Here is a 288,358-nt window from a genome sequence, read left to right on the forward strand (position 1 = left end):
TGCTGTGCGATGTGGGACCCACATCAGATAGAATTGAAGGAGGACATTGAAAAAGTTCAAATAAGGAGAGATCGTTGCGTATCATCGCGGAATAGGGGAAAAAGTGCCACGGATACACGAATTGGCGAGGCAGTCGTTAAAACAAAGGCGCTTCTCGCTGCGACAAGTCCTTCTCTAGAAAATTCAATCATTAACTTTTCCCCAGAGTGTGAAAATACACACACCAAAAAAAGTTTTGCATCACCTCGGTTCCGGGAGTTCCGGAATCTGTACAGAAAATAGGAATAGAGATCAACGTAAAATAGTTCCGCCGTTTTTATTGCTCCTAAAAACCAAACATTGCATGCTACCACCACACAGCGAGACCTTCAGAGGTGGTGGTCCAGATTACTGTAAACACCGGTACCTCTAATACCCAGTTGCACGTCCTCTTGCATTGATGCATGCCTGTGCATACTATGCACAAGTTCATCAAGGCACTTTTGGTCCAGATTGTCCCACTCATCAACGGTGATTCGGCGTAGATCCCTCAGAATGGTTGGTGGGTCACGTCGTCCATAAACAGCCCTTTTCAATTTATCCCAGGCATGTTCGATAGTGTTCATGTCTGGAGAATATGCTGGCCACTCTAGTTGAGCGATGCCGTCATCCTGAATGGAGTCATTCACAAGATGTGCACGATGAGGGCGCGAATTGTCGTCCATGAAGACGAATGCCTCACCAATATGATGCCGATATGGTTGCACTATCGGTCGGAGGATGGCATTAACGTATCGTACAGCCGTTACTGCGCCTTCCATACCACCAGCGGCGTACGTCGGCCCTATGTAACGTCATCCCAAAACAGCAGAGAATCTCCACCCTGCTGCACTCGCTGGACAGTGTGTCTAAGGTGCTCAGCCTGACCGGTTTGCCTCCAAACACGTTTCCGACGATTCTCTGGTTGAAGACATATGCGACACTCATCGGTGAAGAGAACGTGTTGCCAATCCAGAGCGGCCCATTCGGCATGTTGTTGGGCCCACCTGTACCGCGCTGCATGATGTCGTGGTCGCAAAGATGGACCTCACCATGGAAGTCGGGAGTAAAGTTGTCCATCATGCAGCCTATTGCGCACAGTTTGAGTCGTAACACGACGTCCTGTGGCTGCAAGAAAAGCGTTATTGAACATGGTGGCGTTGCTGTCAGGGTTCCTCCGAGCCATAACCCGTAGGTAGCAGTCATCTACCGCAGTAGTAGTCCTTGGGCGGCGTGAGCGAGGCATATCATCGACAGTTCCTGTCTCTCTGTATCTCCTCCATGTCTGAACAACATCGCTTTGGTTCACTCCAAGACGCCTGGACACTTCCCTTGTTGAGAGTCCTTCCTGACACAAAGTAACAATGCGGACGCGGTCGAACCGCGGTATTGACCGTATAGGTATGATTGAACTACAGACAACATGAGCCGTGTACCTCTTTCCTGGTGGAATGACTGGAACTGATCGTCTGTCGGAACCCCTCTGTCTAATAGGCGCTGATCATGCATGGTTGTTTACATGTTTGGGCGGGTTCAGTGATTTCTCTGAACAGTCAAATTGACTGTGCCTGTGATACAATATCCACAGTCAACGTCTATCTTCAGGAGTTCTGGGAACCGTGGTGATGCAAAACTTTTTTTGATGTGTGTATTTTCGTGGCGCTCTCCTAGATAGACATACTGATCATCATAATAAGAGACATCCGTGTCGTATGGAGAGACTTAAGTGTTTGTTTTTCCCGCACGCTGTTCAAGAGTGGAATGTAGGAAACCTACATTTAATTGTGAATTGCAGGGAAATCATGTAGATGTAGATGAAGATAAAGAAGAATGCTGAAAGGATTTCTGTGATAAACCAGCGGTATTTATTTTCCTCGTTTCTTAGAGTTATGCCACTGGCTATCCTATTACTGGTATATTCATTAGGCTGTAGACTGATCGTCGACGTTCTTGGGCCGGTAATAAGCATAATTATGAGAAATAGAGTATACAATAACCATCCATCAACAACTTCAGCCAGGAACTCCCGTTATAACAGCATCGTACGAATACTGGAAAGATATTCGTATCCTCAGTACAGCGGCTTTCGAGGTCTCTAGACCGTATGTTTATTTTGACGGCCTTGTAAGGTTACGGTCGCTTGGCCACTGCCATGCCTACGGCACTCGTACCTCGCTAATGGCTGAGTTTGTTTCTTGAGGACGTTAAGGCAACACCTCATAAATAATTATCACTCGCTGTGCAAACAGCTTCCTTTCACCCAGCGGTCCCTGAGTGCTATTATCACCGCGCCGTTAAAGTACTTCGGGTATGCCCTGCTATATTCTGGCGTTGCAGTGCTGACGGGCCGTAACGTCCTGTCACAGCTAATGTCTGTTTCTATTTATCATTGATCAATGACAGAGATCTTCACTCAGCTACTGATTTGCTTTGGGTGGTCTCACAGTGTAATTAACTTACAGGTCTCCTGGAAGGTCGCACTGCAGATATCACGTAGTTGCTTTCAACACCTGTTCGAATTGCTCACCTACGTACAGTGCAACACGATAGTTACAGGCATTTTTTATTAATCTAGTAATTCGTGTTGGGTTTTAATTAGCTGAGCCAAATGAAAACCTTAAATATTTATTTATTATGCAGAAATGGTACAAAGCTGTATCACTTTTCAACATAATCTCCCCCACGCTCAATGCAATTCCTCCAGCGCTTACAAAGTGCATAACTTCCTTTAGAAAAGAATTCTTTCGGTAGACCGCGCAACCACTCATGCACCGCGTGGCGTACCTCTTCATCAGAACGGAACTTCTTTCCCCCCACTGCGTCTTCGAGTGGTCTAAACATATGGAAATCACTTGGGGGCAAGGTCTGGTGAGTATGGTGGATGAGGAAGACACTCAAAATGCAGGTCTGTGACTTTTGCAACTGTTGTACGGGGAGAGTGGAGCCTTGCATTGTCGTGTTGCAAAAGGACACCTGCTGACGGCAATCCACGTCGCTCTGATTTGATTGCAGGCCGCAGATGATTTTTTAGGAGATCTGTGTACTATGCACTGGTGACAGTGGTCCCTCTAGGCATGTAATGCTCCAAAATGACGCCTTTTTCGTTCCAAAAGAGAGTCAGCATAACCTTCCCTGCTGATGGTTCTGTTCGAAACTTCATTGGGTTTTGGTGATGAGAAATGGCGCCATTCCTTGCTCGCTCTCTACGTTTCCGGTTGGTGGAAGTGAACCCATGTTTCGTCCCCAGTAACGATTCTTGCAAGGAAGCCATCACCTTCTCGTTCAAATCGCCGAAGAAGTTCTTCACAAGCATCAACACGTCGTTCTCTCATTTCAGAAGTCAGCTGCCGTGGCACCCATCCTGCAGACACTTTGTGAAACTGGAGCACATCATATGCAATGTATGTGCTGACCCATGACTAATCTGTAAACATGCTGCAATGTCATTCAGTGTCACTCGGCGGTTTTCCTTCACTATGGCTTCAAGTTCTGAAATGTTCTGTGGAGTCACAACTCGTTGTGCCTGACCTAGACGAGGAGCATCTTCCACTGAAGTCACACCATTTGAGATCTTCCTACTCCATTCGTAGAACATGCATCACCGTACTGAACCTTCGTTCGTCGATGAATTTCAATAGGTTTCACACCTTCACTACACAAAAACCGAATAACAGAACGCAGTTATTCCCTGGTGCAAGTCATCTTTATGCTGATACTGCGACGGAATGTGTGCTCCTGTACTATGCTGCCACCTACAGGCCATTCTGTATGCTGTTTGTAGCACGCTTACCAACTTATAGGATAACGGCGCGAAATTTCGATTTGTTATTACATATTTAAGGTTTTCATTTGACTCACCCTCGTATAATATTCTTTGCATCGTAGTGCGGAATAACAAAGACACTGCAGTGTCGCATTGATCCGCCGACATCTATCAATCGACTTTCTAGTAAAACGTTTCCTATGTATGAAATTACACATAATGGATAGAAAAGTATAGTTTGTAGACACACGGTTCGTATGGAAGTTTTGGTATGGCCATACGTCGTGCCGGTACAGTAGCTCAGCGTGTTCGGTCAGAGAACTGGCTGGTCTCTGTAATTAAAAAAAAAAAAAAACTGAGTGAAGGGATCAACAACGAGCTTCAACGGACGTCTTGTGATGTCCGCTACGACCAAATACAACGCACAATAACAAACAGAATGCAAAAACAAAACCAAGGAAATAAAACGGAAAGGACCACTTGAGATAAGCGGGAAATTCGAGTTCGAGTCCCGGTGCGGCACAAATTTTCATTGTCGTCATTCCATTATACAGCTGATAGTCGTCCATGTTTGCAACAGCGAATAAACTTCAAATATTTGTATACTTTTTACTTTGCGTAGATGATCAAGTTTTTGGTTTTTGATTAAGTAGTTAGCTGCGGGAGATCAATTGTTAATATTGATCCCATAAACACGAGTAATCTGAACCTGAATGAGTTTGACAAAACTATGGAGAAGTGGGTAACGTCCGTAATAGTGTTTAAGTATACTCATCTTCTGTTTTAACCTAACATGTTCTACAGAGTGTCAACATATTGTCTTGGCCTGCTCGAGCACCCGATCTGTCTCCAATCGAGCACGTATGGGACAGCATTGGATGACAACTCAAGCATCATCCACAAATAGCATTAAACGTCCCTGCATTGATCGACAAAGTGCAACACGCAAGGAACTCCATCCCACAAACTGACATCCGGCACCTGTACAACACAATGCATGCACGTTTCCGTGCTTACATTCAACATTCTGGCTGTTACTCCAATTATTAATGTACCAGCATTTCACGTTTGATATGGCTTATCTCTCGCTTACGTTAACCTATGATCTTGTACTGTTAATCACTAGAATGGGTTACTCAGGCAACTGTATTCTCGAAATTTCATTACTCTACATTAATTATTTTTTGGTGGTGATATTTTTTTTCGTCGGTGTATTTTACTAATAGGCTGTGTAATGTACACTCCTGGAAATTGAAATAAGAACACCGTGAATTCATTGTCCCAGGAAGGGGAAACTTTATTGACACATTCCTGGGGTCAGATACATCACATGATCACACTGACAGAACCACAGGCACATAGACACAGGCAACAGAGCATGCACAATGTCGGCACTAGTACAGTGTATATCCACCTTTCGCAGCAATGCAGGCTGCTATTCTCCCATGGAGACGATCGTAGAGATGCTGGATGTAATCCTGTGGAACGGCTTGCCATGCCATTTCCACCTGGCGCCTCAGTTGGACCAGCGTTCGTGCTGGACGTGCAGACCGCGTGAGACGACGCTTCATCCAGTCCCAAACATGCTCAATGGGGGACAGATCCGGAGATCTTGCTGGCCAGGGTAGTTGACTTACACCTTCTAGAGCACGTTGGGTGGCACGGGATACATGCGGACGTGCATTGTCCTGTTGGAACAGCACGTTCCCTTGCCGGTCTAGGAATGGTAGAACGATGGGTTCGATGACGGTTTGGATGTACCGTGCACTATTCAGTGTCCCCTCGACGATCACCAGTGGTGTACGGCCAGTGTAGGAGATCGCTCCCCACACCATGATGCCGGGTGTTGGCCCTGTGTGCCTCGGTCGTATGCAGTCCTGATTGTGGCGCTCACCTGCACGGCGCCAAACACGCATACGACCATCACTGGCACCAAGGCAGAAGCGACTCTCATCGCTGAAGACGACACGTCTCCATTCGTCCCTCCATTCACGCCTGTCGCGACACCACTGGAGGCGGGCTGCACGATGTTGGGGTGTGAGCGGAAGACGGCCTAACGGTGTGCGGGACCGTAGCCCAGCTTCATGGAGACGGTTGCGAATGGTCCTCGCCGATACCCCAGGAGCAACAGTGTCCCTAATTTGCTGGGAAGTGGCGGTGCGGTCCCCTACGGCACTGCGTAGGATCCTACGGTCTTGGCGTGCATCCGTGCGTCGCTGCGGTCCGGTCCCAGGTCGACGGGCACGTGCACCTTCCGCCGACCACTGGCGACAACATCGATGTACTGTGGAGACCTCACGCCCCACGTGTTGAGCAATTCGGTGGTACGTCCACCCGGCCTCCCGCATGCCCACTATACGCCCTCGCTCAAAGTCCGTCAACTGCACATACGGTTCACGTCCACGCTGTCGCGGCATGCTACCAGTGTTAAAGACTGCGATGGAGCTCCGTATGCCACGGCAAACTGGCTGACACTGACCGCGGCGGTGCACATATGCTGCGCAGCTAGCGCCATTCGACGGCCAACACCGCGGTTCCTGGTGTGTCCGCTGTGCCGTGCGTGTGATCATTGCTTGTACAGCCCTCTCGCAGTGTCCGGAGCAAGTATGGTGGGTCTGACACACCGGTGTCAATGCGTTCTTTTTTCCATTTCCAGGAGTGTAGATGAATGGCATGTCCCCGTTGGCAATTTATTTGAATACAATATACAATCATCTTGGGGTTGAACCTCTTTTTTCCGTGTTTGCTTTAACAATAGGTATGTTTTTGGATAGGGTCCGCCTTCGGCAAAACACAATTTTGTTTTTCAACCCAAAAATGTTTCACTGCAGTTGCAACATCTTCAATGGGGTTTTATTTCTCATCTGTTAAAGATAGAGAATGTTCTTTACTGTTTGCACACATGTAACTATTAGTTTTTAAATCGTAATTACAGATATTTAAAAAAAACATAAATTATGATTTAGTACCATTTTACCAAATGGTGTGGTTCATCTGAGGTGTTGTGTTTCCACAGTAGCTGTTTTGTTCCACAGTTTGTCATCTGCAACCACTTACACCTTAAAGTAGAAAAATTGAAATTGTTATTTCTATGCCTGAAATTATTTAATTCTATATGTGTTTGTGTGTGTGTGTGTGTGTGTGTGTCCATTATGTAAATAGACACACACACACACACACACACACACACACACACTCACACACACACAAACAAACACACGCACACGTGTGGGGCTGGACACTTGTGGCGATTGCATTGCGTTTTGGTATCCATGGCATTTTGCAAGCTATAAACACACATACGCAGTACTTACCTACTCGTGTGTGATACGAAGATACAGAGTGCTTATAAATGAATATCGGTGTTTTAACGCTTTATAATATTTATTACATTAAACTTACAGTTATAAATGATATGTCAAATGAAAGATCAACTCAAACAGTTTTGCCAAGAAACTTATAAATGCTCAATGTGAGCACCATTTGTCACACGGCGCACATCAAGTCTACAGCCGAGTTCTTCCCAAACGCAAGGGGCCCAATGACAGGCTTTGCATGGCCTCCACGTTCATCCGGCCTAACGCCATGCGATTTTTTCCTTTGGGGCTTCATCAAGGATCGTGTGTGCGTGCCTCCGCTACCAGCAGACCTCCCTGAATTAAGAAACTTGGTTGAAGCGGCTTTTGCTACATTCCCTGAAGACACACTTATCAACGTTTGGGTAGAACTCGGTTATAGACTTGATGTGTGCCGTGTGCAGTCCTACTCGTGAGCATGCAATATACAACTGGCCATGTGAAGAACATGGATTATGTAGATTCAGTTCACACACCTGAAGTGATTGACCTTGTGCCTTGTTGACGGTTATCGAGAATGCAAGCCGAATGAGGAATGCAGGCATTTGAAATCAGATGGCATGTCGGTGGAAATGATGGGAATGCGTGGAATGAGCATATCTTCTCCTTTCGACTTTCCATCAAGCGCAGTTGCCTCGATAACATTCAGCATCAGTTTCTTCACGGCGAGTCTCGTTCCACTACACAATCGAGGTGGATTAATGACCCACAAGAGAGTAATTAGCACGCTGACCCTGAGAGACAATTTGTGCGGTGCACACCTGAAAGCTCCAACAAATTTAAAAACTCGATTGGAGAATTAACAAATTCGACGCCGTCAATCGATTTGCAGGTAACAGAATCACCTGCAGTTTTTTTCTCAAAGGCCATCGTTCATTACAATTACGCCGGTGTTTTTTGCTGCCAAGAAAGTACATTCGCAAAACCATTTATAATTTTTGCACTTCATGACAATTTGCGGAAAAACTTTCTGAATGAGTTGTTCGATGGATGGCACAGTAACGCAAAACTTCAATGGAAATTAAATACATTTTGTGATAGCATCGACTGGTACTTTTCCTTCACCAGTGTTCAACAGCTGTTTTGAAAATGTGGCTGCCGACTCATAGCGGTGCAAATGTACGCGCATATCGGCCTTAAATGTAACTTTTTCGCTCATGTCTCCAAAGATGCGATGGTTTGAGGCAAGCACTGAGCTCATCAGCTGGTGTTGATGTAGGTATCACCGGAAGAATTTTTCTAAAGTCACCAGATAATAGGTATGAAAGCGCCACCGAACGGTTGTGCATTTGATCGTAAATCTTTAAGAGTCCCATAAAGCGATTCAAGAGTTTTTTTTATGAGCCGTGGTGCGTTCGTCCTAGACAACGAACGAGCTTGTAACCTTTCATAACTTTAGCCATGCCATATTCTTCTGCAATGATCCTTTTGAAACGTTGCATATTGGAGATTCCGAGAAATGCATATCCAATGGCAACGCCACCATCTAAAATGTAGCTGCAATACCTGATGAAGCAAGAGAAAAACCAGTTCCATTTTGAGATCGAAAGTGAGGCAGTAGTAAACTGATGAGGAACGTTTCTCCAGTGCCGTCAGGAGGATCAAGGAAGAACAGACCACCTCTGCCGCTCGACAAGGTACTTTTAATTGTATCGTAGGAAAATTTTTCTTCCGCAAGCAAAAGTTGATCGTTTGCTTCAACAAATACAAGCAAATCATTTGTATTTTACTGCTGTTCTCTCACTAAACGTTCTGGCGCAGTGCAAGATAAATCAGTTCTTTGTTGTTGATGGTTATGCACATGTCCTCGTTTCCGATCAGAGCTTGACTGAAAATATTGTCTGAAAAATCGATGGAATTATCGTTCCTAACGGTAAGAACACTGTGCAAAATATCTTCACTCAATTCCTCTATGAATTTTTCCTGCAAATCTGTCTTGTTACATGGCGAACATGGGTCTGTGATAGTGAATAAAGTTCGAATTTGTCGCGGATGACAGCTAGCACATGCGTCCATCCATTTTGCTTCCCAGTGTCGTTCGTTTTCAAGAAAATGAAGATTCTGGCAGGCTTTTCTGTGCGTCTGGAATTCTACACCAATCAATCGTTCTCAAAGTTGCAAATGAACTAGGTCCTTTGACATTAACCAAAAGCTTTTTCAAATAATAACATTCGGCATTATTTGGATGTAATGTATAAAGCGGACCTACGCGTAAGACGAATACGCATTTTGGTAGCCTTCAACACGTGTGCCTTGCTTACGTCGTTGGGATTTCTTGAATGTAGCTTTCCATGTACAGTACTATGGAACTTCTGCGTACAATAACGTCTAAGCAGAGGCTCAAAAAATGCTGTAAATGTTGTGCGTGCTGCTTCAGCAACAACATTTTGTGTAATGTTTGCCGTGAAATAGACTCTTTGTCCATTTTCAAGATGAACACTAAGATGAACAATATTGGGATGTCAACTGTGAATTGGGAAACTCAAAATACGCCAAACAGCCTTGTTGCTGCGGATACATCGACCTGTTTTTCTCAATCGTTGCACGGATGAGGTCCATCGATACGACTGCTATATCGTTGCCTTTGTAGACTTACTTGCATGTGTGTTTGATCGGTTTGATGGAAAGGCAATATTCGAAGTTGATATGAGCTTTAAACGTTTTCGATAATGGAGGAGAATATGGCACAATTTATGTTGTCTGTTTTAACATCAACATTTTTCGTTTGATTATTGTTGTCTGACCTCCATCTTCTGGTTTTCGGCTTTTGCATAATGGCCATCCGTCATCCCTAGTGCATGTTTCATGAGCTAATACTCTATGATTTTTTGTGCATTTGTTACCTATCGCCGGCCGGGGTGGCCGAGCGGTTCTAGGCGCTACAGTCTGGAACCGCGCGACCGCTACGGTCGCAGATTCGAATCCGGCCTAAGGCATGGATGTGTGTGATGTCCTTAGGTTGATTAGGTTTAAGTACTTCTAAGTTCTAAGGGACTGATGACCCCAGAAGTTAGGTCCCATAGTGCTCAGAGCCATTTGAACCATTTTTGTTACCTACCATGCAAGGAAATTGTGGGTTTATTGCTCCGCATGGTGCATACATCATGTTTTTCGTCACAGTATCGAATAGCATTGGATCTGTCCAAATGACGTTAACACTTTGAACTATGTGTATTTTCGTTTTGTGCCATATGATAATATGAGAACGTAGAAGTCCTCTGTTCTGCCGTTCAGTGTCACACATCCAGCGGAGAGTTTCACCATAATTGTGATGCTTTGCAATTACGTCCATCAATATAGTGGGTTTTTGCTTGAATATTCGTGTCGATCGGATGGACGTTGACCAGGCAATAGAAGCTCTTTTATCTCGTCTCACGCTGGATTGCATGTGAATGTGATGAAAAAATCCGGGCGGCCATACGAACGCACATATGTCATGGCATCTTCTGCATGTATGAGAAATATCGCACAATTGCAATTACAAATGAAGGAATGGATCAACAGTGGAATTAAAATTCAAGGTGAAAGGAAATCACTGGTGAGCTTCGCTGATAACATTGCCACCCTCAGTGAAACTGATGAAGAATTACAGGACCTGTTGAATGAAATTAACAGTCTAATGAATACAGAACAAGGATTGAGAGCAAATCGAGAAAAAACGAGAGTAATGAGAAGTAGCAGAAATGGGAACATCAAAATTGGTGCCGAGGCAGTAAAATAATAACCCATGACAGATGAAGCAAGGACAAAAGAAGCAGACTAACACTGGCAAAAACGACATTCCTGGCAAAGCGTAATATCGAACACATGCCTTAATTTGAGGAAGAAACGTACGTTTGGAGCTCAGGTTTATGTGGTAGTGGGAATACCCGAAAGAAGAGAATCGAAGCGTTTGAGATGTGGTGCTACAGAGGAGTTTAGGTGGACTGATGAGGAACGAGGAGTTTCTCCGGAGAATCGGCGAGGGAAAGAATGCATGGAAAACAATCAGAAGGAGAACATTCGTTAAGACCTCGCGGAATAACTTCCATGGCACTAGAGAGAGCTGTAGAGGGTAAAAACAGTAGAAGAAGACAGATATTGGAAATCGATGAACAAATAATTGAGGACGTTGGTCGCAAGTGCTTCAAACCAGTCAGAAGACTGACAACCCACAAAAAAAAATAAAAAAAATAAAGGACTGAGAACCTTAGAGCCTTTAAAACTGATAGTTCGCTTCTGCAGATTACCTCACAGATGAAACCTACAACCCAAACAATGTAGAAACCGATCCGAAGCCTCTCAGAGAATGCAACACCGCTAGCAAAAGCTTACAATAGAGGAGAACTATCACATCCAAAAAAAGTAACGCAAGGAAAGAGAGTTTTGAGTGAATACAAAGCACAGCGCAACGAAACACAGTTTGCAATTCCTAATGAACTGCAGAAAGACATTTCCTCAAAGCAAACAAGTATATCACATTTTTGTTTGTGCAGAACACCTGTTTCTCGATTCCTTTCTCTCTCTCTCTCTCTCTCTCTCTCTTTCTCTCTCTCTCTCTCTCACACACACACACATACACACGCACACACACACTGAAACGTCCCCTTTGTACAATTATACATGACTGTGCTTAACCTGACACACAATATTTTGTTAGCGCAACGCAATCTGACTTTCAAAATTCCCTACAAAAGAATGGCCCTGACTAACATTAAACTATACCTTTCACAAATCACTTACCTCACAAAAATCTTCGCTGCTCAAGCTACTGCAATACAGCAAGCGCCACTACTGCCAGCTAAATAAAAGATTCAAACTATGGAAGGCACTAACTACTGATAGGGATAGTTAGCAAATGAAAGATATTAGTAGAGAACAAACAATGTATTTACCTTGATATCATCATATATAAATATAGCAGTTCATGACAAATTACAAATCTCCGCCATCTCTCTCCCCACATCCACCACTGCTGGTGGCTCACCTCCAACTGCGCAACGGTACGCGCTGTTCACATTCAGCTGCCGCTGCCCAACACTACAATGGCAGACAACAATGCAAACCAGCCACAGACTGCACACAGCACAGCCAGTGATTTTCAGAGGGCTACGTGGCGTTACCAATATAAGAACCTAAACAGCCTACTTACATAGCCCCCATGCTCCCCACAAAAAATTTTACAAATTGGTTTGGGCAGTGGCCAATACAGATTTGAAAAAATTTTTCATAATTACAATAACAAAGAAATCAAATGCACACACTTATTGATACAATGTTGGTCAAAAGCTAAAATTTTCTCACAGTCTATAAAGACAGTCCTGATCATTCATCATAATAGTAATTACAGTTTCTCATTAGTAAAAGAAATTGCACATAGAAGTAGTGGATTTCCATACAGTCTTGATGAAGTAGTGTTGTCCTTCCAACGGAAAGACAGTGGTGACTCTTGACATGCTGACAGGTAATGGGCCACAACAGAGTAAACCCACAGCAGAGTCAGTCGACGTTTTGAAGAATATTGGTAGTTAGGTCATCACAGAGCAGACCCACTGTAGTCCTGGTAGAGATTGTGGTATTGGTGGGCCACCAGAGGTGCAGACCCACTGTAGTCCTTGTAGAAATAATGGTATTGGTGGGTCATCAAATATGCAGACCCACTGTAGTCCTTGTAGAGATGGCTAGCAGCCATCCGTTGCGACTGTGCAGGTGCACAATCACCATCGAAGAGTATTATGGACAATATAGCAAGTCCATAACCACCACTTGTGCACTCACAAAGTTTTTGGAATTGTCCTTAGATCCAGCAATGCTGTTATCCAGTCCCTTGCTGAATTATTAACAAACGTGCAAACACTATCAGTCCCTACTTCTCACATATTGTCCATGTACTATGACCAACAGAAACGTGTGCAGTGAAATGTTACTTAATTTGAAGAACTGGTAACAATTACAATTTGGTAACATAAAAATACAATAACAAAGGTACAAAATACATCATTAAAGAACATAATAATACAGATAACATTTGTAGTACAGGCTTTACAAAAGAATAGCAATAAACATATACATCAGTGTTACAGGAATTATGACATGAGTACAAAAATAAAAGATCAGAATCACTTTCGAAACATCAACTTCACACATGAGCATTAAAACAAAACAGAATAAATAATGTGTAAGCATATTTATAAGGTAAATAACATATTATTAATGCCAATTATATTCGAGGATAACAGTATTCCTCATCATAGTGAATGTAGCTTAATATTAAAAGAAGAAAAAATTCTATGAAACTACACAGAGATAGGAAGAAAACAAATACACAAGGGTACACAAACATATAGTGGGATAACACAAAAGGGAAAGGACAGGGTTTGTTTTACTGCAGTATTTTGCATGGAGATCTCCCTTTGTTCATCATTATTCCCAAAAGTACTATCTATACCTGCTTTCTGTACTTTTTTCGTTTAACTTCTCAATGCATTTCTTCCAATTCATCGCAACTCATTCTCTTATATAGTCTACCCCCTCTTAAGCTAACTTAAATCTACTGAGCTCAGATGCTAAACTAAGGGACGAGGCAATGCAGCAGCACAAAACAAGTAACACAAACAGCAATGACAAAATATTCAAATGGCAAAGCAAGCTACAGTAATTACAACTAATATGAGGCAATGCTCAGCAAACAAAAAAATAAATCTGGCTTAGCAGAGTAACACAAATTAAAGTTCAGTAGCACTATGCCTGGCAAACAGCAGCTTATATCTAAACATGACATAGCTCAAGCAGAAAAAATAGTACACTAAAGATAACAATGCAGATAATCACATCTTAATGTCTATGTAATGAAAGTGGTGCACCACAAATTATTCTACAAAAGAAATTACCAAGTACTTGAAAAGAAAGTTATAGATGCAGTTACTGTTATTAGTCCCTTCTTATTGTTCTTTCCTTTCCAAGTGCTCCTTTTTTGAAGAATGTGGATCACAAAATTATTATTTAATAGATCTGTTGACAGAAAGTGTTCACATTAGCAAATGCATTTAATTTTATTTTATGAAACCAATGCTGCAACACAGCTGGAAAACAGATGTCAAATGAAATAAGCAATTACGCAAACCAAAGCATAAAAACATCATTCAATAGCTATGTGGCATTTCGTAAGTCAGTAGCTCTCAACTATCGTAGAAAGACGCTTGTCGTAATCAGGTGTGCAGATGTAAAAATATTTCTCGTCATTTCATTAGGCATTTCAGTAAATATCATAAATTACGAGCTCCACAGTATGCTTTCAACAAGGAAATGTCAATAGCGAGGATGATGGCCTCCCCCTTTTTTTCCTACCTGTGCCGCTGAAAGGCTAATGGCTTTTTTTTTCGGGCGGCTGTCGCCCAGGTGGGTGCCCGCGACGCATTACGTGCAGGTGGTCACTTAACTTTCATACGGAAATATTTACGACACCAGTTTCCGCTACAGTGACAGTCTCATATGAAAATTTCACAGGTCGAAAATTTACGTCACAAGTGTGTAGAAACAAAATCCTATGAATATAACAGTGTCCAAAAAAATTTTCGCCGGCATTGTGATACATTCACGCATTTACACACACATTTCACAACTCTTAAAGTACGATTCTCGGTTTCCAACATCCTTCTTCACAAGTCAAGAGTCCTTAACTTCTTTCATTATTCATATACATATAAACACGTAATCACATTCCTCATATATGGTAGCATCATCTTATTGACATAAACATACCTCAACAGCATAATACACATCGTCGTCGTAAAAATAACATCATAACACCTCAGTCAAATCTCAAAAAGGTCGTAGCTTTCTGCAATAATTTCAAACCATAAAAAATATTCTCTGCTCATTTCAATAGTGTCATCTGCCTCAAACGTACTTTAAAAATCATGATCTCATACCAAATACATCATTCAAAGCTCTCATAGTATCACAATGGTTCCGAAAAATGTGAGCATTTCTCAAAGTACAGACAAAATACAATTTCGTAAGTGTGAAGTTATCCAACTGCGTAATTACGTAAACATCTGTCACTGATGTAGTAAAAACGTTTGTCTGTCTCAGTTAAATGATCAGATAGCTGTGTAATTTGTGTGTTAGAGAAATATGGTACCGATGTGTAAAGTTGTATAAGCAAATACCATATTAGCTAGGGTTCCTTGTGGTTGCCACACACATGGTACACAAAGTAAGCGTGTACCCCCCTGAGGATTAATGTAATTATACCCTCAGGTGTTACAGATTACAGCAATGAAATGAAATGTATCACTGAAAACCTTTGTATCATTGTACTTCAAATATCTTTAAAAATAAATGTTTTAAGTACAAAATTAATCACTCAAATGCGTGTCCTGTAGCGCTAAATGTGCTTCTTGCTGTAAGATAATTCTGTGGAAGTGTCGTACTTATCGTCCTCCGAAAGCTAAGTTCTGCAGAAGTCAATGTACTTACCTCATGATAAACAAAAGTGAAATGCTTTATGTATAGATATCTTAGTTATTACGCTTATTGCCATGATGAAGAAAGTACTGTGCTGTAACGTATTGTTGTGTTACGGAAAAGGCAATCTCATTGTAGCTATACCACAAAAGTTACTACTAAAACATGTTTTACTTTGCAGAATAAAACAGAAAAACTGTGCAGAAATAAAACAGAAACACTACAAAGGCAACATTGTAAATTGTCACTCATTAGAAGCGTCATGATAAAACCGTGTAGTTGTCACTTAAACTAACCACTGTGTCGTCTGGTATCTCACAGAAAGTACATTAATTCAGAATGTATATTCAAGTAAACCAAAATGTTGCATTAAAATCTCATTAGCAGTACCAGATATAATGTTATTTTTCTTGGAGCCAGCCGGCGCACGTGTATGCCTGCGGTGCGAGTCATTGTCTGTCTCTTTGTTGCCGCGCGTCGTTACTGGGATTAGGAGGCCTAACTTCCACAAATTCGCCTTGCCGAGAGGGCCCAGCTCTGTTTAAAGCTCGCCAGTTCTGACGCAATTCAGGTCTGTCGTTACGATCACATCGTCTGTCGTCATGTCGGTAGTTCCTGTAGTTTCTTTCTTGTCGGTTAAGTGGTGGAGAATTTCTCCCTGAATTGTAACTGCGCGCTGAACTGTTGCGTCTGAAGTTATTCTGTCTCCCTTGATAATAATTATTTTGGTTCCCATATTGTCTGTTTCTCTGATTGTCTCTGTGATAGTCACTACCGCGGAGAGGTGATCTTTCCCTGTAATTGTTACTACACTGCCAACGGTTGTCGTACGGGTGGTGTCTATTTTGGTCACGATTTGCGTTGTAAGAATAGACCAGTCGTGTCTGGTTATTGTTTCTGTCGTCACGGAATTGTGACGGATGTGACCTGTAATTGTTGTGTCCTTGTTTTCGCGTTCCGCGATTATCAGTGTCGATTTCTAGTTCTTGTAACAGTCCCTGAAAAGCTTCAATGTCGTCTTTGCAACGTCCTGCTAAAATAATATGCCGTAAATGTTCAGGTAATTTGATTAAGCAAATGCGGATGAGTTCTGAGGGGCTGTATGGGTTTGAAAGATACTGATTCTTATGCAACATGTCTTCAAAATATTTGACAAGAATGGAAAATTCAGATTGTTCAAAGTGTTTCATCATCATGATGCTATGTTTTACTCAGTCTTGTGTGGCTTGAGACCAATATGCTGAGAGGAAGGCATGGTAAAATTCTCCTTCACTGTGGCAATCGTGAATGACCGATCGCATTCTTACAGCTGGTTCATTCTCTAAGTAGCCACACATAAATTCTAATCTGTGTTCTAACGACCAGTTGGGAGGAAAACAATGAGAGAATTGATGGAGCCATGCTTGTGGATGAATGTCGTTGCCAGAATTCTTAAATGTTTTGAATTTACGTGTAGTAATGAACAGCTTATAGTCAAAATCATCATGTCGGCGAGTCGCATATCGGTCATTGTTAGGTTGTGTCGGCCGTTCCATCTCAAAATTCGGTGCACATTGCCAATTTCTTTCATAACTTCCGAAATGCCCTGTGTTATTATTTTGCGGCTTTTCCGTGTTTCTAAGTCCCTCTTCCCGTGTTGGAGCGCCAGTGTCCTCTGAAATACGTAATTCTTGTATTACCTGTGTCAGCTGATCTTGTACTTCCCGGATTTCTCTTTGGTGTTGTGTATTAATTTGATTCTGATTTTGTTTGAATTTTCTTATTTGTTGATACTCTTCTGTGTCAGTGAAGGCTACGGGTCTTGTGTCATTCAGATCATCATCTACCTTTGTAGATAAGTTAGTGACCTGATCCGAAAGTTCGGATACTTTCTCCGATAGTGTCCTTATTTCTTCAGTGTGTTTTTCTGAACCAAGTTTCAGAGTATCTACTGTGTCCTTAAAGTTTTCCTGAGTTTTTGCAAGTTGCGTAACCAAATCGGTAGATGCAACTGAGTCAAATTTAGCTTGCAAGGTCTCATGATTTTCATGAACAATAATTTGCAGTTCTTTTATGGCTGCTTCGTGATTCTGTAATGCATTTTCATGCCGCGAAAAAATAGGTTGAAAATGCTCATAAATTTGTGTTTTTACGTCATTACAGACTTTTTGACATTTCGATTCAATGTTATGTAACTCAGTAGTTAAATCTTCACGTGTTTGTTCAAGTGTTTGTTCCAATGAGTCTAACTTTTTAAGATTTTGTTCCACTGTGTCTAACTTTTGAAGCTTTTGCTGTGTTTGTCTCTGATTTTGTTCCATTGTGTCTAACAGTTGCTGTGTTTGTCTCTGATGTTGTTCCATTGTGTCTAACTTTTCAAGCTTTTGTCCCATTTGTTGCATTAATTGTAATAACAATGCACTGGTGTCTGAAACATGTTCCTCAGTGCTTTTCGGCAGTGAAGTTGCACCGGCAACATTCACATTTTGAGAAGTGGAAAATGTGTCTTGACTCATTTGAGAAAACGGTGGGAACCCAAAACCTGAGTCTGCAGTATTTGCAATATTGTGTTCTGTCATTCCCGATTCCTGAGGCGAGCTGTTGCCGACCAATCGATCGATAACGCTTCCTTGTCCACTACCTGTTTCACTGTCTACACCATTGTTTGCCGCCCGCTCCATTTCCCTATGCGCAATTACCAAATTACTACTTTGAACATTAGTTAATTCATTACTCTGCGGCGCTAACACACTGCTTTCGTCTTCACTGTCATTTCTCAGTTTACTTTGGAGCCTAGTGTTACATTTTTCACACGCCATTATTATCACAGTATTTCACACGATAACACAGAAAAGCGCAATTTGAAGAGCAAAATAAAATAACATAGCAATGGAAATAATGTCTACTTAATTGCCAGCGCAGCTGCGAAATACTTGGTGCAAATCTACATGCATGCCACAACTGCTTTACTGTACAACAATGAAAAACTACAACTACAAAGGAAATTCTCTCTTTAATTACGCGCTAGCAATAAACAATAGCTACACTAATTACACAAACTACAAGAAAAAAATCAGAAGATTCCAGTGAGGTATCCTAGGCTAAGGGTCGACATATGAAACGTCCCCTTTGTACAATTATACATGACTGTGCTTAACCTGACACACAATATTTTGTTAGCGCAACGCAATCTGACTTTCAAAATTCCCTACAAAAGAATGGCCCTGACTAACATTAAACTATACCTTTCACAAATCACTTACCTCACAAAAATCTTCGCTGCTCAAGCTACTGCAATACAGCGAGCGCCACTACTGCCAGCTAAATAAAAGATTCAAACTATGGAAGGCACTAACTACTGATAGGGATAGTTAGCAAATGAAAGATATTAGTAGAGAACAAACAATGTATTTACCTTGATATCATCATATATAAATATAGCAGTTCATGACACATTACAAATCTCCGCCATCTCTCTCCCCACATCCACCACTGCTGGCGGCTCACCTCCAACTGCGCAACGGTACGCGCTGTTCACATCCAGCTGCCGCTGCCCAACACTAAAATGGCAGATAACAATGCAAACCAGCCACAGACTGCACACAGCACAGCCAGTGATTTTCAGAGCGCTACGTGGCGTTACCAATGTAAGAACCAAAACAGCCTACTTACAACACACGTGCGAGCGCACTCACGCACGCAAACACACAAACACAAAAATCATAAATTTCTGCCCTAGCAGACGCACCACAAAAACTTGCACCAAAAAAGCAAAATCAGCGTCGCAGTGGACAAACACAAAACAAGCAACAAGTGGGCGGTTACAAAAAGATAGTGTGTGCTGCTAATCCGGAAGCTCCACCTACGGGGAGTCCGGCCGGCAGATGCAAGCCTTTTCATCTGACGCCACGACTTCCGTGTCGATGAAGACGAAATGATGATAAAAACAACACAAAATACCGTCCCCGAGCGGAGAAAATCTCCGAGCCGGCCGGAAATGCAACCCGGGCAGCTCGCAAGGACTCTGCCGCGCTGACCAGTTAGCTAGGGAGGTGGACAGGCGGCTGCCATAACGTAGCATCTCTCAGTGAAAAATTGACAGAAGTTTACTCATAAATCTCGTTGTATGTATGAAAATGTGTGTTACCACGAGAGAGTGTAGAGTGAAATGCGTAAAAAATATGTGTAGGTAATTACAAATTGCAACACACACGAATGATGCAACACAGGGTGGAGAACGTAAGTACAAGACATACAATACTGTTATGCTCAGAAAAACGTTTTCGAAATTAATTACTCTCTAAGCAGTTTATCCTGACTGCTCAGCAGATGATATGCCCTAAGACCACAAAAAAGCCAAGTGTAAGCAGGTCCTTCATATCGACTTTCACATTAATGTTATTTCAGGCGAGCAATCAAAATAAAATAAAAAGTATTTTTATGGTTTTTAGGCTTAACATAGAAAAACCACTACGGACTTTGTATAAAATGTTTAAATCCACAGAAGATGACACATAGGCGTCGAAACACATCATCTGGGTCAACATGAAAAGCAAATTCTTTGTGTTTTGCAGAATTCTGATTTTAAAGCCAGATTTTAAGAACCAGAAAACTGTCATTTTTGCCAGAGGACGAGTGATCTTGACAGTAAGAATAGACAAACTAAAGTAAAATATGTTTTAACTCGAAGATAGGGTTTATTAAAATATAATATTTTGCGGTGTTTTTCTGTGAGGTAGTCTGAAATCAGGTACTCAAATGTACACTACTGGCCATTAAAATTGCTACACCAAGAAGAAATGCAGATGATAAACGTGTATTCATTGGACAAATATACCAGAACTGACATGTGATTACATTTTCACGCAATCTGGGTGCACAGATCCTGAGAAATCAGTACACAGAACAACCACCTCTGGCCGTAATAACGGCCTTGATACTCCTGGGAATTGAGTCAAACAGAGCTTGGATGGCGTGCACAGGTACAGCTGCCCATGCAGCTTCAACACGATACCACAGGTCACCAAGAGTAGTGACTGGCGTACTGTGACGAGCCAATTGCTCAGCCACTATTGACCAGACGTTTCCAATTGGTGAGAGATCTGGTGAATGTGCTGGCCAGGGCAGCAGTCGAACATTTTCTGTATCCAGAAAGGCCCGTACAGGACCTGCAACATGCGGTCGTGCACTATCCTGCTGAAATGTAGGGTTTCGCAGGGATCGAATGAGGAGTAGAGCCATGGGTCGTAACACATCTGAAATGTAACGTCCACTGTTCACAATGCCGTCTGTGTGAACAAGAGGTGACCGAGACGTGTAACCAATGGCACTCCATATCATCACGCCGGCTGATATACCAGTATGTGCGTTCACCACGATGTCGCCAAACACGGATGCGACCATCATGATGCTGTAAAGAGAACCTCGATTCATCCGAAAAAATGACGTTTTACCATTCGTGCACCCAGGTTCGTCGTTGAGTACACCATCGCAGGCGCTCCTGTCTGTGACGCAGCGTCAAGGGTAACCGCAGCCATGGTCTCCGAGCTGATAGTCCATGCTGCTGCAAACGTCGTCGAACTGTTCGTGCAGATGGTTGTTGTATTGCAAACGTCCCCATCTGTTGACTCAGGGATCGAGACGTGGCTGCACGATCCGTTACAGCCATGCGGATCAGATGCCTGTCATCTCGACTGCTAGTGATACGAGGCCGTTGGGATCCAGCACGGCATTCCGTATTACCCTCCTGAAGCCACAGATTCCATATTCTGCTAACAGTCATTGGATCTCGACCAACGCGAACAGCAATGTCGCGATACGATAAACCGCAATCGTGATAGGCTACAATCCGACCTTTATCAAAGTCGGAAACGAGATGGTACGCATTTCTCCTCCTTACACGAGGCATCACAACAACGTTTCACCCGGCAACGCCGGACAACCGCTGTTTGTGTATGAGAAATCGGTTGGAAACTTTTCTTATGTCAGCACGTTGTAGGTGTCGCCACCAGCATCAACCTTGTGTGAAAGCTCTGAAAAGCCAATCTTTTGCATATCAGAGCATCTTCTTCCTGTCGGTTAAATTTCACGTCATCTTCGTGGTGTAGCAACTTTAATGGCCAGTAGTGTACTTCGTGGTGTTTTTCTATGGAGTAGTCTTAAATCACGTCTTTAAATGTATAATACAGTGAGCCAAAGTCGGATTGTATTAAAAGTTTTATATATCTGCACTCTTTCAAGTTAATCTGGTAAAGCCCGATATGTTTATAAACTGACGAGCCAAAACATCATGGCCGGTGCCCACCGCAGCCTGGTGGAGAGGCGTCCACGTAACATGGCAAGGAAAGTGTATAAGCAGAGCAGAGACGTAACGGGTAGTCATTTTAGCGTCAATGTGTACTGCAAACGGGCAAATACACAGACATAAGCGACTTTGGCAAAGAGTACATTGCTGTGGTCCAACACCTAGCCTAGGAAATGCAACCCGAGTCGTCGACGTTGGTTGGCTGTTCACACACACAGCTGTTACGAGCATCAGTGGAAAGTGGTCGAAGGAGAGTAATACCACAAGTAAATGCCGAGACATTGGAGATCCACGCTACATCCTACGGCGTGGAGGTTTGCCTGCTCTGTAAGGTAGGATAGATGTCGATCTCTGGCAGATCTGATGACAGAGCTGGTACAGGTACAAGTGTTTCGAATAGCATTGTGCAGCACTCCGTAGCAGAAGAGCCCTCCATGTTCCCGTATAGACCCAACGAAATCGTCAGTTACGACGACAGTGGACACGGGATCACCGAGATTGGTCAGTGGATCATTGGAAAGGTGTCTGCTGGTCGAATGAATCAAGTTTCTTGTTACGTTAGGTCGATAGTTGTGTCCAGGTATGCCGTCATCCAGGACAACGGCTCCTGAAAACGTGCACCGCACCACACCCGCAGGGCGGATCAAGCAGTATTACAGTAGGACGGACACTTCTGGTACAGGAAAAAGTGTTTCGGAGCAATGTGTTCACGGCACATTGTTTGACATACGGCTCCACGGCTTCTTTCGAATGGAATCGAAGACACCACGACAGCTGTGAATTACGTGAGCAGTACTGCGGATCACACGCATGTTTAATGGATCCCTCGGTGGCGATGCCATCTTCCAGGAGGAAGATAGTGATCTCACGCTGACGTCTTGGCCGCTAAGTCCGCCTGATATAAAGGTGATTGAAGACAGATGTGCATTTTTAACTTCTCGCGGCGTAATGAATAATCCATTAAATTTCGGGCATGCAGCCGCGCAAATAAAATTTCTTCTACTGATATTTCGGCCGCGTATCGTCCGGCCACCTTCAGAGCGAGTTCCAAGACTGGATCTCGCTCTGAAGATGGCCGGACGATACGCGGCCGAAATATCAGTAGAAGAAATTTTATTTGCGCGGCTGCATGCCCGAAATTTAATGGATTATTGATTGAAGACATTTTGGCAGCTATTAATCACCAACTCCGCAATCACAAACCACGTGCCCGTAACTTGCGCGAATTAGTGGCCTGTGCGGAGACGTCTGGCGCCACATACATCCGAATACCAACCAAGTACACTACTGGCCATTAAAATTGCTACACCACGAAGATGACGTGCTACTAACGCGAAATTTAACCGACAGGAAGAAGATGCTGTGGTATGAAAGTGATTAGCTTTTCAGAGCATTCACACAAGGTTGACGCGCGTGGCGACACCTACAATGTGCTGAGATGAAAGTTTCCAACCGATTTCTCACACACAAACAGCAGTTGACCAGCGTTGCCTGGTGAAACGTTGTTGTGATGCCTCGTGTAAGGAGGAGAAAAGCGTACCATCTCGTTTCCGACTTTGATAAAGGTCGGATTGTAGCCTATTGTGATTGCGGTTTATCATATCGCGACACTGCTGCTCGCATTGGTCGAGATCCAATGACTGTTAGCAGAATATGGAATGGGTGGGTTCAGACGGGTACTACGGAACGCCGTGCTGGATCCCAACGGCCTCGTATCACTAGCAGTCGAGATTACAGGCATCTTATCCGCATGGCTGTAACGGATCGTGCAGCCACGTCTCGATCCCTGAGGCATCAGATGGGGACGTTTGCAATACAACAACCATCTGCACGAACAGTTCGACGACGTTTCCAGCAGCATGGACTATCAACTCGGAGACCATGGCTGCGGTTACCTTTGACGCTGCATCACAGACAAGAGCGCCTGCGATGGTGTACACAGCGACGAACCTGGGTGCGCAAATGGCAAAACGTCATTTTTTCTGTATGGGGTGCCATTGGTTACACGTCTCTGTCACCTCTTGTTCGCACTGACGGCGCTTTGAACAGTGGACGTTACATTTCAGATGTGTTACGACCCCCAAGGCTCTACCCTTCATTCGATCCCTGCGGAACCCTACATTTCAGCAGGATAATACACGGCCGTATGTTGCAGGTCCTGTACGGGCCTTTCTGGATACAAAAAATGTTCGACTGCTGCCCTGGCCAGCACATTCTCCAGACCTCTCACCAATTGAAAAGGTCTGGTCAATAGTGGCCGAGCAACTGGCTCGTCACAATACACCAGTCACTAGTCTTGATGACCTGTGGTATCGTGTTGAAGCTGCATGGGCAGCTGTACCTGTACACGCCATCCAAGCTCTATTTGACTCAATGTCCAGGCGTATCAAGGCCGTTATTACGGCCAGAGGTGGTTGTTCTGCGTAGTGATTTCTCAGGATCTATGCACCCAAATTGCGTGAAAATGTAATCCCATGTGATTTCTAGTATTATTTTAAAATTCCCGAGAATTTACGAATCCTTACGAATTCTGAAGCAGACTGATGTTAAGGATATTTTTCCGTATATTTCAGGTCCGTTCTTTTACCCTCCTTACATACGGGAGTCGTGTGTGCTTTCTTCTCAATAGCTGAGAGAGAGAGAGTCACGATAGAGGCAAACTAAGTAAGGGGCCAATGCCGAAGAGTATTCTCTATAAAACCGAATTTGGATCCATCTGGACCTGGCGATTTACTTGCTTTCAGTTCTTTCAGTTGCTTCTCAAAGCCAGAATGTCTATTCCTACATCCTCCACACGGGAGTCTGCGCGAAGTAAATTGTAATTTGTGAACTTTACAAAACATTATGATCTTGAAATGTGACAAACACGCTTGGTGCGCAGTGGTGACATACAGTAAATGCATTCTTCCAGAAATGCACTAACTACAGCTACATAGTATATCAATGTATTCAATACATTTCTGCAGCATATTAACACCTGCTTCACCTTGCAGAGTGAATGACACTGTTATATGTACACTGGTGTTCGAAATTAAAACAACAAACGGAAATTTTGCGTTTATTTTGGATCAAAACGGTGTAAACAGGTGATAGTAAAGTAGAAACAATGTACAAAGGGCGTCCAAAAAGTTTTGCATAGTCGTTTCTATTTTTTTATTCTTTGCAGGGGGAGAATGAAATTTTTTGTGAACATACTTGGAACATTTAGCTATACATTGAGCCTACTCAATGTAGCCTCCATCAGCCGTGATGCATCTGGCCCAACGTTCTTTCCTTGATGTAAACGCACATTGGTAAAAATCTGAGGACTGACTTTTACGCCATTGCTTGACACAAAAAGCAGGTCTTTCTATCAAAAATTTTACCGCGTATGTGTGCTTCAGACGACCAAAGAGGTAAAAATCAGACGAAGCCAAGTCCGGACTCTAGGGAGGATGGGGAACAATTTTCCAACCCATTTTCCTGATTTTCTCCTGCTTCATAAGGGCTGTATGGGGTTTGGCATTGTCATGGTGTAGTCTGATGAGCTGACCCTGAAGCTGTGGTCTGTGGCTCTTGATGGCACGTCGCAGCTTGTCCAATGACAAACAGTAACGGTCCCGGTTAATTGTGGAGCCAGGTTCCAAAACGTTAATGAAAATGACACCACACTGATCCCAGAATAAGGAGCCCATCACCTTTTGGCCTGCTGTTCGTGAAAGTCTTGGAGGGAGACCGGGTGACGCCACACCATGGAGGCCGGCCGCGGTGGCCAAGCGGTTCTAGGCGCTTCAGTTCGGAACCGCGCGACTGCTACGGTCGCAGGTTCGAATCCTGCCTCGGGCATGGATGTGTGTGATGTCCTTAAGTTAGTTAGGTTTAAGTAGTTCTAAGTTCTAGGGGACTGATGACCTCAGATGTTAAGTCCCATAGTGCTCAGAGCCATTTGAACCATTTGAACCACACCATGGATTGGGTTTTGCTCTCAGGTTCGCACATAAACAACCACTTTTCATCCTCGGTAATGACGCCGTCAAAACACTGTTTCCACTCTTCAGTAAAGATCTTCGTGAGACCCTCGCACACGTTCTTCCTCATCGTTTTCATTTCTATTGTTGATAATCTAGGCACCCAACGTGCACAGATTTTTCTGTACCATGGTGACTGTACCAGCGATACCACACTACCCAGTGGGAAACGAGTCATTTCAGCTAGCTATCGTGTCGTCACACATCTGTCATTTTGGATGATTTGATCAATGGTCTCCTTATTCACACACTCACTGTCGTCGATGGTCTACCGCATCGTGGATTGTTCAGTAGAGAGAAATCACCTTCTTTAAACCTTTGCAACTACCGCTGGATACTGCTGCGATCCACTGTGTCCTTCCCATAAACAGGGAGCAACTTCCTGTGAATCGATGTGGTAGAGTCATCGCCGATCTTGAAGAGGAACTCCATCAACGACCGTTGTCGCAGCCTGACATCTACTTCACGGTCCGTTATGCCTCACCTTTAAATAAAAGAAAATACTTTTATATACCAACTTATAGCTAGATGTTCCAAGTATGTTCACAAAAAATTTCATTCTTCTCCTGCAACATTATATATATATATATATATATATATATATATATATATATATATATATATATATATATATATATATATATATATAGAGAGAGAGAGAGAGAGAGAGAGAGAGAGACAACTGTGCAAAACTTTTTGAACGCCCTTTGTAAAGAACACAGAACGTAAACAACTGCATCATGCATAACGATGAACGAAAATGTTCTTTGCTTTTTCCAACTTAACGGATTTGTGCACACATTCCGACTGCTGTTTATGTGCTCAGCATCGTGTGTTAGTACCTTTGGCAGCAATACAGAACTGACAACGACGGAAAAATGCTGTGAATGATGTGATTAGTTTCATGTTGAGTCAATAACGCCCACTCTTCCTGTAGAGCTGCTCGCAAGTCTTGGAGAGTGGTTGGTGGATGCTGACATGATGAAAACTGATTCCCTAACGCATCCCAGGCATGCTCTACAGGAGTAAAATCGGGAGAGCGAGCATGCCACTCCGTGGGTGCAATATCTTCCGTTTCCAAGAAAACATCAACCACGCATGCTCTATGAGGTCGAGCATTATCATCCATCAGCACGAAGTTATCTCCATGATACTTGACAGCAGTTAAATCTTGCGGATTCACCCGTACAGTTTTATGGAGAGATGTTCAAGTGGTCAACATAATACCTGCCAACACCATTAGGGATCCTCCTCAATATAGGTCTCTTTCCACAATGTTTGAATCCCGAAATCGTGTTCCACATTCCATCCCGATGCGAATGCCTCGAGAATCACTCTCCAGCCCAAATCTGGATTCATCTGCGAAAAGAACATTGTCCCATTGTTTGACCGTCCAGGTAGCATGTTAACGACTCCTCTCTAGACGTTTCCTTCTCAGATGCCAGTACTAAGGCGGTACCATCGTGCCCTTACGGCCAAATAACGGGCCTCTCTTTTGATATCAGGATGTGTTTCTACCTGATCAACATTACCCCGTTTGATCGTTGACGTGGTTGTCCATTGACCGGAATGCCATCTACTGTGCGGAACACGATTGTACGATCATCTGTTGACATTTTGTAGGATTATACCGTGAATTAGACACAACACGGTGAAATAGCGGTTTATTGCCCTAATTATAAACTACGGTTTAGATGGTAACTCTACGCACTGCGCAATAAACACAAAATTTAAGGGAATGAGTAATTGTCAACTGAAGTGATGTGAACACATTAACATACATTGGTGTCCAAAACTTACGGACGAAAGTAATTTTCGCATGACTTGTCACTGCCAAATAGCACAGCACTATGAAACTGGTACAGTGTGGTACAGAAAGTAACTGAAAGGATGTTCAAATAACTTACGGGTTTGCTGCCGGGTAACGTCGTCGAACACCACCGATATTTCGACAGAAGCACACCCTGCCATTCTCAAGAGTTTTACTCCTGTAGAGCATGCCTGGGATGCGCTAGGGAGTCAGTGTCTTGAGAATGGCAGGGTGTGCTCCTGTCGAAATATCGGCGGTGTTCGACGACGTCATCCGGCAGCAAACCAGTAAGTTATTTGAACATTCAATTCGCCGGGAAAAGTTAAGGTAACTGAAAGGTGTATGCTATGAGACGAACAGAAATGACTTAGTCAAAAACGATAATTATACTAATGTCAGCGCGATTCATGGTGGTCCCCTGGACATTATAAAAGGTGGAACATGGTCTCAATAGGGTGTGTGATCACAACGGACGGCATTGCATGTCATGCAACACGCTCCCGTGCTGACCACATGCGTGATAAAGAGTTCTTGTGGTAGTGTGTGCCGTTCCTCCATCAGCACGGTTGATAACTGTGGGATGGTCAGTGATGCATGAGGAAGAGCTACAATCGTCTCCCCAAAGCACGCCACACGTGCTCGATGGGATTTTGTAAATCGTGGAAACATGCAGCTCATTCGTCGAATATCTTCTCGTTCCAAGAGCTCCTGTCAATTTCCATCCAGAAAAATGAAGTCATGGCCGAATGCAGCACTGAAAAGATGAACATTGGATGATGTGAAAATTCCTGGCAGATTAAAACTGTGTGCCGGACCGAGACTCGAACTTCAGACCTTTGCCTTTCGCGGGCAAGAGCTCTACCAATTGAGCTACCCAAGCATGACTCACGCCCCCTCCTCACACCTTTACTTCCGCCAGTACCTCGTCTCCTACCTTCCAAACTTTACAGAAGCTCTCCTGCGAACCTTGCAGGACTAGCACTCCTGAAAGAAAGGATATAGCGGAGACATGGCTTAGTCACAGCCTGGGGGATGTTTCCAGAATGAGATTTTCACTCTGCAGCGGAGTTTAATATAAGACACATGGAGCTGCAAACACCGAGAAATACCTCAAAAGAGGACGACAAATGCTGAACATTTCTTTTCATCAGATGTCTTACCTCGCTGCATGTGTAGTAGTTGTCTAGCCTAGGGTACTTATTTTTCATTCTTGTATTATCCCATGTGATACGGTAGTTCTCGTGGTAGTAGTAATACAAGATCAGGGGAGCAATGTGTAGAACTGTCCCCTACCAGTGAGGATAGGATCAACAAGCCCAACAGCTGCACCCACAGTGAGATATGTCATCTGATGACATCACATGTTCAACATTTGTGGCCCACCTGTGGACTACCTCCCAACCTTTGCTGCCACATGTGTATTATATTAAATTATTTGTCTCAGTGTCACCTATGTCACATTGTTCTTTTTTTAATGTTAATGTTAAGCAGTGTATGTGTTTATGTCTGGGATCTCTTCATAAACCGCCGAATCGATTTCAACAAAATTTGTCACAGAAACACCAGGCATCACGAGTGTCAGCAATTTGGAGTTTATAACATCCCAACTCCAATATGAGCAGAGATATGGGCGAAAACAGGTTTTTCCCAGCCCTTGGTGTAGGTTCCCATGCACAACAAGTGTGTTGTGTAGAAACGGTATTGGCTTGCCAAGTCAGTGTACTTTGCGGTGCGGCCTACATGTCAGGGGCAAAAACGGTTTTCCAGACCATGACATGTAGGCTGCTCTGCATAACAGGGGTGTTTTGTTGGAGTAGTATTGGCCTCCTTTATCGACCTGTTTTGCATGGCAGCCTATACATGAAGGGCAAATAAATGGTTTTCAACCCTCTTGAAGGTAGCCTGCCCCACATGACAGACATATTGTGGGAGTAGTAGTGGCTTGCTGTGTTGAATTGTGCATCAGGGGCTACACAAGCCAATGGACATGGCTGTGGACTGATTTAGATGGATAGAGGAGGGGATGAAAAAGAAGAGTAAGGGGAGGAGGAAATGGACAGAGAGAGGGGAGGAGGGGGACATGTCTGAGGCAGGTGGATTGTGTAAAGTGATGGTGGACAGATGGAGGAAGAGGGGAGCTGGAGATGGAAAGAGAGAGGGGAAGTAGAATAAGGTCAGAGGGAGGGGGAGGAAGATATGGTCAGAGACAGGGGTGGAGGATATGGACAGAGAAGGAGGGAAGATGAAGAGTCAGAGAGATTGGGGAGCAGGCAGTTGAGGTGGACAGACAGAGGGAGGAAAAGGTGGACACAGAGAGGGGGATGGGGAGATGTGTTCAATATTGTGTTGAATGCATACTTTGTCACAGCTTTCGGGGAAAGGTTAGCGAACTCAATAAAGCACATTATGAATTGATGTGCTTCTAGAACAGACAGAAAACATTTTAATTAATAACAGTTCCAGAATTATACATGAAGCCTGAATAAACATTTGGCTAACATATCAGTTAATACCTGTAAACACACCACAATAGGCTCGGATTTGGTGGAAAATGGTCTTGGCGGCTTCGTCTGATACTTGTGGGCCGGCCCTTTGTGGCCAAGCGGTTCTAGGCGCTTCAGCCCGGAATCGTGCTGCTGCTGCAGTCGCAGGTTTGAATCCTGACTCGGGCATGTCCTTAGGTTAGTTATGTTTCAGTAGTGCTATGCCTAGGGGACTGATGACTTCAGATATTAAGTCCCATAGTATTTAAAGCCATTTGTGCCATTTTCTTTATATTTGTGGCTAAAGAATTCATGGGCAAAGTGGGAGTAGTGAGCTGTAGTTATCGGCACTTGAAGGATTTATTTGATGTGCACCACAGTGTGTAGACTCTGTGAACAGTGATTCAGAGCCATCCACTGTGCCATAGTTTCCTTTAAACTACGTGTGTGTATGTTTTTAGATTTGAGTTAACCTTGATTTTATTTAAAGACTTTACTGGCTTCAACTCAGGCAACTTATGTCGCTAAAATTGTTTATACCACAGTAATTCCAGGTTTGTTGATTCGTTCCTATATCTTGGCTTTGAATCCTGTTTGTAATTTATATATTTGGCAATCAGGATTTATGTAAGTTCAGTTTTATTATTTGCTGTTTTAGTTCAACCCCTGTGGACAGTGTTGTTTCAGTTTTATTTATGTTCTTTTATAGAACTGGTCTTAGGCAGCAGAACTTAAAACCGAGCTACATACATTGCTGCATTCTTTCTCGGCTGAGACTTGCATTCTACCTGATTTCATGTTTCGCTATTTGTTCCTGATCTAAGGCTCTTTAATGAGACAACTGTTTCCTGTTTATGAGTGTTCAAACAATCTTCCTCTGTCTTATGTAAACATTAAATTATATATGTAGAGCTACTTGGGCATGTGATTTGATAGAATGAAGAATCATACACCTGCTCAAAGTCAAAGTCAGTTTATGCAAATGCTTATGGCATCTGGGTGACACATGACTAACAATGCTTCACCTTGGGTGGCCAACCTTCAGTTATCAGTGGTAACGACTGAGAGCGAACTCATTCAGAACATCAGAACATCGTTAGGTCGGCGGGGTGGATAGGGCACATGACCCCTGGTGGGATGAGAAGTAGGTGGTTACTTAGCTACACAGACAAAAAGATTATACCACACTTCCAAGTTCATATCAAGACACTGCATGGTTCAGTAGTATTGAATTATGACTCCTCAGAGTGAGCAGGAAAGTCGTAGCATGAAATTAGTCCAGTGTAAAGCTGTCCTCACACAAGACAAGGCAGCTGACATTGATGTGTACGTGGACGACAAATTCAACTGAACCTAGCGACCAGGTCACACGCACACGTGATTTAGAACTGCAGCCATTAGCTCTCCAGCGGCAGATATTGGCTGTAACTGGCTCACAAGCCATGCAGGTTGTATAGGAACAAAGAAACACATAAATTTCCTACATTAGCCCTATTAAAACACGATTTTCCTCCATCGTCAACATGCTAGTCAAGTACTTATGTCTGTAGTATATGTAAACAAGAACTTCAGTATGAACGTGTTTTAAGACAGAAAGGAAAATTCCATGGCCAGTCAGTAAGGACATCTGCTTATGAAAGTTTCAAAAGCGGACAAACTCGCTTCTGTGTGAGAGAGAAATGGAGATAGATAGATAGAGAGAGAGGTAAATAAAAAAGAAAAAAAAAAAGAAATTGGATGCAACAAGATGTAAACAGCTTGGTAACTGATCTCATCTAATCATTACGCTACTCAAAATTTGAGATTAAATGACATTGTGAAAATTTTAACCGGTGATATATTATAAAGTGATATTTAATTACGATAAATCCCATCAAGAATAAGGAGTCTTTGATGAATTGATGAATTTTCAATGTGCTGTTGCCTTGAAACGGCACTCTTTCATAATACAGAAATTATAATATAAAAATAAGTAAATACGACACTTCTTTAACCAGCAACATGACGTTTCCTGTCACTTTATTATAAAAGATTGTACCAATAAAGACACGTTTTCCAAAAAACCTCAATGTGCTGGTGCTTTGAAGCAGCATGCATTCATAGAACTTAATTTATAATACAAAACTCAGAAAACATGCGATTTAGTTGAAAATGACAAAATCCAGTATGAAGTCTCCAAATTTCTCTTTGAGACCCTGGCGTTAGGAACTTGCTTATTAATAATAGTGATGTTGTAACTGTTGATTGGTAATATTTACTGACAAAATGCAACCTAACGCTAGATTGCGTACTTACGGCTATCCTGTGTAGCCGTTTTTTAGTACGATTTTAAAAGAGAGAGAGAGAGATTATTAATTGATCACCGAGGCGTCGGTTCTCGATTGTGTTCAGGAAACGTACGGATTGATTACGCGAATAATTGACGCGGATTGCTTTCACGCAATCAGAATCTTCGATGAAAATATCTAAGGGACCTATTTGAATATAAAAGTGGAAATGAAAGCAAATTAGTGGAGTTTCGTAAGAGAAAGATTAACAGGTCGGAAGTGAACACATTAGTGGTCCCCCAAATACAATCGAGACATCGCGATCAATTGCGAACCTGTAACAAAGCTGATATACAATTTGAACAACATTTTTGGTTAGTGAAAGAAAAGAATAAGAAGAAAATTACTGCATCGTAAAATATTTTGAATAAATTGGCTTTAAACTTCTACACATTGACAAACACACAATAAATGCATGACTTACATCTGATATTTCTTTTGTAATGGCGCAGTCCAATAATCGCTGCTTTGTCAGTCCGTTCCTTCTTAAAATTAGATGTCCTGGCGTGTGCGTAAGTACATTGTATCCACACGCGAGTTACAGAAACGTTTGTTCGTCGTTTCACATAGTTTTTACACAAAATAAAAATACAACATGTAGCAATGCTATGTAGTACGTCTTAAAATGTCGGCGATCAAAAGTACAAGGGATAATGAAGTCTCTAGAATATTTCTTAACAAAAGATAGCTGTTTCGCAGCTTCTTGTTATCAAGCGCTGCGGCAATGATTTTATATATCTGCGTCCAGCGGGTCAAAGTGTTTATTTAGAGTATTTGTACGCTGGACGCGCGTTTTGGTATATGCGCACATTAAACAAAAGTATTTCATCTCTTTACTCTCGCGCTGTGATGCTTAGCATCTTTACGAACTACAGCTCGTTGGCTGCTCTTTTCTTTAATGACAAATATCTCACATGCAAATTAACTGAAATCCAATAATATTACAAGCCTCGTATTGGTTCCTCCTTTTGTAGCACGTAGACGAAATATTGCAGCCCTTATTTTGTGTTCTATGCTAGGCAATGGCTCCTCAGTGTGAAATGACAGGCAGTGAGGTCACAAAACTCGTACAGCTCCACGTCGACGTCAGCTAACTTGTCCAGTGTGAGGTCGGCCAAACCGCTCCTCTACCCCCAGGAGCAGCGAGCTCCAGGGATAAACGACGTGCTGTGTCATAACTGGAGCGGGTGGCGCTGTTGGGGCGCCACGCCCCCCCCCCCGCCCCCCCCCCCCCCCCCAGCAGACGGGGTCGTCGCTCGCGACCTTGCGGGCCGAGGTACTGGGCCACGGCTGCGTACGGCCTTCAGCCCTCCCCCCCCCCCCCTCCCCCCCCCCCTAGGTCGCTACTGGACCACGAGACAGCTCGCTATATGTGTGGCCCGCCGGTCGGCGCGGCGCGAGTAGCAATGGAAAGCCCGCGCAGTGCGACCGCCGGCGCGGCGTTGTCGTTGGTCATGATGGCGGCGACTGCTGGCGCCTACGTCTTCTCGTACGACGCTGACATCTTCAGGACGACGGTGAGCCACGCCACACTCCGTACTCCATTACTTGATGGGGAAATACATCCATTGTAGGGAAAGCGCCTACTTAAGCACCTTAGTGGAAATAACATACTGTCAAACCCACAGTTTGGGTTCCTTAAGGGTTCTGTTATTGAGAAAGCTATTTACACTTACAGGGAAAATGTCATTAATTAACTGGACAACAAATTAGAGGCAAGTGGCATATTCTGTGACTTGTCAAAGGCGTTTGGCTGTGTGAATCACAGCATTGATCATTACGTAACACTTCAGCAGTAGGCAATCATACATCATCTGACTGGGAAGAAATTACATGAGGTGTTCCCCAAGGTTCCATACTAGGTCTACCACTGTTTCTTGTGTATATTAATGACCGGTCATCTGTCACATTACCAGATGCCAAGTTTGTCTTATTTGCAGATGATACAAACATTGCAATAAATAGTAAATCAAATACAAATTTAGAAAGGGCAGCTAATCAAAATTTTACTGAGATTAATAAGTGGTTCATAGCCGATTCACTGTCATTAAACTTTGAAAAGACCCACTATATACAGTTCAGAACTTCCAACGGCTTTCCTTATGGTGTGTGTATAAAATATGATGACATGGAAATAGGAGAAGTTGAGAGTGTAAAATTCTTGGGATTACAACTTGATAATAAATTCAGTTGGGAGCAACATACTAACGAACTGCTAAAGCGCCTAAACAAGTCTGTGTTTGCAATGCGAATGAGGTCAGGTATAGGAGATATAAATATAAAAAAACTGGAATATTTTGCTTATTTTCACTCCATTATGTCATATGGTATCATATTTTGGGGTAACTGCACAAACAGAGAAAAATTTTTTAGAGTACAGAAGCGTGCGTATAACGAGAGAAATGCGTAGTGTAAATCCAAGAACATCATGTCGAAACCTATTCAAAGAATTGGGGATATTATCAACAGCTTCTCAGAATATTTATTCCTTAATGAAGTTTGTTGTAAATAATACATCTCTTTTTTCAACTAACTGCTTAGTACACAGTATCAATACTAGGAATAAGAACACTATACATAAAGATTTAAAATCACTTACTCTTGCCCAGAAAGGAATCCAGTATTCAGCAACGCATATTTTCAATAAGTTACCAGCAACCGTTAAGAGTTTAGTTTCAGACAAGGCACAATTTAAACATAATTTAAAAGAATTTTTGGTGGCCAACTCCTTCTACTTCATCCGTGAGTTTCTCAACATTTTAATGAAAATTTATTATACTTCAATTTTTGACAATACTTGGTTGTAACAGCCAAGTAACTACCTGCTGTGTGAATGATGGATGTATGGAAAGTAGATGTAAGCCTTAAGTCTGTAAATAGTGGAAGTTTAATTTTAAATCTTGTACATAATCTGACTGTTCTTAACTGAGGATCACTGAAATGACTAATTTACTTTAATTTTTGACAATACTTGGTTGTAATAGCCAAGAAACTATCAAATGTCTGAATGATGTTTTTAAGGAAAGCAGATGTAAGTATTAAACCTGTAAATATTAGAAGTTTACATTTATTTCATGTACATATTGCCTGACGATCACTAAAATTAATGAAACTCAAGTTTTTCTAATTACATTTTTGTAATGTATTTATCTGACATGATCCACACCCAGGAGGATTCCCTCTTTTATGGGTCTATGCAATGAATAATTAATCTAATCTAATCGAAAGACGACCATTCAGATTTGGCACAACTTTGAAATATGGAAAGATCTTAAATGCACAATTCTTTAGAAATTCAGACGTTTAAAAATTCCATCACCGGACGGAAGGTCCGCAGCTCGTGGTCTAGTGGCTAGCGTTACTGCCTCGGGATCACAGGGTCCTGGGTTCGATTCCCGGCAGGGTTGGGGATTTTCTCTGCCCAGGAACTGGGTGTTTGTGTTGTCCTCATCATTTCATCATCATTCGTGACAGTGGCTAGATTGGGTTGTGAAAAAATTGGACTACATAAAAATTGGGACATTGTACGGGCGCTGATGACGGCGCAGTTCTGCGCCCCACAAACCAAACATCATCATCATCACCAGACAGAAGCTGTGGAATAAAGTGTATAGTGAAGTTAACGATATGTACAAAATAACGGAAGTAGCCACCTTAGTAAGCCATACCCAGAATTTTCAGTTAATATCGCACTTGCATTTGTATCAAACATTAGTAAAAAGCTCACGAAACTGAGCACATAGGCTGAATATAATACGGATTTCATCTCATATACATATATTTGATGCTTTCGTTGTCTATTATTTCACTTCAAATTGTTACCACTTATTTAGGCTTACTTAAAAAGTTCTTTTGCATGTAATCCAGTGTATGTTTGACAATTGTAGTATGACTACTGTTGGTCATACTCTTGCAGCATTTATGTTAATAAAGGTTGTAAAGTGATAAAAGCTGGCCTGTTATTACAATCTAATACTGTACCATGAAGGAAGGATACTATACCATGAGAAATGACCACCATAATAAAATAAGGGAAATCAGAGCTCGCATGGAAAGATATACGTGTTCGTTTTTTCCGAGCGCTGTACGAGATTGGAATAACAGAGAATTATTGTGAAGGTGGTTCGGTGAACCCTCTGCCAGGCACTAAAATGTTGTTTTCAGAGTATTCTTGTAGATGTAGAAGTTCTTTTAAAAAACAAAAATCCTTTCAATTGTAGTAACGGTTTCCTCTTATTCCAAGTTGTTGCCACTAATCTAGGATCACCTAAATGATTATGTTGCACGTCTTTTATTACGTGTTCTACTTTTGTAATATGAGTACATTCGGTCATATTTGAATAAAATTTTATTTTATGATGACTGTAGCCTTTACCTTTCACAGCTTACATTTTGTTTCTGTACATTGAACTAACCAGTTTTGATAATTGACTAACGACTACTTCTGTGACGTTGTTCACGATGCCACCTAACGACGCATATTTCATGCTATGTGAATTTCACCTTCTGTCAATTTTGAGTTTCTCTTCCATAAAAGTAGCATAATTGTTTCTTTGTCAAGTTGTTAACGGTGTTGTATAGTTCATCGCAATGTATAGTTCTTTGTAAAGTTATTCTTCATTTCTGTGGCCAATGACAGTGCCACCTACCAGCCTTTGTCTACTTCTTAGGTACCTCAATAGCTGCAGTCAGTTTGGCACCGCTTCTGTTCGAATAGATAACGCCACTTTCAAATACGCCTTTATGAGATGAGGTCTGTATTATATTCAGCCCATGTTCTCACTTTGATGAGGTTTTTTTAAATGTACGTTCAATGTTATACTTAAAATTCTCTGTATGGATTACTAAGTTACATAATTATGTTATTATGTGCATACTGGATTCGTTAATCTCCTTGTACGCTTTATTCCATACCTTCAGTCTGATAACGAAATTTTGAAACGCGTAACGCTTAGGAAAGAACTGTGCGAAAAGACCTTCCCATATTTCAAAGCTGTGGAACACCACGTACTCTTGTCTCCGCCTAGTGATTATTGGAGAGTAGAGAAGTAACAATCCGAGGTGATTTCGGTAAAAGTTATTCCTGTTTTCCATCCAAAGGCTCAAAATAGTCTCGGTGCAGGGAAGATCTTCAGTGAACTTTTCATCATCAAAATTCTGGCAGTACGTCATCATATTGACAGTAATACTGACAGCGTATGAGGAGAAACATAATTACAGTACTCGATATCGACAATGACATAGACGTCCGCAAGGCTGGCAAGAAGGAGCAGTTGCCCCTTCTGGAGTCTAGACATTATATTAAACCTCGGAATGTTTCCCGTTGTGATTTACTTATAGTCGTACTGTACGCTAATGTAACGGAAATCGGAACTTAAAATGGTAAACTACACTCCTGGAAATGGAAAAAAGAACACATTGACACCGGTGTGTCAGACCCACCATACTTGCTCCGGACACTGCGAGAGGGCTGTACAAGCAATGATCACACGCACGGCACAGCGGACACACCAGGAACCGCGGTGTTGGCCGTCGAATGGCGCTAGCTGCGTAGCATTTGTGCACCGCCGCCGTCAGTGTCAGCCAGTTTGCCGTGGCATACGGAGCTCCATCGCAGTCTTTAACACTGGTAGCATGCCGCGACAGCGTGGACGTGAACCGTATGTGCAGTTGACGGACTTTGAGCGAGGGCGTATAGTGGGCATGCGGGAGGCCGGGTGGACGTACCGCCGAATTGCTCAACACGTGGGGCGTGAGGTCTCCACAGTACATCGATGTTGTCGCCAGTGGTCGGCGGAAGGTGCACGTGCCCGTCGACCTGGGACCGGACCGCAGCGACGCACGGATGCACGCCAAGACCGTAGGATCCTACGCAGTGCCATAGGGGACCGCACCGCCACTTCCCAGCAAATTAGGGACACTGTTGCTCCTGGGGTATCGGCGAGGACCATTCGCAACCGTCTCCATGAAGCTGGGCTACGGTCCCGCACACCGTTAGGCCATCTTCCGCTCACGCCCCAACATCGTGCAGCCCGCCTCCAGTGGTGTCGCGACAGGCGTGAATGGAGGGACGAATGGAGACGTGTCGTCTTCAGCGATGAGAGTCGTTTCTGCCTTGGTGCCAATGATGGTCGTATGCGTGTTTGGCGCCGTGCAGGTGAGCGCCACAATCAGGACTGCATACGACCGAGGCACACAGGGCCAACACCCGGCATCATGGTGTGGGGAGCGATCTCCTACACTGGCCGTACACCACTGGTGATCGTCGAGGGGACACTGAATAGTGCACGGTACATCCAAACCGTCATCGAACCCATCGTTCTACCATTCCTAGACCGGCAAGGGAACGTGCTGTTCCAACAGGACAATGCACGTCCGCATGTATCCCGTGCCACCCAACGTGCTCTAGAAGGTGTAAGTCAACTACCCTGGCCAGCAAGATCTCCGGATCTGTCCCCCATTGAGCATGTTTGGGACTGGATGAAGCGTCGTCTCACGCGGTCTGCACGTCCAGCACGAACGCTGGTCCAACTGATGCGCCAGGTGGAAATGGCATGGCAAGCCGTTCCACAGGATTACATCCAGCATCTCTACGATCGTCTCCATGGAAGAATAGCAGCCTGCATTGCTGCGAAAGGTGGATATACACTGTACTAGTGCCGACATTGTGCATGCTCTGTTGCCTGTGTCTATGTGCCTGTGGTTCTGTCAGTGTGATCATGTGATGTATCTGACCCCAGGAATGTGTCAATAAAGTTTCCCCTTCCTGGGACAATGAATTCACGGTGTTCTTATTTCAATTTCCAGGAGTGTAGTTGAAACGAATGGAGTTTTTGGTATGGATAGTGACTTGCCTTTTTTCCGGTTAATATATTAGCTTTAATTATGTTGCCTAGGAGCTTTCTGCGAAGATATAATGAGGAAATTGAGCGTGTATAGGAATTATGTTCTAAAGTCTACGTTTCTTTGGTACATCATTATACCGACAGATTTAAATATTTTTCTTCACTTTGATCATATTTCGTATTCACTGATTTACTTGTTGACGCATGTCAGTTTTTGTTGATGAAACTGTTCACCCACACAACAGTACTGTTGTATAATTTTAGCACTGACTGTTTGTTATAAGACTAAATAACAGATTGAGCATTGTCTCGAAAGCAAATACCATGGTCTTTTTGAAGTTTATTTCCGTTTCTCCACTTTGAGAACAGTAGTTTGGTATTTTGTTGCACTCACGATTTTCTTCCTACTGTTAATTCGTTTTTTCCTACTTCAGTGTTTTAATTTTCAGTGTCAACGTAACACTATTGCTGTATTATTAGTAATAAAAATACTACTTCTGAACAACTTGTTGAATAACATGGAATCAATTATAAAATTGATACAATTTCACATTGTTAAATTGAAACTGTGACTTTCACATTCATATTAATGATTTTGAAATATATATGTAGCTTGCATCAGTGACATATGCTACCCAAAAAGACACTGAATGGATATCTATTAATCGATTAAGATACAATACTTTCTATGTAGTTCTTGTCAAATTTAGCTCTCGGGCCAATACACGTTCTAAAAGTAATTGTGTCAGTTACATAAATATTCTAGTTTCATTACGAGTTTTTCGTCATGGCATGTTATGACTCATACACGAGGGAGGTTATATTGTTAAATAAATAGAAAGAACACGTGAGTCCATGTGGAAGTCAAACTACAACGCTGTAAAATACCGGGATTTGGTGACAATCTGCCTCACTGATAGACCACCATTAAATTTCATTATGTTATTTGTCATTTTCGCGACAATAGTGAGATATCTCAAAACATTGGCCACATTGTTTTTTTAAAGTCTCAGACATTTAACTCAAAGTAGTTGTATAAAGATTTAGCTAACTCTGGATACACGATTCCTGAACAAGCTATCAAAATTTTCTTATAGCTATGAGTAATCATAAAGAAACGACGTAATGAAGGTTTCTTATGAAAGTGTCTACAAAAAATGGGAATGAGTTGATTTTTGGAAGTAAGTTAAGAAAAGTATGAAAGAAGAGCCTTCTGTAGGTAGAATTCTTTAAGCCAAAAATTCTTAGAACTGTTGAGAGCTACAGTTTTCTCTTTATTAATTCTGCATGTGATGTGATTGAACAGTTTTGTGAAAAAAATTCTAGATGTTCCTGAATGACCGATCTGGTGGCTTTCCACTGAGGTGACAAAAGTCATGGGATACTCCTAATATCGTGTCGGACCTCCTTTTACCCGACGTAGTGCAACAACTCTACGTGGCATGGACTCAAGTCGCTGAAACTGCCGGCCGCTGTGGCCGAGCGGTTCTAGGCGCTTCAGTCCGGAACCGCGCTGCTGCTACTGTCGCAGTTTCGAATCCTGCCTCAGACATGGATGTGTGTGATGTCCTTAGGTTGGTTATGTTTAAGTAGCTCTAAGTCTAGAGGACTGATGACCTCAGATGTTAAGTCCCATAGTGCTTAGAACCATTTCGATCGTTGAAAGTCCCCTGCAGTAATATTGAGTCATGCTGCCTCTGTGGTCGCGCATACTTGCGAAATTGTTGCCGGTGCAGGATTTTGTGCGCGAGTTGTTCTCTAGATCGTGTCCCATAAATGTTCAGTGGGGTTCATGTCGGGCCATCTGGATAACCAAATAATTCACTCGAATTGTCCACAATGTTCTTCAAACCAATCGAGAACGTTTTTGCCGGGTGATATGGCGCATTTTCATCCATAAAAATTTCATCGTTATTCGGGTATACAATGTCCATGAGCGGCTACAAATGGTCTCCAAGCAGCTAAATATAGCCAATTTGGGTCCTTGGCTTCTTGGGATCTGTACCTCAATCGAACCTTATCAGCAGCTCTTACCAACTGAAATCGGCATTTATCTGACCACACCAAAGTTTTCCAGTCGTCTAGAATCCAACCGATATGGTCACTGGCCCAGGAGAGGCGCTACATGCAATGTCATGCTGTTAGCAAAGGCACACATGTCAGTCCTCTGGTGCCATAGTCCATTAATGCCAAATTTAGTCCCAAGGTCCTAACGGATACGTTCATCGTACGTCCCTCATCGACTTATGCGGTTCTTTCACGCAGTGTTGCTTGTCTGTTAGCACTGACAACTCCGCTCAAACTCCGCCGCTCGCGGTCGTTAAGCGAAGCCCGTCGGCCACTGAGTTGTCCTTGGTGAGAGGTTATGCCTGAAATTTGGTATTCTCAGCACACTCTTGGCACTGTGGATCTCGGAATATTGAATTCCCTAACGATTTCCGAAATGGAATGTCCCATGCGTCTAGCTCCAACTACAATTTCGCGTTGGAAGTCTGTTAATTTCCGTCACTTGAATCACCTGAGAACAAATGACAGGTTCGGCATTTCACTGTCCTTTTATACCTTGTTTGCGGGGTACTACCGCCATGTGCATATCGCTGTCCCGTGACTTTCGTCAACTCAGTGTAGTGATATGTAATATCCTTGTGTAGGTTTTTTACAATGTCAGCAGTGTGTCTAGATACAAGCAAACTGGCTGCTATGGATATTTATTCCGATGCTGAAAATTAAATGTATTTACTAAATTTCAGCGCAATGTTCCTGTCTCTTTGGCCTACATGTGGCGAACTGTGACGTTCGCCTACGTGTGGCGAACTGTGAAGTTCTAGTGACATGGATGAGTCTTGGCATAGTCTAAGAGGAAGCAGGTTCTTGCAAAATCTAGCTATTTGTAACTCTGTGCGGCTGATCCCGGCGGAGATTCGAGTCCTCCCTCGGGCATGGGCATGCGTGTTTGACCTTCGGATAATTTAGGTTACGTAGTGTGTAAGCTTAGGGACTGATGACGTTAGCAGTTAAGTCCCATAAGATTTCACACACATTTGAACATTTTTATAACCTACGGATAGTGTTCTAGTTTATTGTTCACCAGGAACCATTTCTTTTATTTAACTACCTAACGTTCCTCGTGTGTGAGCCTTTCACCAGGTACTAACGAAAATCTTCAGCTGAAACTTAAAAACTCAGAAAATCGAGCTTTCACTCCTAAACATATATGACAGTAAAAAAGATTCGTAATACACGTAGTTGACGAACATTTATTCATAGAATACATATTTAATTGTTCTATATATCCCCTTGTATACAGCATGTAACATTCTGGAAGCAATACATTTTAAGTCTTCCCACAGCCACTGCGTCACATAACCTGAAACCAGTATGAATGTACTCCTGATCTAGTAAGCAGGTTAACTTGTGAACATTATACGTTTAATATACAGTTTTCAGAGCTAAATTAAAGGCGCGAATGATCTTTCTGCGTTTTGATGTTACATAAGTTGACAAAAGAAACAACTATTGCTAGAAGAATGTACGATGCTTTGTGACGCTTTGCTATTGCATAAAGTGGACAGGCATGAGGTTTCAACAACTAATATGTGCGATAAAACAGTCGAATGTCCGTTCTCAACTGTTCGAGTAACGCACGCGCTTTTGAGACTAGAGGCTCGTTTACAGAAGAGCGGGACATACTTAATAGCCCCGTTGCGAAAGGCTTCGGAAGGCAACGATCTGCTGTTGTCCGACATATGACGTCTGAAGAAGTGTGCGATTTAAATAACAGATCGTGGAAAATGTTTCACAGGAGAAACCCGGGCTGCACTAAAACCGACTTCTCGTTCCGTTGCATTTCAAGAGCATCGCAGGCGAATTGTAAAGGTCCTTTCCGTAGGACGCCACCAACTTATTTCTACATCATTATCAAAAACATTTATTTGATAAAAAAAAATCTATTGAAACGGCGCTGACACGAGCACTACACCGGCTTCTATCATGAATTTCACGGGCACATAATTACAGTTATGATGAGCTACTCCAAGTGAAAAATGGCGCACAATGTGGGAGAAATTGCAAAACATGTTATCGAAAACGAATGCAAAATATGTACACATAAGTAGGACACGAAGTGCGTGATGTATTTGCTGACGACGTGTTGTGGGCTGTCCACAGCCACTTGATTAACCTCATATACAACACTCAGTAAAGAACTGGAATCAGCAGAACGTATAGGAATGAAGTGGAACTAATAAATAGCTAACACTATAGATAAAATGTAACTCTCCTCTTATCGCAAAAACGTAACCTAACACTCCAGCCACCTCTCCCCAATTCCCATACACCCGTAAAATCCACTTACTCAGTTTCATTTATTGCTTGCTGTGGTCTTCAGCCCGAAAACCGCAGTGATGCCCATGCTAGCCTATCCTGTGCAAGCCTCTTCATCTCGTATAACCAGAACAACCTACGTAAAATTGAATCTGATTACTGTATGCAGCCGGACGGTGTGGCCGTGTTGTTCTGGGCGCTTCAGTCTGGAACCGCGTGACCGCTACGGTCGCAGGTTCGAATCCTGCCTCGGGCATGGATGTGTGTGATGTCCTTAGGTTAGTTACGTTTACGTAGTTCTAGGGGACTGATGACCACAGATGTTAAGTCCCATAGTGCTCAGAGCCATTTGAACCATTTTTACTGTATGCAGGACAGATTCCCGACACAGTTTTAATCCGGCCCTCCCTCCATCCATCCGCAAACACTTCCTTCCATTACCGGACTAACGAATCCTAGATGCCTTGGGGTTCTTCTATCAATCTGCCCCTTCCTTTAGTCAAACTGAGTTTCCATGTATCACCAATCGATTCAATACGTCCTTACTAGTTATTCGACGCAGATAATTTCCAACATTATTCTGTAGCAAAAAGCAAAACAGAATCGAAGCCCTTAAGATGTGGTGCTACAGAAGAATCCTGAAAATTAAGTGGACTGTTAAGGTAAGGAATGACGAGTTCTCCGCAGAATCGGAGAAGAAAGGAACTTGCGGAAAACAATGACGAGAAGAAGGGATAAGATGACAGGACATGAATTCACGCATCAGGGAATAACCTCTATGATAATAAATGGAACTGTAGAGGTTAAAAGCTCATAGGGGAAGACATAGATTGAAATACATCCAACAAATAACTGAGGACGCAAGGACCAAGCGCTACTCTGAAATGAAGAGGTTGGCGCAGTCAAGGAATTCGTGGCGGGCCGCATCAAACCAGTCAGACGGCTTATGACTCAAACATTTTCTTCTGCGGCCATCGTCAGGTATTTTGTTACCCAGAAAGCGAAACTCATCCATTAATTTTAGTTTCTCATTTTCTAATATAATTCTATCAGCACCTGATTTAATGCGATTGCATTTCATTATCCTTTCCCTTTGTTGGTACTCATTTTATAGCCTCAAGACACTATCTATTCTATTCAACTACTCTTACACGTCCTTCCATGTCTCTGGCAGAATTTCAGTATTATTGGCAAACAGAAAAACTTTTATTTCTTCTCCTTGAACTCTAATTCCGTTTCCAAATGTTCCCTGGTTTGCCTTCTCAAGTTACAGATTAAATCATGGATAGATTTCAGCCCATGTCCGAGGCAGGATTGGAACCTACGACAGTAGCAGTCGTGCCGTTCCGGACTGAAGCGCCTAGAACCACTCGGCCACAACGGCCGGCCATACATTTCTCTATAATTCAAGCTGATTTTTCCCGAGATCGGCTTCCACCAATTTTTCCATTCTTCTGTGAATAATTCATTTCAGTATTTTGCAACCATAACTTATTAAACTGAATGTTCGGTAGTATTGCCACCTGTCCGCACCTGCCTTCCTTGGAATAAGAACTTCCATTCTGCTTGAAGCCTGAGAGGATTTCTCCAGTCTGACATGGCATGCATACCAAGTGAAATAGCTTTGTTATGATGTTATGACTGGCTCTTCCAAAGATTGGAATAATTAATCTACTTTGAGGGACTTGTTTCACAACTCTATCAAATGCCCCTCGTAGTATCATATCTTGCATCTGTCTTTAATAATTTCTTCATCTCTTTCTGTAACATTTTTTTGAAATCTTTCCCCTCTATGCATTCCTTGCAACATTCATACTTCTTATATTTGCTTCGTGCAGGCTTGTCATATGTGCTCTCAATATTGATAGAGATGCTTCTCTTTTCCCAAAGGTCTCTTTAATTTTCCTATGCGCCGCATCTATCTTTCCCCATTCAAGCGTCTGTCATCGTCTCTCACCGCCGAACTACAGGTGTCTATTGTCAGACCATTCGCATACGTATGTCTGCCTACAGCAGCACGCAAGAAACCTGTACCTTCAGTAACACAATATACTGCCCAAACCACAGCCTTGCATTTACCTTCTACATCTAAATTTACGCCTGTATCTGCAATAGTACGGTGCGTGGCTGATCGTACCTTGTACCACTAATAATCATTTGCTTCCCTGTTCCACACGCAAACAGAGCGAGGGAAAAGCGACTGACAATACGCCACCGTACGAACTCTAGTTTCTCTTTTATTCGTGACCCTTACGCGAAATTTATGTTGGTGGCAATATAATCGTTCTGCAGTCAGCTTCAAATGTCGGTTCACTAAATTTTCTCAATAGTGTTCCGCGAAATGATAGTCTTCCTTCCATGGGTTCACACTTGAGTTCACTGAACATCGCGTACCACTTCAGGCTTCTGCTATAACTGTATTAAATTTCGAAATATCCTGCTGTTTAAACGTTCTACGAGTATAGGTGTGTGTGTCACTCCTCATGAAACACTCGTGATATTTGTAACCTGAACCATATTTTTACACTGAGACGTAGTTTGTGACTTGTAAGTATAATATGATTTGTGCCACCTGAGAATTCCGTACATGTAGTTCTGTGTTAGTTTTGAGGTTCTTTGTTACTGTTATCATAAACAACTATAGCTTCTTCCCTGCACGAATTCCGTACATGTTTTCTAATGCCATATTAAGTTTGATAACCATAGCCCATAGTCGTTTGTGTGGCGGTGATCTCGCTCAGCGAAAACAGATTAACAGTATGAAAAATACAGTAGAATATCTGTAGTTTTTTTTCATTTTTAAATATTTTCTAGAACAAAACACAATTCCACTGTGTGGGACTGTAAAGAAAACGGAAGACCTTGTAAGTAAAACATTTATTGATTATTACAACACCTGTTTCAATTACATCTGCGAATTGTCCTGACATATATATAACATCTGGTGTGATTATATTTGGTGACTGTTCTCGTTATAGTTCACACTACACACTACACACTATGGCTCCGGCCAGGGTGGCCGAGCGGTTCTAGACGCTACAGTCTGGAACCGCCCGACCGCTACGGTCGCAGGTTCGAATCCTGCCTCGGGCATGGGTGTGTGTGATGTCCTTAGGTTAGTTAGGTTTAAGTAGTTCTAAGTTCTAGGGGACCGATGACCTCAGAAGTTAAGTCCCATCGTGCTCAGAGCCATACAGTATGGCGTAATATTTTCGTATGATACTGTGAGTATTTATTGTAATTTTTTGACAGTTCATACAATAGATGTTTTATATTTAAATAGTTGCTCTGTAATTGCCGTATATTGCAGCCACATTGCTCCAATATTGCAGTCAAATATTGCAGTAAAATAGGCACATCTAAACATACCTTCAGAATCGTTATAAACTCGAGAAAAGCTTTCAGAATTAATTTCTCCAACAAACCTGGAGTTAGCCGCTATCTCTGGTGTTTGAACACCGTTATACCAATGCTAACCAAAAAAGTTTCATCACCAGTTTGACAGCGTTTCATTCCCTTGTACGTGTGTCCTTCGGATGGCGACACATTTAACTTGTTCACGTGGTCGTCGTTCGGAGACGGGCACATTTAACTTGATCTCTTCCAAATGCAGCACTTGATTCCACCGTCCTCTCCTACCCGTCAAGGTCTTACGTGAATTCGAATTTTTTGTTGCCTTCGGCCTTGCCCGTGAAGGTCTCCGAGAGCCTCGACCCAGGCGTGCGGCCGTGAGGCTGAGTTATTCGGCACTCCCTACAAGTATACTGACGGAAAAAAAATCGCCGCACCAAAATGTAATTAATGCAGAGCAATGAAATTTCGTGCATACATTTGTTTAGGTAACATATTTAAGCGATTAACATTGCGAAGTCACAGGTTAATGTTAGCGCGTTATAAGCCATTCCAAATATGTAATGCTGGTACGTTAATAACCGGTGTAACGGCCAGAATATTGAATGCAACCATGCAACCGTGCATGTGCCGGATGTGCACAGGTGCCGGATGGAGTGCCTTGCCTATTGCTCTTGGTTGGTTAATACAAAGACGGTTAATGCAGTTTGTGGATAACGCTGGTGTTGTCGGCCGACGACGTCCCATAAGCGCTCGATCGGACACAAATCTGGTGATCGAGCAGGCCAAGGCAACACGTCGATTCTCAATAGAGTGTTTTGGGTTAGAAGAGCGGTATGTGGGTGAGCGTTGTCCTATTGGAAAGCACCACCTATAATGCTGTTCATGAATGGAAGGTCGAATCTCTAGATTCACGCACAAATTCACAGTCAGGGTGCTTGGGATAACCACGAGAGTGCTCCTGCTGTCATACGAAATCATACCCCAGACCATAACTCCAGGTGTAGATCCAGCGTGTCTAGCACGCAGACCGATCTATTGCAGACCCTCAGCTAGCCTCCTTCTAGCCAGTACATGGGCATCACTGGTACAGAGGCAGAACCAGCCTTCATCAGAAAATACAACAGGCCTCAACCATGCCCTCCAGCAACCTGTCAGTTGACACCACTAAAGTCGAAATTGGCGTTGGTTTGCGGTCAGTGGAATGAACGCTACAGGACGTCTGGCTTGGAGCTGTCCTTGATGTAACCGATTTGTAACAGTTCATTGTGTCACTGTGGTGCCAACTGCTGATCTTATAGCTTCTGCTAATGCAGTACGATGCGCCAGAGCCGTCGGCCGAACACGTTGGTCGTCCCTCTCGATAATCCCATGTGAAAGTCCTGAACACGGTCTTCCTGCACCCGTACATTCTCGTGACCACCGCTGCCAGCAGTCATGTACAGTGTCTCAATTTCTGCCAAGTCTTTCTGCAGTATCGCAGAAGGAACATCCAGCTTCTCGTAGCTCTGTCACACGACGTCGTTCAAACTCAGTTAGGTGTTGGTAATGGCACCTTTGTCGCCTAAGGGCATTCATGACTAACATCAACTCTCCTAGCCCAATTTCAAAGTCAAATAACACTCACGACCGTTACTGCGCGTGTTTAAACCAAACCTGATTTGCATTCTCATAGAGGCGCTACTAGCGTTACTCTTGTGCAGCTGACGCGAAATTGGAACCGACATAATCTTTCATGCCGGCCGGGATGGCCGAGCGGTTCTAGGCGCTACAGCCTGGAACCGCGTGACCGCTACTGTCGCAGGTTCGAATCCTGCCTCGAGCATGGATGTGTGTGATGTCCTTAGGTTCGTTAGATTTAAGTAGTTCTAAGTTCTAGGGGACTGATGACCTCAGAAGTTAAGTCCCGTAGTGCTCAGAGCCATTTGAACCATAATCTTTCAGAAGTAGAAACAAGCCTACCAACTTTCGTTTATGTAGCACAACTGCTTTTTGGTTTTGCGACTTTTTCCGCCAGTATATTTGTATTTGGTTCTTCGTCACGTGCCTTACAACAACTTTGTCAACCTACTAGAACGTCAGTTGTGATTGTAATAGACCACCTTTCTTTGTAAAACACTTGAGGGTAAGGTGAAACTGATATAGGGATACTAATGGAGTACCATGAGCACCCCCTTTAGGCCTGATAACAGCAACGATACATCGAGGTATGGACTCCATGACGTAATGAAACCATATCACAAGTACTCTCGTGTCCCTGGAGTATTCATCAGATAACTGTCGTACAGTTCATGAGCGGTTGGACAGTGTAAGGTGTTGCTGAAGGTACGAGTTGTTTTCGTGGTGCTGTAGGCCAATATACGGATGCAAATTTCCGGACAGTAGCCACCTGCACCGTTCACTGGTGCCAGACACATCAAGGACACAGTTTGATCCCATATAAAATCCCCTCACACCGCATATGACACTATTAACGATGATCCGGCCGTGGGATGCAGACGTTAAACGCTTCGGCCCCGTTGGTGCTATTCGAGACGAGTTGTCTGTGTGCCGGTGTCGACTTTTCATCCTCTCCATTGTGTCCCAAAGCTACCTTCCCCAATGCTTCTTGCTTCTAATGCCGGTGTTAATCTATTCAAGGGTATCTCTGTGCCCTTCAGCATTGGACCAATGGAGGTGAGGAGTGATTCTTGACCCATGTTGAGGAGGCGGTTCTAGCTGGATGTTCAAGTCTGGTTGACACAGGTCGGCGTCCGTCGATCATGACAACTCCGATCTGTAACTGTTAAAACAAACTCCTCGCTTTGTTTGGTTTGTTTCATATACTAACTGCCTTTCAGAGATATTCGCGTATCGATGAAGCAGCAGACCGAAATATATAAGCGGCCCTCGCTTACAATTGAAGCAATGGTGTTCGAAGGATGTCTGCATTCTTTAGTGCTACACACAGGGACTGTACCACTCGGTACCGCAACAACTCCCTTTATTTGAAACGATAAACCAAATATCCTTCGCCTGTTCGCGACGGGCTTATAAACTTACGCGTAACTTGATAACAGTAGCCGGCCGAAGTGGCCGAGCTGTTCTAGGCGCTACAGTCTGGAGCCGCGCGGCCGCTGCGGTCGCAGGTTCGAATCCTGCCTCGGGCATGGATGTGTGTGATGTCATTAGGTTAGTTAGGTTTAAGTAGTTCTAAGTTCTAGGGGACTGATGACCTCAGAAGTAAAGTCACATAGTGCTCAGAACCATTTGAACCATTTGATAACAGTAGTTTTTATTCCCGGTTTGCAAATGAATGTTCAAATGTAGATAATATATCTCGAATTATAAGTTTCTCCATTCAAGCCGATGCCACATTATAGTCTTGCGAGGATGTTGATTTGTGATTATAGTGTCGTTCATTAGTCGCTACGTTGCTAATTCAACAACCCCTACGTCGTAAATCCAGAGCTAATGTATTCTCTAAATAACGTACAGAAACCGTCGCAATACAATGTTCAATTACTCTTCCCTGTTAATAATGTCACTCAATCACCTTTAGCTTCGGCGATCTACCAAGAAAATAATTATTCACAGTTAAATAATAAAGTTCAATTAAATGATGTAGACGACACGAAGTATTAAAGTTATAACTGAGTTTATTGAACTTTTGAATTATCTAACCACTGCAGTTATAAGAGTCGAGGGGCATGAAAGGGAAGCAGTGGTTGGGAAGGGAGTGAGACAGGGTTGTAGCCTCTCCCCGATGCTATTCAATCTGTATATTGAGCAAGCAGTAAAGGAAACAAAAGAAAAGTTCGGAGTAGGTATTAAAATCCATGGAGAAGTAATAAAAACTTTGAGGTTCACCGATGACATTGTAATTCTGTCAGAGACGGCAAAGGACTTGGAAGAGCAGTTGAACGGAATGGATAGTGTCTTGAAAGGAGGATATAAGATGAACATCAACAAACGCAAAACGAGGGTAATGGAATGTAGTCGAATTAAGTCGGGTGATGCTGAGGGAATTAGATTAGGAAATGAGACACTTAAAGTAGTAGATGAGTTTTGCTATTTCGGGAGCAAAATAAGTGATGATGGTCGAAGTAGAGAGGATATAAAATGTAGATTGACAATGGCAAGGAAAGCGTTTCTGAAGAAGAGAAATTTGTTAACATCGAGTATAGATTTATGTGTCAGGAAGTCGTTTTTGAAAGTATTTGTATGGAGTGTAGCCATGTATGGAAGTGAAACATGGACGACAAATAGTTTAGACAAGAAGAGAATAGAAGCTTTCGAAATGTGGTGCTACAGAAGAATGCTGAAGATTAGATGGGTAGATCACATAACTAATGAGGAGGTATTGAATATAATTGGGGAGAAGAGGAATTTGTGGCACAACTTGACTAGAAGAAGGGATCAGTTGGTAGGACATGTTCTGAGGCATCAAGGTATCACCAATTTAGTACTGGAGGGCAGCGTGGAGGGTAAAAATCGTAGAGGGAGACCAAGAGATCAATACAGTAAGCAGGTTGAGAAGGATGTAGGCTGCAGTAGGTACTGGTAGATGAAGAAGCTTGCACAGGATAGAGTATCATGGAGGGCTGAATCAAACCAGTCTCAGGACTGAAGACCACAACAACAACCACTGCACTGGAAAGCACACCGATCTGTCATTCAAGGAACTGAAGCTACGATTTACATCAGCAATTCTGACATTGGCTACAGCTTCCGACAACACGGCGCACCTGTGATTTCTTCATGATGGCTTGTAAATGTTTCCTACTCAAGTCTATGTGCAGAGTTTATGTCGGCGTCTGGTACATGGTTGTGTCCTTCAATGTTCGTGACGATCACAGATCACGACGACTAAGTCCCAGAATTGATTAAGTATCACACGAGTTACTTTTCCCTTGCGTATAATATCTGTTCCGTTGTCTGGCTAAACGGTAAATGTTCTATCACCTTTCTTCAGAACTTTGACTAATACGTCAAGACGATACTTGAAAAACTTTAAAATTCCAGATCGGTCTGAAACAATCTAATATCGGTCAATAAGCGTGTTTCTATCGCGACGTCTACAAGAGAGCGAATTAACATCTGCATTGAAGTTTTTCATTGTAGTCGCAGCGAAATTACAGCTCGATGCCGCTACAAGTCTTTTCTTGGATAAATGTTATCTCTGATCACTTTGTCTCGTGTGGGTTTTAAGCTTCGTAAAGCATATATTTTGAATTCCTTATTTAGAATTTCATGCTTCGTAGATTAATTCATCATCTGATAGTCTTTCATTTAGTTTTTTTCCGTGGAATAGATGTTGTTAGTTCCCTAGGATTTCTGTTGGTCAAACTTTTAATAGTGTCAATATTTTGTTTCCAGTAGCTACCTGGGTGAGGATAACTAATTTTTATATCTTTTTCTGTCAAAAGGGATGTAATTAGGGGCTCTATATTTGGGATGTTATACTGCTTATCGGAAACTGCTGGTGTTTCGACAGATTTCATTTCATCTACATCTACATCTATACTCCGCGAGCCACCTTACGGTGTGTGGCGGAGGGTACTTATTGTACCACTATCTGATCCCCCCTTCCCTGTTCCATTCACGAATTGTGCGTGGGAAGAACGACTGCTTGTAAGTCTCCGTATTTGCTCTAATTTCTCGGATCTTTTCGTTGTGATCATTACGCGAGATATATGTGGGCGGTAGTAATATGTTGCCCATCTCTTCCCGGAATGTGCTCTCTCGTAATTTCGATAATAAACCTCTCCGTATTGCGTAACGCCTTTCTTGAAGTGTCCGCCACTGGAGCTTGTTCAGCATCTCCGTAACGCTCTCGCGCTGACTAAATGTCCCCATGACGAATCGCGCTGCTTTTCGCTGGATCATGTCTATCTCTTCTATTAATCCAACCTGGTAAGGGTCCCATACTGATGAGCAATACTCAAGAATCGGACGAACAAGCGTTTTGTAAGCTACTTCTTTCGTCGATGAGTCACATTTTCTTAGAATTCTTCCTAAGAATCTCAACCTGGCGCCTGCTTTTCCCACTATTTGTTTTATGTGATCATTCCACTTCAGATCGCTCCGGATAGTAACTCCTAAGTATTTTACGGTCGTTACCGCTTCCAATGATTTACCACCTATGGCATAATCGTACTGGAATGGATTTCTGCCCCTATGTATGCGCATTATATTACATTTATCTACGTTTAGGGAAAGCTGCCAGCTGTCGCACCATGCATTAATCCTCTGCAGGTCCTCCTGGAGTACGTACGAGTCTTCTGATGTTGCTACTTTCTTGTAGACAACCGTGTCATCTGCAAATAGCCTCACGGAGCTACCGATGTTGTCAACTAAGTCATTTATGTATATTGTAAACAATAAAGGTCCTATCACGCTTCCCTGCGGTACTCCGGAAATTACCTCTACATCTGCAGATTTTGAACCGTTAAGAATGACATGTTGTGTTCTTTCTTCTAGGAAATCCTGAATCCAATCACAAACCTGGTCCGATATTCCGTAAGCTCGTATTTTTTTCACTAAACGTAAGTGCGGAACCGTATCAAATGCCTTCCTGAAGTCCAGGAATACGGCATCAATCTGCTCGCCAGTGTCTACGGCACTGTGAATTTCTTGGGCAAATAGGGCGAGCTGAGTTTCACATGATCTCTGTTTGCGGAATCCATGTTGGTTATGATGAAGGAGATTTGTATTATCTAAGAACGTCATAATACGAGAACACAAAACATGTTCCATTATTCTACAACAGATTGACGTAAGCGAAATAGGCCTATAATTATTCGCATCTGATTTATGACCCTTCTTGAAAATGGGAACGACCTGCGCTTTCTTCCAGTCGCTAGGTACTTTACGTTCTTCCAGCGATCTACGATAAATTGCTGATAGAAAGGGGGCAAGTTCTTTAGCATAATCACTGTAGAATCTTAAGGGTATCTCGTCTGGTCCGGATGCTTTTCCGCTACTAAGTGATAGCAGTTGTTTTTCAATTCCGATATCGTTTATTTCAATATTTTCCATTTTGGCGTCCGTGCGACGGCTGAAGTCAGGGACCGTGTTACGATTTTCCGCAGTGAAACAGTTTCGGAACACTGAATTCAGTATTTCTGCCTTTCTTCGGTCGTCCTCTGTTTCGGTGCCATCGTGGTCAACGAGTGACTGAATAGGGGATTTAGATCCGCTTACCGATTTTACATATGACCAAAACTTTTTAGGGTTCTTGTTTAGATTGTTTGCCAATGTTTTATGTTCGAATTCGTTGAATGCTTCTCTCATTGCTCTCTTTACGCTCTTTTTCGCTTCGTTCAGCTTTTCCTTATCAGCTATGATTCGACTACTCTTAAACCTATGATGAAGCTTTCTTTGTTTCCGTAGTACCTTTCATACATGATTGTTATACCACGGTGGATCTTTCCCCTCGCTTTGGACCTTAGTCGGTACGAACTTATCTAAGGCGTACTGGACGATGTTTCTGAATTTTTTCCATTTTTGTTCCACATCCTCTTCCTCAGAAATGAACGTTTGATGGTGGTCACTCAGATATTCTGCGATTTGTGCCCTATCACTCTTGTTAAGCAAATATATTTTCCTTCCTTTCTTGGCATTTCTTATTACACTTGTAGTCATTGATGCAACCACTGACTTATGATCACTGATACCCTCTTCTACATTCACGGAGTCGAAAAGTTCCGGTCTATTTGTTGCTATGAGGTCTAAAACGTTAGCTTCACGAGTTGGTTCTCTAACTATCTGCTCGAAGTAATTCTCGGACAAGGCAGTCAGGATAATGTCACAAGAGTCTCTGTCCCTGGCTCCAGTTCTGATTGTGTGACTGTCCCATTCTATACCTGGTAGATTGAAGTCTCCCCCTATTACAATAGTATGATCACGAAACTTCTTCACGACGTTCTGCAGGTTCTCTCTGAGGCGCTCAACTACTACAGTTGCTGATGCAGGTGGTCTATAGAAGCATCCGACTATCATATCTGACCCACCTTTGATACTTAACTTAACCCAGATTATTTCACATTCGCAATCGCTAATAACTTCACTGGATATTATTGAATTCTTTACTGCTATAAATACTCCTCCACCATTGGCGTTTATCCTATCCTTGCGGTATATATTCCATTCTGTGTCTAGGATTTCGTTACTGTTCACTTCCGGTTTTAACCAACTTTCCGTTCCTAATACTATATGCGCACTATTTCCTTCAATAAGAGATACTAATTCAGGAACCTTGCCCTGGATACTCCTGCAGTTTACCAATATTACGTTAACTTTTCCTGTTTTTGGTCTCTGAGGACGGTGCAATGTGTGGATCATCACGTGCTTCATGCGATTCGTCAAGTAGTAGTAAAACGTAAATATCCTTCCTGTTTAAAAACATGTTCCGTACTCTCTATTTTTTGTGAATTATATCCAGAAGCAGCTTGGGTACAGGGTCTGATGCCAGTCATAAACGACCTCTATCAAATGTTGACAAAACAGATTTTGAGCTAGGAAAACGTTTTTGTTTAGCAGTATTTACGTTACACATACCGGGTGGTTGTATTTAAAGTGAGGTCCACTGTGAGCTATAATAATTGTATAGCGGCGAAACTTGGTTGATGTGCTAATGTGTTATCGAGGAACCGATTACCGCTGGAAAAACATTAGTTACAATTTTGGCCGCGAGGTCCAAATCTGGCTCTATGCAGCATCTCTTCGACGTCTCCAGCTCTCATATTGAACAAATTGTGTAAACGCCGGTTAATAATACAATCAACATTATGCTTTTCTCACTTGTTTGACCATTTCTGCCCATCCCTAATCCATTTCATATGGAAACATTTCCATTCGTGTTTCCTGCATTCACAGCGTCAGATTTGCACCTGGTGGCCAAAATTGGAACCAATTTTTTTCCTGCTTAGATCGGTTCCGCATTGTCGCATTTGAATGTCTACCATGTTGCACTGCCATACGATAATTACAGCTCTTACTGGACCTCTATGAGTAGCTCCACTATTTGAGCTCTGGGACCCGAGACCTGGGATCGACTACAACTATTAAACTCATCATAATGCATTGATGAAATCCATATGTCGAATTTGCGAGTATCGGCGCTATACTGAATGTGTGCTCCGACTTCTTTTTCGATCGCAAGCATCGTTAGTGCCACAGCTTGTACGAGAGTTACTTCACAGCATAAGCGTGAAAAGTGAGCACAGAAAACGTTACCACAGTCGCCGGAAAGTGTGTCTCAGTTATGATGTTCTGTACAAAAGTCCTATAATGCAATAATGTGAAGCGTACAGAGGTTGATCAATACGTCGCAATCATTTACTGCCGCATAAGTGATGTTTAAAAAGTCAATAAAAATTAGCCATGTGTCGGCTATAGCATGTCGTTGAAAACCGAACTTTCACGAAAAAACATATAAATATAAGCAGAGAGGCAGACAGACATTGGATGAGGATACCGAGATTTTGTGCAAATTGTGGAGAGATCTTTCGAGACTTTGGTCATGTTTATCAGAAAAGAGGAGAGTTGTGTTTGACCTCGTAACGTCAGTGAGAATTGTATCTCAGCTGCTTGTTAATTTCAAATACCTCCAGTAAGTCCATCATTTTCCTTGTGTTTGTTAAGTGTTGTACTTGAGACTGATCGCACGTAGACGGAGATGCAAACAAAACTAATGTTCCATACCCCCTTCTGGTAATACAAGTGCCAAACGAGCATCTCTATCGTGATAGCTGCATTCATCCCGATCATGTGCGTCAGTCATTCTATTACTTTTTTCAGGTCCGAATAATAATCTTTAATACCAGATATTAACACCGGGACCCTAGAACGTCTCCATGTCCTTTTCTTTCACAAATGTTCCAACTTGATTCTTTTATTCATTAAACGGGGACCAGGAAACAGGTACCTACTTAACGTCCACGAAGGATGTAAAAGGTTTTACCATGTTTCAAAATAACTAAGTCGCACAACATCTTCCTAATTACATCCCAAATCGGGAAATAAATGAATGCGGATTGTTTACGGGATACGATCTGTATTCATTTATTCTTGTGACGTTCGTGTTTGGTACAAGGATGCATACCATTGGATTTTATATGTGTGTACGTCGCCTGTTTTGTCGTCGTCAGAAGATGAATTAAGTAAAAGCATATAAACTATCCGTGATATTTATCATGGCGTCACTCTTTGTGCCGTACTCATTAGTGGGATTTTTAATCTTTCCGTCCTGTTGCATGCATTAAGTAGCTCGTGTTTAAAATTAAGCAGTGAAAGAAGAATATATAAAATCGTTGGTAATGCAATGACTATTTAAGAGTAAAAGCTACGTGCTTCTAGTGAGATGAACAAAAAAGGTATACTGTTGTAAATTATTATGCGCATTTCGATATCAAGTGGCCAATTCAAATTTTTCTGTGTAAGAAAGTTTCAAACGTTTTCCAGTCGGGAGTGAGCCCAGCTGTGAAACTGAGTGTAAACAGGCAGTGACACTAATGCGCAAGGCGTTGAAGTTGCTTTAAGTCGAAAACCACGCGCGAGGATATGAGCCAAGCGACATTACCACTACGTTGAGATACATTATATTTGGCAAACAGTTAAAGATGTCGGGATGGTATACTATGGGACAGAACTTTCCTGTATGGTAACCACTCCCAGTTACACACATAAAAAAAAGTTGCATTACCCCGGTACCCAGAACCCCTGAAGACAGACGTTGACTGTGGATATTGTATCACAGACACAGTCTCTTTGACTGATCAGATATGTCACTAAACCCGCCCAAAGATTATTTGTGAGTGCAGGCTATCTCGGCGAATTTCGTATATGAAGTCTTCACGGGTTGTCAGCCAAGAGACGTCGTCGTCTCGTAAACAAACATGCGTGGGCAGAGCCTATTAGATTGACAGGGTCCGACAGCCGATCACTTCTAGTCATTCCACCAGGAAGGGGGAACACGGCTCGTGTTGTCTGCACTGCAGTTCAACCACGCCTAGCCGATAAATACCGCGCTTCGATCGCGTCCGCATTGTTACTTTGTGCCAGGAAGGGCTCTCAACAAGAGAAGTGTCCAGGCGTCTCGGAGTGAACCAAAGCGATGTTGTTTGGACATGGAGGAGGTACAGAGAGACAGGAACTGCCGATGACATGCCTCGCTCAGGCCGTCTAAGGGCTACTACTGCAGCGGATAACCGCTACCTACGGATTATGACTCGGAGGAACCCTGACAGCAACCATGTTGAATAATGCTTTTCATGCTATGACTCAAACTGTGCGCAGTAGGCTCCATAATGCGCAACTTCACAACCGACGTCCATGGGAGGTCCATCTTTGCAACGACGACACCATGCAGCGCGGTACAGATGGGCCCAACAACATGCCAAATGAACCGCTCAGGATTGGCATCACGTTCTCTTCAACGATGAATGTTGCGTATGGCTTCAACCAGACAATCGTCGCAAATGTGTTTGGAGGTAACCCGGTCATGCTGAACGCCTTAGATACACCGTCCAGCAAGTGCAGCAAGGTGGAGGTTCAAAAAATCGTTCAAATGGCTCTGAGCACTATGCGACTTGACTTCTGAGGTCATCGGTCGCCTAGAACTTAGAACTAATTAAACCTAACTAACCTATGGACATCACACACATCCATGTCCGAGACAGGATTCGAACCTGCGACCATATCAGTCGCTCGGCTCCAGACTGTAGCGCCTAGAACCGCACGGCCACTCCGGCCGGCGGTGGAGGTTCCCTGATGTTTTTGGGGTGGCATTATGTGGGGCCGACGTACGCCGCTGGTGGTCACAGAAGGCGCCGTAACGGCTGAACGATACGTGAATGCCATCCTCCGACCGATAGTGCAACCATATCGGCAGCATATTGGCGAGCCATTCGCCCCATCGTTCACATCTTGTGCATGACTTCTTTCAGGATAACGACATCGCTCAACTGACTGGCCAGCATGTTCTCCAGACATGAGCCCTGTCGAACATGTCTGGGATAGATTAAAAAGTGCTGTCTATGGACTACATGACACCACATATAGAATCGCCGTTGAGGAAGGAATCTGGACCAACAGTGCCTTGATGAACTTGTGGATAGTATCCCACGACGAATACAGGAAAGTATCAATGAAAGAGGACGTGCTACTGGGCATTAGAGGTACCGGTGTGTACAGCAATCTGGACTACCACCTCAGAAGGTCTCGCTGTATGGTGGCAGAACATGCAATGTGTGGTTTTCATGAGCAATAATAAGAGCGGTAACGATGTTTATGTTGATCTCTATTTTTATTTTCTGTACAGGTTCCAGAAATCTCGGAACCGAGGTGATGAAAAACTTTTTTATGTATATGTTAAGGTGCCACCTATAAAAATATTTTCACTTGTACCGGCTACATTTTGAATAGTTGGCTCACCCAGTTTAGACCAAGGATTCCAGGATGTTCCCCTTTGTTGTAAGGCATACAGCCGCACCTGGAAGTCCCTTCCAAATATTAACGGTTGGAACTTGCTTCTCTTTATGCCACCAACTCGCTTGAAACTAATGAAAATTAGAATTGAACGTCCTCTTGATAATGAGGCTGTTACAGACAGGGACAAATTCAGATTGTTTTGTTACGGATGGAAAGGAAGGATGGAAAGGATGGGAAGGAAATTCGCCCTGACCTTTCAAAGGAACCATCCCGGCATTTGCCTGGAGCGATTTAAGGAAATCACAGAAAACCTAGATCTGGTTGGTAGGAACATTTTAAAATTTTTATTAAAAAGCTATTAAAATTTTCTAAAAAAGCTATGGTATCGCATTAGCTGTTAACACTTCCTGTATTACAGGGTTTTGCGGTGATTTAATCCCATCCACAGATGTAAACGTCTATAGAAAATAAAATCAGGATTATGAAGTATAATGATGGTATAAATGTAAGGTAAACCAGAAAGATAGGGGAAGGAAAACATAACTAACTTAACATTGCGGTCGTTAAAGATACGCGGTCTTCCAACGTTCTGATGGCGTTAAAATTGTCAGAACCGCTTAAATTGAATAGTTACCAAATGAAACACTCGATATTCCAATGGGTAGTAAGTGCAGGCAGTGTACATGAGCATCGGGGCAGTGGGTATGGAGCAAAAAGGAATTCATATAACATCCCGGAAGAAACCTATACGGCATAAACCTGCGTTTGGACAGGAAAATATGAAGATTCGTCAGTGATGAAAACTCAACTGATGACTGCAAAAATCACATGAAGGAGACGTGATGCACCTGAAGTAGGAAGGCCAGGCCACCAAACAGCCCAGCTGACGTAGTGTTATTGAAACTGGCCGACAGAAGCGTCCAAGAGGAAGTATGGAAATTGGTTCAAGTGGCTCTGAGCACTATGGGACTTAACGTCTGAGGTTATCAGTCCCCTAGAACTTAGAAATACTTAAACCTAACTAACCTAAGGATATCACACACATCAATGCCGAGGCAGGATTCGAACCTGCAGTCGCGCGGTTCCGGACTGAAGCGCCTAGGACCGCTTGGTCACCGCGGCCGGCCAGGAAGTATGGAAATATACCGCTACATGGTGTAAAGATGGAGACGGAAGAAACTCGATTACCTACCAACCGAAGGCTAGGATTCACTACAAAATAAAGAGGACATAAACGGTGAGTAACAAAACAAATAAAGAATTTTATCCATAGTGGATGCTGTCGAACTCCGTGACTGTTCCTTTATGTGGTTGTAGAAAAATATTCGCTACCAGTCACAATAAAAGGTTTTTTATTTGTCACACAACCGGTTTCGGGCTTGCGCCCATCTTCAGGTGTTTATACATTCATGTACATGTTTGTACTGTTGGAGATCACTGTACAAATACAAAAAAATTATTTGCTGGTGGCTACACAGATGCAAGTGGGACAATTGTAAGTGGTAAGGCAGGATTTGACGAATATATATCTGTACTTACATAAAGATGAAGCACCATTATTACAGTTATGCTGTGGTGATAGTTTTGCCACTTAGTTACACACTTATGGTCATTTTCACGTCCATATATCAGTTTTACCAAGTATAGCTCCATATTACACTATTATGATGTGCACTCGTGAAATACACTATGTTTACATACAAACCTGTGGGCTGTGGTCAAAGAACTTAGATGCAGCAGATGTAAAGATGTTGCTCACACAGAAACTTGTAGGTTCTGGTCAAAGAACTTAGCCACAGGAAGTGCAAAGGTGTTGTATATATAGAAATTTAAAAAGCTGTTGTAGACTGCGACGTTTCTTGACACACATTATGAAATTTTTTTGATTCACATTTTTGACGGAAAACTTAGATCTAGGAAGTACAATGTTGTTATATATATGAAATTACTCAAAGCTATTACAAATTTAAAAAATGACAGCTAGAACTGTTTTGAGCCACACTGTTGTCAGAGAACTTAGATCTAGGAGGTACAATAATGTTACACATATGAAATTTTTGAAAGCTACTACACATTATAGAATGCCAGTTACAGTTTGTGTTTACAATATGACTATTACAAATTATGATAATGACCCTTGGACTGTTGTATGACTGCTACATCGAATTCCCATAGAATTTTACTTTGTTATTATATCAGAGGATAATTATTTTCTGTTTTTGAATAATTCATGAAATATGTGAAGATAGGGTTTGTTTCCAAGTTCCACTTGTTCGTTCAGTACAAGGTCTGGTGGGTTAGAGCTGTGGATATAAATTTCTAGCTCTTCAAGCGGATTCATTTTCTTTCCTTTCTGCTAGTCATATTTCTAGAGCTAGAAAAAGCTTTTGTATAATGTCTACTGGGCTTCAAATTTTGAAGGTAATAGAGATAAAATACAGGGAGCAAAATGTTATTTACAACATGTACAGAAATCAGAATGCAGTTGTAAAGAGTCGATGGAAACGAAACGGAAGGCATAGTTGAGAATGGAATGCGACAGAACTGCAGCCTATTTCATTTGTTAATCACTCTGTAGTCAGCCCCCTTAGCTGAGTAGACAGTGAGTCTGATTGCCATGCAGCGGACCCGGGTCGAATCCCGACCGGGTCAGAGATTTTCTACGCTTTGGGACTGAGTGATGTGTTGTGGTTTCATTATCATCGGCACGGAAATCGCCCAATGTAGCGTCAACTGGAAGGACTTCGTCAAGTGGGGACTCCCGGCTATCAGTGCCAACCGATCATTTGATTTTGTCACTCTTTACACTGATCAAGCTTTGATGGAAAGCAAGGAAAAATACGAAACAAGAATTAAAGTTCAGGTAGAAGAAATAAAAACTTAGCGATTGACAGATGAATTGTAATTCTGTCAGAGACCACAAGCCAAATGGAACAGCAGCTGTGTCTTGAAAGAAGGTTATGAGATGAGATGAATATAAACAAAAGTAGAACAAGGGTAATGGAATGTAGTCGAGTTAAATCGGTATTACCGAGGGAATTAGATTAGGAAATTAGACATTAAAAATAGTACACGAGTTTTGCTGTTTGGGCAGCAGAATAACTGATGATGGTCGAATTAGGGAAGATGTAAAATGCAGACTGGCAATAGCAATAAATGCATATCTGAAAAAGAGAAATTTGTTAACTTCTAATATACATCGAAGGTTCAGGAAGTCTTTTCTGAAGGTAAGTTATTTGTCTGGAGAGTAGTCTTGTGCAAAAGTGAAACGTGGATGATAAGAGATCAGACAAGAAGCGAGTACAAGATTTTGTAATGTGGCGTTGTATGAGAAAGACGGGAAGAGCAAATAATATAATAGATAAGGAGGTATTTAATCGAACTGCGGAGGAAAAATGAAATGAATGGCTCAACTCAAGTAACAGATGGGATCAGCTGATAGGGCACACCATGAGACATAAAGGAATCGTCAGTTTGGTAAACGAAGGAGTGGGGTATAGAGGGGGTATAAAGAGTTGAAACAGCAAGCAGTTCGAAATGGATGTGAGTGGTTACGCAGAGATGAAGAGGTCTGCTCAGGAAAGTCTAGCATGGAGAGCTGTATAAAACGACTCTTCCAACTGAAGAAGAAGAAGACGACGACGACAACAACAACAATAGCAACGTGTCCATAAACCGTTTAATACGCATGTGGATCATCTCACAGAAGACAAACAACTGTGTGGATATTTTCAGCATGGTGGGGTAACAGCATACACTTCAGTTAAAATCTTCTGGGTTATTAGGCCGCATCACATTTCCTTCTGAAGCAATCGACGTTTCGATCCCTCTGCTGGGATCTTATTTAGTGTCCTAGCAACAGTGGACACCGAAACACCCTGAAGAAGAACCCAGCAGAGGGCTCGAAACGTCGATTATTTTAGAAGGAAATATGACGCGACCTGACAACCCAGAAGATTTTAACTTTAGTGACAACGGCCACGAAAGCCTGCGGACTTCTATAGCATACACTTCCATGGCAGTCTTGTCACGAATGCATGAGGTTTCCAGTGAGCAAAGCACAAGCAGCGAGAGAGCGCAACACTGTGGCCACACCGACTGCCTGATCTCTCTCCTTGCGATTTTTACCTATGGGGCAACTTAAAGGGTCAGGTGTACTGAAAAAATCCTCACACACTGTAAGAGCGAAAAAAGAGGACACTGGAAATGGTGTTGCTTCTATCCCTCAGGCAGAGCTGCTACACGTGTTTTCAGTTTGCGCAACAGTGTTAATGGTAGCTGTTTAAGCATCTGTTGCAATGTTCCTTAAGAGCGTCAGTCTTAATGTAAATATTTTCCGGGCAGATTTATTTTGCACATATTGTGGATGTGACGGTCTGAATCATTTTCTCTGCGTTACACGGATTTTCGAACCATTGTACCGACTTTAAAGTAGCCACAAAGCAAGTCACGCATGACGACGATTACCTCTGACGAGGCGCTAATAACCTCACCGTTGAGCATTCGTGCATCCTGAAAACAACACCAAAACTACACAGTTATGTCGTGGAAACTGCTTAAATTCGAATAATATTTTAGTCTCACTACCTTTTCCTGTAACCTTTATTCCTTAATATGGTGGACACTTGTATATAAAATGCCCTCAAGTAATACTTTCGAAGAGAATGTATTATTACGGGTCTGCCAATTAGAAAGAGAAAGTGATTGAAAATGGTAGAAATAATGAAAAATAATGAATTACTTATTCAAATTCGATGATTTTGGGCTCACTTTTACACTGGCTTACTATACTGTGAAATACAGCTAAAGGGTCACTTTTGCGAAACCCCTTATTTCTATGACATTGCGAGGTAGAAGTCTGAATTTTGGCTCAAAGATGCCTATAAACTTCCTCTGTAATTGTGCAAAAGCGTAGTGCCCTGCGACGTCACCCTTGCTCTCTGCACTGCTTCAGACAGTAATGTGTCCACAGATACGAAACAATGGCCAGAACTCAGAAGATAATGCGAGGTATAAACCAGATATTGAAATTGTATTAGTATCAGATCTCGCCACAATTCTGCCCAACGCCACGGTGGACGTGTCACGCGATGTGAAGGTCCTTGTACCAATTCTTACCCTCATTAGACTCTTTCTTTTGAAGCCCCCGCGATGCAAGTCAGGACCGCGATGCCTAGCGTTGAAATCACATGTTTACTTATAGGTGCCCGAGGAACACATTTCAGACCCACTGACACTCAGAATCAACACGGAAAGGCCTTAGAGCACGGCGTAAAGGTCTTCAGTAAAACTACCCCTTTCCTTCTGGCGTTGATTCCCACACAGTTCACGCAACAGACGACATTCTTGACACTCTTCCTCGCTGACACATTCCCCCACCCTCCTCGGATGATTCAACCATTCTCTACAAACATCACGGCCTGCATACCCATTGAAAGTGATCTGACCGCTTTGGAGTGTGATGCGGCTACAATTTTTGCTCTAGTGTACAGGGTGGAACCGCTAGGAACCGCTCAAGACTACAGGACAAAATTTGAACGTGATCTGAATGCTTATGCTTTTTCAACTCTCCAGTTTCGCGTCCTGATGCGGCGTGATAATGAGATGGTGCGACAATGACAGATATGTGAATTAAATGGCAAACTGCCCCTCTGAGAGTACCCTGTTTGTTAACACCCTCTGAGCTACCTGCCCACCTTTGTTGAGCACTTTAAAAATGTACCTACTCAGAGACAACCCATTATGTGTCATGAGCACCTACAGCAAGCATGTAGAATCACATGGGTGTGAAAGGGTTGCCTGCCTCCAGGCGCATTGTACTCTGTCACAGTTGTCTTTGCACAGGCACATTTTTAAAGAGTTCAACAAAGGTGGGCAGATGGCGCCAAGGGTGTTGCCGAACTGGGCGGTCTTACAGGGACCATTTGCCATTTTATTCACATGTGTGTCAATGCCCTTGATCACTGGAGGCTGAAAAAGCATAAGCATCTGTTGCAGCTTCAGACTGAGTTCAGATTTTGTGGAATGGTTTTGACCGGTCTCTGGTGGTTCTATTCTGTACACCAAAGCGAAAATTGCGGTTGCACTGCACTCCAAATGTGTATGAACAAGTTCATTGAAGTTACTGGCTCACGATTTCCTTAGAGAATGGTTGTAAAGTCAGGGTTGTCAGAAGCGTTCAAACAAAATGTCCAGACACTCTGTGACCAAAATGGTACTGAAACAGAGGATGACAGACTAAAGGACGAAATACTAAATGTCTTTTTCCAAAGCTGTTTCACAGAGGAAGACTGCACTGTAGTTGCTTCTCTAGATTGTCGCACAGATCACAAAATGGTAGATATCGAAGTAGACGACAGAAGAATAGAGAAACAATTAAAATCGTTCAAAAGAGGAAAGGCCGCTAGACCTGATGGTATACCAGTTTGATTTTCCACAGAGTACGCGAAGGAACTTGCCCCCCCTTCTTGCAGCGGTGTACTGTAGGTCTCTAGAAGAGCGTAAAGTTCCAAAGGATTGGAAAAGGGCACAGGTCATCCCCGTTTTCAAGAAGGGACGTCGAACAGATGTGAAGAACAATAGACCTATATCTCTAATGTCGATCAGTTGTAGAATTTTGGAACACGTATTATGCTCGAGCATAATGACTTTTCTGGAGACTAGAAATCTTCTCTGTAGGAATCAGCACGGGATACGAAAAAGACGATCGTGTGGAGCCCAGATCGCGCTATTTGTCCACGAGACTCAGAGGGCCCCAGACACCGGTTCCCAAGTAGAATCCATGTTTCTTGACTTCCGCAAGGCGTTCGATACAGTTCCCCACAGTCGTTTAATGAACAAACTATCAGACCAATTGTGTGATTGGATTGAAGAGTTCCTAGATAACAGAACGCAGCATGTCATTCTCAATGGAGAGAAGTCTTCCGAAGTAAGAGTGATTTCAGGTATGCCGCAGGGGAGTGTCGTAGGACCGTTGCTATTCACAATATACGTAAATGACCTTGTGGATGACATCGGAAGTTCACTGAGGCTTTTTGCAGATGATGCTGTGGTGTATCGAGAGGTTGTAACAATGGAAAATTGTACTGAAATGCAGGAAGATCTGCGACGAATTAACGCATGGTGCAGTGAATGGCAATTGAACCTCAATGTAGACAAGTGTAATGTGCTGCGAATACATAGAAAGAAAGATGCTTCATCATTTAGCTACAATATAGCAGGTCAGCAACTGGAAGCAGTTAATTCCATAAATTATCTGGGAGTAGGCATTACGAGTGATTTAAAATGGAATGATGATATAAAGTTGATCGTCAGTAAAGCAGATGCCACACTGAGTTTCATTGGAAGAATCCTAAGGAAATGCAATCCGAAAACAAAGTAAGTAGGTTACAGTACACTTGTTCGCCCACTGCTTGAATATTGCTCCTCAGTGTGGGATCCGTACCAGATAGGGTTGATAGAAGAGACAGAGAAGATCCAACGGAGAGCAGCACGCTTCGTTACAGTATGATTTAGTAATCGGGAAAGCGTTACGGAGATGATAGATAAACTCCAGTGGAAGACTCTGCAGGAGAGACGCTCAGTAGCTCGATACGGGCTTTAGTGGAAGATTCGAGAACATACCTTCACCGAGGAGTCAAGCAGTACATTGCTCCGTCCTACGTATATCTCGCGAAGAGACCATGAGGATAAAATCAGAGAGATTAGATACCACACAGAGGCATACCGACAATCTTTCTTTCCATGAACAATACGAGAATGGAATAGAAGGGAGAACCGGTAGAGGTACTCAAAGTACCCTCCGCCACACACCGTCAAGTGGCTTGCGGAGTATGGATGTAGATGCAGAAAAGCTACCAACAACATTGTTCTGTCGTTTTCAAGCCTACAATGCGTGGGACCGAACGTCTCAAGAGAAGTGGTTATTTCGTTGATGCATTTTGTGTCACCCCATAAGGCTTTTTCATGCAGGTCCTGAGCAGCGGTAGGTTTGAGATGCTTTTCTCGGCCACCCATACGACGACCGAGTGAATTCAACGTTGGGCGATATGGTTCTGATCTCCATCACAGAGGTATGAAAAGAAGATATGAAATGATGGTAACAAGGGGTGAGCCGACCTTCCCATCGAGTGACACTTCCACGGTGGCGTTGGGTAGAATTGTAGCGAAATTTGGTGTCAACTTGTCATCATTAATCCACCTTACAACTCACATGAACTGAGCTCTGGCCTTTTTGTCGTATGTGTCGACACCCTGCTGTCTGAAGCGCCGCCGTGCCCGAGGCTGATGTCGCTGGGCGCCACGCTTTGGCATTACTACAGCGGACGGCTGCAGTCACCTTTCAGCTAAATTTCGAACTTACGCGTCGTAACGGGAGATAATTACAGTTTCGAAAAAGTGACTCCTTAACTGTGTTTCGCAACTTCGGCGCAGCAGGTAGTATTAAAAGACTCTGCAGTATGATCAAGCGCTGCACAAAACCTGGAAAATATATGTGGCAGTCCCTTATTTCCCCGTAGCAAATAACAAATAAGAAAAGTAATGACAGCTGACCTGTGGCATTCAAAATTGGTTTGTTTCTTCAGAGTCTTACATCACTTTGATTACAGATATCGAATTCAAATTGCTAAGATTCCCAAGAGACGCTTGTACAAAATGCACTGCACTTTTGAACGCGGCCTGACTGTACTGACAATGCAATATCATTCAAAATCTGCAAAGCGATTGCAGGCAAGTATTACGTCTCACGAAAGTCTCGGATCGTTTGAGACAGTGAACACTGCTGAGAAAAATTCTCTTCTGAACATCTGAATGCTCATTTAATAGATATTCGTACCGTATGTAATTGAGGTCTGAGGATTTGGGTAGCAGTAAAAACATTGTCTATGGCAAAAATTACAAACATTTTGTAAGAGGAGCATCTGTCGCTGATTGGTGAGACATAGTTTGACGCATGTCTTGTGGGCAAAGAGTACTGAACATTGTACATCCACCGTTTACAATATTGTCATGAATCTAATGTTATCCAGCTGTTTTGTAAGACTACTTTTATAGCTGTTATACTAATTATGTTCATACGATGTATCTAATCACGCGTTCAGTATTAAACAACGTTCAAGTGTCGTTTTGCAACCTGTCAATTACGTAACGCAATAACCTCATTCACTCTACTTAAGAACCTGCGATTATGTATACCTCTATCTCTATTGCCCTACGTCCTTTTATGGACAACTTGTATTATATTTTGAGCTACGTCAATGTTTATTTTTCAGCTTGAACTTTGCTGGAACATTGTTCCTGTCTGTAGTGTTATTATGCCCATTGTTATTTTAAATCTGTTTTCTACCTGCCCCCTTCCTCGATTCCTCCCCCACCACCACAGGTTGTTAGTTTATTTAGCTTACGAGAGTACACCCCACGGCTTCTAATTTTTCTCAAGAATTCGTCTAATACGGTTGTTTTTTTTTATTTTTTAGTTAGCACTTTATAACTGCTATAGTACGTGACGTACCAACGTTGTATCTAAAGATGTGATTCATTGGATGTCAATTACACAATTGCTCTGGATATGAGCCTACCATCATGCACCTGTAACACCTACATATAGTACACTACTGGCCATTAAAATTGCTACACCACGAAGATGACGTGCTACAGACGCGAAATTTAACCGACAGGAAGAAGATGCTGTGATATGCAAATGATTAGCTTTTCAGAGCATTCACACAAGCTTGGCGCCGGTGGCGACACCTACAACGTTCTGACATGAGGAAAGTTTCCAACCGATTTCTCATACACAAACAGCAGTTGACCGACGTTGTCTGGTGAAACGTTGTTGTGATGCCTCGTGTAAGGGGGAGAAATGCGTACCATCGCGTTTCCGACTTTGATATAGGTCTGATTGTAGCCTATCGCGACTGCGGTTTATAGTATCACGACATTGCTCCTCGCGTTGGTCGAGATCCAATGACTGTTAGCAGAATATGGAATCAGTGAGTTCAGGAGGGTAATACGGAGCGCCGTGCTGGATCCTAACGGCCTCGTATCACTAGCAGTCGAGATGACAGGCATCTTATCCGCATGGCTGTAACGGATCGTGCAGCCACGTCTCGATCCCTGAGTCAACAGATGAGGACATTTGCAAGACAACGATCATCTGCACGAACATTTCGACGACGTTTGCAGCAGCATGGACTATCAACTCGAAGACCACGGCTGCGGTTGCCCTTGACGCTGCATCACAGACAGGAGCGCCTGCGATGGCGTACTCAACGACGTATCTGGGTGCACGAATGGCAAAACGTAATTTTTTCGGATGAATCCAGGTTTTGTTTACAGCATCATGATTGTCGCATCCGTGTTTGGCGACATCGCGGTGAACGCACATTTGAAGCGTGTATTCGTCATCGCCATACTGGCGTATCACCCGGTGTGATGGTATGGGGTGCTAGTGGTTACGTCTCAGTCATTTCTTGTTCGCATTGACGGTATTTTGAACAGTGGACGTTACATTTCAGATGTGTTACGACCCGTGGCTCTACCCACCATTCGATCCCTGCGAAACCCTACATTTCAGCAGGATAATGCACGACCGCATGTTGCAGGTCCTGTACGGGCCTTTCTGGATACAGAAAATGTTCGACTGCTGCCCTGGCCAGCACATTATCCAGATCTATCACCAACTGAAAACGCCTAGTCAATGGTGGCCGAGCAACTGGCTTGTCGCCCGCGGTGGTCTAGCGGTTAAGGCGCTCAGTCCGGAACCGCGCGACTGCTACGGTCGCAGGTTCGAATCCTGCCTCGGGCATGGATGTGTGTGATGTCCTTAGGTTAGTTAGGTTTAAGTAGTTCTAAGTTCTAGGGGACTGATGACCATAGATGTTAAGTCCCATAGTGCTCAGAGCCATTTTGAACCAACTGGCTTGTCACAATACGCCAGTCACTACTCTTGATGAACTGTGGTATCGTGTTGAAGCTGCATGGGGAGCTGTCCCTGTACACGCCATCCAAGCTCTGTTTGACTCAATGCCCAGGCGTATCAAGGCCGTTATTACGACTAGATGTGGTTGTTCTGGGTACTGATTTCTCAGGATCTTTCTTTTCTTTTTTTCTTTTGCTGACGCCATCGTCCCGCAGCGATCGCAGGGTCGGCGTGATTAGAACGGATTTTGCAAGGTTAATGTTAAGCGGTGGCCGGATGCTCTTTCTGCCGCTACCCCGTACCCCCAGGGATGGACTCAGTGTACCCCAGCTGTCTGCATCTAGCGTAAATCGTGAAATAGTGCGAACGTGTTTCAAATGTCTGCGACGCATGTAACTGAGGCGGAATGTGGGGACCAGCAGGACGTGGAAAACCGCCTAAAAACCACATCCAGGCTGGCCGGCACACCGACCCTCGTCGTTAATCTGCTGGGTGGATTCGATCCGGGGCCGGCGCGGCAACCCGAGTCCAGGAAGCAGCTCATTAGCGCTCTCGGCTACCCTGGCGGGTACTGATTTCTCAGGATCTATGCACCCAAATTGCATGAAAATATGATCACATGTCAGTTCTGGTGTAATATATTTGTCCAATGGATACCCGTTTATCATCTGCAGTTCTTCTTGGTGGAGCAATTTTAATGGCCAGTAGTGTATGTATTGCAAATAGTGATGTGCGAATCCACGCGGCGCCTATCATAACGGCAATACACATGCGTCTGCATAAAGTTTAACGGATGACCCGAGACCTGTGATTCGATTGTTTCTGAACGACGTTCTTACCTAACAGTTTCCAGCAGCCTTATAAACGTCACCAAGTGTAGAATGTGTCTAGCGATGGTTGCTTCGGAATGCAATAGTACTGTTTCTGTTTCTATCCTCTTTTCTTTGTTTTGTAATATCGGCCGGCAGACGTTTTACATGCGAGCTGCGAGCGTTGACGTCCAGTTACAGGATAAGTTACGCGCCAACGTCCGGCATTGACCCGAAGAAGCGGGCCAAGCTGGTACCCGCAGCTACATTCTGAAACACGGAGCTCCGCATGTGGGCGGGCGCAGCAGCGGCCTGCTCTAGCGAACCTGGCCTATCTCGTCCAGTTAATATCGCGGGAAGGCTAGCCACTTAGTTACGGTAGCTTGCGGTAATTGCTTTGTTTCGAAATCTGTATTTAGGCAGCCTTGTATATGGCAGTACGTGACAACCGTGAACTATACACTCCGAGCCAACAAAGGGCGTAAATATTCGTATGATGAGCGCAAGAACTGTTAATGCTTACAGCTGCGAAAATATGAGTTAGATTTTTTCAACAAAATTATAGACAGGAGTACACATACGAAGTTCCTGTCTCAAAACGCTCGTATATTTTTCTGTACGAGCTCTGATTTCACTTATTTTATAATGATGATCGTTTCTCCCTATGTAGGTCGGAGTCAAAAAAATATTTTCGCATGCGGAAAGGAAAGTTGGTGATTGAAATTTCGTGGGAGGATCCCGGAGCAACGCCTTTGTTTCAGTGGTGTCTACCTCAAATCCTGTATCATGTACGTGACACTCTCTCCCCTGTCTCTCATTTTTTTAAAAAATACGTAAATCTCTTCTGTGAACTTTCTAAATGTACTCCGTTAATCCTATGTGGCAAGGTCCCACACCGGGCAGCATTTCTCCAAAAAAAGGACGGACAAGCGTAGTGTGGGCAGTCTCTTTAGTAGATCTGTTGCATCTTCTAAGTATTTTGCCAATAAATCGCAGTTTTGGTTGGCCTTCCCAACATTTTCTATGTGTTCTTTCCAGTTTAAGTTGTTCGTAATTGTAATTCCTAGGTATTTAGTGGAATTTACGGCCTTTAGATTTGATTGATTTATCGTGTAACTGTAGTTTAGCGGATTTCATTTAGCACTCATTTGAATGACCTCAAACTTTTCATTATTTTGGGTCAATTGCCAAGTTTTGTACCACACAGATGTCTTTTCTAAATTGTTTTGCAGTTTTTTGCAAACCTGTAAGTTTTGAAACTAGTCGCCAAATTTAACTACTGCTACTGCTGACTGATTTACTAATAATCGCTTTATGAAATTTAATAAAGGTGCTCGTTGGCTGTCAACAATATTTTGAGACAGAAACAAAATTTCGGTTTCCTCCCTTCGTATATTGGGGATTATTTACCAGTTTAATTATCTTTCAGACAGTTTCCAATGTAAACAGCCTGTTATGTTTAACAGAATGTATTATAGCGTGAGCGTGACCATGTTCATTCTAATCAAATATTTCTAAAATCTGAGTTACTGATTTATACCTTTGGTGCTTGGGGTAGAAACCTTGTTAATGGTTGACAGGTTGGTCTCATCGATGATAGTGGAAAAAATCATATAGCACTTTCTTACACGACGTCTCAAGACAGGGATTCGTGCTGGTGAAGAACATCTATAAGATAAAGTTCTGGAACATGCTCTTATAATTCGGAAGGGAGTAGTTAACAACATAAAAATTAAACAAGTCGGCAAATTTTGGGATTTGATTCTCACGACTGAAACCAAGCATAAACCTTAACAACACCAAGCCTATTGTCTGTAGTTCATTCTTCGACTTTAACCCCAATTATGTTTTAGGATTATACAACCTTATTTTACTAAATGTAGTGGAATACTGAATAACATGTAAACATTAGATGTATTTTGAACGATGTGGCAGTACCGGATGTTACATGAATGTGACCGTAAAACAGTCCATAGCTTTTTAATCTTATGTTAGAGTCATCAGTCTCCTGATTCAATGACGTCCGCCACTAATTCATCTCAGAGTAGCACTTCACCCTACGTCCTCAATTATTTGCTGGATGTGTCCCAGTCTTCTTTTTCCCCTGTAGGTTGCATGCTCCATAGCTCCCTCTAGTACCATGGAAGTTACGCTCATGTCTTATCACATTCTCATCAATCTATCCCCTCTTCTTGTCAGTGTTTTCCATATACATCCTTTCTTTCCTATTCTGTACAGAACTTTCTCATTCCTTATAAGTCCACCTAATTTTCAACATTCTTCTCTACGCTTCTAACAAAGCCTATCGCTGAACGACCTATCGCAGGCAGCAAGACAACAGCTACCGCTCTTACCACCCGATCTAACTATCGCAGAGGTTTTTTTCCCTTGGCTCTCGCCTTGGTATTTTTTTTCCTCTGCCCTTCAAACCGCTACCCTTCGTTCGATTTCGACCCAATCTATCTCCAGATGAGCGCGTATTAATGGTTAACCTTAACCAGAAGTACGCAAACATCGCAGTACCCACATCCTGCGACACCTCACTTAGTGAATACTACCCCTTATGCAGAGATGGCAGTAGACCTATTGTGTTGGCCATCATGCCTGTGTGGGCGTAGAGGGGCTCCACGTTTGTTAAAAAAAAATCTTCTGTAACACCACTTTTCAAAGGCTTCGATTCTCTTCTGTTCTGGGCTCCCATTGTCCTTTAGCCACTACCATATAGTGATGTGCTCCAAATAAACATTCCCAGAAAATTATTCCTCAGATTAAGGCCGACGTCCTTAGGCCAGGAACGCTTTCTTTGCCAGTGCTAATCTGCTTTTTAGGTCCTTCCTTCGCCCGTAATGGGTTATTTTATTTCCTAGGTAGTAGAACTCTTTCGTCTACTTCGCGTTTCCCACTTTAGATAATCTGATTTCTGCTACTCCTTTTTACTTTTGTCTTTCTTCGATTTACTCTCAATCTATACCGCGCTCTTGAACCTACCATTTCTTACCGTCATTCTTTCTTCGATGTGCAGACTGAACATTACGGGAGGAAAACAAAATTGTTAAGGCTTCCTTGGCCACTTGTTGACAAACTGCCTGTTAGCTTCTGTCTCGTGTTCTTCGGCCGACGTTCGACTGGTGATTTTTCTGACGTTTCGCGAGCACGAGTGGCTGGCAAGTTTCACCCTCCATTTCTTCTTACAGATCCTGATTTATGACAATGCCAGCCATTCGTGCTGGCGGAACGTCAGTAAAATCATTGGGGGAGAAACATTGCATCCCCATCTTACACCTTTTTGAATAAGAGTTTTCTACTCTTGGTCTTGCATTCTCATCGTTCCTTCTTGGTTCTTATACAGTGTCCAGCGAGATTAATGTGAATATCCGTCAGAAGCCTGAATAACTACCTTTAGCTACGCGGACTATTGCGAGACGTGCTGGAAGAGAGTCATTGAGGTTCTGAAAGTGTAAGTAGCCTGTTTAGGTTTTTATATTGGTAACGCCACGTAGCGCTCTGTATGAAAATCACTGGCTGTGGTGTGTGCAGTCTGTGGCTGGTTGGCATTGTTGAAATATTCTCTATTGTAGTGGGCAGTTGGATATGAACAGCGCATAGCGTTGCGCTGTTGGAGGTGAGCTGCCAGCAGTGGCGGAGTTTTGAGAGCGGATAATCTGGACGTGTGTCCATTAGAGAGAGTAAATAATTTGTAAAACTGGATGTAATGAATTGATATATATATATATATATATATATATATATATATATATATATATATATAATGACTTTTGAACACTATTAAGGTAAATACATAGTTTGTTCTTTATCAAATTCTTTCATTTGCTAACTATGCCTTCAGTAGTTAGAATCATTTATTTACCTGGCGGTACTGACGCTCGCTGTATTGCAATAGTTCGAGTAACGAAGATTTTTGTTTGAATTTCTTAATTTGTTCATACTCTTCTGTGTCTGTGAAAGCTACAGGTGTTGTGTCATTCAGATCATCATCCACCTTTGTAGATAAGTTAGTGAACTGATCCGCAAGTTCGGCTACTTTCTCCGATAGTGAACTTATTTCTTCAGTGTGGTTTTGTGAACCAAGTTTCAGAGTGTCCATTTGTGTCGAAATCGTATCTACTGTGTCCTTTAAGTTTTCCTGAGTTTTTGCAAGCTGCATAACCGAATCGGTAGATGCAACTGAGTCAATTTTAGCTTGCAAGGTGTCGTGATTTTCATGAACAATAGTTTGCATTTCCTTTATGGCTGCTTCGTGATTCTGTAATACATTTTCATGACGCAAAAAAATAGGTTGGAAATGCTCACAAATTTGTGTTTTTACGTCATTACTGACTTTTTGACATTTCGATTCGATTTTAAGAAACTCAGCAGTTAAACCTTCACGTGTTTGTTCAAGCGTGGTGTCTAACTTTTGAAGCTGTTGCTGTGTTTTCTCTGGTGTTGTTCCATTGTGTCTAACTTTCAAAGATTTTGTCCAATTTGTTTCTGATTTTGTTCAAGCGTTGTGTCTAACTTTTGTAGCCTTTGTCCCATTTGTTGCATTAACTGTAATAACAATGCACTGGTGTCTGAAACAGTTCCTCAGTGCTGTTCGGCAGTGCATTTGAACCGGCAATATTCGCGTTTTGAAAAGCAAAAAATCTATCTTGACTTATTTGAGAAAACGGTGAGGACGCAAAACTTGAATCTACAGTATTTGCAAGATTGTGTCCTGTCATTTCGGATTCCTGAGGCGAGCTGTTGCCGACCGATCGATCGATAATGCTTCCTTGTTCATTAATTCTTTCACTGTCTACACCAGTATTTGCAGCTCGCTCCATTTCCCTATGCACAGTTACCAAATTACTACTTTGAACATTAGTTAATTCATTACTCGGTGGCGCTAACACACTGCTTTCGTCTTCACTGTCATTTCTCAGTTTACTTTGCAGCCTAGTATTACGTTTTTCACACTCCATTATTGTCGCAATATTTCACACGATAACACAGAAAAGCACAATTTGAAGAGCAAAATAAAAAAAAACACATTAACATAGCACTGAAAATAATATCTCGTTAATTGCTAGTGCAGCTGCGAAATACTTGGTGCAAATCTACATGCATGCCACAACTGTTTTACTGTACAACAATGAAAAACTACAACTACAAAGGAAATTCTCTCTGTAATTACGCGCTAGCAATAAACAATAGCTACACTAATTACACAACTACAAGAAAAAATCAGAGGATTCCAGTGAGGTATCCTCGGCTAAGGGTCGACATATGAAACGTCCCCTTAGAAAAATTATTGAATTACTGTGCTGATAAACCTCTACGTTATTTGATTTTCAAACAGCTGAGCAAAACTGAACGTACTCAGACATCACTCTCTTTACTTATTCTGATCAACACTAAGCTGACACACAATATTTTTAGCGCAACGCAATCCGACTTTCTCGAGACGTACTGGAAGAGAGTCACTGAGGTTCCGAAAGGTACCGACAGGGATGTGGAGCCATGCCGACTTCAGTACCGTGACCATCTGTGCTAGGTTTCTCTGTTATAAAGGAGCCTCGATTTTATTTCAGTCTTGCTCACGTTATCAGGCACAACGTCAAAACCACACTATGTGATAAAAAGTATCCAGAAATCAGGCTGAAAATGACCTAAACTGCCCGCAGCTCGTGGTCGTGCGGTAGCGTTCTCGCTTTCCGCGCCCGGGTTCGATTCCTGGCGGGGTCAGGGATTTTCTCTGCCTCGTGATGGCTGGGTGTTGTGTGATGTCCTTAGGTTAGTTAGGTTTACGTAGTTCTAAGTTCTAGGGGACTGATGACCATAGATGTTAAGTCCCATAGTGCTCAGAGCCATTTTTTTGACTTAAACTTCGTGGCGCCACCCATCGGTAATGCTGGAATTCAGTATGGTGTTGGCCCACCCTTAGCCTTGATGACAGCTTCCACTCTCGCAGGCATACGTTCAATCAGATGCTGGAATGTTTTTTGGAAATGGGTGTCCATTCTTCACGTAGTGCTGTACTGAGGAGAGGTATCGATGTCGTCGGCCTGGCACGAAATCGGCGTTACAAAACATTCCAAAGGTGTTCTACAGGTTTCATATGAGGACACTGTGCAGGCCAGTCCGTTACAGAGATGTTATTGTAGTGCAACCACTCCGCCACAGGCCGTGCATTGTGAACAGGTGCTCGATCGTGTTGAAAGATACAATCAAGTGTCCTCGAATAGCTCTTCAACAGCGGGAAGCAAGAAGATGCTTAAAACATCAATGTAGGCCTATGCTGTGATAGTACCACACGAAACAACAAGGGGTGCAAGCCTCCTCCATGAAAAACACGACCACACAATAACACTGTAGCCTCTGAATTTTACTATTGGCACTACACACGTTGGCAGATGACGTTCACCGGGCATTCGCCATACCCACACCCTGCCGTCGGATCACGACATTGTGTACCGTGATTCGTCACTCCATACTATATTTTTCCACTGTTCAATCGTCCAATGTTTACGCTCCTTACATCAAGCGAGGCGTCCTTTGGCATTTACGGGCGTGATGTGTTGTTTATGAGTAGCCGCTCGATCATGGAATCCAAGTTTTCTTACCTCCCGCCTAACTGTCGTAGTACTTGCAGTGGATCCTGATGCAGTTTGGAATTCCTGTGTGATGGTGTGGGTAGATGTCTGCCTATTACGCATTACGGTCCTCTTCAACTGTCGGCGGTCTCTGTCAGTCAACAGACGAGGTCGGCCTCTACGCTTTCGTGCTGTACGAGTCCCTTAACGTTTCCACTTCACTATCACATCGGAAACAGTGAACCTAAGGATGTTTAGGAGTGTGGAAATCTCTCGTACAGATGTTTGACACAAGTGACACCCAATCACCTGACCACGTTCGAAGTCCGCGAGTTTCGTGGAGTGCCCCATTCTCCTTTCTCACGATGTCTAATGAATACTGAGGTCGCTGATGTGGAGTACCTGGCAGTAGGTGGCAGCACGAAGCACCTAATATGGCCGCGCTGGATTAGCCGACCGGTCTAGGGCGCTGCAGTCATGAACTGCGCGGTTGGTACCGGCCGAGGTTCGAGTCCTCCCTCGGGCATGGGTGTGTGTGTGTGTTTGTCTTTAGGGTAATTTAGGTTAAGTAGCGTGTAAGCTTAGGGACTGATGTCCTTAACCGTTAAGTCCCATAAGATTTCACACACATTTGAACATTTTGCACCTAATATGGAAAACGTATGTTTTTGGGAGTGTCCGGATACATTTGATCACCTTTGCTGATCTTCACCTAAGATACCCTCAACTTTATTTTACATTCCTCTGTGTACTGTTCTTGCCAGCATCTTGGATGGATGAAAATAAAAGAAATGCACCGCATCATACTGGTCGACTACTGACAAGAACCAAAATTGTGCAGACCATGGCTAAATGAATATTTCGCCAGATTGCTCTTTGAGTGCGACAGCTATGTGTTGATACCGATTTTTCAGGAGACACATGGGCCTAGAATTCGAGTATTTATACGGTTTGCCATAGAACCATAAATCCACAACAATAAAATGAGAGCTTTGAGGTGGATATTCAGAAAGCGAGTTCACTGTACCGGCCACATTGCTCGAACTTGTACCACACGGCTCTGACAGAGAGACTCGGCCCGCGCCTGCCCTTGTCGTTTTCTCCGAGGTTTGCAGAAAGCAGCCCGCCGGAATGTTCAGCAAAGCGGCCGGCCTTGACCGCGGCGCCAGTACTACACCTACTACTACGGCTCGCTCGCCTCGTGTCTCTTACAGCCGGACGGCGACCTCCACCAGCTGCCAATTTACCTGGGGGCTCCTCTTGCGTAGGCTCCAGCGGATGCTGCAAGCGGGCGGCCAGTGGCAACGAGAGCCACGGAACAGCTGCAAAGCTGTGCTTCGCTGTAAAATACACCACTCGCCATTAAAATTGCTACACCAAGAAGAAATTCAGATGATAAACGGGAATTCATTGGACAAATATATTATACTAGAACTGACATGTGATCACATTTTCACGCAATTTGGGTGCGTAGATCCTTAGAAATCAGTACCTAGAACAACCACCTCTGGCCGTAATAACGGCCTTGATACGCCTGGGCATTGAGTCAAACAGAGCTTGGATGGCGTGTACAGGTATAGCTGCCCATCCAGCTTCAACACGATACCACAGTTCAACAACAGTAGTGACTGGCGTATTGTGACGAATCAGTTGCTCGGTCACCATTTACCAGACGTTTTCAGTTGCTGAGAGATTTGGAGAATGTGCTGGCTGGGGCAGCAGTCGAACATTTTCTTTATCCAGAAAGGCCAGTACAGGACCTGTAACATGCGGTCGTGCATTATCCTGCTGAAATGTAGAGTTTCTCAGGGGTCGAATGAAGGGTAGAGGGACGGGTCGCACTGTTGAAAGTGCCGTCAGTGCAAACAAGAGGTGACCGAGACGTGTAACCAATGGCACCCCATATCATCACACCGGGTGATACGCCAGTATGGCGATGAGGAATGCACGCTTCCAATGAACGTTGACCGCCATGTCGTCAAACACGAATGCGACCTTCATGATGCTGTAAACAGAACCTGGATTCATCCGAAAAAATGACGTTTTGCCATTCGCGCACCCAGCTTCGTCGTTGACTACACCATCGCTGGCGCTCCTGTCTGTGATGCAGCGTCAAGGGAAACCGCAGCCACGGTCTCCGAGCTGATAGTCCATGCTGCTGAAAACGTCGTCGAACTGTTCGTACAGATGGTTGTTGTCTTGCAAACGTCCCTATTCGTTGACTCATGGATGTGGCTGCACGATCCGTTAGAGCCATGCGGATAAGATGCCTGTCATCTCCACTGCTAGTGATACGAGGCTGTTGGGATCCAGCACGGCCTTCCGTATTACCCTCCTGAACCCACCGATTGCATATTCTGCTAGCAGTCATTGTATCTCGACCAACGCGAGCAGCAGTGTCGCGATACGATAAACCGCAATCGCGATGGGCTACAATCCGACCTTTATCAAAGTCGGAAACGTGATAGTACGCATTTCTCCTCGTTACACGAGGCATCACAACAACGTTTCACCAGGCAACGCCGGTCCACTGCTGTTTGTGTATGAGAAATCGGTTGGAAACTTTCCTCATGTCAGCACGTTGTATGTGTCGCCACCGGCGCCAACCTTGTGTGAATGCTCTGAAAAGCTAATCATTTGCATATCACAGCATCTTCTTCCTGTCGGTTAAATTTCGCGTCTGTAGCACGTCACCTTCGTGGTGTAGCAATTTTAATGGCCAGTAGTGTACTGAACAGCTCCTCGTGTGCGTCCATTTGGTGACAGAGCTCGGAACGGATGAAAGGAGAAAATGGCTCTGAGCACTATGGGACTCAACTTCTGAGGTCATCAGTCCTCTACAACTTAGAACTAGTTAAACCTAACTAACCTAAGGACCTCACACACATCCATGCCTGAAGCAGGATTCGAGCTTGTGACCGTAGCTGTCGCGCGGTTACAGACTGTAGCGCCTAGAACTGCTCGGTCACTCCGGCCGGCGGATGAAAGAAGATTTAGGTTATTAGCACAAGCTCGAATTGGGGAAGGAAATCGACTGTGCCCTTCAAAAGGAACCATCCAAGCATTCGTCTTAAACGATCTTTGGATGTCAGGGAAAACATAAATCGAGATGGCCTGGCGGGGATTTGAGCCCTACCCCTCCCAAATGTGAATTCAGTGTGTCACCCACCGAGAAACGTCGCTCGGAACATAATTCACAAAATATTTAATGTTGCGTAGCCAGTTATTCGCAGTATAGATTACGCACAAACTGCGTGACCGCTACGGTCGCAGGTTCGAATCCTGCCTCGGGCATGGATGTGTGTGATGTCCTTAGGTTAGTTAGGTTTAAAGTAGTTCTAAGTTCTAGGGGACTGATGACCTTAGAAGTTAAGTCCCATAGTGCTCAGAGCCATTTGAACCATTTTTTTGATTACGCACACATAAAAACAGCATACGTAAGTGCTACGTACAGCAGTTAATTCCTAAATTCCTTTTCTGCGGTGGCAACGGCATTGTCTCTGTGGATAAACCGGTACCCGTCAGTTCACCGAAGTTAAGCGCTCTCGGGCGTGGCCGGCCCTTGCATGGGTGACCATCCGGACCGCCATGCTCTGTTGCCATTTTTCGGGGTGCACTCAGCCTCGTAATGCCAATTGAGCAGCTAATCGACCGAATAGTAGCGGCTCCGGTCAAAGAAAACCATCATACCAATCGGGAGAGTGGTGTGATGACCACACGCCCCTCCTATCCGCATCTCCAGCCGAGGATGATACGGCGGTCGGACGGTCCCGATGGCCCACTTGTGGCCTGAAGACGGAGTGCTTTTTTTTTTCTCTGGGGCAGATTTTCTTGCAGCCTCTAATGGCACCACTACACGCTATGAGCGGTTTCATATCAAAGTTTGACAGTTCGAGTGAAGGAAAGTAACGGAAAGTGTTTAATTTGTAACTACATTTGACGAAAAAGTACCTTACTTGGATTGATGTTATGCTTTTAACAGCAGCCTTCTTGAGTGGCTGAAACCTACCTTTTTAATAGAAGGTCTCATTGACGAACTGCATTACTGTAATAAAACAAAACTCAGAATAGGAAGGTATTAAATGGAGAGTCCTACAAGGTTTGGTATTGGTTCTACTCTTGATTCTGCCTACATTAATTATCTGCCAGTGACTTGAAAGAACTGCTCAAAATTTGCGCTGATGAGCGTACTAATCATTGACACAGGCTACATGATAGGGGAACAGCTCTATCAAACATTTTAGATTTTCATCTCACAGAGACTATTATTACGCAGTTCCAGACAGACCTTCATGACCGTATAATAAATTAAATATTTTGTGTTATGTTCGTTGGGAACCAGCGAGATGACAAGATAAAATCGAGGAACACGTGAACTAAACAAGAAACTCAGTTTCACATGCTTCGTAGTTGGGACTATGTCTCACTAGGTTGAGATGAAGAATCGGCTCTTGCCTTATTCTGTATATTTTCACTCTGTTTACCGCTGCATTATAATTTGGAGCAATGCAACTACGATAAAATATTCCTTAATGAAAAGCAAGTCATTAACCCAACAAACGTTAAAGAACGATGGGACCCACGCTGAGTACTAGTTATGTTTTCTGTTTTGACTCATGGAGGTAAATGTTTTCAGCCAGTAGTAAACGAGCTGTGTGAATGAGATGTCTATGACTCTGAGAACGAATGGCAACAACTGTACACACAGTACGTTTTGTTAAAGTCGTATTCGGATAAATTTAAAACAGGTGTTCAGGCAGTTTGACTGAACCTCTTCACATGATTGATTGTTTTGCAGCAGCTGCACACTTAGCAATCATATGCAATCGTTCACCCGTACCCAAAAACTGGAAAGTTGCACAGGTCATACCAATACCGAAGAAAGGAAATTGGAGTAATACGCTGAACTACAGACTCGTATCACTAATATCGATTAACAGTAGGATTTAGGAACATATACTGCGGTCGAACATTATGAATCACCTCGAAGGAAAATATTTATTGATAAGTAGCCAACATGGATTCAGCTCGTTATTTTCACCACGTAATCGTGCTATAGACAGGCAACGTTAAATTGATCCCATATTTTTAGATTTCCAGAAAGCTTTTGACACTGCTCCTCACAAGCGACTTCTAATCAAATTGCATGCCTGTGGAGTATTGACTCAGTTGTGTGACTAGATTCATGATTTCCTATCAGGAAGGTCGCTGTTCGTGGTAACTGACGGAAAGTCATCAAGTAAAACAGAAGTAATATCTGACGTTCCCCAAGGAAGCATTATATGCACTTTGCTGTTCCTGATCTACATAATGATTTAGGGGACTGTATCCAGATGATGCTGCTATTCATGGTCTTGTAGAGTCATCAGATGATGCAACACGAATTGTAAAATTAGACAAGACATCTGCATGGTGCAAAAAAATGGCAATTTACTCTAAATAATGAAAAGTGTGAAGTCATCCCCATGAGTACTATAAGGAATCCGCTAAAATTCTGTTACACGACAAATCACACAAATCTAAAGGCTGTAAACTCAACTAAATACTTAGGGATTACAATTACGAATAACTTAAATTGGTGCGATCTCATCGATAATGTAGTGGGGATAGAAGACCAAAGACTGAGACTTATTGGCAGAACACTTAGAAAATTTGCCAGGGGAACCAAAGAGACTGCTTACACTACGCTTGTCCGACCTCTACTGGTATATTGCTGTGCGGTGTGTGATCCGCATTAGGTAGGATTAACGGAGGACATCGAAAAAGGTCGAAGAGGGGCAGCTCGTTTTGTTTATCGTGAAACAGGGGAGAGAGTGTCAGAGAGTTCTGTAAGCGTTGTTTGTTGACGAGTAGCACGAGTCACTTCTCCTGCCGCCATCCCCCACACTTGCTCCATTGGAGACAATCACGGAGACCGTGCTGGCGAGGGATGTTACTGCACGTCTTGTAGAGCATGTTGAGTTGGACGAGCGTTAACCTGTTGGAAAAACACATCACCCACCTGTTGCAAGAACGGGAAAAGAACGGGTCTAACAACATTCTGCGTGTCCCGAAAGCTGGTTTGCGTCTCCTCTAGAAACAGCTGAAAGAGAGTTTTGGCTTATCGCATCCCCGATCGTAAGGACTGGGGTGCGGCCAGTGTGTCTTGGACGAAGGCACTCTACGAGACAGTGCTCACTAGATCAACGTTGTACGTGCAAACGACCATCACTTACGTACGGGAAGAATCTGCTTTCATCGCTGAAAACCACGGCGCGCATTTCATCTACATCTAAATCTAAATGGGTACTCTGCAAATCACACTTAACTGCCTGGCAGAGGCCTCATCGAACCAAATTCGCAATAATACTCTGTTACTCCACTCTCGAACAGCGCGCGGAGGAAACGAACACATACACTCCTGGAAATTGAAATAAGAACACCGTGAATTCATTGTCCCAGGAAGGGGAAACTTTATTGACACATTCCTGGGGTCAGATACATCACATGATCACACTGACAGAACCACAAGCACATAGACACAGGCAACAGAGCATGCACAATATCGGCACTAGTACAGTGTATATCCACCTTTCGCAGCAATGCAGGCTGCTATTCTCCCATGGAGACGATCGTAGAGATGCTGGATGTAGTCCTGTGGAACGGCTTGCCATGCCATTTCCACCTGGCGCCTCAGTTGGACCAGCGTTCGTGCTGGACGTGCAGACCGCGTGAGACGACGCTTCATCCAGTCCCAAACATGCTCAATGGGGGACAGATCCGGAGATCTTGCTGGCCAGGGTAGTTGACTTACACCTTCTAGAGCACGTTGGGTGGCACGGGATACATGCGGACGTGCATTGTCCTGTTGGAACAGCAAGTTCCCTTGCCGGTCTAGGAATGGTAGAACGATGGGTTCGATGACGGTTTGGATGTACCGTGCACTATTCAGTGTCCCCTCGACGATCACCAGTGGTGTACGGCCAGTGTAGGAGATCGCTCCCCACACCATGATGCCGGGTGTTAGCCCTGTGTGCCTCGGTCGTATGCAGTCCTGATTGTGGCGCTCACCTGCACGGCGCCAAACACGCATACGACCATCATTGGCACCAAGGCAGAAGCGACTCTCATCGCTGAAGACGACACGTCTCCATTCGTCCCTCCATTCACGCCTGTCGCGACACCACTGGAGGCGGGCTGCACGATGTTGGGGCGTGAGCGGAAGACGGCCTAACGGTGTGCGGGACCGTAGCCCAGCTTCATGGAGACGGTTGCGAATGGTCCTCGCCGATACCCCAGGAGCAACAGTGTCCCTAATTTGCTGGGAAGTGGCGGTGCGGTCCCCTACGGCACTGCGTAGGATCCTACGGTCTTGGCGTGCATCCGTGCGTCGCTGCGGTGCGGTCCCAGGTCGACGGGCACGTGCACCTTCCGCCGACCACTGGCGACAACATCGATGTACTGTGGAGACCTCACGCCCCACGTGTTGAGCAATTCGGCGGTACGTCCACCCGGCCTCCCGCATGCCCACTATACGCCCTCGCTCAAAGTCCGTCAACTGCACATACGGTTCACGTCCACGCTGTCGCGGCATGCTACCAGTGTTAAAGACTGCGATGGAGCTCCGAATGCCACGGCAAACTGGCTGACACTGACGGCGGCGGTGCACAAATGCTGCGCAGCTAGCGCCATTCGACGGCCAACACCGCGGTTCCTGGTGTGTCCGCTGTGCCGTGCGTGTGATCATTGCTTGTACAGCCCTCTCGCAGTGTCCGGAGCAAGTATGGTGGGTCTGACACACCGGTGTCAATGTGTTCTTTTTTCCATTTCCAGGAGTGTATATCCTTCCGTGCGTACTCTGATTACCCTTATTTTATTATGATGACCATTTCTCCCTATGTAGGTCGGCGTGAACAAAATATTTTGCACCGGAGGAGAAAGCTGCTGATTGTGATTTCGTGAGAAGATTTCGCCGCAACGATAAACGCTTCTGTTTTAATGGTGTCAATCCCAAATACTGTATCACGTCCGTGACTATTTCGCGATAATAGAAAACGTGCTGCTGTTCGTCGAACTTTCTCTCCGTTAATCTTATCTGGTAAGGATCCTAGACCGCGCAGCAGTCCTCCAAAACAGGACGGACAAGCGTAGTGTAGGTAGTCTGGTACATCTGTTGCATCTTCTAAGTATTCCGTCAATAAAACGCAGTCTCTTTGTTTGCCTTCCCTAAAGCATTCTCTATGTGTTCTTTCCTATTTAAATTGTTCTTCATTGTAATTTATAGATGTTAAGTTGAATTTACGGCTTCTAAATTAGCCTAATTTATTGTGTAACCGAAGTTTAACGGATTCTTTTTAGCTCTCATGTGGATGACCTTACACTTTTCATTATTTAGGACCAACTGCCAAATTTCGCACCATTCTGATATCTTTTCGAAATCGTTTTGCAATTTCTTTTGATCTTCTGATGAGTTTACTACACGATAAATGACAGGATCATCTGCAATCAAACTAAAATGGCTGCTTAGATTGTCTCCTAAATTGTTTATGTAGATAAGGGACAGCAGAGGGATTATAACACTACCTTGGGGAACGCCAGAAATCACTTCTGTTTTACTCGATGACTTTCCGCCAGTTACTACGAACTGTGACCTCTCTGACAGGAAATCACGAATCCACTCACAGAACTAAGACGATATTCCGTAAGCACGCTATTACACTACAAGCCGCTTGTGTCGTAGCCGGCCATGTGACCGAGCGGTTCTAGGCGCTTCAGTCCGGAACCACGCGGCTGCGCAGGTCGCAGGTTCGAATCCTGCCTCGGGCATGGATGTGTGTGATGTCCTTAGGTTAGTTAGATTTAAGTAGTTCTACGTCTAGAGGGCTGATGACCTCAGATGTTAAGTCCCATAGTGCTTAGAGACATTTAAACCATTTTCGCTTGTGTCGTACAGTGTCAAAAGCCTTTTGGAAATCTAGAAATACGGAATCAATATGAACTCCCTTGACAATAGCACACAATACTTCATGTGTGTAAGGAGCTAGTTGAATTTCAAAGGAACGATTTTTCTAAATCCATGTTGACTTTGTGTCAATAGCCTGTTCTCTTCGATGTAATTCGTAATGTTCGAACACAATATATATTCCAAAATCCTTCTGCATATCGACGTTAATGATATGGGCCTGTAACTTAGTGGATTATTCCTAGTACCTTTTTTGTACATTGGTGTGATCGGTGCAACTTTGTAGTCTTTGGGTACGGATCTTTCGTCGAGCGAGCGGTTGTATATGTAAAGAAATTTCGAAAGGCTGTGTTTAGCAACTCTGCTTTCGCATCACTGTCGTCGATAGTATTTCTATTGTTATCGCTTAGAGATGGCACTGAGTGTGTCTTGCCGCTAGGATAGTTTACAGACGACCAGAATCTCTTTCGATTTTGTGCCAGGTTTCGAGATAAAGCTTCTTTGTGGAAACTATTATAACCATCTCGCTTTGATGTCCACGCAAAATTTCCACCTCCTGCAAAAAAAAAAAAAAAAAAAAAAAAAAAAAAAAGGAAGATGGACCAGCTCCGTTGTTTGTTAATTTATTTGGTATAAATCTCTTAATTGCTGTCAATACTGTTTCTTTGGATTCAAGCCACATCTGGTCTACACTTACAATGTTAACTTGGAATGAGTGGAGATTGTCTCTCAAGAAGGCGTCAAGTGTTTTTTTTTTTTTTTTTTTGCTTTTTTTAATACGTATATTTTTCGTTTAGTTTTGTAGGATTTGGGTGCTTGAATAATCAGTGGCTCTGAGCACTATGGGACTTAACATCTATGGTCATCAGTCCCCTAGAACTTAGAACTACTTAAACCTAACTAACCTAAGGACAGCACACAACACCCAGCCATCACGAGGCAGAGAAAATCCCTGACCCCGCCGGAATAATCAGTCTCGCTGCGGCAACACTGTGTTCGCTAATCCATGTATCCGTTTTGATGCTTGTTACTAGCTCAGGATTAATTTTTGCTAAGAGGTCAAGTGTTTTTTCACAAACATGTACTATCCGCGTGAGCTCATGAACTAACCACTCGAAATAATTTTCAGAGAATGCGTTTAGCATAATGTCGGATGATGTTTTATGCGCATTTCCGGGTTTAAACATGTATTTTCGCCAACACATCGAAGGTAAATTAAAGTCACCACCAACTATAAAACATGCATAAAAAAATTCCGAGAGTTCTGGAACATGTACAGAAAATTGGAATAGAGATCAATATAAACATCATTTCCGCCCCTTTTACTGCCCATGAGAACCACACATTGCGTGTTGCACCACCATACATCTAATACCCAGTAGCATGTCCTCTTGAAGTGATGCTTGCCTGTATTTGTCGTGGCATACTATCCACAAGTTCATCAAGGCACTGTCGGTCCACATTGTCCCACTCCTCAACGGCGATTTGGGGTAGACCCCTCAGAGTGGTTGGTGGCTCACGACGTACATAAACAGCCCATTTAAATCTATCCCAGACATGTTAGATAGGATTCATGTCTAGAGAACGTGCTGTCCACTCTAGTCGAGCGATGTCATTATCCTGAAGGAAGTAATTTAAAAGATGTCTACGATGGGGTCGCGAATTGTCGTCCATGAAGACGAATGCCTCATCAAAATGCTGCCGATATGGTTGCATCATCGGTCGGAGGATGGCATTCACGTATCGTACAGCCGTTACTGCGCCTTCCATGACCACCAGCGGCGTACGTCGGCCCCACATAACGCCACCCCAAAACAGCAGGGAACCTCCACCTTGCCGCACTCGCTGGATAGTGTGTCTAAGGCGTTCAGCCTGAGCCGGTTGCCTCCAAACACGTCTCTGACGATTCTCTGGTTAAAGGCATATGCGACACTCATCGGTGAAGAGAACGTTATGCCAGTCCTTAGTGGTTCATTTGGCATGTTGTTGGGCCCATTCTACCACGCTGCATGGTGTCGTGATTGCAAAGATGGACCTCGCCATGGGCGTCGGGAGTGAAGTTGCTCATCATGCAGCCTATTGTACAAGTTTGAGTCATAACACGACATCCTGTGGCTGCACGAAAAGCATTATTCAACATAGTGGTGTTGCTGCCAGGGTTCCTCCGACCCATAATCCGTAGGTAGCGGTCATCCATTGCAGTAGCAGCTCTTGGACAGGTTGAGGGAGGCATGTCATTGACAGTTCCTGTCTCTCTGTATCTCCTCCATGTCCGAACAACACCGATTTGGTTCACTCCAAGACGCCTGAACACTTCCATTACTGAGAGTGCTTCCTGGCACAAAGTAACGATGTGGACGCGATCGAACGTGGTATTGACCGTGTAGGCATGGATGAACTACAGACAACACGAGCCGTGTGCCTCATTCCTAGTGGAATGACTGGAAGTGATCGGCTGCTCATACATGGTTGTTTACATCTTTGGGTGGGTTTAGTGACACCTCTGAACAGTCAAAGGGACTGTGTCTGTGATACAATATCCACAGTCAATGTCTATTTTCGGATTTTGGGTACCGGGTTGATAGAAAACTTTTTTTGGTGTGTCTAGTATGAGCCGGGTACGTGTTTGAAATTAAACTCAAGTTTTATTTAAACCTTTCAGAAATTATATCATCTGTCGGTAAAACGATCAAATTATTATTTTATTCCGATTGCCAAGAATTACCTCTGCTTTCACTAACACACAGGAATTATATTCTTCAATTTTGCTACAAGATAAGCTACTTCTAACAGCAACAAACACGTCACCGCCAACATTGTTTAGCCTATCTTTTCGGAACACAGTTAGGTTCTTCGAAGAAGCTTCGACTGAACGTATCTCCGGCTGTAGCCAGCTTTCAGTGCCTATAACGATTTGAGTATTAGTGATTTCTATTAGCACTTGGGGCTCTGGTACTCTCCCAAAGAGCTACGAAAAATTTGCAATTGTTATATCTATGGTTTCTGTGTCTACGTTCTTCCTATGTTCGACCTGCACCGTTTGAGACTGAAGGCCTTTTTGTATTTCCCCGAGACCCTCTAACCTAAAAACCCGCCCATTTCACGCCACACAGCCCCCAATTCCCGTGTAGCCGCCTCCTGCATGTAGTGAACTCCCCACCTTATGGCGCTGGTCGAGGAATTTGCAGCCTACACGGTCTCAGAACCGTCTGAGCCTCTGATTATGACCGTCCACTCGGCTCTGTACCAAACGGCCACAATCGGTCCTGTCGACTGTGCTTCAAATGGTGAGCTCTGCTTTCATCTCGCAAGCAAGACTGGCAGCTTTTACCACTTCTGTTGGCCGCTTGAAAACAGAGATAATCTCTTTCGATCTAAAGCGACAAACATTATTGGAACCGACGTGAGCCACCACTTGTAGTTGGCAGCACGCTGTTCTCTATATGGCAGCCGGCCGGTGTGGCCTAGCGGTTCTAGGCGCTTCAGTCTGGAACCGCGTGACCGCTACGGTCGCAGGTTCGAATCCTGCCTCGGACATGGATGTGTGTGCTGTCCTTAGGTTAGTTAGGTTTAAGTAGTTCTAAGTTCTAGGGGACTGATGACCACAGATGTTAAGTCCCATAGAGCCATTTGAACCATTTGAATCTACATGGCATCTGGAAGGACCCTTTCCACGTCTGGAATGACTCCACCCAGCATGCACACAAACATTGGCCTTCTTCCCCTTCTTGGCAGCTATGCCCCTAAGGGGCCCCATAACATGTCTAATAATGGAGCTTCCAACTTACCCCACCCTCTGTGATTGCCTGGATTTTGCTGGCTGAGAGGTTCTCTCTGAGACAGGACAAGCGACTGCATCTGGTTGAGAGACAGTGTCAGCCACAGACAGCACCTGGAACCTGTTTGTCAGACTAACGAGTGTCCTTGCGTGTGGCCCCCTGGGAAGTCTTTCGCCGACTGGCACGCCACAAGGCGACCTTCCACTGGACCACAGGTGCGTGGTTAACCTCAGTGCGAGCAGTAACTGGACTGGTCACTGGTGCAGGCCAATCGGCTGACTGAGACATGCTGGACGTCCATTGGATCTGCATGGCCGGCCCCCAACAGTGACGCTCATCCACTGCAGCTTAAAGCTGTGTAACCGAAGCTATCACAGCCTGGAGCTGAGAGCGAAGTGTGATCAATTCGGCTCGCATCCCCACACAGCCAGCACAGTCCTCATCCGTACTAAAGTTGGTGGAAAACAGCACTACACAGACAAACAAGGACGATCGACACGCACTACGGAACTATGCTGTAGACACGGAGGAAAACGCGAGAATTGTGTTCCATAAATTAGATTAATACGCAGAAGTTCAAAATCTGAACTACCAAACCACACAGGTGCAGCTAAATAATTTGCTGCTGAGTAGGAACTTGTAATGTGTCGCAAAATCTGTTTACTTTCCGAAGCAAACGAATATGCATGAAGTGTGTCTATCAGATATTAAATTAACAGGCAGAAACTCAGGAAACTAAATTACTAAAGCACACAGATGAAACTATACAATTCGCTCCTGGTGAGGAACTCGTGAAATGCCACAAAATCGGTTCCTTCCCTGCAGCTTCTTGTTTCTCGGCCGGCTGCTGCTGACGGCAGCAGTCGATCCATGGTAGAGATGGGGGATGCGCTCTTGAACTAATTCATAGAGTTGAATCTTTCAAAGGAGTGAACAATCAGTGATTCAGAAAAAAAGAACGGTAGCTCCAAACGTTTCCCACGGCAGAGAGAGAGAGAGAGAGAGAGAGAGAGAGAGAGAGATGGAGCATATCAGCAGCGCCTCTGCTGGTCAGAGCACAGTGCACGCCACACAACACAGCCAGCGTCGGCCTCTGCCCTGCTTCTACCTTGGCTGCCTGCATTGTGCAGTGCCCCATTGGATTTTGTGTTTCACATATGCCGTGCCGTCCATGTGCGTCGTCTGCCGCGCGCAGTGTCTGGCGCAGCTTAACTTCGCATCGCACTCTGTCGGCGATCGTTTCAGTCGCACGTCCTGCCCTCTGGGCAGTTGATGAGAGCAACAGGACAGAGAGCCACCTAGCTGATAACATAGGAACTACTTGCAACAACCTGCTCGCAAGGGAACGGACGATTTGTTTCGGAGCGGGTGAGTTCACCGCTCCCCCCACCCTCGGAACTCGCCAGCTCAACGCTCACCCCACAGTCTCGACTCTAGCCAGAGCGTTGAGCAAAGCGACTCAGGTGTCACTCTGGTCTCTGCGGTCTCAGCTCACGCAGTAATACAGCTCGCGGCTCGACCCGCTCGACTCAGCGCCTCTGCATCGGAGTTCGTCCCTACTGGATATTGTTCTTTGTAGTAATACCGCTATGTATATTACATTATTATGTTATGTATACATCAATTGTTTTTGTTTTATTTTTATTTGTTTAAACTGATTAGATTAGGTTCCTGATGACTCCTCTTACTATAGGATTTTTATTATGGACACTCGAATTTACGCTTTAATTACGAGCGAACCGATAAACGTATCGCAAAATGTGATACACCAATATTTTCCTTGTTTTATTCTGCGTAAGGCTAAATGCAGCACTTTCGTTTTACAGTCAAATTTATATTTTTTTTTCTTATTCTGGTACGGATTTTGCGATTTTACGTGTCTTCGGAAGGAAACGTTCACTTTAAAAATATATGGCTTGCGATGAATTTGTATGAGGTTAATGAAATTTTAATACATTATAGCCAAATATATTGTTAATGTAAATCTCAAGTTACAACATTTTCCGATCACCCAAAAAACCACGATAGTGCAAAATAAATCAATAATCAAAAACTTTGTCATATCGTGGAAATTTCAATAAACAATACAAAATTCTTACTCATTATCTGTGTTACTTAAAAATGGGATCAAATAAGATCAAAATACAGGTGTAGTACTGGAATAAACCAAGTTTAAAGGACAATGTGCCTTCCATTTATTTTCTATTGTAAATGAGTGGTGAGTCATGAAAAAGAGCTAATTCATTTCAGGGAGTGAACAGTTCTGATCCAATCTCTGAAAAGAACAGTTTTGCCCATCTCTAATCCATGGACGTCGATGCTGTGGCGTTAGTGGAAGACGGGCTAGAGGATCGGGTGCCCGTGGTGTCACTGCGAAGCACCTGCTCGCAACAGTTCGTGTTCACACGTCTGGGCTGGGTTTCTCTGCTCCATGTGTGTCCTGAATCTCGTCTACGGTTGTGAGAATATTCACGTCACCACTGATACCAGCATCGTTGCAAAACTGCACCACACTAAGCTTCCTAGCTCTGAGCATTAGCTATTAAAGGGTAGACACACGTGACGCTCTGATATCTATGCCACTGTCGACGGACGACTTTGGAACGTCCACAGCTGACATATGCCGTCATCGGATTAAAATCAACGTCGCCTTTCCAAGGGTACTAAATTTTATTTCCGGCTGTTTATAAATGAAAGAGAATCGTGACTAGTAGCAGAAAAGTAATTTATAAATAATGTTGTGACTGTAGGAAATTTTAATTTTTATTCTTGCTTTTGTGACCGTAGTAAGAGGTCCATATGCAAACAGCCAGCCGACATTAAGAAATAGTGCACCAGGACGTAGGGACTAGATAAACGGCGGAGGCTGCCAAGTGGGGCATGTTGATCAAATAACTTAGTGTTTGACATCCTGCCAGAGGAAGCAGCATGAATCAAACTTGCGCAATGGAAGACGCAAACACCAGGGCGATAATACAACAAGAGAGAGTGTCGCTCACGTGCGGAAAAGACTCGTGTGGAACCAAATTAAGTTGTGTGCAGCTACAAAAGAAAGTGTCGTGTGGAACTGAAGGTATTCTTGCGCAAGCCGACCAGTTAGAAACGAGAGTGTCTTGTGGAACCATAAGCATTCTTGTGCAATCCGATCACTTAGAAATGAAAGGGTCGTGTGAAACAAATTAACTCGTGTGCACCCAACTACATGAGAAATGAAATAAAAGGCCAGGCAGCGGAATAGCTAGAAGCAGAGATTCAGATGCAGACTCAGAGCGAGTGCCAGTAGTTTGGAGATTCCGCAGCGAGACGCCAGCGGGGCCGAGTAGGCCCATAGCAGCCGATACAGATGATAAGGACTTCAACTACGAGAAAACGGTGATAGACTCTGGTGGACACTCAGGAACTGCAGGTCAAGTAGGATTTTTAGAGTTTCATTGGAATAGTGTTGAACAGAGGCTGTCAGTCTTTGTCTCAATTACTTAGAGAGATTTCAGTGCTAACCAAGAACAAGTGATTGCTTTGTACTTGTTCCTTACTGGGTGATCAAAAAGTCAGTATAAATTTGAAAACTGAATAAATCAAAATGGTTCAAATGGCTCTGAGCACTATGGGACTCAACTTCTGAGGTCATTAGTCCCCTAGAACTTAGAACTACTTAAATCTAACTAACCTAAGGACATCACACACATCCATGCCCGAGGCAGGATTCGAACCTGCGACCGTAGCGGTCTCGTGGTTCCAGACTGCAGCGCCTAGAACTGCACGGCCACTTCGGCCGGCACTGAATAAATCACGGAATAATGTAGATAGAGAGGTACGAATTGACACACATGCTTGGAATGACATGGGGCTTTATTAGAACAAAAAAAAAAAAAAAATACAAAAGTTCAACAAATGTCCGACTGATGGCGCTTCATCTGATCAGAATAGCAATAATTAGCATAACAAAGTAAGACAAAGCAAAGATGATGTTCTTTACAGGAAATGCTCAATATGCCCACCATCATTCCTCAACAAATGCTGTAGTCGAGGAATAATGTTGTGAAAAGCACTGTAAAGCATGTCCGGAGTTATGGTGAAGCATTGGCGTCGGATGTTGTCTTTCAGCATCCCTAGAGATGTCGGTCGATCACGATGCACTTGCGACTTCAGGTAACCCCAAAGCCAATAATCGCACAGACTGAGGTCTGGGGACCTGGGAGGCCAAGCACGACGAAAGTGGCGGCTGAGCACACGATCATCAACCAAACGACGCACTTAAGAGATATTTCACGGTTTAGCTGTACTTTTTTTCGGTTCTAATAAAACCCCACGTCATTCCAAGCATGTGTGTCAATTTTTACCTCTCTATCTACATTATTCCGTGATTTATTAAGTTTTCAAATTTATACTGACTTTTTGATCACCCAGTACATGTACCGGCAATTAGCTTTGGAGTAGCAAGTCCGAATAAACTGACTGAATCTAACTAAGGGGTTTATGGTCCAACACCTCACGTAAGTATGTGTGAGACTAAACTTGATAGAAGCTAACCAATCTTTTCTGCCTATTGCAATTCTGTAACCTATTTTCTGGAAACTTATTTTCTTCAAACCAAGGAGATTCTCTCCCTCTCAGCTCCGATATAAAGGTTGACAGCAATTTATAACTATCCCATTGTCGTTAACGTCCCGATTGCGCTACGCAGGTTCTAACATTCTGCGTGGAGTCTGTTCTAAGTCGTGTCTCCCTACCACTTTCGCGCAACGACGCTCTGAGCGTGTTTTTTAGAGAGTTGACTAGTTTGAACCTGGGGCCTGTTGCTGGTAAGGAGACGCCAGACCACACATGACGTGTAGAGTTCAGAAGAGTTCAGTGAGACTAGCGACAATATAATCAAATACTTAATGATTTCAGCGTCAGTTCCACTGCACTCCCTGTAAAATAATCTTAATACTAATTAAATTTAGTGGAAGGGGTTCAAGACGTTCCTATTTTTAGTTAGCTGGTAAAATAACGTCGAAAAGCAGTTAAGTTTACCATTGGAAATTTTATTCTACTCACAAAACATTGCTTATAAATTGCGCTATTGATGAAAGGAAATATTTTAATACAGGATGATAAAAACCAACTATGTTCAACAAAAATGTGAACGAATATTCCCTGAATGTGTTTCCAAGTTGTACAATGGATCGAAGGATGACCTATGCCATATCGCATCTATAATCTAGGTTTAAGTTAAGTTTCATAAAAGAGAAAACTATCAAAATGGTCTACAGTGACCCTCAATTATCTTTAATTGCTTATTTAACTTGTCGTAAATTACAGTGACTGATGTGGCTTTTCAATAATTATATAACAGAAAAATCATCGCGTTTCAGATTTTCACTTCAAGTAGCAAATGCGAATACCATGAGATTTAATTGACTATCGACACTAGTATTGCGTAAGAAGGGGATGTAACAGATGACACTTCTGCAGTTCTGAGTGAAGCTTTATGCGCTGTTATGCAGCATCGCGTGCGTTCATTACCTTGTCGGTGGTTATTCAGCGTCAGGGGGCGGCGGGCGGCACAGCTCCACACACCTCGTCGTCTCGGAAGCAACCCTTTGTAACTTCTCCTTACTACAATTTACTGAAGTTGGTTTTAGAAAAGCTATCTGGCTGTGTTTTTAACTGACCAATCAGGGTCTCAATGTTAACCTTAAGCTCCGCCTACAAAAATTCTGTCTAGCCAATGAGAAACGTTATACTTTTCTTGGTGGGGCAATGTTTTTGTTTGCTACGTAACAGAGACGCGAAAAAGTCTCACGCTAAAACTTGCAGCTGGTGTGGCCCTTTTAGTGTTATCGTAAGATCTATACTGTTCTTCTGGAGGGCTCTATCTGTTAATATGGCTGGGGGGTGGTCTTGGCGGTCGGCTGGCGACGTGGGTGTCCATCCTTTATCGCAGGGCCTTCTAGCCTACATGACTCTGCTCACGGCTTCTGTTCTCGTTTCTCCCGTCGGAACTGCGTCTGTTCCACGGTGGGAAGGTATGACATGCATTTAGGCGTTCTTGTGTTAGTCTGTGGTATTCCATTTGCTCACTCGTTGATCCTATTACTTTGGTTAATTTAATGTCAGGATTTATTCGGAGCTATGTGACATACTGCCGGATTTGCTATCATGTCAGGGTTTTCATGGAAGGTGTTGGACTTGCCTGACACCTTACAAGGTCGCACTTATTTCATTGTGGTATAGTGAGGCTGTGCCGGGACGCGACAATAAACCTATTGTTTTCACAGTCAAAGGCTTTCACAAAACATGTCTAGTGGAGTAAAACAGATCTGGTGATGTAATTACATGCATTGTAAAGACGTGACTTTGCTACCGTGATACGGTGCAATAAAGGAATAAACCATATGTATAAACACAGATGTAGTGTGGCAGAGGAGTGAGGCGCGGCGGTGTGTTGGCAGTGCGAGCTGGCGGCCACGGCGGGGTACCACTGCGAGGAGCACGCGGTGCGCACAAGGGACGGCTACCTGCTGGCCCTGCATCGCCTGCCGCCCAGGGCGTCCGCCGGCGCGCGCCGCGGGCCCGTGCTGCTAGTGCACGGCATTCTGGGCGCCTCCGACAACTGGATCCTCGCAGGACGCGGCGAAGCGCTCGGTCAGTCACTGCCGCCACACCGCGACTGACAGTCTCTGCATCTCACGTCACACACACACACACACACACACAAAACACACAACGCCATCCTTCATGGGGGAATAGCTTCCGTGATACTCCAGGGAGCCGTAGAGTGCAATTTGTATCCGACATACGACATACAGGGAGTAACTAAATTCCCTTTACAGACGTTGAGGACTTGTACGCCGGAGCTCAGTGCAGTGGGACTACTGCTCGTTAGTTGTATGCGGAGCGTTTTCCACACCGCCAGACACCTTCGCACTCCAGAATGAGATTTTCACTCTGCAGCGGAGTGTGTGCTGATATGAAACTTCCTGGCAGATTAAAACTGTGTGCCCGACCGAGACTCGAACTCGGAACCTTTGCCTTTCGCGGAAAAGTGCTCTACCATCCGAGCTACCGAAGCACGACTCACGCCTGGTACTCACAGCTTTACTTCTGCCAGTATCTCGTCTCCTACCTTCCAAACTTTACAGAATCTCTCCTGCGAAACTTGCAGAACTAGCACTCCTGAAAGAAAGGATATTGCGGAGACATGGCTTAGCCACAGCCTGGGGGATGTTTCCAGAATGAGATTTTCACTCTGCAGCGGAGTGTGCGCTGATATGAAACTTCCTGGCAGATTAAAACTGTGTGCCCTTTCTTTCAGGAGTGCTAGTTCTGCAAGTTTCTTAGGAGAGCTTCTGTAAAGTTTGGAAGGTAGGAGACGAGATACTGGCAGAAGTAAAGCTGTGAGTACCAGGCGTGAGTCGTGCTTCGGTAGCTCGGGTGGTAGAGCACTTGTCCGCGAAAGGCAAAGGTTCCGAGTTCGAGTCTCGGTCGGGCACACAGTTTTATTCTGGACGATTTTGGCAACAGTAGACAGGTCGTGGTGCCCCGATTGTTTGACCTGCACATATCCTCAGCTAGACTATTACCTTTGGATTCACATGAAATCCTGGGTTTACGAGAGGCCTGTGGCTTCCGCGAAAGATCTACAGTCACGGGTTATTGCTGCGGCGGATGCTGGAGAACCAAAGACTGGTGATTATAAAAGGACGTACAATATCTTGGATAATTTTGGTGGTCATAATATCAAGCCCTGAGTGGACCCAGACAAGAATGGGCATCGGAGAGCAACCTTTGTTGTGGTATTTGCATGTAGCGGGAAGATGTACATTTCCTGACATGAGTTCCAATGTTAAACTAAATTGTCTTGGCCCCCACTACAAATCCTCAAAGTCTGCGTAGGGAATATAGTTACACCCAGTATGTCCTATGTCGCATACATAATAATTTCTTCTTCCAGATTTGCACTTTACGGCTCCCTGGAGTATCGCGGAAGCTGTTACCCAATGTCTTCACTCATGTCCCATCATCCTATCACTACTGCTCCATAGCGTTTTCCATTCGTACTTTTCCTTACCGATCCTGCAGACAAACGCCTATTTCGTGTCTTATCAGTCAACTTTCCAAAGCGAGGCAGAATACATGAAGGAGTACGACAAGGATGCACCCTTTCACCACTCTTGTCTATTATTTACATGAATAAAATCATCCGAGAGTGGAGACAAATGCCACATGGCTTCATTCAAATCAATGGAAACACAAAGCTAGATATTTTACTTTTTGCAGATGATTTAGTTCTCGTAGCATCTTCAGAGGATGACTTTCAGCTTTCTGTACACGATTTACAGACTATTCTGACAAATACCGCATGTAAACTAACACCGAAAGGACTAAAATTATGGCTGTCTGCGGAAATTACCCAGTACAAAGCAAGAACTGTTTGAAAAATAAAATTCTAGAAAGAGGTGTCAAAAAATGTTCAAATGTGTGTGAAATCTTATGGGACTTATGGGACTTACGCTAAGGTCCCTAAGCTTACACACTACTTAACCTAAATTATCCTAAGGACAAACACACACACCCATGCCCGAGGGAGGACTCGAACCTCCGCCGGGATCAGCCGCACAGTCCATGACTGCAGCGCCCTAGCCCGCTCGGCTAATCCCTCGCGGCAAAGAGTTGTCACATTCACATATTTGAACTATAAACTATCCTTTCTGGAAGAAACAGAACTAGATGAAAAATCTGCTAGGTATGCAAAAACAGTGGGAGTCATTAATAATGTAACGAAACCTTCCCTGGTACAGAAAAACACCAGTGCTTTGCTATGGAATTGCCCTGGACAATAAAGGCAACAGATGCGATACGACTATCAACCTGTGAAAGGAAATTCTTGAGACGAACAGCTGGTTATGACAAATGTAATCACAAAAGGAATGGAGATGTGTTAAAAGAACTTCAAATGAAACCTATCACACATCATATTCAAAGCTGTCAAAACAACTGCAGGAAAGGTCCATAACGAATGAGATCAAGGAGAATCCCCAATCCCATGCTACACTAACACCCTAAAAGTGTAAGATCGCTGGGTCGACCAATGAAAAGACGGCAGGAGAACTTCTCGACGAAACCGTAACACGTCAAGAGGCCAAATACCTGAAAGGAAAACGATGACAATGGAGAAACGTCCACTTAATGTTCATTCAAACCACGCTGCACCTGAAACATTTCGATTCTTCTCAGACATGAACTCTTTTTAAGCGCAGGTCAATTTCTGATACAACCGCAGATCTGTTGTCTATGCTAGTCTGCTGCTTGCGTACACCTCGCTTCGTCAATTTTGCGTGAATGTGTTTGTCGTGTCTATCCTGTGCAAACCTCTTTCTCCTCAATCCTTCATTTCGTCTGCTAAGTAATTATTAATTTTTGATATTAATTATGATGTTATGTTTATCGCTAATCTTATTTCAGCTACTCCTCAAGATATTCCTCTTTCTCTGGCTGTTCTCAAAACAAAATTCTGTGCTCGTCAATTTGTCTTGAAATTTTTCCTCATTTTCTCTGAGTACAGCAATCTCATTAGCGAAACTTATCGCTTATATCTTTTCATTTGTAATTATTATCCCTATTCTTAACGTTTCTTTTAATTCCTTCAGTTTTTGTTCGATATGCATTTTTTAATAGAAGAGGAAGTCTTCATGCTTTCCGTACGCCTCTTCTGTCTTAGCATTTCTCTCTCTGTTCTTCATTCTTATCGGTCCCTCTTGAATCTGTACATACTGTACAATAGCCATATTTCCCCACAACTTAATCTATTTTTCTGACGATTTCATACGTCTTAAGCTTTTTTAAGTTATCGAACGCTTTTTCCAAGTCGAGAACTCCTATGGGAGTGTCTTGATTTTAGTTTTTTGAGTGATTGATAGTCATCCGAAAGTCCGGTGGCCTTTCTCCACTTTCATAGGTTCTGCTCTCTAACTAGGCACTTCTTCCAGTGGTTTGAGGTATTCCGAAAGAGTGTTATAAATCACTTATGCCTTGTCTGATTGCAGGTGGCTTCTATTTTTATTTATTTTTTGTTTATTCCTCTCCAGCCGCCACAATTTAGAGAAGAATGGTGGTTTAGTCGAGACAATTCTTCTGCCACAGACGTGGAATGTACGATTAAATTCAAATGACCTGCCCTCCGTCGTCACCGGTCATTTCTATTAATAATCACATATCAGGAAAGCGTGCGAATTTCCTATTGTGGCAAGAAACACCAAACAGGTACATTTGTATGAAACTGTGGAAGGATATTACGCTGTCATTGTAACAATAAAAAAACTATATCTTGTAATTGGAAACTGTTGGATCATAGCCATGTTTGTGCAATGCGGTTATGCGACACTCGTTGCACGAGTGCTTTCAGATCGATTTCTCAGGAAAATATACTTTCATTTTTCAACTACACAACTTCCAGTTACGACAGTTAAATTCTGCACATGAGCGCAGAGAACAGTTGGTTAAAAACTGAAACACTTTGCAAATGGGAGGTTCGAAAACTATTCTCCTAAAATATAATTCCATTGTTTGTAGAGCAGTAATATATTCAAAATTCCTTTCTAGATAACAACAAAATCGTAGTCGCAATTAATTCCTCTTGCTTGGTAACAAAAGTTTCACGCACTTTCCGCAGAATTACAGCTACACAGAAAACTCAGTATTAACAAACATATCAGATACTTAAGTTTTATTGGAACAGTTTAATGAGCAAAGTGCGCCTCTTATTACGAAAATAAAATCTTATTTCATTAAATAATTTCTGAGTACTTATAGTTACAAGATAAAATTACTTACAATATATATGCAAATAAAACAACAAAAAATTCAGTTACAGACTTTACCCATTCAACATCTGGTTAAAGAGAGGGTCAAATTTAATATCAGAGCCTTTACATACGCTAGTCAAATACTAAAATTTTCTATATGACAGCACCTAAAGCAAAAGGCACTATTAACTTATCGTTAGTCAGATGCCACAAAATTAAACTGTCACGGAATATTAAGTCTTTCCTTGGATGAAATGTGTACTCCGCCTCATCCATTGCTTACGTCATGACTGCCTTCCTAAGGAATTCGGTCGCTTGTATGGAACAGGCATTTTGTTTCCTTAGCGATACCTACTAATCTCCTAGTATAAACTGAAACCTACCCTTAGAAAAATTTTTGAATGATTGTGCTGATAAACCCCTTACGTTATACCGCTGAGCAAAACTGAACGCACTCGGACATTTCTCTCTTTACTTATTCTGATCATCAATAAACTGACACACAATATTTTTAGCGCAACGCAATCTGACTTGCAATAATCCCTACAAAAGAATGCCCTGACTAACAATAACCTATACCTTTCATGAATCACTTACCTCACAAAAATCTTCGTTACTCAAACTACTGCAATACAGCGAGCGCCAATACTGCCAGCTAAACAAAAGATTCTAACTACTGAAGTCACTAACTACTGATAGGCATAGTTAACAAATGAAAGATTTTGATAGAGAACAAACAATGTATTTACCTTAATAGTGTTCAAAAGTCATAATATATATATCAGTTCATGACATCCAGTCTTACAAATTTACTGTCTCTGATGGACACACGTACAGATCATTCGCTCTCAAAACTCCGCCATCTCACTCCCTACATCCACCACTGCTGGCGGCTCACCTCCAACTGCGCAACGCTACGCGCTGTTCACATCCAACTGCCCAACACGACTATAGCGAGTATTACGACAATGCCAACCAGCCGCAGACTGCACACAGCACAGCCAGTGATTTTCATACAGAGCGCTACGTGGCGTTACCAATATAAAAACCTAAACAGCCTACTTACACCTAAACAGCCTACTTACAAAATGAAAAGTATTACAAAATTATACACGAATTTCAACTCGTTTTCATTATAATTTTTTTTGTTTGGAGAAAATATCTGCATACATTTATTAAAAAGAAAGAAAAAAATGTAAAACAGATTGCAATCATTTTTTCCATGGTCCTCTTAAGAAGAGATTCAAAAAGTGATACCTTAGATCTTTTGAGTTATATCTTAATTTCAGGCGATGTTTCTCTTGTTTTAAGCGCTCTCCATTTGGTCACGAACGAACATGACAGAATTCACTTCGATAACAATCTGAGGAGCACATCGTTACTCTGCTTTCACTGTGCAGAATCTGACAAAAGGCACAGCAACTTAAGCAGGGTACTGTTCTGTCAGGGAGAAAGGTGCCGTCAACACTTGAGAAGCATTCTGCTGTAGTAAATCGGGAGTTATTTCTGGGTTACATATCCGTAGATTGAGCCTGGAAAGATGTAGTTCGTGCATCACGATGTGGAGCGTGAAAGTTCTCTCCAGTGTCTGTTAATGATTTTTTTTTGGTAATTGTGTAGATATTTTTCTAACCTAATGTGACGAGAAGAATAAAAATCGCTCCCATTTTCGGTGCACCAGAACAAAGGCCCTTATTTCCATGCATAGCTTGTGGCCCTGCTGAACTCATTCTGTGCATTCTTCCATTTTGCGTCATAAGAAAAAATATACTGAAATTACTTGCATCGTGAAATGAATTTGTACCAATTTTGAGGTTGACATCAAACACATTCCCAGTCTCTTTCAAGTGAGCATAATATTACTTCTCTCTCATTTTCTATAGCTTCCAAATGACACAAAGATGGATTTCTATTCGTTAAGAAAACGTAATTGCTTCCTTGTCACTTGATCAACTGTAGTGCGTTAACTGTCATCGGATGCATGTCAGTGGTCAGGTGGCCTTGTTCTAAAGCCGACAACAAGAACATGAACAACATCTGAACATATAAACGATCGAATTTTTAAGCACACAGTTGTACTACCGTATGTTGAAAAATTCTCTTTTACATCTTAAACGGTTATAATTTATTAGGAGCGTCCATATTATGCGAGGAAAATTGTGTATGAAGTACAGTGGAAGAAATGTGTCGTTTCCTTGAAAACACGCTAGTCGCCGCATCGTGCCTTGGCCCGCATTTCGACAGCAGGGAAAGTGTGCCTCAGAATGGCTTGTTTCGTCTGTGCAGTACGGGATACGACGCACACTGACCGCACAGGATCCCCACTGCATTTCTTCCCTAGTCGCTGAGATCATCGCAAGCATCGTATTAGCAGTTCAAGCATGTAACACCGTCTGCTTTTTCAGAGTCATCTGTTACCTTGTGCCCGGCGACATGAAATGCCAACTGTGATGTTGAAAGTCTCCACTGCTGTCCATTCGAAAGACGGACACAGTGTAGTCTTCGAATTACATGTCATTCTTCGTCCACCATGCTGACTAATTGTTACCAGTATCCTCATCTCTATGCAACTATTGCGACATACACCCATTAGAACTTGCTCACTGAATTCTAGTCTTGGTTTCCCTGGACAATTTTTATCTCCTGTACTTGCCTGAATTAATGAATTTAGCATTCGTTTATGTCTCTGAATCTTACCTATCCATCTATCCGTTCCTTTAGTCATGTTGTATAAAATTATTCTCTTCCTATTATATCCAGGACCTCTTGAAATTTCGTGCAGCTTAAACCCAGAACATTGCCTTTCAATGGCAATGCTCTTACATACTGAGCTATCCAGGCACGATATACTACTTGTGTCCCGCTCCGGCATACAATGATAATCTATAAGGAAGTTTCAAAACAGTGCACACTCCACAGCTGGGAGAAAAATTCATTCTGGAAACCATTCTCTAGGCTGTGGCTAAACCACACCTCCGTAATATCCAGCCTCTCAGGAATGTTAGTACAGTAAAATATGTGATGTCTGTAAACTAGGAGCAAGGTGCTGAAAAAAAACTGAAGCTGTAGCTTTCTTTTGCCTGGTACCTATAAGGGTTGTCTTATCAATACTTGTGTGAGGATACCACTTGGATTTAAATTTTATTGTTATATTTACGTAGTTTTTCACCACCCTCATCTGCTTTTATTGCAAGCAAGGGCGCTGATGAGCACGTCGTTTACCGCTATAAAACACCAAACATCAGCAGCAGCAGGTGCTTCACATCTCTGATATAAAGATGTAACACAGGGTAAAACGTAATGCAGGGCATGGTAATCCGCATTTACAATCACTGTTAGTACTGGAATTTGTTTCAGATAATAAAAGAGAGCAGGATTCACTACAAACATAGAAAAATTGCAAGCGATGAGCTCATATCGTCACAAATTTCTGTAAAATGTAAGGCTCGTCTAAAGTCACAGACTACAACGTTAGGCAGTCTTCAAGATTTTAAACATGTGTGCATTACGGCAACGGTTACAGAGCAGCAGGTGTAGTAGACAATCAACCAGTTGCAATAATTGGTGGTTTTCAAATAGCCTTTACCAACGTTTCGACGGATTTAAATCCGTCTTCTCCAGAAGAATAACAAACTTGAGATAAAGAATCAATCAGTGAAGCTATCTCCACATGACATGTGTCGGCAACGGTCTATATGTCCACATGTAAAAGTTAAACTGAGGTTTCCCTGGTATCGACGCTCTCCACTCTCTCTTAGTCGGCAAGTAGCTATTAACGTGGTCTGTTATTTTAAAAGATGGTTTTATTGATGTGATAAGCCCTTGATTTTAGGGTCTTAACGTTTACGCATGGACGTACAGACCGTTGCCGACACCTGTCATGTGGAAAAAGCTTTACTGACCAATTGCTAATGTGAAGTTTGTTGTCCTTCTGAGGAAGACGAGTTTAAATTCGTCGGAAACATGGTAAAGAATATTTGAAAACACCATTTATTGCAAATGGTTCGTTGTCTATTACACCTACAGTCTTCAAGAATTCATAGGAAAACAAAAGTATGTTGAGACCATTACAAAATACAATTGGAAAAATATTTCTGTGAGGAGTCGAAATGAGGAGGTAGGAGAAGTACTTGCAATTATACGAAAAAATGAATAATTCAAACACAGTCCTGTAATTTTAATTTTTATTCCACTGGCTAGTTATATAATATAAAATACCGTCGTTTATGCTTCACAGGTTACCTCCTGGCGGACGAAGGCTTCGACGTCTTCATGGCAAACTTCAGAGGGAACTTCTATTCAAGAAGACACGAATCGCTGTCTCCCAACGATCCTGCCTTCTGGAGGTTCAGGTAACGATCACTGTCTCGAATACGAACATAACGAATACTTACGGTGGTGGAAAACAACTTCAAGTCAGTACCAGTCAGGCAGTGAGTGTTGAAGTAATACAGAAATCACGAATTTTTGCGCTGGACAAGGTAGTTGTGGTGATGGTTGCTGTTGCTGTTCCTATTACGAAGGGTTCTGGCCATAAGCGCATCAAACTCACATTTATTGTTTCATTGTTTTTTGCTTTATTCATCCAACGCCCTTAGCGTCAAACATATAAATGTATCAGGAAGAGAAACGCCTATCACCAAAGTGGTTGCTGTTATGGCTTTGTTGTTGCCTACGAGGGTCATTCAGTAACTACAACAACACATTTTTTATCTCTCTTAATTTCGGTTGACAGAATGCGGAATTTGATGTGGGAAATAATGGAATATTTCCGCTTCAGCCACTACATCTTGTAACACGCCCGGGAGTACGAATGGGTGGGGTGGTACCTTTTAAACTGACTTCTCGTTTCGTGACCGTTGCTTTTCTTGACGGTGCGCCCTGTCCACACCACGTAACTGATAACCCCGCGGCGGTCGTACTGTTCTGCTCCACACTGCTGCTGGCTTGCCTGAAATTATTTATCGAAATATGCAAGCGAATAAGGGGAGCCACTCAACGTTAAAACACAACACTGTTCGACGTCTGGTATGAACAACTATGTTCTGAGACGATTAAAGGAAAATCGCAGGTTGCACTGTTTACATTCCAATTCAGAAGTGTTATCCCAATTAATGGGTGATTAACAGTCCACAAAATATCATTTAGACGAGCGTACACGTAACCGACACGACGCGGGTGATTGTTGATGATGCGGAAGCCGAATGATCGAACGAAAGTTCTTATGCTCGTCACAGATACAGATACCTGGTAATAGTCCTCCTTGTCACTAGTAATGATATAACACTGTTTGTGAAGTTAATTTTTCAGTTCTCAGTTCTCAATTGTACGAGCGTGCGCAGTTGGCTGTTGATAATGCGGAAATGCGATGATCGAACGCACGTCCTCACGCTCGCTACAAGACACTGCCACTTGACTGCACACTTTTATGGTAACTAATTTCTACTGATTCACATCATTTCATTCTGGCAGACCGAAAACGGCGCGGATGATTATTAGTTATTGGGAGCTCCAACGTTAGGGAAATAGCGGAATGGTCGGGGAAGAAGGCCAGTGTTCACTCTGTCTGCTTGCCGGGGGGTCTCATCCGAGATGTGGAGGAGGCCCTGCCTGCGGCGATGGAGAACACTGGGTGCACCCGACTGCAAATTGTTGTTCATGTCGGCACCAATGACTCCTGCCGTCTGGGTTCAGAGGTCATCCTCAGTTCGTACAGGTGGTTGGCGGAGTTGGTGAAGGCGGAAAGCCTCGCTCGCGGAGTGGAATCTGAGCTAACTATTTGTAGTATCTTTCCAAGAACCGATCGCGGTTCTCTGGTTTGGAGCCGAGTAGAAGGCTTAAACCAGAGGCTCAGACGATTCTGCGGAGATCTGGGGTGCAAATTTCTCGACCTCCGCTATCGGGCGGAGAATTGTAGGGTCCCCCTGAATAGGTCAGGCGTGCACTACACGCAGGAAGCGGTTACAAGGGTAGCGGAGTACGTGTGGAGTGCACATGTGGTTTTTTTAGGTTAGAGGATTCCCCTAGGCCCGACAAGACGCCTCCTGAGACGCGGCAAGGTATGAGTAGGCAAAATGCAACAGGGAATAACAATATTAATGTGCTAATAGTAAACGGCAGGAGCATCTATAGAAAGGCCCCAGAACTGCTCTCATTAATAAACGGTCACAATGCCCATATAGTACTAGGGACAGAAAGTTGGCTGAAACCAGACGTAAACAGTAATGAAATCCTAAACTCAGATTGGAATGTATACCGCAGAGACAGGCTGGACAGTTAAGGGGGAGGCGTGTTTATAGCGATAAGAAGTGCAATAGTATCGAAGGAAATTGACGCAGATCCGAAATGTGAAATAATTTGGGTGAAGATCACGGTTAAAGCAGGCTCAGACATGGTAATTGGATGTCTCTATAGGTCCCCTGGCTCAGCAGCTGTTGTGGCTGAGCACCTGAAGGATAATTTGGAAAATATTTCGATTAGATTTCCCCACCATGTTATAGTTCTGGGTGGAGATTTTAAGTTGCCAGTTATAGACTGGGAGACTCAAACGTTCGTAACGGGTGGCAGGAACAAAGAATCCAGTGAAATTTTTTTAAGTGATTTATCTGAAAACTACCTTGAGCAGTTAAACAGAGAACCGACTCGTGGCGATAACATATTAGACCTTCTGGTGACAAACAGACCCGAACTATTTGAAACAGTTAACGCAGAACAGGGAATCAGCGATCATAAAGCGTTACTGCTTCGATGATTTCAGCTGTAAATAGAAATATTAAAAAAGGTAGGAAGATTTTTCTGTTTAGCAAAAGTGACAAAAAGCAGATTTCAGAGTACCTGAAGGCTCAACACAAAAGTTTTGTCTCAAGCACAGATAGTGTTGAGGATCAGTGGACAAAGTTGAAAACCATCGTACAATATGCGTTAGATGAGGACGTGCCAAGCAAGGTCGTAAGAGATGGAAAAGAACGACCGTGGTACAACAACCGAGTTAGAAGACTACTGCGGAAGCAAAGGGAACTTCACAGCAAACATAGCCAAAGCCTTGCAGACAAACAAAAATTACGCGAAGCGAAAAGTAGTGTGAAGAGGGCTATGCGAGAGGCGTTCAATGAATTCGAAAGTAAAGTTCTATGTACTGGCTCAAAATGGCTCTGAGCACTATGGGACTCAACTGCTATGGTCATCAGTCCCCTAGAACTTAGAACTACTTAAACCTAACTAACCTAAGGACATCACACACATCCATGCCCGAGGCAGGATTCGAACCTGCGACCGTAGCAGTCGCACGGTTCCGGACTGCGCGCCTAGAACCGCGAGACCACCGCGGCCGGCTCTATGTAGTGATTTGGCAGAAAATCCTAAGAACTTTTGGTTTTGTGTCAAAGCGGTAGGTGGATCAAAACAAAACGTCCAAACACTGTGTGACCAAAATGGTACTGAAAGAGAGGATGACAGACTAAAGGCCGAAATACTAAATGTCTTTTTCCAAAGCTGTTTCACAGAGGAAGACTGCACTGTAGTTCCTTCTCTAGATTGTCGCACAGATCACAAAATGGTAGATATCGAAATAGACGCAGAGGGATAGAGAAACAATTACAATCGCTCAAAAGAGGAAAGGCCGTTGGACCTGATGGGATACCAGTTCGATTTTACACAGAGTACGCGAAGGAAGTTGCCCCCCTTCTTGCAGCGGTGTACCGTAGGTCTCTAGAACAGCATAGCATTCCAAAGGATTGGAAAAGGGCGCAGGTCGTCCCCGTTTTCAAGGAGGGACGTCGAACAGATGTGCAGAACTATAGACCTGTATCTCTAACGGCGATCAGTTGTATAATTTTGGAACACGTATTATGTTCGAGTATAATGACTTTTCTGGAGACTAGAAATCTACTCTGTAGGAATCAGCATGGGTTTCGAAAAAGACGGTCGTGTGAAACCCAGCTCGCGCTATTCGTCCACGAGACTCAGAGGGCCATAGGTAGATGCCGCGTTTCTTGACTTCCGCAAGGCATTCGATACAGATCCCCACAGTCGTTTAATGAACAAAGTAAGAGCATATGGACTATCAGACCAATTGTGTGATTGGATTGAAGAGTTCCTAGATAACAGAACGCAGCATGTCATTCTCTATCCGAAGTAAGAGTGATTTCAGGTGTGCCGCAGGGGAGTGTCGTAGGACCCTTGCTATTCACAATATACATAAATGACCTTGTGGATGATATCGGAAGTTCACTGAGGCTTTTTGCGGATGATGCTGTGGTATATCGAGAGGTTGTAACAATGGAAAATTGTACTGAAATGCAGGAAGATCTGCAGCGAATAGACGCATGGTGCAGGGAATGGCAATTGAATCACAATGTAGACAAGTGTAATGTGCTGCGAATACATAGAAAGTAAGATCCCTTATCATTTAGTTACAATATAGCAGGTCTGCAACTGGAAGCAGATAATGCCATAAATTATCTGGGAGTATGCATTAGGAGTGATTTAAAATGGAATGACCATATAAAATTAATCGTCGGTAAAGCAGATGCCAGACTGAGATTCATTGGAAGAATCCTAAGGAAATGCAATCCGAAAACAAAGGAAGTAGGTTACAGTACGCTTGTTCGCCCGCTGCTTGAATACTGCTCAGCGGTGTGGGATCCGGATGTAATGTCTCTTGCAGCGGTCTCTCCACGATATTTTCAGAAATTTTAGAAATTATATAACTCAGTGCATATCTCGAAATATCTCTTCTTATCTTACCGATTATCAATGCAAAGTACACTCCTGGAAATTGAAATAAGAACACCGTGAATTCATTGTACCAGGAAGGGGAAACTTTATTGACACATTCCTGGGGTCAGATACATCACATGATCACACTGACAGAACCACAGGCACATAGACACAGGCAACAGAGCATGCACAATGTCGGCACTAGTACAGTGTATATCCACCTTTCGCAGCAATGCAGGCTGCTATTCTCCCATGGAGACGATCGTAGAGATGCTGGATGTAGTCCTGTGGAACGGCTTGCCATGCCATTCCCACCTGGCGCCTCAGTTGGACCAGCGTTCGTGCTGGACGTGCAGACCGCGTGAGACGACGCTTCATCCAGTCCCAAACATGCTCAATGGGGGACAGATCCGGAGATCTTGCTGGCCAGGGTAGTTGACTTACACCTTCTAGAGCACGTTGGGTGGCACGGGATACATGCGGACGTGCATTGTCCTGTTGGAACAGCAGGTTCCCTTGCCGGTCTAGGAATGGTAGAACGATGGGTTCGATGACGGTTTAGATGTACCGTGCACTATTCAGTGTCCCCTCGACGATCACCGGTGGTGTACGGCCAGTGTAGGAGATCGCTCCCCACACCATGATGCCGGGTGTTGGCCCTGTCTGCCTCGGTCGTATGCAGTCCTGATTGTGGCGCTCACCTACATGGCGCCAAACACGCATACGACCATCATTGGCACCAAGGCAGAAGCGACTCTCATCGCTGAAGACGACACGTCTCCATTCGTCCCTCCATTCACGCCTGTCGCGACACCACTGGAGGCGGGCTGCACGATGTTGGGGCGTGAGCGGAAGACGGCCTAACGGTGTGCGGGACCGTAGCCCAGCTTCATGGAGACGGTTGCGAATGGTCCTCGCCGATACCCCAGGAGCAACAGTGTCCCTAATTTGCTGGGAAGTGGCGGTGCGGTCCCCTACGGCACTGCGTAGGATCCTACGGTCTTGGCGTGCATCCGTGCGTCGCTGCGGTCCGGTCCCAGGTCGACGGGCACGTGCACCTTCCGCCGACCACTGGCGACAACATCGATGTACTGTGGAGACCTCACGCCCCACGTGTTGAGCAATTCGGCGGTACGTCCACCCGGCCTCCCGCATGCCCACTATACGCCCTCGCTCAAAGTCCGTCAACTGCACATACGGTTCACGTCCACGCTGTCGCGGCATGCTACCAGTGTTAAAGACTGCGATGGAGCTCCGTATGCGACGGCAAACTGGCTGACACTGACGGCGGCGGTGCACAAATGCTGCGCAGCTAGCGCCATTCGACGGCCAACACCGCGGTTCCTGGTGTGTCCACTGTGCCGTGCGTGTGATCATTGCTTGTACAGCCCTCTCGCAGTGTACGGGGCAAGTATGGTGGGTCTGACACACCGGTGTCAATGTGTTCTTTTTTCCATTTCCAGGAGTGTAGTTTCAAGCCCAATTATTCCCTGGAGCGTCCATTTACTCCATGGAATAGCTTCTCTGCTATCTATGTTTTCTCTTATGAAAAGAATAAAAACTTCTTGCCGATTAGTCGTAAAAGAAGGAGGTATATATTGTCTGCTTACTACGCTGTGTTGCACGGGATCAGTGGGGAACGTCTGATTTACACTGGACGAACCTGCCGTTTTGAATGCTCAAGATATCCAGTTACTTCAAATAAATAGGCTAACACGGTCTTACCAGCAGATCTCCGGTCTTCCCCATGTGATAACCGAAAGTTAATAATTATTACAAATGTTTCCAGGAGATCGACTGACAATTTTCGTCGCACCGAGACTTCGAAATTGCTTCACTGCCTTATGGAATTTAAGTTAAGCTTAATTTAATCAGGACAGAACAGTATTGAACTGTGTGAATGTGATAAGTCTGCTTTGTCAATGAAAATTCCCTTAATATACCCATGTTTTTACTATCCTGATCAGTGAAGCTAAATCAGGCCGGTGTGAGAGAGGTTCTTTAAATTTTAGAAACATTAAACGTACCAGGTAGGGTTGATAGAAGAGATAGAGAAGATCCAACGGAGAGCAGCACGCTTCGTTACAGGATCATTTAGTTATCGCAAAAGTGTTACGGAGATGATAGATAAACTCCAGTGGAAGACTCTGCAGGAGAGACGCTCAGTAGCTCCGTACGGGCTGTTGTCGATGTTTCGAGAACATACCTTCACCGAAGAGTCAATCAGTATATTGCTCCCTCCTACGTATATCTCGCGAAGAGACCATGAGGATAAAATCAGAGAGATTAGAGCCCACACAGAGGCCTACCGACAATCCTTCTTTCCACGAACAATACGAGATTGGAATAGAAGGGAGAACCGATAGAGGTACTCAAGATACCCTCCGCCACACACACCGTCAGGTGGCTTGCGGAGTATAGATGTAGATGTAGATGTAGATACCATAAATAGCAACGAAGGACCACCTGTGCAGAATTGCTTCCACGTTACAGGGCTGATCAGCACAATTTTTTGTCGAACGTCGTCTCGGAAGATGAAACATTGGTTCATCACTTCGAACCGGAAACCGAACGGCAACTTAAGAACTTGCGCCACACCAACTCTCCTCCGAAGAAAAAGTTCAACGGCACAGCCTCAGCCGGCAAGATCATGGCGGCAGTCTTCTGGAGCTCTGAAGGGTTTATTCTGCTGATGTGCTCCGTGGTGCAACGATCAAATATGAAGTGCGTTATGCTACTCTCAGGAAATTAAAGAAACGAGTTCAGCGTGTTCGTCGCCGCAAGTATGCGTACGAACTTCTTCGGGACAACGCAAGGCCTCAAACAAGTTTGCGCGCTCGTGAGGAGCTCACAAAACTTCATTGAACTGTTCTTCCTCACCCGCCCAAACCCCGACCTCGCACGTTCCGACTTCCATATGTTTGGACCAATGAAGGACGCACTCCTTGGGAAGCAGTACGTGGATGGTGAGGTGGCTATTGGTACTGCAAGACGCTGGCACCGACGTCGACCATGTGGGCACACAGCCCTCACAGTAGCGAGGCGCAAGGCGTCGTATTGAACGCATATTATGTTAAAAATTGGATGTTGTAGCAAAAGAGTTGGGAGTAGTGTAGCGTGTTGGAACTCTCAATAAAATCAGTCTGTTTTGAGAAAAGTGTTTCGTATTACTTACCGAATGCTCTTCGGACATAAGCTATACATATGTGTCACAGGAGCAAACAAGATTAGCCAAAAACTATGGCAAAAATAGATGGCCACTAGATGACAACAGTTTATATATACACTCCTGGAAATGGAAAAAAGAACACATTGACACCGGTGTGTCAGACCCACCATACTTGCTCCGGACACTGCGAGAGGGCTGTACAAGCAATGATCACACGCACGGCACAGCAGACACACCAGGAACCGCGGTGTTGGCCGTCGAATGGCGCTAGCTGCGCAGCATTTGTGCACCGCCGCCGTCAGTGTCAGCCAGTTTGCCGTGGCATACGGAGCTCCATCGCAGTCTTTAACACTGGTAGCATGCCGCGACAGCGTGGACGTGAACCGTATGTGCAGTTGACGGACTTTGAGCGAGGGCGTATAGTGGGCATGCGGGAGGCCGGGTGGACGTACCGCCGAATTGCTCAACACGTGGGGCGTGAGGTCTCCACAGTACATCGATGTTGTCGCCAGTGGTCGGCGGAAGGTGCACGTGCCCGTCGACCTGGGACCGGACCGCAGCGACGCACGGATGCACGCCAAGACCGTAGGATCCTACGCAGTGCCGTAGGGGACCGCACCGCCACTTCCCAGCAAATTAGGGACACTGTTGCTCCTGGGGTATCGGCGAGGACCATTCGCAACCGTCTCCATGAAGCTGGGCTACGGTCCCGCACACCGTTAGGCCGTCTTCCGCTCACGCCCCAACATCGTGCAGCCCGCCTCCAGTGGTGTCGCGACAGGCGTGAATGGAGGGACGAATGGAGACGTGTCGTCTTCAGCGATGAGAGTCGCTTCTGCCTTGGTGCCAATGATGGTCGTATGCGTGTTTGGCGCCGTGCAGGTGAGCGCCACAATCGGGACTGCATGCGACCGAGGCACACAGGGCCAACACCCGGCATCATGGTGTGGGGAGCGATCTCCTACACTGGCCGTACACCACTGGTGATCGTCGAGGGGACACTGAATAGTGCACGGTACATCCAAACCGTCATCGAACCCATCATTCTACCATTCCTAGACCGGCAAGGGAACTTGCTGTTCCAACAGGACAATGCACGTCCGCATGTATCCCGTGCCACCCAACGTGCTCTAGAAGGTGTAAGTCAACTACCCTGGCCAGCAAGATCTCCGGATCTGTCCCCCATTGAGCATGTTTGGGACTGGATGAAGCGTCGTCTCACGCGGTCTGCACGTCCAGCACGAACGCTGGTCCAACAGAGGCGCCAGGTGGAAATGGCATGGCAAGCCGTTCCACAGGACTACATCCAGCATCTCTACGATCGTCTCCATGGGAGAATAGCAGCCTGCATTGCTGCGAAAGGTGGATATACACTGTACTAGTGCCGACATTGTGCATGCTCTGTTGCCTGTGTCTATGTGCCTGTGGTTCTGTCAGTGTGATCATGTGATGTATCTGACCCCAGGAATGTGTCAATAAAGTTTCCCCTTCCTGGGACAATGAATTCACGGTGTTCTTATTTCAATTTCCAGGAGTGTAGATGTTTCACAAGGCTTAAGTGGAATGTAAAGCTTATGCGTCGCAATATAGTTCACTCTTCACTTGTACTGATCTGTCGTTGAACGTTACTATAGCTCCAAACCAGTGAACGAAGGTTAACATCACTTATGTCCAGGTTGGTTCTTCTTGGTGGCAGCTGTAGATGAGTCCTGAGACACTCGTTGAGTGTATCTGTATGTCTGCTTATATCCAGGTTGTCCATTTGAGAACTACTTGTGTGACGTAAGGCGGATGCGTAACATAATCCTTCTCCTAGGCGCCCTTTCTGGAGTCTATAACCTTTAAGTATATTGCGCCTGGCTTGTAGTCAATTCGGCGCTATTCTATGTAGGCTGTGTCCCATATCTTGCAGAGCAGGGGTTCCCAGTAGAAGTCTGCATCTGACGTTTACACTCGCTCGAATTGCTCAGTATATGTATTGTTAAAGAAAGTCGATTTACCCCAGAATGTTCGCTTAGCACTCCTCTGCCTTCACGGGGAATTATTAATATTGTTTTATCGTTGGCGATATTTTGGTCGGGTCTTGACGATGATTATTCGAAAGTTTTCCTGCCGCTTAGAAGCTGCTGCTTATGTATGCGGTGTACCAATGTGTAGCGCTGCAAAATTCGTCACGCAGTGAATGGTTTATTGTCATTTCTGCTGTTTTGTTAGGCATTACGTTAAATGGCATCGTGAAATGAAGAAAAGATGGGTCTCGAACCGAAGTGTGCGTGTTACAACGACCTGATTCTTGATTAATATAACTCTGATGCGAAGTTCAACTTGATTGTATGACTTATAAGTGATTCTGTTTTAAGTTAATCGTGAAGCTACTGTTTAGAACGGGAACTCCTTCTACCTTCAAAGATGCAGTTAAAAAACCGAAACAAACACAAAACCGCGAGTATGATGGAAGGTCCTTACAGTATGACTTTAAGTAAAGGCCAGTAAAGAAACCAGTGATAACTCAATTCCCCAATGCGTTGTGCTCCTAGAAACACTTTGAAATCAAAGCATGAAGCCTTATTAAAAGGCCATCCAAGTTCTAAGCACTCTGACTTAGTTAATAAACCTACTGACTTTTTTCCAAGGAAATCTGCATTTCGTAAAACGGATTGGAAATACATGGCAAATTTTACTAGCACTCATGCTAAATTGACAAAAGCCTCCAACTTGGCTAGTTTTGGAATTTTAAAGGAAGTAAAGCATCACATCCTCTTTTCGGGTCCGTTAAAAAAATGACAAGCTATAATGGCACCCAAAATTTCTAAAATTGTGCAGAGGTGTGCAGAGACGAAGTCTGGAAACCCGTCTTCTAGACAATGCCGCATTTTTTACAGACTCGGTTCTCCAGTTAAACTACGCTGATTAGTAAAGGAAGAGTGCTAATTACCATGCAGCCACGCATCCAGAATCTAATAACTATTACAATCCTCCTCACCTTGTCTGATAAGCAATGGTGAAATTATGTTTCAGTGCTTAGTTGCCAAAAAGTCGAACACCATCGCATAGAGAGCGTATGTGACGTCCTTTACTGAGGCATTCATTATGATAATACATAAATTGATCTCCGTGTTTCTTTTTTCAACGTGTTGAATGATAGTACTGTTTTGCGTAACCGCAGGTTTATTTATACACTCCTGGAAATGGAAAAAAGAACACATAGACACCGGTGTGTCAGACCCACCATACTTGCTCCGGACACTGCGAGAGGGCTGTACAAGCAATGATCACACGCACGGCACAGCGGACACACCAGGAACCGCGGTGTTGGCCGTCAAATGGCGCTAGCTGCGCAGCATTTGTGCACCGCCGCCGTCAGTGTCAGCCAGTTTGCCGTGGCATACGGAGCTCCATCGCAGTCTTTAACACTGGTAGCATGCCGCGACAGCGTGGACGTGAACCGTATGTGCAGTTGACGGACTTTGAGCGAGGGCGTATAGTGGGCATGCGGGAGGCCGGGTGGACGCACCGCCGAATTGCTCAACACGTGGGGCGTGAGGTCTCCACAGTACATCGATGTTGTCGCCAGTGGTCGGCGGAAGGTGCACGTGCCCGTCGACCTGGGACCGGACCGCAGCGACGCACGGATGCACGCCAAGACCGTAGGATCCTACGCAGTGCCGTAGGGGACCGCACCGCCACTTCCCAGCAAATTAGGGACACTGTTGCTCCTGGGGTATCGGCGAGGACCATTCGCAACCGTCTCCATGAAGCTGGGCTATGGTCCCGCACACCGTTAGGCCGTCTTCCGCTCACGCCCCAACATCGTGCAGCCCGCCTCCAGTGGTGTCGCGACAGTCGTGAATGGAGGGACGAATGGAGACGTGTCGTCTTCAGCGATGAGAGTTGCTTCTGCCTTGGTGCCAATGATGGTCGTATGCGTGTTTGGCGCCGTGCAGGTGAGCGCCACAATCAGGACTGCATACGACCGAGGCACACAGGGCCAACACCCGGCATCATGGTGTGGGGAGCGATCTCCTACACTGGCCGTACACCACTGGTGATCGTCGAGGGGACACTGAATAGTGCACGGTACATCCAAACCGTCATCGAACCCATCGTTCTACCATTCCTAGACCGGCAAGGGAACTTGCTGTTCCAACAGGACAATGCACGTCCGCATGTATCCCGTGCCACCCAACGTGCTCTAGAAGGTGTAAGTCAACTACCCTGGCCAGCAAGATCTCCGGATCTGTCCCCCATTGAGCATGTTTGGGACTGGATGAAGCGTCGTCTCACGCGGTCTGCACGTCCAGCACGAACGCTGGTCCAACTGAGGCGCCAGGTGGAAATGGCATGGCAAGCCGTTCCACAGGACTACATCCAGCATCTCTACGATCGTCTCCATGGGAGAATAGCAGCCTGCATTGCTGCGAAAGGTGGATATACACTGTACTAGTGCCGACATTGTGCATGCTCTGTTGCCTGTGTCTATGTGCCTGTTGTTCTGTCAGTGTGATCATGTGATGTATCTGACCCCAGGAATGTGTCAATAAAGTTTCCCCTTCCTGGTACAATGAATTCACGGTGTTCTTGTTTCAATTTCCAGGAGTGTTGTTAGATAGACATATTATAGTAATTCTCAAGTATCACCCGTGGGTTTCTTTTCTCATTCAAATAACAGAGATTAAAAGCTACTGCATTTGTATTCTATGCGGGTCAAAACATTGCGTGAATAACGAAAACTTGTGGGGAAAAATACAGAGGATACCAAATACAAGACCATTTCTGCACCACTGCGCCAACTTGCTCAATTGCCTGCTTGGTGTTATTCGGGTTACTCACTGCCCACTTCTTCTGAATCATCGTTTGCAAAAAGCTAATCAGGACATTACACTCTACAAGCATCATCAGTCTACACTTGAAATATGCACACTTAAGGCAAACACACAAATTTCGCAATGAAATGAGCCCAGTGAGTGTGTGTATGAAGACAAATCTTTCCAGTTGATCCTCTAGGATCATAAGGACATTTGAAGTTGCTGCAGTACAGCAACCGTTCTGGCAGAGTTTTTATGCATTAACGAGTCGGCTTTCCAACGGAATAAAGACCATCGTCACCGAGTCAAAAACCAAGTAATCAGTGTCCTATTTTCCAGCATACTGTTATTAATCTTTGACCAAGCCGCAGCGTGAATCTAATTTTACGTAAAACCTGTAATTCCTGCAGTCATAAATGGCATGATGGGACCGCTCATACATTTCATTCAGCCGATACTATAAAACTTGCAATATTAGTCCTACCTCCTGAGCCATTAAGGTGCTGAAATCAACTTTCAGGTTCATGATTGCTCTGCTTCAGATTGAACCTAACGACCTGCCACACCTTTCTCGTGGTTCAGTGTTTCTGTTGGTGGAAACTATATCAAAATATGTTCCTGAGGTTAGCCTTCCCATATCAAACAGAAAAAAACGCCGCGGTTGACTTTATAATATGTATGGATGGATATGTAGGAAGGTAACTTACCGAAAATTTGGAACCTTCCAGTTTGTAACAGAGTGTGATGCCATAGTGTACCCATGAATAAAATAAATAAATAAAGTAAATTACAATAAGTTTACGGATGATGACATTGTTTGACTGTCATCACAAAAGTACTGTGTTACCTGAAAAGATAATAGCGGATCAAAGCGTGGTGCACAGACTGCCAGACGATGTGATTTATAATCTTTGCCAGAAAATATCACTGATGAGAATCATCTCATTCCTCTTAAAATGGTCAGAGTAGTTGATATCGCTAATACAAGCCAGCAATTAGATGGCGATAGGAAAACAGCGGTGTCTGTCAACCATTTTTGTACCTTTTTCGAGACTCTAAGACTCAGTTGTGTAGCTTCTGCGTCAGGTGCTAAATACGGCTTGGATAGGTACGGTACTACATGACGTCACGTTCCCCGACGCCTGCCGGCCTACATCCATCCGTACGTTACTGTGCCACCGGCAGCCTAGCTCGCAGGCGCGGCCATTCAGCAAGGCAGTCATCGACGGCCGTGTCCAGAGGGCATTCCAGGCGAGGGAAACTCCTTTCACCCAGCCCTTCTCAAGCGCCAGCCAAACGTCAGATGATATCATCTCGCCGGAGGAGCCAATTAGCGAGCAGCTCTTCATCGCGACTGGCGACAGTCAATTACGACTGATATTTTAACCAGCCCCGTCGGTCCATGCGGAGGTTGTCGGTGAGGCAGCGGCGGTAGTTACAGCGAGAGTCACCGCCGAGGAACTTGACGACGTCTGCTCGCAAGTCTGCGTCGTAGCTCCGGACATGGCATGGGACTACTCAGACTGTATCAGCCTGTCAATGTTGGACTTAGACGCTGGAAGTTCCAGGAAGTGTTCCCTTACGAAAGTTTGAGAGTTCGAATAAGCAGTCCTTGAACGTGGACTACTTCTCTGTGTAGAAACAGCGTGTCACAACACACTGGAAATGTACGCTAGCAGGAGACATGTCGGCTTATACAAGTATTTTTTGTAACTGCACTACTGGCCATTAAAATTGCTACACCACGAAGATGACGTGCTACAGACGCGAAATTTAACTGACAGGTAGAAGATGCTGTGATATGCAAATGATTAACTTTTCAGAGCATTCACACAAGACTGGCGCCGGTGGCGACACCTACAACGTGCTGACATGAGGAAAGTTTCCAACCGATTTCTCATACACAAACAGCAGTTGACTGGCGTTGCCTCGTCAAACGTTGTTGTGATGCCTCGTGTAAGGAGGAGAAATGCGTACCATCACGTTTCCAACTTTGATAAAGGTCGGATTGTAGCGTATCGCGATTGCGGATTATCGTATCGCGACGTTGCTGCTCGAGGTGGTCGAGATCCAGTGACTGTTAGAATATGGAATCGGTGGGTTGAGGAGGGTAATACGGAACGCGGTGCTGGATCCCAACGGCTTCGTACCACTAGCAGTCGAGATGAAAGGCATCTTATCCGCATGACTGTAACGGATCGTGCTGCCACGTCTCGATCCCTGAGTCAACGCATGGGACGTTTGCAAGACAACAACCATCTGCACGAACAGTTCGGCAATGTTTGCACCAGCATGGACTATCAGCTCGGAGACCATGGGTGTGGTTACCCTTGACGCTGTATCACAGACAGGAGCGCCTACGATGGTGAACAGAACGACGAACCCGGGTGCACGAATGGCAAAACGTCATTTTTTCGGGTGAATCCAGGTTCTGTTTACAGCATCATGATGGTCTCATCCTTGCTTGGCGACATCGCAGTGAACGCACATTTGAAGCGTGTATTCGTCATCGCCATACTGACGTATCACCCAGCGTGATGGTATGGGGTGCCATTGGTTACACGTCTCGGTCACCTCTTGTTCGCATTAACGGCACTTTCAACGGTGGACGTTACATTTCAGATGTATTACGACCCGTGGCTCTACTCTCCATTCGATCCATGCGAAACTCTACATTTCAGCAGGATAATGCACGACCGCATGTTGCAGGTCCTGTACAGGCCTTTCCGGATACAGAAAATGTTCGACTGCTGCCCTGGCCAGCACATTCTCCAGATCTCTCACCAACCGAAAACGTCTGGTCAATGATGGCCGAACAACTGGCTCGTCACAATACCTCAGTTACTACTCTTGATGAACTGTGGTATCGTGTTGAAGCTGCATGGGCAGCTGTCCCAGTACACGCCATTCAAGCTCTGTTTGACTCAATTCCCAGGCGTATGAAGGCCATTATTACGGCCAGAGGTGGTTCTGGGTACTGATTTCTCAGGATCTATGCACCCAAACTGCATGAAAATGTAAAAAATGGTTCAAATGGCTCTGAGCACTATGGGACCTAACTGCTGAGGTCATTAGTCCCCTAGAACTTAGAACTACTTAAACCTAACTAACCTAAGGACATCACACACATCCATGCCAGAGGCAGGATTCGAACCTGCGACCGTAGCGGTCTCGCGGTTCCAGACTGAAGCGCCAGAACCGCGCGGCCACTTCGGCCGGCATGAAAATGTAATCACATGTCAGTTGTAGTATAATATATTTGTCCAATGAATACCCATTTATCATCTGCATTTCTTGTTGGTGTAGCAATTTTAATGGCCAGTAGTGTAAATGTCTGTATCATGTAAACTACGACCTCGTTCTGGAATCCGATTATTCAGTCTACTTGGGGAAAAGTTCACTGTGTCGTACATTCTCTACGGCCGGATTATTTGCGAATTTCTGGATTGTCACTGTGTGGCGACAACATTCCCATGAGTGCCCAATGTTAGCGTCCGTGTGTTATATACTGTACTGTGGCTTCTGCCGTCATTTTCGCTGTCACCTTAACCCTATAGTGGCGTGTCTCAGAAGACATGTCGCCGAGGACACAGCCAGATCTGGTTGTTGTCTGTGCAGAACTGGGTTTTACTTCTAAGAAGTAACAGGAAAATGAACACTATCATTTACCATACCAGATGACTGCACTGCCCGAATCACGACCGCTTTAGTACCAGGATATTTTCATATACTGACATATTCCGGAGTTAATCTATACGCCATATGGTCCCAGAGAACCTGATGAAGTATTTTAAACTCCGTGCTTAGATATACGAGGGAGTGCTGAAAAGTAGTGCCGCTGAATTTTTTATACGAAAATTCTTAAACCTTTCTAAATAATACAAACTTTATTAACATTCTACGTATTTATTCTCCATGTCTACATATTTATTTCTCAACATAATCACCCTGGCGACAAATAAATTTCTCTCAACGGGAGTCCAGTTGCTGACACCGTCGATGTATAATGTTTGACTTTATCGACGGGGCCACAACCTCATCTCTCCTTGCACCGCTTCATCACTATCAACCTGGAGTCCTTGAAGATGTTTTGTAAGTTTTGGAAACAGATGAGAGTCCAATGGGGCCGAGCAGAAACTGTATCGGATGATCGATGACAGTAAACCGAAGGTCTTGATGCAATAATTTACCAACAGCCTTATGTATTGTAGAAATTTATTTTATTTTATGAACTTCTATGTGCTTCCAGTCTGTGTCGCCTGGCCACCAAGAGCTGTTGCAGGACGATTGATTCACGGATCCAGTTGTATGGCTTCTTCCGTGTATAGCGATTTTACGACTACGACGAGTGCGGCCTGAAGATGGCATCAAGGTATTGCCGAAACTGGTAGCACAGAGAAGTTCATAAAATAAAATAAATTTCTGCAATGCATACGGCTGTTGGTAAATTATTGCATCAAGAAGATCATGCCAGCTGTCGTCCCACGATCCACAAAGGATCAACGAAGATTAAACCGAAGGCGTCAGGTTGTTGCAGATGTGGCAGCCCTCGTGAGTGGTCTGGCATTGTCATCCTGAAGGAGAGGGTGGTTGATCTGTATGTAGACACGAACTCTTCGAATTCCAGCTTTCAGTTTTCTGAGCCGTCTCTCTCAATTTTCAATACAGTTACGTTACACAACGCTTTGTTGCATGCTGCAATTCGGAGCTCTCTGTTATATCCACAGATTGACACCCATGTGCGAACAAAAAGTTTTATTTGGTGGAGCAAGGCCACTGCTTAATTTTACAAAAAGATAAGCTTTCTTCGAAAACAAAAGGCTTCTTCTCCTACCAAAATTTTATAACAATCCAAAGAATATGGCACCTTATTGAATTGAAGTATTAGCAACTGAACTGAATTTTCGTTCCTTTGTCGGGTTTTCTCTCCACGCTTTCCGGCGGATGCCGAGGAAGTAGACGGGCGCAGAGTCCGGGGTCGATCGCCGGCGTAGCGAAGACGTGGCACCTGGACGTTCCGGCTGCGTCGAAGTATCTTCCGGGCGGCAATCCGCGGCGGGTCGAAAGACTCCTGTTTCCCTTTCTTCCGGCTATTTAACACGGCGGCTCCAGTCTTCCTCCGCTGATTCCGGAATGATGATTGGCGGTTGTTGGCGATTCCTGACTGGTGGATGGTGATGTCATAGCGTGACCATCCAAGCCGGAGAAAGGCTCGTGAGCGTGCGTAGTTCGCGGCTGATTGAATGTTTGGCGGGAATGCCTCTAGCGCCGGCTGGCGGAATGCGCCGGCACTAAGTTGCAGGTGCCGCTTAACTCTGCCGCGGTAGCCGACCTTTGCGTTTGTGTGGCTGTGCGCGCCACGGCACTCTCCACGGCAGGGGGCTGCAGCTTGCGCCAGTGAAGCGGGGATATCGACTGAATAATATACATGGCGCTGGTAGTCCCGGCGTTGAGCGCCCGTAAGCTCCAAAGACATACGACATGTAATAACTGGTGTTGAGACGAGGATAAAAAAATTCGGTGGCATCACTTTGCACACCCTCTTATATACTCTGCCAGGTAGTGTGTGGTGGAGGGTATGTCGTATCTGTGGCACCGTTTTTCTGTGCTATCACGTTCCTGTACTGAATGAGTGAAAGTTGCATGACTCTATAGGAGCCCTATTTTCTCTTATCTCTTTCTCATCACCGCAACGTGAGATACACAATGAGGTGACAAATATCACAATGTGCAATAATGAAAATGTAAATCGAATGAAAGTAGCCAATTCCTATCAGTTCTAATGCGCTGATCGCGAATATCACAAAGATAATTCAACATTAGCTCTAGTTCTCATTTTACACTGTTTTATTACGGGAGATAATTATCTACGGATTTTTATGTTAACTTTAAAATAAAATATTATAATGATTTGTCAACGTCATAATAACTAGTAACAATGGATTGCATCATTGTCCCTGGTCTTACTTGTGTGCAATATTTTGGATATAAACATGTTGATACAAATTTTAGTGATCTTTTTGTCTCCCTCCTCATCAACATCAGTGACTTTATTAATGCATGTAATAATTTTTGCACATTTGTTTCCAGATTAACTACCACTTGTTCAAGTTGACTGCTACTGAAGTGAACAAAAATGCCACGACTTTGTGTTAACAGTGCTGACACATTTTGCTATGTGTGTGGAGAAGTGACATTTGCTTCACTAAAACAGCAGATGACTTCATTGATTAAAAAGGCTTACAGTTGTTATTTTGGGTGCAAAATAGATGATCAGGATAAACCCTGGGCTACACATATAATCTGCAACACTTGTGCCAGCAACGTCATGAATTGGATGCTTGGGAAAGAACGTTCAGTGTCCTTTCCAGTGCCCATGATCTGGTGTGAATCAACTAACCATGTCGGTGACTGCTACTTCTGTATGGTTCCTCCCATCAAGAAGAGAATATCTAAGGAAAAAAAGCGGATAGTGATCCATCCTAACGTTCCATCTGCCAACGTCCAGTTCTACATGGGGAAGGATTGCCAATACGTGAACCACCGACAAAGTACGAGATTACTTCTTATGGGCATTCTGAATGTCCTGAACCATTTACATCAAAAGATCCAGAGATTATTCCAAATATATCATCAACTGATGATCCACAAAAATTGTCTCAAAATGAATTAAGTGATCTCACTAGAGATTTGGATCTCTCTAAAGCTAAGGCTGAGATTTCAACATCAAGATTGCAGCAACGCAATTTTCTGGAACGCAATGTAAATGTTTCATTCTACCGCAGAAGAGAGCAGCGCTTCACTCCTTTTTTTACATGCAAGGTAGTCTTGAGCCACATGTAGACATAAATGGTCTAATAAAGGCTTTCAGAATTAATTACAACCCTGATGAGTGGAGATTCTTTATAGATTCGTCGAAATTGAGCTTAAGAGCAGTGCTTTTACGTATTGGTAAAGAGTTTCCTTCTATTCAAATTGGGCACAGTGTGCATATGAAAGAGTCAAACAAAAACATGAAAATTTTACTGGAAGGCATCAAGTATAATGACTCTCAATGGCAGATTTGTGGTGACTTGAAAGCTATTAGGTATGCAGTTAGGTTATACTAAATATTGCTGCTTTCTCTGTGAATGGGATAGCCTAGCTCGTGCATCTCATTATATTAAACCTGAGTGGCCCACCATAAAATCTCTTCAACCAGGTATAAAGAACTTTAAGATTAAACCTCTAGTAGATCCCAAAAAGATTCTGCTCTTGCCCGTGCACGTCAAATTGGGTGTCATGAAAGACTTTGTTAAGCGAATGAACAAAGACGGTGACAAATTTTAAGTACTTAAGGCAAAAATTCCGTTACTTAAGTGATGCCAAAGTAAAGGAGGGCATCGTTGTAGGCCCACAGATTCGAGAGCATTTTGGAGACCATACTTTTGATGTAATCATACAAGGTGATGAGAAGCATGCATGGGAATGTTTTAAGACAGTCTGTTTACATTTCTTAGGGAACAAACGAACAATAATTTACAAGGAGACTAGATAACATGTTGTCGTCTTATGAAAAACTTGGCTGCAACATGTCATTCAAAATGCATGTCTTACATAGTCCTCTTGACTTCTTCCCCAAAGATTGTGGTGCAGTAAGTGATGAACATGTGGAACGATTTCATCAAGATATTGCCACATTTGAGAAGAGGTGTGCCGGAAAGTGGAGCCCTACTATTTCAGCAGATTACTGCTGGACTGTCATAAGGGATGTTCCCGAGTATGTGTATAAACGTCAAGCCAAGCGGATAAGGTCATCTTCTGAATTTATCTCTGAACAAAATATGTAATTGTATATATTATACATATGGACATTTAACATTTTTAATCTTTTATGAACATTTGTGACCAGTTAATTTATATATTTCTTTTGTGCTTTACATAGTTGTGGTACATAGTAGACTTACAAAGTATTTTCATTCGTGTAATATTATTTCATTTTTTCTTAATATTTTACTTTCGTACTTCCAGAATGGCACTGAAAATTTTCAGTGCATAGCACATAGCATAATTCAAGTAATTAATCCCTCAAAATTTGTTATGCTGAATCTTGGAACAGAATGCGTATTTAGTTACTGAGTTATTTATGCAAAAAAGTGGGGCTAAATATTAAAAAAAAATAAAGCTAAATATTTATGAAGATGATGATTTTATATGATTTTATACTGAGATAAACATAACTAACTCAAAAGAATGCAATTTACACAATTTCACTTCAAATTTGTTGTTAAGTGTCATGGGGTAGCGATATGCAAATGTACAGATGCCGGTAGTATCGCGTGCTCAAGGTATAAACAGTGCATTGGAAGAGCAACCAGGTGATACATGTGGAAAGGTTATGGCGGCATAACAGGAATTGAGAGACTTTGAACGCGGAATAATGGTTGGAGCTAGACGCATTCCATTTCGGAATTCGTTAAGAAATTTAAAAATTCGAGATCCATAGTATCAAGAGTGCGCCGAGAATACCAAATTTCGGTCTTTACCTCTCCGAGGATACCAAATTTCAGCCTTTACCTCTCACCACAGACAATGCAGTGGCCGACGGCCTTCACTTAACGACCGAGGGCAGCGGACTTTGTGTAGAGTTGTCAGTGCCAACAGACAACCAAAACTGCGTGAAATAACCGCAGAAATCAATGTGAGACGTATCCGTTAGCACAGTGCACCGAAATTTGGAGTTAATGGGCAATGGCAGTGAACGGCAGACGCCAGTGCCTTTGCTAAAAGCACTACATCGCCTGTGAAACCTCAACTGGGTTCTTGACAACATCAGTTGAACATTAGACGACCGGAAATCCGTGGCCTGGTCAGATGAGTCCCGATTTCAGTTGGTAAGAGATGGCGGTAAGATTCCAGTGTGGATCAGACTCTACGAACCTGTAGACCCAAATTGTCAACAAGGAACTGTGCAAGCCGGCAGTGGCTTCATAATGGCGTAGCCTAGGTTTCTATGGAATGGACTGGGTCCTCTGGTCCTATTGAACCGGTCTTTGACTGAAAATGGCTATGTTCATCTACTTCGAGACCATTTGAACCCATTCATGGATTTCATGTTCCCGAACATCGATGTAATGTTACTGGGCAACAATTGTTTACGGCTGGTTTGAAGAAGATTCTGGGAAGTTTGAGCGAATGGTCTGGCCACCCAGACTGACCGACATGAATCCCACTGAACATTATTGGGACATAATCCAGAGGTCAGTTTTTGCACAAAATCTTGCACCACTAACACTTTATCAGTTTTGTATGGCTATAGAGGCAGCATGGGTCAATATTTGTAAAGGAGCCTTCAAACAACTTGTTGAATCCATGCCACGTCGAGCTGTTGCACTATTCCAAGCAAAAGGAAGCACGGCAGGATATTGGGATGTATCCCAAGGCTTTTGTCACATAAATGTACTTGTTGATGGCACCATAATACACTGTCTTCATCGAATAAAGGTCCCCTAAATTTCCCCAACAGGAATTCGCAAGGACTATGTCGTCTTTATCCCAATGATCCCCATAAATTAGTGATGATCTCCAAATTATGGCTCAAAAGTTAGGGGCCAGACTGAGGAGCCGAAAATACTGAGATCAGTTCGTAAGTAAATACTAGGACTTTTCAAAAAATGGCTCTGAGCACTATGGGACTTAACTGCTGAGGTCATCAGTCCCCAGAACCCAGAACCACTTAAACCTAACTAACCTAAGGACATCACACACATCCATGCCCGAGGCAGGATTCGAACCTACGACTGTAGCGGTCGCGCGGTTCCAGACTGTAGCACATAGAACCGCTCGGCCACTCCGGCACTCTCTGCCACTCATCACCTCTTTCATCTGCCAGTGTTGGTTAATGTGAAACACGCCGATTTGCGCCGTGGGTCGGAGCACATGCTTTTTTTTTTTTTTTTTTTTTTTTTTTTTTTTTTTTTTTTTTTTTTGTCATCAGGCGTCTGACTGATTTGATACGGCCCACCACGTTCCTCTCCTGTGGCAACCTCTTCATCGCAGAGTAGCACTTGCAGCCTACGTCCTCAATTATCTGCTGTATGTATTCCAATCCCTGTTTTCCTCTACTGTTTTTGCCCTCTACAGCTCCCTGTAGTATCATGGAAGTTAATCACTGATGTCTTAACAGATGTCCTACCATCCTGTGCCTTCTCCTTGTCCGTTTTTCCCACACATTCCTTTCCTCTCCGATTCTGCGCAGAACTTTCTCATTCCTTACTCTATCAGTGTATCTGATTTTCAACATTATTCGGTAGCACAATATCTCAAGTGCTTCGATTCTCTTCTATTCTGGTTTTCCCACAGCCCATGTTTTACTACCATAAAATGCTGTGCTCCAGACCTTAAATTAGGCTTCCTAAAACTAGCTCTGTAAAGCAGTCCAAAGATTGGAGGAAGGTAAGAGCATATCCTAGGACTTCATGAAGTACCTAGTGTTCCCAAGTAACCTTCAGATTTACCATACTCAAGACACTAAGGCATTACAGACGTTGGCTGTAAGTGGGAATTGATTGAAATCAGTGGACAAACTTGAACGTTTGTGCTGGACTGGGATTCGAATATGGGTCTCCTGCTGAGTAGGGAGTTGCTCTGACTACCATCAGCCATCAGGACACAGCGGTTGTTGTAACTCCGCCGACCTAACTAGCACGCTTCCTACCTATTTTGGTAAGAACTGGAGCCTGGTGTACATCTGCACTGAGAGATCATAGGCAGTCTCGTCTTAATTATATATACAAGGTGGACACCAATAAAACAGACAAACTGCAAATGAAGGAAGAAAGGTCCTATGAACATGGGTCCGGAAATGCATCGTTGTTACGGTAGATGGCGCTGACGAATGAAAGTTCCTCAACCACGTGCCACATTTTCCTTGTGTTGCACGCTGTGTGATTGACGCAGCGTACTGTAACTAGCAGAATATTCCGATATTCATGTCGGGAAAAAGCGGAGATTGTGTTTGCGTACGGTCGAGAGACAGCACAGTTACACCAAAACAAGTACCCTTACAGATACAAACCACATCACATAACACTTCGAATCCCTTTAGGGCGTTTTTGTGATCATAGGTCCTTTCAGAAAGATGAACGTCCAGGGAGGCGGCAGACTGTGCGTACACCAGATCTGGAGGGCCGCGTTCTACAGGATACTGAGATGACCCCTAGTAGAAGCTCCAGGCAAGTGGCCTGCCAACGTGGTGTAAGCCAAAGTACGATTATGTGCATCCTGCATGACAACCGCTAGTAACTCTATCACCTGCAACAAGTGCAATGACTGTCAGCAGCGGGTTTCTATCAATGGGAAGGTTTTTGCACCAGACTATCACGTTTATGAGATTTCTGATATCAGACGTCTTTACCAACAAAGCAACCTTTACCGGAATTGGCATCATCAGTCTTCATAATCGTCACCTGTTGGCTACTTACACGCCACGTGGTCAGAGGATGCGTTTCTGGACGTTTACAGGACCTTTTTCCTCCATTTCTAGTCAGGAATCCGCCCTTGCAGTTTGTCAGTCATTAATGTTCACCCTGTATATGTGGTGCCTGCTCTTTCGGACAAGACTTGAAAGAAGATGCCCTACGTACGTGTGTACCATAATCACCTCCTGATGATTTTCAAGACCATACATCATCGTGTCTACTAAGAAAAAAAAAACAAGTTCGAGGACTTACTTGGAGCGCCATGCACTCCACCTCGCCTTCCGTATACGCCTCCCGTCCCCCACGCGGATCCTCTACGACCTGATTCCTTTCCCCCATCTGCTCCTACTCCTCGAACATATCCACATGCTCTACATCTCCCACTGCCTTGATGCCCCTCATCCCCTGGTTGCTCCTCTCCTCTCCAACCCCCACCATCTGCCACGCCTTCACTGTTGTGTCCCCCCTGCCCTCCATCTCCACATCCTTCGTCTCCTTTCGCAAGGTGGCTTCCATCAACTCCCCCTCCCAGATGATGCCCTCTCTCCCTCCATTTATCCCTCCTATCAACTCTGATCCTCACCCCCCCCTTTCCTTTGTCCTTTTCCTGGGCTCCCTCTTCCCCTCCTCCCTTCCCCCCTCCATGCTGCTTTTTCCCCACCTACCCTCTCTCTGCCTCCCTTCTCAACCCCGAGTCCCTTTGCATCATTTTCGTTCCTTTGCCTTTCCCGGTCCCTCTTACATCTGCCCTGCTCCCGCCTTCTGAGTCCTCTTCCTTCGTCATCCCCCCCCCCCCCCCACTTTTCGTTTTTCCTCTCCTCCCCCCTTTTTCTTTCCCCTCATCTGTCCAGGTCCCCCCTCCCATCTACCCTTGCCTGTGGTATATCATCTTCGTGTCAACCTTTTAGTGCAGAGTTCCTAGTGCTTGTTAAGTATTGTGCGTCTTTTCTGAAGTGTTGCGAACGGACATCAAGCTGTCGCAGTGTGTGATTTTTTTATATCTCTTATGAACAAAATCTAGACTGTCGCCGTTTTTTTTCATTGTCTGTCTCCATTTTCCCTGTGTGCTTCCTGTGTATTTTATTATCATCGCCCACCATTAGTTCTATGTTTTAACATCCCACAATTTTCCGCCGTTTTACATTTTATGTCACCGTTTTATTGCCTGTTTTTATTGTTTCTTATCTTCTTATGTTTTAACAATTCTGTAGGCTGAAGAGCGGCGTACTAAGCTGCTGCCAGCCCGCCCCCTTTGGGGGGAATCGAAATCCAATAAAGGAAAAACAACTTACTTGGAACCAGCTATGGCAACATTAGATGAACAATTTCTGAAGTGATGTAAACCCACTTAAGCCAAGCAGAGTTCTATTTTCGATTGCCCCTGAGTGACTTCAGCCTGTTCTCGCTAAACAAGAACCCACGATATCTTAATGCTGAAGTGCCGCCACCTGTGCTGGCAGCTGGCAGGAGATGGGCGAGCACGACCTGCCCGCTATGCTGGCCGCGGCGCGCCGCCTGTCGCACTGGTCCAGCGCGCCGCTAGTGGTGGCGCACTCGATGGGCGCGGCGGCGCTCTCCGTGCTCATGTCGGGCCCGCGCGGGGCTTCCCCGCCAGGCCCTGGCCACAGCCGCGGGGCTTCCCCGCCGGGTCACGGTCTCGCCCGCGGGGACTCCCCAGCGGCGGTGCGCGCCGCGGTCTGCCTGGCGCCCGCCGTCTTCCTGGCTCCGCCGCGCCGACCCTTCGGCCGCCTGCTGCTGGAGTACTTTCCGGAGGTGGCGGTGAGTCGCAGCTGCAGCCTGCCATCTCCGCTGAGCAGTAGCGTCTACCACAGTGTATCAACAAGTTCGGGTTTCAGAAATATTGGATGCAATCTCAAACAAACACGACAATTTATTCCTCTCTCTGTACATGGATTGAGGCTGTCCTGACGTACAGAGGCAAAATCAAGTAGCTTTCCGTTCTGACAGAATCATTATGGGAGAGAACCTACTGGCGTATTAGAAAGTATTTTGGTTCTTATACACTACTGTCCATTAAAACTGCTACACCAAGACGAAATGCAGATGATAAACGAGTAATCATTGGACAAATATATTATACTAGAACTGACATATGATTACATTTTCACGCATTTTGGGTGCATAGATCTTGAGAAATCAGTAACCAGAGCAACCATCCCTGCCCATGCAGCTTCAACACGATACCACAGTTCATCAAGAGTAGTGACGCGTATTGAGACGAGCCAGTTGCCCGGCCACCATTGACCAAACGTTTTCAATTGGTGGGAGATCTGGAGAATGTGCTGGCCATGGCAGCAGCCGAACATTTTCTGTATCCAGAAAGACCTGTACAGCACCTGCAACATGCAGTCGTCCATTATCCTTCTGAAAGGTAGGGTTTCTCAGGGATCGAATGAAGAGTGGAGCCATGGATCGTAACACATCTTAAATTTAACGTCCACTGTTCAAAGCGCCGTCAATGCGAACAAGAGGTGACCGAGACGAGTAACTAATGGCACCCCATACCATCACGCCGGGTGATACACCAGTATGGCGATGACGAATACACACTTCCAATGTGCGTTCACCGCGATGTCACCAAACACGAATGCGACCATCATGATGCTGTAAACAGAACCTGGATCCATCCGAAAAAAATAGTTTGCCATTCATGCACTCAGGTTCGTCGTTGAGTACACCATTTTAGGCGCTCCTGTCTGTGATGCAGCGTCAAGGGTAACTGCAGCCATGGTCTCTGAGCTGATAGTTCATGCTGGTCCAAACGTCGTCGAACTGTTTGTGCAAATGGTTGTTACCTTGCAAACGTCCTCATCGAGACGATCCGTTACAGCCATGCGGATAAGATACCTGTCATCTCGACTGTTAGTGATACGAGGCCGTTGGGATCCAGCAAGTCGTTCCGTGTTACGCTCTTGAACCCACCGATTCCATATTCTGGTAACAGTCATTGGATCTCGACCAACGCGAGCAGCAATGTCGCGATACGATAAACCGCAATCGCGGTAGGCTACAAGCCGACCTTTATGAAAGTCGGAAACGTGATGGTACGCATTTCTTTTCCTTATACGAGGCATCACAACAACGTTTCACCATGCAACGCCGGTCAACTAATGTTTGTGTATGAGGAATGGGTTGGAAACTTTCCTCATGTCAGAACGTTGTAGGTGTCGCCAGCGGCGCCAACATTGTGTGAATTCTCTGAAAAGCTAATCATTTGCATATCACAGCATCTTCTTGCTCTCGGTTAAATTTCGCGTCTGTAGCACGTCATCTTCGTGGTGTAGCAATTTTAATGGCCAGTAGTGTATTACAGCAATCTTAGCTTATCTTCAGTAAAACAGTGTTCAATTATATAAGTTTTTATGAATGAAAAACCACATGATATAGTTGTAATATTTGTAAATTATAGATTGCAGCCATCAGTCGTCCTTTTTAGATTTTATTGTGCAGATCTAGATTTCTGCTAGATGCTAGCCATTCTCAGTGCAGTGTTATTATCGCTCAGTACATGTAATTCCCCGTTGGTCGGGCTTCATCCACAGTTCATTGATGATGATGTTGTAATATTATGCAATATTTATTATTTTACAAACTGTTACTCCATTGTCAGGTACAAAGAAAAAGACACGTGGCTTCGAATTTTTGTCGAATCAATGATTTTGATCTAGGTACATTTAAAGAGTATCTCAATTGGTTTTCGAACATTACATTCGTTAATGTTTGATTTAGGACTAAAATGGAAGAAATTATTTCAGTAAAATGCGATATAATTCTGTTTAACTTAGATAAACTACGTGATACTTTAAATAATAAATTATGTGACAAACTACAACCATTCTGAGAGTACAAATGCGTCAACTATTTTATTTAAACAAATGGGTTTACATCGATTTTTATTGACAAGAAGACTACCGTCAGACCTCTTAAACACGGATGAGTGTCAGGTGAGTGTTAGGACTTTGCAGAGCGACCTGTCCTAGTTTACTTGAGAAATGGATTCAAATTCCGCTCATGTACTCTTTTTCCAATTTAGCCAAACAGAATACCATATAAAAGTATACGCTGTGCAAAATTAATCAGAAATAGTCATTTACGCTTTAGTAACTTAACTAAAAAATAAATCAGTCATTATAGCACGCTCCTGTCAAATGTGTATTCTGTGTGTTACGTTGATTACAGAATCGTCTTACTCGCAAACACTTTCATCGCTTGCTGTGCTACAACAGAATTCCGTATGGTATTTGTCGCAGAAACCACGGAAACACAAGTCTGCGGAGCACCAAGCGCATTTCATGATAACTAGTGCCTTGCAGACACACGGATTTTTTCGAAGCGATACCGGAAAAGACAGTTCGTTTAAATTCAAAAAGCTTATTCTTTCTTTGATCAGCTTCGATTCCAATCATGTATATCTGATCAATTCTGTAAAAGCAGGTGCACTAAATCCATGCAGGAATAAAGATTGTATTTTTACAGAATCTTCCCTTAAAGTGATTTCTCTATCAGTCTTTAACATATCGGGAGCCTTTTGAATTTAATTTTTGAAAGTTGTAACCTCCCTGTAAAAATAAACATCACAAGGTTGGCAACACGGAGTACTATTGGATGGGATAATTTTTATGGTGCAGGTGGATTCTTGTCTTTTGCCTACAAAGAGTAGATCGTAAAGTATGTGATCAGTCTGATCTTCCCATGAATGAATAATGTAAAGACATTGTCCCATGTACAGAAGAATGACAAATTTTTAAACCTATTCTTGCAGCACTTTTGTGAATTTTCCTGACTTCGTGCACATCATAATTACATTTTCTTAATTTATGACTCAATTCATCGACACTCTTTGAACAATCCTGTGAAATATCCCGAACGGTTCTTGCATGCACAAGAAAACTTAGGGGACTATCTTGCCTGACGCAGTTCTAGTACTATGTGCTGTGAAGGAATGATTAATCGCATTCAAATAGGTTTCTACTTCTCGTTCCACAAGGGATCTATTGTCCAGCGTTTAGTATTGGCGGCTGCTTTGATCGGAATTAATTATACAGTCGAGAAAAATTATGGATGAGTCTTTCGCCAGCATCTGGAATTCTTCAGCAGTTGCTAATACTTCTTCCGTCATTGGGAACATTCTGAAGCTGTCCAAATATTTTGAATTTTAACTACTAACCACAAATGACATAGAGATTTGAAGAAGTGTTCTGTAATCATTGATTTATTAATGGAATTACTAATATGAAAATTACTATTTTGGAATAATTTTGCGTGATATACATTATTTAATATATTCTGTAGCATGAAATTGAAAAAAGTACACGGGCCGAGTTTGAATCCATATTGCCAGCACGTTAGCAATGAACCTTAGCCTCTGCATTGCTCTCCCTCGGCCAAAATGTAACCAACGTTACGGATAGAGGAGGTAAACATAAAACTTCAACACAGATTTTCTCGGAAACCATGGGGCTCCACATGAAAAGCCACTAGCCAGGTACTCAGGACACGTCCCTCTACAGCATACCAAAGACTCATCAAAGTCTGTAATTAACACACCTTTTAGTCACCATGTGAAACAATTTCTCTAGTTCAGCACTAAATAAAATATTAGCAGCTATTATCTCTGAAAACTAATACTACTTACATTCACCTAGTTTAAAATCTTCAATAGTAGAAAACTCTTACAGCCACACATATTTATCTTTGACCTGATGGTGGTATAAAAGCCGAAACGAAAACCTGTTTTTAAAATAACAAATACTCTAATAAAATTATTCCATGAAATCCAGTTTTATAAGACCATCATCGGACCAGTTTTCTTGGTAAAAAAGAGTAAAACATTCTTAGAGGTCAAAGTACTTGAATACATTACCCAGACTACAATAATATTAATGTGTAACTGATATACCCTTGGTGTCGGCAGTAGTAGTCTTCTGCTGTCGCCAAGGGCATATCAGTCGCACATTAATATTATTTTAATCTTAGTACTGTATTCAAGTCCTTTGACCTATAATAATGTTTATTACTCTTTTTCACAGAGAAAAAAAGGATCTGATGGTGGTCTTAAATAGAAAACGAAACCAATCACCAAATAAACAAGTTACATGTGATCAGGACCGTTTTTATTGAAATAATTTTACTATAGTTTTATCGATCACAATTTTCCATGGACAACGGTGCAGAAAATTCTTAATAAATATTGTTGATCGTCACATGAGAGCCATGCGTTTTTTCATTCATAATGTATGAACATTCTATTAAGAGCCAAAGAAGAGTCAGTTAATCCAATATTAATTTTTTGTTGATCACCTGTGACCTACACTGCTAGTATGGTGGCTCAGCGTATTTGGTCAGAAGGCTGGCAGCCCTCTGTAGTACAAAAACTGAGTGAAGTATTCAACGATGAGCTTGAAGGGGTGTCCTGGGATGTCTGTGCAGGCCAAATGGCGAGAAAAATGACGCTACCCATCTTTGACTACTAATCAAAACATCCACAGTCCCAGGTTAGAAACCCGCCACTGCTTAAATTTCGGATACAGAAAATCAGAAACAGCAGGCAAGACTTCTGGCATTAGAAATCACCCTCATTCTCCCAATGACCTTGCTCCTAAAAGGCTAAGGAATCAGCAATGGTCAACCGCTGCATTAAAGACTCATGATGTGTGTCCACAGAACATGTGGCTTGTAATTGAAAAAGTGTTATGATGATCTCCCTATTACCAAAGAATTCACAACTAGTCGCCCATTCGTAGTATATTGACGAGAGTTCTGGATCAAGGGGCATATTGGATTAAAAATTCCAGAATGCAAACCAAGATTTTAATTTCACAGTATCCACCAACCAAACCTCATCTGCCTAAACTGAAAAAACGAAACTAGAATTTTCTCATTAGAAAATTTACAAACTCAATAAATTATATTCTTTTTAAGTAAGATCCATCAAACCTCATCTGCCTATACTGAAAAAACAAATTCTCATTTTCTAATTTAAAAATTTACAAATCCAATAAATTTTACTCTTTATCAATAAGATCCATTAAATCTCATATAGGTAAGAAAATCACTTCACTTTACTTTCAGCTACCCAGTTTCGGGTACTTTTTATTTTTTCTACTTCTTTCCTTTTTAAATTCTAGCTACTTTTACATAGATCTAGTAAATTTTTTCCTCTATAAATGGAAGCTGAAATTAAATTGTGTGCTACAAACAAACAAAATATTCTGTAAGAGAACTGTTGCAAATAAAGTAAAACAAACCAATGTGAGATTTGCCTTACAGTTACTTACAGAAAATTTGAATAATAATAATTTAGTTACAAATATTGGAAATATTATCTACACAAATGGAGATCATAAATCAAAAGAATTTAAGACTATTACAGAACCATTTTGCGATGATGATATTATTATAAAGATAACAGATTTTATGGATTGTAAAGGGGGATTTAAAATGGAAAATTTCTTGTAAAAAAGGAAATACATGGTGGTTTTAACAGTATTTAAATATCTCGATTTTCTAAATTTAATTTGGGAAGACCTGGAGTTAAAGCAAAAATTCCATATTTATTAGATTCCAATACACAAACAATTAAAGGTACTAAACAAATTATTAATAAGGACATACAAATTATAAAACAAAAATATAAAAAGCTGTTGCTAATTCTTACAAAACAGAATTAGGAGATATTAAATTAACTGCACATTTAATAGAATTACCAGAAATTTTGGAAGAGTTTTTTATACAGGTAATAGGTAACTAGTTAAAACCAAAAGCAGATCAAACAAATTTAGCTAATATTTTTCTTTCTTTTTCGTTATCTGTTCCAGTTTTTATTTGCATTACTGTTAAGTTTTTCATATTTTTACTACTCCAACAGACATATTGCAAGAGTTTATTGTAAATAAGACCACAACTATTTTGAAGTGTGTCTGTTAATTTTTACCACATTTTAGATACTGAATGAGAATAAAAAGGAGCTTTCTCGAAATATTTGCAGTTATTTGTTATTAGTTCTAAATGGCAATCTGTTAATGGATCGAATTCTTGTTCTTTTTGGAAATATGGGTAAATATGGTTATAGATTGTTGCTTCTAGCCTTGTAATTCCATTTTCTTTCCCTATTTTTGAAACAAATGTTTCCTTTAACCTACTGTCTGGACAATTTAAGAAATTTATAATATGGTTACCAAGTTGTTTGTAAACTCCAGGACTCGATAACTGGTAAGTTGTTTGTTAACTCCAGGACTCGATAATTGGCAAATAAATTTAGTGTGTATTTTTACTCTAGAATTACAATTAATCCAAGTTAAACAGTCTTTTCCAACAGAATGACATTGTTTACTATTGAATTACATTCTTTTTATATTCTCTTTCTTTTTGAAAGTTAATAACCAATCCAATAAATAATAGTGTTCGTTTCTAAGCTCTTCGATAATTTCTGGTAATTCTCTTAAAAGTGTATTTAATTTAACATCTGCTAGTTCTGTTTTGTAAGGAATAGCAACAGGGTCTTTATATTTTTGTTTTATAATTTTTATGTCCTTATTAATAATTTGTTTGCATATTGGCATCTAATAACTATGGAATTTTTGCATAACTATGTATTGCCAAATTAAATTTGGAAAATCTAGACATTTAATACTATTAAAACCACCACATGCTTCCTTTTTTACAATCTATAAAATCTGTCATCTTTGCAATCATAATACTACCGAAAAATGGTTCTTTAATTGGCTTAAATTCATCTAGTTGATGTTCTCTTTTTGTGTATAGAATATCGCAGATATTTATAAAAAGATTAGTATTGTAAGTAAGCATAAACCAAATCTCTTGTTGCTTGGTTTTACTTTATTTCCATAAAAATCTCTTGCAGAATATTTTTTTGTTTGTAGCACATATTTTGATTTCAGCTTCCATTTATAGAGGAAAAAATTTACTAGATCTGTGTAAAAGCAGCTAGAAGAAAAACAGTAAAAAAATAGAAAAAACAAAAAGTAGCCAAAAATGGGTAGCTGAAAGTAAAGTGAAGTGATTTTCTTACACATATTTTGTGTGATGGTTCTTATTTATAAAGAATAAAGTGTATCAGATTTGTAAATTTTTAAATGAAAAAATTAGAATTTTTTTCAGTATATGCAGATGGGGTTTCTTGGTTCTTATTTATAAAGAATTAAATTTATTAGATTTGTAAATTTTTTAATGAGAAAATTCGATTTGGTTTTTTCAGTATAGGCAGATGGTATTTGTTTGGTGGATTCTGCGAAATTAGAATCTTGGTTTGCATCCTGGAATTTTTAATCCAATATCCTCTTTTGTCCAGAACTATCATAAAAATACTACTCCCATTTGGACCTTTGGGAGGAGACTGCTAAGATGGAGGCGACCATGAGAAAAAGACAGGATAAGAAACGAAAAGATGACGTTCTACAAATGGGGATGTACAATGACAGCAATTTGAACGTGGTAGCGAACCTAAAAAAATCGGAAAAGAGAAATGCTAAGGCTCAATCTACATACAGTGCGCGTCAGAGAAGTGAAATGGAAAAAAAAGGATTTTTGGTCAGATGAATACAGGGCAATAACAACAGCAGTGAAAATGGTTTAACAGGAATGGAATTCCTTATGAATTGGCAGCTGGGGCAGAGAGTGAGCTGCTCTTAACAGTTCAGTGATGAAGTGGTTCTTATTAAAATCGACAGCAAACCATCACTGACAATAATAGTTCATGTATAAATGACAACGTCGCAAGCAGAAGATGAAGAGAAAATGAGGATATTGAACAAGTAATTCAGTATGTAAAGATAAATTAATATGTAATAGTCATTGGGGTGAGATCAGTTGTACAGGAAGGAGCAGAAGATAGGGTTACGGGAAAATATGGACCTGGTGGTACGAATGAGAGAGGAGAAAGACTAATTGAGTTCTGCAATAAATTTTAGATGGTAATAGCGAATATTATGCTAGAAAATCATTAGAGGAGGTGGTATTCCTGGAAAAGGCCGGGAGATATAGAAAGATTTCAGTTAGGTTACATCATGATCAAGCAGAGAGTTCGAACTCACATAATGGAAGGCGTACCTAGGAGCAGATACGGAATTAGATCACAATTTAGCAATGATGAAGAGTAGGCTGAAGTTTAAGAGATTAGTCAGGAAGAATCAATGTAAAATAAGTGGAATATGGAAGTATTAAGGAATGAAGGGATAGACTTGAAGTTCTCTGAGGCTGTAGATTCTGTGATAATCAATAAATAGCGTTGAAGAGGAATGGATATCTCAAGATAGGGCAATCACAGAAGTTGGGAAGAAAAACGTATGTACCAGGATGGTAACTGCGAGTAAACCATGGGTAACATAAGTAATATTTCCGTTGATCGGCGAAAGGACATAAAAGCTCAGGGAAATTCAGAAATACAGAAATACAAGTCACTTAGAAATGAAATAAACAGAAAGTGCAAGGAAGCTAAGGCGAAATGGCTACTTGAAAAAAGTGAAGAAATCGAAAAACAAAAGATTGTCGGAAGGACTGACTCAGCATACAGAAAAGTCAAAACACCCTTTGATGAAATTAAAAATAACGCCGGTAACATTACGAGTTAAATGAGAATTCCTCTGTTAAATACAAAAGAGAAAGCAGACAGGTGGAAACACTACATTGAAGACCTTTATGAGGCGGAGGACATGTCTGATAACGTGTTGCAAGAAGAAACGGGAGTCGACAGTGGAGGGATAGGGGATTCAGTATTAGAATCAGGATTTAGAAGAGCTTTGGAATACTTAAAATCAAAGAAGACAAAAGGGGCAGATAACATTCCAACGAAATTTCTAAAATCGTTGGGGGAGTGGTAACAACGCGATTACTGACGCAGGTGTGTCGAATTTATGATTCTGGCGATATACCATCAGACTTACGCAGAAACATCTTTCACACAATTCTCATGATTGGAAGAGCTGACAAGTGCGAGAATCATCGCACAATCAGTTTAACAGCTCATGAATCCATGTTGCTGACAAGAATAATATACAGAAGAATGGGAAATAAAACTGAGGATGTGTTAGGTGACGATCAGTTTGGCTTGAGGAAAGGTAAAGGCACTAGAAAGGCAGTACTGAAGTTGTGATTGATAATTGAAGCAAGACTGAAGAAAAATCAGGACACGTACATAGGATTTGCCTACCTGGAAGAAGCGTTCGAAAATGTCAAACGGTGCAAGATGCTCGAAATTCTGAGAAATATGGGGTAAGCTTTAGGTAAAGGCAGATAATATACAATATGTATAAGAACGAATAGGGAGCAACAGCACTGAAAGACAAGGATGAAGTGCTGTGTTTAAAATGGGTATAAGGCCGGAATGTAGTCTTTCGACCCTACTGTTCAATCAGTACGTCGAAGAAGCGGTGAAGAGAAATGAAATAAAGATTCAAGAGTGGGATTACAATTGGAGGTAAAAGGACATCAATGATGATATTTACTGATAACATTACTATCCTCAATGAAAGTGAAAATGAACTACATGATCTCTTGAATAGAATGAAGTGTCTAGTGAGTACAGGAAACGAATTGTGAGGAAAGCTAAGAGAGACAAAAGTAATGAAAATTAGCAGAAATAAGTACGGCGAAAAGCTTTACATCAGAATTAGGGATCACGAAGTAGACAAAGTTAAGTAGTTCTGCTACCTAGGTAGCAATACAATCTATGATGAGTGGAGTAAGGAGGGCATAAAAAGCAGATGAATACCGGCAAAAGGGACAATTGTGGCCAAGAAAGGTCTACTGTTATCAAACATAGACCTTAATTTATTTGAGGAACAAATTTCTGAGAATGTAGGTTTCGAACATAGCATTTGTGGTAGAGAAACATGGACTTTGTGACAACCGGAACAAGAGAAAATCGACGCATTTGAGGTGTGGTGTTACAGACGAGTCTTGAAACTTAGGTGGACTGACGAGGTAAGGAATGATGAGGTGCAGCGAGAAAGAATATGTGGAAAACAGTGACAAGAAGAAGTGACCGGGTAATAGGACATCTGTTAAGACATTAAGCATTAACATGTATGGTACTAGAGGGAACTGTTGAGGGTTAGAACTTTACAGGTAGAGATTGGAATACATCCAGCAAATAATTGAGGTCAAATGGCGCAAGTGCTACTCTGAGATGAAGAGTCTGGCACAAGAGAGGAACTCGTGCTGGACCACTGCAAACCAGTCAGAAGAATGTTGATTCAAAAATTTTAAAAAATTGAAAAAGTCTCTGTATGAGTCCTAATTTAGTTAGCGGCAACAAAATCATTGTACGGTCACACCCAAATGCCGGTTTTGTAAATTTTCTCTATAGTGTTTCGCGAAAAGATTCCCTTCTTCTGTGGAAGGATTCCCATTTTAGTTTCCGGAGCGTTTCCTCAATAATTATTTTAGATAACTTGGTTGTAAATGAAACAGCGATCTACTGCAAATTATCACTTAATGAAACAGTCAAGACTGTATTATTTGTGTTTTGATCGAATCTACCAATAATAAATGTAGTAGCATACCTCTGAATTTCTTCGATGGTTTCCTTTAATCCGGCTTGGTGGGGATCACAAACACTCAAGCAGGACTCCATCCTTCCTAAAATTCTCCCATTAAACTGAAGTAGAGCATTCGCCTTCCCTACAACGGACCTTACGTGCTCGTCCCATTTCATATCGCTTTGCAACGTTGCGCCAAGATATTCAAGCAGCATGCCACTTATCCTATATTGGAACACTGCACGACTGTTTTTCCCAACAAACCGAATCAACTTACATTTTCCTACATTTGGAGCAAGCTGCTATTCTTTATTGCAAAGAGAAATCATGTATCCTCCTACAGTCTCTCAACGACGACACTTATTCTCACACTACAGCGTCACCAGCTAACACTCAAAAGTTGCTGTTCATCCTATCCGTCAGGTAGTTTATATGTGTAGAGAATTATAGTGGCCCTATCACACTTTGGTGAGTCACTCCTTGACTTACGGGCGTAGTGGACTTCGAAGCTCCGTCTTCCACCCAGATTTTGGTTTTCCATGGCCTGCATTAATGAATTGAAGATTGTGATCTATCTGGTGTTCTCTTCGTGATTGATTAAAGGTGTGCTCCTTGGCGTTCAATGGGAACCATATCTCGGCAAAACACCTGAAAGTACACTATTAACCGATTAAAGACTGTTTGCTGAAGGACACAGCCGATATAGTCCTCCATATGTAAGCCTGAATTCCGAACGTAACGACATCGTTGTTGGCGGGACGTTAAACCCTGAACTTCATTCCTTCCTTCACTTTCCCTTTTCTCAAAATTTCGCTCGTCCATTTGAAATTGGAGTACTATTAGCGAGTGTGCTATCCTGTGTCGTGTCTGTTCCAGATGGCGATGGAGCGCGTGAACAAGTTCGAACTGCTGCCCCGCACTCGTAGCATGGCCCGCCTGTTCGAGTCTTTTTGTTCGCCACGTGCCACCACGCACAGCTACTGCGTCGCTATCTTCTCCTACATCATGGGATACGACCTGCCGCAACTGGATCAGGTGACCGCCGCCCTCAGTATCTAAGTTCTCTATAAGCGATGGTATTCACTTTCCGCTAATAAGCACGACATTGTTTCGCTGCTTCTGAAGATGTTATTTGGCACATCTTCGTTTACCACTTTAGTTACACACACAAATAGTAAGTAACTCAGTATGGACGTGAACTACACTGACAAAATTTCTGGAGGTTTTCAGGCATATATCATGAGTAGAGTTACGCCCTACCAAAACAAATTCGTTAGAACAGGTAGCATCGCTAGGGAAAGAAATATAAACGCTGTGTGAGAGCGAAACTGGATGCCAGCAACTTCTCGTTGTTTTTTGTTTGTTTGTTCTGTACATAATTAGCACCGCACATTGTTCAGTGTTAGTCCGTTGTGTATTTTATATCCTTACAAAATGTAAATTGCACTTATATGTAATAGAGCTTTGTTGATCGCATAACTTCTTCGCTTTTATGCAACCAAAGTAATTACTTTTGATGCAAGTACAGTTTACATACACAAACATAAAAGAATCAATATAGTTATTGTTGATATTTAGTAGTCAACAGAATGTTCTTCGCCATAATCGAAGCAAAGACTTTCTTGTTATTATTGTTAAGTGAATAATTCGTGTTTCATATAAGCTCGACGAAGTACAGAAACGTTGTTTCATGTGCACGTTCCAGTAGTGCATGCGAGGCCACGTTCAAAAATATAATCCTAAAAACGAATTGTTCTTACTATCTGTTCTGAGCTTACATATACCTCCAAATACGTATTTTGCTAGCCATTTCACGCCAACATTAACATGACTGTCCTGTTCCATTCGCGTGTATAGAGAGCGGCAACAGACTGCCGACACTCCTCGTCGTGCGCCTGTATTCCATGTTATCCTCGTGGCTCAAAAGCGAGGAATACGATGGAGCCAATGCAGGTGCTACACAGTCTGTTTATCTCTAAATTTGCTCTAGACAGTTAGAAAACCGTCAGTTTTCTTGTATAATTTCCAATTTAATTAGTTGAGCAATTCTCCATTACACCTCCATCTAAGATCTACTGTCCTGCTGTGACTCTAGCAAAGCGTCTCTGAATTCGTTCGATTGATGCTATCATATCTTCGTGATAAGGATTCCAAACGCAGGATAGCTAATCAACACTTTGTCACATCAGCAATTTGTGCGATAATACGCCATATTTGAAAATTGAATCGTTTTCAAAAACTTTTCGAAGAAATTTATGTTTCCCATTAGCCTTAGCCTTACCTACAAATTTGTTTTACCAGTTCACGTATCGCATCTTTTGCCAATACTACCCGCAGATGGTTATACGACATGATAATCCGTAGGAGCTTAGCACTAACGTTATAATCGGATTACATCTGGATATTTCTCTTTGTTGCAGACATTTTCTCGCATTTTTATGCATTTGGAAAGTGTTGCTATACAGAGCAACAAATACGCGTTCTCGGTTATCCAGAGACGATGTTTTCGGTTCCAGTCTCATGTGCGCAGCTGTCTAAATTTCCAGCTCAAGTATCAAAGCAATTCGAAACATAGTTCCTCTATTTTCAACGATCCACGTCCTACTATCTCAGACGACTGCGAACAAATAACTACTCGTTGTACTATTTAGAAACATTCAGCGTTCCTGGAATCGTGTGATTACAGAATTCCCCCTCTTTCGTGGAGATTTAGCAGATATATCAATTGACATCATATGTAGACAAATCCAGAAAACAATAGAAAGATCTAAGACACAATTTGATTTTCTGTATCCCATACATCTTGGTTATTCCCCTTTAGGAGAGCATGTGAACTTGAACCAATTACAGCTTGATTTCTTTTTCTTTCTTCTCAAAACCTCTTCATTAATTCACCGCGTTTTCCCTTCCTTTCGTCTTCTGTTTCTTTCGCTGAGCCTTTTTCTATTTCCTCGTTTTTTGTTTTGCTTCTCAACTGTTTTCTGTCCTCAGTTTCTTCTTCCGAAATTTTCAGCTGTTGCAGGTCTTGTTGTGTTTCTTTATCCAACTGGTCTTTAATTTTCTTGCATTAACGTTGTTCAAAAGCTTGTTAGCAAGTCCGTTTTCATCCATCCTACTTAGGTCTCCGTAAAACTGTAGGCGACTTTGCCTAAATTCTTATGTGATGTTGTATACGTGTCCACAGAATTCTTAAGTTAAATCTCGGAGGACAGCACCGTAGATTTTTCTAAGAAATTTGCATTTTTGTTTCTCTGTGTCATGGATTTTTGTCATCACTCTAGTTACTGTGGTTTCTCCTGCATGCGAAGTCTGTTTTAAAACAGCTGTGCTGCAGTCTCGTACTTTAGTATTACAAGATGTTGGTTTTTGTTGTAGCGAATCCTATCAGTTTCTACGCCTTTGGCGGTTTGACTACTATTTTTGTCTTGGGGATGTTATTCAGTCGCGTGGCTTAGATCGTTTCTCCTAAGTACCTGAAGTGAGTGACCTGTCACGTTTTTCCAGACTGTGTTTTCCGTCGGAGATTTCCGGCTGATTTGGTGGTAGGAAATTTGGAGTACGGTTTTACAGGAGATTTGCAGGAGATTCTTATGTAGTTTATCTACTGCTAGTTTGATTTCATCTTTGTTCTTCATTAATATAGCCAGGTATATGCAGAGGTCAAGCATTTCACCGTGACTTTCCCCTTTCGCTTTTCCTATCTGAATACATTTGACATGTTTTCTCTATTCTCAAATTTTTCCAGTACCATGTTGAACAAGGCGATAAGCCGTCTCCCTATCAGACTCACGTATGAATTTCGAATGAGTCTGAGATTTCTCCAATGAATTTCACTGTTTAAGTACTTCCAGATAAGGTTTCCTTGATGTTGACATTGGTCTTTCTTTGGAACTTCTAATTCTTCTAGGCTATTGAACAGCTTTTATCTCTCAGCAGTATCGTAAGCATTTTTGAAATCCACAAACGTGACTAAATTGTTCCGGCATCGTCTGACGTGTAGTATTGTTTCAATGTGCCACATTTGTTCAATACAAGATCTCCCTTTTCTGAACGCCATCTGACACTCACCAGTCTGAGGGTCCACTTGCGGCTCAAGTCGGTTCTTCAAAGCTATATCAATAATTTTATAAATTACCGGAAAAAGTGAGATTCCTCTGTAATTTTTTCGGATGTTCTGTCTCCTTTCTTATATAAATACCACATCGCTTCTGTAGGTAGTGATGTTTCTACAACACAGGCTAAATTATTACAATTAAGGTGGCCATACGTCCCGGAAATCCGGATTTCTGCCTGACTTTTAAATGGTTTAAATAATATCTCGTCCGGCTAGGTAAACGTCCTAGTATTTTAAAAAGCAATCCCTTTACATAGATCTCAAGGAAACACAATTTAAAGGCCCGCCAGATCTGTTCAAACTACGATTAATAATTATCGATTACAAAAAGTGAGTACCTTTATTTAAAAGCTTTATGTCAAAAGAGCACTGATCCGACTTGCTTAAAACAGTCCAAGTTTACTTCTCCCGTCCTGTTCACAATGCTAACGTAGAAAGAGTCTTCTCACTAACTGGAGTGAAGACAGAAATAAGTTACATTTGGTTTCAGTTTGGGCTATTCTTGACATCCAATATAATATCGCAATTGTGAGTTGTTATGAATGCTGTACGTTCCATATATTAATATCTTGATTCTGTACAGTCATCACAAAAGTGCAGTTGTTTCTGGCATAACAAAACATAAATTTTAATGTATTGTAAAGCATTTCACATTGAAGCTATTCCAGATATATTTGTGTTACTTATTTCATGGACAGTGCGCTATATTTAATTGCTAAAAAGCGTTTGTCCCTGTTTTGTAGAAGAGAATTGTGGCAAATTGCAGTTCATGTACAACGTGTAAGACTGAAATGTATTCAAAAGGAAACTAAATGGGTTACATGGTTGAGTAGTTAAGAAGTTCGTATTATGCTTTACCTAACAATTTCTCTGTTCCTATAGGATCGACTGCCGTCCATACTGACGCACATCTTGTCGGGCACGTCGACACGTACTGTCATCCACTTCGTGCAGAATCACAAGGCCGGTGAGTTATGTACTTGCTAAGCAGAGTTCATACAATAGCTGTCACACCCCTCACCAACGCCCCCCCTCCCCCAAGAAAAAAGAAAAAAAAAAGAAATGCGCCAACACAATCACGAAGTGATTTCGTGTTGTTACCGATCATCTTCAGCACACAAAATGTTGCACCACTTATTCAAGATACATGTTATCAAACAGAAACAGTTGCTTAGTGACTTTGTCGGTGGATTCATACTTTACACCGACATTTATATAAAAAAATTTCAAACCACTTGGAAGTGCATAGGGGAGCGTACTTCTCAATGTAGCGTGTATCAGAGTTCCATCCAGTACCATTCGCGTATGGCTCTCAGGAAGACTGAGTGCTTGAACATCTTTGTGCATGCGGTAGCCAACGTTACATATACAAGCGAAAACTAGGAGGCTGTAGTATGTTTATAGATTCCTCACTTAATCTGATAACTGGAACTTTAAAGGTACCTCTTGTTGCGTACTTGGTGTTCATTTCCAAGTGTCTGCCAGTTTAGATTTTTGAGCATCCGTGACACTTTCCACGATTCAAACATGTGAGCATTCGCGCTGCCTTTCTTTGTACACGTTCCACATACTGTGTTAGATCTGGTTGGTATGGCTCGCACATAGTTTAGCAATGCTCGAGGGGCCGTGCGGTCTAGGGCGCCTTGCCACGGTTCGCGCGGCTTCCACAGTCGGAGGTTCGAGTCCTCCCTCGGGCATGAGTATGTGTGTCTTGTCCTCAGAGTAAGTTAGTTTAAGTTAGATTAAGTAGTGTGTAAGCCTAGGGACCGATGACCTCAGCAGTTTGGTCTCGTAGGAACTTGTCACAAATTTCCAATACTCTAGGGTGGCTCGTAATAGAGTTTTGTAAGTAATCTCCTTTGGATACATTTTCCCAATATGTCAAAGAACCGAAGTTTGCCATCCGATTTACTATGATGGAATCTGTTGGATGGTTTCATTTCATATTCCTACAAATTGTTACACCCAAGTGGTAGTATGAGTCCACTGGTTCCAATTGCTATACGTTGAGATTTTGATTATAGGATACTACGATTTTGCTTTCTGTTAACTGCACATTTTTTAAATTTTTGATCGTTTAAAGATATCTGTCAATATTTGCACCATTTGGAAATCTCATCAAAATTTAACTTTGTCCTCGTGCAGCTATTTTCACAGACTGCCTTATTGTAAATAGCTATGTGATCTGCAGAAAGCATGAGATTACTACTGATAATGTCCGTCGAGTTATTAATATATAACACAAACATCAAGGGTCCCGTAACACTACGCTGGGACAGGCCTGAAGTTACTCCTACATCTGTCAGCTTCCCATTCAATTACAACATTCTGCATCCTCTTCACCAAGAAATGTCCGCCCCCGGTAGCTGAGTGGTCAGCTTGACAGAATGTCAAACCTGAGAGCCCGGGTTCGATTCCCGCCTGGATCGGAAATTTTTTCCGGTCAGGGACTGGGTGTTGTGTTGTGCTGTCCTAATCATCATCATTTGATCCCCATCGACGCGCAAGTTGCCGAAGTGGCATCAAAATCGAAAGACTTGCACCCGGCGAACGGTCTACCTAACGGGAGACCCTAGTCACACGACATTTTATTTAACGAGAAATCTTCAGTTCGTAAAGGGAAGCAGAAGTATGAACTGTAAAGAATAATTTGCTTTTTCTTGGAAAGCCATGAAAGAGGAGAAAATTTTTATATCTAGAGAGAAATCACGAAGGGAACTGAATTTTGGGCTCACTACTATTCACATACACTGATGAACCACTACATTGACCATTGCCTACCACGACGTCGGATGCCGTAACAGAAGGATGTAAGTGGAGCAGACGCATGCAGGGGATCACCATAGCGAAGATATGGCTGAAAATGGGGAAATTCCTCGAGATAAGCGACATTAACAAATGCCAGATTATTATTATGCACAGCCTGTGAATGAGTATCTTGAAAACAGAGAAGCTGGTCGAATGTTCACGTGCTACTGTCGTGAGTATCTTCGTAAAGAGGTAGGGCAGTGAAACTATCACTAGGTGCTAAATGGTTGGACGTCCACGATTCTTCACAGAACGTGGGGTTCGGAGGCTTGTATGCTCTGTATAGTAGGATAGATGGTGATCTGTGGCATCTCTCCCGAAAGAGCACAATGCTGGTGCACGCGCAAGTGTTTCGTAGGACAGCGTTCATTGTACATTGTTGAACATGAAGCTCCATAGCAGATCACCACTATGTTGGCCCAACGACATCGTCAATTACGATTGCTGTGGGCACGGGACCATCGGGATGCGCCGTCGATCAATGGAAACGTATTGGCTCTTCGGGTGAATCACATTTTTGCTACACTGCATGTATGGTCGTCTGCGCAAACGCCGTCATAGAGGTGAACGGCGGCTCGAAACGTGCAGCGCGCCAGTGATGTAGGCTAGTGGAAGCAGTATTACGCTGTAGTAGACATTCTCTTGCACTTTCGTGGGATCTGTGATTATAGTCGAAGACACGCTGACAGCTGCGAATCACCTGCATCCATTTATGCCTAATGTCTTCCCCGACGGTTATGCCAACTTTCAACAGTATAACTGCCCGTGTCTCGGAGCCAGAACCGTGCTGTAGTGGTTTGAGGCGCATTACAGTGAACTCAGGTTGATGTCTCGGTGACGAAATTCGCCTGATGTAAATCGTATGGAACCCATCTGGGTCGCTATCGGGTGCCATCACTGCGTACCCAAATCAGCAGCCCGTTACTTACTCGAATTACATGACTTATGCTTAGACATTTAATGCCACATACATCCACAAACCTAGCAACAAACACTCAGATCCCCGATACGCAAAGCCAGTGATGTATTTCGTTCCAAAGACGGACAAGCAAGCTTTCAAGTAGGTGGTCGTAATGTTTTGGCTCATCAGTGTATATGTCTGAGCGACCTTCCACTTAACATTCGTCACACGGAACTGGTACTTTTTGCAGAAGATACTAGTGTTACAATAAATCCCTTTGGAGAAAAAGCAACAGAACAGACAGTTAACTATGTTTTTAAAGAATTATTAAGTAGCTCCCTGAAAAACGACTACCCCTTAATTTTGAGAACACACACTAGATTCAGTTCTGGACAACAAATAGAGTTATGCCAACAGTTGATGTAGCATATGAGCAGGAACCAATAAACCGAGTACAACGCTCCTACCGTTTGTGTGTACATATTGATGAAAACTTGAAATGAAAGACAAATATTTTTGATCTGATGAAACAATTATATCAGCTACTTTTCTCTTCGTATAATTACTAGTCTTGGAAACAAACGAATCTACCCTCCTCAGATTTTTCACTTATGGAATAATTTTGTTGGGTACCTTATCACTTACGAGGAAAGTATTGTTTACACAAAAGTGAGCAGTAAGAGTAATATGTGGTGTTCAAAAAAAGATGGTTCAAATGGCTCTGAGCATTATGGGACTTAATTGCTGAGGTCATCAGTCCCATAGAACTTAGAACTACTTAAACCTAACTAACCTAAGGACATCACACACATCCATGCCCGAGGCAGGATTCGAACCGGCTACCGTAGCGGTCGCGCGGTTCCAGACTGTAGCGCATAGAACCGCTCGGCCACTTCGGCCGGCAATATGTGGTGTTCATCCACTATCTTCATGCAGGTATCTCTTCAAGGAATTAGGCGTTTTAACTGCACCATCACAGCACCAACATTCGGTAATGAAATTCATCATAAATAATCCATCACAATTTGAGAAGAATAGTGAGGTCCATGCCTACAATATTAGAGAAAAAAATGACCGTTACTACCTTTGTCCAATGCCATAAAATATGTGAGAGATAGCGAAGCAAGTTTTAAATCTAACCTAAAATCATTTCTTCTCGACAGTCCTTCTACTTCATGGACGAATTTTCATTTACAGACTGGTACTAGGTATGAAACATCCTAGTTTTGAAGTGCAGTTGCGTGGCTAGGACTAAACAAATATGTTCATTAATGTTAAAACTAATCACGTTCGCCGGCCGAGGTGGCCGAGCAGTTTTAGGCGCTACAGCCTGGAACCGCAAGAGCGCTACGGTCGCAGGTTCGAATCCTGCCTCGGGCATGGATGTGTGTGATGTCCTTAGGTTAGTTAGGTTTAAGTAGTTCTAAGTTCTAGGGGACTGATAACCTCAGCAGTTAAGTCTCATAATGCTCAGAGCCATTTGAACCATTTTTGAACTACGTGTTTTCGTTTTTGATGTGTGAAGTTTTACATTTCTGAACATTTACAGTAAATTCGCAACCCTTACATCACTTTGAAATCTTATGAAGCTCAAACTGAATATTTGTGCGGCATTTTTCAGACAGTACTTCGTTTGAGATAACCGCATCATTTGTGAAAAGACATCACGAATTTGACCTCGCGTGTGGCACTTATCAATTATTTCCATAAAAGAAACACTCGAGTAACCTATAGAACATGTAACTAACTATAATATTCAATATTCTCTGTACTACAACTTAAAGTAGAAGCTACAAAACAGTAAAAGAACCTGATTCTCAGTCCTATTATCAGTCTGAGTGGGTTTGTAGATTGTGGTGGCAACTTTTTATTGCTGTGTTTCAGCATACGTTTTCCAGGTGCGCTTTTTTGTTGATTAATAGGCTTTCCGACATCTACCACTGGGTGTCATCGTCGATTTCTGTTAGAACCAGTTCGCACACTAACCTATCTCCACAGAGTTAGTTGTAGGCATCGAAGCCAAGTCCTAATTGCGCTGTTCCCTAGGAGGATGGTGCCCAACTGTATCAATTCTGACTGTCTAAATTGACGGAATTTACTACTTCCCCTGGAAATCGTACTGCCTGTCACTCCACATACGTAGAATCGTTTATTTACACTAAAAATGTAAACAGTTTCATAGTGAAACTACAATGTCTGACAAAAACGCCAAGCACCCTGAATTGGAGGAGAAAATGAAATGAAACGGATTGAGAGGGTATGTGACATTATTCCATTGATAACGAAATCGAGTCCGATTTTCAAAGAACTTGGCAGTATGGGACCACTAATTGCTATTACGTTGCAGTCCCTCTGCCCCACTGTATCCTCTCCTTAGAGAAGCTGGCCCTCAAATATTGCCACTAATCATCGATGTTATGCACACTGGCACTGATACGGAGTTGACGTCCGAAGTGGCCCACGCATGTTCCGTCGGCGACAAAAGTGGGAGTCTTGCTGGCCACGGGAATACCCCATCATCATTCAGACAATACATAGAGACGCGTGCCATGTGTGAATGAGCATTGTCCTGTTGAAATACGGCACCACGATACTTTCACATGAGGGGCAACGCATGAGGACCTGCGATGTACGTGACATACCGTTTTGTCGTCAGAGTTTCTTCAATCACTGCCAGCCGCGGCCTGAAGATAAAACACCTGGTTCGTGAATGTGTCTTCATTTTTCTTAAGTATTGCTTCCATTATCAACAGCAATGTCAGTACTGCCTCTCTGGTGCCTTTATCTTTCCTAAACCCAAACTGATCATCATCTAACATAACCTCATTTTTCCTTTCAGGTCTTCTCTATATTATTCTTGTCGGTGTCTTGGATGCACGAGCTCTTAAACTGATTGTGCAAAAATTCTCGCACGTGTCAGCCTTGCCATTTCCCCCGGTGATTTTAGAAATTGCGATGGAATGTTACCTATCCCTTCCGCCTTATTTGATAGTAAGTCTTCCAACGCTCTTTTAAATTCTGATTCTATTACTGGATCCCCTAGTTCTTTTATACCGACTGCTGTTTCTTCTCTGTCACGCCATCAGGCAGGTTCTAGACGCTTCAGGCTGGAACCACACGACCACTACGGTTGCAGATTCGAATCCTGCCTCGGGCATGGATGTGTGTGATGTCCTTAGGTTAGTTAGGTTTAAGTAGCTGTAAGTTCTAGGGGACGGATGACCTCAGAAGTTAAGTCCCATAGTGCTCAGAGCCATTTGAACCATCTTTCCTTTCCACCCCTATGGGCAAAGGAGGATCAGGCACCTCCTCCACACTTCATCCTTTATAACTGGGGCACATGAGGAGGTAGGGTCTTTCTGCAGCAGGGCACTATAGGGAGAGAGTTAGTTTGTATCTCTGTGTTTATAAGACACTCGAAGGTAGCTGTAGTTAAGGGGTAGAAACTCTGATTAGTAATCAAAACGTCCTCGCTACGGGGTTCAAACCACGCCATCTCTTAAATTCTGAAAGAAATCATCAGCAATGGAGGCCGAAGGCTTCCGGCATAAGGAGGCGTCGTTTGGCAGTTACCGGCATGATGTGAGCGCCGGCCGCTGTGGCCGAGCGGTTCTAGGCGGTTCAGTCAGGAACCGCGCTGCTGCTACGGTCGCAGGTTCGAATCCTGCCTCGGACACGGATGTGTGTGATGTCTTTAGGTTATTTAGGTTTAAGAAGTTCTAAATTCTAGGGGACTGATGATCTCAGAAAAGTCTCATAGTGCTCAGAGCCATTTGAACCATTTCATCAGACAAGTCTTCCCCTCACAGAGGTCTAATTTTTTCTCTTCCCAGCTACCCGCTCTCTCCTCTGTATTTAACAGCGGAGTTGACAATGCAGTCTTAACGTTACCATCCTTGCTTTTCATTTCACAGAAAGTCGTTTTTACTTTTCTATGTGCTTAGCAGGCCTTCCGACAATTACTTCTTTCTCGATTTCTTCATATTTTTCTTGCAGCCATTTTGCCTTAACTTCCCAGCACATCCTATCTATTTTATTCCGAAGTTTCTACCTGCACATTAATTTGTTGATTTCCTTTAATGCTTGCTCAATGTACAGGCTGAATACAACCCTGCTCCACTTCCTTCACCTACTTGTGCCCCCCTTCTATGTGCTTCGGCTCTGGTTTATGCAGAAGCTGCAGACAGCCTTTCGCTTTGCAGACGAATTCCGCGCGTTCGACCACGGGCCAGAGGGCAACGTGCGCTTCTACAACCAGAGCACGCCGCCCCGCTTCGACCTACGCCACTACGACTCCACGCCCGTAGCCGTCTTCTACGCCGACAACGACTACGCTCTCACCTTCAAGGTCAGTCTGCGCACCGAACCTCTCCCTGCTGCACACTTTGGAGACAACAGCAGCTCACACGGCAGATCGGTTTTTGTAGACCCTGAAGCACACTGCCATTTAACGCTAGATTACAAAACCCACGTAAAATTTACTATTGCAGCTGGTTGAAACCTGGTTGATAGGTACTAAGAGAGCGCACAGGATAACGTTATTATTGTGGATGGGGCTGTAAACAGTTACTGTGAGCTGCACAATCAAACACACAACTTTATTTTACCAAGAACCACTTATTTACACATTGCTTTAATAGATCACAACTAGACAATACAGCTGAAGGCCTAGTTAAAGAAAACTTGAGATGTTTTCTGGGCTGAAGGCCCAAAACCACACCAAAGACAAGAATGGCTGAAGGACTGGCTTAGAAATCAAAAGCAATTAAAAATAGAAGGTAAAAATTAAAAAAAAAACATGCAACTGAAAACAATTAATGGCTGAAGGGCTACACCACACGTCTGATGGCTCTGAGCACTATGGGACTTAACTTCTGTCATCAGTCCCCTAGAACTTAGAACTACTTAAACCTAACTAACCTAAGGACATCACACACATCCATGCCCGAGGCAGGATTCGAACCTGCGACCGTAGCGGTAGCGCGGTTCCAGACTGTAGCTCCTAGAACCGCTTGGCCAACCCGGCCGGCCCACACGTCTGAAGGGCAACTATAATTGAAATACATTAATAAACAATTTTTCTAACCAAGAAATTTCTTTTAAACTTACAACACAACAGCCAAAAGCCTAATTAAAGAAATATTAACTTATTGCACGGCTGAAGGCCACAAACAAATTTGAAACAACGGCAGATGGCGTGAACAACAAGTCAGACAAACAATTTAAAATGAATCCCTTTTATTAAAAGAAGTTCACGTAAATCCTCGGCTGAAGCCACACATAACACAGCGAACAACCAACAGCTTAGGGCCTGGATTACAAATAATTTCAGATAGAAAAAAATTTTAAAGAAATTTTTTTAAGAATAAATTCAGTCTTCAAAATTTTAATTTAACATCACTGAAGACCTTAACGTAAAATTTAAAAGGAACTGAGTTAATACACAGCCGAAGACCTCGCACAATACTTCAACCTAAAATGAAAATCACAATGTAAATCCAACAGATCAAGTGGTGCTCAGAAGTGTTCCAAGGTTCGGCCTGAGAAGGTACCGCAAAGCTAAGGTGAGGTGAGACAGGCAGACAAGAGCTGAAGTTAAGTAATCGGATGGCAACCCAAACTAGGGACGGCCCAAGGACCGACCAACAGTTTAACTAATTCCCTTCTGTCCGACCAACGGCACACAAACGGGGATACGAACAGCATTACGTTTTCAGAAATTGGCGTCTAAAAACAGCAAAGGGAACAATAACCACTCTAAGCAAAATATGAACCAAACAACTTCAAAGGCTGTCGAACTACACGCTGTGCCGGATAGCATCAACACGACGAGGAAAGGCACACTGCCGGAAAACTATGCTAACAACCAGGGCATGTAACTGGGGCGTTAACGGCCACAGGGCAGAAAATACCGCTGGTGCACTTCACTGGCAAGTAACAGTCAATTTAACAATTAATCGCATTATAGGAAGACGACAGCAAGATTTCACCAACTCCAAAACATCATACGTTGCTGCTAGCCCAAACAGCCTAGGGAGCAACTACACGCAAATGAATGCAGAGATGTCACAACAGTTGAGGTTTCAGAACAGGTTAACTGATCACTCAGCTTCAGCATCCAGGTTTGGTGGGCAACGAACTTCGTCGCTCTCGCAGCTAGCGCCTCATGATCCGAGAGCGCGTGCACGCTGCCAGCAGTCCCAACCTGGCTTCGCGGCGCACAGACTTCCTCGCTGCTCCATCCCAATTGACTGACCACCACACAAACCACCACCACTCAGATAGGACGACAGTACTAGTATCGATAAACGCTGCTACTGCCACTCAAGGAGGGAAACCATCAACTTCGTTATGCCAGTAAGTAAGGAAGAAACAAGACGCCACTCGATGTGGCAAAATGCCAAAGAACAAACGGCATGAAAGCGAGCCGCACACGGCTCACTGGTACTAATTCGAAGTTCTCTCCAGCTGGGCATTGTTTGTTTAGGGTGTAAAACCGGAAATTTTGTACTTATTTTGTATGTGACGCACCACTGGGGACATTATAGTTGTCATTAACTAGCGCATAAATTAGACGTTATGACTTCCTTCGAATAAAATATGAAGTAGTAAAATTTACGATGGTTTAGTAACAACATAACATTTGGTGCATTAAGCGCTCAAGCGTTAATACTGTAGTTGTACTCATCTGTGTTTCATTTATGGATCAAAAAGTGAGAAAGGAAAAAAGTAGTCCCTCCTCTAGAAAAGAGAAGTGTAAAATTTCATGGTCCACTCCAGGGGCTAGTATAATCCGGAATTCTTTGAAGTGCAAGACAGCGGAACATATAGTCACACTGTTACGAATTTTAAATCTATTTGGGAGGGTTGCACAATAACTTCTCAAAATGATTGGAGAGACAAATCCATCTTTATTCAGCTCTAGGCTACTAAAAACAGTAGCAACGACTAATTTGAAAGTGGTCTTGGAAGGTTTCTTGCACACTTCACGCAAACAACCCAAGAATACAGCTTTTATATAACATTTTATTCAACTTTACTTGTACCACTCAAAATTAAGAAATGCAAGGTATGAAATTAATCCAATAAATCCGTTAGCGTGATCCGATGTGAAGTTTTGGAAACAAACAATGCAAACAATGAATTGTAGATTGCATCTAAGCTGTATAGATGGCCTTTTAAAGTTTATTTCTCTGTTCTTCACTTCCAAGAGTATTAATTATCCGATTTTATTTTGTATCTTTGTCGATCTAACTCACTTTCAGTGATACATGAATCGAAGTATTTTTTGTGAATGTCCTCTACCTTTTCTTGTTGGATGCCTTTGGTTTAATCGTATGAGGATGCAATATCAGATCATTAACTCAAAAATGGTGGAAATCACTTCCATAAGAATAACGTAAAGATGTACTTAGCATACATTAATGAAACATCTTTATCTTTTAGAAATCAAATTAATTTACTTCCGAAATACACCGATCAGCCAAAATACTACCACAACACTGAAAGCCGCCAGGTAGTATAGCGAACACGTGGCATGGTAAGAAAAGATTGGAACAGAGCAGAGATGAATGGGGAATTATTCTGCTGATGATACGGATCTCAGACGGGAAAATCCACTGACAAACACGACTTTGACAAAGGTCAAATTTTATGGCCAAACGTCTTGCAGCAATCATCTCGGAAAAGGTGAAGCTGGCCAACTATTTGCGTGAGCGGAAAATGGTCGAAGGAGGGTGAAACCACGAGTTGGCCACAAGTTGTTGGACGTCCGCCCGTCATAACGCAACGTTGAGTTTGTTGGCTTTCCCACTCTGTAAATGAGGATAGGCGGCGAGATGCAGGAAATCTTGCAATGCTGGAATAGGCACAAGTGTTTCTACCTCTACATCTACATCTACATCTACATCTACATGGATTCTCTGCAAATCACATTTAAATGCCTGGCAGAGGATTCATAGAAACACCTTCACAATTATCTATTATTCCAATCGCGTATAGCGCTCGGAAAGAGCGAACGCCTATATCTTTCCGTAAGAGCTCTGATTTCCCTTATTTTATCGTGGTGATCGTTTCTCCCTATGTAGGTCGGTGTCAACAAAATATTTTCGCATTCAGAGGAGAAAGTTGGTGATTGGAATTTCGTGAGAAGATTCCGTCGCAACGAGAAACGCCTTTCTTTTAATGATGTCCAGCCCAAATCCTGTATCATTTCTGTGACACTCTCTCCCATATTTCGCGATAATACAAAACGTGCTGCCTTTCTTTGATCTTTTTCGATATACTCCGTCAGTCCTATCTGGTAAGGATCCCACACCGCGCAGCAGTATTCTAAAAGAGGACGAGCAAGCCGTGTGTAGGCACTCTCCTTAGTAGATCTGTTACATTACCTAAGTGTCCAGCGAATAAAACGCACTCTTTGGTTAGCCTTCCCCAAACATTTTCTATGTGTTCCTTCCAGTTTAAGTCGTTCGTAATTGTAATACCTAGGTATGTAGCTGAATTTACGTCTTTTAAATTAGACTGATTTATCGTGCAACCGAAGTTTAACGAATTCCTCATATGCATGTGCATGTCAACGGCCAATTTTCGCACCATTCACATATCTTTTCTGAATCGTTTTGAAATTTGTTTTGAGCTTCTGATGACTTTATTAGTCGATAAACGACAGCGTCATCTGCAAACAACCTAACACGGCTGCTCAGATTGTCTTCCAAATCGTTTATATAGATAAGTATCAGCAAAGGGCCTATGAAACTACCTTGAGGAACGCCAGAAATCACTTCTGTTTTAGTCGATGACTTTCCGTCAATTACTACGAACTGTGACCTCTCTGACAGGAAATCACAAATCCGGTCACACAACTGAGACGATATTCCATAAGCACTCAATTCCACTACAAGCCGCTTGTGTGGTACAGTGTCAAAAGCCTTCCTGAAATCCAGAAATACGAAATCGACCTGAAATCCCGTGTCAATAGCACTCAATACTTCATGTGAATAAAGAGCTAGTTGTGTTTCAAAGGAACGATGTTTTCGAAACCCATGTTTACTGTGTGTCAATAGACAGTTTTCTTCGAGGTAATACATAATGTTCGATCACAACATATGTTCTAAAATCCTGCTGCATATCGACGTTAACGATATGGGCCTGTAATTTAGTGGATTACTCCTGCTATCTTTCTTGAATATTGGTGTGACCTCTGCAATTTTCCAGTCTTTGGGTTCGTCGAGCGAACGGTTGTATATGATTGTTAAAGATGGAGCTAATGCATCAGCATACTCCGAAAGGAACCTAACTGGTATACAGTCTGGACCAGATGACTTGCTTTTATTAAGTGATTTAAGTTGTTTCACTACTCCAAGGATATTTACTTCGACGTTCTACGTTACTCATGTTGGCAGCTGTTCTCAATTCGAATTCTGGAATGTTTACTTCGTCTTCTTTTGTGAAGGCATTTCGGAAGGCTGTGTTTAGTAACTCTGCTTTGGCAGCACTGTCTTCGATAGTATCTCCAGAGCTATCGCGCAGAGAAGGCATTGATTATTTCTTGCCGCTAACATACTTCACATACGACCAGAATCTCTTTGGTTTTTCTGCCACGTTTAGAGACAAAGTTACGTTGTGGAAACTGTTATAAGCATCGGAGCACACCGTCCAGTGCACATTGTTGAACATATGGCTTCACAATCGGCGACCCTAAATCTTCCGTGTTGACTTAAACATCGACAATTACGATTGCAGTGGGCTCTGAAGCACCAAGACTGGACCGTAGATCAACGGAAACGTGATGCGTGGTCGGCTGAATCACGTTTATTTATTACACTAGGTCAACAGTAAAGTCCCAACACACCGTCATACGGGCGAATGGCTACTCGAAACATGTATGTACCAGAAGTACCATCCGCCACCCACTGTCAATTAGCTTGCGGAGTATTGATGTAAACGTAAAATCAATAATCTTCAACAATTGGAAAATCACATTTTGCATCTGTGAAACAAATAACGCCAGCTATGTTAGCAAGGATGTTTCCAGATATACAGGAGCGATGGAACTTGCAGGGTCATCTCACTCAAATGCACTAAATATGTATTTAAAATATACACTACTGGCCATTAAAATTACTACATCAAGAAGAAATGCAGATGATAAACGGGTATTCATTGGACAAATATATTATACTAGAGCTGACATGTGATTACATTTTCAGACAATTTGGGTGCGTAGATTCTGAGAAATCAGTACCCAGAACAACCACCTCTGGCCGTAATAACGGCCTTGATACGCCTGGGCATTGAGTCACACAGAGCTTGGATGACGTGTACAGGCGCAGTTGCCCATGCAGCTTTAACACGATACCACAGTTCATCAAGAGTAGTGACTGGCGTATTGTGATGAGCCAGTTGCTCGGCGACCATTGACCAGACGTTTACAGTTGGTGAGAGATGTGGAAAATGTGCTGACCAGTACAGCAGTCGAACATTTTCTGTATCCAGAAAGGCCCGTACAGGATCTGCAACATGCGGTCGAGCATTATCCTGCTGAAATGTAGGGTTTCGCAGAGATCGAATGAAGGGTAGAGCCACGGGTCGTAACACATCTGAAATGTAACGTCCACTGTTCAAAGTGCCGTCAATGTGAACAAGAGGTGACCGAGACGTGTAACCAATGGCACCCCATACCATCACGCCAGGTGATACGCCAGTATGGCGATGACGAATATACGCTTCCAATTTGCGTTCGCCGCGATGTCGCCAAACACGGATGCGACCATCATGATGCTGTAAACAGAAGCTGGATTCATCCGAAAAAATGACGTTTTGCCATTCGTGCACCCAGGTTCGTCGTTGAGTACACCATCGCAGGCGGTCCTGTCTGTGATGCAGCGTCAAGGGTAACCATGGCGAGTGCACCATCGCAGGCGCTCCTGTCTGTGATGCAGCGTCAAGGGTAACCACAGCCATGGTCTCCGAGCTGATAGTCCACGCTGCTGCAAACGTCGAACTGTTCGTGTAGATGGTTGTTGTTCTGCAAACATCCCCATCCGTTCACTCAGGGATCGAGACGTGGCTGCACGATCCGTTACAGCCATGCGGATAAGATGCCTGTCATCTCGATTGCTAGTGATACGAGGCCGTTGGGATCCAGTACGGCGTTCCGTATTACCCTCCTGAACCCACCGATTCCACATTCTACTAACAGTCATTGGATCTCGACCAACGCCAGCAGCAATGTCGCGATACGATAAATCGCATTCGCGATAGGCTACAAACCGACGTTTATCAAAGTCGGGAACGTGATGGTACGCATTTCTCCTCCTTACACGAGGCGTCACAACAATGTTTCACCAGGCAACGCCGGTCAACTGCTGTTTGTGTATGAGAAATCGGTTGGAAGCTCTCCTCATGTCAGCACATTGTAGGTGCCAACCTTGTGTGAATGCTCTGAAAAGCTAATCCTTTGCATATCACAGCATCTTCTTCGTGTCGGTTAAATTTCACGTCTGTAGCAGGTCATCTTCGTGGTGTAGCAATTTTTATGGCCAGTAGTGTATCAATGTATGTTCATGTTGTTTGTAGTCCATAAAAATGTGGTTAGTTGGAAAATAATTCGTGACTTTATAAACACCCTATAGTTCTTGACACATGATGTCTTCGAGTTCATCGGATGAGCAATGTAAAAAATGTCAGTTTTAGAATTACTCCTTCTAGGATAAACTTCTATGGATGTTCATGCCCACATACGTGAGAAGAATTCAGTGAGCGGTACAGTAGACGTTTCTTGGTGTGTCTCTGGACGTTAAGTGATCAGGTCTTTGTTGGTAGTGTAAAATGCTCACTCCTGTGTGCTTGTCTGCAGGAGGTGCAGCGCTTCTACGAGCTGCTGCCGCGGCGCATCGGGATGTTCCGCGTGCCTTACGACAACTTCACCCACATCGACTTCCTCATCGCGAGGGACCAGCGCAGGCTCCTCAACGACCGTGTCGTCGACATACTGAAGCGTTACTGACACGACTGCTGGTCAGTACCGGCCTCGCTGGATCACTTCGTCGTTTCGTTGCCAACAGCCGTCTAGTTATGGAAGTATACCAATGAATTCATTCCATCTGTATGCAGCCGTCGTATACGCTCCTTTGTCGCACAACATCGTACAGTTAACGTCCATACTACCACAGTCATAAAGCTTTTACAGTCATAAAGCTTTTATCACCACATCGGAAACATAAAAAAACATGAAACATTTGATTTATTTATTTGTAGGTACGTGTCCATGTCGTTGTACGGACTGAAATCCTAGCGTCAGAATAGCATGCCTGAGAAGAATGCATTGACTAGTTCCACCAGGATTGGCCTGACATAGCTGAAACATTTCCCCTGCTGCCTATAACGAACTATACCATTGTAAATGAAATGTGTTCGCAGTTGCGAATATGGACAACCATCAGCTTTATAATGGAATGACAACAATGGAAATTTGTGCTGGACGGGGACTCGAACCCGTATTTCTCACTTATCCCGAGTGGCCACCTTACCATAAGGCTATCCGAATACGATTCACGACCGGTCTCAAACTTTCTCATGTCGTCAGTCGTGTATATACAGCCTGCACTAGAACATCCATTATGTTTATTCCAGTACAGGGGACACATTTCAGTTGAAAGAAATCCGGATTCGACACATATTTTGATTATCGTCATTCCATTACACAGCTGATGGTTGTCCACATTCGCAACTGCAGATATATTTCATGTATTTCATAACGGCTGTAATCGTCACAGTGCGTGTTCCTTCAGACACGCATGCATGTCCGAAGGAATATAGTATTGTACTTCTGACAACACAGTCACTGGAAAATCGTACACCATTATAGTCCACGTTAGCAGTGGGCTGTATCATTAAGTTTTACGTCTTCTGGCGTCACGCTGCCCTTCTGTGACGCGGGGTTTTTGATGTGTACCAGGACTGCAGACATGTATCTACAAGCAAACAAAAATTAATAAAGTAATTTAATTTTTCAAGGTGACAGTTAAAACTTTAAACTCACCTCGTACAAGTATTATACGAGCACTTTTTCTTAATATGAGTGGACTCTGGAAAGTGAATTACACACTATTATGGCAAGTAATTATTACTGAATGGTGCATTATACTTCAAAATGACACATACACACACACACACACACACACACACACACACACACACATATATATATATATATATATATATATATATATATATATATATATATATATATATATATATATATATGTCATGGTCACCAAGTCTCTGTAAATGACTATCAATCTCGTTCAGTTCCTCAACGATACAAGTATGACAAAACGGAAATCACATGGTGCAAGATCTGGACTTCCCAATCACCACCACTCACATCTGTGCAACCTTGGTCAAGTTGTTGGCACCATTTCACTACTGCTGGACACAACAATGCATTTTGTCCATATATCGCCAGAATTTCATTCTGAATCTATATGCAATTTAAACATTTTGTTCACATAGTATGATTCTTGTTGCCACACCATTCAAATCGCACACTGTGATGGACCTGTTATCCACACCTCAGTAGAACTGCGTCTGCAGGAAACTGGGAACATGTACTCTCTTCTGACATTATAGTCCACGTTAGCAGTGGGCTGTATCGTTAAGTTTTACGTCTTCTGGCGTCACGCTGCCCTTCTGTGACGTGGGGTTTTTGATGTGTACCAGGACTGCACACATGTATCTACAAGCAAACAAAAAATTAATAAAGTAATTTTAATTTTTCAAGGTGACAGTTAAAACTTTAAACTCACCTCGTACAAGTGCATTGGTCTTAGAGCAGGATGGCATGTGTAAGTTACTTTCTGACATCCCTACGTACAGCCACTCCCTACTTCTGAATCAGGGAAGTACTTTATGGAGTCTCAGTTCACTAGTGTTTTTGTTGGCTGACACGTCAACCTTAGCAGTCAAAGAATATTATATGCACCAGAACTCTACCAGTAGCAGCGACCAATGATTAGTGAATGGTGTATTTCATTTTTTCGTGCTGTACTTTGCAAAATGAATATTGAGGAAATAGTTATACATGCGACAAGGGCGATGCTTACATCTCTTTCTGAATACTTGAGACTCTCTGCCGTAACTGTGACCCATATTCGTACCCCATCGTTACAAAGCACTAGAGATTCTGCTTCCAGGTCCCACAACCAAACAGATTCTACGAAAAGCACCCATAGAGAACTAGCACGTGGAAGGAAAAGGTCCAAAGCTCGAGTCTAGGTCCAGTTTTAATCTGCCAGGAAGTTTCAGCACCTATATAGTTTCATGTACGTCAAAGGTTGGACTTATTAGCCTGTTCTGCCTCAAAATTGTTCGCGCAAACTTTCTAAAGGATGGCTAATATTTTGTTTTCCTCTGGGATTGTATTGCAAAGCGAATTTAGTGAGTCTACTGTCTTCCATGAGCTGAACGTGATACCCTCATTTCATTGCCTATTTTTTATAGCGTCTGAAAATGACTCCACATTTAATTTCTGTCTAATGTGAGTACTCCATCCATTTTATGGTAATGACTATCCCCCTACATAGCAGAGAAACCTCATTTCAGATGATTCAGTTCACCTTATTTGGTTAACAGCAACAGATCTATAACTCCATATAAACTGAGAAAAGATGCATTTTGAACATCATCATTAAATGTTTATAGCATTGTACCACAGAAATGCCTAAATCTTGTATCCTTGATTTCAGCATCATTTGATTTCCTTATACTCATGTTGATGCTCTAGATATTTACACTCACTTGTAAGTTCGAGGACTCTATTTACTACAGTCTGTTAGAGAGGCTTCTGAACATTATGAATACGTAGGCAGAGTGGATAAGTACCAAAAGAATGGAACGGAGCCTTAATATATTCACTATAAGAAAAGTTATAAGTCACCGTGTAAAAATTAAAGAGAATAACACACCTGATTTTCTATTGTAAAATATATGCAAAAGTAATTAATAAAGATTAGTGCTATTATTGATGCACAAATCTCAAAAAGGCTTCAGAAATGTAAGACATATTGGACTGTGTCTTTACACTTACACCAATAAATGTAAAAAGAAGACTTTTTAATGTAACCACTTACTATATAGTTAGCTATATATCACTGTCAACATTACCTTTTGTAGGTGGTTAATATGCTCTCTGTAAGACAATGTCTCACTTTGAACCAAGAAACCCAAAAGAAAATGTACAGCAAATCTAAACAGTATTAGCAACACAATGTCTACTCTCAATAGCAGAAACTCCCTGAAGTACTGGAAAAGGTTATTATTCAAATTACAAGGAAGAAACATAAAAAACTTATTACTTTTCATGTGCTGCTGTTGACATTGTAGCCCCTTAACTTCAAAAATGAGCCTGAGATAGCCTAGCTGTCAATCTCTCCACACTGTGTTATTGTCAGCCCACTCTCCTATTTATTGTAATATATACAGAAAAAACTATTTGTTTGTATTGTTATCATGTTGCTAAACTGTAAACAGTGTATATGTTCTACCTTTTGATGAATGCCCTTGCCAGCAGTGAAATGTTATGTATCCTTGTCAGACCTGAAAACTGTGTTGTAGCAGTTTGGGTATTAATTTATTTAAATAAAATGATCTCATTTTTTATATATGTACTTTCATTTATTTAAAATCAGTACTTCTGAGTGGACAACACATGTTTTGCCATTGAGATATCTATCTATATGTATTCACACATTTTTAATTTGCTCCAGATGTTTTACAAAAACATTTTATACTATTTATGAACAGAGATACTGCCTTTATACTACTGTCATTTTAATTTTCATTTTTGTTAGGCACTAGAAATTGAACACATTCACCACACTCAATGTTTCAAGGATTTTTAAAATATGTTCTTAGATAAATGCATAAAAATCTCTTGAATGTTTGCCACAGAAAAACTGATGATTGCTCTGATCAGTGCTTACCTTGTAGACAGAGAAGAACATCACTTTCAGGATAAAATGCAAACTTAATTTCTAAGGGTGATGCAATTTTGATTACTTGCTGAAAACTGCAGCAAAATGTAAAAAAGAAATAGATAATGATCATAATGAGGAATTCTACTATATTTGATTATCCTGGTTGCACTGCATCAGCTGATAAATGTTTTCTGCTTTCATGAACTGTGACCTTATCTACAGAACTACACAACAGTCCGCTTTCCTAAAAGTCAGTAACGTTTTTGTCAACTACTTAAAACTCAGATAACACAGTGTGTTTCAGAAACAGTCATCTGACTTCACAGGACCGACTTTCTACAGGAAATAAAATAGATTTCGGGGTAAATTCTAGCTTATGGATCAATACTAAAAGTTTGGCTTGGAGGCAGTTGTATGTTGCCAGTTTGTATGGTTGCTAGTAGGACTCACTCTCATGCAGCTAGTTCTTACCCAATGTGCATTGCAAAAGATCATCTGATCCCATGTCACTTTTTGTGAGATTTTGTGAATGACCATCTCTTTGAGTGAACTAAACCATTGCAGGGTACTAGCAGTGAATGGAGAAACTGCAGATGTGCTTGCAAAACTGTGGAACAAGTATGACTATTGCACAATTCTTGGATGTCTGCCTGTGTCACATACTAAGTTCTCCATGATATTATGGCAGACAGACTTGTTGCCATGTTCAGGTGATCCTTGATTATTGCTGCTCTACTTGGGTCTGCATCCTACATAATATGGCTATTAAGCCTCCATTGCTCCACTCCTGTCATTTGTCTGTGCATCTTCCATGGTGGGTGGTGTTGGTTTGGTGGTGGGAGTGAGCAGCTGGACTTTGCCACCCCCTACTCCCCAATGCAGCAGATGCACAGGCAGTGATGGCAGTGGAGTGATAATGGGGGAGGGGGTGGTGTAATGGGAGTAATGGCAAACATATGTAGGAAGCAGACATGAGTGGAGCAGCAGTCATCACAGACCACCAGAATATGGCAACAAATGTGTTTCTTGCAATATCATGGTGAAATTAACATGGGACCTGAGCAGACACCTGAGAATAGCACATGTTAGAATTAATACCAGATAATATCACATGTTAGATTGACTATTGTCTGAATGTTGGCCATGCATGTAGTGGAGAGCACATTAAGCATGCATGAAAGATAAATGAAAACTAGAATCCTAAACTTAATTATAAAAAATAACACACACATGTGAAAGATATACCCTTTTGAAAAATGATATTTAAAAAAATCTATAGATCAGATATGTAAGTGTGGAAATATAAAAAATGCAACTTATAATGATAATGCTCCTGAAACTCGTACTGACAGCCTACATTAAAAGGGACACATGCTTTATTTGTTGAGGCACTAAACAGATTTGACACACTACATAAGACCCAGAGTTCAAAGCAACTGGAGCTAAAATTTCGCACAAAGTATTTAAAATATTTCAATTGACCTCACTGTCTTCATCTGCCAAGTCATCACAATTGACTGAGGGTGGTTACAAACTTGAAACACCACCAGCTTCTATGGTTTGTTTAACTTATGCCAGTGTTATTACCATTCTGCACTTGATGAAGCTGGTGGAATATTGAGTATGTGTATGGATTTCCTACCATTAATGAGAGAGTGGCTGGGTCATACTTGATGAGGCCGCCATTGTTTGGTTGGTTACAACAGCTCAGTGCCAGTTAGACTGTCAGCGAGAGAGCACCGCTAGTGCCTGCTGCTAATAAGACGAGTACACCATTCGCTTGTTCCTTTTTTTTACGAGCAACAAACAGGAGCGACTTATTTTCAGTTATCGGGTAAGTTACTAATTTATTTTTGTAATTTCTTGCGTGTTTGACTGCTTATTAGACACAACCTTTTATTTGAATAACAGTGTAGTCCACAGTACCGCCGTTGCTATCGACCACTGTATCGACCCTTGTATCGTACAGGCTTCTGTTTGGATGGTTATAAGTGCTCAGTGTCAGTTAGGCCGTCAGCGAGAGCGCACCGCTAGTTCCATCTACTAATAAGGCGAGTACACAGTTCGCTTGTTACATATTTTTACAAGCTTCAAACAGGAGCGACTTATTTTCAGTTATCGTGGTAGTTACTATTTTATTTTTATAATTTCATGCGTGTTCGAGTGCTTACTAGGCACAGCCTTTTATTTCGATAACGGTGCAATGTACAGTACCGCCATTGCTATCGACCCTGGTATCGTACAGGCTTTTGTTTGTTTGGTTAGAACAACTCAGTGTCAGTTAGACCAACAGTGAGAGAGTACTTCGATTTCCTGCTGCTAATAATTGCAGTAATGGACAGGAACTGTGATTGTTGTGTACATATGTCAGCTGAGTTGGCGACCCTCCGCTCACAGCTCCAGGCTGCTTTGACTTCCGCCACACAACTTGAGGCTGCTGCCAAGGGGCGTCACTGTGGGGCATCGAATGTGGGGATGTGAGGGACACTGAGCACGTCCCACATGTCCTCAAATCGGTCCACTGCTGTGACCACCTCGGGTACTGCCTACGCTGAGGTCTGGCAGGCAGCGAAAAACTTTCCGAGGGGCCGATCATAGGGCCTCCCCGGTTCGTTTGACGAACATGTTTTGGGCGTTATCTGTGGCTGACGACGTCACTGAGCCGGATGCAGTCATCCACCCTGTTCCAGAGGAAGCTTCTCAGTCTGCAAGTTCTGGACATTCAAAGAGGGTGGGTTTTCTGGTAGTTGGGAGCTCCAACTTTAGGCACGTAATGGGGCCTCTTAGGAACATGGCTGCCAAGGAGGGATGGAAGCCAGTGTGCACTCCGTGTGCATTCTGGGGGGGGGGGGGAGGCGTGTCATTCTGGATGTGGAAAGAATGCTTCCAGATACCATGAAGAGTGTGGGGTGCAGCCAACTGCAGGTGGTGGCTCATGGCAGTACCAATGACAAGAGTCACTTTGGATCGGAGCAGATTCTGTCTGGTTTCGGGTGGCTAGCGGAAACGGTAAACACTACCAGTCTTGCTTCCGACATTAAGGTGGAACTCACCATCTGCAGCATCGTCGATAGAACCGACTGTGCAGAGCCGAGTGGAGGGTCTGAATCAGAAGCTCAGGCGGTTCTGTGATTGTGTAGGCTGCGCCATCGGGTGGTGGGTTTCCGGGTTGCGCTTAATAGGTGAGTAGTCCACTACACACAGGAGGCAGCTTCACGGGTATCGAGGGCTGTGTGGAAGGGGCTGGGCGGTTTTTTAGGTTAGAGGGTCTCAGGGAACCACAGAAGGGGCGTCGGTCTGTAAGTGGGCAGGTAAAATGCAGTAAAGTAGTTATAGAAACAATTGGTATTGTAGTTGTAAATTGTCGTAGCTGTGATGGGAAAGAATCAGAGCTCCAAGCCCTAATAGAAATCACTGAAGCTCAAATATTTGTAGGTACAGAGAACTGTCTAAAGCCGGAAATAAGTTCAGCCGAAATTTTTTTAAACGATCTAACAGTCTTCAGAAAGGATAGATTAAATACAGTTGGTGGTGGAGTATTTATTGCTGCCAGAGGTAGTTTGCCTTGTAGCGAAATTGAAGCAGATATTTCGTGTGAAATAGTATTGGTAGAGGTTATACCTGACAATCGGACTAAACTATTAATTGAATCGTTCTACCGACCGCCTGACTAAGAAGATATAGTTGCTGAACAGTTCAAAGAAAACTTGAGTCTCATTTCAAATAAGTACCTCGCTCATACATTTATAGTCGGTGGTGACTTCAATCTACCCTCGAAATTATACTGAATGCTTTCACAGAAAATTATTTTGAACAATTAGTTCATGAGCCCACTCGAAGAGTAAATGGTTGTGAGAGCATACTTGACCTCTTAGCAACAAACAATCCTGGACAAATAGTGAGTATTGTGACGAATACAGGGATTAGCGACCACAAGGCATTCGCTGCTAGGCTGAATACCGTAACACCTAAACCATCAAAAAGAATCTATCTATTTAAAAAAACTGATAAAATTCCTCTTAACTCCTTTTTAAGAGACAGTCTTCACTCCTTCCGATCTGATCATGTAAGTGCAGAAAATTTGTGGAATGTTTTCAAAGAGATAGCCGGCCGCGGTGGTCTCGCGGTTCTAGGCGCGCAGTCCGGAACCGTGCGACTGCTACGGTCGCAGGTTCGAATCCTGCCTCGGGCATGGATGTGTGTGATGTCCTTAGGTTAGTTAGGTTTAAGTAGTTCTAAGTTCTAGGGGACTGATGACCACAGCAGTTGAGTCCCATAGTGCTCAGAGCCATTTGAACCATTTTTTTTCCAAAGAGATAATATCGACAGCAACTGAGAGATATATACCACGTAAATTAATAAGTGATGGTACTGATCCCCCATGGTACACAAAACGGATCAGATCGTTGTTGCAGAAGCAGCGAAAACAGCATGTCAAATTTAAAATAAAGCAAAATTCCCAAGATTGCTAAAGCGTTACAGAAGTTCGAAATATGGATTATACTTCAATGCGGGATGTTCTTAATTTCCACAACGAAAATCTGTCTTGGAATCTGGCAGAAAATCCAAAGAGATTCTGGTCGCACATAAAGCACACCAGTGGCAAGACGCAATCAGTACCTTCACTACGCGCCTAACAACGATGAAGTCACTGACGACAGTGCCACTAAAGCAGAGTTATTAAAACTCCTTCAACAAAGAAGACGAAGTAAATATTCTTGAATTCCAGTCAAGAACTACTGCCAAGATGAGAAACGTAGAAGTAGATATCCTCGGCGTAACGAAGCAGCTTAAGTCACTAAATAAAGGCAAGGCCTCCGGTTCAGATTGTATAACAGTCAGGTTCCTCTCAGAGTATGCTGATAAAATAGATCCATATTTAGCAATTATCAAGCCGCTGCCACGCCGTAGTGGAGAAGCGGGGCAACTGTCCCCCAATTGAAGCAGCTGACCGCCGCCATTTGCAGGGATGAATCCTAGTACTGGGATTGTGATTTGAAGTATATGAGACGCAATAAGATCAAATTTAAGCACAAATTAAACAAATTTTTGTTCAAAAAATACTGAGTATTCGAGTCTATTTTAATAGTATACTTAAATGAATGAAGTTTCCTAATTTCCGAAATACGTCTGCATAGAGACGCGAAATTTAAGAATGTAAGCCTCTTTCCTGACAAGGTGGAGCGAGTTTACATCGAGTTATTTGCATTAGATAATTACATGAGAAAAAAATGGTTCAAATGGCTCTGAGCACTATGGGACTTAACATCTGAGGTCATCAGTCCCCTAGAACTTAGAACTACTTAAACCTAACTAACCTAAGGACATCACACACATCCACGCTCGAGGCAGGATTCGAACCTGCGACCGTAGCGGTCGTGCGGTTCCAGACTGAAGCCTCTAGAACCGCTCGGCCACAGCCGTCGGCTAATTACATGAAACTTTTAAAGTAGCAAATAGTACGATTATTATTTAATTCACGTAATTTTCCTGTCAGGTCCTGTTTGCTTTTTGCCGACTACTGTGTACATTTTGCACGCTTACTTTTGTTTAGCACAGTATTGTCCGGACCTGAATTTTGGTATGAATAATTGTAATAACCAATATCACTTTAAATACCGTAGGAATTTCATTCGCACATTAGTTTTTAACACTGATAGCACCTCTGAAAGTGGTTGAGTTTGCAACATTTGATCCAATATTTGACCATTTACGAAGTATAATCACCACCTGACAACACATGTTAAGTATCTAAACGCAATTATTCAACCTACCTCTGGTTCATACTTAATATTATTTGATTAATAATCTAAATACCTATCATGTGCCTAGTTCTTCATTCAGTTCAACTTAGTACATTAACCCTGTTAGTGTTTTTAGTAATTTATATGCAAATATAATATAAGTCCTTGACATGCAACGAAATACCTTTGTCTGTAATCTAATCTGGAACTTTTTCCCTATGTAGCTTGCAATTTTTGTAGCAGAAAGTTTATTAGATACAGTATAAGGTGTAAATTTAGACATCAGGTTAGGCTATAGAACTCTCTGCTGTCACCTACATTTACATTTGCATTAATTGGCTTTGCAAACAAATTGCTACGTTCCAATTTAACCTATAACTCAGAGGCATCACGTATTGGTTTATCACAACCAAGATGTAGCGTCACTTCAAGAACATTCTGTAACAACCTATCATTGGTATTTTGACAACTATCCGTTAATACCCCTTATCATTATAAACATTTCTCACTTTAAATAAATGGTGAAAGCATGGAAATAAAATACTAGGACCAAAAAGAGCCGCTGCAAAGACTTAAACGTATTAAGAAGAGTCAGCTATCCATGTTTTCAGTAACTTACCAGAGCACGTTAAATGTCATGTAATGGAGGTCAAAACAATCAAAGAAATATCTATGTGGCTACTCCTTGAAATCTATTCAGTAAATCTTAAATTTATTGTTTTGGTTATAGAATTAGCACTTGAGTACAATGATGTAATGACTTTTCACTGTCTTAGACTGACATGTACATCTCTAACTTCATTCCACACCCCATGTAATACTACAGATGTAATGTTCAGTAGAAGGAGGTAAGAGGTGTGAGGAAGGACCACCACACTACAGACATTAATTGGCATAATTAAGTACACAGGATTAAATTTTGTACACATACATAAGAAAGACATTTTCAACTGTCTGGATTATTCATACACATGTGGTAAAAGGCAAGAGTTGAAATGATACAACAACGCTATTTTCAATTTTAAACAGTTAGATTTTTAATTAAAAAACGTCAAATTTCACCCATCACTGATTTTGAAATACAATTGATTTTGTCAGTGTCTGTCTAATAACTTTTTTGTGCAATTTTGCGTTGCATGTGTTTGTAATATGGTGACAACGAACAGTAACATACTGCCTTACAATTGATTTTACAATAATGTACAAATGATTCTCTGGGAAAACATTTTCCATCAGGTGGTCCTTCAGTTCAGGAAATAAGTCCTGCTGCATTACTATTGGCACAACATGTGACATTATTTCAATGAGTGTATTGCTTTTCTGAATTACATTAGTTGATTTTGCAACCTGTAGCTGTATTATTTTCTCAGCTTCTCTGCAAACCACAATTACTCCTGCTGATGGCATAATCAAGCCACCATTGTTTTTCCTCCTTAATAAATCAGAGAACTGAACTGCTTCTACACTAAATAAACTATGCACCCAAGAACTGCAATTCAATTTCTTTACCATATGTTTCACAACAAAACCTGCAATATACACAACAACATTACTAGTGTACTCTATTAATACGTTATTTGGCAGTATCACCTAATCATGGTCAGAGACAGACTTCACATTTCTTTCATCAGTACAGTCATACCTACTGCTGTTGCAAAACTCAACTGGGTCATACAAAACACGCTTATTTTTCCCAGTCCAAGGTAAAAGACATGTATCATCTTGAACCTGACAGTTAGCAGTTGCCTTAGGTCTGACCTCATCTGAAAGGAGGAAGTTCCTATATGCTGCTCTGAACTGCAGGTAGGATGAATTGTTATTCCATCCTAACCTAGATCTAACTGAAGAAAAATACATTTCCAGATGATCCTGGCTAAACTTGTACATCAGCAAGTAGTTCATCTTTTTTGTCATGATTACATCATTATACAAGCCTTTAATAGTTCCACACAGTGCTAATATCCCAAGTATAGCTGTCTTCCTATTACCTTTACATAATAGCTTCCCATTTGTATCTTTAAGGGATGTCAAATAACCAGCTACTGTCTCAAGGAAAGGCTCCCAAACAGACTTATTACTCTCCCGCATTGGTGCGTTGTATCCCTTAGCCAAAGGATGTTTTGAATTGAACATATCAAATATTTGATCAAAAATAAGATAAAAGTCTGCTGTTACTTCAGATCCCTGAAATTCCTCTAATTTTAAATCGCAGCACAAATATTGCAGTGCAGAACTAACTGAAGCACTTAATACCTGGACAGCTAACTTCACTTTCATTTTTTGTTGTCCAAAGTTCAGGTGCAATAATTTCAGTTTATTAGCCAGAGTAAGCCCCTCCCTTTCTTGTGTATAATGCAGCTTTTCTATATAGTGCCAGGAGACTTTCCTTCCACTTCCATCAACTAAATTCTTATATGTACCAAACATATTTCTAACTAACTTTATCATATGGAAAGGATCTAAAATTATATATACAGTATTACCTGTAACAGGATGAGAAAAATAGGGTTTCATATCTTCAACAGCAATATTTGCCCTTAACTCCTTTGCCATTGCAATATTAGTGGAAAGTCCATCACAAGTAACAGCTAACACACTGACATTTACATCATACAACATTTTAATGCCCATTTCAATAATTGTTTTCTTCTCCCAGGCAGAAACACCATCAGTTAGGAAGTATCCTATAGGGGTCTTCCAATGATCGTTGACACCTACTGCCATAAGAACTAATGCTTCTTTACATTCAACACTCTGTAGTCCTGATGTTGTTGGCACACACCCAAAATTAACATAGCCTACAAATTCACTTCCATCCCACTTAACACACTTTTTCATTGACATTTCACCAAACATTAACGCACAAAACACTTCACAAGACGATTTTGCAACTCTTGCCTTTATAACGCCAAAACTTTCTGACGTAAAACCTGTCAAACCTTCAACACAATTGTACCATCTCCGTAAAGTACTTGCATGTGGTAGGGATAAATCAAATGTACTGTGAACATACCTGTAAGCAGCAGGTGAATAAAAATTTAAAGTTATAGCAAAAGCTTTCAACCTATCCGAATATTGCTGTGATCTGTTTTTGCTTCCATCTAGGATCTCCAATAACATGTCACTGTGAGTAGCGTTAATAAGCGAGATTACTTTATCGTTTACTAAGTTTTTAGCTTTTAGTTCTTCTAAAATATTTGCTAATTTGCAAATCTTCTGCGTATGTGTTTTGCACTTTTTGTTCACTGTATTTAACTTAGTCTTATATTGCACAATTTTTGCTTCCTTCCTTTCTTCAATTTTTTCGAACTTTTCCTTCAGCTTACTTGGACTTGATGGAAATGAATGATTGTGGTCCCCAGTGTAACCAGAAACGTGCACATCTACACACACGTTTTCTGCTGTCTCAACATTTCTTGACTTTGGCGGTTCCCTTGCCTTGGTAACCTGGAAAAGGAACGCTCAGAATTATACACACTGACAGTATTTCCACAATATTTAACCTATGCCTATATTGCACGATTTTCAAGACACTACACCTTTTTCAAATGAGTTGGAAATCCTAATACTGTCGGTATTGCATCGTCCTTCAGTTGACGTCTATTTACATAATTTTCCATGTAACAATTCTCTTCAAAATGAAGAGAGCACAGCAAATGATTTGCTGTCGGTTGGAAGTTCTCTCTCCGAGTAGTAACTATCCATTTCAGATTTAGAAAATCATTTTTAAGGGGAAACCTAAACAAAAACAAACGCTCATGATGTATTATTTCTCCATGAAAATACTATATGCAAGTAATAGAAAGTAACAAACCACCAGAAATGACTGACCTCTGAAATGTAACATTGTTTCCGTCTTCGTCTTTGCTTCCATTCTTACTGTTACAATTAAAAGCAGCACACGAACGAACCGTGTTTACACACTGTTTCCCTGCAAATGGCGGCTTCTGTCACGTTCAAAGTGGGAACGCGACACTAGCGCCAATGCGCGGTCTAATTTTTATTTAGTAAGTCTATGGTAATTATATACAACCACTCGCCCACAGAAAGATCTGTACCTAAAGACTGGAAAATTGCTCAAGTCACACCAATACCCAAAAAGGGAAATAGGATTAATCCGCTGAATTACGGGCCTGTATCACTAACTTCGATTTGCAGTAGGGTTTTGGAAAATATACTGTATTCGGCCATTATGAAGTACCTCGAAGAAAACGATTTATTGACACATAGACAGCACGGTTTCAGGAAATATTGTTCTTGTGAAACACAACTAGCTCTTTATACTCATGAAGTAATAAGTGCTATCGACAGGGGATGTCAAATTGATTCCATATTTTTAGATTTACAGACGGCTTTCGACACCGTTCCTCACAAGCGTCTTCTAGCCAAACTGCGTGCCTACGGGGTAACGCCCCAGTTGTGCGACTGGATTCGTGATTTCCTATCAGGAAGGTCGCAGTTCGTAGTAATAGACGGAAAGTCATCGAGTAAAACAGAAGTAATATCCGGCGTTCCCCAAGGAAGTGTTATACGCCCTCTATTGTTCGTGATCTATATTAACGACATAGTAGACAATCTGAGTAGCCGTCTTAGATTGTTAGCAGATGATGCTGTCATTTACCGTCTTGTAAAGTCATCAGATGATCCAAACGACTTGAAAAATGATTTAGATGAGATATTGTATGGTGCGAAAAGTGGCAATTGACCCTGAATAAGGAAGTGTGAAATTATTCACATGAGTACTAAAAGAAATCAGCTAAATTTCGATTATGCGATAAGTCACACAAAGCCGAAGGCTGTAAATTCAACTAAATTCTTAGGGATTACAATTACAAATAACGTAAATTGGAACGGTCACATAGATAATATTGTGGGTACAGCAAACTAAAGACTGCGATTCATTGGCAGAACACTTTGAAGATGCAACAGGTCTACCAAAGAGACTGCTTACACCACGCTTGTCCGCCCTATTCTGGAGTATTGCTGTGCGGTGTGGAATCCGCATCAGGTGGGACTGACGGATGACATCGAAAAAGTACAAAGAAGGGCAGCTAGCTTTATATTATCGCGAGATAGGGAAGATAGTGTCACAGGCATGATATGTAAATTGGAGTGGCAATCATTGAAACAAAGGCCACGGGATCTTCTCATGAAATTTCAATCACCAGTTTTTTTCTTCCGATTGCGAAAACATTCTGTTGGCACCCATTTACATAGGGAGAAATGATCATCACGACAAAACAAGAGAAATCAGAGCTCGCACAGAAAAATTTAAGGCTCGTTTTTCCCGCCTGCCGTTCGAGAGTGGAACGGTAGACAGACAGCTTGAAGGTTGTTCATTGAACCCTCTGCCAGGCACTTTATTGTGAATTGCAGAGTAATCACTTAGATGTAGATGTAGATTTTTCTGAGACTATTATGCTTCAATGACATCAAATATAAGCCAATACACCCAATAAAGTTAGCACCTTTGTAAACTCTAGTGGTAAAAGTAATGAGGGGAAAGGTCTATTAACATTTCTTTTTTCTAAAAGACAATAAAAATTCAAATTTTGTGCTGATTTTTAAAGTAGCCAAGAACTAATGAGCCAATGAGATGTCTGATGCTGGTTTTTCCAACTTTTTTTATTTCCAGTTGATAGCCAGTATCAGCGCAAGTAATGCTCCAAATTTATTGACTTCCTTCCTTTTGCTTTCACTGCTATGCTAGTTGAAAATCTACTTTCACATAAAATCGACTTTCACACCTGAAATTTATGATTAAGTGAATTAATAATATCTAGTCTTCTGGTGATAAAGAGTGACAGTAGCATCTGTTTGTGCAGCTGTGCACAAACGCACACTGAAACCTTACAAAATAACAGTAGTGCAATGACTGACCAGGTCGGATGCTGTTGCCCACTTTTAGCGTTACATAAACTTTCTAAGCAATCAACAGAGTGATTAACCTGTGAGAATGTCTGCTGCAACCTAGGATGAAACTTCACTTTATGTTGATGGCTTTCACCCGTAACCTCTCAGCCCATAGGCTGTAACAGAAGTAAACACTGTCTGTGAAAACTTCATTTTACTAAGGCAAACTGAAATGTTAAAATAATTTAATAGTCATGACTAAGACATAATCAAACCCATTTTATCTTTACCTGTCATTATATTCAGTTTTAACTACCCAAGGATGCCAATCACTGTTCTTGTGAGAAGACAGCAAATCAGAATTTAATACTTGCTCCACATTGGAGAGAGTTAAATGGGAAGCCAGCAAGAAAAGATTGAAAAAATTAGCTAGGTTTGTTCAGTATTTACTTTCTATCAGATGTGAGGTGTTAGATTAAAATTAAACATTGAAAAGCATATATCTGAGTAGAGTCAAATATGTTACCCTACTTAGTAGTCAAAACAGTGATAACTGCAGACAACACAGTGGAATCAATTGTTTCAAAGTGACACTCATGAGTAAGCATTCACAATATTTGTCAGTGTGATATGTTATCGTCTGGCATTTCATCTATAACTGTCCAGATTCAGGAGTTGACAAAGATATTGTTAGAGAAGTGTATACAGCAGGTGTATTCCTTCCACTGCTAGAATCCAAATGCTGCCAAGATTCTTTCCACCACCGAACACCAATGCGTGCAGCCAGCTGTTACGTGGAAGATGCAGAAGTCATATTCACTCATATTAGTTGTGGCTAGCTGGACAGATATTGCAGGCCACAAGGTGGTTAGTCTCATAATAACTATTTCAGATCTAGTACTTTACATGAGAATTAATTTTGAAGAGTCCACAGCTCGTGGTCTTCCGGTAGCATTCTCGCTTCCCTCGCATGGGGTCCTGGGTTCGATTCCCAGCGGGGTCAGGGATTTTTCCTGCCTCGAGATGACTGGGTGTTGTTGTGTCGTCTTCATCATCATCATTCATCCCCATTATGGTCGGAGGAAGGCAATGGCAAACCACCTCCGCCAGGACCTTGCCTAGTACGTCAGTGCGGGTCTCCTGCATCATCCCCTACGCTCCTCGGAGTATGGGACCTCATCATCGTTTAATTCCGAAGAGAAAGTGGAACTTCCCATATCGTCTGGATACTGTCAAACAGATAGGCAATGCAAATTTCATTGCTGTTGTTAACAGACAATTCTCAAAGAACGCTGGCTGCAGGCAACATTTTAAACTGACAATATCTGCATACTGTCAGCATAGGCTGCATAGCATAAATCTGTAGGTAGAAGATATTGTAGTTCTAGAAGTGCTTCATAAACTTAACTGTTTAATTAAGAAGGTAATTATGTATTTGAAGTATATCCGTGTTTACAATGCAAGATTGGTGGCTAAGAGGAAACAAAACTGCAGTGTGTCTTCTGTCAGCCGCTTTAAAGGCCGGTCGGCCTCTGGTGACCGATCGGTTCTACGCGCTTTAGTCCGGAATCGCGCTGCTGCTACGGTCGCAGGTTCGAATCCTGCCTCAGGCATGATTGTGTTTTAAGTAGTTCTAAGTCTAGGGAACTTATGACCTCAGATGTTGAGTCCCATAATGCTTAGAGCCATTTTTCATCTGTCACACTCAAACTTCCATCTCCTGATGGACTGTCGTAGAAACAGATTATGATAGCTGGTTAAGAAACAGGGAAGCTATACTCTTCCGCTATGCTGTTCGACAAGACTCTGAAGACAGCCATACTAGAGTATGAGACACTGCAGAAAATGGAAGATGCTTTGAAGTTATTGAACCCTATGTGTGACAATATAATGTCAGCAGAAGCAGACAGTACCATTTTGTTGGAGGTATGTGAGATTATTACTGTGATTTCAGCTGACGTAGAGGTACTGCTGAAGGAAAGTAAAATATTTTCCGCTGAAGGCTAGTCAGATAGGAAAAACTGTAGGAAAAAATTAACACCCAAAATGATCCACATGCAACAAACCTTCTGGACCCACAGTATAGGAGATGGGCTGTTAATATAATGAGGAAAGAAAAGGAATGAGCTATGTAGCAACACTAAATAATTTGCTTCAACTTGATTCAGGCAAATCTGGAGGAATTTCGAGCTAATGTTGTTTTGTTTCTGAAAGATTGTGTCAGGGCTGTTGCTAATCACATGTCTCCATTGAGCTCGTGGTTGGGGTTGTGCATGCAGTAAGGTTTGTACAGTTTAGTATCCAGGATTTTAAAACTTACCACTAACCCCAGCTAGGGCAGAATGCAACTGGTCCATTCATGGCTGGAATGACACAAAAGTCCAAAACGGTTTGGCTCAAATACAAACAGAAAAACCTGTCTAAATGGAGTGGAACCCCAAGTATAATTCGGATCGAGCATGTATAAATAATTGTAAGAAAGTAATTTTCTTTGCTCTGATGAGGACTCAGTTTCATGGTCATCTGGATATTGGAAGCTGTGTCTATAATTTTATGAACTTGTTTGTTGTTTTAGTGATCTATCTGTTCAAATTCTGAGGAAGTGCTGTCAACTACTGAATGCTTCTATCTGAATTTATTTGGCACGTCAAGTGATCTCTCTGTTCAGGACCAAAGGGAGTGCTATTAATTTTGGTTTACTTCTAGTCCAAATGAATAGCTACTGTCTGCAATCATGGAAGCAAAACCTTTAAGTAGTGCCTTTAGATTTAAAACGATTACTTTATGTAGTAACTGTAAATTTTGAGGTTGAAGTACAGAATATGAACTACATATATAATGTCTTCTCACACTGTTATTCTTTTCACAAACATCAAATTCTACAGTTTAAACAGTTTTAAACCAACATTTTCTTTTAAACCTGTTTTACTAAACTATTTTAAAGCACCAGTGCATCTCTACATCACAGAGCAGAAGCGACAATACGTGGCATATGCTTTCTGGAAGTGGTTCTCTGTAGCTCACAAATTTCCTGAACATTTAACTTTGGAAATGAAATCAACATACATTGTTTCTTGACAGTGTGACTTATGGTGTAATTGTGCATGTGTTGTGTTGTACAAGTTCAGCAAGATTACAGTAAAATTAGTTACTTATTATTAATCTAACATGAAATTTTATTTAATCACTGCATTTTCCAACTAATGAACGTTATTTTGTTAAAGAAATCTCCACCTGGGAACATGTAGGAATGTTGTTTGTCAGACAGTGTAAATGTCACTATGTTCATTCACAAAAGTAATCATTTATAATCAGCAAACAAGCAAAATGCCTGATAAGTAATCTGAACTAAACAAATTAATGATTTTCAGTAATTTCAGTGTTTTGTTTAAAACACTCTTTGCTAGTGGCAGGTCGTTTATCAAATTTAATGCTACTGTTATTCGAGGTGACGAAACTTTTCTTTGAGTAAAATGAACAGTTTTGTCACAAAAAATACACAACACTAGCATATTTTCCTGTCAAAATATTTCATAACAATTGTTACGAAATTACCAGGCTACATACATCAGCAGATAAGAACTTATATGTAAGATGCTGTTTGCATTCATAGAAGTTCAATATGTTCATAGTCTAACTGGAATTTATTACCGCAGAGTGGTTCCTCGCCCAACAATGCACAATTATTACCGCAATTACAACCAACAACATTATGTCTGTATTGAAAATCAATTTAAAACTTCCACTGCATTATTTCCCTAAGATGACAGGCAACATTAGAGAATCACTTATCGATTCATCGATTCTGCTTCAGGCTGTGTTTTACTCGTAATAGTATATATATATATATATATATATATATATATATATATATATATATGATTTCTCACATTTACTATATGCATTAATATTTGAAAATATTTCTCAGTGTTACAAGACATATTGATATTCGCCATTTACCGATAAACTGCGCTGCAGATCAGTGCCACTAATGGCAGCGCTCTTTAGTAGCTAAGCAAAAAACTTTTATGTAGGACGAGAATTACAATGAATCAAACTCCAAACAGAGAAGATTCACTTCAATCACACATAAACTCTGTTTTCAAATATCGGTTAGCAACATAATACAGATTTTTATAGACCTCTGTGTTATGAGACATCAGTCACATTCTATGAGTACAACAGTTTGAACAAAGCTGTAGAAACAAAAGATTTTCATTATCTTTTTACTTGGTATTGTATGAGATATAATTTTTTACAAAATATTAAATTATGTCATTGACAATAATTACTTATTATTTTATTTACGGTGAAGTGTTTTTTATTAGTATTACGAGAATAGGTCAATGTTCAGTCCCATTCCACATGCAATGCTGTCGTGAAGATTATTTTGAATAAAACATAGGTGTGGATATTACATTGCCCTCGGGCTAAGAAAAAAACCAGTTGATGTATTGTAATTTTTTTTTATCAAACCACCATATCCACTTTGCTTATTGTTCATTTTCACCTCCTTTAATTAGCTATGCACGTGTGCGAAACTGTACTGTTTTTCAGTCTGGTGTCCATCGTGTGCTCTGTTTATTGCGTGAGGCGCTGCGGAACCAGCGTTGCATTATAGTGTTGCCACGCGGCTGGCAGTACAGTCTGTCTCATTACATTTGACAGGATAAAGATGACTCGCAACAGCTTATTAGAGGTCTGGAATTTTATATCAATTTTTATGCTGTTAACAGTTATTCAACGTCCGCGTCGTTGCTGCTAACTTTAACAACCTGTGGGCGTTCATATGTTCACTGACCACAGCTGTAATCATTGTTCATCTCTCCCTTAAACGAAAACACAGTTTTTCACGCATCTACTAGACTTTCACAGTTCTTGTAAGACACGCCTCACTGTCCTGATTACTGCTAGTGTCTCATCAACCACACAACAGACAATCTCCTATACAATTGACATTTCATAAAGTAATGATCTTTGTTCATGTTCACATTGTTCTATATTGTAAGAACATGATGACAAAGTTCATATACCACCAAAAAAATTACATGATGGCTCTTGGAATCCTCTACATTGTTCTGATCATAGGATCATCACTGAAATGTGTAGATACAAGTACATTTACATATTTGATAGCATACATTTTTATTTAAGTTCATTTATACTCATTCATTCATATTCTTGTTAGAATTATTACCAGATTATGGGACAGATGTACATATTCGGTTCATCTAACAGTACAAAGGCTCACGATAGCTAATAGCAAATACAACCGAATAAGGAAAACGTTCTCAAAACGGTACACAAAAAAGAAAGTGCTCCAAACAGAGCAAATGCAGACAAACACACGAACCAACTCGCAACTAACATCCGTCACGTGTGAGGTTCATAGGTGAGGTTCATAGACACAGGACTCATTTACTCCTTACAAATTCATTAATACTACAGTATACCTACTGACATGTAGGCTTACAGACTAGTACATATAAATTCACGAAATCACTTATGATAACATTTTCACTGTAACTACTGTTTATATATTTATATTTATGCAATTGTGCATTTACACTGGATGTAGCATTATATTCGCAGAGACACAACAGTGGTTTCCTACTGCAAATATTTCTCTATGACAATACAGTCCCCTCAGGTTCCTTGTACTGACGTCTTCTAGTACATGACATCCGTCATGTGGGATTGAGATTATTTTATATGGTCCTTCGTACAATAATTGTCATTTTCTATTCTTCCTCTTGATTAGCGACGCCGTGTGATGCGTTCTTAGTAGTACCAAGTCATCGACACAGTAATCCTGTTTGTTAGTTTCCTTTATTAAATTTCGCCTTGTGGAGTTCTGATTGGCGACTTATATTCTCGGATTTACTTTATTATTCATTTTTCTTTGATCAGGAGACCGAGTATGAAGCTCTACAATAGATCTTACGGGGATAGACTTTCATATCATAAACATAGCCTTTTATGACACTTAGTCGATCCATAAATGCTTCATGGTACCTGGATAGCAATTTTATTAATTGTCCATCCTGTCAACCATCAATGCAAGATGCCTCTTTCACGTTTTCCTCTATTGTTGCCCCTTTGTCACTCATGTTATTGGGTGCATCATTGTTAGTACGACACTTTTGTGCGTGATCGTACTCTAACACCAATAATTTTTGCTTGCCAAAATATAGCCTAACCCTCTTGTCAGCGGAAGGCTCGCACCGAACTATCGATTCAGCTTCAACGTTATAGTTGCTGCCAGTACTTAAGTACACGTGTTCCCCGGGCGAGATCTATTACAGCCCCTCTGCCCCGTAAAAACTCAGGGCCCAGTAACACCGGTTTTGATAAGTTTTCCATTAATAGGAACGTGCATATAACGCTGTCATTTCCAAAGGAAACCTCAGCCTGTGTCTGGTACTTTATAATTTGTATTTGTGTCGTCTTTTCCAGCGCTGCTACAACTTTGCAATTCGTAACAGGCACAATCGGCAGTCTTTTTATTTGCGTTACCTTGCTGAAAAATTATGCATTCATCACCGACACACTCAAACCTGTGTTGAGGAGGATAATGGTTGCTGCACCATTGATGGTTCCATTGACACCTGCCTGAATACTTTCTTTTTCTTCCCGATTAGTGACGGTAGATCCTTGATACAGTTCATCTTCGATTTTCGTACCATCCTGACTGCGAATCATATTGATGTTCTCTTGCATAGCTCTATTGCCTTCAGTCTTGGTCTAGGTTTCCTGGCGAAGGCCTACAGTAACCGAGATTAGCTTGTTGATTTTGTTAAGTCCTGTTTCAGGTCCGAGGATACCTCCATTTTTTTCACATTTTGTGAGTCTACAGTCGGAGGTGATCTACTCGGGTCCCACCATTGTGGGTACTGATTTGGCTGACTGGATTCATAAAATTTTGTTGTCACTACCAATGACTTGGCACTGGTTGTTGCCAATATTCATTGTCACCACAGGACTGGCGCCAGACCTGCACAAGATTCAACGCCATCCTCTCTATCAACTCCTCCAAGTACTGCTCTGCCTTCCATGATCTTACTGGTTCCCATTCCGCTCCCCACTACCCCTTTCTCTATAACTACCGCCCCCTTCCTGACAACCTCAGTAGCGCCATCTTTCAGAGGTCCTCTCCATCCCAGATGATGCCCACTTTGATCATTCTCTTTTCCCCACCATCATGGAAAGTGACGGTACCTCGGTCGCTTCTCCACTTGCTCCTAGTCTGCAGTACTTGGGACAGTTGCCCCCCCCCCCCTCCATAAACACTCTAATCACAGCACAAGACATTAAACTTATCCTCCAGTCCAAACGCAACATGGCCCCTGGTCACGACTGTGTTACCTACTGCCACCTTAGAGAAAGCTCCTTCTCCTTCCTGACTGTCCTTGCCCACCTCAACAACGTCATCCTCTCTACTGGCTTCTACCCTGACCTGTGGAAGACTTCCCTTGTCCTCTCATTCCTCAAACCCAACAAACCTCCTTCCGCCACCTCTTCCTATCATCCCATCTGCCTCACCTCTGTCTTCAGTAAGGTCTTGGAATCCATCATCTCCTGTCATATCCATCAGCACCTTAATCAACACCATCTCCTTCCCCTTACCCAGTGTGGCTTCTGACCCTCCTTCTCCGCTGAAGACTAACTCCTTAACCTCGTTCATCTTCTCTCCCTCCAGCTTAACTCCTGTCACTTTGCCATTTTTGTTTCCCTCTACCTCCAAACTGCCTATGATCGTGTATGGCATCCCAGTCACCTCTTTAAACTCCAAACCTAAGCCCTGCCTATCAATTTTGTCTGTCTGGTCGCTTCCTTCCTCTTGTGCCGTCCTTACTATGTCACCCTCCACAACACCAGCTCCCTTATCTTTTATCCCACTGGTGGCGGCCCCCAGGGCTCTGTCCTATGCCCTCTCCTTTATCTCTTGCATATGGCTGATATACCCAAGTCACCCCCACCTGTCCATCTTCTCCAGTATGCTGACGACACTGTCTTCCTGGCTCTCTATCCTACCCTTCAATGGTCCCTACACACCCTCCAAACCCACCTTGACAAGTTCACCACTTGGTATAACCAGTGGTTCCTTCGTCTCAACCCCTCTAAAACCCAGACAATCATCATAGGCCACACCACCCACTCCTTCCATGATTTCTACCTCACCCTTTATGGTTGTCCCATCCAGCTCATCCCCCCCCCCTGAGATACCTTGGCCTCACCCTCGACTCTCACCTCACATGGACCCATCACCTCCTGATCATCCAGCAGAAAGCCCATTCCCACCTCTGCCTCCTGAAACTCCTGTCTGGCTGGACATGGGGATTAAATCCTTCCACCATTCTCCACACCTACAAATCCTTCATCTGTCCTATCCTCTGTTATGCCAGCTTTGCCTGGATCTCTGCACCCACCCACTTTTACAAGGCCCCCCAAATCCTCAAACACCATGCACTCCGCCTTGCCTTCCATATCTGCCTTGCTTCCCCGACATGGTTCCTGTGTGACCTTATCCCCTTCCCACACCTCCTCCTTTTCCTCCAACATCTCCGCATCCTATTCACTGTACGCAGGCTTGATCCCCCCCACCCCCTGGTTTCCTCCTTCCTCCTTTCCCCCAGCCTGTTGCCACACCTGTATCGCTGTATCCTTCCCTCTCTCCACCTCCACACCCTCTATTTACTTCATCAGGGCAATTTTCAGCACCTCACCCTCCCAGATGATGAACTTCGCCATGACATATACCCTTCCTTCCAACTGTAACCTGGCATTGTTCTCCCCCTTCCCCAGGGCCCCCCTTTTTCCTCTCCCCTCCTTCTCCCAGCGTGTATTTTCCTCCTTTCTTCCTGAGTCCCTGCACCCCCTTGGCTGTATTCCACTCCCATCTCTTCCCTTCCGAGCCCTCCTTCTGTGCGCTCCCCACCTCATCGCCCTTTCTCTCCCCTCCTCCTCGCCTCCTTTCCCCTTCTTCCCATTTCCCTTGTCCCCCCCCCCCTCCTGCAGATCCTCCCAGGTTTTTATTCGTTATCAGTGTGCTACGTTAGTTTTGTGTTTTGGTGCTGTTATACAGTGTCATCTAGTGATGTGGGTTTTAATTGTGTGCTCGACCTGTTTATCATCCATGACAGATCCTTGCTACGCCGTCCATCATGTGGCTCTTTTACTCATTGTACGGACCTTTATGCTCCGGCCATACTTTGCCTGGTGCCTTTTAATGTAGTGTGTGTTTTTTGGTGTAACATACTTTTTTCGATTTTTATCTCCGATTTAGTCACCACTTTGTATGTCTTCTTTGCGTCTGCTCGGCCTTTTTTGTTTCTATATTCCGCCATGTTATCTCCTTTATATTGTTTTTAAATGTCTTCTTGTCTCTTTCTGTCTCTTAGCTGAAGAGCAGCACTTATGCTGGCCTGCTCACTGGATCTCGACACAAGTCCGCCGGGCGGATTCGTGCAGGGGGCTAGGCGCTCCTTCCCAATCGGAAAGCTGTGCGTTAGACCGCACGGCTAACCGAGAGGGCAAGAGAAGTTTGCTGATATCATACTCCTTAATTTGAGAAATAAATTTCAGAGGATGTACGTTGGGAGCACAGGGGTTGTATGGGAAAATCGGAACAGAAGAAAAACGAAGCATTTTAGAGGCGGTGCTGCAAAATAATGTTGAAAATCGGGTGGATTGATAAGGTGAGGAATGTGGAGGTTCTCCGCAAAATCGGCGAGGAAAGGAATACATGGAAGACACTGACAAGAAGAAGGGACGGGATGGTAGGACATCTGTTCATAATTTCCGTGGGACTAGAGGGAGCTGTAGAGGGTAGAAACTGTAGAGGAAGAAACACATTGGAAAACATTCAACACATAATTGAGACATGGGTTGCAAACTCAAGAAAAAAAAATCACTCTCATATGACTGAAGTTACACTTCACGCCCCTTAGCCTTTTAAAATGTGGCATTTTTTATAGATATCTTAAAAATCACAATGCCGATTTCCTTTTCTTTTTCCCCAGAAACGTGATGCTTCTTCAGCTAGTTCCTCGGCTTATCTCAAACACAATGTTTGTTTCCGAAGTCGCATTTCCGCTATTAAAGTATTTTTCTTTTTGCAACAAGTTCGTCTTTTGTGGCATAGCCGTTATTTTTAATGGGTTTAAAGGGCCAGTAGAAACAGAATATTTATATGGTGTTAGTGGAACCTGCTAAATTTAATATCGAATCTTCAAAGTTTTTGGTCCTGTCTTCCTCAGTTGCGTGTAATTTTACGGTATAGTGATAATTTTTACTTATGGACCGTCTGACAGCAACTGAATAAAACACAATTTTAGTGCCATACGCGAAACGCCTTCATTTTCTGCAAGCCATCATCAGTGGCCTAGAACATGTACATATGTTAGCTATTTAATTTACGTTTTTGTCATTGTGCCTATAGGCTATAAACAGTTCTGGTGATTGGTATTTCCTATTAAGTAGTAATGTTTGAACTGCACTTACAGGTTGCGTGGACAATTTCTTACATATTACGCTCATGTTGCATTTTTGGTGTTGTTCTTCTTTTTATGAATGCCAATTTGAGGTATTTTTCCCACATACCACAGCACATACCAGAGCACTTAAAACACAATAACCATCATCCTACAAACATGGAAAAAGAAATGAAAATAATGAGAATAAGCAACCACGACAAACATCTTATACAAACGCAAGAAAACTTCCACATCCAGAAAGCCATAGCAGAAAACAAACATGTGATAAATGAACACACACATCAGCACAGGCTCCCTACTACACGTAATAAAGGCATTGATAACATAAAACAAAAAAACTCTTCCCTAAACCATCCGGACACACACACACTCAGCCACAAAAGAAAACCACACACACACATACACACACACACACACACACACACACACACACACACACACACAGAGCACAAAAAAATTATAATACAGCAAAACACACACATACACTATATATATATATATATATATATATATATATATATATATATATATATATATAAATGCATATATACAAATGCATATACGAACACATCACAGATACTTCAATAATTACACTCGAAAGTTTGGCAATAAGATTCGATCTTTGGTAAAAACATTTGACAGTCGGCAACAGAAACCAAAACATTACCTTGAAAGAAGCGTTCAGTTCATAGTGCTGTGGTATGTGGGAAAAAACCGCAAATTGGCATTCATAAGAAGAAGAACAACACCAAAAATGCAACATGAGCGTAATATGTAAGAAATTGTCCACGCAACCTGTAAGTACAGTTCAAAACATTACTACTTAATAGGAAACACCAATCACCAGAACTGTTTATAGCCTATAGGCACAGTGACGAAAATGTAAATTAAATAGCTAACATATGTACATATGTACTGAGTCGAAACAAGGCCCCCGGAGTAGACAATATTCCATTGGAACTACTGACGGCAGTGGGAGAGCCAGTCCTGACAAAACTCTACCATCTGGTGAGCAAGATGTATGAAACAGGCGAAATACCCTCAGACTTCAAGAAGAATATAATAATTCCAATCCCAAAGAAAGCAGGTGTTGACAGATGTGAAAATTACCGAACTATCAGCTTAATAAGTCACAGCTGCAAAATACTAACACGACTTCTTTACAGACGAATGGAAAAACTAGTAGAAGCCAACCTCGGGGAAGATCAGTTTGGATTCCGAGAAACACTGGAACACGTGAGGCAATACTGACCTTACGACTTATCTTAGAAGAAAGATTAAGGAAAGGCAAACCTACGTTTCTAGCATTTGTAGACTTAGAGAAAGCTTTTGACAATGTTGACTGGAATACTCTCTTTCAAATTCTAAAGGTGGCAGGGGTAAAATACAGGGAGCGAAAGGCTATTTACAATTTGTACAGAAACCAGATGGCAGTTATAAGAGTCGAGGGACATGAAAGGGAAGCAGTGGTTGGGAAAGGAGTGAGACAGGGTTGTAGCCTCTCCCCGATGTTGTTCAATCTGTATATTGAGCAAGCAGTAAAGGAAACAAAAGAAAAATTCGGAGTAGGTATTAAAATTCATGGAGAAGAAATAAAAACTTTGAGGTTCGCCGATGACATTGTAATTCTGTCAGAGACAGCAAAGGACTTGGAAGAGCAGTTGAATGGAATGGACAGTGTCTTGAAAGGAGGATATAAGATGAACATCAACAAAAGCAAAACAAGGATAATGGAATGTAGTCTAATTAAGTCGGGTGATGCTGAGGGAATTAGATTAGGAAATGAGGCACTTAAAGGAGTAAAGGAGTTTTGCTATTTGGGGAGCAAAATAACTGATGATGGTCGAAGTAGAGAGGATATAAAATGTAGGCTGGCAATGGCAAGGAAAGCGTTTCTGAAGAAGAGGAATTTGTTAACATCCAGTATTGATTTAAGTGTCAGGAAGTCATTTCTGAAAGTATTCGTATGGAGTGTAGCCATGTATGGAAGTGAAACATGGACGATAAATAGTTTGGACAAGAAGAGAATAGAAGCTTTCGAAATGTGGTGCTACAGAAGAATGCTGAAGATTAGATGGGTAGATCACATAACTAATGAGGAAGTATTGAATAGGATTGGGGAGAAGAGAAGTTTGTGGCACAACTTGACCAGAAGAAGGGATCGGTTGGTAGGACATGTTCTGAGGCATCAAGGGATCACCAATTTAGTATTGAAGGGCAGCGTGGAGGGAGACCAAGAGATGAATACACTAAGCAGATTCAGAAGGATGTAGGTTGCAGTAGGTACTGGGAGATGAAAAAGCTTGCACAGGATAGAGTAGCATGGAGAGCTGCATCAAACCAGTCTCAGGACTGAAGACCACAACAACAACATGTACATATTCTAGGCCACTGACGATGCCTTGCAGAAAATGAAGGCGAAACACGTATGGCACTAAAATGGTGTTTTATTCAGTTGCTGTCAGAAGGTCCATAAGTAAAAATTATCAGTATACCGTAAAAGTTAATATCGAATGGATGGTACCAAAATTACACACATCGTTATGTAAGGTTAGCGTGATTAAATTAACACAATTATTTAACAACACTTCACTCTTCCAAAATATAAACAAAAATACTCACTTTGAAATATCATTTCAGGTAAAATGGACAAACAACACCATCTCAATCACGCTAGTACTGCAACACCTTTCTTGTTATCATTGTAACAAATCATTTGAGTCCTCCGCGGATTGTGTTCGTCGTGTAACCCTCACGTAAACAAACACATGCTCATTGATTAGTCAATGTCCCTAGGACACAGCCGAGTTTTAGGCCATGGTAAATAGATGCGCCTTAAGTTTCTCACTGTTAGCATCGTTACGAATGAAACTGAGACACTCTGAAGTCTAAAGCAGTAAAGGCCGTCATGTTTTTGGTAGCCACTATGTTGTTTAAGCCATGTATCTTTTTTTTTAAATTTGAGACTTAGTAATCTCAGACGCAGTAGTTTCGATGTGTTGTTGTTTTTGTTACAGTCTTCAGTCCAGAGACTGGTTTGATGCAGGTGTCCATGTTACTCTGTCCTGTGCAAGCCTTTTCGTCTTAGAGCTACTACTACAACCTATATCCTTCTGAATCTGCTTACTGCATTCATCTCTTGGTCTCCCACTACGATTTCCCCCTCCCCCCTCCCCAGTCGTTTCCCTCCAGTACTTAATTGGTGATCCCTTTATGTCTCAGAATATGTCCCACCAACCGATCCCTTCTTCTAATCAGGTTGTGCCACAAATTTCTTTCCTCCCCAGTTGTATTTAGTACCCTCCTTCAGCGTTCTTCTGTAGCTCGACATTTCAAAATCGGCCATTCTGTTCTTGTCTAAACCGTTTATCATACACGTTTCACGTCCACACATGGCTACACTCCATAGAAAAAGTTTCAGAAAATGCTTCCTGACACCTCGATCTATTCTCAATGTTCTTCAGAAGCGCTTTTTCTTGCCATTGCCAGCCTACGTTTTATATCCTCTCTACTTCATCTACCATCAAATATTGAGCTACCCAAATAGCAAAACTCATCTACTACTTTAAGTGTCTCGTTTCCTAATCTAATTCCTTCAGCATCACCTGAATTAATTAGACAACACTGCATTATCCTCGTCGGCTAGCCTAGATGAGTGGTAACGTGTTTGCCTACTATGCAGTGAACCTCGATTCGGTCCTCGATTGGGTTGGAGATATTCTCCGCTCTTGGACTGGGTGTTGCGTTGTTCTCACCAGTATTGCATCATCACGGACGTGCAAGTCGCCCATTGTGGCGTCACCTGACATAAAACATAACGCGGCAGCCGAACTTCCCTGGATGGAACCGTATGGTCATCAATACCACACGGTCATTCTATATCCTTACCATTATCCTCGTTTTGCTTCTGTTGATGTTCGTCCTCCTTTCAAGACCTGTACACTCTGTTCAACTGCTCTTCCAAGTCCTTTGCTGTCTCTGACAGAATTACGTTGTCATTGGCAAACCTCAGAGTCTAAGAAGAAGACCCTGGACTTTAATTAATACTTAGTACTGTAACTGACGCATGTATTCTACCTTTAAGAAATTATTTTCTGGTTTTAAAACTGTAGCTTGTAAATCATGTTTGGGCATTTTAAACTATCGAAAGTATGTGAGCCCCTTTCGGAGCCGCTAGGCTTGTTAGTCTTATGTCAAATAATTTTGTCTGAAGTATTTGAAGACTACACGGAAAGAAGGGATTATGTCCAAATCTCACGAAAATGAGTTAGTGGTACCATTATGAAGTTCATCAGATGTACTTTCAGTTGGGTGAACTTAAATGAATGTGATGAATATAGTCACGGCGTTATAGCCAGATTAAAATATGGTATACACGGATAAAATTGTCAAGTCCGCCCAATACACGGACAGAAAGGGTGAATTCCAGCAGGTGCGGATTTCTGAGCTGTATTGATTTTTTTGTCTGCTTTTATGGAAGTCTCATTGTTGGCTTTGTTCAACGCAAAGTCATTGTTGACCTTTCCTATGTATTGTCTAATCTAACACGGGGCAGATTTGACATTAGCTTCTTTGCTTTGTGCTGTGGTGGAACTAAATTTCGTCCCCTGATTTGTGCTACACAGGGCAGCCTTGACAATCACTTCAGCGAGCGCTTTGTGGTGTGGTAGATAGAATTGAATTTCATGTTAAATCCAACTGAGGTCAGTGTTTCAACTGGTGATGGAATATCAAGCTGCAGTGGTGAGTCTAGAAAAAGACAGAGCTACAGTAGACAACCTAAAGTATCTAAAATGCTAAGAACAATGTCACATGAAATAGGAGAGCATTGTAATTGCAAGAAGAGTTATACTGATTTGCTAACTGATACAGAGAAGTCTACATTAATATCCAATTTCAACTTGCTGAATGACTGAAATTAGCAATGTTGTCACCTGACAGGAATGATTTCTGTTGACAGCGTACAACGCCAACGGCCTCGCAGAGACGAGACAGTAGCTACTTTGAGTGTTTTTACATTTCATTATGAGGACACAATAATGAGAAACAATATTGTGACAGAATTGTCTGTTTGTCAAAAGGCCTTTATATCACTGCTTGGTATTTCAAAGAAAAGAGCAGAAACTATCAAAAATTCCTTAGAAAATAAAGGCAAGGCGCCAGTTGATAAACGAGAGAAACACAGAAACCAAGTTCACAAACTTTCAACAGAAAAAGAGCAAAACACCTGCCCTCACATGAAGTCATTAAAGGACAGTCCAGTCATTACAGCATAAATAAAACACAGAAACTGTATCTGCCTGAAGAACTCACCATCAAGAAGATGTTTGACGTGTTTCAAGAGACACAGTCTACTAGTTCCGTATCATATGAAACTTATCGTAAAATACTTAATACAAAATTTAACATCTCATTCGGTTTCCCTCGAAGTGATACATGCAGTACTTGTGATAAGTTTTATGTATCTTTCAAAGCTCACACACGAAATGAATGGAAAGGAAAGATAAGAGGTTCAAAATACCATTAAAAGAGGGACGCTTGAGTATGAACTGAACCGCCATAAAGGTGATGCATTCTATCAGCGTAAAAGACAATCTCGACAGAGAAGCAGAAAGTTTACAAACACAGAATCCATATGTGTAGATTTTCAACGAAATCTTCCATGACCAAACACAGCACCAACATTGTCTACAGCTTTCTCTATATCTATTTAATGTACATAGCCTCTCAGACTGTAATGCAGTGTTTTATGTTCATTCTGAAACCATAGGGAAGAAAGGTTGAAATGAAGTAGTTTCTGTCCTTCATCATTATGTTACTTCGTACCTGGATCCTGAGATAAAAAGTTTGGAAGTCTTCTGTGACTCATGTGGTGGTCAAAACAAAAACTACACCCTTTTCGGGTTCATCCATTATCGTGTCCAACATGGAAAGCAATTTGAATCAATTCATGTAACAGTCCACGTAAGAGGACATTCATACCTGCAAAGTGATAAAGACATGGGCCTCATCGAATGTAAGACAAAAGCTGAGCTCCCAAAGGAGTGGACAGATATACTTAAGGACGCACATGCGAAACCTACTCCTTTTCAAGTGGACTGATTTCCTGCAACCAAGATACTGATCAAAATGTCAGTTCCCATCCCGAATTATTAAGGAGATGAAGACAGAACGTCACCATCCAAGGCTTATCATACATCATGACACTTACAATGGATCTTGGATTACATTAATTGTTACTGCTCCTGCTGGACGAATGGAAGAGAAACCAGAACTTGCAGAATTTGAGTTTTTGTTCCCTTCACCCTGTTTCGAAGGTAGGCTGGTAAAGACATTAGTCACAGTAATTAAATGAAACTAGATCATATCAGTGTGTGAAATAGCAGGTACTGCTTTATTATAACAAACCAATTGAGACAGCATGCTAATAAGAGGTCGCATGTCCAATGCTTCCGGACTGCTACCTATCACCAAGGAAAAGTATCGTCATCTGCAAGAACTGAAGGTGTTCTGTGGCACAGGGACTCAAGAGTACTATACAAATTTTCCTTTCCGACAGTGATTTTACAAACGCGTCTTGTGTTATTTGTTTGTAACAAGCAAAAAGTGAGAAATGAAGACTGTGGGCTATACAAACTGTGATTTATGCTGATAACTGACATTACATCCTATTAACTATATTTTCAGTGAATGTGTTGTAAAGCAAGCAAGCACTCCTTCGTCAGGCCACAAGTGGCCCATCGGGACCATCCGACCGCCGTGTCATCCTCAGTTGAGGATGCGGATAGGAGGGGCGTGTGGTCAGCACACCGCTCTCCCGGTCGTTCTGATGGAGCCGCTACTATTCGGTCGAGTAGCTTCTCAATTGGCATCACGAGGCTGAATGCACCCCGAAAAATGCCAACAGCGCATGGCGGCTGGATGGTCACCCATCCAAGTGCCGGCCACGCCCGACAGCGCTTAACTTCGGTGATCGCACGGAAACTGGTGTATCCACTGGCAAGGCCATTGCCGTATGTGTGGGAAACGTTTATTGAATAATTGTTGGTAGTTGTACACCAGGTGATTTAAAGATACAAAAGTTGAGACATGGGCTTATTAATCATTATAATTTACATAAATTCAATAAAAAAACAGAATATTGATAAACAGAATTGTTTCTGAAACCTGATCAGTCATGAACTTCTTGTACAATAATGACTAGACTCAAAGATGAACAGATCTTTTGCAGTGAACGCATAGTGGGTAGTGGTGCGATCACTCTGTTGTAGAATTGATTCAAAAGCCAAGATCGCTTAAATACTGTTTACTGGATAACCGGTTTCAGCACACTAAAGGTGCCATCATTGGATCTGAATGTAGATTAGCATTTATAAACCATTTGGATATAACATTATAAGAGGCAGACCAGCTGATATAAAATCATTGTCTTAATTTTTGAGACAATGATTTTATATAAGTTAGTCTGCCTCATGTATCGTTACGTCCAAATAGTTTATAAATGTTAATCTACATTCAGATCCGATGATGGCACCTTTAGTGTGCTGAAACGGGTTATCCAGTAAACGGTATATGAGCGATCTTGGCTTTTGAATTATTTCTAGAATTGATCTTTGTCAACGGAGTTGCAGGAATATCACATTACATTCTGACTTTGACAAACTAATTAATGCATTATACAAACAAATTAAAAAATAGACATTCAGATAAAAAGACATACAGGCTCCAATTTTGAATAATATTTTTTTCCACTTTTAAGGGAACCTAAAGAAAAAGTCGTTGAATGTACTGTGAAAATTACAAAAGCATATTTCAATCACCAATGAAACTGCAACGTTTTAAACTTTAATAAAGTGGCTTTCCTGACAGATCTATAAAATTGACTTAACCCCTTATTTCCGTGTGGTCTTCATTTGCATTGAACAAGTAGAATATGTGTAAGTCTTTTGTTAAAGCTTTTCGTTTCTTTTTTCTTAAGAAAAATGAAAACTGTATTTTGCAGCTAAGTTTTAAGACAAGCTAAAGCACAAGTTCCAAGTTAAAATAATTCTCTTACTGAAGGAAATCACAGCCAGTTGTTTAAAATTAAAATATGTAATCTTAAACGTAATGTAATCTTACTGCTTGAAAGATGAATTTTTGAGTTTACATATTATTTGAACAATTAGTAAGTCGTAATATCACGGTATCTGTGCTATTACCAGTGTTGGTTTTTTCGATGTCTGGTAAACAAAGCTTGTTGCTGAAAATCCTCTACAGACTTGGTCCTTTCACTCCTCGCAGCCTTGAGGTCTGCTATCAACATATCACAATCCCATATTATTATGCACATGTATGTCGTAATTGTTTCATCATTGTTATAATAACATTGAAAACAATAATGGGTGACAGCTGTCACTGGCACGACCAAAAGTATAACAGAGATTAACGTGACTGCTGCTGGGTTAACGTGAGCGACTTAAGACCTAATAAATAAAATTACTGGATTTGGTAGTGAGGTTCGACCCCCCTACCCTCTCCCCTCCTCCCCCTCTACTCTTGTACCTAAACACCTGCTTAGGCCGGTATTACACTATCAAATTTCTTTGTCCAATACCTTTATCAAATATCTTTGTTAAAGAAATTTGATTGTGTAATAGGGAACTTTATCAAATGTCGTCAAATATTTGATCAAATCTAGGGCAATGCTGTAGATTTGATCAAAGAAGTCACTTGTCTTCTGTTCACTGCAATGCGACATGTTACAACGTGGACCGCTAGCATCGCTGCAGCGTTCTGTCATCTGTAGTGCTTTTATAAGCACTGCCGGTAAATACAATTGGTATGTATCGACAACTACAAAATTAAGAGAGATGTGTGAAGCTAATGAGGAGCTTTACAATGTGAGGCACCCTGATTACAAAAGTAGATTAAGAAGATTGGAGACCTGACCTAATCTGACCTAATCTGACCTAACCTAGCAGGCCGGGGTGGCCAAGCGGTTCTAGGCGCTACAGTCTGGAACCGCGTGACCGCTACGGTCGCAGGTTCGAATCCTGCCTCGGGCATGGATGTGTGTGATGTCCTTAGGTTAGTTAGGTTTAAGTAGTTCGAAGTTCTAGGGGATTGATGACCTCAGAAGTTAAGTCCCATAGTGCTCAGAGCCATTTGACCCATTTTTTGGCTTAACCTAACCTAACCTAACTCTCTCCTGTAGCAAGGAATCGGAGTGTTGCAGTGAGCCTGTCTTCTACAGATATAGCTGTTCTTGAGCGAGTGTTGTACTTTGTGATATGAGGACACACTTCACTATGCACATACAGAAATGTATGCTCATTCATTCTTAAGTAATTGACGTACGACTTGACGCCCTCCACTATAAGCTCACATAACAAATTTTGTTGAATGCTTTTACTGTGTTGTCGTAAAACCCACAGCTTCACCCGGGTACGTTTCCCTTTTTTTTCCCTTCTTCTCTTGCACATGTGCACACAGTGCAATTGTGGTACATGCAACTGCTGCGTTTAATAACAAGTTGTCGTTGTCAGGCATCTTGAACTTGGGTGAAAAATATGACAGTGTAATACCCCATTTTAGCGCTACGTCAAAGATCTTTGTCAAATACTGGGTGATCAGAAAGTCAGTATAAATTTGAAAACTGAATAACTCACGGAATAATGTAGATACAGAGGTACAAATTGACACACATGCTTGTAATGACATGGGGTTTTATTAGAAGCTAAAAATACAAAAGTTCAGAAAATGTCCGAGAGATGGCGCTTCATCTGATCAGAATAGCAATAATTAGCATAACAAAGTAAGACAAAGCAAAGATGATGTTCTTCACAGGAAATGCTCAAAATGTCCACCATCATTCCTCAACAATAGCTGTAGTTGAGGAATAATGTTGTTAATAGCACTGTAAAGCACGTCCAGAGTTATGGTGAGGCATTGGCGTCGGATGTTGTCTTTCAGCATCCCTCGAGATGTCGGTCGATCACGATACACTTGCGACTTCAGGTAACCCCAAAGCCATTAATTGAAGTCTGGGGACCTGGGAGGCCAAGCATGACGAAAGTGGCGGCTGAGCACACGATCACCACCAAACGACGCGCGGGAGAGATCTTCCACGCGTCTAGCAATATGGGGTGGAGCGCAATCCTGCATAAACATCGTACGTTCCAGCAGGTGTTTATCAGCCAGGCTGGGGATGTTGCGATTCTGTAACATATTGGCGTACCTCTCACCCGTCACGGTAGCAGTTTTGCTGTCCAGCGCCATCTGTCGGACGTTTTGTGACCTTTGTTTTTTTTTTTGTTCTACTAAAACCCCATGTCATTTCAAGCATGTGTGTCAATTTTTACCTCTCTATCTACATTATTCCGTGGTTTATTACGTTTTCAAATTTATACTGACTTTCTGATCACCTGGTATATTTGACGATTATTTGATCACAGCTTTGATCAAGTCTTTGACAAAGGAATTTGATAGTGTAATACGAGCCTTACTGACAGTCGTGCCTCCCACGAGCTATTCGTGAGAGGAACAAGGGGAAGGGGTAGTTAGTGGTACCAGAAGTATCCTTCGCCACACACCATGAGGTGGCACGCAGGCTATTCGTGTATACAGGGTGTTACAAAAAGGTATGGCCAAACTTTCAGGAAACATTTATCACACACAAATACAGAAAACATGTTATGTGGACATGTGGTCGGAAACGCTTAATTTCCATGTTAGAGCTCATTTTTGTTTCGTCAGTATGTACTGTAATTCCTCGATTCACCGCCAGTTGGCCCAATTGAAGGAAGGTAATGTTGACTTCGGTGCTTGTGTTGACATGCGACTCATTGCTCTATAGTACTAGCATCAAGCACATCGGTTCCTAGCATCAACAGGTTAGTGTTCATCACGAACGTGGTTTTGCAGTCAGTGCACTGTTTACAAATGCGGAGTTGGCAGATGCCCATTTGATGTATGGGTTAGCACGGGGCAATAGCCGTGGCTGGCGCGGTACGTTTGTATCGAGACAGATTTCCAGAACGAAGGTGTCCCGACAGGAAGACGTTCGAAGCAATTGATCGGTGTCTTTGGGAGCACGGAACATTCCAGCCTATGACTTGCGACTGGGGAAGACCTAGAACGACGAGGACACCTGCAATGGACGAGGCAATTCTTCGTGCAGTTGACGATAACCCTAATGTCAGCGTCAGAGAAGTTGATTCTGTACAAGTTAACGTTGACCACGTCACTATATGGAGAGTGCTACGGGAGAACCAGTTGTTTCCGTACCACGTACAGCGTGTGCAGGCACTATCAGCAGCTGATTGGCCTCCACGGGTACACTTCTGCGAATGGTTCATCCAACAATGTGTCAATCCTCATTTCAGTGTAAATGTTCTCTTTACGGATGAGGCTTCATTCCAACGTGGTCAAATTTTAAATTTTCACAATCAACATGTGTGGGCTGACGAGAATCCGCACGCAATTGTGCAATCACGTCATCAACACAGATTTTCTGTGAACGTTTGGGCAGGCATTGTTGGTGATGTTTTGATTGGGCCCCATGTTCTTCCACCTACGCTCAATGGAGCACGTTATCATGATTTCATACGGGATACTCTACCTGTGCTGCTAGAACATGTGCCTTTACAAGTACGACACATGTGGCTCATGCACGATGGAACTCCTGCACATTTCAGTCGAAGTGTTCGTACGCTTCTTACGCTTCTCAACAACAGATTCGGTGACCGATGGATTGGTAGAGGCGGACCAATTCCATGGCCTCCACGCTCTCCTGACCTCAACCCTCTTGACTTTCATTTATGGGGGCATTTGAAAGCTCATGTCTACGCACCCCGGTACCAAATTGTAGAGACTCTTCTTGCTCGTATTGTGGGCGGATGTGATCCAATACGCCATTCTCCAGGGCTGCATCAGCGCATCAGGGATTACATGCGACGGAGGGTGGATGCATCCTCGCTAACGGAGGACATTTTGAACATTTCCTGTAACAAAGTGTTTGAAGTCACAAGTTTGGCCGTACCTTTTTGTAACACCCTGTATGTAGAATCTAACTACGATTTTCGATTGTGGTGAACTGGTGCCCCCTCAACCTCACTGGAGTGTTGCAGATGAGGAAGGACACTGAAAGGAACTTAGCAGAAGGCAGCCTGGCCTTGAAACCAATTGACGTAGCGCCCCCCACTCCCCGCTCCGGCAGCAGATAACGTCACGCCGCTGTGGGACTGCAGCGCTCATCGGCGTGTTGGGAGCGGCAGCGAGCAGTACCCAGTCGGCGACATGAGCTTCGGGACCGCGGACGGCGACGAGGCCGGCTCGGCAGCTGCGGCCGCCCCCAGCAGGGAGCGGGAACTGCAGCTGCAGCTGCACCGCCAGCTGAGCCCGCAGCCGGCCGAGGCGGCAGAGCGCAGGCGCAGCGCCGGCGACGGCGAGCGCGCCGACGTGCACGTGTGCGTGGCGCCGGCCGGCGACTGCCCGGGAGCAGAGGCTTGCCGGCGCACGGCCGCGGGCCAGCTGGTGGCGGCCGTGCTGCCGCAGCGCGCACAGCGGCTCGGCCGCGTCGCCGTCGAGCGCTGCCGCGGCGTGCACCTGGGCCACGTCACCTACGTGCTGGGGCCCGTCAACTTCACCAGGGTCCTGCAGAAGAACACCATCTCCCAGCAGATCATCGTCACGTCCGACGACGCTCCCGGTTAGTATCAAAGTAAAAGTCAGAAATTAATGTGATATTGGGATGATACTTCGCTATAAAACTTCCCTGCAACTCCCTTGACAAAGATCAAAGATCTATTGTAGAAATAATTCAAAAACCAAGATCACTTAAATACTGTTTTCTGGATAACTGGTTTCAACAAACTAAAGGTGCCATCATCGGATCTGTATATAGATTAACATTCATAAACCATTTGGATACAACGATACATGAGGCAGACCATCTGATATAAAATCATTGTCACAAAAATTAAGACAAGTTCTGATTCCTCTTCCATTCGTCCAGCAGGAGCAGTAACAAATAATGTGATGGCTCTGAGCACTATGGGACTCAACTGCTGAGGTCATTAGTCCCCTAGAACTTAGAACTAGTTAAACCTAACTAACCTAAGGACATCACAAACATCCATGCCCGAGGCAGGATTCGAACCTGCGACCGTAGCGGTCTTGCGGTTCCAGACTGCAGCGCCTTTAACCGCACGGCCACTTCGGCCGGCGGTGAATTCATAGTAACGGTTCGAAACACCTTGAAAGACAAATTTTTTTCTGTTATATTTTGTTATTTATTCGAATTATTTGTCATTATTTGTGAGACTACAGTCACTGTGCCTATTATCCACAATGATAAATTCACCATGCTTGCCAGCCCTTCCCGTTCACCATTACACTATCAGTGATATGTCAAACAGATTGCTTGCAATTATACCTACATCAGATTTATGTATATGTCTAATAACTGTCACTCTACGCCTTTTATTTATTCGAAATGTTGTGGGCTTACTTGCGTTTCTTAATATGATTACTGTACATGAACAGATAAGCGTATGTTATAAAAAAATTGTAATTTAACTGAATGATTTTCACATATTTATTATTTTGAATGTGTATAGTATGCGTTGTTTTATTGTTTGGTTAGTGTTTATAAAGCAGATGTTACGTCATTTCGGAATAGGACAGTCAGCTAGAAACGAAGCTTTATTTTCATATCTTAAGCTTCATACTATTGATTGTCAAAAAGATTTCGACACTCCTGAAAGTGTTTCACGAAGTGGTATGTTGTGTTTCAGTACCTGTGCCTAGCCCGAATCTCGCCCGACAGAGAGCGGAATGAAACATCACTGTTTCGGTACCATTAGTCCGTTCCAAGCACAGGTGGACTGAAACAGACCTATTTTGAAACAACGATACAGTTTCTGTGTCTGGCTCGAGATCGAAACTGGTCCGGTTATCCGAGACAGGGGCGGAATGAAACACCACTGTTTCGAAACAGTGAACCACAGCCGTTCCGAAACACTGAAACAGTTCCTCGTATCGATACACTGTATCGAAACATAGAAACAGTGGCCAAGTCTAGTATCTACATCTACATTTATACTCCGCAAGCCACCCAACGGTGTGTGGCGGAGGGCACTTTACGTGCCACTGTCACTACCTCCCTTTCCTGTTCCACTCGCGTATGGTTCGCGGGAAGAACGACTGCCGGAAAGTTTCTGTGCTCGCTCGAATCTCTCTAATTTTATATTCGTGATCTCCTCGGGAGGTATAAGAAGGGGAAAGCAATATATCCGATACCTCATCCAGAAACGCACCCTCTCGAAACCTGGATAGCAAGCTACACCGCGATGCAGAGCGCCTCTCTTTCAGAATCTGCCACTTGAGTTTGTAACGCTATCACGCTTACCAAATAACCCTGTGCCGAAACGCGCAGCTCTTCTTTGGATCTTCTCTATCTCCTCTGTCAACCCGACCTGGTACGGATCCGACACTGATGAGCAATACTCAAGTGTAGGTCGAACGAGTGTTTTGTGAGCTACCTCCTTTGTTGATGGACTACTTTTTCTAAGGACTCTCCCAATGAATCTCAACCTGGCACCCGCCTTACAAACAATTAATTCTATATGATCATTCCACTTCAAATCGTTCCATACACATACTGCCAGATATTTACAGAAGTAACTGCTGCCAATGTTTGTTGCGTTATAATATAAACATACAATAATGGATCCTTCTTTCGATGTATTCGCAATACGTTACACTTGTCTATGTTAAGGGTCAGTTGCCACTCCCTGCACCAAGTGCCTATCCGCTGCAGATCTTCCTGCATTTCGTTGCAGTTTTCTAATGCTGCAATTTCTCTGTATACTACAGCATCATTCGCGAAAATCCGCATGGAACTTCCGACACTATCTACTAGGTCATTTATATATATAGTGAAAAGCAATGGTCCCATAACAGCCGGCCGGAATGGCCGTGCGGTTCTAGGCGCTACAGTCTGCAACCGCGTGACCGCTACGGTCGCAGGTTCGAATCCTGCCTCGGGCATGGATGTGTGTGTGATGTCCTTAAGTTAGTTAGGTTTAAGTAGTTCCAAGTTCTAGGGGACTGATGACCTCAGATGTTAAGTCCCATAGTGCTCAGAGCCATTTGAACCATTTTTTTGTCCCATAACACTCCCCTGTGGCACGCCAGAGGTTACTTTAACGTCTGTAGACGTCTCTCCATTGATAACAACATGCTGTGTTATGTTTGCTAAAAACTCTTCAATCCACCCACACAGCTGGTCTGATATTCCGTAGGCTCTTACTTTGTTTATCAGGCGACAGTGCGTAAGTGTATCGAACGCCCTCCGCAAGTCAAGGAAAATGGCATCTACCTGGGAGCCTGTATCTAATATTTTCTGGGTCCCATGAACAAATAAAGCGCGTTGGGTCTCACACGATCGCTGTTTCCGGAATCCATATGGTTCCTACACAGTAGATTCTGGGTTTCCAGAAATGACATGATACGCGAGCAAAAAACATGTTCTAAAATTCTACAACAGATCGATGTCAGAGATATAGGCCTATAGTTTTGCGCATCTGCTCGACGACCTTCCTGAAAACTGGAACTACCTGTGCTCTTCTTCAATCATTTGGAACCTTCCGTTCCTCTGCAGACTTGCGGTACACGGCTGTTAGAAGGGGGCAAGTTCTTTCGCGTACTTTGTGTGGAATCGAATTGGTATCCCGTCAGGTCCAGTGGACTTTCCTCTGTTGAGTGATTCCAGTTGCTTTTCTATTCCTTGGGCACTTATTTCGATGTCAGCCATTTTTTTCGTTCGTGCGAGGATTTAGAGAAGGTACTGCAGTCTTCCTCTGTGAAACAGCTTTGGAAAAAGGTATTTAGTATTTCAGCTTTACGTGTGCCATCCTCTGTTTCAGTTCCATTATCATCCCAGAGTGTCTGCATATGCTGTTTCGATCCACTTACTGATTTAACGCAAGTCCAGAACTTCCTAGGATTTTCTGTCAAGTCGGTACATAGAATTTTACTTTCAAATTCACTGAACGCTTCACGCATAGCCCTCCTTACGCTAACTTTGACATCGTTCAGCTTCTGTTTGTCTGAGGGGTTTCGGCTGCGTTTAAATTTCCAGTAAAGCTCTCTTTGCTTTCGCAGTAGTTTCCTAACTTTGTTGTTGAACCACGGTGGGTTTTTCCTGTCCCTCACAGTTAGTATCGTCACTTTCTCAGCATTTTTCGGTTGTTCAGCGATATTTTCACAAAGTAAAGCTGTCGGCACACGGTCCGCGTTCTTTACACATCAACGCTGAGGATGCCGAGTTCACGCGCCAGGTTAGCCGAGCGCATTAATGCGCTGATCCTGGACTCGGGTAGGTGCGCTGGCCCCCGATATCGAATCCACCCGGCGGATTAACGACGACGGCCAGTGTGGTGGCCAGCCTGGATGTGGTTTTTAGGCGGTTTTCCACATCCCCCTATGTGAATACCGAGCTGGTCCCCATGTCCCACCTCAGTCCCACGTCTCACAGACATCTGAACACTTTCGCACTTTTCCATGGACTACACTAGTCGCAGACAGTTGGGGTACACTAGTTCCTTACCGGGGGGTATGGGGTGGGGGGAGGAAGGGCATCCGGCCACCCCTTTCCACTAACCTTGCCAAATCCGTTCCTAACAATGCCGACCCTGCGTCAATGCGGGACATGGCACGAGTGAAAGAAGAAAGAAAGAAAGAAAGCTGAGCATGCCGAGTTCAGCGCGCTGCCACAGTCTAACATAACAGCCACGAAACTCTCAGTCCTTTTTGCTTCCCACTGTGATAACATCGCGCCGATGGGCCAGCAAGCGACACTTCTTAATGCGATATCGAATGAATGCGAATAATACCGTTTATATTGATTTGAACATTGTTTATATAATAGGAAGTGGGTGCACTCACTCACTCCGTCTTCAGGCCACGAGTGGCCTACCGGGACCATCCGACCGCCGTGTCATCCTCGGTGGAGGATGCGAATAGGAGGGATGTGGGGTCAGCACACCGCTCTCCCGGTCGTAAGATGGTATTCTTGACCGAAGCCGCTACTATTCGGTCGAGTAGCTCCTCAATTGGCATCACGAGGCAGAGTGCACCCCGAAAAATGGCAACAGCGCATGGCAGCCTGGATGGTCACCCATCTAAGTGCCGGCCACGCCCGACAGCGCTTAACTTCGGTGATCTCACGGGAACCGGTGTATCCACTGTGGCAAGGCCGTTGCCCAGGAAGTGTGTGAAGTGACATAAACATCGACAATAACTAAAAAATTACATCAAATCTGCCATTCTTTAATTTCAAAAGGACTCAGAGATATGAAAAGGTACATCACAGGACAGTCACGATTCTCTTGTAATGTACAGATATCTACAGAAGAATGTCGTTTTTCCTTAATAACAAACAGTTCCTAGTTAATACCGGAAGACCTGACGTGTTTCAGGACGACCTATATCTACCCAACAACGCGAGTTTTTTTCCGACACGCTTTTGGCCTAATCAGTGGATGTGGAACGTAGGAAATATTAATGGAATGTAATACCTACATCATCAAGGGTGCGAAATAAGAAACCACATCTATAGGTGAAAGGAAAACCACACAGCCGTGATGGTAAAACGTCGAAAGCAATAAAACTGCTTCCCAGTGCAGTAGAAAACAGAAACTGTTGCGGAAACGCAACAGTTGCTAGATCTCTGGCCCGAAATAGCATGAATGTTCAACACGCTCGCCTTTTAAGAAAAGTATTTATATTTACAAAAACATTCCTGTATTAGAAAATCGAGCGAAGTTTATGATTGGGTCTACTCAACAAAACAATTGTACGTGGCAAGGAAAGTGCCTATCATAATAAGAGCAGACAACAACTGAAATTATGCTTCTCATGCTTAAAAAATTAAGTTCTATTCTATTGCTTTCAGCGGAATAAGCTGAGATTATACACATATTCGTAAGTATTTCTTCGTGGGTAAGTTGTAGCTTATGTCACTGACATCTACATCTACATCTACATCCACAAGCCACAGTAAGGTGCGTGGCGGAGGGTACCCTGCGCTACTACTTGTCATTTCCCCTCCTATTTCACTCGCAAATAGAGCGAGGGAAAACAACTGTCTGTACACCTCCGTATGAGCTCTTATTTCTCGTATCTCATCTTCGTGGTCCTTCCGCGCGATGTATGTTGACAGGAGTAGAATAGTTCGGTAGTCAACTTCAAATGCCGGTTCTCTTAATTTTCTCAATAGTGTTTCCCGGAAAGAACGCCACCTTCCCTCCAGGGATTCTCATTTGAGTTCCCGAAACTAAAGTTTTGTTCGAATCTACGGGTAACAAACCTAGTAGCCCTCCTCTAAATTGCTTCGATGTCTTCCTTCAATCCGACCTCGTACAGATCCCAACAACTCGAGCAGTACTCAAGAACGGGTCGCACCAGCGTCCTATATGCCGTCTCCTTTACAGGTGAACCAATATTTCCTAAAATTCTCCCTATAAACCGAAGTCGACCATTTGCCTTCCATTCCATAGTTTTCATATGCTCGTTCCACTTCATATCGTTTTGCAACGTTACCCCCAGATATTTACACAACTTGACTGTGTCAAGCTGAACACCAGTAATACTGAATCCTAACATTGCAGGTTAGTTCACCCTACTCATCCGCATTAACTTACGTTTTTCTTGCTATAGGGCTAGCTGCCATTCATCACATCAGTGAGATTTGGCTATTTTTATCTTTATTTCACGATCATTCACGTCTATTGCTAATCTACTGTTACTTGGTACATGTTGTTGTCGTTGTTGTGGTCTTCAGTCCTGAGACTGGTTTGATGCAGCTCTCCATGCTACTCTGTCCTGTGCAAGCCCCTTCATCTCCCAGTACCTACTGCATCCTACATCCTTCTGAATCTGCTTAGTGTATTCAGCTCTTGGCCTCCCTCTATGATTTTTACCCTCCACGCTGCCCTCCAATACTAAATTGATGATCCCTTAATGCCTCAGAACATGTCCTACCAACCAATCCCTTCTTCAAGTCAAGTTGTGTCAGAACCTCCTCTTCTCCCCAATTCTTTCAATACCTCCTCATTAGTTATGTGATCTACCCATCTAATATTCAGCATTCTTCTGTAGCACCACATGTCGAAAGCTTCTATTCTCTTCTTGTCCAAACTATTTATCGTCCACGTTTCACTTCCATACATGGCTACACTCCATACAAATACTTTCAGAAACGACTTCCTGACACTTAAATCTATACTCGATGTTAACAAATTTCTCTTTGTCAGAAACGCTTTCCTTGCCATTGCCAGCCTACATTTTATATCCTCTCTACTTCGACCATCATCAGTTATTTTGCTCCCCAAATAGCAAAACTCCTTTACTACTTTAAGTGTCTCATTTCCTGATCTAATTCCCTCAGCATCACTTGACTTAATTCGACTACATTGCATTATCCTCGTTTTGCTTTTGTTGATGCTCATCTTATATCCTCCTTTCAAGACACTGTCCATTCCGTTGAGCTGCTCTTCCAGGTTCTTTGCTGTCTCTGACGGAATTACAGTGTCATCGGCAAACCTCAAAGTTTTTAATTCCTACTCCGAATTTTTCTTTTGTTTCGTTTACTGGTTGCTCAATATACAGATTGAATAACATCGGGGAGAGGCTACAACCCTGTCTCACTCCCTTTCCAACCACTGCTTCCCTTTCATGCCTCTCGACTCTTGTAACTGCCTTCTGGTTTCTGTACAAATTGTAAACAGCCTTTCGCTCCCTGTAATTTACTTCTGCCACCTTCAGAATTTGAAAGAGAGTATTCCAGTCAACATTGTCAAAAGCTTTCTCTAAGTCTACAAATGCTAGAAACGTAGGCTTGCCTTTCCTTAATCTTTCTTCTAGGGTAAGTCGTAGTGTCAGTATTGCCTCACGTATTCCAACATTTCTACGGGATCCAAACTGATCTTCCCCGAGGTCGGCTTCTACCAGTTTTTCCATTCGCATTAGTATTTTGCAGCCGTGACTTATTAAACTGATAGTTCGGTAATTTTCACATTTGTCATACCTGCTTTCTTTGGGATTGGAATTATTATATTCTTCTTGAAGTCTGAGGGTATTTCGCCTGTCTCATACATCTTGCTCACTAGATGGTAGAGTTTTGACAGGACTGGCTCTCCCAAGGCTGTCAGTAAATCTAATGGAATGTTGTCTACTCCTGGGGCCTTGGTACATAAAAATATAATAAGCACTTCGTATTAACATTAACACTTTAGTATTAAAGGGCATAGATGTTTCTTTCCAGGAACGAGAAATTCTTAAGCCGTCGGCACACGGATCGTGCTGTTGAACGTCAACGTTGAGCGTGCCAACTTCAACATGCTGCTGAACACTTAGACAATGCGACCAGTGTACGAGCTACGTGTGTCTCAATGTGGTATGCGCGGACGCAGCGCTCCCAGCGACTTTAATTGACTGTATGTAGCTCGAAAATCACACTGTTTCCGAAAGGAACAGGCGTAAAATTCCGTCATTAACTCTATTAAAAACCACATTTCCTCTGTTGTACTATGCTGCTCGTATTTTTCTTTCTGCAGTAGGTCCTCATATTAATAAAAACTTCGGCACCAATGAACATGTTATAAGTCAAAAACGAAAGTACGAGGTGTATTCGGACAGTAAGGTCCGATTAGGCGTGAAACGAAAATAACTATGAAAATCCGATGGAACTTTGCACAGATATGTTGCACAGTGTCTTTGTTTGCCTGTCGATCGCTTCACATCGCTCTTTTCAGTTCAGAACGCAAAGTGATCGCGTAGAAATGCCTACAACAACAGTGTCCCCGCCAAATGTGTGGATATGGGGACAGATTTCGCCTGAAGCTATGCAGACTGCATACCTTAAATGTCATGCGTTTTTTACTTAAAGACAATGTTCAGCCACATTCTGCAGGGGCAGTGAACCAGCTCCTGCAGCGTTTTCGATGGGCAGTGTTTGATCGCCCACAATACAGCCCTTAATTGGTTCCTTCCGTTGTTCATCTCTGCTCACATGAACTGCAGGCTATGAGGGCAACATTTTGCCACAAACAGTGTAAGGCAGACTAGCGTAGAGAATTGGCAGACTAGCGTAGAGAAAGCACAGGTGGCTGCTTTCTGTGACGAGGGTACTGGAAAGCTTGTACAACGCCACGACAAAGGTGTAAGTTGGAGCGACGACTATTCAGAGAGGTAGCTCGAAGGCGTGGCTAACTGTTGTGAATAAAAAATTTTTGAATTTCATTGTGGTTTTCATTTCGCGACCGATCTGACCTTACTTTCCGAACAGTCCTCGTACCAATTCCGGTCAGTAACGACATCAGCCTATAAAAGTTCCATTGTAAGTAGTGCGATACAAAATTTACACCAGTTCTCAATATAAAGATAAAAATTATCATTCTCACCTTTTAGTAAAACAGTAAGGTCATTCTTACTTGATCACTGTTCCTACTCAGTAGCAGAATGTTTACAACATACACTACTGGCCATTAAAATTGCTACATCAACAAGAAATGCAGATGATAAACGGGTATTCATTGCACAAATATATTATACTAGAACTGACATTTTTCACGCAATTTGGGTACATAGATCCCGAGAAATCAGTACCGAGAACAACCACCTCTGGCCGTAATAAAGACCTTGATACGCCTGGGCATTGAGTCAAACAGAGCTCGGATGGCGTGTACAGGTACAGCTACCCATGCAGCTTCAACACGATACCACAGTTCATCAAGAGTAGTGACTGGTGTATTGTGACGAGCCAGTTGCTCGGCCACCATTGACCAGACGTTTTCAGTTGTAAGAGATCTGGAGAATGTGCCGGCGAGGGCAGCAGTCGAACATTTTCTGTATCCAGAAAGGCCCGTACAGGACCTGCAACATGCGGTCGTGCATTATCCTGCTGAAATGTAGGGTTTCGCAGGTATCGAATGAAGGGTAGAGCCACGGGTCGTAACACATCTGAAATGTAACGTCCACTGTTCAAAGTGCTGGCAATGCGAACAAGAGGTGACCAAGATGTGTAACCAATGGCACCCCATACCATCACGCCGGGTGATACGCCAGTATGGCTTCCAATGTGCGTTCACCGCGATGTCGCCAAACACGGATGCGACCATCATGATCCTGTAAGCAGAACCTGGATTCATCCGAAAAAATGACGTTTTGCCATTCGTGCACCCAGGTTCGTCGTTGAGTACAACATCACAGGCACTCCTGTCTGTGATGCAGAGTCAAGGGTAACCGCAGCCATGGTGTCCGAGCTGATAGTCCATGCTGCTGCAAACATCGTCGAACTGTTCGTGCAGATGGTTGTTGTCTTGCAAACGTCCCCATCTGTTGACTTAGGGATCGAGACGTGGCTGCACGATCCGTTACAACCATGCGCATAAGATACCGGTCATCTCGACTGCTAGTGATACGAGGCCGTTGGGATCCAGCACGGCGTTCCGTATTACCCTCTTGAACCCACTGATTCCATATTCTACTAATAGTCATTGGATCTCGACCAACGCGAGCAGCAATGTCGCGGTACGATAAACTGCAATCGCGATAGGCTACAATCCGACCTTTATCAAAGTCGGAAACCTGATGGTACGCACTTCTCCTCGTTACACGAGGCATCACAACAACGTTTCACCACACAACGCCGGTCAATTGCTGTCTGTGTATGAGAAGTCGATTGGAAAATTTCCTCATGTCAGCACGTTGTAGATGTCGCCACCGGCGCCAACCTAGTGTGAATGCTCTGAAAAACTAATCATTTGCATAACACAGCATCTTCTTCCTGCCGTTTAAATTTCGCTTTTGTAGCACGTCATCTTCGTGGTGTAGCAGTTTTAATGGCCAGTAGTGTATAAAATATAAAACTTTTAAGAAGGTAGTGCAAAATATCTTACTGGAAGTTATGCAAGATATCTTGTAGATTATGCCAATCGAACAAACTCACTCCTCAGAAAGAGCACCTTTATATTTTCTTACCGTCGAATATTGTAGAATACACTTTCGTTAAAGTAACAAGAAAGTGTCAGAATCTATTTCAAAACGCCGAGGTAAGCGAAAAGTTTTTAAATCCCCTGTTTACAATTCTACGATGGTACTTGCTGGAAGCTGCCGAAGATGGAGCGATGCTATCTCGCCTGATAACGCAACCGCGTGAGAGCTCCTTGACAGCTGTGCGTAATCACGCGTTTCATCGCTTCGTTACAACCACACGGACGCCACGCGCTTGCATGTTGGCCACGAATTTGCAGTGTGTAGACACACGATGTGCTAAGCTTAACACTGTAGGAAATGTTGCTGCAGTCGCTGCTGCTAGCAGTTGCCACATCGCATCTCGCTGCCTGCTGGGTGCGTTGTTGCATTTTACGCTGGAACGTCGCTGCGCGCCCAGCCAGGACAGCGAAAAGGGGAAAATCCACATCTCCAATTTCCACGTTGCTAAAACATTTCCATGATAGGCAATGCAAACCTCAAACCCCAACTGTGTGTGACCTTTTTCTCCTTCAAACTTCTTATTGTTTGTCAAATATTTTTGTACTGCATTTTCACCTTGATGATGGGCCGGCCGAAGTAGCCGTGCGGTTAAAGGCGCTGCAGTCTGGAACCGCAAGACCGCTACGGTCGCAGGTTCGAATCCTGCCTCGGGCATGGATGTTTGTGATGTCCTTCGGTTAGTTAGGTTTAACTAGTTCTAAGTTCTAGGGGACTAATGACCTCAGCAGTTGAGTCCCATAGTGCTCAGAGCCATTTGAACCATTTTTTCACCTTGATGAGAAGTCATTAACTTTGTTCACAGCTTCAGCGCTACGAAATACTTGAGTTTTCTCAATGATACATATTTTTCATTGCAGACTACTCGAATTCCGTGTTGTGCTACTTAATTTCGAAATATCATAAAAACCTATAAATATCAACGAATAATAGGCAGTTCATCAAGAAGCTGACAAATGAGGCTATAACATGCGAAACAACAATACTTTCAAATTGTTCACGTGCATCCAGCCACAATTTCGTTTTGGTGTACTCCATTGAAAAAGTACCGATACCAGTTCCGAACTGATACAATTCATCAACAGGTGCTTTCGTCATAACACGTTAGTTGGTTTGCAGGTTAGTTCCCCTAGGATAAAAGATGGCTGACAGTTACAAAAATGATGACGGTCGCGCTACAACCTGTGTTTGAGTGCAACATGTGAAGAATGCTTACCTGGAACATTTGTTTCTAAAGTGCGTCATATTCATAGTGTAGTTCGTATTTTCGCGGAAGCCTGCACACACACACACACACACACACACACACACACACACACACACACATCCACGGACGCACACACACACACACACACACACACACACACACACACACACTAACACACACATTTGTTTTCATTGTTATACACTTTCGTTAGACTACAAAAACAAATTACCAATGCACTCACTTATTTTGACTGACTCATGAATTATGTGATGCCCGCATCTCGGGGTCGTGCGGTAGCGTTCTCGCTTCCCACGCCCGGGTTCCCGGGTTCGATTCCCGGCGGGGTGAGGGATTTTCTCTGCCTCGTGATGGCTGGGTGTTATGTGCTGTCCTTAGGTTAGTTAGGTTTAATTAGTTCTAAGTTCTAGGGGACTGTTGACCGTAGATGTTAAGTCCCATAGTGCTCAGAGCCATTTGAACCATTTGAATCATGAATTATGAAAACAAATGCAGAGCGATTACTAAGTACACGAGTGTTAAAAGATGCTGCTGAACAGTAACACGTTAAAAGATATAGACTTTCTGAAAAATGAGGCTCATATTACTGTTATATTAAACTGAGCACGTAGTTTTCATTAATTATAGTGCGTTAAATACTGATGATTAAATAGGATTTAGTTAGTTGCAGCATTACAAAGTTATTTTACAAAACAGTGGAGAATGAAATATGGATAAGAAGGCATGCGGAAAGTTCATAGCTATTTGAACGTTACTGAGCACAGAACACTAAAATGTATTTACATTTAGTGCCATGAAACTTATTGAGTATTGTTGTGTACATAGTCCCGCGTAGTCAGCGCGTACACAACTTTCCCAATAGAGCGTGCCCCGCTAAGCACAACAGCGCAGGCGCAGCGCTCGTCCGTCTCCGCTCTACGAGATGGCGCTGCCATAACGACGGACCAAATTCTGCTACCGCCGATCCGCGTATTAATATGTACCGCAGCCAGTGAGATTGCTGCTAACGTAGAACCTTTTCTCCTCGCGGATCACACTCGCGCAGTGATACCTGAACGCTCGAGGTATTATAACGAGTGTACAGACCTCCGATTAGTATGCATTTGTCTGCACCAGTCTGCATTAGTCTATAGTCAAGTTTCAGTCTGCGCCTAATAAGATTATCATATTCCTGTACATAGCCATGAAGAGACATGTACAGACACTTTGTCAAGTATCAGAGAAATGTGAGAATAAGATTAACGTACCAAGACCAAAGGAACTTCAGATTGTCAATTGTAAACAGCATCCAGAATCAAGTTACGTAATGTCTATGTTTTTTTTATTATTTTAATAAATGTGTGTGAAATTTAATCAAGTTCTGTTTAAAGTTGGTCACCGTCAATCTGCTACTCTAAGCGTGCAAGTGGCATTTCTATCGTCTGACCTAACGGCTGAAGATAAACACGCCACGATAAGACCTCGAGACATATTGCTGACACTAGCCTACTTCGTTAGAGCGGCAATTCAAATAATCTGATGGTGTGTGTACCGAAGGTCTTACAGTACGCACACCACAAGTATGGAGATCCATACAGTATTATGAGATTTGTTACGTGATCTAAAGATATGTGAAGAAACTTTATTTATAGCGGAGTGTGGAAAGTACTTTCTGGAAGCTTTGCAGAGAAAGAGTATTAGCCACTCAGCCTGCTCTTTAGGGGTGGGGTAAGGATAGTTGTTTTTGCGTGTGTACATTTCCACTTCTGCTAACACATTAATTTTTCTCACCGAACAGTTTCTTTAAAATCATTTAAGAAAGGTTGCAGGGCTGCGTGCATTTTACTCATAGTGGCCCTGGCGCACCTTGACTAGCGGGCTGACTAGTGACCTGTGTGTGCTCCTGGAGGCGCCAATTAAATTCAGGTGTCAGCGCTATGATTCAGCATGCAGACTACAGTCCTTAATTTTGTTCTAACGTTACGGCTCTCGCGCCGCCTAAATGACTCGTTGACGAAATACAACCGCTCTTGGTTGCATCTTCTCTAGATATTTTGTTCCGCACTGGCTAGCAATACTCAAGAATCGGTCTATCAAGTATTGTAAAAACCACTTCGTTCGAGAATCGGTATGCATGCGACAGCATGAGTGCCTAATATCTTTCTACAGGCCGTGGATTCCGAGACGGCTACGCACAGCAAATGGTTGTAATTCTTACGATGTATTCCTAAAATCCCTATCTCGAACGACGATTAAAATTTCTTTCATATGATTATCCGTTTCCGAGGATCAGAGCTAGCCCACTTGTACATGTAAAATACGCACGTAAAATACGGTGTGAGGCGAAAACGTAGTTTGTAAAGTAACGTAGCACGGAGAAATACGGCGTAAAGTGTCTCCGTTATCACCTGGGAACCCCATGTTATAGCAATGAGGCGTATGAATTTTTTTTTCCGCACAAAATTCAATCTGAAGTGTAAAATTAGTTTTGCGTTGTTTCAGTTTCACATGAGTAAACTAAATTTTACTGGGTACGATTATTTTCATATGAATTACATGCACTGCTGCAGAAGGAATTAGAAGTGAAGCAGCGGGAAAATGTTCCTGTCGGAGCTCAAAAAATGCAAATATGTTCCTGTTTATTTAACAGACACTGACTGATAAGTGGGGTACCAACTACCTCATTCTCCCTTCCTGAGAACGTTTAACAATTTTCCCAAAAACTTTGGCATGCAAACATACTCGCGCTTTTGTATGCTGAGAAAGAAGAAGGCTTTGACGGTGGCAAAGGGACGGAAAAGTGATAAATACTGGAAGGTAATAGGTAATAGGCAGTGGATGTGTTATAGAAAGAGTGAAGGAGGCAATGTCAGCGTGAGAGAAAGAGAGCGACAGAGTGCAGTGCAACATAGTTGACAGTGGCAGAACAGTGCTAAGAAAAGCATGAAGGAGTCAGTGCCGGGGGGGGGGGGGGGGGGGAGGGGGGGGGGGCGAGAGGAGAAATAAAGAGGAAGAAAAAGTGGGAGTAGGGGAGAGCCAGTAATGATGAGAGACATAGTATATGACAATGACAATGAAAAAGAGTGAGATAGTGACAGTGAGATGAGACTGCAGCTTTAGGAAGGAGGGAACGAAAAATTAGCAGCTGGAGAGAGCAAGAGAGAAAGAATGGAAGGAGACTGTAGTGGTAGTACAGAACGAAGGGGACCGTTGCTGCGACATAGGAGAATGACTGAGAGATAATGACAACGAGTTGGGCTAAATGAATGAGAGACAAAGGGCAACTGATAATGGAAGGGTACACGCCACTTACGGCGACATCAGGTAAGGGTGAACTGCAGTTATGGGAACTTGTGGGTGTGAGTTGCATGAATTACATGCACTGCTGCAGAAGGAATAAGAAGTGAAGCAGCGGAAAAATGTTCCTGTCGGAGCTCAAAAAATGCAAATATGTTCCTGTTTATTTAACAGACACTGACTGAAAAGTGGGGTACCAACTACCTCATTCTCCCTTCCTGAGAACGTTTAACAATTTTCCCAAAAACTTTGGCATGCAAACATACTCGCGCTTTTGTATGCTGAGAAAGAAGAAGGCTTTGGCGGTGGCAAAGGGACGGAAAAGTGATAAATACTGGAAGGTAATAGGTAATAGGCAGTTTATGTGTTATAGAAAGAGTGAAGGAGGCAATGTCAACGTGAGAGAAAGAGAGCGACGGAGTGCAGTGCTACATAGTTGACAGTGGCAGAACAGTGCTAAGAAAAGCATGAAGGAGTCAGTGCCGGGGGGGGGGGGGGAGGGGGGGGGGCGAGAGGAGAAATAAAGAGGAAGAAAAAGTGGGAGTAGGGGAGAGCCAGTAATGATGAGAGACATAGTATATGACAATGACAATGAAAAAGAGAGAGATAGTGACAGTGAGATGAGACTGCAGCTTTAGGAAGGAGGGAACGAAAAATTAGCAGCTGGAGAGAGCAAGAGAGAGAGAATGGAAGGAGACTGTAGTGGTAGTACAGAACGAAGGGGACCGTTGCTGCGACATAGGAGAATGACTGAGAGATAATGACAATGAGTTGGTCTAAATGAATGAGAGACAAAGGGCAACTGATAATGGAAGGGTACACGCCACTTACGGCGACATCAGGTAAGGGTGAACTGCAGTTATGGGAACTTGTGGGTGTGAGTTGCATTTTAAAAAGAGCACAAATATGTTCGCATGCCAAAATCTTTGCGAAAACTTTTGAAGGCGCTGAGAAAGATAGAATAAGACAGCTGGTACTCCACCTTTCAGTCAGAGTCTTTTAAATAAACAGGAATATAATCACGTCTGGGGTCAACTGCCAGTCCATCTACATCGGCACCCATACTCTGCAAACCACTGTGATGTGCGTAGCAGAGGGTACTTCCCACTGTACCATTTATTAGGTGTCCTTCCTGTTCCATTCGCATATGGAACGCGGGAAGAATGATCGCTTCAACGCTTCTGTGTGCACTGTAATTAGTTTCACCTCGTCCACGTGATCCCTACAAGAGTGATACGTTGGGGGCTGTAGTATATTCCTAGTTTCATCACTAAAAGCAGGCTCTTAAAGTTTTGTTAAGTAGGCTTTCTGGGATAGTTTGCGTTTATCTTCAAGAGTCCGCCAGTTCAGTTCTCCGAGCATCTCCGCGACACACTCTCAAGAGCCCAACAAACCTGTGACCATTATTTGTGCCTTTCTCTGTTCATGTTCAGTATCCCCTCTTAGTCCTGTTTGATATGGATTCCACACACTTGAACAGTATTCAAGGAATGTGTCACACAATTATTTTGTAAACGAATTCCTTTGCAGATTGATTACATTTCCGTAGTATTTAAACAATGAAGTCTGCTGTCTGCTTCACCTACCACTAGAGCCTGTACGATAGCTACATATCATACCTCTACAGATTGTCACAACCAGGTGTTTGTACGAACTGATTCCAGCTGTGACTAACTAGTATTGTAGTCAAAGGATACTACGTGTTTTCGTTTTTTATGTGTAAAGTTTACATTTCTGAACATTTAAAGTAAGTTCCCAATCCTTACATCACTTTGAAATATTGTCAAGCTCAAACTGAATATTTTTTCAGACAGTACTTCGTTTGAGATAACCGCATCATTTGCGAAAAGACATCACGAATTTGACCTCGTGTTAGTCCTGCGATTTGTGTGTGGCAGCTATCAATTCTTTCAACTCAGTGTGCAATTTGTGCTTTTACCAGTGGGGGGGATGTCTTAGGGGGTTAGTATAATTACATATGTTACTTGCTTGGACCGTGGCGTTACCCATGGTTAAACAGTTATTTATAAATAGACGTTAATGCCGAAACTCACTATTCACGCGTATGCACTATCAGAAAAGCCATCCCTTGTTATATCTTTAAAAGTACATTATAGGTAAAGCTTATTTACAAAATCATCTACGTACAGGTATACGACGGGAATTAAAAAAGTAAAGGCACATTTGTGAAAAGCTGTGCTTATTCTGATGATAGAAAACTGAAATATGCGTTATTTTTCTACGTAACCTCCCTGTACTTCAATGCAGTTTCCCGACGTTTTACGAGTTTTTTTTTATTTCATCAGAAAATACGTTTTTCGGTTACATGTGTAACCAATTTTGCACCGCAGCAATGACGTCTTCATCGCTTTCAAATCTTCTTCCCTGTAGTACTTCCGTTAAGGGTCCAAATACGTGCAAATCACTTGGAGCCAAGTCTGTACTGTATGGTGGATGTTCCAGCACCTCGAATCTCAACTCCTTTATTGCGTTGGCTGTCCGTTTGGCAGAATGTGGGCGAGCGTTATCTTGCTGCAGGATGACGCCTGTTCACAGTTTTCCTCGACGTTTGGATCTGATTGCAGGTTTTAGTTTCGTACGCAACACATCACATCCACCATACAATACAGACCTGGCTCTAAAGCCTCGTTTACGCTGGGGCGACCTCTTGCAACATTGTGGCATGCTACGGAAATGTGGCGTGCGTCGTCTTGTAGCATGCTACAATAGGCAACATCTTGCGGCGTATGTTGCATGCGGCAGGTTAATTTATACCAAAGCAACAGAATTTGTGCCACACGTGTGTCGGCCTTGCAGTATAAAGGATGATAAAGTATCGCAGCGGCGGCCTTCTTGGTTCTTGCACATGCGGCTAACAACGGAAATGAAAACCAAAGGAAAACAACACGATGGTGGAAGAGAAGAGTATTTAAAGAAGGTGCATGAAATAGTATCCTAGGAACTAGAAGCAGACGATGGTGCGTTATTTAGTAATGTGTGCTTTCGTCCCAGGCGCGTTAGTTCGCGCAATACCGTTGCCAAAAGGTGGCCTAACGGTAAATGTTCGCACAGGCACCGGGCTGGTCACCACCCTGTGTCAGGGCCCGTGGTGGGACTTTCAGCCACCAGCTCACCCAACTCTGCGGTACGACTGCTGCGGTTTGACTGCCACACTACTTCCCTCGCAAGCTCGCAAGTAAACGGATGACGCACCTTAGACGAAAGCAACAATGACAACATGAGAATGATGATTTAGTTCTATTTGTTTTGAAATGCTTAACTACTACATAACACTTTTTCAAAATTAATAAGCAAACATATTAATAGTATTAATAGTAAGACTGTATTAAAAACTTCCAGCGTTCGGCTCCACAAATTTAAATTATATGTAAAGTTTTACTCCCAGTGCGTTGTAAATAAACATCCCAGGTTGGGATGCATAAACTAAACCCAGAGGAGGGGATGGTCTGATGCAGAGGGGGGGGGGATCCCCCCCCATCCCCCCCTGCAAATCGCACACTGTTTCAACTTTGTCAAGGTTTGTTAATGTGAGAAACGCAAAACTCCGAGTTGTGGCATTTTTCGGAGCTTTTTTTTGGTCAAGTAAGTGGTCCCGAGAGTCGGGATACCAGTTACTTTGGAATAAGGCTGGGCATCTCGGACATATTCTGAGTCGTGGTCACCTTTGTGCTCATACGGCAAAGACTACCAAATCCACCGGTTAGTCCCTCAGCCGTTAGGGGTAAAACCCAATTGGACTCGGGGCAAGTAAGGCTAGCAACCTGCTTCCCTGGTACTTTAAATATGATGCTGGCAACAATCAGAGCAAAATGCCTCGGGCCTTTGGAGGTGACGGAGTCCCACCTCTAACTAACAAACCAGGGACTCCTAAGATACGACTTGGCAAACAAATGGTAATGAGATGGGGAGCTATTAATATCAATGGGGGCTACTCTTGCAAGAAGGTAGAGCTGGCAGAGGCTGGAAGTAAGATGGGGCTGGACGTTTTAGCTGTTAGTGACATTCGGGTAAGGGGTGAGAAAGAAGAAGAAGTGGGAGACTACAAGGTCTACTTGTCAGGAGTCAAAGCAGGAATAGCACAATGGGGTGTAGGGCTTTACATCAGGAAAGAAATGGAACCCAGTGTAGTTGCAATAAGGTATGTTAACGAACGACTGATGTGGATAGATTTGACAGTGTCTAGCAAGAAAATTAGGATTGTGTCAGTATATTCGCATTGTGAAGGGACTGATCAAGATAAGATGGATAGTTTTTATGAGGCACTCAGTGATGTAGTTGTTAGAGTAAAGGACAAGGACAGTGTTCTGCCCATGGGTGATTTTAACGCCAGGATTGGAAATCGAACAGAAGGGTATGAAAAGGTTATGGGTAAATTTGGAGAGGATATGGAGGCCAACAGGAACGGGCAGCAACTCTTGGATTTCTGTGCCAGTATGGCCTTAGTAATCACAAACTCCTTTTTTAAACGTAAGAACATTCACCGGTATACTTGGGAAAGCAGGGGAACCAGATCTGTCATTGACTATATAATAACAGATCAGGAATTCAGGAAGGCTGTGAGGGACACACGTGTATTCAGGGGATTCTTTGATGACACTGATCATTATTTAATCTGCAGTGAAATTGGGATTGCGAGGCCGAAAGTGCAGGAGGTCAGGTCCATATGTAGGAGGATAAGAGTGGAGAAACTTCAGGATAAGGAAATCAGGCACAAGTACATAACAGCGATCTCAGAAAGGTACCAGTTAGTTGAATGTAGTCAATTACAGTCATTGGAAAAGGAATGGACAAGGTACAGGGACACAGTACTAGAAGTGGCTAAAGAATGTCTTGGAACAGTAGTGTGTAAAAGTAGGAGGAAGCAAACAGCTTGGTGGAATGACACAGTCAAGGCAACCTGTAAAAGGAAAAAGAAGGCGTATAAAAAATGGCTACATACTAGAACTCAGGTAGACAGAGAAAGTTATGTTGAAGAAAGAAACAAAGCCAAACAGATAATTGCAGCATCCAAGAAGAAATCTTGGGAAGACTTTGGAAACAGATTGGAGACATTGGGTCAAGCTGCTGGAAAACCATTCTGGAGTGTAATTAGCAGTCTTCGAAAGGGAGGTAAGAAAGAAATGACAAGTATTTTGGACAGGTCAGGAAAACTGCTGGTGAATCCTGTGGATGCCTTGGGCAGATGGAGGGAATATTTTGAAGAGTTGCTCAATGTAGGTGAAAATACGATCAGTAATGTTTCAGATTTCGAGGTAGAATGGGATAGGAATGATGATGGAAATAGGATCACGTTTGAGGAAGTGGAGAAAATGGTCAATAGATTGCAGTGCAATAAAGCGGCTGGGGTGGATGAAATTAAGTCGGAACTCATCAAATACAGTGGAATGTCAGGTCTTAAATGGCTACACAGGATAATTGAAATGGCCTGGGAGTCGGGACAGGTTCCATCAGACTGGACAAAAGCAGTAATCACACCAATCTTTAAACATGGAAACAGAAAAGATTGTAACAACTACAGAGGTATCTCTTTAATCAGCGTTGTGGGTAAAATCTTCTCAGGTATTGTTGAAAGGAAAGTGCGAGTATTAGTTGAGGAGCAATTGGATGAAAATCAGTGTGGGTTTAGGCCTGTTAGAGGTTGTCAGGACCAGATCTTTAACTTACGACAAATAATGGAGAAGTGTTATGAGTGGAACAGGGAATTGTATCTATGCTTTATAGATCTAGAAAAGGCATATGACCGGGTTCCTAAGAGGAAGTTATTGTCTGTTCTACAAGATTATGGAATAGGAGGCAAACTTTTGCAAGCAATTAAAGGTCTTTACATGGATAGTCAGGCAGCAGTTAGAGTTGACGGTAAACTGAGTTCATGGTTCAGAGTAGTTTCAGGGGTAAGACAAGGCTGCAACCTGTCTCCACTGTTGTTCATATTATTTATGGATCATATGTTGAAAACAATAGACTGGCTGGGTGAGATTAAGATATGTGAACACAAAATAAGCAGTCTTGCATATGCGGATGACTTAGTTGTGATGGCAGATTCGATTGAAAGTTTGCAGAGTAATATTTCAGAGCTAGATCAGAAATGTAAGGACTATGGTATGAAGATTAGCATCACCAAAACGAAAGTAATGTCAGTGGGAAAGAAATATAAACGGATTGAGTGCCAAATAGGAGGAACAAAGTTAGAACAGGTGGACGGTTTCAAGTACTTAGGATGCATATTCTCACAGGATGGCAACATAATGAAAGAACTGGAAGCGAGGTGTAGCAAGGCTAATGCAGTGAGCGCTCAGCTACGATCTACTCTCTTCTGCAAGAAGGAAGTCAGTACCAAGACTAAGTTATCTGTGCACCGTTCAATCTTTCGACCAACTTTGTTGTATGGGAGCGAAAGCTGGGTGGATTCAGGTTACCTTATCAACAAGGTTGAGGTTACGGATATGAAAGTAGCTAGGATGATTGCAGGTACTAGTAGATGGGAACAATGGCAGGAGGGTGTCCACAATGAGGAAATCAAAGAAAAACTGGGAATGAACTCTATAGATGTAGCAGTCAGGGCGAACAGGCTTAGATGGTGGGGTCATGTTACACGCATGGGAGAAGCAAGGTTACCCAAGAGACTCATGGGTTCAGCAGTAGAGGGTAGGAGGAGTCGGGGCAGACCAAGGAGACGGTACCTGGATTCGGTTAAGAATGATTTTGAAGTAATAGGTTTAACATCAGAAGAAGCACCAATGTTAGCACTGAATAGGGGATCATGGAGGAATTTTATAAGGGGGGCTATGCTCCAGACTGAACGCTGAAAGGCATAATCAGTCTTAAATGATGATGATGATGATGATTTTTTTTTAGTCAGTTTTCTGATTGGTTTGATGCGAACCTCCACGAATTCTTTTCCTGGGCCAATCTTTCATCCTATGTTCTCAATTATTTGTTGGGTGTATTCCAATCCCTGTCCTCTCTTACAGTTACCTGTACTGCCAGAGGTCCTACCATCCTGTCCTTTCCTTTTGTTCTGTGTTTTCTATATGTAGCTTCCCTCGCCGATTCTGCAGAGAGCCTCCTCACTCTTATCAGTCCATCTGACTTTCAACAATCTTCTGTAGCTCCACATCTCAAACACTTCGATTGTTCCTGTTTTCCCTCTGTCCCTGATTCACTGTCACACAATGCTGTGCTTCAAACTGACATTCTCAGAAATTTCCGCCTCGGAGTAAGGACTATGATTGACACAACTAGACTTCTTTTGGCCAGGAATGCCACTTTTTTCGGTGCTAGTATGCTTTTATATCATTCTTGTTCTGTCTTTCATGGGTTATTTTGCTTCCAAGGAAGCGTAAGTCCTGAACTTCGTCTACCTCGTGATTACCAATTTTCATTTTAAATTTCTCGCTATTCTCGTTTCTGCTTCTTCTCATTGTTTTTATGTTTTCCCGGTTTACTCTTAATCTGTATTCTATATTCATTAGATTGTTCATTCCGTTCGACATATCTTGTTAATTTCCTTCACTTTAACTGAGGGTAGCTACGTCATCAGGGAATCTTATCATTGATATCCCTTCATCCTGAATGTTAATCCCAGTCTTGAACCTCTCTTTTGTTTCATTTATTGCTCTTTCGATGTGTGAACTGAATGTTATGAGCGAACGACTTCTTTGTTGGACTTCTTTGTTGGTCTCCCAATCTTATTGTTCCCTCCTGGTTCGTATAGGTATTATGCATCAGTCCTGGACTGTGCGGCTGGTCCCGGCGGAGGTTCCAGTCCTCCTTCGGGCATGGGTGTGTGTGTTTGTCCTTAGGATAGTTTAGGTTAAGTAGTGTGTAAGCTTAGGGACTGATGACCTTTGCAGTTAAGTCCCACAAGATTTCACACACATTTGAAGCTTGAACGTTATACATCACCCTTGTTTCCCTATAGCTTACTTCCTGGTTGGGCAACTGAGTCAATGGTAATTGGTGTTATAAGTGCCATACGTGTAGAATACTAGTCTTACAACTCGTACTTATTTCTTCTTTTTATTCGTAATCTGATGCATCTGACACGAGTAAAGCAGACGAGAAGCTACAGATAGTAGCAGTGTGTGCCACCGTTGCATTTCCCCTCTTATTACTACTGTTACAAACAACATGTCACGAGCTGCGTCCCCAGAAAGCTTCCGGAAGAACGTATCAGCAGATTTGGGTGTCGACGAACACAGCAGGAAACCGCAGTTCCTGGAGCTGACCGTGTTATCAAACACCAATCCCAGGCTCCCATTGCATTCTAGTCTTTATCAGAGTTCCACTGTAATCTGACATCCTCCAAAACCGAGAATCCTCCGGAACCGAGAACTAAAGCAATATGATGCGCTGCAGATCCAGAACGGCTGTTCACTGCAACTGTCTGCTCTTACCGTTCTACAGACTGGGGTAACAGACCAAGCAAGATAACAATTAGACGTACAGTTACTTTGCTGTAATTGAAGTAATGAAGGTACAATGAATTCGGCTTGAATTTGACAATATATAGGTATAAAGTTAAATGCTCATCACATCTGATCACATAGACTCCAAATAAAAAGTAAGCAAGATAAACTGTGCATGTTTTACAATATTCATTTTTCATGTTAATTCGTTGTGGCTTAGGAATATTAGATTTTCTGTTTAAGAGGTAGTTTCCTCATCGCCTCACGTGGTCTTGGCGTCTGCTGGCCGATGCGACGCTTGTTTAATTACAATGGAAATGCTACAAAAAAATCCAACTTTGATTTTTATATCTCCGTTTCTAATCATAAAATGGAGATGAAATTTTAAACATGAGTTTCTGATTAAAAAAGTTTTCCCAATACCAAGAGCAGAGTAAATCAATTAATTTATCAGTTATGTAAATTTTTAACTTTGGCTAGTTTTATGGCTTGCTTAAATAGAATTGTAAGAGTTATCAATCAGTTGTTGTTGTTGTTGTGGTCTTCAGTCCTGAGACTGGTTTGATGCAGCTGTCCATGCTACTCTGTCCTGTGCAAGCTTCTTCATCTCCCGGTACTTACTGTAACCTACATCCTTCTGAATCTGCTTAGTGTATTTATCTCTTGGTCTCCCTCTACGATTTTTACCCTCCACGCTGCCCTCCATGCTAAATTTGTGATCCCTTAATGCCTCATAACGTGTCCTACCACCCTTCTTCTTGTCAAGTTGTGCCACAAACTCCTCTTCTCCCCTATTCTATTCAATACCTCCTCATTAGTTATGTGATCAACCCAACTAATCTTCAGCATTCTTCTGTAGCACCACATTTCGAAAGCTTCTATTCTCTTCTTGTCCAAACTATTTATCGTCCATGTTTCACTTCCATACATGGCTACACTGCATACAAATACTTTCAGAAACGACTTCCTGACACTTAAATCTATACTCGATGCTAACAAATTCCTCTTCCTCAGAAACGCTTTCCTTGCCATTGCCAGTCTACATTTTATATCCTCTCTACTTCGACCATCATCAGTTTTTTTCTCCCCAAATAGCAAAACTCCTTTACTACTTTAAATGTCTCATTTCCTAATCTAATTCCCTCTGCATCACCCGATTTAATTCAATCTGTATGAGCTTGAAATAAACACCACAAAGATAGAACTGTTGGTCGTAAGTAAGGAAAATATTACAGTAGTAAACTTAGTCATAAACCAAAAAACTATAGAAAGGGTAAAACAATGCACGTATCTTGGAACCATAATTAATGAAAATTGGGATAACTCGCAAGAAATGAAGATTCGCGTCGGGAAAGCAAGAATATGCTTCAGAAAATGAGTGCTGTCTTCAAAAGTCATAACCTAATCCTAAGAACAGAAAGCAGATTTTTGCGCTGCTATGTGTATTCTATGCTCCTATATGGGGTAGAGACATGAACCTTAAATGAAAACACATAGAAGAAGCTGAAGGCCTTTGAATTGTGGCTTTATAAGCTGATCCTGAGAGTACCTCGGACCCAGAGAGTGACAAATGTAGAAGTTTTGAGAAGAATGAACGTGAAACACTTAAATTAATCAAGATAGTGAAATGCCGAAGGTTGCAATATCTAGGACACACCATGCGTAATACATATAGACATGATTTGCTACAAAAAATACTTCAAGGGAAAATCAACAGCAAAAGAGGACCTGGAAGAAGACGAATATCTTGGTTTGACAACCGTAGATGCTGGTTCAGTAGGTCTTCAACAGAACCATTCCGTGTTGCTACCAACAAAAGAAAAATAGCCGTCATGATCGCCAACATCTGAACCGGATAGGCACCGAAAGAAGAAGAAAATGCTGACCATAGAAGGAAATTGCTTGTGTAGCTTTTTTTGTACATAATTTACTTCGAGATTGTTAGCTTTCAATACTAAATGTTTAACATGTATTCATTTTCACTTAATGTGGATTTTTGATAATACTACTAATATTTAGGATGAAACTTCCTGACAGATTAAAACTGTGTGTCGGACCGACACTCGAACTCGGGACCTTTGCCTCTCGCGGGCAAGGGCTCTACCAACTGAGCTACCTAAGCACGACTCACGCCCTATCCTCACAGCATTAATTCCGCCAGTACCTCGTCTCCTACCTTCCAAACTTCACAGAAGCTAGGAGACGAGGTACTGGCGGAATTGTGATTTCCCTAAATCATTCCAGGCACATGCCGGGATGGTTCCTCTGAAAGGGCACGGCCGACTTCCTTCCCCATCCTTCCCTAATCCGATGAGACCGATGACCACGCTGTCTGGTCTCCTTCCCCAAACCAACCAACCAACTGGCGGAATTAAGGCTGTGAGGACGGGGCGTGAGTCGTGCTTGGGTAGCTCAGTTGGTAGACCAATTGCTCGCGAAAGGCAAAGGTCCCGAGCTCGAGTCTCGGTTCGGCACACAGTTTCAATGTGCCAGGAAGTTTCATATCAGCGCACATTCCGCTGTACAGTGAAAATTTCATTTTAGAATATTTTTGATGTCTGTCTGGACGAATGAGAGAATAAATAGCTACCGTATATGAGTATTTAATAAAGTAATTATTATTATTGATATGTCTCAAAGCGTGAAAATGAATGTTGTGCAGTGATGCAGCAAGTACTGGAATTGATGGAAATGCTGATTGTAAAACTGGTTTTCATGCTGACAAAAGAGCAGACATTTGAACAGTAATTTTATTACTTATTCTATTAAATTTCAGGTGAATTAATTGAAACCTTTGGTTGGCTGGGCAATGGAAGAACGCCATATACTTTCGGGAGGTGCCCATACAGCCATCTCAATAGTAGAATGTCAGTTATGAGGATACCAAAGTGAACGCGATTATATGAGCAGGCTAGTTTGCCGGTAACAGCCAGTCAGAAGGAAGACGATCTCGTCTTCTGGAAGCTTGAGTACCTTCAGAAGCCATGCTTCCAGAAGGAGTTCCGAGCCCCCGAGCAGGAAAGATGTGCCGTCCAGTGCTCTGAAAACCAAAGGTGTACAGTATGTCTCCGAACTGTATGATGTTGCATAAAATGTTAGCTGTTGGTAGAACTGTGACTTAAGGGCACGGTTATGATGTTAGACTATTTTTGTAAACAGTGTGAGTTGTAGTTTTTTTCCGTGTCTAATGCAAAATCCGCGTGGCGTATTGTATCGAACTTGCTCACGAATCGCAAACAGGGGCAGTGCAGTAAAGTGGGTATAGTTACTAAGACTGAATGTCGAGTGAAGTTAGATATGGTTCAAAATGGCTCAAATGGCTCTGAGCACTATGGGACTTAACTTCTTAGGTCATCAGTCCCCTAGAACTTAGAACTACTTAAACCTAACTAACCTAAGGACATCACACACATCCATGCCCGAGGCAGGATTCGAACCTGCGACCGTAGCGGCCGCGCGGTTCCAGACTGTAGCGCCTAGAACCGCTCGGCCACCCAGGCCGGCAGTTAGATATGGTTTTGGAATGTTTGCGGTTATAATTTTCTGACTGATAGGTCATCGGTTTTAAGTGAACACAAGTTATTAGCATGCATGTAAGTTGCGAAGGTAATGCTTCTTGTCGTGTACCAAGAACAGCGTAGTTTTCAAAGAGTTTAAGGAACTGGCGAAAAGCTTTGAGATAGATCTAACGGGCTTGCTAAACACACAAACTAAAAATATTTTTGAAAGAGCTAGCTTGCCATAGAGGAAAATATTGAAACTATGCATTGAATAAATGTGTGATTCAAATCAGATTCCATGTTAAAATAACATTAGATACAAATCGAAATTTATGGCTGAGGATACCTACATGTTGTAGGTATGATGTAAATTGTAGTATTGTATAAATAGTTACTCAAAACCACAGAGAAGCTGCGCATGTAAAACTACAGAATGTTGAACAATTTGGATCATATCAAAACAAAAATCAGAACAGACGTGTAACATGGATTAGACGGTGCGGAAAGTGTTGAGAAACGAGAGGATTACGTGGAGAGCTAGAAAGTGTAACTGCTGAATTTAGGACTGGTCTACTTAAGCGTGGCTTTTGAGATGGGTGATTCTTCGTCACAAAGGCTCCCGACAGAGTCATTTCTTTACCATGCGGAGGACAAGGGGATGTCTCAGATGATCACCAACTTGATTCTCACTACATATCCACAAGCCGTGATTACGATGATCTACAGATAATCCAGCTGCTACGGTTTTGACTCACTGACCAACGCAAAACTCATTACATTCAAGATACCCGATTTCATAAACTCCACTACAATTCATCACAGACATTATTATCCCTCAATTAAATGAAAAAAGTCCTATTTGCCTTTCAAAAGGCCCCCACTGAAACTGCTTGCATGTACAGGGCTATTACAAATGATTGAAGCGATTTCATAAATTCACTGTAGCTCCATTCATTGACATATGGTCACGACACACTACAGATACGTAGAAAAACTCATAAAGTTTTTTTCGGCTGAAGCCGCACTTCGGGTTTCTGCCGCCAGAGCGCTCGAGAGCGCAGTGAGACAAAATGGCGACAGGAGCTGAGAAAGCGTATGTCGTGCTTGAAATGCACTCACATCAGTCAGTCATAACAGGACGAAGTCCAACAAAGATCCACCAACTGCTAACTCCATTCGGCGATGGTATGCGCAGTTTAAAGCTTCTGGATGCCTCTGTAAGGGGAAATCAACTGGTCGGCCTGCAGTGAGCGAAGAAACGGTTGAACGCGTGCGGGCAAGTTTCACGCGTAGCCCGCGGAAGTCGACGAATAAAGCAAGCAGGGAGCTAAACGTACCACAGCCGACGGTTTGGAAAATCTTACGGAAAAGGCTAAAGCAGAAGCCTTACCGTTTACAATTCCTACAAGCCCTGACACCCGATGACAAAGTCAAACGCTTTGAATTTTCGGCGCGGTTGCAACAGCTCATGGAAGAGGATGCGTTCAGTGCGAAACTTGTTTTCAGTGATGAAGCAACATTTTTTCTTAATGGTGAAGTGAACAGACACAATGTGCGAATCTGGGCGGTAGAGAATCCTCACTCATTCGTGCAGCAAATTCGCAATTCACCAAAAGTTAACGTATTTTGTGCAATCTCACGGTTTAAAGTTTACGGCCCCTTTTTCTTCTGCGAAAAAAACGTTACAGGACACGTGTATCTGGACATGCTGGGAAATTGGCTCATGCCACAACTGGAGACTGACAGCGCCGACTTCATCTTTCAACAGGATGGTGCTGCACTGCACTTCCGTCATGATGTTCGGCATTTCTTAAACAGGAGATTGGAAAACCGATGGATCGGTCGTGGTGGAGATCATGATCAGCAATTTATGTCATGGCCTCCACGCTCTCCCGACTTAACCCCATGCGATTTCTTTCTGTGGGGTTATGTGAAAGATTCAGTGTTTAAACCTCCTCTACCAAGATACGTGCCAGAACTGCGAGCTCGCATCAACGATGCTTTCGAACTCATTGATGGGGACATGCTGCGCCGAGTGTGGGAGGAACTTGATTATCGGCTTGATGTCTGCCGAATCACTAAAGGGGCACATATCGAACATTTGTGAATGCCTAAAAAAACTTTTTGAGTTTTTGTATGTGTGTGCAAAGCATTGTGAAAATATCTCAAATAATAAAGTTATTGTAGAGCTGTGAAATCGCTTTGTAATAACCCTGTATGTGGAAGAAATGTGAGTGTACTTATTACAAAAAGTGTGTTTGTCTCCACGTTTTTGATTCTCTTTTTTTTCGATGATGATGAAGAGACAGAAAAATCAGCATGAGAAGGTGAGATAATTTTAGATGACATGGTTCGAGATAAAGCAGCGATCTATTGTACTTTATTACTTAATGAAACAGCCAAGATTGGAAATAATCCTTTTTAAATAAATGATTATTTGCGATATCTGTTGTTTCATGAAGTGTTAAAGTGCAATAAAATTGATAGTGGGTAACATTCCTTACGTTACTGTTTGTGTCGAATGCTACTCACGATGTCTGAGAATGAACGTTCAAGCTACTAAAATTTTCTTTCTGAGTTGTGTTCAGAGTACAAGACTTGTTAGAAATGTACCTGTGTGGTCGAATGCGAAATATTGTTAATTTGCACGACAGTTGATAGTAGTATAGTAATAGCCAAGAAAAAATCGATAGGGAACTATGAGCTGTGAGGGAGAAAAAGTCGAATCATGTACCAAAACAAGAAAATAAAGAAATGCAATTTTATAATTGTATTAATGTGTAAGGTGCGCCTCTGTAGCCGAGTGATCATCACATCTGACTCTCATGCGAAGGACCTGGGTTCAGCACCCATAATGCCATAAATTTTTCCTTGTTGGAAGGACTGGAATGGGATGCACTCAGACTTGTGATGCCAGTTGAGTAGTTACTTGAGAGATGTTGCAGGTCCAAAGTCTGGAGAGCAGACAACGGCCAGGAGAGCGGTATCCTGAAGGGTCGACATCGCATAGTCTGCAGGGCATGATCGTGAAGTTTAGTTACTTTTAATTAACACACAAGGTGCGTGGGTACTGAAATTACGAGCCAGTCGTTACAGTTACACGATTCACGCAAATTGTACTTCAAAAGCTACTTCACCATCTACATGACCACCATAACGAAACTTGGCAATGGCTCTTGTAGGTCTGTGAGTACTGGTTAGGAAGCAATTCCAAAGTTGTAAGGTGGCATGGTCGCCTGACCTTCATTTCTTGCATATTCCGTCCTCACATTCGTATTCTGCACATCTAGACGCTTCATTCGAACCCAAACTCGATAAGGTAGAGTCAATTTTGCATGAATTCATGTAAGCTATATGCGAATCTAACAACTAAATCGAAATTGCGCACCGAGGTTGAAAGAGTCGAGGCTGGCGTACAAAACACGACGGCCACAGGAATTTTCTTTCTAGGGAGGCGGCCGGCCTGCTGGGAGGCCCATCCCTTCATAGGGGTGGGTCGGCACACACCTACTTCGGGTGGAATGACAGCCCAGAAAGAGGACACCTTTTGCCAGAGCGAAAAGATAACAACACCCATGTTCGACGTAAAAGCAAATGCGCTACATTGTGTGGGAGCGCCCAGAAGAAGCATTTTTTGACGGACCGACTGCGTAGTTATGGAGTTCTCACAGGTGGACAGTGTACACCTAATGGAGATGTTACATAAAAGAGCAACACTGATTGGCGGAATATTTCTGACGCAAAGAGCCAGAGGAGTGAGGGAAGATAGTGAATGGGCCGTTCTGTTGTCGCTCTTGGAGCGGGAACACGTAACGAGAGCGAGTGCACTCGTACGTGTATGCAAAGAGCGAGCTACAAAGTCTGTCCTCAGTACTTCACCTCTGTCGTTAGCGAATCGGAGTGAGACTCCATATTGAGTCGCTCACGATTAAGCATTGTTCACTGTGTTGGCTGCCACACTTATTGTGCGGTGTGAACACGGACAGAGTACTAGTTAAACGCCTGCGAGCGAATATTGAGAGGCATCGCGGTGGACTGGTTATATGACCGGTGTACCACGCCAATAGTTAACCTAGGGGTGGATAGGAGTCCTTGACTTCATCGAGGCATAGGGAGAGTTTGATTGGCGAAGGTCAATCCAGATAAAAAGAGATAGTTGTGTTAATTGTCAGCACCAAGCGACACATGCAGCAGTTGTCGCAGCTCACGGTATTGCCCGCTACAGCGTATGTGCGTCCCATCTGTCCTCCATAACAATACACTCCATTACATTTCTCACGCGACAGCCTTGACCGTACCTACAGGGTGTTTCAAAAATGACCGGTATATTTGAAACGGCAATAAAAACTAAACTAGCAGCGATAGAAATACACCGTTTGTTGCAATATGCTTGGGACAACTGTACATTTGCAGGCGGACAAACTTTCGAAATTACAGTAGTTACAATTTTCAACAACAGATGGTGCTGCAAGTGATGTGAAAGATATAGAAGGCAACGCAGTCTGTGGGTGCGCCATTCTGTACGTCGTCTTTCTGCTGTAAGCGTGTGCTGTTCACAACGTGCAAGTGTGCTGTAGACAACATGGTTTATTCCTTAGAACAGAGGATTTTTCTGGTGTTGGAATTCCACCACCTAGAACACAGTGTTGTTACAACAAGACGAAGTTTTCAACGGAGGTTTAATGTAACCAAAGGACGGAAAAGCGATACAATAAAGGATCTGTTTGAAAAATTTCAACGGACTGGGAACGTGACGGATGAACGTGCTGGAAAGGTAGGGCGACCGCGTACGGCAACCACAGAGGGCAACGCGCAGCTAGTGCAGCAGGTGTTCCAAGAGCGGCCTCTGGTTTCCGTTCGCCATGTTGCAGCTGCGGTCCAAATGATGCCAACGTCCAGGTATTGTCCCATGCGCCAGAGTTTACACCTCTATCCATACAAAATTCAAACGCGGCAATCCCTCAGCGCCACTACCATTGCTGCATGAGAGACATTCGCTAATGATATAGTGCACAGGATTGATGACGGCGATATGCATGTGGGCAGCATTTGGTTTACTGACGAAGCTTATTTTTACCTGGACGGTTTCGTCAATAAACAGAACTGGCACATATGGGGAACCGAAAAGCCCCATGTTGCAGTCCCATCGTCCCTGAATCCACAAAAAGTACTGGTCTGGGCCGCCATTTCTTCCAAAGGAATCATTGGCCCATTTTTCTGATCTGAAACGATTACTGCATCACGCTATCTGGACATTCTTCGTGAATTTGTGGCGGTACAAACTGCCTTAGACAACACTGCGAACACCTCGTGGTTTTATGCAAGATGGTGCCCGGCCACATCGAATGGCCGACGTCTTTAATTTCCTGAATGAATATTTCGATGATCGTGTGATTGCTTTGGGCTATCCGAAACATACAGGAGGTGGCGTGAATTAGCCTCCCTATTCGCCAGACATGAACCCCTGTGACTTCTTTCTGTGGGGACACTTGAAAGACCAGGTGTACCGCCAGAATCCAGAAACAATTGAACAGCTGAAGCAGTACATCTCATCTGCATGTGAAGCCATTCCGCCAGACACGTTGTCAAAGGTTTCGGGTAATTTCATTCAGAGACTACAACATATTATTGCTTCGCATGGTGGATATGTGGAAAATATCTTACTATAGAGTTTCCCAGACTGACGCGCCATCTGTTGTTGAAAATTGTAACTACTGTAAATTCGAAAGTTTGTCTGCCTGAAAATGTACTGTTGTCCCAAGCATATTGCAACAAACGGTGTATTTCTATCGCTGCTCGTTTAGTTTTTATTGCCGTTTCAAATATACCGGTCATTTTTGAAACACCCTGTATAAAAGTTATTCAAGTTGTGTAGGCACGGCTCTCAGCCATTCTGCCGAGTAAATAATATTCTTAAAGAAAAGAGAGGAAAGAACCTTTCCATACTTTGTAAATCAATAGAATTCCTAACCATAAGAAGCAATCTACTGTTCCGAAAAGAACCCGGAAATTTATTAATTTATAAGAAAAAGTTTCACTTGATTTCTCGGCAATTTTTTGCAATAAATAATGTTTATCGTTCGTTTAATGTTTTTCTTACACTAACTGGCAATACTCCAGTACCCGAGTAATCCACTAGTTATGTAAGAATATAGAATATTTTTGTGTCTTTTTCTTACAGTGGACGACTCCAGAAGATATTTGTTGCTGAATGTTTTTCAAGCAGTTCTTATAGGTACATTAGGAGCGTCTGTCTGACTTCTGTAGTAGTGTGAGGTGGAAATTATTTCTTGCAGGAGCCAAAGGGTACTTGTTGAATCAATCTATTGCACAACTTGACAAAATAAAACCCACACACTCACAAAGTTTCCAGCAAAATAGAGAAGTAGAGCATTTGTAGAATGAAGGCTTTCACGACCGGGTGACGTGGCTGTTGATATACTTTCCGGGATGTGAGGTCGTGGTCCAAGAACTTTTCTGCTCCTTACGTTTCGTCCAGGACTGCGCTGGGCTTCCTCAGAGGCGCTGCTCCGCTGAGTCTTGCCGACTGTTCTGCACAATGCTAGCTGTGGGAGGCAGCAAGAACTGCGTAGTAAGAGCATACGGCGAAACTTGCCATAAAGCTTTATAAGTTATACAGATCGAGTTCCGCAATTTCAGTAACTATACACACGTTTATAAGATATGCAGTTTCATGTGATCTACATTAATGCACAAGTAAGGAGCAGAAAAGTTCTTGGACCACGACCTCACATCCCGGAAAGTATATCAACAGCCAGTAGAGCATTTGTCAACAAATAAGTGAAGCTGACACCGCCAATTCAACGAAGTATCTCGATTTTTGTTTGGTGTGAGCTAGTGAAACCGAAGAAAACGGTTGCCTGGATGGCATCTCCTTCACAGGAGTGCTGTCTAAAACTCCCGCCCACTCGGAAATAACCTGAGTATTGCCATAAATACTTCACTGGACTGAACATTCTTTTTATATACCCTGAACTATGGAGGTCCACACTAATCATATTTGAAACATAGATTTTTGTATGAATCGTAAGTCTTTCGTAGCTCGCATAAATGATTAATGTGTTCCCTGATGGGCGAGTATCGAACGGTCCAAATCGACAGAGGAACGAGTCGAATACGAATGGCCGACGACTGCTTAGCGTGTGTCTTTCACAGGTAGAGACGCCAGCCGCTACCAGAGAGTAGATGCGCAGTTTAGCAGCAGGGAACCGACCTTGGCGCCGGACTGTTGGCTCGAAGGCGCAGTAAAAGCTGACAACTGGCGATAGCTGTTCTGCACAATGCTAGCTGTGGGAGGCAGCAAGAATTGCGCAGTAAGAGCATACGGCGAAACTTGCCATAAAGCTTTATAAGTTATACAGATCCAGTTCCGCAATTTCAGTAATTATACACACGTTTATAAGATATGCAGTTTCAGGTGATCTACATTAATGCACAAGTCACAGTATAGAGCGAGAGATTGTCATGATTACTTAATTTTGACTTTCTTTTCATCCTGTCCATAAAGATTCGCTCTTCTGTCACAAGGAGCAGTGTCACACTTTTCCAGACAGTACACATAATCATACTGGAAGAGCTGGGATACAGTTTCTGTGAGCGCGGTGCCTTGCTCAGGAAGCGCTTAGTAGAGATGGACTGTAGCGAAAACAATTTCCTTCAGAGATCAGATCAGAATCGCTCACTAACTGGAATGAATTAGTACTTTTTCATGACTCCCCACACCATTCACTTCCTAGAGTAAATCAAACTGCCTTAACTTTTTAATTCAAGTCGCTGTAACTGTTTCTTTAACCTTATTTGACCGTGTTTTGAAAGAACACGGAAAGAGAGTTAATAATTTTCCAGTACGCCGCTTGTATTTTTAAGATTTGCATAAAGTCCATCGTCAGTAAAAATTACAAATTTCGCAAAACAATTCTGAATTCTTTTATTAGGTATCCAAATTTAAAAATTGAACTCATGCTTCCTACCTTTTCATGACTTTCTTGTAAAATAAAATATAGCAAGAAAGCTAGAAATAACTGAAATTAATTTAATGCCACCTGAAATTTTCTGCTGTTGTCATTTACAATCAGTACGACAATATGGGTGTAAGAAGATGGAACTGGTCAAAATTATGAGTTATGAACATAATTACAGCAATTTTACTCGATGTGATTTGGTTTCTTTTCGCGGTGCGTATTTGTCCTGCTTTGGAAAAGATACGTTCAGGGGCCACTGACGTAGCTGGGATACATACTTTTGTTCGAAGTTTCTGGATTCCGCCAATTGAAGGGATCGGTGCCTATAGGCGAATATGGATCAGATCAGTATTCGTCTAGCTCATAAATCACTACAAGCTTCCCTGGAGCTGATTGATGGTACCATTGAATTCCCACAGGTTATGGCGATAGCTGTTCTTTTTTAAACTTTTTCATCGATTTCAACAAGTTTTCTTAAGGCAGATCGACACTTATGATCTGTTTTCTGTATTTACTTTCGTACTGTGTATTGCACAACAAGATCTAAAGAATATGCAAAGCGGTTGTGAGTCAGTTCTTTGCAGATCGCTCGATCTAGTCCCTGCTACACAGAGCATCTTCTCTCGTGGTGAAGAGAGGAGTCGGTGAACGTGTCAGCTCGAATGGGAGAACGTGCCGGCTCCATGGAAGACCTCTTTGCAAATGTAGATTGGGAAAATGAGAGAAAGCGTTTTCTGTGTCACTACACAGATGGAGAGAACGGAACTTTTTTCACTTTCTATTTTTTCATTGTTGACAAAAGCTGCTCAGAACACTAAGGTGTTTAAACAAATAGATATACAACGTCAGTAGTGTATTTTTCTGTAGATTGCAAGACGTTCTTATTATAATGATGTATGCCATAGTGAATAATTTAGCATATTGTGTGAGACGCCGTTACAGCCACCTGCCCCAGTTTTTTTTCGGTCCAATAACATTGCAACGTGTTGAAATATGCGCGTGTGCATCTAGGCCACCAAAAAAGGAAAGAAACGAATAGAAATCAATAACCGAGGTATCTGATGTCAGATTCAGGACCATTTGGTAATGAAAAGCTCACTGGTTCATTCAGTTTTTGCTATCAATTTTATTTCGTGTTCCTTTGTTTTCAATTGTGATCGAACCGATTAACTAAAATTCGAGGAGAAAGGATAATTATTTCTAAACTACTGACGAACCGGAATTTGGAAACATTTTGCCAGTTGTAATCTTGAGAAAAGTTGTTAATTTACTCAAAAAACTCTTGAAGTCTTAAGTGATACCGTGTTCTTTGTTGTGAAGGTATAGAAAGAGAGTGAGGACCACTTTTTCGACGATTCGGACTGAGCTAGAATGTGCAACTTCTGTTGGTGAAAAACTTGGTCTGTCTCCATTGTCACAGCAGGTAGGATTAGACTTCTACTCCTCCACGTAAGTTGGCAACAGCCCCATTTTTTGGGGTCAGAAGCACGCTAGAGTTTGACGCCTCAAAACCCATAAAACGTCGGACCACCTCCACTTCAGCCCCATTCAGTTTCATCTTCAATATGGACCAAAAACTGCATCTTCATCTCCATCACTTATGCGTTGCGCTATAGGCATTGCATTTAGTAACAGTTTATCTACTTATCACCCAGAACTGATTACAGCAACATCACTCAACATATACATTCCCGGTCATTCGCATGTTGGGCACGACCATTTTGCACGGAGACACGAAGGCAGCAAACTGACAATAACATTGTGTTGTTACCTACCTCTCCGTTACCTGTATTGGTAGCTTGTGGTTCAGTACTCTCTTTCCACCTTGATCGGATTCTGTCAGATACTCTTCACCTAGCACAGTCCTGGTATTTGTAAAGTGCAAATAACGTTTTATAAGGTTGAGCGATTTCAGTGCACTTTAGCTAAAGTCTCTGTACATCTATTCTGTGCCCTTTAGTATTGTACATGTATTCTGTGACCATTAGTATATCTTAACGTCGGTGAAGGCTGTCCTTGTCTGAATATTGTGTACCTGTAATTTCAGAGAATACCTATTTTGTTACCCTGGTACACAGTTCAAGCATTTGGTGCTAGTCGCACAGCAGTCGTGGCCCTACAGTGACAGAATCCGAGATGGCGCTGGCAGAAAATTAAAAAATCCGGGGTGGCAAGGACCGGAAATCTAAAACGGCAAGGCAACAAATCAAAAACTACAGGTGGCGACATTGACTCAGTTGGGCTAGTGGAAAATGAAAAAATAAATTAAAAATCCAAGATGGCGGCACTACCTCACTTGCGCCAACTGCCATGATGAAATTATGTTTAGAAGCATCAGAAAGATCTATAATTTGCGCTTTGATCGAAAGTAGATCTGATATTTTTGCTCCATGTTCAAAAGCATCCAGCCAATCTTAACTTTGTGCCATTTTCAACAGTATCCAAATGACCTGAATTATTTAGGTAAAGGATGTAACATAAAGTATTTTCACACACACACACACACACACACACACACACACACACACACACACATGCCTAAATTTGGCGGCATGATCAAAAGTATTGTCTGTAATAGTTTGTTGAGGAGAAGAGTTCTGTCTTTGTACCTGTTATGTACTGAAGTTATTCAAAAACCTAAGTTTGTCAACAGCACATCTTTGTTCAGATAAAACCGATATTAAAGTCAGCCAAACATTATAGTGATCCTCTACTAGGTTACAGTACAAAATGTTAGTAATACACACTCGTATTGGTGAGCAATTTGGGTTGTTATGCTTTACAATTACTTTTCCATGTTATATCGCCCTCACGGTAGGGTATTACTGTAGCTTGCAGTACAAAAGGATTGTCATTTTCTACAATCACAGAGAGGAAAATATATGACACTTCACCTCCTATACATCGTCATGCTATAGATCTACACGTTACTGCAGATGTAACAAATTGTCCCGTACAGTCTCATGTTACAGCAAAATTCTGACAAATTTCTCCATACGTCGCTAAGTTACAGATGTATTGTCCAAATTTTGCCCACTCATTACCAAAGTTGATGTGGTGACTGCTGTTATCATAAATGCAATGGGAGGAATGGTGGTCAGCTGACAAGGTGACTGCGATTACCCCAAATTCAATTTTGTGGGGCAGTTATGGTCTTTTTTCAAGGATGGGGCAATGATTGTCAATTTATAGTGTGGCTGTAATTACCCCAGAGGCAGCTGGTGTGGGGGGGGGGGGGGTGATTGTTAGTTGACATATTTATATTTATGAGGACTATCATTACAGCAAATACGATTTGGACAATGATGGTCAGTTGACATAGGGTAACTACCGTTATCTAAAACATAATTGTATCAATGATGGTCAGTTGCAAGGTGGCTGCCGTTATCCTGAATGCAGTTAGGTTAATGATAACCAGTATACAGTGTTTGGAAATGACGGTCTCTTTACATGGTGGGGCAGCGATTATCTGTTTACAGGGCTGCTGTATTTAGTATATCACATAATATCTAATTGTACGTTCCATTAAATTTGCATTGTAACTTTTTCGGGAAATCAGTCTGTATTTGTATTTCACTCTGGGAACAAGTAATTAGTTCACAATCACTTTAAATTTAAGCGTTTAAGGGTGAAGCTGACGATACTTCCAAAACTGCCCACTGTCAGTGCTTGATTTTTATGTCTGGTGCTTCCCTTGATTCCCATTTTGTGCGCTATAGTGGTTCTATGGTGGTCTCTTTTCTCGTTGGGACTTGAGTACTTGAAATGCTCTCCATGATTCCATAGTGATCGCCAGGACAACTATACTTTTTTATCAATGTATTTGTCAATGGAAAAAAATTGTAGATTGTTTTATAACGTTCTGGAACTTACAGATACTCTCCAACGCTAACAAATGTTTCGAAAGTTGTGGAATACTCCCGAATGTTCTAGAATACACTTGGAAACAGCATATACAGGGTGAGTCACCTAACATTACCGCTGGATATATTTCGTAAACCACATCAAATACTGACGAATCGATTCCACAGATCGAACGTGAGGAGAGGGGCTAGTGTAATTGGTTGATACAAACCATAAAAAAATTCACGGAAGTATGTTTTTAACACAAACCTACGTTTTTTTAAGTGGAACCCCGTTAGTTTTGTTAGCACATCTGAACATGTAAACAAATACGTAATCAGTGCCGTTTGTTGCATTGTAAAATGTTAATTACATCCGGAGATATTGTAACCTAAAGTTGACGCTTGAGTTCCACTCCTCCGCCCTCCATGAGGGGTGAGGTACACGTACACACGTGGTTTCCGATTTCAATTACGGAGTGGAATAGAGTGTGTCCCGACATGTCAGGCCAATAGATGTTCAATGTGGTGGCCATCATTTGCTACACTCAATTGCAATCTCTGGCGTAATGAATGTCGTACACGCAGCAGTACATCTGGTGTAATGTCGCCGCAGGCTGCCACAATACGTTGTTTCATATCCTCTGGGGTTGTAGGCACATCACGGTACACATTCTCCTTTAACGTACCCCACAGAAAGAAGTCCAGAGGTGTAAGATCAGGAGAACGGGCTGGCCAATTTATGCGTCCTCCACGTCCTATGAAACGCCCGTCGAACGTGTACCTCACCCCTCATGGTAATGTACATGTGCGTCAGTGAAAAAGACCAATAAAAAGGTGTTAGCATGTGGACGTAATGTGCTGTTCCAGTCTCTTCTGTACCTAAGGTCCATCACCGTTCCCTTTGGATCCCTACGTAATTCGGTGCTCTCCGATACACGCGATCGAACAGCGGAGGAGTGGTACTCAAGCGTCAATTTTAGGTTACAATATCTCCGGATGTACTTAACATTTTACAATGCAACAAACGGCACTGATTACGTATTTGTTTATATGTTCAGATGTGCTAACAAAACTAACGGGGTTCCATTTAAAAAAACGTAGGTTTGTGTTAAAAACATACTTCCGTGAATTTTTTTATGGTTTGTGTTAACCAATTACACTAGCCCCTCTCCTCACGTTCGATCTGTGGAATCGATTCGTCAGTATTTGATGTGGTTTACGAAATATATCCAGCGGTAACGTTAGGTGACTCACCCTGTATATTGATCCTATGAGTTGTGGAAGCTTTTACCAAAGTTTAACTAGAATCTGTATAAATAGCCCTTGTTATACAAGGAGTCATCAGGAAAGTGTCAGCTTTGGAACTGAAAAAGAAGTCAGGAAAGAAGTTTCCGTATAACCGAAAGTATTCCCACCAGCTCTAGCGTAAGTTGTTAGATGTTTAAACTTCGCAACAATAACGATACATGCTGCTGCAACATGCTTAAAACACGTCCGTGTAGATGACGACATGGTATAGTTGGCCTCTAGTACAGATAAATCTGAACAGCGAATGCAAGAAGTTAACAGTTTGAGACAGAAGGAAACCCAAAACCAGTTTTAAAAGGAATAAACACAACGAAAATATAATAGTGCAAAATAACAACGAATTCACAGAACCGTTAGGCGAGGGCGTTTTTGATTTAGAATGGCTGTAGACTGCTGAATGGACATAAACGGTCGTAAGCTGAAAAATAAAATCGTGTAAAATAAATAGAATTTTCAAAAGTTAACTTGCAATGTTCCTGACTTAGGTTACAATGCGTCTGTATTACGAGTTTCGAGTTACAGCAATGAACATTTAACTTTAATGTGACAACCATTCAGAATCCAACAGTAGGTTATTGATCACTGCAGAGATACATGATGGTAATTACTAGAGGAATCAGGGGATGGATAGAAGCGGATCATGAAACAGACCGAAGTGGCAGGAGTTGTTCTGAATGTACTTACGGTGTTAAGCAAAAGGTAGTGGATGAATGATAAACAAAGGAATTTCTTGGTTGGGTTCTAAGAGATAAAAAAGACCGTAGGCAGTGTCGTAATGGACGCTGCGTAGCTGACTCCGCGGAATGTTTAGGAGCAAAGAAGTCTGTAGTGCATGGAAGTGGCTGGAGGTGGCGTTTATGTATTAGTGGATGCCAAGTCACTTCGAAAGACGATTGTAATTTCTCATTACCGTCTGAGATGACAACTGGCACCACAAAACATTTCCCAGAAGCATTATGTTTGAAAGAGGAAGAACAAGAAAAAGAAAAAGGAGAAGAAGCAAAGAATAAAAACAAAGAATATTTTTAAAATAAATATACCTTTTTTTCTATTGACAGTTTCGCATTTCTTCACGACTGATTCAGGCTGTAAGCAATGATCTTCATTTCTATATTTCGTTGCTTTTGTAATGCATCGATTTTGATATAAATGTAAAGAATGTAATATCGGTATGATCATAGCCAAAACAGACGAATAACACACAAAATAGTAACATAGATGGACAATACAATTATGCACATTATTATTAGTGATCGGTAGCTCCCGACATATCTAATGTCAAAAACCAATAAATTAAAATATCTTAAGTGTTAACGTTGTTAGCGCCTTAGAACCTTGAGGAGTTCTTTAACACTCTTCGAATGGCACATTATTTTGTGTCAACGAAAGCCACGCTCTTCAGATGGGAATAATGAAAAGCTTTTTATCAATCAAGAATGCACGCAGCACGCTGTTTTCCTTTTATACTAAAGTAAGTGGTTGCTCATTAATTATTCGTATTCAGTCGAATTTATTCGGTTTTTGTTATTGGTAGTAAATCAAAACGCGATGTTAATTAGGCAGTGGTAAAAAGAAAGTTGCAGTTATGACTGGAGTAGAAGAATACAATACTGAATTACTTGCTTGACGAAATAATTTCTGTTATTAGCTTCCTCGTTGTCAGCTGAAGCATTTACCCTGAAATGTGTCTCTGAACGTTCAGGTCGTAATTGAGTGAGAATAGCAAAGACTTACAAAACGATGACAGAAATGCAGGCATTAAATGTGTGATGTCTATTTAATCATGTTTCTATGGTCTTCTGTCGACCATTTCTTCCTGCATGACAAAGCCCATTCATAATAATGGTTTCTTCAAACGGAAACAGTCTTGCAAATGTTGTCATTACGTCACTAATATATTTCTCTTTTTTTACATTTGTATTAATTTGCTACTGCAATATTCTATTACTTTTCTTCGTCAATCATTTGATATTGTATCACCACAGAAGTTAAAAAATTCGACCGTAAGATTCGAGTACAATTCGAGAATGTGTTAATGACTGGTCTCTTCGTTTCAAGACAATTTTGTGGCCAGTATCTATTAAGGCTACTACAAGGGAACTATCTATTGAACGTGTTTGACAAATATATTTTCGTTTTCTTATGCAGACCCATCAATATCTAAAACATTCAGGTTGTTTAAAACAATAGCCAGACGTAAGTGTTGAAAACATATGAAGTCTCACAAGAACGTCACCTGCCTACATTTAGTGTATTTTAAGATGAACTTCACGAACTCTTTGTACGAGCTACTTCCAGGCTCAGTCGAAGTGTAATACCAATTCAGAATTCTTTTTGGTTTTTATGGGACATTCATTTTGTTTCAATGTACATCACTAACAGAAATACTCCAAAGCCTATTCTGAAATAGTACTCGCACTTGTGAGACACTTTAACGTGTTGGAAAAATGGTAGACATAAAGCATTGGCAAAGAGTGGTCACAGACTTGTTTCAATAAGGTGAGCAGCGGCAGCTCGTGCAAAATGTTAGCGATTTGCTACAATAATTTTAGAATTAATAGCTTAAAAGGGTGAGAAATGAATTAAAATTAAAAAAAAACAAATTTGGTGATTGCAGTTGAGATAGAACCTTACCCGACAAATTGACAGTAAGTGCACTTGACCATTGAGTCATGTCACCGTTACGTCTTCTGCTGATCAAAAATCCCTCCTACTCTATCCGTAAATCTTTAGAGACTGTTTTACATTTTCCTGTGGTCCACTCAGGCGAAATACTGTAGGAAACTGAAACGGCGTCTATCTGCTTCTACTTACATAGTTTGTGTCAAATTGACGAACTTCATCCTAAGACCTCCCTTCGTTAGATTTAAATGCAGTTTCAAAGAAAAATACTGACGTAGTGCTGTGAGCAACAAAGCATTCGTAGTGCCTGAAGGATGACGTCACATCAGAGAATGTGCAGTCGAAAACAGAGCCGGCCGTTGTGGCCGAGCGGTTCGAGGCGCTTCAGTCCAGAACCACGCGGCTGCTACGGTCGCAGGTTCGAATCCTGCCTTGGGCATGGATGTGTGTGATGTCCTTAGATTAGTTAGGTTTACGTAGTTCTAAATCTAGGGGACTGATGATCTCAGATGTTAAGTCCCATTGTGCTTAGAGCCATTTGAACCACTTTTCTCGAAAACAGACAGTTGTGTTCCTTCTCTGAGTCGACCGTTGTGGGGCTGACAGTGATTTCAGCACTCGACACTGGTTTCTAGTTATCACGGAGAGAGCGCTAGAAAATATGTTTCTGTGCATTTTATTTGCATACCAGCATGCACTCAAAGAGAAATGGCGTACTTTTAATGCAATTTCCGCCTCACATTGGAAGAGAAATAACGTAATTTAAGTGCGATATTTACAGTGTAGTGTAGCACATTGGCACATGATCACCAACCGCTACTGAATGTGAGCTACGTGCCTTCTATTATGTCGCTGACTTTTCTTCGTCAATCTTCCTTCTTTTCCCCCAAATTGGCTTTCTTTGGCGTGCATTTTCTACTGAAAATATGCATGAAACTAAATTATGTTAGGCACATTTATTTAAACGTTAGTAATGCAAGTGGTGTCCGAGTGTGCAAATACTGGTTCACGTGGTATAATAAACCATGGAGTATTTACAGACTCATATTTGTCACAGCAGAAACTGCTATGTAACCTTGCGTTCTTTCCGTACTCGCCACTGAAAGATAACTATGCACTTTCAATGGAGGGATTAAAACACAGCAGAATGTACACCAGATAAGAGCAACATAAAGACATTGGAACATTAGTGTCGGTGTATCTGAATGGCTGCAGTCCAGTAATAAAATCCACAATGTTCACGTTAACCTGCAACCTTGCAGCGGACTATTCCATTCGCTGTGTGCTAATTACTACATTAAACTCCTCACTTTGCCCCACATTACCTCAGTTATGACTTATGGAAAGCTGCTGGGTATAATTGTTCTTCAGCGACTTGTGGTAATGTAGGAGAGAGTGTTACACATTAGAATACTTTTCAGACATCCGTTTCCATCAGCCCTGTAATAGAAGTTTAGTATATTTTCTTATTCCGGTTCAAAATGATAGTATTCGCTTTACATGTGGTGCAGTCGTTTTCGGAAATTACAAACATTACTCGAGAAAAATAAGGTTTCCACAAATGTAAAAAAACTGTTTCGAGGTGCAGTATTGTTATGTATTTAGAAACAAATATTCTACTCAAATGTAAAATCGATTCAGTCGAGAAAATCTTGTCAGTACGGTATTTAATACTGTATGTGCTGCATTATTAATCTACTAACTACCAACAATCAGTAAATGAAATGAAGGTGTGAAGAAATATTATCAGAAACCAGATACTTATTAAAACCATCCTAAAACCGAAGCTTTTAACAATTGACACAAGTTTGCAGTTTTGAGACACGGAAAAATGTTAAGACATTATAGAAACGCATTTAATTTGCGGATATCACGTGTTCCGTTTCAAGTTGTAAGAATGTCAGCTCTGACGAAATATGGCTTAATTGATCATGCGTTGTGGAACTGGATCTAAAAATGCACAAAATTTTGCTCGCCATAAAACTCTGTAAACAAAGGATTAACAATGTCCTCAGAAAAACTTTAATTATGTTATACAACACTTAAATATTCGTAAAATTTATAAACGCTTTGCAAAACACATCCTCTTGTTGCACAACAAGAGAAACAGTATAAAATGTCGGAAACTGCTTATGGAGGCCTCTAGTTCGCGTTCCTTCATGTGATTCGAAAATCGGTCACCGTATTGTAACACCGACTACGAAACATGTGTTACTAGGTACACCATCCTCTAGGTACAACACTCTCCACTACACCTTATATTCGTTGACCTTCAGTTAAAGGTTGTACAGAAATGCAGTGTTTTACAGACAGGTGGTAGAACACGCTCATCTCCTTATTTTAAAAACATTTCTATTTAGCTTGATTGTACGAGGCTGGATGCCCACCGCTTAAGACGCGTCAATGTTAAAGTCCTTGTCCAGCTCCCTAACTAAGTGCGTTGTGCCTCGCCTTTTAATCTCCCCACATGTCATCCATGCTTGAAATAGCAAGTTAATTTAATTTACGATGTTAAAATGTAAAAAGTGCAGCTACTCACAGAGGTCCAGTGTGCGCTGTAATTATCGTATTGCAGAGAAACGTAGTAAATATGCTACTGAGGTAACTAGAAACCGATTTACGGTGAAAAAATTAGTTCCAATTTTGGCCACCTGGATCAGATGTGGCGCCGTAAATGAAAGAAAGACGTTTTGAAATGTTTCCAAATGTAACTGATTAGGAATGGGACGTGGGCAACAAAGGTCAAATGAGTGAGAAAGGCATAACGTAGATGTTACTATTAACACCACTTACATAACTTGTTCAACGTGAGAACCGGAAACGGCGATGAGATGCTGCATACTTAAATCGATGTAATCAACACTTGATAGCTGCAGTTCAAGTGGAATACAAGCAACGTTGTCCTTTACACTGGGCTTCAGGTCAGGCGCAGAGCGCACGTGCCCCTGATAAACGCGTTCTTTTAGATATTCCCAGAGCCAAAAGTGACATTGTTTCAGATCGGAACATCTTGCAGACTGTGAAATCTCTAGAGATAACACGTACGTATAAGGCTATATTAAGCAGATCTTTCACTGGGCGAGTGACATGAAGTGTTGCCCCATCTTGCATGAAGCCAATGATTTCTATACAGCTGCGCCCTTTCAAAGCAAGAATCACATGCTGTACAAACAGGTTTCGATAACGTCCAGACGTCTTGGTACACAGGGCAGGCTCTGTGGCTGTATTCTCTTCAAAGAAGAACGGATCGAGAATAAAGGTGCTTGTGAATCCACTCCACGTAGTCAAATCACATACGGCGAGTGCAACGGCTCTTCGTGACCAGCACTAACAGTACTCCAAATTCGGCAGTTCTGTACATTCACTGTCTAAAATGTGACATGTCACTGCATATAACATAGACTGGCTACATATCATCAAGTTCGATCCGAGCGTGAAATCGAAGAGCAAAATCAGAACGTTGCTGCGGATCATGAGGTTTCACTTGCTGAACCGTCTGGATGTTGTGTGGGTACCAGTGTAAATATAGACCGAAAGGCTGCTGCACTGTTGACCATGGGGTGGACAATTCTCGTGACACTCCACCAGCGTTAGCACTACTTGAGGCACGTACTGCATGGTCAGTAACAGCAACAGCAACGTCGTGAATAAATTCCACCGGGATAGGACACTAAGCTCACCCATGTTTTCGAATTTCATTACCATCTTCTTTAAACATTTTAATGACATTTAGCCTCTCCTCAGACCTTTCACTCGGCGATAATCTCTTAATGCATTGCAGCCGTTGACATAAAACAGTTTCGTTAATAGAGCGCGGTCTGTCCTCTCGATAGCCATACTGTTCACTCACGTTATGGATTGTCAAATGACAGCGTGGATGGCATACCATCATAGAAACAGTGGACACCGCCAGATACAGGGTGGCGCACGAAATGTGTTACCATTTTGTTTTTGAATATAAACTTTATTGTCAATACAATCTGAAAGGAACATATACTACAATGAAGAGCCGTCCATGGAGATTTATTCTAACTCAGCACATGCTCAATATGTCCACCATTTCGTTTTCTAACATCCTTCAACGAACACTGAAGTTAATGATTACCCTACGGCACATGTCTACCGTAATTTCACTGCAAGCTTGAAGAATATGTCTTCTGAGCTTCATTAAATCACGTGGACGTTTCGGGAATTTTTTTTCCTTTAGGTACCCCCAAAGAAAAAAGTCTCGTGGATTGAGGTCTGGACTATCGGGGGACCAATTTTGTCCGTCATTGAAGCGACGAGGAAACCTGCAGGTAACACATTTCTTCAGTGAGCTTCTGTGCACAGGTCATCTTGTATGGGAACATATGGAGGTCACTTTTAAGAATGCGTTGAACGGAGCGTCTGGATATTCCCAGTTGCACTGCTTCCTTTCTACACGATTTCCCGGGACTTCTCTGTACGGCAACTCGTACCGCTTCAATATTCTCCGGCGAACAAACAGGCTCAGGCCGAGGTCGCTTCGCTTCCAATACTGTTCTTACCTGTACAAATTTATCGTACAACCTGTGGATGGTCTTCTTGCAAGGGACCCATCGTGTGTTATACTGATGTCGACAACGCCTCTGAATCACAACAAGGCTTTTCGTTTCATGAAGAAGTAACACAATTGCCGATCGTTGCTGTGTCGTCAGTAGTCCATTGTCAGCCATTGCTGCTTACTAGTCTCCTAGTGGCAGTATCGTGAATTACACGTCATTTCGTAACTTATTTGTTTTTCCAAGCTCTGAAGGCACTGCTGTAGAGATCCCAGCGGGATATCTAATGTGCGTCCTAAATTGTGAAAGAAACAATTGGTAACACATTTCGGCGCCACCCTGTATATACCTGGTAACCAAAATAGGAACTAATTTTTGCAGAGTAAATTGGATCCGCATTAATGCATTAGCATATCTACCAAGTGTCGCTGCCATACGATGATTACAGCCCACTCTGAACCTCCACGGGTAGCTACACTTTAATTATAACTACACGGTAGGTGGAGTAGATAGAGAGAGATATAGACAGGTTGTTGTAGTTGATGTTATCTTTTCACAGGATACCAGATCTCGGTTTGCTCGTTATCTGAAGTTAAAGTATTTTGGAGTTTTCCAGACCCCACTTATTCCTGTGCGTCGTAAGCTTCATTTGCGCTGAGTAACGACTGTGTCCCCGGTATACAGTGGCTGTCCTTTACCGCGCTGCTGTGTGTTACAGGTGGGCAGGAGGGCGAGCCGGAAGTGCAGGTGGTTCGCCGCCTGGAGTGGTTGGCGCAGCCGCCCCTCCACACGCTGACTCCACTGCAGAGGCCGGTCAGCACCGTAGTCATCAGTGAGTATCCCTCCCAGACGCTTTACTCACCATCAACCAGGGTAGCAAACCTTCACGGAGAGTCACTACCAGTATATCAGAAACAAGCAGTTGACAAACATTTCTTGGCAAAAAGATTAACTGGGCTGAGGCCTGTGCATGAATACAATCAAAAAGTCAGCAAACATTACAAATTATACTCTACTGGCCATTAAAATTGCTACACCACGGAGATAACGTGCTGCAGACGCAAAATTTAACCGACAGGAAGAAAATGCTGTGATATGCAAATGATTAGCTTTTCAGAGCATTCACACACGATTGGCACCGGTGGCGACACATACAACGTGCTGACATGAGGAAAGTTTCCAACCGATTTCTCATATACAAACAGCAGTAGACCGGCGTTGCCTGGTGAAACGTTGTTGTGATGCCTCGTGTAAGAAGGAGAAATGCGTACCATCACGTTTCCGACTTTGATAAAGGTCGGATTGTAGCCTATCGCGATTGCGGTTTATCGCACTGCGACATTGCTGCTCGCGTTGGTCGAGATCCAATGACTGTTAGCAGAATATGGAATCGGTGGGTTCAGGAGGGTAATACGGAACGCCGTGCTGGATCCCAACGGCCTCGTATCACTAGCAGTAGAGATGACAGGCATCTTATCCGCATTGGTGTAACGGATCGTGCAGCCACGTCTGGATACCTGAGTCAACAGATGGGGACGTTGGCAAGACAACAGCCATCTGCACGAACAGTTCGACGACGTTTGCAGCAACATGGAGTATCAGCCCGGAGACCATGGCTGCGGTTACCCTTGACGCTGCATCACAGATAGCGCCTGCGATGGTGTACTCAACGACTAACCTAGGTGCACGAATGACAAAACGTCATTTTTTCGGATGAATCCAGGTTCTGTTTACAGCATCTTGCTGGTCGCATCCGTGTTTGGCGACATCGCGGTGAACGCACATTGGAAGCATGTATTCGTCATCGCCATACTGGCGTATCACCCGGCGTGATGGTATGGGGTGTCATTGGTTACAGGTCTCGGTCACCTCTTGTTCTCGTTGACAGCACTTTGAATAGTGGACATAACATTTTAGATGTGTTACGACCCGTGACTCTACACTTCATTCGATCCTTGCGAAACACTACATTTCAGAAGGATAATGCACGACCGCATGTTGCAGGTCCTGTACGGGCCTTTCTGGGTACAGAAAATGTTCGACTGCTGCCCTGGCCAGCACATTCTCCCGATCTCTCACCAACTGAAAACGTCTGGTCAATGGTGGCCGAGCAACTGGCTCATTACAATACGCCAGTCACTACTGTAGATGAACTGTGGTATCGTGATGAAGCTGCATGGGCAACTGTACCTGTACACGCCATCCAACCTCTGTTTGACTCAATACCCTGGCGTATCAAGGCCGTTATTACGGCCAGAGGTGGTTGTTCTGGGTACTGATTTCTCAGGATGTATGCACCCAAATTGCGTGAAAATGTAATCACATGTCAGTTCTAGTATAATATATTTGTCCTCTGAATACCCGTTTATCATCTGCATTTCTTCTTGGTGTAGCAATTTTAATGGCCAGTAGTGTATATTTACTATCGCTACTTACAGCCTTCAACAAATTATTGTTATCTTTCACTTTTTGTTAAAAGTCGTTTCATCTTGCAAACTTCAAATTGCAACAAATGCGTCTGCTTTCACCGTATCGACACATATGTTTCTAGCTTCAGGCTATAAATCATTCATGTGACTGAAGACTCTCTGTGCATGGGCTTTCTGCATGCAACCGTCATTATCCTTTTGATATTAATTTTTTATTATTAGGCATCTATTCTCCATTTAAAACGTTTTCCAGAAAAATGAGTTTGTGCACGTAGAAGCTTGACTTTGTAATTGTTCCAAACTTTAATTTAGTGTACAGGTATCTTTGTGTAAACCATCTAAATCAGTGCTAGATGTATAGAACAAAAATGTTCCGTAGGTTATTGAAACCTGGTAATTACGGAAGGCAGGATTGGGTTACGATTGTGGATGGGCCCGAATCAGTTACTATTGGTTTGCTTTGCAATTTCACTCATTTATATTTTAATAAGTAATTTTTGAAAACAAGCCAATGAGGTCGCGATCAGTCTTTTAAGGCACGTAACCACAATCACAGCTGAAGGCCTTTAACGCAAAGAATGGCTAGTATTTAAAATTTAACAAATACATAAAATACAGAAAGCCAATAATTTTGAAGATGAGCCAATGTGGTCTCAATCAGAATTTTAAGGCAAATAACCACAATCACGGCTGAAAGCCTTTAACGCCAAAATATCAATTACAAAAGATTTGTCACACGGAGAATGGCATAGCAAAAGTTAATTAAAAAAACATATTACCAAACAGGTGAGACAAATGATGGTAACTTAATAATACTATAATAAAATAAAACACAAGGGTCTGTGACAGACGGTGCTCCAGGAATCGATCTCTGAGTAGGTCAAACCCAAACACTTCCGCGAGCGAAGGGAAAGGCAGCCAAGAGTTGCACTCAGATCGCAATAGTGGCAGTCCAACGAGCGACTGATGATAAACTTGGTAAGGCTACCTGGCATCCAACAAAACAAATGCAAGATGTGAAATTTCGCCAAAGCCGGAACCGGCGGTCTGCGATCCGCCCGCAGAATACTGTGCTTAAAGCGCCCGGAACAAGAAGGAATGACTACCACTAAGGTAGAAGAACGCTACCCAACCTACAATCAAGAAGCTGTAAAACTTACACGCCTCACCAGACAGCGGCGGCAAGGCGAGGAAATTTACACTGCCGTTACATCCACTAACCCCCAGGGCAGGTAGCTGCGGCGTTAGCGGCCATAAGACAGAAAAATACCGCTGGTTGAACTTAACAATGTAAGAAGCTGAAAACAGTAGATAGTAATTAGAAGCTCAGGAAGGCTAATCAGATCCGTCTTCCCCAGGTACTCCACTCACTGCCTTTCGCCTCGCGACACTAAGAGCAGCGACACGAACCCAAGTCACTGGAGACTCGCAAGATTTCACAATGGTGGAGGCTTCTCTACGCGAATTGCAATGCACTCAACTGAAACATACAGGATCCGGCTTCGACGAGGTCGTGCACCCTCGTGACCACTGCCCTTCGATCCGGCAGTCCATACACGCCGCCAGCGTTCCTGGCGTGTTGTCGCTCTGCGCGGACCTTGCTGCTCCTCCGTCCCCAACCGAACTCCCCACTCACCATAGACAAGCCCAAAGATAGGGCAGCAGAACTACATATCGATAAGCGCCTCTGCTGCCACTAGCGGACAGGCAACGCTTACGAAACTGTGTGGCGCCAGTGAACACGAGAAGAAGACAAACAACGCAACCATGCCAACTAAAAGATACAGTGTGGCAGAAACGTACAAACGGCACCAACGCGAACCGCAGCACTGCTCAGTTATTTGGCCATTTATATATCATTACTCAGTTTACAGACAGTTCTACGCTTCCAGTTTCTTGGGGAATCTGGTGAGACACTGATTGCATGCGCAAAATTAAGTGACTGAAATGTGATAACGCCCGGTAGGTATGCAACACACCTAACGCACTTGTGACATGATTACGATCTTAACTTACCAAAGCAACTAGGAAAACTATGGCGGTCTGTGCTTGTATATGGTAGTCTACGGTAGGCTACAGTAGTTTTACAACTCTACACAACTGTCATGCTAACATGGAATCGATGGGTTCACACATTATTAGCGTCCGAGAGAGCAGGCATATTGTTCCCGCATCCATGCAGGATCGTACTGCAGGGTCAGGAAGTGGGCTTGTCTGCAGCAAAACAAGTATCCATACGGATAGTGCGTCGACGTCTGGAGGATCACAGACTGTCAACACGGCGACCATTGTCGTTGTTTCCGTTGATGCGGCAACTGAGGCTGTCCGACAGTGGCAACGCTATACAAAGGACTTTGTCTTTTGGGACGAGTTCCAGTTCTATGTAATGAATCACTATGACGTAACCACGTGCAGAGACTGCGAGAACGAACGGTGTCCGATTACCGTCCATCATTGTCATATGGGTCCAGCTCCTGGCGCGCGGTGCATCATGCCACTGGACGCACAACAGGCTCACTTCTATTTCGCACGCTAGTAATTTACACAGCTTGCATTAGATTTCTGTCGTGTTAAGGTGGGTTTTTATTCCACAATTACAATGTCTCTGTGACCTTTCAAAAAGATAATTCGTCTGTTGCCTTGCCCAGTACGTTACTCAGGTCTTCCACAAACTGAAAACATCTGTATACGAAAACAGTAACTGTTCTCGAAAGAACAGATAGCATTGATGACCGTGCAGCTACTCTAGAATAAATGATAACTGATTGAAATCTCAGCTGCCGACAGGTGTTGTTAATATATCTCGATGGGGACAGCTGAAAATGTGTGCCCTGACCGGGAATCGCATCCGGGGTCTTCTGCTTACATGGCAGACACTGTATCCATCTGAGCCACCGAGGACACACTGTCCACAATCACATACTTGACGTTCCTAATAGATATTTGCCCATCCACTCATTACTTGCGCCCACTATGGTGGCGATTCCCGTAAGAGCTCGGGCAACCTGTTCGCATGCACACAGATGAAGGTCAATGGTCCGGTAGCCATTTAACTATATATGAAGATAATAGCTGTTCTCGAAGGAACAGATACCATTGATGACCGTGCAGCTTCTCTAGAATAAATGATAATTGACTGAAACCCCCAGCTGTCGACAGGTGTTGTTGATATACCTCAATGCACGGTCATCAATGGTATCAGTTCTTTCGAGGTTAGTGGGCGAAGTAATGAGTGGATGGACAAATATCTATTAGGAACATTACGTATGCGATTGTGGACAGCTCGGAATGTGGTTCTCACGGGAGGTGTGCAAGGGATAAGTCCCTGCATTCGCGCTATTCATCTGTGCCCTCGGTGGCTCAGATGGATAGAGCGTCTGCCATGTAAGTAGGAGATCCCGGGTGCGAGTCCCGGTCGGGGCACACATTTTCAGCTGCCCTCATCGGGGTATATCAACAACACCTCTCGGCAGCTGAGGGTTTCAATCAAGTATCATAAAAACATCTGGTCATGTATTGCCGACAGACTGGCACACACCGAGTCGTCAGCCGCTACGGTTGAATTAGCATGGATTGGCGTACCTTCGTCCATCGTCTAAACACAGTCTGCCTCGATGCCCATCTGAGTGAGAGCAGTCGTTGCTGATAGAGCTGACAAGCTCCGTGTACCAAATGGATGTTTCAATCAAGAGAAAGAGCTTCACAAATTCAGCAAGTCAATAACGCTCTGGTCCACCTCATGAAAGCAGTTATTTGGCTTAGCATTGATATCATCTTGAGGGATACCGTGCTAATTTCTGTCCAATTGACGCGTTAGATCGCATAGACGCAAGATACTCCAGACATTCTCAACTGGCGAGAGATCGGTCGGCCTTGCTGGCTAAGGTATGGTTTGGCAAGCACCAACATAAGCTCTTGTCGTGAGCGGGAGTGTATTATCTTGCTTAAATGTAAGCCCAGAATGGCTTGCCATGAAGGGCAAAAAAATAGGTGATGTAATATCGTCGATGTACCGCTGGGCTGTAAGGGTGTCGCAGATGACAACCAAAGAGATCCTGCTATGAAAAGAATGGAACCCCTGACCATCACTCCTGGTTGTCCAGCCGTACGGCGGGTGACAGTCAGGTTGGTATACCATTGCTATCCAGGGCGTCTCCAGTCAAGTCTTCACCGTTCATAGAAGCAGGACTCATCACTAAACAATTCTACTCCAGTCAGTGAGGTTCCAGGCGAAGACGGGTTTCGAGAGGCCAAAGACAGAGGTGGGGTACCAACCCGACTGGCGCCCGCCATACGCACAGCAGCCAGGAGTGCCGGCCTGGGGTGCCATTCATTTTCGTAGCGGGAGTCCTTTAGTTGCCATCCGGGGCATTCTTACAGCACAGCGGTATCTCGACGATACTCTGCGCCCCGTTATGTTCCCTTTCATGGCAAGTCAGCCTGGGTTTACATTTCAGCAAGATAATGCCCGCCCACAGACGGCGAGAGTTTCTACTGCTTTTCCTCACGCTAGCCAAACCCTGCCTTTGCCGCAATTTCGTCCGGTCTCTCGCCAATTCAGAATGTTTGGAGCATTATGCTCAGGACCCTCCAATCATCTCGGGATTTTGGCGAGCCACGGCAAATGGACAGAATATGTCACCATATCCCTCAGAAGGACATCCAACAACCCTGTTAATTGATGCCAAGCCGAATAACTGCTTGATCAATTCCAGAGGTGGACCGATGCGTTTTTGACTTGCTCAGTTTGTGAAGTTCTTTCTCGTGAATAAAACATCCAATTTTTCTGAAACTTGTTTGTACAAGTATATCACTTCTGCTAATTTATGTCCCATTCGAATAACTCCTTCGTGGTGAGTGTTTTCTTTTCTTTTGATGAACGTAACTAAACTTTCGCTACTAGGTCCACTGTAGACGGAAAACTACACTCATGCTGATAAATTAAGAATAATGCTGATACATGGTGAAACAACGCTCTGGTGGGCGGTTTGCGGGTTTGAATCACCTCGGGGTATGACCATGCGGTCGTCGCACGGTGATGCTGGCAGCAGTCCACATACGCAGAGGTGTGTTGGTGCATGTCAGAGTACGGTGCATCGAGTAAGTGTGCAGACGTTTTCAGACGTGCTAATGGTGACTGTGTGTTGAAAATGGCTCAAAGCACACATATTGATGACGTTATGGGGGATAGAATACTTGGGCGACTGGATGCTGGTAAAACACAGCAGGTCGTAGCACGGGCCCGCCGTGTGCGACGAAGTGTGATCTCAAGTTTATGGCAGCGATTCCAGCAGACAGGAAACTTGTCCAGGCGCTACAGTACGGGGAGGCCACAGTATACAACACCACAAGAAGACCGATATGTCACCATCAGTGACCGTAGACGACCACGGAGTACTGCAGGTAGCCTTGCTCGGGACCTTACCGCAGCCACTGGAACAGTTGTCTCCAGACTCACAATCTACAGGCGACTGAACAGACATGGTTTATTTGCCCGCAGACCGGCAAGGTGCATTCCACCGACCGCTGGTCACAGGAGAGCCCATAAAGCCTGGTGTCAAGAACACGGTACATGATCATTGGAACAGTGGTCCCAGGTTATGTTCACGGACGAGTCCAGGTATGGTCTGAACAGTGATTCTCGCCGGGTTTTCATCTGGCGTGAACCAGGAACCAGATATCAGCCCCTTAATGTCCTTGAAAGGGACCTGTATGGAGGTCGTGGTTTGATGGTGTGGGGTGGGATTTTGATTGGTGTACGTACACCCCTGCATGTCTTTGACAGAGGAACTGTAACAGGTCAGGTGTATCGGGAGCTCATATTGCACCAGTATGTCCGCCTTTTAAGTGGTGCATCGGTTCCCACCATCCTCCTGATGGATAACAACGCACGGCCCCACCGAGCTGCCATCGTGGAGGAGTACCTTGAAACAGAAGATATCAGGCGAATGGAGTGGCCTGCCTGTTCCCCAGACCTATACCCCATCGAGCACGATTGGGATGCTCTCGGTCGACGTATCGCTGCACGTCTTCAAACCCCTGGGACACTTCAGGAGCTCCGACAGGCACTGGTGCAAGAATGGGAGGCTATACCACAGCAGCTGCCACCAATTGTGCGGCCTGTGTACGTGTGCATGGTGATCATATCCCATATTGATGTCGGGGTACATGCGGAGGAAACAGTAGCGTTTTGTAGCACACGTGTCTCGATACGGTTTTCTCAACTTATCACCAATACCGTGGACTTACAAGTCTGTATCGTATGTGTTCCCTACGTGCCTGTGCTATTAGCGCCAGTTTTGTGTAGTGCCACGTTGTGTGGCACCACATTCTGCAGTCATCCTTAATTTTTGAGCGTGAGTGTATTTACTGCATTGGTAACCAACTGTATAAGAATCATATTCAGTCTGTGCGTTGCAGGATTTGCTTGTTAGTAGTGTTCGTGTCATGGCTTGCCGTTAGGTGGCGGCACTGGTACTGCGACGTAGAGCTGTGCCTTACGGCTGCAGATGGTCAACACGGGTCTGGACAAGGTGGTTAGCTCATTACTCGTAGAGCCGTTTTATCAAAACGACGGAAACAGTGCTACTGCCCCCCACGAATATCGACGCATTAAAAGAATATGGAGATGTCCTCTTTCCGCTCTGGGGTTGAAGAACATGATTCAGGAGTTCGAATTAACTGGCGATTTGGAAATTGCTCCTGGGAGAGACCGACGGCCAATTGCGCCACAAATTGTTGAGGACGTTCCGCTGCCATGGCTGGGAATGTTAGTGTGCGACCAACAAGCGCTGCACGAGCTATGTAACGACAGCTGAACATTCCACGGTCCTCCTTTGGAAAAGTGCTGCGAACAGTTATTATTATAATAGCGATGAACGAGTCGTCGCCATAGTTAACTGGTGCCCAATGCTAAATAGAAACATATAAATCACAGCAGATTTGTCAGCACCGTCGATAAGGTGCTGGCTGCATGGTCTGGATCTGCAACGACTAAAATAATTAGAAGTCGTTGGTAAAAAATTATATACATTGCATTTAACTGGTTTTACGGGATTCTTCTTGGCTGCATACACATAATTATAAACAGATAGCAATTGAGGCCTCACTTAGGCCATGCGTTACTAACGGCCTTGTTAGAGGTTGCTTCCTATCAGCTGAAGGCTATGATACTTTACTACTTGACATACGGAGCAAGAGTGGACGAGAGCATGCTAGAAACTTGATACAAGCCGCGGAGCGGCGCTAGCGGCGGTGGTTGCGACTCGCGGGTCCTACGATACTAATACGGACCACGGTCAATTACTGCAACCCCTAACAAGTGTGGTATCGAACGTTGATACCACAGTTATGAAATGTCATACAGGCTATCGCGGATGCAGATGGCCATCACGTTGAACAACGTTTGTAACCTAGAACGTAAACAAGGTATGCAATTAACAAATGTTACCCCCTGTGGTGGAAATTAAAATGTGAGTCTTCCATGCTTTATTTATTACTTCTCTTCCACATGTCCTTATAAATGTTTCCACAAAGTTTCATTGTCTTACCATTACTAATTTTTCATTTTTCACGGGGACCCTCTCAAGCAGCGAAATGTTGTTGTTGTTGTTGTTGTTGTTGTTGTGGTCTTCAGTCCTGAGACTGGTTTAATACAGCTCTCCATGCTACTCTATCCTGTGCAAGCTTCTTCATCTCCCAGTACGTACCGCAGCCTACATCCCTCTGAATCTGCTTAGTGTATTCATCTCTTGGTCTCCCTCTACGATTTTTACCCTCCACGCTGCCCTCCAATACTAAATTTGTGATCCCTTGATGCCTCAGAACATGTCCTACCAACCGATCCCTTCTTCTAGTCAAGTTGTGCCACAAACTCCTCCCCAATTCTATTCATTACCTCCTCATTAGTCATGTGATCTACCCATCTAATCTTCAGCATTCTTCTGTACAACCACATTTCGAAAGCTTCTATTCTCTTCTTGTCTAAACTATTTATCGTCCACGCTTCACTTCCATACATGGCTACCCTCCATACAAATACTTTCAGAAACGACTTCCTGACATTTAAATCTATACTCCATGTTAACAAATTTCTCTTCTTCAGAAACGCTTTCCTTGCCATTGCCAGTCTAGATTTTATATCCTCTCTACTTCGACCATCATCAGTTATTTGGCTCCCCAAATAGCAAAACTCCTTTACCACTTTAAGTGTCTCATTTCCTAATCTAACTCCCTCAGCAACACCCGACTTAATTCGACTGCATTCCATTATCCTCGTTTTGCTTTTGTTGATGTTCATCTTATATCCTCCTTTCAAGACACTGTCCATTCCTTTCAACTGCTGTCTCTGACACAATTACAATGTCATCGGCGAACCTCAAAGTTTTTATTTCTTCTCCATGGATTTTAATACCTACTCCGAATTTTTCTTTTGTTTCCTTTACTGCTTGCCCAATATACAGTTTGAACATCATCGGGGAGAGGCTACAACCCTGTCTCACTCCCTTCCCAACCACTGCTTCCTTTTCGTGTCCCTCGACTCTGATAACTGCCATCTGGTTCCTGGTCAAATTGTAAATAGCCTTTCGCTCCCTGTATTTTATCCCTGCCACTTTCAGAATTTGAAAGAGAGTATTCCAGTCAACATTGTCAAAAGCTTTCTTTAAGTGTACAAATGCTAGAAACGTAGGTTTGCCTTTTATTAATCTAGCTTCTAAAATAAGTCGTAGGGTCAGTATTGCTTCGTGTGTCCCCATATTTCTACGGAATCCAAACTGATCTTCCCCGAGGTCGGCTTCTACCAGTTTTTCCATTCGTCTGTAAAGAATTCACGTTAGTATTTTGCAGCCGTAACTTATTAAACTGATAGTTCGGTATTTTTCACATCTGTCAACGCCTGCTTTCTTTGGGATTGGAATTATTATATTTTTCTTGAAGTCTGAGGGTATTTCGCCTGTCTCATACATTTTGCTCACCAGATGGTAGAGTTTTGTCAGCACTGGCTCTTCCGAGGCTGTCAGTAGTTCTGATGGAATGTTGTCTACTCCCGGGGCCTTGTTTCGACTTAGGTTTTTCAGTGCTCTGTCAAACTCTTCACGCAGTGTCATATCTTACATTTCATCTTCATCTACCTCCTCTTCCATTTCTATAACATTGCCCTTAAGTACATCGCCCTTGTATAGACCCTCTATATACTCCTTCCACCTTTCTGCTTTCCCTTCTTTGCTTAGAACTGGGTTCCCATCTGAGCTCTTGATATTCATACAAGTCGTTCTCTTTTCCCCAAAGGTTTCTTTAATTTTCCTGTAGGCAGTATCTATCTTACCCCTAGTGAGATAGGCCTCTACATCCTTACATTTGTCCTCTAGCCATGCCTGCTTAGCCATTTTGCACTTCCTGTCGATCTCATTTTTGAGACGTTTGTATTCCTTTTTGCCTGCTTCATTTACTGCATTTTTATATTTTCTCCTTCCATCAATTAAATTCAATATTTCTTCTGTCACCCAAGGAGTAGTAGTAGAGTAGCAGCGAAATAGCAAAAGTTTAATTATAACCATCCTGTACATGTGAAAAAGTCTGTTTCGGCTGGCTGAAATGCCAGAAGACATTTCACAAAGTTAGTAGACACTTTTCTGAGTGTCGCGCTGTTCTCATTTCTGCTACTGCTCATTACTTTCGTCGTTCTTTGATTTACTCTCAGTCTATATTCTGTACTCATTAGACTGTTCATTCCATTCAGCAGATCCTGTAATTCTTCTGCGCTTTCACTCAGGATAGCAACGTCGTCAACGAAGCGTATCACTGATATCCTTTCACCTTAAATTTTAATTCCACTGCTGAACCTTTCTTTTATTTCCAGCCGGCCGAAGTGGCCGTGCGGTTAAAGGCGCTGTAGTCTGGAACCGCAAGACCGCTACGGTCGCAGGTTCGAATCCTGCCTCGGGCATGGATGTTTGTGATGTCCTTAGGTTAATTAGGTTTAACTAGTTTAAGTTCTAGGGGACTAATGACCTCAGCAGTTGAGTCCCATAGTGCTCAGAGCCATTTGAACCATTTTTATTTCCATCATTGCTTCTTCGATCTATGGCTTGAATGGCAGTTGTGAAAGACTACATCCCTGTCTTACACCCTTTCCAATCCCAGCACTTTATTCTCGGTCGTCCACTCGTGCTATTTCCTCTCGGCTTTTGCACATATTGTATATTACCCGTCTCTCACTACACCTGACCCCAGTAATTTTTCAGCGTCAAGTGTAGGCTTTCTGCCGGCCGGAGTGGCCGAGCGGTTCTAGGCGCTGCAGACCGCTACGGTCGCAGGTTCGAATCCTGCCTCGGTCATGGACTTGTGTGATGTCCTTAGGTTAGTTAGGTCTATGTAGTTCTAAGATGATGAAGAGTAGTCTGAAGTTCAAGACATTAGTCAGGAAGAATCAATACGCAAAGAAGTGGGATACGGAAGAACTAAGGAATGACGAGATACGTTTGAAGTTCTCTAGCGCTATAGATACAGCAATAAGGAATAGCGCAGTAGGCAGTACAGTTGAAGAGGAATGGACATCTCTAAAAAGGGCCATAACATAAGTTGGGAAGGAAAACATAGGTAAAAAGAAGGTAGCTGCGAAGAAACCATGGGTAACAGAAGAAATACTTCAGTTGATTGATGAAAGGAGGAAGTACAAACTTGTTCCGGGAAAATCAGGAATACAGAAATACAAGTCGCTGAGGAATGAAATAAACAGGAAGTGCAGGGAAGCTAAGACGAAATGGCTGCAGGAAAAATGTGAAGACATCGAAAAAGATATGATTGTCGGAAGGACAGACTCAGCATACAGGAAAGTCAAAACAACCTTTGGTGACATTAAAAGCAACGGTGGTAACATTAAGAGTGCAACGGGAATTCCACTGTTAAATGCAGAGGAGAGAGCAGATAGGTGGAAAGAATACATTGAAAGCCTCTATGAGGGTGAAGATTTGTCTGATGTGATAGAAGAAGAAACAGGAGTCGATTTAGAAGAGATAAGGGATCCAGTATTAGAATCGGAATTTAAAAGAGCTTTGGAGGACTTACGGTCAAATAAGGCAGAAGGGATAGATAACATTCCATCAGAATTTCTAAAATCATTGGGGGAAGTGGCAACAAAACGACTATTCACATTGGTGTGTAGAATATATGAGTCTGGCGATATACCATCTGACTTTCCGAAAAGCATCATCCACACAATTCCCAAGACGGCAAGAGCTGACAAGTGCGAGAATTATCGCACAATCAGCTTAACAGCTCATGCATCGAAGCTGCTTACAAGAATAATATACAGAAGAATGGAAAAGAAAATTGAGAATGCGCTAGGTGACGATCAGTTTGGCTTTAAGAAAAGTAAAGGGACGAGAGAGGCAATTCTGACGTTACGGCTAATAATGGAAACAAGGCTAAAGAAAAATCAACACACTTTCATAGGATTTGTTGACCTGGAAAAAGCGTTCGACAATATAAAATGGTGCAAGCTGTTCGAGATTCTGAAAAAAGGTAGGGGTAAGCTATGGGGAGAGACGGGTCATATACAATATGTACATCAACCAAGAGGGAATAATAAGAGTGGACGATCAAGAACGAAGTGCTCGTATTAAGAAGGGTGTAAGACAAGGCTGTATCCTTTCGCCCCTACTCTTCAATCTGTACATCGAGGAAGCAATGATGGAAATAAAAGAAAGGTTCAGGAGTGGAATAAAAATACAAGGTGAAAGGATATCAATGATACGATTCGCTGATGACATTTTATCCTGGGTGAAAGTGAAGAAGAATTAAATGATCTGCTGAACGGAATGAACAGTCTAATGAGTACACAGTATGGTTTGAGAGTAAATCGGAGAAAGACGAAGGTTATGAGAAGTAGTAGAAATGAGAACAGCGAGAAACTTAACATCAGGATTGATGGTCACGAAGTCAATGAAGTTAAGGAATTCTGCTACCTAGGCAGTAAAATAACCAATGACGGACGGAGCAAGGAGGACATCAAAAGCAGACTCGCTATGGCAAAAAAGGCATTTCTGGCCAAGACAAGTCTACTAATATCAAATACCGGGCTTAATTTGAGGAAGAAATTTCTGAGGATGTACGTCTGGAGTACAGCATTGTATGGTAGTGAAACATGGACTGTGGGAAAATCGGAACAGAAGAGAATCGAAGCATTTGAGATGTGGTGCTATAGACGAATGTTGAAAATTAGGTGGACTGAGAAGGAATGAGGAGGTTCTACGCAGAATTGGAGAGGAAAGGAATATGTGGAAAACACTGATAAGGGGAAGGGACAGGATGATAGGACATCTGCTAAGACATGAGGGAATGTCTTCCATGGTACTAGAGGGAGCTGTAGAGGGCAAAAACTGTAGAGGAAGACAGAGATTGGAATACGTCAAGCAAATAATTGAGGACGTAGGTTTGCAAGTGTTACTCTGAGATAAAGATGTTAGCACAGGAAAGGAATTCGTGGCGGGCCGCATCAAACCAGTCAGTAGACTGATGACCAAAAAAAAAGTTCTAAGTTCTAGGGTACTGATGAGCTCAGAAGTTAAGTCCCATAGGGCTCAGAGCCATTTTGTAGGCATTCTTTCATATGCAGATACGTCGATGACATTTTGATCATATACAAAAGTCCTAATGATGGTATTGATAAACACTGTAATATGTTCAACGAGTTTCATGAAAATGTTTCTTTCGCTGTGAACGCGAGGATGAGTTCCGACAATTGAATTTTCCAGATTTCACTCCTACGATAGTAGATGACAAAGGTAGCTTCAATATCTTCCGCAAACAAGTCAGTTCTTATCAAATTCCATTCATGTCAGCACGCTCGCATTCTCATAAGATGGCATTTTTTCGTTCACTTATTTAGAGAGCCACCTCCACACCCCTTTCTTCTGAAAATCTCAATTCTGAAATCAATCTGATTAAAACTGTGGCTGCCAATAATGGCTATGATCCTTCAATAGTTGATAATATTTTAGTAGGAGAACCAATAAGAGAGTCACTACCCTAGGCCTTTCTAATAACGAACATAATGAAAAGAAAAAAATTTTCTCCATACCTTTTTTGGGTCCAATTTCTTACGAAATATAGCGTTTACTTCTAAATAAATATAACTGTAGAGTTGCCTTCTCCATTAATAACTTTTTAAAAAGTAATATCATACATTACTTCATACCTAAGCTTTCCCCTCTGCATAATTCTGGTCTCTATAAAGTTATTTGCGGCAGTTGTCCTGCCTGTTACATAGGCCAAACAGGCCGAGCTATTGCGACAGTATTGAAGGAACACCTCGGAAAAAAAGGCACCAATGTTCACAATTCAACTTTCGCTGACCATTTGTTAATCACAGGACATAATCCTATGGATGGAAAAGAAGTCCAGATCTTGCACTCGGAGAAAAACATCTTTAGGCTTGACATCTTAGAAGAGCTAGAGATTTGTAAATACCTATCTCTGAAGGATGGTCTCATTCTGAACGAACAGTTGCAATTACGCAGCAAAAACCTTTTTCAAGGTATAAAGCCGCTAATTAAAAGTGGTCTGAATGGCGATACTCTCCTCATTGTAGACTCTTAAGCAGCGTTATCCTTTACAGTTTCACGCTTTCTATGTGCATTTCAACTATATTTCATTTATAAAATAAGACCGTTATGGTATGTTGTAATTTTCATGCACTGATTCCTGTTGTTGCCTGTAATGTTAGATTGTCTATACAGCGCCTCATTTGCTCTTGCCTGTAATTCCATCACTTCTTGCTAGATGACGCGAATCTGTTTTGGTGTCCAACTCGTGGCTGCCTTGGCCTGTTAGTCGTCTAGTCTGACGGTAGCGGCGGTTTGGTGCAGTTGTTCTGCTCTAAGCGACCTCATGACTGCCATTGTATTTCGATGGAAAATTTTATTCCAGTTGACAACATGATATATTTTTACAAAAAATGGTTCAAATGGCTCTGAGCACTATGGGACTCAACTGCTGAGGTCATTAGTCCCCTAGAACTTAGAACTAGTTAAACCTAACTAACCTAAGGACATCACAAACATCCATGCCCGAGGCAGGATTCGAACCTGCGACCGTAGCGGTCTTGCGGTTCCAGACTGCAGCGCCTTTAACCGCACGGCCACTTCGGCCGGCTATATTTTTACAGTTCAGTTTTTAATTCTTGTGATTATTTCAATTTGACAAGAGCTTTCTTGCTCAGATGTTTTTCACCTATGGTGTGATTACATGTAAGTAGACTGCTTGTAGCCGGCCGTGTGTGGCCGTGCGGTTCTAGGCGCTTCAGTGTGGAACCGCGGTACCGCTACGGTCGCAGGTTCGAATCCTGCCTCAGGCATGGATGTGTGTGATGTCCTTAGGTTAGTTAGGTTTAAGTAGTTGTAAGTTCTAGGGGACTGATGGCCTCAGAAGTTATGTCCCATAGTGCTCAGAGCCATTTGAACCATTTTACACTGCTTGTACAATATATGGAAGTAATCCTATTAATTGTATTGTGATTCTGAGCCATGTCATTATATTTTCTAGGTAATCCTACGTAATTTTTATTCTTATTAAGACCGCATTAGCGCTGTCGAAACCATGGTCAATTTGACAACAGTTATATGCAGCCGAAGTGGCTATACGTACATTCTGCTTCTTAAATGCGGCCGGCCGTTGTGCCCGGTTCCAGGTGCTTCAGTCCGGAACCGTGCTGCTGCTACGGTCGTAGGTTCGAATACCGCCTCGGGCATGGCTGTGTGTGATGTCCTTATGTTAGTTAGGTGTACGTAGTTCTAAGTCTAGGGGACTGATGACCTCAGATGTTAAGTCCCATGGTGCTTAGAGCCATTTGAACCATTTTGAACCGAAAATGTCACAGCGCTAGTGTCTCTGTCGCATATCTTACATATGGGCCGTGAGAATTAGACAAGAGATAAGCAATCCCGACGCGCGTGAAAACGTACTCAGTCATTTATTGCTTGTCCTGTATGCGAGTGCAGTAGCGTGTATAGTCGTTACTGTGGGTAGTATATGTCTACCTTGTCTATCCAGAGTGTCACGAAACTGGATTAATAAAAAGACAGTGTGACAGAGGTTCCACTGTGTCCCCATATTTGAGTACAGGGCGCAACCAGAAACTCGCGCTTCGCATTGGCTTGAATGTCGGTTATGCCTTCAAAGCATTGACCGTTCATGGGAATTTCTGCTCTTTGTCGTTTTGCGGTAGGATCCTACTGATAGCACCAAATCTCGTCACCCGTGATAATTTCCTCCAGAAAAGAACTACTCACGTTTTGGATTTCAATCAAGTCGTGGCAGGCGCCCACGCATCGTCGTATTTGCGCGGGAGTCAATGTCTGCGGGACAATCTCTGCACACACTTTTCTCTTCTTAGGACACTGTAGAGAATGTCTCGTGCACTTGATTTAGAGATATTGCTCCATTCGATTTGTGATGCAACAATGTTGCATACTGCGTCCCCACTATTTAACTCTGCCTGCTTTCAACTGACTTGTCGAATGCATACATGTTTGTTTACAGTAGCTACGAGGGGCACCCAATAAGTACTGCAACACATTTTTTTGTCTCGGCCAATTTCGTTTGAAAAAATACTGAATTTGTTTCGAGACATCGTGGAATATTTCAGCCTCAGCCTACATACACTACTGGCCATTAAAATTGCTACACCACGAAGATGACGTGCTACAGACGCGAAATTTAACCGACAGGAAGAAGATTCTGTGATATGCAAATGATTAGCTTTTCAGGGCATTCACACAAGGTTGGCGCCGGTGGCGACACCTACAACGTGCTGACATGAGGAAAGATTCCAACCGATTTCTCATACACAAACAGCAGTTGACCGGCGTTGCCTGGTGAAACGTTGTTGTGATGCCTCGTGTAAGGACGAGAAATGCGTACCATCACGTTACCGACTTTAATAAAGGTCGGATTGTAGACTATCGCGCTTGCGGTTTATAATATGGCGACATGGCTGCTCGCGTTGGTCGAGATCGAATGACTGTTAGCAGAATATGGAATCGGTGGGTTCAGGAGGGTAATATGGAACGTCGTGCTGGATCCCAACGGCCTCGTATCACTAGCAGTCTAGATGACAGGCATCTTATCCGCATGGCTGTAACGGATCGTGCAACCACGTCTCGATCCCTGAGTCAACAGATGGGGACGTTTGCAAGACAACAACTATCTGCACGAACAGTTCGACTATGTTTGCAGCAGCATGGACTATCAGCTCGGAGACTGTGACTGCGGTTACATTTGACGCTGCATCACAGACAGGAGCGCCTGCGATGGTGTACTCAACGACGAACCTGGGTGCACGAATGGCAAAACGTCATTTTTTCGGATGAATTCAGGTTCTGTTTACAGTATCATGATGGTCGCATCCGTGTTTGGCGACATGGTGGTGAACGCACATTGGAAGCGTGTATTCGTCATCGCCATACTGGCGTATCACCCAGCGTGATGGTATTGGGTGCCATTGGTTACACGTCTCGGTCACCTCTTGTTCGCATTGACGGGACTTTGAACAGTGGGCGTTAAATTTTAGATATGTTACGACCCGTGGCTCTACCCTTCATTCGATCCCTGCGAAACCCTACATTTCAGTAGGACAATGCACGACCGCATGTTGCAGGTCGTGTACGGGCCTTTCTGGATACAGAAAATGTTCGACTGCTGCCCTGGCCAGCACATTCTCCGGATCTGTGACCACTTGAAAACGTCTGGTCAATGGTAGCCGAGCAACTGGCTCGTCACAATACGCCAGTAACTAATCTTGATGAACTGTGGTATCGTGCTGAAGCTGCATGGGCAGCTGTACCTGTACACGCCATCCAAGCTCCGTTTGACTCAATGCCCAGGCGTATCAAGGCCGTTATTACGGCGAGAGGTGGTTGTTCTCGGTACTGATTTCTCAGGAGCTATGCACCCAAATTGCATGAAAATGTAATCAAATGTCACTTCTAGTATAATATATGTGTCCAATGAACACCCGTTTATCATATGCATTTCTTCTCGGTGTAGCAGTTTTAATGGCCAGTAGCGTAGTTATATGAAGTTTCGATAGGTGGCGACGATATACACAGTCTTGAAAATGGTATTTGTAATGGCAGTGCGTTCGAAGCATAAAGCCGTCATTGAGTTTCTTTTGGCAGAAAATCAGAATATCGTACATGTTCATAGGCGCTTACAGAATATGGGCGGAGACTTGGCAGGAAACAAAAGCACAGCGAGTCGCTGGGTGAAGCGACAAGATCGCACTAACCTGTCCGATCTGCCGTGTGCCGGTTGGCCGAACACAAGTATGATTGCTACAGTGTTGGGCTCGCAGCTCGTGGTGCAGTGGATAGCGTTTTTGGCTCTGGACCACAGGGCCCCGGGTTCGATTCCCGGCCGTGTTGGGGATTTTCTCTACCTGGAGACTGTGTGTCTGTGTTGCCCTCATCATTTCATGTTCATCATCATCATCGTCGTCATCGTTCGTGACAGTGGCTTGATTCGATTGTGTGAAAAATTGCACTGTGTAAAAATTGTGACTGTGTACGGGCGCTAATGACCGTGCAGTTGGGCGCCCCACAAACCGATCATCATCAGAGTGTTGGAATGTGCAGACACACTCACTCGAGATGATCGACGGATCACAAAGAAACGCTTCGCTACAGAAGTTAATGTCTCTGTTGGTAGTGTAGACACACTGGTCCGTCGGTTGGGGTACTCAAGGGCGTGTGCCCGCAGAGTTCCTCGGCGCCTAACAGAAGACCGTAAAAAGCAACGAAGGACTGTCTGTGCTTATTTGCTCACGCGTTAGATGCTGATAGTGACAATTTGTTGTTGAGTATCAGCGCAGGCGATGAGACGTTGGTCCACCGTTTCAAACCCGAAACGAAATGGCAATCCATGGAGTGCCGCCATACCATCTCTCCACCGAAAAAAAGGTCACAGCCGCACCCTCTGTGGTATCGATAGTTCCGATGCCACAGACTAGGTTGGCACTACGAGAGCGGAACATCTTCGCCGACCACAGCGCCCTCTAGCCGACGCTGTGCAGCTCTACTAGCGCCGCTCCACTTTCGCCCAGCTCATGAAAAGCAGACGGCCGAGATCCATCGCTTTAGCTTAGCTTGCTTTTGAGACTTTCTTATCTGGACTGTGGCTGCACACCTACGTGCTCATCTGTATGAAGATACGTATTCATTTATATATGTTCATGCACCAGTAAAAAACCTCTTTTACTTTACTTGCAGTACCGACGTGCTTTACCTCGCCTGCTCCTACTTGCTTCCTTTCGTTCGACCTCTTTGTCAGATTATAGGAGCAGACACACGCGCCGCCTTCCAGGCGGGATACCGAACACCCTCAGCCGGTAAACGCATGGAGACGATATTCTGCGACTCTGAAGGGGTTATTCTGTTTGATGTCCTCCCTGTTAGTGCAACGATGAGCTCTGAACTGTATTTTGCTACCCTCACGAATTTGAAGAAACCACTGTAACGTATCCGTCGCAACAAAAATGCAAACGATCTTCTCCGTGGCAGCGCAAGCTATCACACAAGTCGACGCAACCGAGAGAAACTCACAGACCTTCACTGGAATGTTCTTCCTCATCCACCCTGCAGCTGTGATCTCACACCTTCCGACTTGCATCTGGTTGGCCCAATAAAGGATGTACTCCTCTGGAGCCACTGTATGGATGACAGAAAGGTTATTGATGCAACGAGACGTTGGTTGTGATGTCGACCAGTAGAGTGGTATTAGACGGGCATACAGGCCCACACAATAAGGTGGCGTGAGGCCGCCGCGTTGAACGGAGATTGTGTTGAAAAATGGTTTTTTTTAGCAAAGATTGGGCAGTGATATGGTGTATTGCAAATTTGAATAAAAGCATCCTGCTTTCAGAAAAAAATGTCTTGCATACCAGCTGAACGCCTCTCGGTTCTGCGCTTATGTTGCTTATACACCAGGACAATATATCGCTCCCTTAACACTTTGCCGTCCGCACGTCTCGTACAAATTTATTCGCCGGCAGCTCTAATTCGGATTACTTGGCTAGTCGCCGGCCGTTCTTGATATTATCGGGGGGTTATAAAGTGTTACGTTTTACTAATGTCATCGTTATTTCCCAAAAGTTCTCAGCCCTGTTCCCCTACTTTCATGAAATTTCGAAGATATACATACGTAAAAAATACAAAATTTGTTTGTCTCATGTATTTGTTTATTTGCATTGTCTTTGGTACTTGATATTTCTCTTTCATATGATATGCAGCAAAACAGTCTCCAAGATATAATACAACTCCACAAGACTTGCACATTAAGTTTATTGTTCTATTTTTGTTTTTGTAACATACATAGCAGTTTCTTCGTTTTCGTTTATTGGTTTCGGAAATACGTAGGCCTATTAGTTAGTGTTGCTTTACGTGACCGGAAAGTCTGTCATCCTCCAAGTTTTGCTCCGCGCATTCATCGTAAATAATCGTATCGTCTCTTTCGTCTGCCATGATGAGAGGGCACAAGTACGTATAAGAACAAAAAACTTGTTGACGTGTGTAACTTATTGTTACCTCAACAAAACACCAACAGAATGCAAAAGATACTGAAGTGCTGTCGCCGGCCACTGCGCGAGACCACGCTCACGACACCACTGTGGTGTCGTCGGCCGTTGATCGCTATTTCGCGCACGACATCACTATGGTGTCGCCGGACGGCAGAGTGTTGAGTATTGCAAGGGAGGTACGCCCACTTGAAAGTAGAGAGAAAAGATATAAGTGTAGATTTCAATGATTGAAAGCACACATGAGAACACATAAGGCAAGTGAGAACGTTCTGTCTGCCCTAGTATCTTAGCTCCAAAGTGAAGAGGGCAGTGCCGGCCGAAGTGGCCGTGCGGTTAAAGGCGCTGCAGTCTGGAACCGCAAGACCGCTACGGTAGCAGGTTCGAATCCTGCCTCGGGAATGGGTGTTTGTGATGTCCTTAGGTTAGTTAGGTTTAACTAGTTCTAAGTTCTAGGGGACTAATGACCTCAGCAGTTGAGTCCCATAGTGCTCAGAGTCATTTGAACCATTTTTTTGAAGAGGGCAGTGACTGGGAGCACTATCATGAAGTGGCCACATTACCCTTCGTACCACAAAAAGCAACCTCACCCGCAGGAAGCGTAGATATGCTTCGCCTGTGAGGTGTTGAGGAAGGTTGTCTGGTCCCACGAGGCGATTACCAGTAATACTCGCCCACGCGTTGAGGTTGAACCAGCGCTGATGGTTCGCTGCCACCATACTACGTGGACTCTCCGTAGCTGGCAGGTGGATGTTGAAAAAGTTGACGATAACTCCACTGGTGAAGGTAGCCACATCTGTGAATAGCATGGATGACGGAAGTCCCCGCGTCGTGTTGGCTTATATGATGATTCAGCAACAAAACCGTCCTCGCGGAGGTAAGAAAGACTGCACACGTTATAGATAGTGGGACCTGCGTGGTAAATGTTCCACATGATCGTCCGGCTTACCTCATGCTGGTGGGCCGCCTGCCTGTTACTGATACTGGGGTCACTGACACACATCTTTTATCTGCACCTTAACGTCGGTGCACCTCCTGTGGAACGCATTTGCGACTGTATTGTCATATGACCCTTTTTGCACCTTATCCTCTTGGAGGCCGTTTCCAGCGTTTTGTCCCAGCGCTTAGGTCTAAAATTTTAAGTGCCGGAATGCTCCACCTCAGCTATATAACTCCCCGTCTTACCCTTCAGCCATAAAAATCACTTGTATATAACTTAAAATGGGAAATCGTTTTTTACAAAGCACCGTTGTGAAATTTAGGTTTTTAAAAGAAAGTTTCTTTAATATAAATAAAAGGCGCTAACCTGTAACCTTGTAGCACTGTACTTTGTTCCCTAATTCTGCTCTATACATACCGGCACGAGTCGGTAGCCTTCGTGACTATGACGTCATGTTTCCAACTTCTAGCAACTGCAGAGTTTAAACAGTGGCACTGTAGCTGCTCGGCGAACGTGTGTCCAGCATTTAGCAATGAATAACCATGAAAGTACTCCTGGCCCGTCAGAATCACATACAATTCCGACCTCTCGAAGAGTTAGGAAGAACAAAACACGATGTGACATGAGACACGGAATTAGATGTTTAGTAAATGCTTCAGTGTAAATGTCATTTTTCTTCTACTCATTGAATTGTACTACAGTTGGACTGATTTAAGTTCATACTCATTACGGCAAGAAAGCAACACATTTGAACACGAAACGTCGCCATCCTACTAGACCGCTGATGCACACACACACACACACACACACACACACACAAACACACACCACACACACACACACACACACCACACACACACACACACACACACACAGCCCGAGTAGTCAATACTAGACTGAGAAATGAAGAGTAACAACAAGCTTTTTATTGGGACTAAAGCCACTATACATTTCTTCAAATAAGACATTTTCATCTGTCAGTAAAAGTCTTAGCGTAAGCATATGACGATGTTTAGCAGAAATAGCATTTTTTAGATGGGTATCTGATTTACAAATATGAGAGTATGCTTTCATAAACATAAACTGAAATGAAACTTCCTGGCAGATTAAAACTGTGTGCCGGACCGAGACTCGAACTCGGGATCTTTGCCTTTCGCGGGCAAGTGCTCTACAACCTGAGCTACCCAAGAACAACTCACCCCCGTCCTCACAGCTTTACTTCCGCCAGTACCTCGTCTCCTACCTTCCAAACATTACAGAAGCTCTCCTGCGAACCTTGCAGAAGCTCTGAGAACGGGGCGTGAGTCGTGCATGGTTAGCTCGGTTGGTAGAGCACTTGCCCGCGAAAGGCAAAGGTCCCGAGTTCGAGTCTCGGTCCGGCACACAGTTTTAATCTGCCAGGAAGTTTCATATCAGCGCACACTCCGCTGTAGAGTGAAAATTTCATTCTATAAACTGAAATGTTTTTTCGTCCATTCTCAAATTTTTTTCGTAGTCCTTTACGTCCTCGCACTATAGCCAAAGAACCAAATTCTGCTGAACGCTTCGAGATTCTCTTGTCATTCTTCACAGTTTCACCCACAATCGCTTGAATTTCTCTTAATTCCCAAACAAAGTAATCGCTGTTACCTTTACAGTAGACGCTTCTCCACATTACCGAACAACTATTGTGAAAAATTTTACCAAAATATACTGACGTTAGCGAGGTACTTTTCTCAAGGAAGTGTTATGGCATCTTTGATTAAGGTCTTTTCAAATTTCTTACATTCCTGTTGTCATGCGGAAACACTTCGCGAAGCCGTCGGTGTTCGTCAGAGCTTTACGCGTGAAATCACGTCAGCAACTTCGCGGCTCATATTTCGTAAGAGCAGAAGATATGCGGCTAGCGTAGTGGAATTGGGAGAACGTAATGCAGAAACCACTTCCACCGGCCTGCCTAGAACAACTTGACGGTGAATCCTTTCCGGAGTTACGGATGCTTCAAACACGTGCTGTGCCGTTCCACGGAGTTCGTTCGTTGTTTTTCAGTTAGAGAACCACAGCCAATGGAAATATACTTACTAAAAAAATAACTTTCCGATGATCACTATGCGGCAGTGGGCTGCGGTCAAAACTGTAGGAAGATTCATGCATCTGCCGAAGTATTTTTCCATACAGGGTGTTTGACTGTTTCGTGTCCAAACCAAAGGTGCTGGGTAAAGGACAATAAAACGAGCAAATTGTCCTAACAAGCGAAACAAATGAGAAGAGACGAATATGCTCCTATTTGTTAAAAGACTCTGAAAAGTGGGGGACCAGCTGTCTCATTCTACATCTACATCTATACTCCGCAAGCCACCTGATGGTGTATGACGGAGGTTACCTTGAGTACCTCTATCGGTTCTCCCTTCTATTCCAGTCTCGTATTGTTCGTGGAAAGAAAGATTGTCGGTATACCTCTGTGTGGGCTCTAATCTCTCTGATTTTATCCTCATGGTCTCTTCGCGAGGTATACGAAGGAGGGAGCAATATAATTCTTGACTCCTCGATGAAGTTATGTTCTCGAAACTTCAACAAAAACCCGTCCCGAGCTACTGAGCGTTTCTCTTGCAGAGTCTTCCACTGGAGTCTATCTATCATCTCCGTAACGCTTTCGCGATTACTAACTGATCCTCTAACGAAGCGCGCTGCTCTCCGTTGGATCTTCTCTATCTCTTCTATTAATCCTATCTGGTACGGATCCCACACTGCTGAGCAGTATTCAAGCAGTGGGCGAACAAGCGTACTGTAACCCACTTCCTTTGTTTTCGGATTGCATTTCCTTTGGATTCTTCCAACGAATCTGTCTGGTATCTGCTTTACCGACGATTAATGTTATATGGTCATTCCATTTTAGATCACTCCTAATGCCTACTCCCAGATAATTTATGGAATTAACTGCTTCTAGTTGCTGACCTGCTATATTGTAGCGAAATGATAAAGGATCTTTCTTTCTATGTATTCGCAGCACATTACACTTCTCTACATTGAGATTCAGTTGCCATTCCCTGCTCCATGCGTCAATTCGTTGCAGATCCTCCTGTATTTCAGTACAATTTTCCATTGTTACAACCTCTCGATATACTACAGCATCATCCGCAAAAGTCTCAGTGAACTTCCGATGTTATCCACAAGGTCATTTATATATATTGTGAATAGCAAGGGTCCTACGACACTCCCTGCGGCACACCTGAAATCACTCTTACTTCGGAAGACTTCTCTCCACTGAGAATGACATGCTGCGTCCTGTTATCTAGGAACTCTTCAATCCAATCACACAATTGGTCTGATAGTCCATATGCTCTCACTTTTTTCATTAAACGATGGGATTCTGCGTTCCTCAGCACCTTTAAAACTTTTCCCAAAAATTTTGGCGTACGAAACAGTACTGCTCTTTTTAAGATGCAACTCACTTCTCTTTCCACAAACTCCCCTAACTGTAATTCGCTCTTTATATACCACAACCACTGCCTTCCAGTATTTATCACTTTTCAGTCTCTTTCCCACAGCCATTGTATCCTTCCCTCTCAGCATAAAAATGCGCGAAAACGGTCTCGAGCCAAAATTTGTGGGAAAATTTTTAAAGGTGCCAAGAAGATGGAATGATAAAGGTGGTACACCCCCCCCCCCCACTTTAGTCTGAGTCTTTTAATAAACAGGACCATATTCGCCTTATTTGTGCTCCTATAGGAGCATTTTTCCGCTGGTTCCCTATCTTATCCCTGCTGCTGTTGAGCATGTCACTCACACGAAAAGAACTTTATGAATCAGACAAATTTTTATAGTTTACTTATGTGAAATTGAAATAACGCTAAACTATATACTTTTGCACCTCAGATCCGGTTTCATGGGCACAAAAACTTTGCATGTGCTTCAGTACTACAACAAGGTGGGATTCCTAGAACACATCTGATGGTAAAGGAAACACTGTGCAGCATACTTCTCTGTGCTACGTCACTTAATGAACTACGTTTTCGCCTCACATCACTATTACAAACAGGGTAACTTTGAAGCTCTGTATCCGGAAACAGATAAAGATATCAAGAAAATTTTCAAGGTTGTTCTAGATCGGGATCTTAGGAATACATCGTAAAAAAATCAGCTATTTGCTGTGCATAGCAGTCTTGGAATCCGCCGTCTCAAAATCAATATGAGAAAATCCGCAGTCTGAGTTCCTATCAACACCAATTCAATAATTCTGGAATAAAACAGCTGCTCGTGACAGGTAGCAATGGAATTTACCGAATTGTGGTAGTAGCTTCGACGGAAAGCACATCAGGGTTAAAGCTGCTGCTGAATCTGTATCAACATTTTATAATACCGATCCATAATCTTATTGGCTGTTTTTAGATGCAAATGGATTACTTTTATCAATTGACGTTTGAAAGTATGACCACATCAGTGATGGGAGAGTGATTAAAGGAAATTGTTTCAGCAACGTATTGTTTCAAGGCGCACTGTCCTTTCCGACACCAAAAGAGGATTACCACAAGAGGATTAGACATAGATCGTTTTAGTTTATTTTTGAATAAAGTGTTTACTGTGTAATTTTTTTAAAGATGTGTAGAAACGTTGCTAACCAGATGCTAAATAGCTGTGGGATCAAGTTTTGAAAAACTCCTACGTTTCTCTTATTGCTGAGGGGTTGCATTGTGCATCTTCCTATGTAGACTAGCAAATAGCCAAATTCCAATTCAGTTATGACAGACTCTGATAACGAGTTTTTTTAACATGCAAGTAAGGGTAAGACACATGAAATAACTACAAAAAGTCGAAATGATGTAGTTTCTGAAGAATTCCCGGCGTGATTGATTGATGGCTGGATAATGAGGACATGCCTAACATACTTCTTGTTGGTTTAAAGATACATATGTAATTTTGTAATAGTGTTGTAATGGTGCAATACAAATTAAATGAATGACCAATAAGAATGAGGCATCGGTGGCAGCAAGCATTATCATCTACACTACTGGCCATTAAAATTGCTACACCAAAAAGAAATGCAGATAATAAACGGGTATTCATTGGACACATATATCATACTAGAACTGACATGTGATTACATTTTCACGCAATTTGGGTGCATAGAGCCTGAGAAATCGGTACCCAGAACAACCACCTCTGGCCGTAATAACGGCCTTGATATGCTTGGGCATTGAGTCTAACAGAACTTGGATGGCGTGTACAGGAACAGCTGCCCATGCAGCTTCAACACGATACCACAGTTCATCTACAGTACTGACTGGCGTATTGTGACGAGCCAGTTGCTCGGCCACCATTGACCAGACGTTTTCAATTGGTGAGAGATGTGGAGAATGTACTGGCCAGGGCAGCAGTCGAACATTTTCTGTATCCAGAAAGGCCCGTACACGACCTGCAACATGCGGTCGTGCATTAAACTGCTGAAATGTAGGGTTTCGCAAGGACCGCATGAAGGGTAGAGCGACGGGTCGTAACACATCTGAAATGTAACGTCCACTGTTCAAAGCGCCGTCAATGCGAACAAGAGGTGACCGAGACGTGTAACCAATGGCACCCCATACCATCACGCCGGGTGATACGACAGTATGGCGATGACGAATACACGCTTTCAATGTGCGTTCACCGCGATGTCGCCAAACACGGATGCGACCATCACGATGCTGTAAACAGAACCTGGATTCATCCGAAAAAATGACGTTTTGTCATTCGTGCACCGAGGTTCGTCGTTGAGTACACCATCGCAGGCGCTCCTGTCTGTGGTGCAGAGTTAAGGGTAATTGCAGCCATGGTCTCCGAGCTGATAGTCCATGCTGCAGCAAACGTCGTCGAACTGTTCGTGCAGATGGTTGTTGTCTTGCAAACGTCCCCATCTGTTGACTCAGGGATCGAGACGTGGCTGCACGATCCGTTACAGCCATGCGGATAAGTTGCCTGTCATCTCGACTAGGAGTGATACGAGGCTGTTGAGATCCAGCACGTCGTTCCGTATTACCCTCCTGAACCCATCGATTCCATATTCTGCTAACAGTCATTCGATCTCGACCAACGCGAGTAGCAATCTCGCCATACGATAAACCGCAATCGCGAAAGGGTACAATCCTACCATTATCAAAGTCGGAAACGTGATGGTACGCATTTCTCCTCCTTACACGAGGCATCACATCAACGTTTCACCAGGCAACGCCGGTCAACTGCTGTTTGTGTATGAAAAATCGGTTGGAAACTTTCCTCTTGTCAGCACGCTCTAGGTGTCGTCACCGGCGCCAGCCTTGTGTGAATGCTCTGAAAAGCTAATCATTTGCATATCACAGCATCTTCTTCCTGCCAGTTAAATTTCGCGTCTGTAGCACGTCATCTTCGTGTTGTAGCAATTTTAATGGCCAGTAGTGTATTACAGGGTGTGACAAAGGATACTGTTTGGAGAACAAACTGCGATAATGGCATCACTTCTGTTGCATCACATGAATGAAGCCACGTTATCTCCTTGGACAGTTAGCTTATTTGAAATAGTGGTTTTACATAAATTAACATGGAAAATTAAGCAATCCACGTCCAGTAGCGCTGCTCCAAAATGGATTGCTAGGTAGTCCGACCCTCGGGCATGGATGTGTGTGATGTCCTTAGGGTAGTTAGGTTTTAGTAGTTCTAAGTTCTAGGGAACTGATGACCACAGATGTTAAGTCCCATAGTGGTCAGAGCCATTTGAACCATTTTTTTAGGTGGTCCGAGGAAGAATCGGAGTCATTAGTAACAGATTAGTTTGCTTTATTATGTTTCCAGGGCAGTTATAGATACAGCTACAGAAAATAGGAATTAAGATGGAACAATAAAGTTAGAGAACTGTACATTTGTATGGAAACGCATGAAAGACCTTAGAACTTGCCGTCTTTTCAAGGTATTTTACGAACTCACTTACAAAATTACTAGTCACTTCATCTCTTTTTCTTATTACTGGTTTATTTCTTCTTCTTTCACCGAAGTATGTGGCAGACTCAAACCATCTTGCAATACATGTGTCTTGAAATTGGTGGCATCTAGAACACAATCTGCTTTAGTTAACATCAATTACAAAATGACGTTTCACATTCATTGCTCTCTGGAACACTCACCGTTTGTTCGATTAAAGTTGTTACTGACTGACTTGTGAATGTAACTGTTAGTGCAGACAAGGAAAATTGATATATAAGGTATACAGCTGACTCTTTCACTGGATCTGCAATTGTCTATTTCTAATTTTAAAATGAAAATAACCGCTAATGCAATGCTTACTTAAAATATGGCTGGGCTGGCTCTGAGAACTATGGGACTTAACTGCTGAGGTCATCAGTCCCCTAGAACTTAGAAACTACTTAAACCTAACTAACCTAAGGACATCACACACATCTATGCCCGAGGCTGGATTCGAACTTGCGACCGTAGCGGTCGCGCGGTTCCAGACTGTAGCGCCTAGAACCGCTCGGTCACTCCGGCCGGCTAAAATATGGCTGCTGCTGATTATTTAAATCACATATGTAAGAGGGACATGGGAAAGATCTCTGCATAGCGCACAGCTATAGTCTTCAGTGTGGCGTGTCGTAGAGCATCGCTGTCAAACGTCAAAATACATAATCTATTTACTCTGGACTGGAAAGGCTGGTCAGCCAGACTGTATGCCACTGATCGAAAAATATGGTAGTGAGAGAGAGCAACGTATGGAGAATATAGCGGGAGGGATAGGACTTGTCATTTCAACGTTTCCATGTATATTTTGATGGGTTTTGCGACATGGGGTCGAGCAATGACCTGCTGCAAAATTAGCTTTACGTGTCTATCGCTGTACTGCGGCCGTTTGTGTTTCGGTGCTGTGCTCGAACGTATCAATTGCTTACGATAATGATGTCCTGTTACTGTCTTCGTCTGTTTCAGTAGCTACGAAAACGTTCTGTGTTCCATCGCCACGCCGGTCTCCGACATCAAAATCACCGTTCTTAAGGCGTTGAAAACATTCCCAGCACGTTCTTCGACTAATGGTTCCCTCACCATCGGTCTTACCCAGCATTTTAAGACCCACAGACGCAGATTTCTTCATGTTAAAGCAGAAAATTAAAACTTTCCGCAAGTGGCGAGAAATGGGTACGTAAGTTGACGTACTTAATCGAGAATAACCTTATGATGCAATCACAAAGCTTCTTGTATTACACCTATGACCAAGCACCTGGACCCCACTTGTCGCTGCTGCCGTCTATTGCAAAATGGCGGAAGCAAAGTTGTAGACGTAATGTATTTGTGGTCGGATTTATCAAAGCCGATAATCCTGCATCACAGGAAACAATGCTGCTGAAAAAGTCTCTTGTCCAATCACGTAAATGTGATCACCTGTCCAAAAGGCCGTGGACCGCTGCGATATGCGTAGGAAGAGAGTGACTGGGATTCTTGAAGGTACCGAGAGGGATATGGAATCATTCCGACTCCAGTGCCGTGGCCACGTGCGCTAGGTTTCTCGTTTGAGGATCCATGGCGTGTAGGGCGCGATCGAGGTGGTCTTACGGATTCTCGATTGGGATTAAATCAGGGAGGTTTGGTAGCCATGGGAGTACCAAGAAGTCAACCTGGTGCTCTTCGAAGCACACACGTAGACTGCAATCTGTGTGGCGTTTTGAATTGTATTGCTGATAGAGGCCATCGTGCCGAGGAAAACAAACTGCCATGTAGGGGTGGACATAGTCCACAAGGATAGATGCGTACTTGTGTTGATTGTGTCATCCGGAATTATGAGATCACCCAGGGAACGTCACGGAAACATTCCCTAGACCATAACACTCCCTCCTGTTAGCATGGTGTTATCCGCCCCCAACAGCTGAGTGGTCGGCACGACAGAATGTCAGCCCTAAGGGCCCGGGTTCGTTTCCTGGCTGGGACGGAAATTTTCTCCACTCAGGGACTGGGTGTTGTGTTGTTCTAATCATCATCATTTCATCCCCACCGACGCGCAAGTCGCCGAAGTGGCATCAAATATAAAGACTCGCAACCGGCGAACGGCCTACCCGACGGAAGGCCGTAGTCACACGACATTTACATTTAGCATGGTGTTAGCTCTCAGATGTCTCACACCGAGATTCACCTGAAAAGGCCACCTGTCGCCACTCATTGGACGTCCAGTTGCGGTTGTTGTTGTTGTGGTCTTCAGTCCTGAGACTGGTTTGATGCAGCTCTCCACGATACTCTATCCTGTGCAAGTTTCTTCATCTCCCAGTACCTACTGCAACCTACATCCTTCTGGATCTGCTTAGTGTATCCATCTCTTGGTCTCCCTCTACGATTTTTATCCTCCACGCTGCCCTCCAATACTAAACTGGTGATACCTTGATGCCTCAGAATATGCCCTACCAAGCATTCCCTTCTTCTAGTCAAGTTGTGCCACAAATTTCTCTTCTCCCCAATTCTATTCAATACCTCCTCATTACTTATGTGATCTACCCATCTAATCTTCAGCATTCTTCTGTAGCACCACATTTCGAAAGCTTCTATTCTCTTCTTGTCCAAACTATTTATCATCCATGTTTCACTTCCATACATGGCTAAACTCCATACAAATACTTTCAGAAACGACTTCCTGACACTTAAATCTATAATCGATGTTAACAAATTTCTTTTCTTCAGAAACGCTTTCCTTGCCATTGCCAGTCTACATTTTATATCCTCTCTACTTCGACTATCATCAGTTATTTTGCTCCCCAAATAGGACAACTCATCTACTACTTTAGGTGTCTCATTTCCTAATCTAATTCCCTCAGCATCACCCGACTTAAATCGACTACATTCCATTATCCACGTTTTGCTTTTGTTGATGTTCATCTCATATCCTCCTTTCAAGACACTGTCCATTCCGTTCAACTGCTCTTCCAAGTCCTGTGCTGTCTCTGACAGAATTACAATGTCATCGGCGAACCTCAAAGTTTTTATTTCTTCTCCATGGATTTTAATACCTACTCCGAATTTTTCTTTTGTTTCCTTTAGTGCTTGCTCAGTATACAGATTGAATAACATTGGGGAGAGACTACAACCCTGTCTCACTCCCCAACCACTGCTTCCCTGTCATGTCCCTCGACTCTTATAACTGCCATCTGGTTTCTGTACAAATTGTAAATAGCCTTTCGCTCCCTGTATTTTACCCCTGCCACCATCAGAATTTGAAAGAGAGTATTCCAATCAACATTGTCAAAAGTTTTCTCTAAGTCTACAATTGCTAGAAACGTAGGTTTGCCTTTCCTTAATCTTTCTTCTAAGATAAGTCGTAGGGTCAGTATTGCCTCACGTGTTCCAACATTTTTACAGAATCCAAACTGATCTTCCCCGAGGTCGGCTTCTACCAGTTTTTCCATTCGTCTGCAAAGAATTCGCGTTAGTACTTTGCAGCTGTGACTTATTAAACTAATAGTTCGGTAATTTTCACATCTGTCAACACCTGCTTTCTTTGGGATTGGAATTATTATATTCTTCTTGAAGTCTTAGGGTATTACGCCTGTCTCATACATCTTGCTCATCAAATGGTAGAGTTTTGTCAGGACTGGCTCCTCCAAGGCCATCAGTAGTTCCAATGGAATGTTGTCTACTCCCGGGGCCTTCTTTCGACTCAGGTCTTTCAGTGCTCTGTCAAACTCTTCACGCAGTATCATATCTCCCATTTCATCTTCATCTACATCCTCTTCCATTTCCATAATATTGTCCTCAAGTACATCGCCCTTGTATAGACCCTCTATATACTCCTTCCACCTTTCTGCTTTCCCTTCTTTGGTTAGAACTGGGTTTCCATCTGAGCTCTTGATGTTCATACAAGTGGATCTCTTTTCTCCAAAGGTCTCTTTAATTTTCCTGTGGCAGTATCTACCTTACCGCTAGCGAGATAAGCCTCTACATCCTTACATTTGTCCTCTAGCCATCCCTGCTTAGCCATTTTGCACTTCCTGTCGATCTCATTTTTGAGACGTTTGTATTCCTTTTTGCCTGCTTCATTTACTGCGTTTTTATATTTTCTCCTTTCATCAATTAAATTCAATATTTCTTCTGTTACCCAAGGATTTCTACTAGCCCTCGTCTTTTTACCTACTTGATCCTGTGCTGCCTTCACTACTTCATCCCTCAGAGCTACCCATTCTTCTTCTAGTGTATTTCTTTCCCCCATTCCTGTCAATTGTTCCCTTATGCTCTCCCTGAAACTCTGTACAACCTCTGGTTTAGTCAGTTTATCCAGGTCCCATCTCCTTAAATTCCCACCTTTTTGCAGTTTCTTCAGTTTTAATCTACAGTTCATAACTAATAGATTGTGGTCAGAGTCCACATCTGCCCCTGGAAATGTCTTACATTTTAAAACCTGGTTCCTAAATCTCTGTCTTACCATTATATAATCTATCTGATACGTGTGCAAATTCCAGCCTTCGTCGCCGATGAAGAGCAGTCAGATTGGGTGAATGAGCTAGGTGACTGCTGCGGAGGCTCAAACGCAACCACTTCCGCTGAAAGGTCATTGATGAGACACTTTTGCTGGCCCCTTAGTTCATCTAGGCAGTCAGTTGCTTAAAAATTGCACTCTGTTCACTCGTACACATCTCCGCAGACGTCATTCATCCCTGTCATCCAGGGTGCATCACAGATGCTTTTTTTTTTCATTATTGTGATTTCATTTCCCTGCCTCATATGGGCAGGGGAGGGCTGCCGCTCTTCAGCCGAGTGACATGGCAGCTAATACTAGAAGAAAATTATACATATAACGGCGATAAAATGGGTGACATAAAAACAGAGTAAGGGGAGATAATGGATATAAAAAGACGTTCATGAGGGAACAATTAAAAAAGTCGACATAAGTTAAAAAATATCGTTGCCGATTCGTAGAGCGCAAAAAAGACAGTGAAGTTACACGCACAGGTTAAAAGTTGGCCATAGTATTAAAAACACTCCAGAACAAGACACTTCAAACCCTCTTGGAGAGATGAAACACACATGACGAATAATAAAACTGCCAGGAGGGACTTTCAAAGGGAGAGGCCTGAGAGGATGGAAAAGGAGGGGAGAGTAAGGTGCAGCAGGTGAGGGGGCGGGATAAAAAGAGTAGGGGCATCAGGGGGTGCACCAAGAGGCAGGAGAAAGGTGGGGCAGGAGATGAAGAGAGAAGACAAGGCAGGAGGGAGTGCAGAGACACTGAAGGGTAGGACAGGAGAGGGAGGTGGTATAGGAGGGGAAAGCCGCTCAGGAGAAGGGAGGGGAGGAGAGAAAGCCCTGAGAAGAAGGCAGGCGGAAGATGGGGTTAGAGGTGGTAGGAAGTGTAGACACCGGCCGCGGTGGACGAGGGGTTCTGGGCGCTTCAGTCCGGAACCGCGTGACTGCTACTGTCGTAGGTTCTAATCCTGCCTCGGGCTTGGATGTGTGTGATGTCCTTAGGTTCGTTAGATTTAAGTAGTTCTACGTTCTAGGTGGCCGGTGACCTCAGATGATAAGTCCCAAAATGGTTCAAATGGCTCTGAGCACTATGGGACTCAACTGCTGTGGTCATAAGTCCCCTAGAACTTAGAACTACTTAAACATAACTAACCTAAGGACATCACACACATCCATGCCCGAGGCAGGATTCGAACCTGCGACCGTAGCGTTCGTGCGGTTCCAGACTGTAGCGCCTTTAACCGCTCGGCCACTCCGGCCGGCGATAAGTCCCATAGTGCTGAGAGACATTTGAACCAAGGGTAGACATATGGGCGAAGCTCATCATCAGGGAGGGGTAGATGCTGGACGTTGTGCTGGGAAAGGAGATAGAGGATAAGGAGATGGAGAAAGGGTGGGACACAATGGTAAAGGTGCGGCAATGGGCTGGGGGTGGAGAGGAAGGGAGACACCAGGGGGTGAGGGGGATCGAGGTGACGGACGATATACAGGGGGCAGATGTGTTCAAGGAAAAAAAAAATGGTTCAAATTGCTCTGATCATTAAGGGACTTAACTACAGGTCAGCAGTTCCCTAGAACTTTACTTAAATCCAACTAACCCAAGGACATCATACACATCCATGCCCGAGGCAGGATTCGAACCTGCGACCATAGCGGTCGCGCGGTTCCAGACTGTAGCGCCTAGAACCGCTCGGCCACCCCGGCCGGCACAAGGAGAAGATGGGGAAAGGGGATGAGGTCTTAGAGGATGCGCGTGGGGGACAGAAGGCGGATGCGGATGGCAAGGCGAAATGCAAGGCGTTCGAGGATTTGGAGGGCTTTATAGAACCTGGGAGGGACAGAAAACACAGATGCCTTCCGTGCCGGATTTATATAGAGCCATTTTACCACTACGGCGTGTGAACAGTTTGCAAACATAGACGTTTGGGAAATGCTTCCACCCTTGGCCGAAAGCTAATGATTATGCCGTTTTGGACGCCAGATAAATCGCTTCGTTTCCGCATTGTGACAACGATTGCACTGCTTTTCGCATCCCTGCAAAACGTTTTAAATACCCTACGCTCCTGGTGTGGTCACCTGGCGTCTGTGAGTGTTTATTGCACGTTGACGTCGAATATAGGCGGTGGTCACATTATTCTGATTTGACCGTATAGTTTAGCCATCTATTAAGAAATGGTGGATTAAGAATTATTCTCATCTACCTTCAATCAACAGCACCAAACAGTTTTGGAGCTCTGTGGAGAAAACTCACTGAAGATGAAATCGGCCCTGGATTGTTTACTATTTTAAAATATAGCTTAGCTCTCGGACGAGATAGAACGTCATGACTTGACAAACTGTTCCTGCTGCCACTTCTCGGTGCTTATCGAAAGATACCGGGTTATTCCAAAAACAACGAAAAACAAGTATGTTAAAACCGGTTCAATCTTACCAACATTAAACGGATTTTGGCCGCCACCAGCAACAACATACGATTTCCCAATGTAGTGTATAGAGTAATGCAGTTAACACCAGCTAATAGACAGTCATTATCGTTGTTATTATCAATATCACGCGTAATTACATATTCAGTAGCAACTCCACCCATCATATTTTCATCTATACCCGAGAAAATTTTTCGCAAAATTCTGCGGGCTATTTATTATATCGGTAAAACATTTTCTTGTTTTTACACATTCTCGTAGACATTAACTAATGAAAAGGTTTTTGTTATTTTGTGCAGTAAGGGAAGATCCTTGGAAGTACAGCAACTTTCCTAAGGAAAGTACGCTTTCACAAAAATAAGAGTGACTAGAAAATTTTTGCACCTTGCCTACTCACTGAAACTAATTAAAAATTAAATCTATAAGTACAAAATATAGTACTCGTTCCTTGGTTTCTGTAGCATCAGAAACGCATTGGTCTAATGAGTACAGAATATGGATTGAGAGTAAACTGAAGTAATGAGAAGTAGCAGAAATTAGAATATGGAGCAAACTAACATCAAAATTGGTAATCACAATCTAGACGAAGTTAAGGAATTTTGCTACCTTGAAAGCAAAATAGCCCATGGAAAACGAAGCGAGGTAGACATAAAAGCAGATGAGTGCAGCAAAAGTGGGCACTCCTGGCCGAAAGAAGTCTACTGATATAAAACATCATACTTTATTGAAGGAATTTCTATGTGCTTTTGGAGCCCAGTGATATATGGTAGTGAATCATGGACTGTGATAAAACCGGAAGAGAATCGGAGTAATGAAGATGTGGTGTGACAGAAGGATGCTGGAAATTAGGTGGACACAAGAAACCAGAAGTTCCTCTTCAGAAGAGGCGAGTAGAAAAATATATGGAATAAAATAATAAATTATGGAGTAATAGGAAAAAGTGTTGATATCGGGGAATAACTCGTATGGTATTGAAGAGAGCTGTAGAGGTTTAAAACTATAGCAGAACACATAGATTGGACATACATCCAGCAAATAATTGAAGAAAAAAAAATCGTTGTACAGCAGACAAAACTCACCTTTTATGGTACTTTGCAAGAATGTATTGATCAGCACTGATTATCAAACTGTTCCACTAAAGCAGTGAGGAGGGGGCGTGAGTCGTGCTTGGGTAGCTCAGTTGGCAGAGCACTTGCCCGCGAAAGGCAAAGGTCCCGAGTTCGAGTCTCGGTCCGGCACACAGTTTTAATCTGCCAGGAAGTTTCATATCAGCGCACGCTCCGCTGCAGAGTGAAAATCTCATTCTGGATCACTGATTATAATTTACGTTTTCTGGAATAATAGAACTCTCGTCCGAGCAGTAATACTCGTGGTCAGCAAACGCGAATAATTTTATCAGACTGAACGCAGCCTTAGAATGTCTCCACTTTTAGACAAATCAAATCGAGCTGTCTACGTCCCAGGACGTTCCCCCCAAGCGAGGTAATCTGTACAGCTAACGCTGTATCATCAGAATTGCTGAATTTGCCACAAGTGGTACAAGGCAGGTCACTGATCGCACATAAGTCGAAGAGTACTGTAGCTGATATAGATCTTTGAAGGAAGCTGTCCTTCACTGTGAGTGGTTTTCTTCTGCCATGCCCAAAGCTGATCTATGGAAAGTAGCTCAGTTTTGTCCACCAAGCCGTAGGTTACAGTAGAGGGCGAATGGACCGATTAAAGTTGCTGATATTTTTAAATTCTTATAGAAGGTAAGATGTCAGTTCAACTTCCTGCCCGCAACAGCTTCACTTGTCTCAGAAACCTGTGGTTGCTTTGTTTATTACTCCATTAACTCCGTTAGGTAATTGCTCTATTCATGGTTCAAAAATGGCTCTGAGCACTATGGGACTTAACTTCTAAGGTCATCAGTCCCCTAGAAATTAGAACTAATTAAATCTAACTAACCTAAGGACATTGCACACACCCATGCCCGAGGCAGGATTCGAACCTGCGACGTAGCGGTCGCGCGGTTCCATACTGTAGCGCCTAGAACCGCTCGGCCACCCCGGCCGGCTCTATTCAGGGCTCTGATTGAAAAGAATGGCTCGATGAAGTCATAGGATCGATTCGCACATGTCCACTTACATGCCCAGCACCTAGCTCGCTGCAAATACCTGTGATCCTGCAGTGAAATATTCTATGCCTTGGCTAGAGTTGCGAATTGATAAAATAATCGGAAATATTACATAAATGGCAAATGGATAATTAATAAAAGGATATTATTCTGATATCAGATATTTAAATAGAAAGATATTTATTCGAGAAAGTAATCTCAGATCAACGGAAAATGGTCCTATGATTATCAGTTATAATGTAAACAGCAACCATATTAAAATACAATAAAGCAGCATTAAGAGCGTAGCAAGAATGGCAGCAAAACCCCCAAGCGAAATTGTTATCCAAGACGCCCGAAAAATGTAGTCCATTTCCTTAATACGATACATAAATATTCGCCAGATAGAGTAATTCAGAATTCAGCATGGCGATGTACTCGTTAACACACGAGAGATAGCGATTAGAAAGTCATACTTCGTTTAATTTGATGTCCAAACGCAAGTGGAAGTGTTAGCGTTCCCTAATGGAGCACATTCAGACCTCGTGAAAGTCCCTTCAAAAGTTAAAGTATTCTAACGGCCCTTCACCGCCCATGATCTGTCACCCACACGATTATCTCACACGTTACCTCCAGCAAGTCTGCCTTCTTCCAGATCTCGACTTGAATTGTTCCGACTCGCTGCCCTGTGTGCACCATTCAAAAAGTGTCTGTCTCCACTTTACTCCAGTAGTGTTCCACTAAAGCCTTCTTCTGCATTGGCTGAAGGCCATCCCCACCGAAAATATATCGTTCCTACGCCCTATAGACATGATTTGATTCAAGTCCACAACTTTCCATGCCAAAATAATATGTTGTAACAGCATTTAAATAACAGAAATGTTATACTCACTCTGCCACACTCACTATCTACAATAAATATAAATAACAGTTTGTTCATAAATAAAAAATCCTGATTTCTTGCACATGAGTGCTCACGTTAAATGGCAGAAAAATGTTATTAAATATTGTATGAAAACTTACTTATGTGTGGTTGATAGAAGTGTCTTTTGGCATTCTTTTCAATGGTGGTGTCAGCTAACCCATGCGATTGACCATGGTTTTTAAACCGATTGTAATCATCTTAAATGAATTTAACAACAAAAATATTAACATATACCTTAAATAAAAAAATGTTCAAATGTGTGTGAAATCTTAAGGGACGTAACTGCTAAGGTCATCAGTCCCTAAGCTTACACACTACTTAACCTAAATTATCCTAAGGAGAAACACACACACTCATGCCCGAGGGAGGACTCGAACCTCCGCCGGGACCAGCCGCACAGTTCATGACGGCAGCGCTTTATACCGCTCGGCTCCCGCGCGGCTATACCTCAAATAACTACACAGGAGTGTCAAGATGTGAGGTACTCATACTGCATTCAGTAGCTTCTTTATCGTGCAGGATACAGTTATCTGACAAACATTTCTACACCTACATATACAAATACACTCTGCAAGCCACCGTATGGTGTGTGGCGACAAGTACCCTCCATCTCCATAATGAAAAAGATATAAATGTGTAATAAATCAGTAAATAAAATAGATACAGATATTTAGCTTTCAGGGTTAAATAAATTTAACAGCAAAAATAGTAACACATATCTTAAATAACTACACAAGAGTGTCAAGATGTGAGGTATTCATGCTGCATTCAGTTACTGCATTATCGTGTATGATACAGTGTTCTGATAAACATTTCTAAACCTACGTAAACACATACACTCTGCAAGCCACCGTATGGTGAGTGGCGACGAGTACCTTCCGTCTTCATAATGAAAAAGATATAAATATGTAATAAGTCAGTAAATAAAATAGATACAGATACTTAGCTTTCAGGGTTTGTAGCGAAGTTATCATCCGAGACGTTGTATGCTGAAATCTCACGAGGT

At 42.9% G+C, this 288,358-nt stretch overlaps 2 protein-coding genes and 1 pseudogene across 2 annotated transcripts in view; 2 read left to right on the forward strand and 1 right to left on the reverse strand.

Moving 5' to 3' along the window:
• The first annotated feature begins 33,865 nt into the window (after positions 1 to 33,865).
• On the forward strand, positions 33,866 to 162,838 carry LOC126482150 (lipase 3-like). Its single transcript, XM_050106127.1, has 8 exons — positions 33,866 to 34,012; positions 96,891 to 97,083; positions 105,481 to 105,595; positions 130,855 to 131,173; positions 142,789 to 142,947; positions 146,909 to 146,993; positions 153,938 to 154,083; positions 161,596 to 162,838. Exons 1-8 carry the CDS (start codon positions 33,866 to 33,868, stop codon positions 161,743 to 161,745), a joined length of 1,314 nt encoding a protein of 437 aa, XP_049962084.1. The 3' UTR covers positions 161,746 to 162,838.
• Positions 162,839 to 200,060: 37,222 nt separating this feature from the next.
• LOC126481195 (peptidoglycan recognition protein-like) overlaps positions 200,061 to 288,358 on the forward strand; it is a 99,615-nt gene continuing 11,317 nt past the window's right edge. Inside the window, exons 1-2 of the mRNA XM_050104786.1 lie at positions 200,061 to 200,499; positions 248,277 to 248,390. Of these exons, the coding sequence (XP_049960743.1) occupies positions 200,088 to 200,499; positions 248,277 to 248,390 (526 nt within the window). The 5' untranslated portion in view covers positions 200,061 to 200,087. The remainder of the gene's footprint in view (positions 200,500 to 248,276; positions 248,391 to 288,358) is intronic.
• Positions 204,941 to 205,058, reverse strand: LOC126482650 (5S ribosomal RNA; annotated as a pseudogene).

The sequence above is a fragment of the Schistocerca serialis genome, chromosome 5, assembly GCF_023864345.2.
Source record: "Schistocerca serialis cubense isolate TAMUIC-IGC-003099 chromosome 5, iqSchSeri2.2, whole genome shotgun sequence".
Taxonomy (NCBI): Eukaryota; Metazoa; Arthropoda; class Insecta; order Orthoptera; family Acrididae; genus Schistocerca; species Schistocerca serialis.

What these genes read in the sequence shown, in the direction of transcription:
- LOC126482150 (XM_050106127.1), top strand. Translation starts at nt 33,866, where the DNA reads ATGTGTGGCCCGCCGGTCGGCGCGGCGCGAGTAGCAATGGAAAGCCCG. An exon ending in CTGACATCTTCAGGACGACG is followed by an intron (nt 34,013 to 96,890) that starts GTGAGCCACGCC and finishes GTGTGTTGGCAG; the next exon opens with TGCGAGCTGGCGGCCACGGC. An exon ending in ACCTGCCGCAACTGGATCAG is followed by an intron (nt 142,948 to 146,908) that starts GTGACCGCCGCC and finishes CTGTTCCTATAG; the next exon opens with GATCGACTGCCGTCCATACT.